The sequence below is a fragment of the Petromyzon marinus genome, chromosome 50 (genome assembly GCF_048934315.1).
Source record: "Petromyzon marinus isolate PM22_M1 ecotype Great Lakes invasive population chromosome 50, UKy_Petmar_22M1.pri1.0, whole genome shotgun sequence".
Classification (NCBI taxonomy): Eukaryota; Metazoa; Chordata; class Hyperoartia; order Petromyzontiformes; family Petromyzontidae; genus Petromyzon; species Petromyzon marinus.
The window spans coordinates 1199018-1429569 of NC_133716.1; the positions used below are offsets into that span (position 1 = coordinate 1199018).

The 230552-nt window shown below is 49.5% G+C and overlaps 5 protein-coding genes across 10 annotated transcripts; 2 read left to right on the forward strand and 3 right to left on the reverse strand.

Annotated features, from left to right (window-relative positions):
* The first annotated feature begins 56266 nt into the window (after window positions 1-56266).
* On the forward strand, window positions 56267-62974 carry LOC116953264 (notch-regulated ankyrin repeat-containing protein B-like). The gene has a single exon (XM_032973322.2). The coding sequence runs from the start codon at window positions 57451-57453 to the stop codon at window positions 57802-57804; it is 354 nt and encodes a 117-aa protein (XP_032829213.1). The 5' UTR covers window positions 56267-57450; the 3' UTR covers window positions 57805-62974.
* Window positions 62975-89552: 26578 nt separating this feature from the next.
* LOC116953258 (uncharacterized) lies at window positions 89553-108974 on the reverse strand. Of its 4 annotated transcripts, none has more exons than XM_032973310.2 (13): window positions 108844-108974; window positions 107705-107803; window positions 106537-106644; window positions 105985-106027; window positions 104351-105101; window positions 100970-101039; window positions 99222-99293; window positions 97689-97698; window positions 96195-96336; window positions 95657-95768; window positions 94309-94442; window positions 93502-93597; window positions 89553-91901 (listed from the first exon to the last, which is right to left on the reverse strand). In XM_032973310.2, exons 1-13 carry the CDS (start codon window positions 108911-108913, stop codon window positions 91128-91130), a joined length of 2481 nt encoding a protein of 826 aa, XP_032829201.1. In that variant the 5' UTR covers window positions 108914-108974; the 3' UTR covers window positions 89553-91127. The 4 variants fall into 4 exon arrangements, with proteins under 4 accessions (XP_032829201.1, XP_032829200.1, XP_032829199.1 ...); XM_032973309.2 differs by having other exon boundaries at window positions 100928-101039; XM_032973308.2 differs by having other exon boundaries at window positions 104279-105101.
* Window positions 108975-109230: 256 nt separating this feature from the next.
* On the forward strand, window positions 109231-126964 carry LOC116953256 (uncharacterized). Of its 2 annotated transcripts, none has more exons than XM_032973302.1 (9): window positions 109231-109387; window positions 115725-116204; window positions 116664-116718; window positions 117455-117488; window positions 118324-118474; window positions 118583-118697; window positions 119702-119835; window positions 122555-122650; window positions 124068-126964. In XM_032973302.1, the coding sequence occupies exons 2-9, from the start codon at window positions 115950-115952 to the stop codon at window positions 126150-126152; spliced, it is 2925 nt and encodes a 974-aa protein (XP_032829193.1). In that variant the 5' UTR covers window positions 109231-109387; window positions 115725-115949; the 3' UTR covers window positions 126153-126964. The 2 variants fall into 2 exon arrangements, with proteins under 2 accessions (XP_032829193.1, XP_032829194.1); XM_032973303.1 differs by having other exon boundaries at window positions 118327-118474.
* Window positions 126965-130362: 3398 nt separating this feature from the next.
* BRCC3 (BRCA1/BRCA2-containing complex subunit 3) lies at window positions 130363-142502 on the reverse strand. Its single transcript, XM_076074742.1, has 8 exons — window positions 141583-142502; window positions 138405-138525; window positions 137514-137600; window positions 136291-136379; window positions 135025-135080; window positions 134125-134256; window positions 133308-133351; window positions 130363-132450 (listed from the first exon to the last, which is right to left on the reverse strand). The coding sequence occupies exons 1-8, from the start codon at window positions 141685-141687 to the stop codon at window positions 132299-132301; spliced, it is 786 nt and encodes a 261-aa protein (XP_075930857.1). The 5' UTR covers window positions 141688-142502; the 3' UTR covers window positions 130363-132298.
* A 1193-nt stretch (window positions 142503-143695) lies between these two features.
* LOC116953257 (uncharacterized) lies at window positions 143696-177262 on the reverse strand. Of its 2 annotated transcripts, none has more exons than XM_032973306.2 (14): window positions 177141-177262; window positions 175515-175604; window positions 174040-174147; window positions 170350-170386; window positions 164748-165567; window positions 161901-162000; window positions 161500-161540; window positions 160520-160565; window positions 158428-158461; window positions 157712-157847; window positions 156798-156894; window positions 155366-155499; window positions 149810-149905; window positions 143696-147349 (listed from the first exon to the last, which is right to left on the reverse strand). In XM_032973306.2, exons 1-14 carry the CDS (start codon window positions 177238-177240, stop codon window positions 146321-146323), a joined length of 2868 nt encoding a protein of 955 aa, XP_032829197.1. In that variant the 5' UTR covers window positions 177241-177262; the 3' UTR covers window positions 143696-146320. The 2 variants fall into 2 exon arrangements, with proteins under 2 accessions (XP_032829197.1, XP_032829196.1); XM_032973305.2 differs by having other exon boundaries at window positions 157712-157859.
* Between the last annotated feature and the right edge of the window lie 53290 nt (window positions 177263-230552).

Sequence of the window (230552 nt, forward strand, 5' to 3'; positions counted from 1 at the left end):
CTCATCCTCACCGCCCCTGCTACTCCTCGCGTGATCCTCGTCTGCCTCGTCACCGCCTGTGGCTGTCGCTGCTGCGGCGGCGGCGCGGGCTGCCGCCGCTCTCCGTAGACGTCAGCCGCGCGAACACGACGGAGGCCGATGCTTCTTCGTGTTGCCGTTCTTAGATTTTTTGTTGAAAAAAAAACAAAAACCATAAAAAAATGGGTGAGAGGTCGGGGGGTTGGGGGTGGGGGGTGAAGAGCCATGAAAGACTCTAACTCCAGGGTCTCACACATTTCCCATCGCGACAGCTCGAAACTCGCGTGCAGAGTTCGTGCAAGTAAGGCGGAGGCGATGATTGGCGCCGTCATTCAAAGCGACGACGGAGCAAAGGTCTTCGTCCTCGGTGCGTGCGATGCTTCCCGTGTCGCTTTGCGTTTGGGTGACCATCCTGGAGCTTTTGCACTGCCGGGGAGGGATGTTCGTGGGCACACACAAAGGCTTCCGCCGATATGCAGAGCAAAAAAAACACAACGACGCTCACTTTCATCTCGAGTGTATTTCCATGCTCACACTGTGACTCTAAATGTGCGGCGAGGGATTTGCGCTGTTTGTTTTTGTTGCTGCTGCTGTTGTTCTTGTTGTTCTTGTTGTTGTTGTTGCTGCTGTTCTTGTTGTTGTTGCTGCTGTTCTTGTTGATCTCTGGTCGGGCTGAACGTTGGGAGAAAGAGAACAATGAATACAACTGAGATCCCCTTTTCAAGGATGCGCAGAGAAGCCCTGCCTGAGACAATGGCCAGCCTTGCCTGCGGGACCCATCTAAGTAAGTCGCGATGCGCTGACACATTGGACGCACGAACGGAGCCTGGGGACAGACGAGCTTCGCTGTGCCTCCGGGCTGTCTCGTGCGGATGCCCCCTCCCATCCACACCACCAACTCGCCGTGGATGTCAAAATCAGCATCATATTTTTTTTCATTTAATTCCTTGGAGAAATCCGTTGAGATGTGGAGGTGACCAGCTGCCACGTTGGTGGTCGCCTCCACCGTTTGACGCTTTCATGGATGTGACTGGCCGCAGCGTGGTGGTGAAGTATGGTCAAACGTCGCACGCAACTAGCAGAGACAATACGCTCGCGTTTGCCGCGTCCTTGTCACCGATCGCCTCTTGGCGTTGTCCCCTCGTCTGTGAGACGAGGGGACAACGGGGGCTGTAGCTCTGGCGGAGGACCATTCACCTTCAAGGACAATTCACATCCTGTGCGGCGTCAAAGCACATTCGTTTGCATGTTTTAGTACAAGTATGTGTGCTCAATGCAGACGAATGTACGTATGTAGAACTTCTTTCGCACCGTACGTACCCAGCCGTGCTAATGAAAGGTGCGTGTTTATCCTGTACGTCTGAAATAGAGAGTCTATTTGGCGTTTGAACATCTTAACACCGCCTGTGCAGACACGGCAGGGCCTTAAATTGTTTATCGCGTTGCCGGGTTCGTGTTTGTGGTGGTCGAGTGACGCTGCAGGATCATACAAGCCTCGTGACAACACTCAGTAGGCATGTGGAGAAATGTTAACTACCTCGCCTGGTATACAGGAGGTCGTGGGTTCCATCCCGAACCCTTGACGCCTGTTGTATATTTGGAGTTCGCGTGTCTTTCTCATCATTATCACGGTGGCTAGGAAATGTGAACTACCTCGCCTGGTATACAGGAGGTCGTGGGTTCCATCCCGAACCCTTGACGCCTGTTGTAAATTTGGAGTTCGCGTGATGCTGTTTATTGTTCCTTGACTAGTGGCTCACAGATACTGGCTATGACTCAGCACCACGTAAGCCAAGGTCTCGATGCCAGTGAAAGTTGTGGTCTCAGTAGAGCCACCACGATTCACTGCCCAAATAAAACAACAAAAAGTGGTTCCTTACTTGGCAGGCCCGTGACAGACGGTAGCAGCTTGACAAGGCCCTCATCCAGCAGAAGATTGCGTGAGTACAATGTATGTCGTAAACCCTCCTCCACCCGACACAGCCGATCAATAAAGGTTTCGCGTGAACGACGCGTGCCTAACTGTTGCTGCTTCGCCGCACTGCAAACCACAACGTTTCTCAATTTAGGAACGGACGATTCGCTGGTAGTAACAACCAGCATCATCAGGCAGTGGATAGATCATGGCTGCTGCTGCTGACGACGACGGCGATGCCCCCACGTGTCCCTGCCGCATCACGTTACAGCAGATGGCGCACTTCGGCAGTAGAATAACTCGCAGTGAGTTCCTGCTCCGAATGAGCACGGAGGCGTTGCTGAGCACTTGGCAATTCTTCTCGCACCAGGCGTGGACACCGGCCGTGCTCATCGGAGATGCGGAATTGATCCTCGGCTCCTGTTGACGGCCCCGCTTTGCCAGAGGACAGCCCCTGTTGACTTCCCCCCCACAAAGTGGTACACTACTCACTTTATGCACCTTGACGGGATGATTGGTGTCCCCCCCCGCCAACCCCATCCGGGATATGAACTCAGAACCGTCCGTGTGGTTACTGCCTCGCTCTCCCTCCTCGCCCTCCTCGCTGGCCCTCCTCGTTTGCCCTCCTTCACCAACCTGGGCCAGGATCACGGCTGCCACGATCAATGCTCGCCGAGCAACGACCGCTGCGATCTGGCCGCACGGACGACAAAGACAAAGATCCCCCGTGTAGCCTTAGCAGACTGTTGGCGCAAGTGCTGTTAGCGAGCAGCACCTATGAAGGCCGGCACGGCACACGAGGGGGTGGGTGGCCAGCACTACACCCGGCCGCCTTTGTCTCCCCAGTGACGATGTTTACACACCACACAAGGTACTAATTTGAGGCCGAATTGACCTAGGGGAGGCCCAAGACCGGTTCAGATAATCGTCACTGGTGTTGGCCGTGAGCGGGAATCGAGCCCGGGTCGCCAGGTTCGTAGCGCAGCGTAGCGCTAACCGCTACACCACCGCTCCCCGACCACACTCACATGGTGACACACACAGAGACAGACACTGGCTGGCCTCTCGCTGTCTCTCTCCACTCTGCAGCGGGCGAGATGTCTAACACAGCCGCCGCGAGTTTGAGTCGAGGAGTTGGAAGTGGGGGTGGGTTTGTTGGTGGTGGGGAGCGGTAGTGTACCGGTTAGCGCTACGCTGCACGACGAACCCCGCGACCCGAATTCGATTCCTGCTCGCGGCCAACATCGGTGACGATTATCTGAACCGGTCTTGGGCCCTCCCCTAGGTCGACTCGGCCTCAAATGGGTACCTGGTGCGGTGCGTGAAAACATCGCCGCTGGTAAGACAAAGGCGGCCGGGCGTGGTTGCTGGCCTCCCACCCCCTCGTGCGTCGCGCCGGCCGTCACAGGTGCTGCTCGCTAACTGCACTTGCCCCGACAGTCTTATAGGGCTACACGGGGGATCTTTGTCTCTTTGGTGGAACCCTGGCGGCGTGGCCTGGGTATTCGACGCCTTTTACTTTTCCCCCAAGGCGATTTCTCTCTTCGTGATTCCAACAAGAACGACGCGCGGCGACCCAGGCACGCGACTGCAGGCGCGTGGCGTCCCACCGCCGCATGGAGGTGGAGTGGCTGCTGTTCGCCCGTGCGTTGTCCGTCCGTGCGTTGTTCGCCCGTGCGTTGTTCGCCCGTGCGTTGTTCATTCTTTCGTTCGTTCGTTCGTCCACCCACCCTCCCACCCACCTAATAATCACCGAACCTTTTCCTTTCTCTTTCGCTCTTTCTGGATTTGAACAAAAAAATCACTCGTTCATTGCGGCTTGGATATATTTTTATGTTTCTAATCTGTCTAGGGCATCAACTCCCCTCCCACGCAGATGACAAAGACTTTCAATAAGTGGAGTCCTTGATTTTGCTTGCTGCAATCATCATCATCATCATTTTTTAATGAATGAGCTTTGTGTAATATTTTGTGTTCAAGCCGAACAATAGTTGCGTGATGATCTTAACACAGTATATATCTACACACACACATTGTATTTTAATGACAATCATACAAATGGATAAGATAGTAATAACGAACAGCCCTTTGTCGATCGACTGATGGATTAAAGCTTCTCCATGCTGTCACTCACGTGGTGGGGGGGGGGGGGTGTTTAAACCATACTTCACCATGCTGGTCAGTGTGGTTTGGTGAAGGAGAGCTCATTCCTCGCTTGCCACTGATGTTAGCCGGGTATCAAACTCAGCTCACACATCTTTTGTATTGCCTCGTGCTAACCACTGCGCCACCTCCACACCGCACTGCATTTGTCCAAGCGGTGAGTCTTTAATCACGAATTCTATTCAAAGTAATTCCATTTAAGTCGCGTTAAAGATAATATTTGGACGTTTCTGATGCCTGCGGAGGACGTGAAGATGCCACCGCTCCTGTGCGATGTCAGCACGGCGTGTTTTGAATAAATAATAAAGCTGACAATGGTGGTTAATGTACTGTGCTGTGAAGAATGGCCATTCCCCCGAAACTTCGCGTATTATTAAAAAAAACGTTGCTTATAAACTTACAAGGACTTTTTTTAATCCCTGTAAAGCCACGTGGTGCTATTGACGAATGTGTTTTTGTTTTTTTTGGAAATTGAAACTTGGCTGATAGACCGCTCAAGTCATTGTCCAGCTGATCACATGGGGGACCGTCCTGCAGGAGGAGGAGGGAGGGGGGGTATAAATAAATCTAATTCCATTCAATGATTCATGCGGGCAGGGCCGTCCATAGGGGGTGGGGGGTGCGGGACCCGGGGGCAAACCCCACTGTGTGCCCCCCCCCCCCAACCGCCTTCAAACTAAAATCGGAACTCTGACGTCTGACACCCTGACGCTGAAGCGCGCCCCCCACCAACCCCCTTCCCCCCAAAGTGTGGGGCCCGGAGCGGTCGCCCCGGTTCGTCGTGACCCTAGCTAAGCACGGCTTTGCGTGCATGGCGGCAGTGACGCCGGATTGGTGGGGCACTGAACGCGCGACTGTGATCCTGGGTAACCCGAGTTGGATTTCCCGGCCACGGGTGACATCAGTGGCGAGCGACATCTGAACTGGTCCTGGGTGTCTCCCACCACCTACGTCTCACCAACCCACACTGACGAGCGTGTGTGGTCAGACAACCCCCATGACGAAGAGGAGTGCATCCAGCAGTGGAAAGGGCTGTTACCTATGCATTGTTACTGGTGGTATTGATTTTTGCATTTGCCCATCGTTCATGTGACTTTACATGCCCTGCTGTATTGCACAAAAAAGACAAAGATCCCCCATATAACCTGGACAGGCTGTTAGGGCAAGTGCTGTCAGCGAGCACCTATGAAGGCCGACACGGCACACGCGGTCGTGGCTGACCAACACCACGCCCGGCAGCCTTTGTCTCCCCAGTGGCGATGTTCACACAGCGCACCGGGTACTCAGTTTGAGGCTGAGTCAACCTCGGCACGTCCCAGGACCGGCTCAAATGAATCGCCACTGGTGTTAACCGCGAGTGGGAATCGAACTCGGATGGCCGGAGTCCGTAGCGCCAGTGCGCTCAGACGCTGCACTGGCGCGTTGCAGCCCAACATTGACATCACGAATCTTCACACCGCGCAAAGAGCCGTATATTGGATGTGCGCATGACAGATCGCAGAAATGCAATTTACAGCTGGTTGCCAATCCGTTGCTATACACGGTGGGCTTCCCCGTTGTGGGGTCGTTTAACCATACTTCACCTCACTGCTCAGTGCGGGCAGCGAGGCGAGAGCGGTAGGGGTGCACCCAGGATTGGTCCGTGGGATCCACTCTCGTCGTGCCGCTGATGCGAGCGGTGGCCGGGGGAAAGACTCTAACTCAGGTTGCCACGTGTGGGGCGTCACGGTGGCTATGAGATGTTCACTACCTCGCCTGGTGTACAGGAGGTCTGTGTCTCTCTCTCATCATCATCACGGTGGCTATGAGATGTTAACTACCTCGCCTGCTGTACAGGAGGTCTGTGTCTCTCTCTCATTATCATCACGGTGGCTAGGAGATGTTAACTACCTCGCCTGCTGTACAGGAGATCGTGGGTTCGATCCCGACCCTGACGCCTGCTGCTGTATATTTAAATTTTGCGTGTCTCTCTCTCATCATCATCACGCTGGCTATGAGATGTTAACTACCTCGCCTGCTGTACAGGAGATCGTAGGTTCGATTCCGACCCTGACGCCTGCTGCTGTATATTTAAATTTTGCGTTGTTCTCTCTCTCCTCGTGGTCGCGTGGATTTTTTTTATTCCGGGTCCTTTGGGTTTTCCCTCCACATTTAGAATCAACATCAAGCGCTCAGAGCATTTGGCTGCTTTAAATGTCACGTGATAAGCCACGTCGTTGAGCTATCATAGATGGCGCTAAATAGCGCATTGGGCCTTACCTGGTAAAATGAAAATAGCTTTAGTTTTAGTGGATAGTTTAAAAAAATAAAAATTAGTTTAGTTGATGTTGATAGCAGTGAGCTAACCGTACAATGCCTTTACACTGTGAACATTCCCGTGCTCACAGTACAGGGGGATAGCGAGCCAGCAGCCACGAACCCCACCACGAACCCCCTTCTTCTACATACGGATTTAATGGACCTCCCTCTGAGACCAGTTGTACACACCCACCCACACACTCACACACAGAGACAAAGGTCCCCCGTGTAGCCTTCACAGACTACCGGGGCAAGTGCTATTTGCGAGCACTTGCGAATGCCGAAACGGTACACGAGGACGTGGGAGGCCAGCAACCGCGCACGACCACCTTTGTCTCCCCAGTGGCGATGTTCACACGCACCGCACCAGGCACTCCTTTGAGACTGAGTCGACCAAGTGGAGGGCCAGGACCAGTGCAGGAAATCGTCACTGGTGTTGGCCGTGAGCGGGAATTGAACTTGGGTCGCTGGGTTCATAGCCTAGCGCCATGACCACCATTACACTACCGCTCCCCACACTCACGCACCCAACCCACGCACATACGCAGCAGCAACAACAACAACAGCCATACACCACTAAGTAGCGGTCACGTCACCACAGCGCTCGTGCCAGGCTATGTGCACGTTGAGCCCACGTGAAGTGTCGAACGCCCGCTGGCAGGAGGTCACGGGGCAGACCCAGGTGCCACGGGTCGACTGACTGAGATGACTGGCTGACGCACCACCTGTGCCCCCTACTGTGCCAACTTGCTGTGTTTTAGCCGCCCGGCGCTCCGCTCGATGTTGTGAGCATCGCTCCTCCGCCCTCCGTTGTTGCTGGAGGGCGACTGCCTCCAACTGCTCAGTAGCGTCCTTCACGAGCCTCCTCCACAGAGGCCGATCTTGACACCGCTGGTACCAGTCATCGGCAAGTCCACTCAGCTCCACGTCCTCCTGTACCACATCACTCCATCTCTTCTCTAGCCCGTGCCGAGCCCGTTTAGCCCCCTCGATCTGGCCGAATAAAAGCTGCTTTGGCATGCGGTGACTGAGCATGCGGACTACATGACCCAGCCAACGCAGCCTTGCCTGCCGGAGGAGCTCACCGATGGGACTTTGTCCAGATCTTTCAAGGATATGTGAGCTCCTCACACAATCCAGCCTGGTTAACCCCAGAATGGATCATAGGCAGGCCAGCCTAAATGTTTCCAACCGGCGAAGATGTTCCATTAGGGGGGTCCACGTTTCGCAAGCATAGAGAAGGGCGGGAATGACTGTGGCCGAGAAGACCCGAAGCTTCGTGTGGAGCGACAGACCAGGTAGCTTCCACACAGCGTTACGCAACTGATTCGGAGTGAGACCTCTGCTGTAAAACCGGAGCCTGTCATGAGCACACTGCCCAGGTATGGGGGGGAAACTCTCCACTCTCTCCACAACTGCCCTATCACCAATTGGGAGTTGTGGGGGTGGAGTGTCCGATGGTACAAATTACCCAGGCAGGTGCTTAGTTTTGGTGGGGCTGATGGTAAGTCCCCACCTCTTAGTGTCAAGGTCCAGGTTCAGCAACAGCGCCTCCAACTCCTCTTCTGAGTGAGCAGCAATTACCAGATCATCGGCATACATAACATGGTTGAGCAATAGGGGGCCAGCCATCCCTTGACCGCACTCGGGCATCGATCAGCCTCCCATTGTATCTGTACCAGATGGAAATTCCTCTGGTACAGCTATTGAAGACTTCACGAACTACGTGGTCGAAATAGATGTAAAAAATGTGAGAGCTAGAGGACATCCCCGTCGCACCACAAAGTTAACAGGGAATGGCTCCAACTCCAGGCCACGTAGTTTTACCCGGGCCCGCTCACCATCATGAAGGTCCTTAATGATCGTGAGCAGCGGGTCAGGGACTCCGAAAGAACGAAGAACAACCCAGAGCCTAGGCCTACTGATGGTATCATAGGCCTTGACCAGGTCAGAAAATATGGCATCTGTGCAGGACCGCCCTTTCCTGAAACCGCATTGGGGCTCCGCAAGCCTCTCCTCGGCGTGCCTGGCAAGGCGATATTGAATAATCCTTGCCAGGACCTTTCCCGGCACACTAAGGAGTGAGATACCCCTGTAGTTGTTACAGTCTGTGCGGTCCCCCTTCTTAAAGATGGGGACCACCAGGGCATCGTTCCAATCCTGCAGAACCTGTCTAATGGTCCAGACTGTTGTTATGATGTCATATAGGGCAGTCTGTGCACAAACGCCACCCTCCCTCAGCATTTCCCTTGGGAGATCATCTCTGCCCGGTGCCTTTCCTGGTCTCAGACTCCGGATCGCCTTCAGTACTTCCTCAACAGATGGTACCTCAGCCAGCCACTCACAGGGGGTGACTTCTTCCAATATTTGAGGCACCGCAGCCTCAGCAGGGTCATCCCTACTTTGTGCCACGATGTTTTCCTGGCTGAGGGATTTCCCCTCCCCCAGGACCTCACAGAAATGCTCAGCAAATCTGCAAACCTGTTCCTGGGGGTCGGAGATTGGATCACCGTTTTTTCCCCTAATGATGGTAATAGGTGTGGCGCTGCAGGTTACTTTTTTGATGGAGTTAAATAGAGGTTTGTGATCGCGGGCCACTGAGGCAGACTCCATCTCCTCAGCAACCCGCGACCACCACCCATCCTTGCAGCGCCTCACGGCTCTCCGAACCTCCGAGCGAAGGCTGCGGTAAGCCTCCTCATTCTCTGACGTGGGATTCTGTAGCCGATGACAGTGGGCCTGTCGCTTTTTCTCAATTATCCTGAACATCTCCTCTGTCAGCCAGGGTCTCTGGGGAGGTCTGGACCGCGTACCCAAAGCAGCCATTGCAGCTGCATGAGTCACAGTCCTAAACCTCGCCCATTTACCCTCGACATCAGGAGGAGTGGGGGACGATGCCAACCCCAACCGCAAGCGATGATGAAATTCTCGCTTGCAACTTTCATCAGATAACTGAGATCAGGCCACTTTAGGTTGGAATGGCGTCCTGGGTGTACACCCACCACCGGAGTAGAAGAATGGCAGGCGCATCTTACAGATGACTAGTCGATGGTCAGAGGGCTGATCAGCTCCACGGTAGGTCCTGGTGTCATGGACATGGGCTCGCATCCGCTGGTCCGTCACTATATAGTCCAGCAGATGTTCTTGCTTGGACCTGGCATGCATCCATGATGTTGTGTGGATGCGCCGATGCCGGAACAGCGTGTTGGTAATTACAAGCCCATGGGCTGCACAAAAATCTAGCAGCCTCCTACCGTTGTTATTGAGCTGATCTGGCCCATGCCCTCCAATCACTCCAGACCAGGTGCCAGCATCATGACCAACTCGGGCATTGAAGTCACCCAACAAGATGACTCTATCCCGAGGGGCCACTTTAGCCAGCACCTGTGACAGGAGGTCATAGAAGGCATCTGACTCATCGGCTTTGCCTGCATCCCTCCATGGATGTTCGTCTTTGGAGGGGGCATAAGTAACCACGACTACCACTCCTCGCCTCCGGTTGATGGGAAGGCGAGCCCAAAGTCGCGTGGGGCTTACAGGTTCCCACACCTCACCGCCACGCTCCCACTCCCCTTCATTCTTTTGTTCAAAAGAAGAGCACACCCTGTTGTTTGGCAGTCTGCTGCCCCGAGTAGAGGACTGTCCACCCCTCATGGTGGCAGGAGCCAGAGCCGGTCCACCGGACCTCCTGAATGCCACAGAGATCCAGGCGGTACCGGTCCAGCTCCCGACAGAGGAGTGGCAGCCTCTCCTCCGCAGTGAGCGTTCGAACATTCCACGTGGCCACACGAAGTGGCTTTTCGTTGTTTCTGGAGGAGCCCCGAGGGTAGAGATTCAATCTCCTGGCTCCGCCAATTGGGGTTTCGCCAAGAGATGTCATAGACGCCTGTCCCCCTGGGGCCTCCGGCACAAGCTTATTAGTTACATTTTTTATTCGTGGTTTCGTGGTAATTTTTTGAAGGTGGAGGGGTTACCAGCCCCTCGCACCCGTCCACAACAACAACAACCGCCATTCGCCACTAAGTGGCGGTGATGTCACCACGACGCTTGTGCCAGGCCACGTACACCTTGAGGCCACGTGAAGTGTCGAACGCCCGCTGACAGGAGGTCACGGGGCAGACCCAGGTGCCACGGGTCGACTGACTAAGATGACTAGCTGATGCACCACCTGTGCCCCCTACTGTGCCAACCTGCTGTGCTTTAGCCACCCGGCGCTCCGCTCGTTGTTGTGAACGTCGCTCCTCCGCTTTCCGTTGTTGTTGGAGGGCGATTGCCTCCAACTGCCCAGTAGCGTCCTTCACGAGCCTCCTCCACAGAGGCCGATGGTACCAGTCATCGGCAAGTCCACTCAGTTCCACGTCCTCCTGTACCACATCACTCCATCTCTTCTCTAGCCCGTGCCGCGCCCGTTTAGCCCCCTCGATCCGGCCGAACAAAAGCTGTTTCGGCATGCGGTGGCTGGGCATGCGGGCTACATGACCCAGCCATCGCTGCCTTCCCCGCCGGAGGAGCTCACCAATGGGACCTTGCCCAGATCTTTCAAAAATTTGTGCGCTCCTCACAATCCAGCCTGGTTAAACCCAGAATGGATCGTAGGCAGGCTAGCCTAAATGTTTCTAACCGGCGAAGATGTTCCATTAGGGGTCCGGCAAAACAACCCCCTACCTCCTCGCGGTGCCGGACGGGCAACTCTGTCGTGGACAGTGCTGTGGGGAGAGGGCCAATTCCGATTGACCCCTCCCCTCATGGCGTCTGTGACCACCACAGTGTCTAAACGGGGGCTCTGGACGGGTGCGAGGGGCTGGTAACCCCTCCACCTTCAAAAAATTACCACGAAACCACGACTTAAACCCGTCCACACACACCCACGCACACATACACCCACGCACACGCAACAAACAAAGATCCCCTGTATAGCCTTAACAGACTGTAGGGGCAAGTGCTGTTAGGCCGGGACGGTACACGAGGGGGGTGACCAACACCACGCCCGACCGCCTTTGTCTCCCCAGTGGCAATTTGTTTTTTATCCACCGCACCAGGTACTCATTTGAGGCTGAGTCGACCTAGGGGAGGCCCGAGACCGGTTCAGATAATCGTCACTGGGTGTTGGCCGTGAGCGGGAATCGAACTCGGGTCGCAGGGTTCACGCACACGCCCACACACACCCACGCACACATCGACACACACCCACGCACGCACACACCCACACACACACACCCACGTACACCCACGCACCCACACACCCACCCACGCACACACCCACACACGCACACACCCACACACACCCACGCACCCACACACACACCCACCCACGCACACACACGCACACACCCACACATCCACAAACACACACCCACGCACATACCCACACACACACACCCACCCACGCACACACCCACACACGCACACACCCACGTACGCACACACACACCCACGCACCCACACACACACACCCACGCACACACAACCACACACCCACACACCCACACACCCACACACACACACCCAACCACCCACGCACCCACACCCACACACCCACGCACCCACACACACACCCACGCACCCACACCCACGCACCCACACACACACACGCACACACCCACACACACCCACGAACCCACGCACCCACCCACGCACACACCCAAACACGCACACACCCACGCACCCACACACTCACACCCACGCACACACCCACGCACCCACCCACCCACGCACAGACCCACACACGCACACACCCACACACACCCACGCACCCACACACACACCCACCCACGCACACACCCACACACGCACATACCCACACACCCACGCATCCACACACACACACCCACGCACATACCCATACACCCACACACACACAAACACCCACCCACGCACACACCCACACACGCACACACCCACACACCCACGTACACACGCACACACCCACGCATCCACACACACACACCCACGCACCCACACACACACACCCACGCACACACACACACAACCACGCACCCACACCCCACACACACGAACACACCCAACCACCCACGCACCCACACCCACACACCCACGCACCCACACACACACCCACGCACCCACACCCACGCACCCACACACACACGCACACACCCACACACACCCACGCACCCACACACGCTTCAGTAGAGGTCTTGACAAGCGCTGCGTAACCAAAGCCCCTCTAGGAGGTGACCTGCAAACGTGCGCGTGGCTCAGATGTGGACAACCGAGCCCATCAGGGGACGCAAAACCAACAGCGATCAGCGAGGGGCTGTCAAGAAGCGAGGGAGGGGGGGGTGATTTAGAGCAGGGGTTTGGCACGGCAGGGAGAGAGAGGGAGACGCCACGAGTGGGTGGTTGAGGTGAGCATTAGTTATTTATTTATATTGTTTTATTTATTTATAAAACTTCCTGTTTTTTTTCTTTCACTTTTCTTCAACAGGCGTATTCGGTGGCCAGAGCGAGTGCGTGTGTGTGTGTCTGTGTCTGCGTGTGTGTCTGCGTGTGTGTGTGCGTATATGTGCGTGTGTCTGTGTCTGCGTGTGTGTGTGCCTGTGTGTGCGTGTGCGTCTGTGTGTGTGCATGTGTGTGTGTTTCTGGGGAGCGATAGTGCAGCGGTTAGCGCGCTGCACTATGAACCTGGCGACCCGGGTTCGATTCCCGCTCACGGCCAACACCAGTGACGATTATCTGAACCGGTCCCGGGCCTCCCCTAGGTCGACTCAGCCTCAAATGAGTACCTGGTGCGGTGTGTAAACATTGCCACTAGGGAGACAAAGGCGGTCGGGCGTGGTGCTGGCCACCCACCCCCTCGTGTACCGTTCCGGCCTTCATAGGTGCTCGCTAACAGCACTTGCCCCTACAGTCTGTTAAGGCTATACGGGGGATCTTTGTCTTTGTTTCTGTGTGTGTGTGTGCGTCGGTGTGTGCGAGTGTGTGTGAGTGTGTGTTCGTCTGTGTGTGTTTGCGCGTGTGTGTGTCTGCGTCTGTGTGTGTCTGTGTGTGCGTGCGTGCGCGTGTGTATCGGACGTAGCGGGAAGCGGTAGTGTAGCGGTGAGCGCTACGCTGCGCTACGAACCCGGCGACCCGAGTTCGATTCCCGCTCACGGCCAACGCCAGGTGACGATTATCTGACCCGGTCCTGGGCCTCCCCTAGGTCGACTCAGCCTGCAATGAGTACCTGGTGCGGTGTGTAGACATCGCCACTGGGGAGACAAAGGTGGTCGGACGTGGTGCTGGTCACCCACCCCCTCGTGTGCCGTTCCGGTTTTCATAGGTGCTCGCTAACAGCACTACTTGCCCCTACAGTCTATTCAGGCTATACGGGTGGTCTTTGTCTTTGTGTGTGCGGCGCGTGTGTATCAGACGAAGTGCGCCAATGCGTTAAGCAACCGTGGGTTAAACATTCTGCATAGCTCAGACTCATTGTTTTGTTTTCCCTTAAGAATCAAGAATGCAACCCATCAAAGAGCCCCTCGGCGTCAGAGGTGGCCCGGGGTGACCCAGGGGTCAGAGATGCTGAGCCGGCATCGCTGATGAGATCCTGCGGTTCGAAGCCCCGGGTTCAGCTACTTCCCGTGTGGCCAGAGAGCCGATGGGCACAGCCCCGGTCATCAACGACTCGCAGAGAGACCCATAGACTCACGTAGACACCCTTAGACTCACATAGACACCCTTAGACTCACATAGACACCCTTAGACTCACAGAGACACCCATAGACTTACATAGACACCCTTAGACTCACGTAGAGAACCATAGACTCACGTAGACACCCATAGACACCCATATACTCACGTAGACACCCATAGACTCACGTAGACACCCTTAGACTCACATAGACACCCATAGACTCACATAGACACCCTTAGACTCACGTAGACACCCATAGACTCACGTAGACACCCATAGACTCATATATACACCCTTAGACTCGCATAGACACCCATATACTTACATAGACACCCTTAGACTTACGTAGAGAACCATAGACTGACATAGAGACCCATAGACTCACATAGAGACCCATATACCAACATAGACACCCATAGACACCCATATACTCACGTAGACACCCATAAACTCACATAGAAACCCTTAGACTCACATAGACATCCATAGACTTACATAGACACCCTTAGACTCACGTAGAGAACCATAGACTCGCATAGAGACCCATAGACTCACATAGAGACCCATATACCAACATAGACACCCATAGACACCCATATACTCACGTAGACACCCATAGACTCACACAGAAACCCTTAGACTCACATAGACACCCATAGACTCACATAGACACCCTTAGATTCACATAGACATCCATAGACTTACATAGACACCCTTAGACTCACGTAGAGAACCATAGACTGGCATAGAGACCCATAGACTCACATAGAGACCCATATACCAACATAGACACCCATAGACACCCATATACTCACGTAGACACCCATAGACTCACATAGAAACCCTTAGACTCACATAGACACCCATAGACTCACATAGACACCCTTAGATTCACATAGACATCCATAGACTTACATAGACACCCTTAGACTCACGTAGAGAACCATTGACTGATATAGAGACCCATAGACTCACATAGAGACCCATATTCTCACATAGACACCCATATACTCACGTAGACACCCTTAGACACATATAGACCCCCATAGACTCACATATACTCACGTAGACACCCATAAAATCACATAGTCTCACGTAGAGATCCATAGACTCACGTAGACACCCATATACTAACGTAGACACCCATAGACTCATAGACACCCATAGAATCACATAGCCTCACGTAGAGACCCAAATAACTCACATATACTCACGTAGACATCCATAGACACATATAGACCCCCATAGACTCACATAGACTCACGTAGAGACTCATAGACTGACGTAGACCCATAGACTCATAGACACCCATAAACACCCATATACTCACGTAGACACTCATAGAATCATAGACACCCTTAGACTTACGTAGAGAACCATAGACTGACATAGAGACCCATAGACTCACATAGAGACCCATATACCAACATATACACCCATAGACACCCATATACTCACGTAGACACCCATAAACTCACATAGAAACCCTTAGACTCACATAGACACCCATAGACTCATAGACACCCACAGACACCCATATACTCACGTAGACACCCATAGACTCATATAGACTCACGTAGAGACCCATAGACTCATGTAGACACCCATAGGCTCATAAACACCCATAGACACCCATATACTCACGTAGACACCCATAGACTCACATAGACGCATGTAGGCACCCATAGACTCATAAACACCCATAGACACCCATATACTCACGTAGACACCCATAGACTCATATAGACTCACGTAGAGACCCATAGACTCATGTAGACACCCATAGACTCATAAACACCCATAGACACCCATATACTCACGTAGACACCCATAGACTCACATAGACTCATGTAGACACCCATAGACTCATAAACACCCATAGACACCCATAGACTCATATAGACTCACGTAGAGACCCATAGACTCATGTAGACACCCATAGACTCATAAACACCCATAGACACCCATATACTCACGTAGACACCCATAGACTCATATAGACTCACGTAGACACCCATAGACACATATAGACACCCATAGACTGATAGACACCCATAGACACCCATATACTCACGTAGACACCCATAGACTCACGTAGAGACCCATAGACTCATGTAGACACCCATAGACTCATGTAGACACCCACAGACACCCATATACTCACATAGACACCCATATACTCACGTAGACACCCATATACTCACGTAGACACCCATAGACTCATATAGACTCACGTAGACACCCATAGACACATATAGACACCCATAGACTCAGAGACACCCATATACTCACGTAGACACCCATAGACTCATATAGACTCACGTAGACACCCATAGACACATATAGACACCCATAGACTCATAGACTCACATAGACTCATGTAGACACCCATAGACTCATAGACACCCATAGACACCCATATACTCACGTAGACACCCATAGACTCACATAGACTCATGTAGACACCCATAGACTCATAGACACCCATAGACACCCATATACTCACGTAGACACCCATAGACTCGTATAGACTCACGTAGACACCCATAGACACCCATAGACTCATATAGACTCACGTAGACACCCATAGACTCATATAGACACCCATAGACTCATATAGACTCACGTAGACACCCATAGACTCACATAGTCTCACGTAGACGGCCAAAGACACCCATATTGTCACACAGACTGGGTTGTTGTTGTTAAACCGGATTCCCAAGTGCAGTGAGTTGATGGTCACAGCTCCGGTCGCCAGCGAATGAACAATTAAGCAAAAACACATGGCTCATTAATAATTAACAATTAGCTTTGACATTCCACTTTCGTTTGGCGAATTCCAACCCTGACACTTTGTTTCATGCTTCATACCATCTGTATCCAAGCCTGGATACAGATGGTTACACGCCTTGAGTCGTACGAAATATTACGTTGTTTAGGCATATTCACATTATATATCACATCCACATTGTCTAACACACAAATATAGTTTTTAAATATAGTTGAAACAACTGTATCCGATTATTACATGCACACTTTATAATTACTTGCAATGCCAGTGGCGTGGTAGAACGAGCACGGTAAACATGATCTACTACGGGTTTGAGCACGAGATCGAGCATGGGGTCGAGCTTGGGATCGAGCGTGGATTCGGAATCGCGATTACTCCTCTCGATTCCTCTTCCGATTATTCCTCTCGATTCCTCTTCCGTAACTCCTCGTGTGGGGCAAGCACATGCCCGGCGTCGGCTGATGTGGGCACGTCACACCGACTCGTTGCGTTGCCTAAGTACGGTGCGAAAGAAGTTCAGCATACGTACTGAATACGACCATAAATGATCACCTCCACATTGTACAGATTGATCGCGCCATTTGCGGTGTTACCGTACGTAGTAATGTAACATATGAAGCCGATTTGGTTAAACAGTTTGTGGAAATTATCTGCATGCGGGATATTCATCCTTGGAGCTGTACATATAGTCGGAAGAAATGTCAAGTTCAGAGAAGTCACACAGCACCACCTCCTGGGCTCGAGAATAAATCCCTCCGCTAAGCTCGTCACAGAGGTGTGTGTTTTGGAGTTAGATCGGTGTCAATGTAAATGCGTCGTTCAACCCGCCACCACCCGACACAGCCAATCAGTAAGGTTTGTCACGCAAACGAAACGTGCCACTCTGTAACGAGTTCAGCACGGCACGCACGGGTCGTGTGTTGGAGAGGGCCCTCCGTCAGCCGCGGTGGCAAGGCACCAGCAGCGAGTCGACTGCTCAGTCACGCCAGCAGAGGGCGACACAACCCCAGCCGTGCCGCGCCTTTGCCGGGAGGTGGAACATTTTCTGTTACTTTTTGGTTCTTCGAAAATGCTGAAGTCGACACACTTCAGCATTTCCCTGCTGTAGTTGCCCCACCTGATGAAGCTCGCTTGTGTTGCGATCGAAACGTCGTGGTTTTTTTATTTTATTTCTACCTACGTGACTTTACCGTAAGAACCAAAGAGAGTGGATTCCTGCAGTTACGAAAGCTTCAAATCAAGATTTTCTGTGTTAACTTAAACGATCAACGATTTTTTTTTCATTTTTCACCAGGTAAGGCCGAACTGAGGCTACATAGCTATTTTTCAGAAGCGACCTGCCTATCACAAATGATAACTCAGCGACGTGGGCTTATCACGTGAGAATTTTATAGCAGGAGCCAAAGACTCTGAACGCGTTGACGTTGATTCCAAATGCGTCGTGAAAACTCGAAGGACCCGGAGAAAAATCCACGCGACCACGGGCAGAGAGAGACACACCGCAAACTCGAAATAAACAGCAGCAGCAGCAGGCGTCAGATGCTAGGCTCGCCCGTACCGCATACTTCCGTAGTTCTACTGGGGGGTGCACGTGGCAATGTCCCAGGGCCTACGTGAGACGATTTATAAATGCGTGGAATTATATCGCACGCGAGAGTCACTGGTGAACAGCCATGTCTGAATCTGCCAATGTAAAATAACAACGATAACATTGTAATCCATGTGGTAACCTGGAAGGCTCTAAAATACCTTTCTATGCTCGCTGATCGTAACGAAACGTGGTGCACGAGAGTAAGCAGCGAGCGAGAGCAAATTGCGTCGTGCGTGCAAAGCGTTCGGTGCATTTTTGTATTCGCTTGCAAGTTACTCGCTAGTTAGTAGGATAACCTCACAAAATTGGTAATTGGTGAAAATATTAACGTGTCATTATTCCTACTTTCGTGTCTGGGAACAAAGTGGGATCAGGCAAGGGGAGTTACTCGCTTGAAACAAAATTCAACAAGGGGGTGACACCGTCGCCAAACGACGAGATCGAGAAACCGCTGCTCCAGTTCATCGCACCGGCGGTAACGATCGCCAGGGCGGCCCGCGTGAGCCGAACCGCGAAAACTCTACCGCTGGACAACGCCACCACCCCGTCCCCTCCGCGGCTGCTCGGGAGACGTCGGTCCCACACCTCGCGGGCGCCCTCGGCCTCCAAGAGTCGGGTGGCCGCTCTTTTCTGGGCACGACAACGCACGGGTATGGCCTCGACAGCCTGTCAGGGCAAGGGCTGCTGGCGAGTAGCACCTGTGAAGGCGGGCACGGCACACGTGGCGGGTGGTTGGTGTGTGCCAGGCACCCGAGCGCCTTTGTCTCCCAAGTGGCGATGTCTTGACACACCGCACCGCGCACTCGTTTGAGGCCGACTTGAACAGCAGTTTTTTTCTTGCCGTGTTTGTTTCACCTGATGACGGTTGCTCGTGTTCCGATCGAAACGTCGTGATCTATTATTATTTTTCTACCTACGCGACTTTACCGAAAGCACCACAGAGTGTGGATTGCTGCAGTCACGAAAGCCTTCAAATCAAGATTGAACTGTCATTAGACCTCCTTTGCCAGTACCAAAAGGTAATAATAGGGGTTTTCCTCTTTTTTCCGGCAACAAAACTGAAACCTTTTTACAAGGATTCATGTCTGCATTAACCACAATACCTGCAGTCAAAATGCAAACAAAAAAACATACTATGATGATATATGCATTGTCCTTGAAACTGATTGGTCCACACCAAGGGACGGCTTTCTTTTGAGCCTCGACCCAATTGGTGCTCGACCAGATGACGCCAGAAGGCGTCACACAGCTCAAAGACAATGCACTATCAAAGTAATGAGGGCTCGGGGTGAGCATCTACATCATTAGACCTCATTTGCCAGTACCAAAATGTAATAATAGGGTTTTTTTCCTTTTTTTTTTTTATTAAAGATTGAACTGGTGAAGTTATTCAACGCCGATGTTGACCGTGAGCAGGGATCGAACTCTTGAGTGGACGTCGTGTTCACAGGACGAGGGCACTAACCACTGCGCCACCGCTCCCCGTACACACTCACAAAGGAACACGTGCACTTGTGCATGCATAGACACGCTCTCCAACAGTCGCACCTCGCTCGCAAACACTCACGCGTGTATAAACACTCTTTTATTTTTAAATCTATGAACTGCTTCTTTTTTTAAAAGCAGGTAAGGCCCACTGAGCTATGTAGCTCTTTTTCAGAAGCCACCTGGCCGTCACAAATGACAGCTCAACCAAATTGGTGATCGCGTGGGCATTGGTGGCAGTCAAATTCTCTCAACGCGTCGTGACGTTGATTCTAAACGTGGAGGGTTTAGACCGGGAGACCCGGAGAAAAATCCACGCGACCACGGGGAGAGAGAGAGAGAGACACCGCAGACTCCAAATACACAGCAGGGATCAGGGGTCGGGATCGATCCCGATGGTCCCACGGCCTCGTGTATATCAAGCGAGGTGGTTAACGTCTTTCCACTGCACCTTGTGTTGCCACACAAGCTGTCGGCGCAAGTGCTGTTAGCGAGCACCTATTAAGGCCCGCACGGTGCAAGAACGAGCGGATAAGTGCGGACAGTATTTATGTATATTCAACTTCTTTTGCGCCGTACGTAGCCAACCGTGCTAATCGGAGGTACGGGTGAAGGACAACAAACTAAACACAAAAAGCAGTTCTAAAGAAATTAGTTTGTCAATCTAGACGATGATTTAAAAGTGCACAGCTCCAGTGGCTTCCTAATTTACCGGAAGGGAAGAGCGCGTTCCAGACGGCCGCGGAAGCGCATCTGAAAGCGCCGCGTGATGCGGTGACCGCCGCCTTTGTGCGATGGCAGCAGCCAAGAGCTGCCGCTGCTGCGAGGATGAGCACCGGAGGAGTTCGCGTGATGATGGTTTGTGCTGCTTGACGAGATCGGCGAGGTGTCGTGGTTCATTTGTGGCGAGTACTTTGTGTGTGTAACGTGCGCGACCTCACAACGCTCGATTCGTTCGGCAACCAGAAGCCGATGCAGCTCAGCGAGTACCTGGCAGACATGGTCGGATCTTGCAGTACCATGATCGGTCAGTCTCCTGTGTCACCCTGTGTCACCTGTGTCTCCTGTGTCACCCTGTGTCACCCTTTCTCCTGTGTCTCCTGTGTTACCCTGTGTCACCTGTGTCATCCTGTGCCACCTGTGTCACCCTGTGTCACCCTTTCTCCTGTGTCTCCTGTGTCACCTGTGTCACCTGTGTCACCCTGTGTCACCTGTGTCACCTGTGTCACCCTGTGTCACCTGTGTCAGCTGTGTCTCCTGTGTCTCCTGTGTCACCTGTGTCTCCTGTGTCTCCTGTGTCACCTGTGTCACCTGTGTCTCCTGTGTCACCTGTGTCACCTGTGTCACCTGTGTCACCCTGTGTCACCTGTGTCACCTGTGTCACCCTGTGTCTCCTGTGTCACCTGTGTCACCTGTGTCACCTGTGTCTCCTGTGTCACCCTATGTCACCTGTGTCAGCTGTGTCACCTGTGTCTCCTGTGTCACCTGTGTCTCCCTGTGTCACCTGTGTCACCTGTGTCACCCTGTGTCACCTGTGTCACCTGTGTCACCTGTGTCTCCTGTGTCACCCTGTCTCCTGTGTCACCTGTGTCACCTGTGTCACCCTGTGTCTCCTGTGTCACCTGTGTCACCCTGTGTCACCTGTGTCACCTGTGTCTCCTGTGTCACCCTGTGTCACCTGTGTCTCCTGTGTCACCCTGTGTCTCCTGTGTCACCCTGTGTCACCTGTGTCACCTGTGTCACCTGTGTCACCCTTTCTCCTGTGTCTCCTGTGTCACCTGTGTCACCCTGTGTCACCCTATCTCCTGTGTCACGTGTGTCACCTGTGTCTCCCTGTGTCACCTGTGTCACCTGTGTCACCCTGTGTCTCCTGTGTCACCCTGTGTCTCCTGTGTCACCCTGTGTCTCCTGTGTAACCTGTGTCACCTGTGTCTCCCTATGTCACCCTGTGTCACCTGTGTCACCTGTGTCACCCTGTGTCACCCTGTCTCCTGTGTCACCTGTGTCACCTGTGTCACCTGTATCACCCTATGTCTCCTGTGTCTCCTGTGTCACCCTGTGTCACCTGTGTCAGCTGTGTCACCTGTGTCACCTGTGTCTCCCTATGTCACCCTGTGTCACCCTGTGTCACCTGTGTCACCTCTGTCTCCTGTGTCTCCCTGTGTCACCTGTGTCACCTGTGTCACCTGTGTCTCCCTATGTCACCCTGTGTCACCCTGTATCACCTGTGTCACCTGTGTCACCCTGTGTCACCTGTGTCTCCTGTGTCACCTGTGTCTCCTGTGTCTCCTGTGTCTCCTGTGTCAGCTGTGTCACCTGTGTCACCTGTGTCTCCCTATGTCACCCTGTGTCACCCTGTGTCACCTGTATCACCTGTGTCACCCTGTGTCTCCTGTGTCACCCTGTGTCACCTGTGTCACCCTGTGTCACCTGTGTCACCCTGTGTCACCTGTGTCTCCTGTGTCTCCTGTGTCACCCTGTGTCACCTGTGTCTCCTGTGTCACCTGTGTCTCCTGTGTCACCTGTGTCACCCTGTGTCACCTGTGTCACCTGTGTCTCCTGTGTCACCTGTGTCACCTCGGTGCTTCTTCTGTCGTGTGGCTGCTGCTGTCGATGCAGAGCAACAACTACAGAGTCACATCCAGGTGGTTAAGCCCCGATAACCGCGTCAGGAGACAGCGGTGTGGTGTCGCTGCGATGTCTCCTTCCGATTTGTGGACCGGGGCATTGAGTCGTGATCACGTGGTGTACGGTCTGTTCTGGATGATCGCAGTCGCACACTGCGTAGTTTTAAACTTCTTTACATTTGTGCATCAGGTATCCGCGTCTATTGCTGCCATGGTTTGTGCAGTGGATGCGATTTAGGGTGGACCGTGAGCTTCGTGGAAGGTCAAACGCCAGGGATCTCGCTGTGTTTTGTCTTTCACAAGCAGTGTTTGTTTGGGAGCTCTTTTGAACTCCATTCAGCTCTGCAAGCTTCGTCGGAGTTGAATTCGCATTGTTTATGGTGAAGCGCATGGGTCCAAAACAGAGGCTTGGGTGACCTCAAGATATACACACGGTGCTTAGAAACACACACACACACGCTCAGCGCAATACGTGTTTATTTAAGGCCGAGTAGATCTGGCGGAGTCCCACGCACGTACACACTGACACAGGCACGCACACTCGTGCGTGCCGAGGCACGCTCTGAAACACTCGCGCGCACTCGTGCGCGTGCAAACACACTCGACTTGAGACTTGCAAACATCACGGTGGAGAAACCCGGTGCGGCTGCAAACACAGCCAGCTGGGGGCAAGTGCTGTTAGCAGCACCTGTGAAGGCCGGCACGGCACGCCAGGGGGTGGGTGGGCAGCACCACGCCCGGCCGCCTTTGTCTCCCTAGTGGCGATGTTTACGCATCGCACCAGGTACTCATCTGGGGCTGAGTCGACCTAGGGGAGGCCCAGGAACGGTTCAGATAATCGTCACTGGTGTCGGCCGTGGGAATCGAACTCGGGCCGTCGGGATCGTGGCGCAGCGTAGCGCTAACCGCTACACTGCCGCTCCCCACAACACAGACACACACAGACACAGACACACATACACACAGACACACACACACAGACACACACACACAGACACACACACATACACGCACACACAGACATACAGACACACACACAGACACGTACACACAGTCACACAGACACACACAGAGACGCACACACACACACAGACACATACACACTCAGACACGCACACACAGACACACACACAGAGACGCACACACACAGATACGCACAAACGCACACACAGACACACACAGACACACACACAGCCACACAGACACACACACACAGACACACACACAGACACACACACACACAGACACACACACACAGACACACAGACACACACACACACAGACACACAGACACACACACAGACACACAGACACAGACACACAGACACACACACACAGACACACACACAGACACACACACACAGACACACACACAGACACACACACAGACACACACACAGACACACAGACACATACACACACAGACACACACACACACAGACACACACACAGACACACAGACACATACACACAGACACATACACACAGACACATACACACAGACACACACACAGACACACAGACACACACACAGACACACACAGACACACACATACACACACAGACACACAGATACACATACACACAGACACACACAGACACACAGACACACACACATACACACAGACACACACACACAGACACATACACACACAGACACAGACACACACACATACACACATACACACAGACACATACACACAGACACACACACACAGACACATACACACACAGACACACACACATACACACAGACACACACACACAGACACATACACACACAGACACACACACATACACACAGACACACACACACAGACACATACACACACAGACACACACACATACACACATACACAGACATACAGACACACAGATACACATACACACAGACACACACACACAGACACACACAGACACACACATACACACACACACAGACACACAGATACACATACACACAGACACACACAGACACACAGACACACACACATACACACATACACACACACATAGACACACATACACACACAGACACACAGATACACATACACACAGACACGCACACGAACGCACACGCGCAAGAGGGGCGGGCAGGGGAGAGTTGAGAAAAAAAAGATTCCATCAGCGCTGTGGATGCCGCTGTAGTCGCGGGCGGGCCCATTGTTCTGGGGGGCCCCCATGCCCCCCCCCAACCTCCACAAGCAATCGGTCTTTGTGCGCTTGCGCCCATTGAAGTGAAGCCACTTGGACAAAACAGAGAGAGTCACCCCCCCTCTCTCTCTACCCCCCTCTCTCTACCCCCCCTCTCTCTACCCCCCTTCTCTCTCCCCCCCTCTCTCTCTACCCCCTCTCTCTCTACCCCCTCTCTCTCCCCCCCACTCTCTCTACCCCCTCTCTCTCCCCCCCTCTCTCTCTACCCCCTCTCTCTCTACCCCCTCTCTCTCCCCCCCTCTCTCTCTACCCCCTCTCTCTCTACCCCCTCTCTCTCCCCCCCTCTCTCTCTACCCCCTCTCTCTCTACCCCCTCTCTCTCCCCCCCACTCTCTCTACCCCCCCCTCCCCCCTCTCTCTACCCGCTCTCTCTCCCCCCCTCTCTCTCTACCCCCTCTCTCTCTACCCCTTCTCTCTCCCCCCCCCACTCTCTCTACCCCTCTCTCTCTACCCCCTCTCTTCCCCCCTCTCTCTCTACCCCCCTCCCCCCTCTCTCTACCCCCCTTCTCTCTACCCCCCACTCTCCCCCCCTCACTCTCTCCGCCCCACTCCCCACCCCCTTCTCTCTACCCCCCTTCTCTCTCCCCCTCTCTCTACACCCCTCTCTCTACCCCCCCCTCCCTCCTCTCTCCCCCCCCCTCTCTCTTTTTTACGATCAGAGTAAACAAGAAGATGCTCGGTGTAGTCGGCACTTTGCTTCCTTCATCATTTCGGTTTTTCTAAATGCTTTGCTTTATGTAACCCCCCCCCCCTTTTTAAATGAAAGATTTAACAAAATATTTCACGCTCTGCTCTCCTTACCCCTTCCCTCTCTCTCTCTCTACCCCCTCTCTGCCCCCCCCTCTCTCTCTCTACCCCCTCTCTTCCTACTCCATCTCGCTCTCGCTCTCTCTCTCTCGCTCTCTTTTTTTTCTAAACTACGACAAGTGCTGCATCTGCACGCAGCCCTCCTCACAGTCCTACGGGTAGCTTAGATCAGCACGCACAGAGCTCTCTCCCGTCATCTGCCACCGAGCGCACGGCCTCCTCCAGCGCCCACTGCTCCTTGAAGGCCGGCACGGCGTGGGTCAGCAGCACATGGCGGAACTCCAGCCCACACCCTGGCTCCGACCAGAGCGCGGGAGATGCCCAGGCTGCTGGCCGGACGTTGCCCCTCCAGGGCCACCTTCCTCGCCCTGTACACGGCGAGCTTGGCGTAGCCGAAGAGCACGTTGACCAGCCCCTGAAGATGTTGGGGTCTGTTGCCCTTCGGGTATCCAAAGATGAGGACCGTCGGGGAGAAGTGGAGGCTGAACCTTAGGAGGATGTTTCTCAGGACCTTGAAACAGAGAGTCCAGGCTCTCACCCCCCCCCCACTCTCTCCCCCCCACTCTCCCCCCTCTCTCCCCCCCCCACTCTCCCCCCCACTCTCCCCCCCCACTCTCCCCCCCCACTCTCTCTCCCCCCACTCTCCCCCCCACTCTCCCCCCCACTCTCCCCCCACTCTCTCTCTCCCCCCACTCTCTCTCTCCCCCCACTCTCCCCCACTCTCCCCCCACTCTCCCCCCACTCTCTCTCCCCCCACTCTCCCCCCACTCTCCCCCCTCTCTCTCTCCCCCCACTCTCCCCCCCACTCTCCCCCCCACTCTCCCCCCCCTCTCTCTCCCCCCACTCTCCCCCCCACTCTCCCCCCCCCCTTTCTCTCTCCCCCCCACTCTCCCCCCCACTCTCCCCCCACTCTCTCTCCCCCCACTCTCCCCCCCACTCTCCCCCCACTCTCTCCCCCCACTCTCCCCCCCACTCTCCCCCCCACTCTCCCCCCCCTCTCTCTCTCCCCCCACTCTCCCCCCCAACTCTCCCCCCACTCCCCCCCACTCTCTCCCCCCACTCTCCCCCCCACTCTCCCCCCACTCTCCCCCCCTCTCTCTCCCCCCACTCTCCCCCCCACTCTCCCCCCCCTTTCTCTCTCCCCCCCACTCTCCCCCCCCACTCTCCCCCCACTCTCTCTCCCCCCACTCTCCCCCCCACTCTCCCCCCACTCTCTCCCCCCACTCTCCCCCCCACTCTCCCCCCCACTCTCCCCCCCCTCTCTCTCTCCCCCCACTCTCCCCCCCACTCTCCCCCCACTCCCCCCCACTCTCTCCCCCCACTCTCCCCCCACTCTCCCCCCCACTCTCCCCCCCCCTCTCTCTCCCCCCACTCTCCCCCCCACTCTCCCCCCCCCTTTCTCTCTCCCCCCCACTCTCCCCCCCACTCTCCCCCCACTCTCTCTCCCCCCACTCTCCCCCCCACTCTCCCCCCACTCTCTCCCCCCACTCTCCCCCCCACTCTCCCCCCCACTCTCCCCCCCCTCTCTCTCTCCCCCCACTCTCCCCCCCACTCTCCCCCCACTCCCCCCCACTCTCTCCCCCCCACTCCCCCCCACTCTCCCCCCCACTCTCCCCCCCCTCTCTCTCCCCCCACTCTCCCCCCCACTCTCCCCCCCCCCTTTCTCTCTCCCCCCCACTCTCCCCCCCACTCTCCCCCCACTCTCTCTCCCCCCACTCTCCCCCCCACTCTCCCCCCACTCTCTCCCCCCACTCTCCCCCCCACTCTCCCCCCCCTCTCTCTCTCCCCCCACTCTCCCCCCCACTCTCCCCCCACTCCCCCCCACTCTCTCCCCCCACTCTCCCCCCCACTCTCCCCCCCACTCTCCCCCCCCACTCTCTCTCCCCCCCACTCTCCCCCCCCACTCTCTCTCCCCCCCACTCACCCCCCCCACTCTCCCCCCCCACTCTCCCCCCCACTCTCCCCCCCCACTCTCCCCCCCACTCCCCCCCTTCTCTCTCTCCCCCCTCTCTCTCTTTTACCATCAGAGTAAACAAGAAGATGCTCGGTGTAGTCGGCTCTTTGCTTCGATCATCATTTCGGTTTTATTGTTTTTGTTTTTGCTTTGCTTTATGTAACCCCCACCCCTCCCCTGTTTAAATAAAATATGTCACGCTCTGCTCTCCTCCTTCTTACCCCATCCCTCTCTCTACCCCCCCCCCTCTCTACCCCCTCTCTCTACCCTCCCTCTCTACCCCCTCTCTCTACCCCCCCTCTCTCTCTACCCCCTATCTCTACCCCCCCTCTACCCCCTCTCTCTACCCCCCCTCTACCCCCTCTCTCTACCCCCCCTCTCTCTACCCCCCTCTCTCTACCCCCCCTCTCTCTCTATCCCCTCTCTTCCTACACTCCCCCCCTCTCCCTCCCCCCCCCCCCCTCTCCCCCTACTCTCCCCCCTCTCCCTCTCCCTGCTCTCCCCCCACTATCCCCCCTCTCTCTCCCTACTCTCCCTCTCCCCCCACTCTCTCCCCCTCTCTCTCCCCCCCCCCACTCCCCCCCTCTCCCCCCACTCCCCCCCTCTCCCCCTGGTGCGAGGCTGCTGCTAGCCGCCTCTGTAGTCTCACTCCGCACTTTCCTTTTGTATGGACGGAGGGGAGGGGGAGAAAGGGGGGAGGTGGTTTGGTGGCGCAAGGATACCCAGAGCCCCCCCCCTACGACCCCCCCCCCACACGACCCCCCCCCCACACGACCCCCCCTACGACCCCCCCCCCCCCCCCCCCCCCCCACTATTGTGCGCCTGCTGCAGGCAGGGCAAACACTCCCCTAGCGCCTTTTGTCTCATCCACTGCTCTGGTCTCATGTGTGGCGCTCGCTCCTCCTCCACAGCGCACACACCACGCTCTCCTGCATCACTCACACTCACACTGACACACTCACTCACTCACACACACTCACTCACTCACTGACACACTCATACACTCACTGACACACTCACTCACACACTCACACACTCACTCATACACCCACACACACACTCACTCACACACTCACTCACACACTCACTCACACACTCACTCACTGATACACTCACACACTCACACACACACTCACTGACACACTCACTCACACACTCACACACTCACTCACTCACACACTCACTCACACACTCACTCACTCATACACTCACTCACTCACACACACTCACTCATACACTCACACACACACTCACACACACACTCACTCACACACTCACTCACTGACACACTCACACACTCATACACTCACTCATTCATACACTCACACACTCACTCACTCATACACACACACTCACTCACACACTCACTCACACACTCACTCACACACTCACTCACACACTCACTCACACACTCACTCACTCATACACACACACTCACTCACACACTCACTCACTCATACACTCACACACACACTCACTCACACACACACTCACTCACACACTCACTCACTCACACACTCACTCACTCATACACACACACTCACTCACACACTCACTCACTAATACACTCACACACACACTCACGCACTCACACACACACTCACACACTCACTCACTCACACACTCACACACACACTCACTCACACACTCACTCACACACTCACTCACCTATACACTCACACACACACTCACGCACTCACTCACACACTCAGTCACACACTCACTCATACACTCACACACACACTCACACACTCACTCACACACTCAGTCACACACTCACTCACTCATACACTCACACACACACTCACACACTCACTCACACGCTCACTCACACACTCACACACTCACTCACACACTCACACACGCTCACTTGCACGCTCATGCACACACTCACACACTCATGTATGCATTTTAAATGTAGATTCAAAACTAATTTCTTTAAGACAGTTTGTGTTGTGTGTTTTTAGTTTGTTGTCCTTCCCCCGTACCTCCGATTAGCACGGTTGGCTAAGTACGGTGCGAAAGAAGTTCAACATACGTACATGTGCACACTCGCTCACTCAAAACTCACATACATACATGGGGTCACGCACTGGCACTTTAACACGACCAATATAATTAATAATACAAGTGTTTTGGGGTTAGATCGCGTAAATATAAATGTGTCGTTAAACCCGCCACCACCCGACACAGCCAATTAGTAAAGCTTGTCACGTAAACAAAACGTGGCCAATTAATTACAAATTCTTGGTTCTTTCGGTAAAGTCACGTATTTTAATGTTTCCCTTCTACGTGACCTTACCGAAAGAACCAAGAATATGAATCCCTGCAGTCACGAAAGCTTTAAATCAAAATTAATTACAAGTTATCATTGTAAATGTTGCGGGTTTACTCTCCAAAAACATCGGTGTGCTGTACTAGTAACTAATGATAGCTATATTTACGCGATCTCACCCATACCAATATTGTATCGGCACTGACTCAATCACGTCCACACTCGTGATCAGTTCCAGAGGGACACACATATTAACTTCCTGAGTCTCTCAGTGTGCACACATTCTCTTTGGTTCTATTCTGTAAAGTCACGTAGGTAAAAAATAAAACAACAAAAATCACGACGTTTCGGCCACAACACGAGCGGCCTTCATCAGGTGAAGGGGACCAGGCTGTCTCGAGGACAGCGCTGGAGTGAACACAGCCAAGCTCAGACCACGGCCTTTAAGCTGTGAGGGATTAAGGTGCCTTGACAAAAGAATTAGCATAAAAAATTAGCATTTAATTGGCGGACTTAGCATGATGAAAGGTGTAGAGGGGGTGAATATGTGGGTGCACATGCACCCGCATGTGCTGCGAAAGTTTGGGGTACCACTACTTGAAAAATGTTTAATAGGCGGACTTAGCATGATGAAAGGTGTAGAGGGGGTGAATATGTGGGTGCACATGCACCCGCATGTGCTGCGAAAATTTGGGGTACCACTACTTGAAAAAATATACTGTACCATTGAAAATTAGTTTAATGTTTGGTTCGATTTAGAACATCTTTCCAATGGTTGATTCATTTGAAACCATCTTCTCGGTTGAAATTGTGTCTGTCCTTGTAGATCTGAATTGCCTCGTGAACAAATCTCTGATTTAAAAAACCCGTGGGTTTGCAAAGAACCTTGGTATCGGAGAAAATTATATCGGATCACCCACAGCGTTGTAACAGTGATCAGCTACGGCAGAATAATTCGTTCTGCCGTGTTTCAAATCTGATTTTGTGCTCGCGAATTCGGTCAGACATGTCGTTTCGTCTCCCCGATATAGCAATCACCGCAGGTACAACTCAATTTGTAAACCCCGGGGTACTGTAAGTCAGGAATGACATCCTTCACGGATGGGATCAGATCACGAATTTTGTGTACTATATTGAACCGGACCTGGATCTTGTGTTTGTTTAGAATTTTGGAAATCTTTTAGTAAAGCTTCAAATCTAGAATGTGCACACATTCACAAAGCGAGGTTATAGACCTACACGTTATTAGATTACTCATTCACACACGCTGCACGCACAGTCACACACTTACACCTGTCACACTTACACATGTGCAGTCATTCACACGTAACAAAGACTCGATTTAACGTCCTTTAACAGCCTGTTGGGGCAAGTGCTGTTAGCGAGTAGCACCTATGAAGGCCGGCACGGCACACGAGGGGGTGGGTGGCCAGCACCACGCCCGGCCGCCTTTATTTACACACGGCACCAGGTACTCATTTGAGGCTGGGTCGATCTAGGGGAGGCCCAGGACCGGTTCGGTTAACTGTCACCGGTGTTGGCCGTGAGCAGGAATCGAACTCCGGTCGCCGGGTTCGTAGCGCAGCGTAGCGCTCACCGCTACACCACCGCTCCCCACACGCACCCATTGCCCGTGTAACACGTGCACTTAAACCCGTGCCGACTCCAACATTCACACGTTGACACCGAGGAGCTCACTGATCCCTAGACTCGTGCGGATCACTCCGGCACGCAGCCATTCACGCACTGTGCCAGGCTGGGTGGCTGTACCTGGCTGGGTGAACCTTGAGGCTGCGTGAAGGGTGCGTGACTCGCTGGCAGGAGGACACGGGACAGACCCAGCAGGTGCCATGGGTTGATCGGCTGAGATGGCTGACAGAGAGGCACATCGGCTGTGGCACGCCCACTGTGCCAACTCGCTGCGTTTTATCCGCGCGGCGCTCCGCTCGTTGTTGTGAGCATCGCTCCCCTGCCCTGCGCTGTTGGTGAAGGGCGGCTGCCTCCAACTGCCCAGTAGCAGCGTCCTTCACGAGCCTCCTTCCAGCACACTCTTACATGGACTCAAGAACTCAACACCAAAATGTGCACTCAGTCGCTTGCTCACGAAACCAGAGGCTCCCCATCTCACCCCCATCTACACAGCATATCGCTCGTGCACGTTACACACCCTCGCACAGATGTAACTCGCGTTACTCACACTCTCACTCACCTACGAAGACAAAGATCTCCCGTATAGCGTTTACAGACTAATGGGGCAAATGCTGTTCGCGAGCACCTATGAAAGACGGCACATCACGAGAGTTGGCTGGTGTGGCCAGCTCTACGCCCGTCCGCCTTTGTCTCCCGAGTGGCAGTGTTTGCACATCACACCTGGCAGTAATTTGATGGCGAGTCGACCTAGGGAGGCAGTGAGCTGGTATCGAACTCGGGTCGCTGGGTTCGTAGTGCAGCACGCTAACCGATACGCGACCGCTCCCCACTCGCCTACACACAGTCCCACACGCATACACACTTCAGTTGCTCAAAGACAAAGACACAGATGCCCCGTGTAGCCTTTAACGGGCTGTTGGGGCAAGTGCTGTTTGCGAGTGGCACCGATGTTGTCCACCGCTCTAGTCACACACGCGTTGTATCAGGGAGAAGTATGGGCACGCGCTCCAGACCAGAGGTCAGCACCTGCGTCTCTGCAGAAGCGAGCGTCGCTTTCAGGACTTCCTTGAGGCTCAGTCCAGTTCACCGTGGGAGTCCATTTACCATGGTAGTCTAGTTTACCATGGGAGTCCAGTTCACCATGGGAGTCCAGTCCACCGTGGGAGTCCAGTTCACCATGGGAGTCCATTTACCATGGGAGTTCAGTTTACCATGGGAGCCCAGTTCACCATGGGAGTCCATTTACCATGCGAGTTCAGTTTACCATGGGAGTCCAGTTTACCATGCGAGTTCAGTTTACCATGGGAGTCCAGTTCACCATGGGAGCCCAGTTTACCATAGGAGTCCAGTTCACCATGGGAGTCCATTTACCATGGGAGTTCAGTTTACCATGGGAGTCCAGTTCACCATGGGAGTCCATTTACCATGGGAGTTCAGTTTACCATGGGAGTTCAGTTCACCATGGGAGTCCATTTACCATGGGAGTTCAGTTTACCATGGGAGTCCAGTTTACCATGGGAGTCCAGTTCACTATGGGAGTCCAGTTTACCATGGGAGTCCAGTTCACCATGGGAGTCCATTTACCATGGGAGTTCAGTTTACCATGGGAGTTCAGTTCACCATGGGAGTCCATTTACCATGGGGGTCCAGTTTACCATGGGAATCCAGTTCACCGTGGGAGTCCAGTTTACCATGGAAGTCAAGTTCACCATGGGAGTCCATTTACCATGGGAGTTCAGTTCACCATGGTAGTCCAGTTCACCGTGGGAGTCCAGTTCACCATGGGAGCCCAGTTTACCATGGGAGTCCAGTTCACCATGGGAGTCCATTTACCATGGGAGTTCAGTTTACCATGGGAGTCCAGTTCACCATGGGAGTCCATTTACCATGGGAGTCCAGTTCACCATGGGAGTCCATTTACCATGGGAGTCCAGTTTACCATGGGAGTCCAGTTCACCGTGGGAGTCCATTTACCATGGAAGTCAAGTTTACCATGGTAGTCCAGTTCACCGTGGGAGTCCAGTTCACTATGGTAGTCCAGTTTACCGTGGGAGTCCAGTTTACCGTGGGAGTCCAGTTCACCATGGGAGTCCATTTACCATGGGAGTCCAGTTTACCATGGGAGTCCAGTTCACCGTGGGAGTCCATTTACCATGGAAGTCAAGTTTACCATGGTAGTCCAGTTCACCGTGGGAGTCCAGTTCACCATGGTAGTCCAGTTTACTGTGGGAGTCCAGTTTACCGTGGGAGTCCAGTTTACCGTGGGAGTCCAGTTCACCATGGGAGTCCATTTACCATGGGAGTCCAGTTTACCATGGGAGTCCAGTTCACCGTGGGAGTCCATTTACCATGGAAGTCAAGTTTACCATGGTAGTCCAGTTCACCGTGGGAGTCCAGTTTACCATGGTAGTCCAGTTTACCGTGGGAGTACAGTTTACAGTGGGAGTCCAGTTTACCGTGGGAGTCCAGTTCACCATGGTAGTCCAGTTCACCATGGGAGTCCAGTTTACCGTGGGAGTCCAGTTTACCGTGGGAGTCCAGTTCACCATGGGAGTCCAGTTTACCATGGGAGTCCAGTTCACCATGGTAGTCCAGTTCACCATGGGAGTCCAGTTTACCGTGGGAGTCCAGTTCACCATGGGAGTCCAGTTTACCATGGGAGTCCAGTTTACCGTGGGAGTCCAGTTTACAGTGGGAGTCCAGTTTACCGTGGGAGTCCAGTTCACCATGGTAGTCCAGTTCACCATGGGAGTCCAGTTTACCATGGTAGTCCAGTTTACCGTGGGAGTCCAGTTTACAGTGGGAGTCCAGTTTACCGTGGGAGTCCAGTTCACCATGGTAGTCCAGTTCACCATGGGAGTCCAGTTTACCGTGGGAGTCCAGTTCACCATGGGAGTCCAGTTTATCATGGGAGTCCAGTTTACCGTGGGAGTCCAGTTTACAGTGGGAGTCCAGTTTACCGTGGGAGTCCAGTTCACCATGGTAGTCCAGTTCACCATGGGAGTCCAGTTTACCGTGGGAGTCCAGTTTACAGTGGGAGTCCAGTTTACCGTGGGAGTCCAGTTCACCATGGGAGTCCAGTTTACCATGGGAGTCCAGATTACCATTGCCTGGCACATGCGTCTCATTAAGGACTGCTTCGTGGCACGTTGTTTATTAGGCACCTTCTCGTACTCACCACAGGTGCATTTGGGACTCTTGAAATATCCAGGGGTTTTCTTTTTACCAAATTCAAAATAGAAACGCCTCTTCTCAGGGGCTATGGGAGACCCCTTGGCTGCAATAAACACCGTGTATTGTACACAAACTGCGTGTTGTTGTGTTTCGTTTGGTGTCCCCCCCCTCCCCCCACACCTCCGATTAGCGCGGCTGCCTACGTACGGTACGAAAGAAGTTCAACGTGCAATACACTACACGCGCGCACGAACGCGGAAACGCGCGCGCGTGTCAACAACACTGCGTGGCCTTGAAAAAGGAGAAAAAATACATAATAGGCGACGTTTCGAGCAATGGCCCTTCTCTAGCGTCTGGGCAAGTGTGTGCAAATCACAGTCCAAGTTGGAGTCTGTGAGGCACGCGACAGCATCAGGAGTGAGGCGACTCATGCCGCTTCAGTCCCGCCGGAGAGCGGGAGTAGGATGCGGCTGTTCGCGATGCGGTTCCATCGTCTGGTTCGGGTGGCCGCGCTCACACCGTGGGTTGTCTTGAATCCTCCTCCCGTGGAGGAGGAGGTGTGCGTAGCGACCTCTTGCTGCTCTTACACGGTTTGCTGGAGCCCCGTAGTCGTCTTGGCAAGCGGCTGTGGCTAATGCGTGGCGCCTACTCTAAAAGAGGCGGATGTGTCGAGGGCTCTGGCTGAGTGCGCTTGGCACAGCACTGCGGACGCATCAGCTGCGGCGTCACCAATCGACAACAACAATAACAATGTACCTCGATCAGAAATCAAAAATCTTCATTCAGACTACAGGAGGAGGATTTAACATGTAGGCTTTCGCAACCAATATTATTCACAAAACGGGTTTTTGGGTTAGATCCCGTAAGTATAAATGTGTCGTAACTATTCTGGCAAATTGCCCGATGATGCTGGATGTAATTACCAGCGCAACGTCGTGCTCAAAATTGTAAATGTTGTGGATGTACTCTCCAACACACCGGTGGGCTGAAGTAGTAAACAAATTGGCGTTTTGTTTACGTGACAAATCTCTCACTAATTGGCTGTGTCGGGTGGTGGAGGGTTACGAGACATTTATACTCACGTTATCTAACCCCAAAAAACACCTTTATTATGACTACAGGAGGAATCCGATGAGCTATGAAGCTCTTTTTCACAGATGTCCGGTACGGACACGGGGTCAGCCACAGAGGGAGAGAGAGAGAGAGAAGGAGAGGGATAATGAAACGAGAGGAAATCTGTTTAACACGCAGTCGGCTTTCGCGGCCAACGTGAGCCAATCATAGCCACCACTCGCCCCAGAATAGCCTGCAAAGCTTCATGGGGCATCTTTGTCTTCATTAATATTTATCATTTAACCAGGTAAGGCCCACTGAGCTACACAGCTCTTTTCCAGAAGCGACCTGGCCACAAATGGTAGCTCCATGGAGTGGAATATCATCACGTGGACATGTATTTGCAGCCAAATACTCTAAACGCGCGACGCTGATTCTAATTCTAATTGTGTCGTGAAAAACCGGAGGACCTCGGAGAAAAATCCACGCGACCACGGGGAGAGAGGCACGCGAACTCGAACCCACGACCTCCTGAATACCAGGCGAGGTAGTTAACATCTCATAGCCACCGTGGCGTCCAAATTCTGCTGCTGGGTAACATTGTTCGGGAAGGCCAAAACATTGGCTGATGGACTGAAAAAATGTCTTATCCTGAAATAAAAATGACATTGCTGTCCGGCAGAGAGTTCACTCTTGCAATTTCGTCTGAAGTAAGCGCTACCAGGTGGCCGTGAACGATACTGAGACTGCCACATCTGTGACAAGTCCATCAACTTTGAGTCACCCTGTCAAGTCGTGGTGCGTGGCGGGAGTGGGTTGAGCCCTCATCAGGAGGGTGACATTATGGGTTACGAAACGTCAGCAGTGATATGTTTTTCCGTCCTTTGAAGCTTGCAGTGCTGTTGACGAATGTGCTGAGTTTGTTCCACTCCTCATAATAATAATCGCAGAGAGGCGGAATGATTGAGTGAGGGGAGTGGTGCATCTCAGAATTTGTATTTACACTGGAGGAATTTGATGAGCTATAAAGCTCATTTTTCACATATCTCTGCTACTGTTGCTGCAATGATGTCTCCTACTTCTCCTCCTCCCTCCATATATCGTGGAACCCGTAACATTATCCATTGGAATGGAATGGAAACGGAGCTTTATATGAAAGGCGTTGGGGCGTGATGGTGGGTGGGTGATGGTGGGTGGCAGCGTGCGTGCGTGCTGGGTGTCCCCTGCATCCGTGCGTGCTTGAGAATACAGCAGCCACCTCTCCCACGCCGTGGCCATCTCTCTCCTCCCTCGCTCCCCGGGGTGGGGGCACAGCAGCAGCAGCAACGCGCGGCATGCCGGCGATCCGGTCCGCCCAGCGGCGGCGTGGAGGCGAGCGCCCCGCCCACTCCCCCCCGGACCCGGACCCTCACAACACCCCCACCCTTGCCTTCGGTGGGGGTGGGTTGGGAACCAGACCTTCATTGCCCTACAGCGGCGTCCTTCATTGGCGGCCCATGATGGCATTTAGTGCGAACTTCCTCGGCAATACACAGCGAGTGACAACACCCCCCATCATCATCATCGTCGTGCTGCTATCAAACCCCCAATGGTTTCAAATGATGTGGCGGCCCTCTAACTGGTGATGTCTCATCAGGGGAAGTGGCATTCCACCCCCCCCCCCCCTTCTGAAAAATGAGTGAAGAACGCTGCGTTGAAGCACCACCATCACCGCATCCGCATAAACCATGGCAGATGCGGACACCCGATCCAGTGCGCGACTGTGGCCATCCAGAGCGGGCCATCCAGAGCGGGCCATCCAGAGCGGGCCATCCAGAGCGGGCCATCCAGAGCGGGCCATCCAGAGCGGGCCATCCAGAGCGGGCCATCCAGAGCGGGCCATCCAGAGCGGGCCATCCAGAGCGGGCCATCCAGAGCGGGCCATCCAGAGCGGGCCATCCACCCGAATGTGAATGTGTGGCTCTTACTCTGCATCTTTGTCAGCCGTACCAAAGAAGGTGAAGTCCAGCGCACACTGACTACTATGACAACAACAAAGTAAAGACGAAGATCTCCCGTGTAGCCTTAACAGACTGTTGGGGCAAGTACTGTTAGCGAGCAGCATCTATGAAGGCCGCCAGACACACGAGGGGGTGGGTGGCCAACACCACGCTCGGCCGCCTTTGTCTCCCTAGTGGCGATGTTTACACGCCGCACCAGGTCCTCATTTGAGGCTGAGTCGACCTAGGGGAGGCCCAGGATCGGTTCAAATAATTATCACTGGCGTTGGCCGTGAGCGGGAATCGAACTCGGGTGGCCGGGTTCATAGCGCAGCGCGCTAACCACTACACTACCACTCCCCACGACAGGAAGTCGTGGGTTCCATCCCAACCCTGACGCCTGCTGCTGTGTATTTGGAGTTTGCGGTGTCTCTCTCTTCCCGTGGTCGCGTGGATTTTTCTCCGGGTCCTCCGTTAAGAGCATTTTGCTGCAATAAATATCCACGCGATAAGCCACTGTGTTGGGCTATCATTTGTGGCCAGGTCGCATCTGAAAAAAAGTTACATAGCTCAGTGATCCTTACCTGGTAATACAAAGAATATAACCAAACAGTTTATAGTTTTAGTTGATACCAGCTGCCGTGGTTGTAAGGGCCAGCGCACTGGGGGGATTGTTTGACCATTATTCAGCACGCTCGTCACCGTCGTGAGTTGAGCGAGCCCAGAGGTCTGTCCACACATCACTGGCCGTCCGAGTGATGTGAGCCGTGGCCATGAATCGAACTCAATCTGCCGCCGACGTATCACAGTGTGTGTGAACCTACGTATCACAGTGTGTGTGTGAACCTACGTATCACAGTGCGTGTGTGAATCTACGTATCACAGTGCGTGTGTGTGAACCTACGTATCACAGTGTGTGTGTGAACCTACGTATCACAGTGCGTGTGTGAATCTACGTATCACAGTGCGTGTGTGTGAACCTACGTATCACAGTGTGTGTGTGTGTGTGTGAATCTACGTATCACAGTGTGTGTGTGTGTGAACCTACGTATCACAGTGTGTGTGTGTGAACCTACGTATCACAGGGTGTGTGTGTGAACCTACGTATCACAGTGTGTGTGTGTGTGAACCTACGTATCACAGTGTGTGTGTGTGAACCTACGTATCACAGTGTGTGTGTGAACCTACGTATCACAGTGTGTGTGTGTGTGAACCTACGTATCACAGTGTGTGTGTGTGAACCTACGTATCACAGTGTGTGTGTGTGTGTGGATCTACGTATCACAGTGTGTGTGTGTGTGAACCTACGTATCACAGGGTGTGTGTGTGAACCTACGTATCACAGTGTGTGTGTGTGTGAACCTACGTATCACAGTGTGTGTGTGAACCTACGTATCACAGTGTGTGTGTGTGAACCTACGTATTACAGTGTGTGTGTGTGAACCTACGTATCACAGGGTGTGTGTGTGAACCTACGTATCACAGTGTGTGTGTGTGTGAACCTACGTATCACAGTGTGTGTGTGTGTGTGAACCTACGTATCACAGTGTGTGTGTGTGAACCTACGTATTACAGTGTGTGTGTGTGAATCTACGTATCACAGTGTGTGTGTGTGAATCTACGTATCACAGTGTGTGTGTGTGAACCTACGTATCACAGTGTGTGTGTGAACCTACGTATCACAGTGTGTGTGTGTGTGTGAATCTACGTATCACAGTGTGTGTGTGTGAATCTACGTATCACAGTGCGTGTGTGAACCTATGTATCACAGTGCGTGTGTGTGAACCTACGTATCACAGTGTGTGTGTGAATCTACGTATCACAGTGTGTGTGTGTGAACCTACGTATCACAGTGTGTGTGTGAATCTACGTATCACAGTGCGTGTGTATGAATCTACGTATCACAGTGTGTGTGTGAACCTACGTATCACAGTGTGTGTGTGTGTGAACCTACGTATCACAGTGTGTGTGTGTGAACCTACGTATCACAGTGTGTGTGTGTGTGAACCTACGTATCACAGTGTGTGTGTGTGAACCTACGTATCACAGTGTGTGTGTGTGAACCTACGTATCACAGTGTGTGTGTGTGTGTGAATCTACGTATCACAGTGTGTGTGAATCTACGTATCACAGTGTGTGTGTGTGAACCTACGTATCACAGTGTGTGTGTGTGAACCTACGTATCACAGTGTGTGTGTGTGTGTGAACCTACGTATCACAGTGTGTGTGTGTGAATCTACGTATCACAGTGTGTGTGTGTGTGAACCTACGTATCACAGTGTGTGTGTGTGAACCTACGTATCACAGTGTGTGTGTGTGAACCTACGTATCACAGTGTGTGTGTGTGTGTGAACCTACGTATCACAGTGTGTGTGTGTGTGAACCTACGTATCACAGTGTGTGTGTGTGAATCTACGTATCACAGTGTGTGTGAATCTACGTATCACAGTGTGTGTGTGAATCTACGTATCACAGTGTGTGTGTGAACCTACGTATCACAGTGTGTGTGTGTGTGTGAACCTACGTATCACAGTGTGTGTGTGAACCTACGTATCACAGTGTGTGTGTGTGTGAACCTACGTATCACAGTGTGTGTGTGTGAATCTACGTATCACAGTGTGTGTGGGTGAATCTACGTATCACAGTGTGTGTGTGAATCTACGTATCACAGTGTGTGTGTGAACCTACGTATCACAGTGTGTGTGTGTGTGAACCTACGTATCACAGTGTGTGTGTGAACCTACGTATCACAGTGTCTGTGTGTGTGAACCTACGTATCACAGTGTGTGTGTGTGAATCTACGTATCACAGTGTGTGTGTGAATCTACGTATCACAGTGTGTGTGTGTGAATCTACGTATCACAGTGTGTGTGTGTGAATCTACGTATCACAGTGTGTATGTGTTGAACCGCTGCTCCCACTGTTTAAAACAACAAAACCGATTGAATTCCCGGGACAGCTCACCCCGTCGGGAATGTTCTAGTCGTGCCTGCGGTCCACACAGACAGGTTCAGCAACCCTCTGGCTGACGTGCTCCCCAACAAAACCCGTGGCCACCCCCACGCAGCTCCAGGCGGTGGGCCTGGCCAGTTTCACCGCTGGGTGTGATCCACCAACCCCTCCCTCGCCGCTTCGCACCCCGTGCGGCGGATTGCGAATAAAGACATCGCTGCAACCGCAGGCTCGGTGGGGGGAGGTGTGGAGGGGGGAGGGAGAGGTGTGGAGGGGGAGGGGGGAGGTGTGGAGGGGGAGGGAGAGGTGGGGAGGGGGGAGGTGTAGTGGGGGGACATTCCGTGAGACCGTGGGAATCGTCACGTGAGAGTTCTCACCCACGCCGGGAGTGACGTCGCCTCTAAGGTAGCGATTGTCCCTCCCCCTCCCTCCCCTACCCCTCCCCTACCCCTCCCCTACCCCCTCCCCCTCCCTCCCCTCCCCCCAGTGGGAGCTTTGAAGGAGCTGCGGCGCCGTGACCATCCTGGCGCCCCGACCCGCGAAGAGCCGCCGCGCGCTCGTCCCAGATGGCTCGCAAGGAGGTGCAGGAGCTGGGGGGGGGGGGGTGCAGGAGCTGGGGGGGGGGTGCAGGAGCTGGGGGGGTGCAGGAGCTGGGGGGGGTGCAGGAGCTGGGGGGAGGTGCAGGAGTTGGGGGGGGGGGGTGCAGGAGCTGGGGGGGGGGGTGCAGGAGCTGGGGGGGTGCAGGAGCTGGGGGGGTGCAGGAGCTGGGGGTGTGCAGGAGCTGGGGGGGTGCAGGAGCTGGGGGGGTGCAGGAGCTGGTGCAGGAGCTGGGGGGGGGTGCAGGAGCTGGGGGGGGGGTGCAGGAGCTGGGGGGGGGGTGCAGGAGCTGGGGGGGGTGCAGGAGCTGGGGGGGTTCGGATCGGGGATGCGGGTGGTGGTGGTGGTGGTGGTGGGGAGGGGGAGGGGGGCGTGGGGGGTGCGGTTCGGTTCCGAAATGGGGAGCGAGGTGGTGCGATGCTCGGCGAAGCGTGAACCGAAGGTTGTGACATGCCCCTAGCATCCGCGAGCAACACTCATCCTCAACATCCTCCTCCTCCTCCTCAACATCCTCCTCCTCAACATCATCCTCCTCGTTCTCCTCCTCCTCCTCGTTCTCCTCCTCCTCCTCCTCGTTCTCCCGTGTTCCTCTCTCGCCCTCTTCCCAGACGCCCGACCCATCGCGCTGTGTGAACACGCGGGTGTGTGTGTCTATCTGTGTGTGTGTCTGTGTGTGTGTGTCTATGTGTGTGTGTGTGTTTGTGTGTCTATGTGTGTGTGTGTTTGTGTGTGTCTATGTGTGTGTGTGTGTTTGTGTGTGTCTATCTGTGTGTGTGTGTGCGTGTCTGTGTGTGTGTCTATGTGTGTGTGTGTCTATCTGTGTGTGTGTGCGTCTGTGTGTGTGTGTGCGTCTGTGTGTGTGTTTGTGTGTGTGTGTGCGTCTGTGTGTGTGTGCGTGTCTGTGTGTGTGTGCGTCTGTGTGTGTGTGCGTCTGTGTGTGTGTGCGTGTTTGTGTGTGCGTGTTTGTGTGCGTCTGTGTGTGTGTGTGCGTCTGTGTGTGTGTGCGTGTTTGTGTGTGTGTGTGCGTCTGTGTGTGTGTGCGTCTGTGTGTGTGTGCGTGTGTGTCTATCTGTGTGTGTGTGCGTGTGTGTCTATCTGTGTGCGTCTATCTGTGTATGTGTGCGTCTGTGTGTGTGTGCGTGTCTGTGTGTGTGTGCGTGTCTGTGTGTATGTGCGTGTGTGTCTATCTGTGTGTGTGTGTGCGTGTCTGTGTGTGTGCGTGTGTGTCTATCTGTGTGTGTGTCTGTGTGTGTGTATGCGTGTCTGTGTGTGTGCGTGTGTGTCTATCTGTGTGTGTGCGTGTCTGTGTGTGTGTGAGGGAAATGCTGAGGGAGGGTGGTGTTTGTGCACAGACTGCCCTATATGACATCATAACAACAGTCTGGACCACTGGACGGGTTCCGCAGGATTGGAAGGATGCCCTGGTGGTCCCCCTCTTTAAGAAGGGGGACCGCACAGACTGTAACAACTACAGGGGCATCTCACTCCTCAGTGTGCTGGGAAAGGTCCTGGCAAGGATTATTCAACATCGCCTTGCCAGGTACGCTGAGGAGAGGCTTGCGGAGCCCCAATGCGGTTTCAGGAAAGGGCGGTCCTGCACAGATGCCATATTTTCTGTCCGTCTGCTACAACAGAGGTATAGGGAATTCCAACAAGACCTACATCTCTGCTTTATTGACCTGGTCAAGGCCTATGATACCATCAGTAGGCCTGGGCTCTGGGTTGTTCTTCGTGCTTTTGGAGTCCCTGACCCTCTGCTCACGATCATTAAGGACCTTCATGATCGTGAGCGGGCCCGGGAAAAACTACGTGGCCAGGAGTCAGAGCCATTCCCTGTACACCTTGGGGTGCGACAGAGATGTCCTCTGGCTCCCACTTTTTTAACATCTATTTTGACCACGTAGTTCGTGAAGCCTTCAACAGCTGTACCGGGGGAATCTCCATTTGGTACAGATATAATGGGAGGCTGATCGATGCCCGGGTGCGGTCAAGGGATGGCTCCCTATTGCTCAACCACGTTATGTATGTCGATGATTTGGTAATAGCTGCTCATTCAAAGGAGGAGTTGGAGACGCTGCTGCTGAACCTGGAGCGTGCCACTAAGAGGTGTGGGGCCTTACCATCAGTCCCACCAAAACTAAGCACCTGCCTGGGTATTTTGTACCATCGGACACTCCACCCCCACAACTCCCAATCGGTGATGGGGCAGTTGTGGAGAGAGTGGAGAGTTTCCCATACCTGGGCAGTGTGCTTATGACCGGCTCCAGTTTAACAGCAGAGGTCTCACCCCGAATCAGTTGAGCGGAATATCTTTTCATCGGTTGCGTAACGCTGTGTGGAAGCTACCTGGTCTGTCGCTCTGCGAAACGTGGATCCCCCTAATGGAACATCTTCGCCGGTTAGAAACATTTAGGCTAGCCTGCCTACGATCCATCCTGGGTTTATCCAGGCTGGATTTTGTGAGGAGCTCACAAATCTTTGAAAGATCTGGGCAAGGTCCCATCGGTGAACTCCTCCGGCAGGCAAGGCTGCGTTGGCTGGGTCATGTAGCCCGCATGCCCAGCCACCGCATGCCGAAACAGCTTTTGTTCGGCCGGATCGAGGGGGCTAAGCGGGCGCGGCACGGGCTAGAGAAGAGATGGAGTGATGTGGTACAGGAGGACGTGGAGCTGAGTGGACTTGCCGATGACTGGTCCCAGCGGTGTCAAGATCGGCCTCTGTGGAGGAGGCTCGTGAAGGACGCTACTGGGCAGTTGGAGGCAGTCTCCCTCCAACAACAACGGAGGGCGGAGGAGCGACGCTCACAACAACGAGCGGAGCGCCAGGTGGCTAAAGCACAACAGGTTAACACAGTAGGGGGCACAGGTGGTGCATCAGCCAGTCATCTCGGTCATCTTAGTCAGTCGACCCGTCACATATGGGTCTGCCCCGTGACCTCCTGCCAGCGGGCGTTCGACACTTCACGTGGCCTCAAGGTGCACATGGCCTGGCACAAGCGTCGTGGTGACGTCACCGCCACTTAGTGGCGAATGGCGGTTGTTGTTGTTGTGTGTCTGTGTGTGTGTCTGTGTGTTAATTGACATTTTTGCCCCACGTGAATCACTCGGTTTGATTGGCTCCGTAGTCGGTCAGGTGGCCGGGTACAGCCAACAGTTGGCATCACACCCACACGGCTTTACGTGTTATATGGTGAACTTCTTTTAGCAGAGTACGTGGCCAACCGTGCCAATCGAATGTGCGATTAGCACGGTGGGTGATCTAATCCAGTGGGGTTTCAACCTTGTTTGCCTATCGTCTATCATTTTGTGAGGTATTCTAACGAGCTGCTAGTAACTGCAAGCGAATACAAACATCAGCGGACACTCTGTACACGTGACGTAATGTATTCTTGCTCGCTGGTTACTCTTGTACACCACAATGTGTACGACTAGTACGTTTAGAATGGCAGTGTATATCCTTATGGGTTACCATATGGATGTAAATTGTTTCGTAATTGTTTTTCATTGGCAGAGTCATACGTGAGTCTTCGCCCGTGACGAATGTACGATATCGATTTCTCCTGCGGGACATTGCCACGTGCGCCCCCAGGGTTCCGCGTAGCGACTCGGCTGAGACCCACCGCTCTTGTCTCAGAGAAACGCATTACGGATGAGCAGCAACGTTGCCAATTGAGTATCGCGAGCAGTGACACCTCCCTCTGGAGCGATCCACGCAGCTTTTTCCGTCTTTTTGCATGGACCTCCTTCTTAAAAAAGAATGTGCACGCGACACGGTTCATCTGGCCTAGCAGTGAAGTCCAACAATAGCAACAAAAAACACAGATTAAGCGGCGAAAGCAGCTAGCTACGAAACGTGATACTGGCCGGGGAAGAAGTCTACTCATGTCAGTGTCTTTCTTAGTGCGGTCAGCGCACCACCTCGGTGCCTGGCGCGCTGCGTCTCGGCATCAGCGCCCAGGGAGACAAAGGTGGCCAAGTGTGGCGACGGCCACACCGAGATATTGTGCGCCATGTCAGCCAGCCTTAATGGGTGCTCGCAAACAACGCTCGCCTCAACAGTCTGTGCAGGCTACACGGTAGTGGTGGTGGTGGGGGGGGGGGAGGAGGCATCGCTTTTGTCTTTGTGCCGTGAGGCCGGGCGTGAAAGGGTGCCCGGGGTTTTCGCGCGCACGCGGCAATGTAAGAAGCGTGGCGGATGAATGGGAGCGGAAGTCTTTAGGGGTTCTTATCGAGGGGAGAGTTCCCATTGATGTGCAAGCCCCGGAATCATCAGCCAGCCCTCCCTGGGAAGCCCAAGCGGCGATGCTTCTGGAGGGAGGTCGGTGTTCGAGAATGGAGTGCACCATTCAAAGAACAAAAGTGAACCGTTCCTTACTCCCCCCCCCCTCACCACCACTACCACCAACAAACATCCGGACGATTCTACCGATAGAACGCCACTCACCCTTGTGGACGATTCTACCGATAGAACGCCACTCACACTTGCGGACGATTCTATGGATAACGCCACTCACCCTTGTGGACGATTCTACCGAGAGAACGCCACTCACCCTTGTGGACGATTCTACCAATAGAACGCCACTCACCCTTGTGTACGATTCTACCAATAGAACGCCACTCACCCTTGTGGACGATTCTACCAATAGAACGCCACTCACCCTTGTGGACGATTCTACCGAGAGAACGCCACTCACCCTTGTGGACGATTCTACCGAGAGAACGCCACTCACCCTTGTGGACGATTCTAACGATAGAACGCCACTCACCCTTGTGGACGATTCTACCAATAGAACGCCACTCACCCTTGTGGACGATTCTACCGAGAGAACGCCACTCACCCTTGTGGACGATTCTACCAATAGAACGCCACTCACCCTTGTGGACGATTCTACTAATAGAACGCCACTCACCCTTGTGGACGATTCTACTAATAGAACGCCACTCACCATTGTGGACGATTCTACTAATAGAACGCCACTCACCCTTGTGGACGAGTCTACCGATAGAACGCCACTCACCCTTGTGGACGATTCTACCGATAGAACGCCACTCACCCTTGTGGACGATTCTACTAATAGAACACCACTCACCCTTGTGGACGATTCTACCAATAGAACACCACTCACCCTTGTGGACGATTCTACCGATAGAACGCCACTCACCCTTGTGGACGAGTCTACCGATAGAACGCCACTCACCCTTGTGGACGATTCTACCGATAGAACGCCACTCACCCTTGTGGACGATTCTACCAATAGAACGCCACTCACCCTTGTGGACGATTCTACCGATAGAACGCCACTCACCCTTGTGGACGATTCTACCAATAGAACACCACTCACCCTTGTGGACGATTCTACCAATAGAACGCCACTCACCCTTGTGGACGATTCTACCGATAGAACGCCACTCACCCTTGTGGACGATTCTACCAATAGAACACCACTCACCCTTGTGGACGATTCTACCGATAGAACGCCACTCACCCTTGCGGACGATTCTATGGATAACGCCACTCACCCTTGTGGACGATTCTATGGATAACGCCACTCACCCTTGTGGACGATTCTACCGAGAGAACGCCACTCACCCTTGTGGACGATTCTACCAATAGAACGCCACTCCCCCTTGTGGACGATTCTACCGAGAGAACGCCACTCACCCTTGTGGACGATTCTACCGAGAGAACGCCACTCACCCTTGTGGACGATTCTACCGAGAGAACGCCACTCACCCTTGTGGACGATTCTACCAATAGAACGCCACTCACCCTTGTGGACGATTCTACCGATAGAACGCCACTCACCCTTGTGGACGATTCTACCAATAGAACGCCACTCACCCTTGTGGACGATTCTACCAATAGAACGCCACTCACCCTTGTGGACGATTCTACCGAGAGAACGCCACTCACCCTTGTGGACGATTCTACCGAGAGAACGCCACTCACCCTTGTGGACGATTCTACCAATAGAACGCCACTCACCCTTGTGGACGATTCTACCAATAGAACGCCACTCACCCTTGTGGACGATTCTACCAATAGAACGCCACTCACCCTTGTGGACGATTCTACCGAGAGAACGCCACTCACCCTTGTGGACGATTCTACCAATAGAACGCCACTCACCCTTGCGTCCGTAAGATTTCGGCTCGGTTTGTGTTGGACGTGATTTATGAGGACGCTTCGGTGCCAACCTTGTTGTTGATTGGGAAAGGCGACAATTTTACTGGAATAGCCTCGCCAAGAGAGACTTTTTAATATTTCTATGTTTTCCCAAGCCTGGGAATTGGTGCACGTATGCAATTCGAATGTACATATTTTATGTATTTATTTTGAATCGTGTTTTTGTGTATTGTTTGTTTTTGTTGTTGTTGTAACTTTCTGACACGCCCCGACTGGAGATCTGTGAAAAAGTTATTCGTCCCATGTCTCCGCGATAAATAAAGATGACAATTCTGTAAGACACAGCGTGGTGGCATCATCCTCTCGCGTTCTGACACACTGCATGTGGAGACCGCGGTGCCTAGGAGATGTTAACTCCCTCGCCTGGTTGACAGGAGGTTGTGGGTTCGATCCCGATCCATGACGCCTGCTGCTGTATACATTCGGAGGTTGAATCTTCTCCGTGTGGTCGCGTGTATTTCGCTCCGGGTTTTCCGATTTCCCCCTCCAAAATTGAGAATAAACATCACTCGTTTTGGAGTATTTGGCTGCTATGAATGTCCACACGACGATAAGCAACTTCGTTGAGCTGTCGTCTGTGATAGCCAGGTCGCTTCTGAAAAGGAGCTGTTTCGCTCAGTGGGCCTCACCTGGGAAAATTACAAAAATGCGTTTATAGTTGATCACACACGTTTGGTCACGTGGTAATTTATGTATTTACCTACCGTTTTTGTGAAGTTGTTACTCACCACACTTAGTAACGCCTTGTTCACTTGCTCCTTCTTTGGAGTTCAGCTCCCTTCTCCGATTAAATCGTGTAACTAATAGCAATCGCTTTAGTTATTGCAATCGTGTATTTCTTGCAAGCGATTGGGAGATCCAATTCTAGGAATGACGCAATGTAAACTGTAATTATTAGGGTTATATTTTTTAAAAAATGCAATAACTCGGGTGAATTGACGACACGTACATGGTGGACACTTTATGGAAGTGAAACGAGTGGTCGAGTGACCCATCCACGTGGATTTCTCACAATAACCGTGAGACCATGCGTACAGCAACACGATAAATAAGCATCCCCTGTGATTTTGTGTCAAACTGGGACCCATATTTGAAGGAGAGAGAGAGGATCCTTGCCTGTAACATTGGCAGTTCACCAGCATTGATTAAAGCGAGACTGGCTCTGCTGATGAGACACTGCGTGTCGAAACCGCTCCAAAGTTTTTGTTTGTGTAGAATCAGTGCTGTTGAAATGATCCACTCCAAGAGGGCCGTGTGACCGATGGCTTGTGTCAGAATTACTGGTATTTTTTAAAATCTCTCTCTATATTCTATGCAGAGATGAATAAGCGAAGGAGACGCACGTGTGTGCGTATTCAATTTGTTATCTGTAAGGAATCTTTTTTTTATGATTGCCCCCTCCTGTGCGTGAGTTTTCTCCAGCTTGGTCAAACATCGCAATACGGGATCCTGTTGAAACACAATCTCGAGACTCCGCGAGCCTCTCCTGAATTTACTAATTAAACCCTCCCCCCCCCCCCCACATATTTAACATCACACTTAAAAGGTGAAAGGTGCAGCCCTGCAATTTCTCGCTCACGCCACTGCTGACGCAAGGCGTCTCGACCCGGAGGGAGCTCTCGTTCAGAGACGATTTGCTCTCCTCTTCCCCGTGTGACCAGACGTGTTGGACGAGGTGCGCGTTCCCACACTTCACCCAACCGCACACGACCTGCACGTCACGGCTGCTCGAGCTGAGAAAGTCGCCTCCTCACCCCAAAAATGTTTCCGCTGCCGCAGCCACCGCGAGCTCGAATCGAACCGGTTAATCTCCTCGACCCGGAGGTCCGGAGTTCACCCTCAACGACGCGAGTGGCCGAGTGACTGCGTTATCAGTGGCGTAGTGACTGCATTATAAGCTCAGGGCGTGCGGCAATCGGTCAGGTGGAGGGCCCCAATATTCGATTTGTCTCTTCGCACGCTCGCACCGAGGAGGCTTTTAGAGATCGCGGCTCCTCTCGCCCTCATCCACGTCGCCGTGACGCTCACGGTCTCGGACATTTAACGCTGTTGGGGGGGCGCTCCGTCTTCGCAAAATGCAGCCACTACAGCCTCCGTAGCAGTGCCTCTTTGCAGTATCGCGTTGCTGTTCTAATTAAATGAAAAAGTGGAACGTAAATTGAAGGGGTTTTCATGAACATAAATTAAAACCGCGTTTAAAGTAAGTTGTCTCTCGTTAAATCTTGACTTAAAGCTTTCGTGACTGCAGGAATTCATATTCTTGAGTATTTCGGTAAAGTCACGTAGATAGGTTCAAAGAAAATAACAAAAACGAACTAGGACGTTTCGATCGCAACACAAGCGATTGCTTGTCGCGATCGAAACGTCGTAGTTTTTGTTGTTATTTTCTTTGAACCTCTCTCTGTGACTTTGCCGAAAGACCCAAAGACTATTCGTTCGTTGTTCTTTGACACCGTTGTTGAAAACTTCTCAAGGGGGCCCCAACTCGTGTCTCTGTCCACCTGGGGAGGGGTGGGGGGGGGCACCCCCTGGCTGCCCCCCCCCCCAACGCTGGCCACGCGACTGCCCTTACCGCCAGACGGCACACTTACTTACTCACTTAAAAAAAAAACACTTACCTATACAACGTGTTGACGAAGAAACGTGCACATTTCAACATTTGATTGACCACCGTCAGCGATTTCACGTGGATCGTCACCTCGATCAACTCGCTCAGCTCGGACGGATGAATTCGCGTGGGTGTCGCGGGCGGTCACGCAATGAATGTCGTCCTGCACCGCAAACTCTTGAGCGACACAAAAAAATTACTTGAAAAAGAAAACGCTCCAGCGATTTTGCTCGCTCACCAAAACCAAAAATTCCCACGCTCGTCTTGCCAAATAGTGGCGGCATGACGAAGTCAGCAGAGACATTTTTTTGAAGAACTTGTTTTTTCCTTCCTTTCAACCCCTCCCTTCGCCCGTACCGTCCGACTGACTCCCCCTCTGTGCTTATCTCAGCCAGATAGAGGTATTTGTGTTGTGTTTTGTGTGGTTACGGCGGTCGCTGTCAGTGAGCAGAAAACAACCGAGGCAGCTCGTTGCCGGGAAGGGCGAGGTGGGGAGAATCAAAGGCGGCGCCGCCGCGGTGGCTAGGAGATGTTAATTCCCTCGCTTTGTATACAGGAGGTCGTGGGTTCCATCCCGACCCTGACGCCTGCTGTGTGTTTGGAGTTTGCGGCGTCTCTCTCTCATCATCACGGTGGCTAGGAGATGTTAACTACCTCGCATTGTATACAGGAGGTCGTGGGTTCCATCCCGACCCTGACGCCTGCTGTGTGTTTGGAGTTTGCGGCGTCTCTCTCTCATCATCACGATGGCTAGGAGATGTTAACTCCCTCGCCTTGTATGCAGGAGGTCGTGGGTTCCATTCCGACCCTGACGCCTGCTGTGTGTTTGGAGTTTGCGGCGTCTCTCTCCCCCGTGGCTGTTTGGATTTATTCGCCACTGTTACTGGTCGTGAGCGGGAATCGAACGCGGGTCCCCTGGGTTCGTAGCAATGACTACTACACACACTCTCTCTCTCTCACGGTAAAAACCCATCACGTTGAATTCGTCTGTTGTTACTTCCCTGCGATACTGAACTCGGATGTGGGTGCTGAGTTGTGCGTCTAGGCTATGCGGGTGGGAGGGCAGCCCAGCCCAGCCCTCCACAGCCCACGATTGCCCCTTCTTGATTAGTTTATGGCCATTTGAAGTAAGCCTGGCAAGGCGATTTATTGTTTCTGCTTTCTCTTGTTCTTAGCAACAACAGAAGATTTCCTCTTTATTGTCACCTGAGCGCCCTTCTCATGCTCACACCTTCTGCCGCCGTAGCTGTCCCAGGATGGACACTGCGGCTTCGTGTCACCTTCATATCAAATTCGCCACCGCACCACCACCACCACAAATCCGGCAAACTCCAAACGGTTCACAGCACCCCCCCCTCACACCCACAGGGCGCCGCGGTGGCTAGGAGATGTTAACTACCTCGCCTGGTTACAGGAGGTCGTGGGTTCCATCCCGACCCTGACGCCTGCTGTATATTTGGAGTTTGCGTGTCGCTCTCTCATCATCATCATCACGGTGACGAGGAGATGTTAACTACCTCGCCTGGTTACAGGAGGTCGTGGGTTCCATCCCGACCCTGACGCCTGCTGTATATTTGGAGTTTGCGTGTCGCTCTCTCATCATCATCATCACGGTGGCTAGGAGATGTTGACTACCTCGCCTGGTATACAGGAGGTCGTGGGTTCCATCTCGACCCTGACGCCTGCTGCTGTATATTTGGAGTTTGCGCGTCTCTCTCTCCCCCGTTGTCGTGTGGATTTTTCTCCAGTTCCTCCGGTTTTTCCTTCCACATTTAGAATCAACGTCACCACCACGCTTTTAGAGTCTTTGGCTGCTGTATATTACCACGTGATCAGACGCTTCATGGGGCAATCATTTGTGGCCAGGTCGTTGCTGAAAAACGAGCAACAGAGGTCAATGGACTTTAACCTGTAAAAAAAAGTTTAGAGTTGTATAGTTTATAATTGTATAGTTCATAATTGTATAGTTTATAATTGTATAGTTTATAGTTGTATAGTTTATAATTGTATAGTTCATAATTGTATAGTTTATAGTTGTATAGTTCATAATTGTATAGTTCATAATTGTATAGTTTATAATTGTATAGTTCATAATTGTATAGTTTATAGTTGTATAGTTTATAGTTGTATAGTTGATAATTGTATAGTTTATAGTTGTATAGTTTATAATTGTATAGTTTATAATTGTATAGTTTATAATTGTATAGTTCATAATTATATAGTTTATAGTTGTATAGTTCATAATTGTATAGTTTATAGTTGTATAGTTGTATAGTTTATAATTGTATAGTTCATAATTGTATAGTTTATAGTTGTATAGTTCATAATTGTATAGTTCATAATTGTATAGTTTATAATTGTATAGTTCAAAATTGTATAGTTCATAGTTGTATAGTTTATAGTTGTATAGTTGATAATTGTATAGTTTATAGTTGTATAGTTTATAGTTGTATAATTTATAGTTGTATAGTTTATAGTTGTATAGTTTATAATTGTTTAGTTTATAGTTGTATAGTTTATAGTTGTATAGTTTATAGTTGTATAGTTTATAGTTGTATAGTTTATAGTATATAATTGTACAGTTTTATAGTTGTATAGTTTATAGTTGTATAGTTTATAGTTGTACAGTTTATAATTGTATAGTTGTATAATTGTATAGTTTATAGGTGTAAAGTTTATAGTTGTATAGTTTATAATTGTATAGTTGTATAATTGTATAGTTGTATAGTTTATAGTTGTATATTTGTATAGTTTATAGTTGTATAGTTTATAATTGTATAGTTGTATAATTGTATAGTTTATAGTTGTATAGTTGTATAATTGTATAGTTGTATAGTTTATAGTTGTATAGTTTATAGTTGTATAGTTTATAGTTGTATAGTTGTATAGTTTATAGTTGTATAGTTTATAATTGTATAGTTGTATAATTGTATATTTGTATAGTTTATAGTTGTATAGTTTATAGTTGTATAGTGTATAATTGTTTAGTTTATAGTTGTATAGTTTATAGTTGGTGAGGGGGGTGCTGAGCCCCCCACCCCCCCGCCTTATGACGCCGGAGAACCTCTCCCTCAATCTTATATTTGTTAACACCTTGGTATACGTCGTGGGGGGCGTCCCTGAAAGGTGCGACGACGTACATCGAAACGACGTAAGTCGAAGCGATGCACAGGGCACGGTGGTGGCGGTGGTGAAGGCTGAGAGGCGACGTACAACGAGGAAGGGCGGACGATGCTGTCAGCAACGTGAGCGTGGGGTCGACGCGACGCTGTTCCGGCGGCCGTGTTCATGATAAAGTGACGGAGTTTTTGCCAAAACGTAAAAGGGCGCAGACGTAATTCTGGGTGTCACTGCACTGTAATACCCGGCCAGTATCAAGCGGCCAGCAACAAACAGCACCATCGCTCACTCAATGAATCCAACCACCCCCACGCGTCTTCAACCGGGACGGGAAGACCCGGGGTGGATTTTATTTCTTCCTCCTCCCGGAGCGTCGAGGCCCCGCCACTTTTCTCTTTGATGACACGCGTGACACACACACACACATGTGACAAAGGTCCCCCGTATAGCCTTCAACAGACTGTCGGGGCAAGTGCTGTTAGCGAGCAGCACCTATGAAGGTCGGCATTATGACCCACGAGGGGGTGGGTGGCCAGCACCACGCCCGGCCGCCTTTGTCTCCCTAGTGGCGATGTTTACACACTGCATCAGATGCTCAATTGAGGCTGAGTCGACCTAGGGGAGGAGGCCCAGGACCGGTTCAGATAATCGTCACCGGTGGTGGCCGTGAGCGGGAATCGAACTCGGGTGGCCGAGTTCGTTCCGCAGCATAGCGCTGACCGCTACACCACCACTCCCCACCCACCCCCTACCACACAGACACACAACACAGACACACAGCACAGACACAGAGACACACAACACAGACACAACACAGACACACAACACAGACACAGAGACACACAGCACAGATACACAGCACAGACACAACACAGACACACAACACAGACACACAGAGACACACAACACAGCACAGACACACAGACACACAGCACAGACACAGAGAAACAGACACACAGACACACAACACAGACACAACACAGACACAACACAAACACAGACACACAACACAGACACACAGCACAGACACAACACAGACACAGACACACAACACAGACACACAGCACAGCCATAGAGACACACAACACAGACACAATACAGACACAGAGACACACAACACAGATACACAGCACAGACACACAACACAGACACAGAGACACACAACACAGACACACAGCACAGACACACAACACAGACACACAAACACAGACACACAGACACACAGCACATACACACAACACAGACACACAACATAGATACAGAGCACAGACACACAACACAGACACAGAGACACAATACAGACACACAACACAGACACAAACACAGACACACAGACACACAGCACGTACACACAACACAGACACACAACATAGATACAGAGCACAGACACACAACACAGAGACACAATACAGACACACAACACAGACACACAAACACAGACACACAACACAGACACAGAGACACAATACAGACACACAACACAGACACACAAACACAGACACGCAGACAGAGGCACAGAGCACATACACACAACACATACACACAACACAGACACACAGCACAGACACACAGACACAACACAGACACAGAGACACAACACAGACACAGAGACACAACACAGACACACAAACACACAGCACAGACACACAGCACAGACACAGACACACAGACACACAGACATAGAGAAACAGACATACAGACACACAACACAGACACAACACAGACACACAAACGCAGAGACACAACACAGACACACAGACATACAACACAGACACAGAGACACACAACACAGACACAGAGACACACAACATAGACAGACACACAACACAGACACACAGAGACACAACACAGACACACAGACACACAACACAGACACACAGACACAACACAGACACACAGCACAGACACACAAACACATACACACAAACACATACACACAAACACAGACACACAACACAGACACACAAACACAGACACAGAGACACACAACACAGACACAGAGACACACAACACAGACACACAACACAGACACACAGACACAACACAGACACAGAGACACACAACACAGACACACAGCACAGACACACAAACACATACACACAAACACATACACACAAACACAGACACACAGACACACAACACAGACACACAAACACAGACACAGAGACACACAACACAGACACAGAGACACACAACACAGACACACAACACAGACACACAGACACAACACAGACACAGAGACACACAACACAGACACACAGCACAGACACACAAACACAGACACACAGACACACAACACAGACACACAAACACAGACACAGAGACACACAACACAGACACAGAGACACACAACACAGACACACAACACAGACACACAGACACAACACAGACACGCAGATACACAACACCGACACACAGACACAACACAGACATAGACACACAACACAGACACACAAACACAGACACAGAGACACACAACACAGACACAAAGACACACAACACAGACACACAACACAGACACACAGACACAACACAGACACACAGATACACAACACCGACACACAGACACAACACAGACACACAACACAGACACACAGACACAACACAGACACAGAGAGACACAACACAGACACACAGCACAGACACACAACACAGACACAACACAGACACAGAGACACACAACACAGACACACAACACAAGACACACAGACACAGAGACACACAGCACAGACACACAACACGGACACACAGACACAACACAGACACAGAGACACACAACACCGACACACAGACACAACACAAACACAGACACACAACACAGACACACAGCACAGACACACAACACAGACACAACACAGACACAGAGACACACAACACAGACACACAACACAGACACACAGCACAGACACAACACAGACACACAGACACACAACACAGACACACAGCACAGACACACAGCACAGACACACAGCACAGACACACAGACACACAACACAGACACACAGCACAGACACAACACAGACACAGAGACACACAACACAGACACACAGCACAGACACACGCAGGCATGAGAGCACACCCCCAGCAGCAAGCCAAGCCAATGGGGAAGTGCAGCTTGCACCTCGCCCATCTTTGATGTCAATTGGCTCTGGGCCCAGGAAGAAGACGCAGCCTCCTCCTCCTCCTCCAGGAACACCGCCAGTGGCATCCACCCCCAGCCCCATCGTCGTTATGTTAATGAGGCAAGCGTGGCCCCATATAAAGCGCAAAGGGGGGCCTGGAGCGGGGAAGACATTGAGCTGGGATGGCGTGGAGGTGACTCCTGCTGCTGCTGCTTCTGCTGTTGTTGGTGCCACCACTCCTGCTGCTGCTTCTGCTGTTGTTGTTGGTGCCACCACTCCTGCTGCTGCTGCTGCTTCTGCTGTTGTTGGTGCCACCACTCCTGCTGCTGCTGCTTCTGCTGTTGTTGGTGCCACCACTCCTGCTGCTGCTGCTTCTGCTGTTGTTGGTGCCACCACTCCTGCTGCTGCTGCTGCTTCTGCTGTTGTTGGTGCCACCACCACTCCAGCTGCTGCTGCTGCTCTTGCCGCTGGCTGTCCGGCCGGTGACATCGAGGTGAGTGCCGTTGGTGGGTGTTTGACGCCTCGAGTGACGGCGGTCTGTTGCCGAGTCGGAGCGAGTATCAGAGACGTGCGGAGACTCGGAAGGGGGAGATCGCGAGGAGGAGGAGGCCACCATCAGCTACCACGAAGGAGCGAGCGAGTGAGCGACAAACACCTCGAGTTGCACGGAGACAGAAGACTCCGTGGGGGACAGTCGACTTGCCTCGTGGTGCCTCGTGTGCTCCGGCACGTCTGCTGAGAACCGCGCTCCCGACGGACATCAACTATCTGGCTCTCTGTCTGTCTGTGTGTGTTGTTGTTGTTGGCGTGAGTCTGCTACTACACGGACACAAGCATCTACTTCCAACAACAACAACAGCAGCTGCAGCAGCAGCAGCAGCTGTAACCGTATCGGCAACACCAAACAGCAGCCAATCGCGTAGGGAACGAATGGAAACTTTGAGTCTCCCGGTGAGTTTTGCAAACGAGATCTGACCGAGAAGATTGTGTTTTGAAGATCGCCACCCAGCACCCACCCACCAAGAACAACAACAACAAGGCTTGCTGTTAAAGACCAAGCCAGGGTGGTAACACCACCACCACCACCACCGCCTCCTCGCCCGCCGTGTCACCACCGCGCGTCTCATCACCCCGCGCGCCCATTGACCTCTCCCCTGCGGGGGTCACGAAGAGAGCGAGCGGAGAAGTCCACAACCACCACCACCACCACAACCACCACCACCACCAACCACCACCACCATGATGAACAAAACGGACTTGTTCCAGCAGGCAGTGCGCTCGGGTAACGCCAAGGAGCTCGAGAGGCTGCTGCTGACGATGGGAGGAGGAGGAGGAGGCGGAGGAGGAGGAGGAGGCGGCTGCTGCGACGAGTTCAACGTGAACTCGTTCGGGCCCGAGGGCCATACGGCCCTGCACCAGGCCGTCATCGACGGCAACCTCGAGCTCGTGAAACTGCTCGTGCGCTTCGGGGCCGACACGCGGCTCGCCAACCGCGACGGCTGGAGCGCCTTGCACATGGCCGCGTTCGCGGGCCACCAGGACATCGTGCTCTACCTCGTCGCGAACGCGCGCTGCAACTCGGCGAGGCCCTGACGGCTCCTCCTGGCGCTGGTGGCGTGGCGGTCGGGGGGTCACGCTGCGGAACCGGGGACCCCCCCCACCACCCACCCACCCACCCACCGCCTCCTCCGAACGTCATCGGTGGACGATTATCTCCGAAGCGGTGACGGGCCTCCGGCTAGGTCGACTCGGCCTCAAATGGGTACCCGGTGCGGTGTGGTATAAACGTCGCCACTGGGGAGACAAAGGCGGCCGGGCGTGGTGCTGGCCACCCACCCCCCTCGTGTGCCGTGCCGGCCTTCATAGGTGCTGCTCGCTAACAGCACTTGCCCCTAACAGTCTGCTAAGGCTACACGGGGGATCTTTGTTTTGGGTGTTCGGTGGCCCGACCTGATGGTGGCCGTCCGTGATTGGCAGCTGACCGAGCTGCTGCTCGGCCTGATGCTGCTGGTGCCCACGCTGGTGAAGATCGTGGTGGTGGTGGTGGCATTGGTCGTGAAGTGGTGGTGGTGGTGTGGATGGGACTGAGTGGTTGTGATGCTGTTGGTGATTGATAATGTTGGAGGTGGTGGAGATGAACGTGATGACAGTTGTGCTGGTGATGGTGGTGGTGCTGGTGACGAATATGCATGCCGTGGTTATGACTGAATGCATTGTGATGGTGACTATCGTGGTGGTGGTGGTGTTGGAGACAACTGCAGCAGTAGTTGATGGCGGTGATAGTGTTGAAGTAGCGATTGAGGGGCACGGCGGTGACATTTGCAAGGCGGAGGATGATGATGATGATGGTTGTGTTGAAGATCGTGACAGGGGAAAGCTGCAGGAATCATTTACGAGGAGCTTTGTCGACAAGGCGGTGACTTTGCGATGGTTGTTTTTGCGTATGAAACCTTGAACTTCTTTCGCACCGTACGTCGCCAACCGCGCTAATCGCAGGTGCCTTCTGAGCTATGATGCGTGCCCTCTCTGTCTCTCTCTCTCGCCGGTGGCGTGACCTCTGGATCGGCAGGTTTGGGAGTCTCCCCACGATGCTGCTGATTGGAACTCTTTAACAAAAATAACAATGTGAGAGCGTAACAGCTGTCAATACTGCTTTTTCGAGATGATTTTTTGTTGTTATTTTTTTCATTAATTTTGCTCACGGATTTTTTCTCCTCCTCCTTTGCCCACCACGACACCGAGCCGCGCGACGCCGTGGCTCAAGGGGACATTGCCCGGCAGAGTCGGACACCACGAACTAACTTGCTACCGCTACTAGCGCTACTACGACTACCTCGCATGTACAATGTGAACGCCTGAGACAGGGAGACGGCGAGAGAGAGAGACACACACACGGAGGGGACATGTTGAGCGAGCTCGGCAAGATGGGACATTGCTCAGCACGTCCCTTCGAAATGGTTATCTGTGTGTGTGTGTTTGTGTGTGTGTTTGTGTGAGTGTGGGGAGCGGTAGTGTAGCAGTTAGCGCGCTGCGCTATGAACCTGGCGACCCGGGTTCGATTCCTGCTCGCTGCCAATACCAGTGGCGATTATCTGGATCGGTCCTGGGCCTCCCCTAGGTCGACTCAGCCTCAAATGAGTACCTGGTGTGGTGTGTAAACATCGCCACTGGGGAGACAAAGGCGGCCGGGCGTGGTGTTGGCCACCCACCCCCTCGTGCGCCGTGCCGGCCTTCATAGGTGCTACTCGCTCACACCACTTGTCCTGACAGTCTGCTGAGGCTATACGGGGGGGTGGATCTTTGTCTTTGTGTGTGGTAGTGGTGGTGGTGTTTAGGCCCTTTGCACGTTGAGCAAAGACAAGGCTCAAAGTGCACCTAGCCTGGCACAATCGCCGTGGTGACGTACCCGCAACTTAAGTGGCGGACGGTGGTTGTTGTTGTTTATGCCCGCCTTACGTTTTAAGTATCGCGGCGAGACGAGGATTGGGAAGGAGTGACGCGGTGCGTGGTTTGTGTTGATATTCAATCGTGGTACCGAACTAGTCTCCGGATTGTAAGACGGACTTTTTTCCCAAATATTTGAAAGCAAAAGTCTAGGGGGGGGGGGAGGGGGGCGATGTGCCTTCTAATTCGGTAGGTGCACGTGAGAGTGAGTGCGGTGTGTAGTAGACATCGCCACTAGGGAGACAAAGGCGGCCGGGCGTGGTGCTGGCCACCCACCCCCTCGTGTGCCGTTCCGGCCTCTATCGGTGCTACTCGCTAACAGCACTTGCCCCTACAGTCTGTTAAGGCTTTTGTCTTGTGGCTAGATCTGTACAATTTAACACTGGCTTTCGCGACCAATATCATCCATAATAGAGGGGGGGGGGGGGGTTTGGAGATCTGTACAAGTTTATTTGACACCGGTCACGCGTTCGCGGGCGGTGGGAGGGAGAGGGGGGGGTCTTACTTTCCGGATTATAATCCGCAGCATGCGGTATCTGGTACGAGGCCAGGGGAGCCGAGGCGGTGGGGGGGGGGGCGATTTACAGATGAGTTGTGAAAGGTCGTCCGTGCCCTGCGCCGTTGAGTTGGGTCGAGTCGAGCGGCACCGCTGGAGCACTTTGACACCACACAGCGCCTCCGCTTCCACGTCGAGTCCCACGCCGTCCACGGCGGTGGTGGTTCCGTTGCTTGACGAGCTACCCCGGGAACCTGGCCCGCGTGAGTTCGATGTCCGGCCTGCGGGTAAAACGATCAGTGGCCAGCGATGTCTGTCTGTAAAGCGGTTCTGCTGGACAACCCCCACACACCCCATTCTCTTCTATCCCCTCGCCCAGCCACCACAAGCCGTGTTGACCAGGGGGGTCAGGGTGAAGAGCGAGGAAACAACACAAAGCCTTCCGGCTTTCCTCCAGCAGTTGGCTTATAAAGGGTCGTAAATTATTATCGTCTAAATAATAATAATAAGTGTGCGCGTGCTTAAATTGATCAGCGCAAACATCGAAACCTTTATCTCGACTTCAAGCGGCGTGTGGTTACAATGCCAGGAGTTTGGTCAAGCGCTGTTAACATCAATTAGCTGGGGTCTTGTTTTAAGTACAACGTTATAACTTGGAAAATTTCCACCCCCCCCTCCCACCAGAAAAAAAGCCTTAAGATGCCACACCTCGTCATGGCAACATGTCTTGCGTGTGTATGTTGCTCACTACAACATTGGGGATGGTGTTAGGCCACGTGCAGGCGTCACTGGGTAGGGGTAGGCATCTGGCAGCAGGTTGACAAAAAGGGCTGTAGATGATGATGATGATGATCATCATGTGAAATACACGCCCGAATTAAATCCTTGATAACGCAGGAGTAGCATCAACACGCAGACATTCTACAATTTAAAACGAATTTCTTTAGAACTGAGTTTTGTGTTTAGTTTGTTGTCCTTCCCCCGCACCTCCGATTGGCGCGGTGGGCTGTGTATGTGCCGTGCTCATCCCGAGGTGCCGACTCGTACGTGGCCAACATGCAAACGAATTTCACAATGCAATGGAACACTTGAATTGTAACCTCGCTCGCACGTTGGTCGGTCTTCCCTTCCCTTGTTGTTACTCTGCCGCAATTGACCACTGCAGGGTAACGCCGGAGGGTCACGCCGCTGGGTCACGCCGTGGGGTCACGCCGTGGGGTCACGCCGTGGGGTCACGCCATGGGGTCACGCCGCTGGGTCACGCCGCTGGGTCACGCCGTGGGGTCACGCCGCTGGGTCACGCCGTGGGGTCACACCGTGGGGTCACGCCGTGGGGTCACGCCGTGGGGTCACGCCACTGGGTCACGCCGCTGGGTCACGCCGCTGGGTCACGCCGCTGGGTCACGCCGCTGGGTCACGCCGCTGGGTCACGCCATGGGGTCACGCCATGGGGTCACGCCGCTGGGTCACGCCACGGGGTCACGTCGCTGGGTCACGCCGCTGGGTCACGCCGCTGGGTCACGCCGCTGGGTCACGCCGCGGGGTCACGCCACGGGGTCACGCCGCTGGGTCACGCCACTGGGTCACGCCGCGGGGTCACGCCGCTGGCGCCTCCCGTGGCGCAGGCGGAGACTTGTGGGCTCCTCGTGGCCGTCTGTCGCTCTCATTCTGTCGCAAAAAATATTGTGCAGCCGCGTGACCATTAAATATTGCAAACCGTTTCTCATTCCCGCGTGACATCCGCGTGGATTTTCATGCTTTTGTTCATTAGCGTTATCGCGTGACGTTTTAGGGCAAATGGGGATGTTAAGGAAGCGGGTGTTTGTTGTCATGCTATGTGGCTTCGATTCGACATGATTTAACGTTGGGTTAGATCGCCATGTAGTTATCCCGTCGTGGTTTCTTTTACGACAACCCTCCACCACCCGACCGACGCAGAGCCAATCAAATCAAGTTTGTCGCGCGTCAGCGGGCAGGGAATGTCATCGGTTAACCTACACGACGGACTAACCCGAAAACAAAATAAACCAAATTACGTTTAGCAATACCGGCAACGAAAGGCTGCGTGTGCAATGAGCACCCGCCTCTTGTGTGTGTGTGTGTGTTTTTAAATAAATCGGTACAGAAAATAATAAAAACGTGAACGTCGCAGAGTGAATCAAAGCAAGCCACGAGACGAATGAAAATGCCTGTGAAACGATGTCCACCGTTGCCCATTCATTCGAATAGAATTGCACTGTTGAAATGAAATACTAAAAAAGATGGGCATTGTGACGGCTGAGAACCTCGGGGTGGATGTGTGTGACATTGACACGCTTCTTGAATAACGGGGTTTGGGGTCTGTGGTTACAGTTCTGATGGTTTACAGATGACTCGGGTCGTTTCTGTGTACAAATAATGATTTTTTTTAAAGTTATCTTGAGCGTGTGACCGGGACATTACTTGAATGTCGACCTCGCTTAATTTGCAAATGAACCAAGGCCATTGAAACTTTGGTGATATCGTAAAGGGTTGCGGATTTTTTTTTAAATTTGTTGTTAAAGAGAGGGGATATGTCTTGACTACGTGCTGCTGCTGTGTAACACCCTCCTCCGATGCGTTGTTAAAGTGTGGTGTTGTGTTTTAAAAAAAAACTGTTTTTGTTTTAGTTTTTATTTTGCCTTTGGTGGGGCACGTGATTCAATGGGCAGAACAATACCCCTTGCAATCCGGTGTCCCCCATGATGATGATCATTGAGGCGGTTGTGAAGTGTGCGATGATGTAATTAAAACGTTTTCTGTCGTCAAAAAAATATGAGATTAAAATCGTATGGGTTCCTTTTGCATCGCAGCTACTTTGTTTTATACGATGTTTGTTATTTTGTATTGTCCACTACCTTGTGCCAATATGTACAAAGTGTCAAAAGAACGTTGCCGACTTTAAACAAACATTAATATTCGGGGCGGAAGGGTGGCCAACGCAGCAGTGATGATGATAATAACTCGCACCTCGCAGCAAGGAACCTGGGTTAGATTCCCGACTCGGGCGCCTTTCTGCGCGACATTCCTCTGCTCTCCCCTCCCGGCTCTCAGTGGGGGGGTCTCTTCGTGTTTGCTGATTGTCCCCCATAGCTACACAAACTAAACAACTGGAATTGGCCAGAACATCTCATTTGGGATGAGCCGCAGCAATATCGCGCCCCTCTCTCCCCCTACCGTGACAACTTGGCAGGACCCTCTTGAGATTCGGCGAATCTTTGCTGGGCAAACAAACGGCGTCAACAGCATCATCATCATCATCGCCATCATCGCCAAAGTGAATTACGAAGCAACTCGGGCGCTCGAGTTGTGGAGAGACCGAGCCGCTTTGGACGGTGGCGACTGGCCGTGTGCGGTGCCAATAAAGTTCAACTCACGCGCGTTGCCCACTGCTCGCGCGCCAGCTTGGTAATCGACTCCGCTTTGTGGTATCGGCACAGAGGTGGTGGTGGGGGGGGGGGCTGGGCTGGAGAGGAGAAGCGCCTGCGCTAGGGCACGCGTTTTTGCGCCATCACCTCGCCGCTGTAAGTCGGCACACGAAAGCGCGGCTGTCGATGCACGTGGAGGCAACGCCGTCGGGCGGTCTGCTCACGTCTGCTCTGACCCATAACGCCCCACGGTAACGCGTGGTGAGTTTGTGCACGAGGGGGAGAAGACGTGTCTTCAGGCTTGTGGCATTTCGGAAAGATGGACACGTGACGTGCTGCTCAAACCACTCGCCGTCGCTCAGTCGCCTCCTTAACGCTCTTCTCTCGCTACGACTGCCACGACAACCATGGTGACTGCTCCCGTGAACTTCACTCATTGGTTCATCCTCCCAAGCCGAGGACTCGGTCTACCAGCCACTGACCGCTTCATCTCGTACGCAGTGTGTTCAACCACCACCATCACCACGCTGCAGGTCACACTAACACACACACTCACTCATCCACTCACTCGCCCACTTACCCACCCACCCGTTCACCCCACCACTCACCACGCTGCAGGTCACACTAACACACCCACTCACCCACTCACTCGCCCACTCACCCACCCACCCGTTCACCCACCACTCACCACACTGCAGGTCACACTAACACACCCACTCACCCACTCACTCGCCCACTCACCCACCCACCCGTTCACCCACCACTCACCACACTGCAGGTCACACTAACACACCCACTCACTCATCCACTCACTCACTCGTCCACTCACCCACCCACCCGTTCACCCCACCACTCACCACACTGCAGGCCGCACACATCCATCCACCCCACCACTCACCACACCGTAAGCCACACACACACTTCTCTAGCACTGCTTAACTTTGGAATTCCCTCCCAACATCACCATCATCGCCCCTTCTCCAAAGCACTTTACAGCAAAAAACACCATTTGCTCTTATCTATTAGAACTTTGATAATAGTGCAGATTGTTGCTGGCCGTTGGACGTGTTGGGCCTTTGGTGCCTCTGCCAATTAACTGCGTTTACAATATAAAAAACATGTAGACAGAAGCTGCTGTACTTTCAATTCCGCCAGGATGGCAAAATGTCTCAATCGGAAACTGGCCAAACATTCTGGGCAGGACCCTCACTGGGAGAAGAACAAAACCCCCGATTCTCGCGGAGCGATTTCCGCGGCAAATACTAAAGGTGGTTTGGAGAAAGACAAACTATGTTTGAGCTCATCTCAACAATCGCTGGGGCCACCATGCACCGTGTTTGTTTAAGCAAAGCGAGGATCCATTGTTCACGTGAGCAGGGTGGCTGTGTGGTGCTGGCCACCCACCTCCTCGTGTGCCCACGTGCCGCCCTTCATCGGCGCTGCTGCTGCTGCTACTCGCTAACGGCACTTGCCCCCAGCAGTCTTCCGGGGGACTTTACGGGGGATCTTTGGAATGTGCGGCTGTGACGAAGTTTTCCTCCCTCGGTTATTGAACAGCAGCATCAGCAGCTTCTGTTACGTAACACAAATACGACGTAATAAAGAAGTTGTTTTTCGTGTGTAGATCGCGTAAATATAAATGTGTGGTTAACCCATGACCACCACCACCCGGCACATGCAATTAGTCAGGGTTGTCACGTAAACAAAACGTGCCGCTTAGTAACTGCGACTCATTTACATTGTCGCGAGCTAATCCCAAAAAAACAACCTCGATTATGAATAATATTGGTCACTAAAGTCTCCTGCGTATTGAATGACAAGATAATGCCAACGTGTCCGAGCCATAAGTGCGGGATCGCGGGTTCAAATCGTGGGATCGCATGCCAGAGATTTCTGCATCATAGAGTAATCGTCATTTTCACTTTCGAAATTAGCCATCTTCCCCCAGAGGTCGCAAGGTGCTGTGCACAGCTAAAACACACACAACATGACACTAAGCATCTTTGGTTCTTTCGGTAAAGTCACGTAGTTGGAAATAAAATAAAACAAATCACGACGTTTCGATTGCAGCACAGGCAACCTTCATCAGGTGGGAACAACCACAGCAAGAAGAAATTGCTTGTACTGCAATCGAAACATCGTGATTTGTTTTATTTTATTTCTACCTACATGACTTTACCGAAAGAACCAAAGAGAGTGTGGATTCCTGCAGTCACGAAAGCTTCAAATCAAGAATGACACTAATCAATAAAACACACGCGCATCGCCTCCAGCTCTCCCCGTCAACCCTCGTTCCACGGCAGCAGCAGCAGGAGGAGGAGGAGGTCGCTCCATCTCGGCTGCTCCTCTCGAGGCGTGTGGAATTCTCTTCCTCTTGAACTTCGTGCAGTCGCCACTGCTGCAGCTGCCCTCGTTCAAGCCGAGAGACGTCACTTGCACAGAGCTCATCACCACCCCCCCCTCCCCCACCCTGTGTCGCGGTTCTATTCACAAGCGACGACAGATATACGGTAAGTCCTCGCTTAACGCGTTGGTGTTCACACCAAAACAAAATATTGTGTGTAAATAAAAAACACATTTTATTACCTCTTGTGTGTACGCTGCATTGCTGAATTAACATTGAGTTGCCATTAAGTCCCCATCATGCATTCGGCAGCCCCAAACATTCTTCCTCACCGGCCACCCATTTTGTGTTGTTGGACCCAGCCAGCCCCCCACCCCCAATGTGCCCAATGAGATCCGCACGGCAACTTGGGGCCCGGCGCGTTCACAAACGCCTGGGCTAACTTCTCGTCCCAGTCCGTCACTGTGCGCCATGCAGCCTGCCGCTACACAAACTCCCTCTCTCTCCCCTAAGCCCCCTTCGTCGTGGACAGCACACAGCGACATTGGCATTTAGCTCCTGAAACACATCGCCGCCGCCGCTGCTGCCATCATGTGCAATAATGAGAACCCCGAGTGACGATGCTGAATAAAGTTGCAGAGGCAACCGCGCTAATCGCACCCACGGGTAGCGCGGTTGGCTACTTACGTACGGTGCCAGAGAAGTCCACCATACGTACGTACACACGGACGACATGCTCAGAACATTCGTCCCATCGCGTCCCATGCAGCATATGACGTTCATCCATTGCAAAAACAATGGTCGACGTTCGTTATACGACCATCGGTCTCGTTCAGTGCAGAGAGCTCTCCCACCACCGTGAGGGTAACTCGGTTCGCGGATTGTTGGCAAACGCCGCTCGGTCAGATCACAACCCGACAGCTTTAGTGCTCAGCCAGTGCTCTCTTGAACATTTCCTCGGGCAAGGACTCACATGGGGAAACAATCACTTTACTGTCATGCTCCTTGGTCCTGGAATGAATTATAAACGATGTGAAAACTGGAGAAGAGGGTATCACCGTCTGACTTCAAAGCTCTGATAAGAAGAACATCTCATTGACCATTGTAAATGTAACGTGTCGTATTCTGTGTGTGTGTGTGTGGTGATTTATTTTTGCTGACTTCTTGCCAGGTCCCCTTCGCAAAAAGAGATCCGTTTTAACCTTGAGGGTTCTTTACATGGATAAATTAAGGTGAAATTAATTAAATAAACATAGGCAACCCTGGAATTGCAGGAAAGGGAAAGCATCTCACTTGTTCTGTAGCTTTCGTGACTGCAGGAATCCATACTCTTTGGTTCTTTCGGTAAAGTCACGTCGGTATAAAATAAATCACGACGTTTCGGGCGCAACACAATATACCGACGTGACTTTACGGAAAGAACCAAAGAGTATATACAGTGAGGGAAAAAAGTATTGATCCCCTGCTGATTTTGTACGTTTGCCCACTGACAAAGAAATGATCAGTCTATAATTTTAATGGTAGGTCTATTTGAACAGTGAGAGACAGAATAACAACAACAAAATCCAGAACAACGCATGTCAAAAATGTTATAAATTTATTTGCATTTTAATGAGGGAAATAAGTATTTGACCCCTCTTCAAAACATGACTTAGTACTTGGTGGCAAAACCCTTGTTGGGAATCACAGAGGTCAGACGTTTTTTGTAGTTGGCCACCAGGTTTGCACACATCTCAGGAGGGATTTTGTCCCACTCCTCTTTGCAGATCTTCTCCAAGTCATTAAGGTTTCGAGGCTGACGTTTGGCAACTCGAACCTTCAGCTCCCTTCATAGATTTTCTGTGGGATTAAGGTTTGGAGACTGGCTAGACCACTCCAAGACCTTAATGTGCTTCTTTTTCAGCCACTCCTTTGTTGCCTTGGCCGTGTTTTGGGTCATTGTCATGCTGGAATACCCATCCACGACCCATTTTCAATGCCCTGGCTGAGGGAAGGAGGTTCTCACTCAAGATTTGACGGTACATGTCCCCGTCCATCGTCCCTTTGATGCGGTGAAGTTGTCCTGTCCTCTTAGAAGAAAAACACCCCCAAAGCGTAATGTTTCCACCTCCATGTTTGACGGTGGGGATGGTGTTCTTGGGGTCATAGGCAGCATTCCTCCTCCTCCAAAAACGGCGAGTTGAGTTGATGCCAAAGAGCTCCATTTTGGTCTCATCTGACCACAACACTTTCACCCAGTTGTTCTCTGAATCATTCAGATATTCATTGGCAAACTACAGACGGGCATGTATATGTGCTTTCTTGAACAGGGGGACCTTGCGAGCGCTGCAGGATTTCAGTCCTTCACGGCGTAGTGTGTAACCAATTGTTTTCTTGGTGACTATGGTCCCAGCTGCCTTGAGATCATTGACAAGATCCTCTCGTGTAGTTCTGGGCTGATTCCTCACCGTTCTCATGATCATTGCAACTCCACGAGGTGAGATCTTGCATGGGGCCCCAGGCCGAGGGAGATTGACAGTTCTTTTGTGTTTCTTCCATTTGCGAATAATCGCACCAACTGTTGTCACCTTCTCACCAAGCTGCTTGGCAATGGTCTTGTAGCCCATTCCAGTCTTGTGTAGGTCTACAATCTTGTCCTTGACATCCTTGGAGAGCTCTTTGGTCTTGGCCATGGTGGAGAGTTTGGAATCTGATTGATTGATTGCTTCTGTGGACAGGTGTCTTTTATACAGGTAACAAGCTGAGATTAGGAGCACTACCTTTAAGAGTGTGCTCCTAATCTCAGCTCGTTACCTGTATAAAAGACACCTGGGAGCCATACATCTTTCTGATTGAGAGGGGGTCAAATACTTATTTCCCTCATTAAAATGCCAATCAATTTATAACATTTTTGACATTCGTTTTTCTGGATTTTGTTGTTGTTATTCTGTCTCTCACTGTTCAAATAAACATACCATTAAAATTAAAGACTGATCATTTCTTTGTCAGTGGGCAAACGTACAAAATCAGCAGGGGATCAAATATTTTTTTTCCCTCACTGTATATCTCACTTGTTGGCAAGCTAGGCCAGACGATCTCTCTCGCCCGTTGTCGTTCAGTGGCCTATCAAACCACCCCACCACATCCACACCTCCAGCACTCCCCTCTCTCCATTGTTTCGCGAAGCAGCAGCAGCAGCAGACAGCCGTCAGCCCCCACCGCCGGCCCTCGCCACTTCCTCGGCCGCGCGTGCGCAGTTCGGGTGATGCGCGTGCCGTGGAATTAAACAGAAAAGTAAATGTTGAGCGTCGCCAAAGACGATTCATGGGGAGTCGATCATATAACGCCATCAAATCGCCAGGATGTGCGAAACAGACTTCGTCTCTCCGTTCGTTCGAGAGGGAATAACAGAGGATAGCACAATCATCGCCCCAGCGGGGAGCCGCGACGCCGAGATGTTAACTACCTCGCCTGCTATACACGAGGTTGTGGATTCGATCCCAACTCTGACTGTATATGTGGATGTTGCATGTTCTCTCTCTCTCTCTCCCCGTGGTCGCGTGGATTTTTCTCCCGTTCCCCCAGGGTTTCCCCACCACATTTGGAAGCAACATCACGCGTTTATGGTATTTTGGTTGCTCTAAATATCCACACGACGATAGCCCACTCCGTTGAGCTATCATTTGTGATAGCCAGGTGGCTTCTGGGGCGAAATAAACCCCTTACGTCTACGACTTCTGGGGATAAATAAAAACCCAGAGGGTGTTTAAATCCCAGATATCTCAACCCAGCAATGCCCGTCTATAGGCCCTCTGTCACGATCGCGGTGCCGGGTTAAAATAAAAAAAAACAATAATCTATGCCTTTAAAAAAAACGACTGCTCCGAATGTATCCGTGCATCGTTCTCCTCCACCCCCTACCCCCCCCCCCCCTTTCTCTCCCGTCTCTTCCTCCCCAGCCTTGCTTCCTGCCTGCTCCCAGGACGAGCGTGGAGGCAGGGGTGTGGATTAGAGGGGCGCAGGCGAGCATTGTTATCCGATGGAGGCGGTCAACTGTGCAAGCTCACAGAGCTCAACAGTTGTTATATTGTGCTGGCGAGAAAGACGGAGGTTTCACTGCTTTCGGGGCTGGAGCGCTCCTTTGTCTACCCATGCTGAAGGCTCGCATTGACATTCAAATGAGGACTCCCCCCCCCCCACTTTCCATTATTTTTTTGGTTCCCTCCTTTTCTCACTTTTTAATTTATTTATTTATTTTCACAAATCTTTAGTACATTGACGAGGCCCGAGAGAAGGTGGGGTGGGGGGTGGTGGATGTGCTGGCTTGGGGCAAGCACATACCTACAAAGTCTCTTTTCATCGCTGTTTGCGGAGTTCTTCAGTGGCGTGTGTGTGTGCGTCCGTATGTGTGTGTGTTCGTGTGTCCAAGTGTGTGTGTCCATGTGCGTATCCGTGTGTCCATGCATGTGTGTCCATGCATGTGTGTCCCCATATGTGTGTATCCAAGTGTGTGTGTCCAAGTGTGTGTCCGTGTGTCCAAGTGTGCGTGTCCAAGTGTGTGTGTCCGTGTGTCCAAGTGTGTGTGTGTCCAAGTGTGTGCGTCCGTGTGTCCAAGTGTGTGTGTGTCCAAGTGTGTCCAAGTGTGTGTGTGTCCAAGTGTGTGTGTGTCCAAGTGTGTGCGTCCGTGTGTCCAAGTGTGTGTGTGTCCAAGTGTGTCCAAGTGTGTGTGTGTCCAAGTGTGTGTGTGTCCAAGTGTGTGCGTCCATGTGTCCAAGTGTGTGTGTGTCCAAGTGTGTCCAAGTGTGTGTGTGTCCAAGTGTGTCCAAGTGTGTATGTGTCCAAGTGTGTGTGTCCGTGTGGCCACCCACCCCTTTCGTGTACCGCGCCCGGCCTTCACAGGCGCTCGCGAACAGCACTTGCCCCAACACTCCGTCGCAGGCTACACGGGGGATCTTTGCCTTGCGTGCGTGCGTCGGTTGCGAAGACCACGACCCCCGATCCCCCCACCCCCACGCGCAGGATTCCACAAAAGCGCGGCCCGCCGAGGCGCGCTCCTCCTCCTGCTCCCCCTGCTCATCCTCCTCCTGCTCCCCCTGCTGCTCCCCCTGCTCCTGCTCCTCCTGCTCCCCCTGCTCCCCCTGCTCCCCCTGCTCATCCTCCTCCTGCTCCTCCTCCTCCTGCTCCCCCTGCTGCTCCTGCTCCTCCTCCTGCTCCCCCTGCTGCTCCTGCTCCTGCTCCCCCTGCTGCTCCTGCTCCTCCTCCTGCTCCCCCTGCTGCTCCTCCTCCTGCTCCCCCTGCTGCTCCTCCTCCTGCTCCCCCTCCTGCTCCTCCTCCTGCTCCCCCTGCTGCTCCTGCTCCTGCTCCCCCTGCTCATCCTCCTCCTGCTCCCCCTGCTCCTCCTCCTGCTCCCCCTGCTCCTCCTGCTCCTGCTCCCCCTGCTCCTCCTGCTCCCCCTGCTCCTCCTACTCCTGCTCCCCCTGCTCCCCCTGCTCCCCCTGCTCCTCCTGCTCATGCTCCCCCTGCTCCTCCTGCACGGCACGCGGGCGGAGTGAGCAGCGCCGCGTTATGCATCGGCGCTGTGGAGACACAAAGAGTCGGGGGATGACACTTGGGAGAGATGTAACAGACCTTTTTTTTCGTCTCATTTCTTCTCGTGCTATTAAACAGATGGTTTTTTTCGGTGCTGCTGCTGCGTTGGCGGTGATGTAGAAGCACTAACTGCAACTAACAACAACAGAAACAACTTAAAGCGTTCATCAACAACGCCGTAGCCCCACAAAGGAACGCTGATACGCATTAGGCAACATTTCAGGCAATGGACCTACTGCAGTTGTCTCCTGTAAGGGGGGGGGGGGGCATTATCCAAGAAATAATTGCCTATTTTATATTAATCTTCCCTTTCATAGAAACGTTATTGACAAATGAGCCTTTGTCTTGTCCTGGCGTTGTTGGCGTTCATTTTCGCGTGAACGCCGTTCAGCGCTGGTGTCTTGGAGTCTGCAATGCGCAACGTGGGACAACCATTCCCCTTGCGTCTCCTTCACAGGCCACAGGATTGTACCGCGCGGGATTGTACCACAGGATTGTACCACACGGGATTGTACCACACGGGATTGTACCACACGGGATTGTACCACGCGGGATTGTACCACAGGATAGTACCACAGGATTGTACCACACGGGATTGTACCACACAGGATTGTACCGCACGGGATTGTACCACGCGGGATTGTACCACGCGGGATTGTACCACAGGATTGTACCACACGGGATTGTACCACACGTGATTGTACCGCACGGGATTGTACCACAGGATTGTGCCACACGTGATTGTACCACACAGGATTGTACCGCACGGGATTGTACCACACGGGATTGTACCACACGTGATTGTACCGCACGGGATTGTACCACAGGATTGTGCCACACGTGATTGTACCACACAGGATTGTACCGCACGGGATTGTACCGCACGGGATTGTACCACACGTGATTGTACCACACGTGATTGTACCGCACGGGATTGTACCACACGTGATTGTACCACACGGGATTGTACCACACGTGATTGTACCACACGTGATTGTACCGCACGGGATTGTACCACACGTGATTGTACCACACGTGATTGTACCACACGTGATTGTACCGCACGGGATTGTGCCACACGTGATTGTACCACAGGATTGTACCACACGTGATTGTACCATACGTGATTGTACCACGCGGGATTGTACCACACGGCCACGTGTACGCGCGGCGTACTGCGAAGTGCAAATAGAGATTACTTATGATTCGTGAAAATAAAAAATACTCGCAAGCTTTGCAGACATCTGCCAACATGTGGCTAAAAGAGGAAATAAACTATTATCGGTGACGTTTCAGGCAATGGATCTTCCCCATAGCACGTGTCATATGAATAATGGCCATTGTGCGAAACATCAACTGTTTTCTATATTTCTCTTTTACGGCCAAAGTGTTGTTAATTGTTGTTAATTGTTGTTGATTGTTGTTGTTAATTGTTGTTAATTGTTGTTGATTGTTGTTGTTGATTGTTGTTGTTAATTGTTGTTGATTGTTGTTGTTGATTGTTGTTGTTAATTATTGTTTTGATTTAAAGCTTTCGTGACTGCAGTAATTCATATTCTTAGCTCTTTCGGTAAAGTCACGTTGAAGGGAAACAATAAAATAATAAAAAAATAAAACAATAAAAATTCTCACGACGTTTCGACCATAACACACCTGATGACGACCGTTTGTGTTATGGTCGAAACGTCGTGAGAATTTTTATTGTTATATATATTTTATTATTTTATTGTTTCCCTTCAACGTGACTTTACCGAAAGAGCTAAGAATATGTTAATTATTGTTGTTAATTGTTGTTAATTATTGTTGTTAATTGTTGTTAATTATTGTTTTTAATTGTGCTTTTGTGCACCCCTGTAAACGCAGCAGCAGCCGCAGCAGCGGCAACGACGGCGACTTGACAACGATCATTTATCGAGAAAGATTCCATAAACTCGTAAAGAGATCGACAGAGGCACACACACACACACAGAGCTACGAACAATCGCACACGTTCACACAATTTGCAATCTGTCCTCGTTTCGTTTAAGATAAAAAATAAAATGCGGTCTGCCGTCAGCGGAATGATTGTCGTCAGTGTTTTTTTTTCGCAGTACAATGGAGACCGGTTTGGCCTCGGACCCTTGAAGACAATAAATAAATAAATTTTCAGTCGGCAAAAAAAGATGACACCAGAGACCGGCTGTGACCACTACCAGCAGCAGCAGCAGCGTAGACATCTCGGCATGTCATTAGGTCGTGTCAGTCACCTCGAGGAAAGCGTGGGGGTTGTTGTTGTTGTTGTTATTGGTCAGGAAGCTGCGTGAACTTTACGATAACTTCGACTTTCCCCCGCCCGCCTTCACAGTTGCGAGCAAATCAAAACGTCCGCTGCCTGCCGAATAATAAAATGTGAGCGGATGATGACTCTCGGGAGACGGAGCTGGTTGACCGCAAAACTATAACTTTCTTTCGATAATTTTGGCAACAAAATTGAAACGCCCCCAAACACGCATTCGGTCAGTGGACACTGTGCGGCCTTAAAACATAAAATAATGATATATGAACGGGGTGCTTCATAAAAATGTTAGCACTTGGGAGAATTTGCATCAATACCACGAGATAAGTGCCTCCGGCATCTGGAGATCACCTAGAGAAGATTCCAGGCAACGTTGTTGACAACGATGGCGAACAAGTGGAGACTCTTTGACTTTTTGAATCTATTCACGTTACATTTGTTATCATGTTACAGTGTTGTATCCGTTCTTTTTCCATTAATAACGATAGATCCATGTAAGTATTTGTATTAGTTTGAAGCGCCCTCTATATAATGTGACGTTACTGGCAGTCTTCTTCTTCTTCTGTCGTGTGGCTGCTGCTGCTGTAGATGCAGAGCAACAACTAAGGTGTCACATCCAGGTGGTTAAGCCACGATAACCGCTTCAGGAGACAGCGGTGTGGTGTCGCTGCGATGTCTCCTTCCGATTTGTGGACCGGGGCATTGCGTCGTGATCACGTGGTGTACGGTCTGTTCTGGATGACCGCAGTCGCCACACCACTGCTACTGGAGAGTTTGCATTAATTGATTTATTTTCCATTCGTGCATCGTCAGGTATCCCGCATCTGGCTGCCACGGCTTGTGCAGTGGGATGCGGTGATGGGCGCACCGTGAGTTTCTTGGTGAAGATGTTCCACACACTAAGAGGGGCCCTCGCTCAGTGATGAGGACCACGCTGATGTGCCAAGAAGCGGAATGAGGCCTTGGCACAAAACGTCGCCTCTTGTGTGGTTTTCACTTTTTTTTTACTTTTAAGGCCACGAGGTGGTGGTAGTGGGGTTATTGTTCAATTGTCGTTATTTCTTTGTTCACAATCGAGGGTTTTTTTTTTTTGGGGGGGGGGGGGTAGATCTCGTAAATACAAATGTGTCGTTAAACTCGCCACCACCCGCCACCACTATTATGGATAATATTGGTGGCGAAAGCCTACGTGTTAAACTGTGTTTGTTTATCGCTGTTGTTGTTGTTGTTGACTGTGCCACTGCCAACGCAGCAGCAGCGGCAGTATCACCCAATAACTTGTTTGAATATTTTGGCAGCTCCGAATGAATATTATAATAATAATCATTATCATGATTCTCAACTTCTGCCAGTGGCACATTTTCTCAGTGGATGAGCAGACAAAAACGGGACCCCCTCCCCTCTCGGCCCATCCCCTGGCCTCCATTGAGCGACGCAAACCTCGCCTCTCGCGATGCTGCACAGAGCGCTGCTGACACGTCCACATGCAAAGACAAAGATCCCCCACATAGCCTTTAATAGGCTGCTCGGGCAAAGGGACGTTAGCGGCACACGACGGGGGTTGGTGGCTAGCACCACGCCCGGCCGCCTTTGTCTCCCCAGTGGTTATGTTTACACACTGTGCCAGGTACTCGTTGTTCAGGCTGAGTCGACCTAAGGGAGGCCCAGGACCGGTTCAAATATTCACCGCGGTTATGTTTGTGGGTCGTGAGCGGGAATCAAACTCGTGTCGCCGGGTTTGTATCGCAATTCGCTAACCGCAAAACACAAAGACAGCCTCACACACACACACAGGCGCACACACTCACTCGTGTGCACACACACACACACGCACACACTCGTGTGCACACACACACAAAGCGATCAAAGATCCCCCGTATAGCCTGAACAGACTGTTGGGGCAAGTGCTGTTAGCGAGCAGCACCTATGAAGGCCGGCACGGCACACGAGGGGGTGGGTGGCCAGCACCACGCCCGCGACCCATACACGCGCACCCACACAGACACACAAACACGCACACACACAGACACAGACACGCACACACAGACACACAGACACACGCACACACACACAGATATACACACAGACACGCACACACACAGACACGCGCACATACAGACATACACACACACAGACATACACACACACACAACAACAACCGCCATTCGCCACTAAGTGGCGGTGACGTCACCACGACGCTTGTGCCAGGCCATGTGCACCTTGAGGCCACATACACACAGACACACACAGACACGCACACACACAAAGACCCCCCCGTATAGCTTTAACAGAATGTAGGGGCAAATGCTGTTAGAGATCAGCACCTATGAAGGCCGGCACGGCACACGAGGGGGTGGGTTTGCCAGCACCACGCCCGACCGCCTTTGTCTCCCCAGTGTCGACCTAGGGGAGGCCCGGGACCGGTTCAGACAATCGTCACCGGTGTTGGCCGTGAACGGGAATCGAACTCGGCCCGCCGGGTTCGTAGCTCAGCGCAGCGCTGACCGCGACAGACAGACACACACACACACAGACCCCACCCCACCGCACTGTGACCGATTCGAACGGCAGCATAACTCGACTCTCCCCTACATTATAACCCCCACGAGTGCAGACAACCCCTGGAGCACAGACAGGGATTGTCTGCGGCTATGAAAGGACCCGCAGCACACGAAACGTGCCATGCATAAACTCGGGTGCCTAAACATATATGCACATTAATTCTTGGACTTGACCAGATTTGTGCGTCCTATGGGGACACAGAGGACATACAAAGCGTTGGGGAGCGGTGAGCGCGCTGCGCTACGAACCTGGCGAACCGGGTTCGATTCCCGCTCAAGGCCAACGCAAGTGACGATTATCTGAGCCGGTGCTGGGCCTCCTCTAGGTCTACTCAGCCTCCAATGAGTACCTGGTGCGGTGTGTAAAACATCGCCACTGGGGAGACAAAGGCGGTCGGGCGTGGTGCTGGCCACCCACCCCCTCGTGTGGCGTTCCGGCTTTCATAGGTGCTCGCTAACAGCACTTGCCCCAACAGTCTGTTAAGGCTACACGGGGGGATATTTGTTGTACTATGGGGAGCGGTGGCGTAGTGGTTAGCCCCTTGCAATGCGAAACTGGCGATCCGAGTTCGATTAACGCTCGCGGCCAACACCAGTGACGATTATCTGACCCGGTCCTGGGCCTCCCCTAGGTCAACTCAGCCTCACATGAGTGCCTGGTGCGATGTGTAAAAACATTGCCACGAGGGAGAGCGAAACAAAGGTGCCATTGCGGTTTCTGTAGGTCCTCGATAACAGCACTTGTCCCGATGGCCGATGCAGGCTACACGGGGCACTTTTGTCTCTGTGTGTTTGTTTTGTTGCCGATTTGTGTCTACCTGGCCTGGAACTCTCGTAGGGTGACTCAGCCGTAAATTAGTTCCCCGTATTGTGTAAATGCCAGCAATGGGAACATGCATTCGAGTTATTTGTGAGTTCACCGGCATTTGTTCACGCGAGCCTGGCACCGCTGATGAGACACTGCGTGTCGAAACCGTTTTTGCTTGTATAGAATCAATGCTACTGAAATGATCCACTCGCAGAGGGTCGTGTGACCGATGGGTTGTGTTAGAGTTTCTGGTAATTTGTGTTTGCTCTATTCCATGCAGAGATGAATGTGTGAAGGAGACACACGCATATATGCCACTCGGCCGTGCGACTGATGGGATGTGTCAAATAAATATGTTGATCCGGCCGGGCAGCTATGCCGGAGGAAGCGGCAGTGTATGTCCGCTGTTGTTGTTGCTGCTGCTGCTTAAAGAATCAGAATCCCACCTGGGACACACCACGCACACGTGACCCAACGCAGGCTGCCACTGCCGCTGCGTTCGAGGCGGCGCCTCGACTCGCCACGCGGGGGACGACTCGCGCCTCACACCGCCAATGGAACGCCTCTGCTGAGCAGGTAGGTCCTCGTTTAACGTCGTGGTGAGGTCCCCGTTTAACGTCGTGGTGAGGTCCTCGTTTAACGTCGTGGTGAGGTCCTCGTTTAACGTCGTGGTGAGGTCCTCGTTTAACGTCGTGGTGAGGTCCCCGTTTAACGTCGTGGTGAGGTCCTCGTTTAACGTCGTGGTGAGGTCCTCGTTTAATGTCGTGGTGAAGTTCTCGTTTAACGTCGTGGTGAGGTCCTCGTTTAACGTCGTGGTGAGGTCCTCGTTTAACGTCGTAGTGAGGTCCTCGTTTAATGTCGTGGTGAAGTTCTCGTTTAACGTCGTGGTGAGGTCCTCGTTTAACGTCGTGGTGAGGTCCTCGTTTAACGTCGTAGTGAGGTCCTCGTTTAACGTCGTGGTGAGGTCCTCGTTTAACGTCGTGGTGAGGTCCTCGTTTAACGTGATGGTGAGGTCCTCGTTTAACGTCGTGGTGAGGTCCTCGTTTAACGTCGTGGTGAGGTCCTCGTTTAACGTCGTGGTGAGGTCCTCGTTTAACGTCGTGGTGAGGTCCTCGTTTAATGTCGTGGTGAAGTTCTCGTTTAACGTCGTGGTGAGGTCCTCGTTTAACGTCGTGGTGAGGTCCTCGTTTAACGTCGTGGTGAGGTCCTCGTTTAACGTCGTGGTGAAGTTCTCGTTTAACGTCGTGGTGAGGTCCTCGTTTAACGTCGTGGTGAGGTCCTCGTTTAACGTCGTGGTGAGGTCCTCGTTTAACGTCGTGGTGAGGTCCTCGTTTAACGTGACTGAGGTCCTCGTTTAATGTCGTGGTGAGGTCCTCGTTTAACGTCGTGGTGAAGTTATCGTTTAACGTCGTGGTGAGGTCCTCGTTTAACGTGACGGTGAGGTCCTCGTTTAACGTCGTGGTGAGGTCCTCGTTTAACGTCTTGGTGAGGTCCTCGTTTAACGTGACGGTGAGGTCCTCGTTTAACGTCGTGGTGAGGTCCTCGTTTAACGTCGTGGTGAGGTCCTCGTTTAACGTCGTGGTGAGGTCCTCGTTTAACGTCGTGGTGAGGTCCTCGTTTAACGTCGTGGTGAGGTCCTCGTTTAACGTCGTGGTGAGGTCCTCGTTTAACGTGATGGTGAGGTCCTCGTTTAACGTTGTGGTGAGGTCCTCGTTTATCATGGCGGTTAGATGCAGTTCCTGAAAAGTGCCGCGTCAAGCGGAAAAAAACCCCGCGTTCAGTGAAAACACCACCCCCCCTCCCACCATGAATATAATGTAACGATAAAGTTCGGCGTTACTGTATCACTCCGCTCAGCGGCGCAGCTCAAGAAAGTAGTTCGCCGCCGTCCGCCCAGAAAACGGCGTTATAACGGCGCGGCGTTCCGCGTTGTAACGGGGTGGGCGTGCCGCTGTCGTGACGGGGTGGGCGTGCCGGTGTCGTGACGGAGTGGGCGTGCCGGTGTCGTGACGGGGTGGGCGTGCCGCTGTCGTGACGGGGTGGGCGTGCCGGTGTCGTGACGGGGTGGGCGTGCCGGTGTCGTGACGGGGTGGGCGTGCCGGTGTCGTGACGGGGTGGGCGTGCCGGTGGCGGGGTGGGCGTGCCGGTGGCGGGGTGGGCGTGCCGCGTTGTGTGGACAGAGTTCCCGGATGGGCGATCCGCGTCGTGCGCTTTTTGGCACCCACTCAGCGAGGACTCGCCGGTCTTGGCTCGCTCTTGGCTCGGTCTTTCGTTTCGCGTCACTCCACAACCACCGACCCAACTTCATTCCGATGGCGCTGCCATCGCAGAGTTCCAGTGCGGGAGGCGACAACTCTCCCTCCGTGCTCATTAGACAACGGCCCACCGACGCCGACATCACAGGGCAGCCTCTGCAAGAACATTAGGTGACCTCAGGTTCGCACTTGGTGTATCGGTGCAGCACTTCCCCGTAGCTGACCTGCACGAGGGATTACTGAGCACCGCGTGACGGTCCGAACGATCGATGTTTTAACTCCCCAGTGCTTTACTTTGGGAAACTGTGGCGTGATGGTTCATTTTTTTTTCTCCCATTGTTTTATTGGTTCAGTCATTGCAGTTGACGGGGCTGAGCCCATCACCTCACCGCGATTAATCGCGGGGCATCTACCGGCACTCAAATGTGGGAATCGCAGCGGCGCAGGCGAATCCGTGTGACCTCCGTGTGACCTCCGTGTGACCTCCGTCTGACCTCCGTCTGGACCTCCGTGTGACCTCCGTGTGACCTCGACGCGCAGGAGTGGAGGTGACGCGGCCGTCGTCACGGACCTCCGGCGGCGCGGCAGTCGAGACGAACGGTCCAAGTTGATGTGCAACTCCTGCAGCTGGGTCACGGGGCCAGGGGGAGAGGGGGCGGCACTCTGCCGGGCGACCTCCCGCGTGGGCAGTGACTCTGCCCAAGGTGCCCGACCCCGGCAGTCACGAATGGGGACGCCGCAGGTCGCAATATCGGCAGGCGGGGGGGGGAGGGGGGGCAAAGCGTGGGTACTCCCAGCTCATCCGTGGAAGAGTAGACCAAACAGACCCCCCCTCCCTCCCGCCAGTCCTTCCAACACGCTCCCTCCCACCCTCCCTCCCCTCCCTCCCCCATTCCCTCCCTCCCAACTCGCTCCCTTCCCAACTCCCTCCCCTCCCTCCCTCCGTCCCCCCCTCCCTCCCCCACTCCCTCCATCGCTCCCTCCCCCACTCCCTCCCCCCTCACTCCCCCCTCCCAACTCGCTCCCTCCCCCACTCCCTCCCCCACTCCCTCCCCCCTCACTCCCCCCTCCCAACTCGCTCCCTCCCCCACTCCCTCCCCCACTCCCTCCCCCCTCACTCCCCCCCTCCCAACTCGCTCCCTCCCCCACTCCCTCCCCCACTCCCCCCTCCCTCCCGTGACCCGTGGATCAAGCGAAGCGACTCGAGACGCCAGCGAGCGGCAGCTGAGAGCGGTCCACGCGAGCGCTGTCGCGAGAGGCTCGCGGCGTTTGGCGCAGCGGCTCCCTCGCCAGCCGCGCGCTTACGAAACCCCCGCCAAGTTTGGTGGCGTCATCACGAGGCGAAGCAATTGCAGGGGCTGCGCCTTTAGCGCAAGGCTGCCGCGTTAGGCATGGGGCAGCGTCGTGGACGCCCCGTGGACTGGCCCAGTGGAGAGCGAGCCGAGCGGCGACCCCATGGAAACACAGCCACGTTGCCCTGTGGACCTCGTGGGGGACGGGGGGGGGCGTGTAGAATTCGTTCATTATCACACACAAGGGGGCCTGGAATGCAACAATGGAACGTCGTTATCAGACCATCATGGGAAATTATGCCTCGCCATCATCATCATTACCACCACCATCACCATCATCAACATCAACATCACGAACATCATCAACACCACCACCACCATCATCAACACCAGCATAATTATGAACACCACCACCATCATCAGGCTAGGTGCATGCTGGGGCTGCGTGGAGTTGTGGCGTGAAGTCGCTGCAGGGACATGGGCATCATCGGGATTCGCGGACCAGATGCGCCCAGCTCACGATCGGAATCTTTATGTATCGATCTATCTATCCTGGAGAAATCTGAATGAGCTGTGAAGCTGTGTCTAGTAGGGCGACCACGGGCTCAGCGAGTGACCTCAACGCAAATGCAAATCAAGGACACAAGAGTAAGATAAGAGTCAAGTTAAGCAAGTCGCACATAAATAAGTAAAACACGAATAAGGCGTGGGAGGACAAAATGCACTCGTACAGTCTGTCCTCGTATAACGCGGTAGTTGCGTTCCTGAAGAACACCGCGTTATGGAAAAATCGCGTTATAATAAATAATATCGGGTACAGCAGAGTCCGGAGATAGCACGTGAGATGCGTACGCAGGCCGAACAAAGGCTTAGTCACGTGGGGAGCATCAAGAAGCATCCAGCAGCATCCCGCTGCCTCGTGCGATGACCGCTGATTCCTACTCGCGCTGCGACGTCGTTCCGTTCACTCGATCGCGTTATATCCAATTCGCGTCCGCGTTATAAGACTGGTGGCCAACAACAAGTAACGTCTCACCTCTGTGATTGCCAACAAGGATTTTGCCACCAAGTACTAAGTCATGTTTTGCAGAGGGGTCAAATACTCATTTCCCTCATTAAAATGCAAATCAATTTATAACATTTTTGACACGCGTTTTTCTGGATTTTGTTGTTGTTATTCTGTCTCTCACTGTTCAAATAAACCTACCATTAAAATTATAGACTGATCATTTCTTTGTCAGCGGGCAAACGTACAAAATCAGCAGGGGATCAAACACTTTTTTCCCTCACTGTACATTCGTGCAGATTTGTCAACACCAAATGCATGCTTGGGCAAGGCAGCAAAACAAAAACAACAACAACCCATAACCACACCAAGACAAACAACGCACACTCCCTCGACTTACATTGCCCGCCGCGCCAGCTCGTGGCGGTGCTTCAGCCCCACAGCGAAGCACCGTCACGTGGGCGCCTCCCGCAAGAAGCGCTTTCCTTCCTCCCAATGTACTCCGGATTTTTGCGCAAATCGGCACCGACGCTGGGGAGAGTCCGCTTGGGAAGCAGAGTGGCGCAAGCCGTCGCTCCGATGGCAATGGAGGCGGATATCTCAAGAGCCTCCATCCCCGACTCCTCGTTAAAACTATAAACTAAAACCATTTTTAAAATTCTTTTACCAGGTAAGGCCCCACTGAGCTATGTAGCTAACTGTCAGAAGCGACCTGGCTATCACAAATGATAACCCAATGAGGTGGCGTATCATCACGTGGACATTTATAGCAGCCAAACACAGAGACACACACACACACACACTCCTACAAATATACAACAGACGTCAGGGTCGTGATCGAACCCACGACCTCCTGTATACCAGGCGAGGGAGTTAGCATCTCCTAGCCACCGTGATGATGATGAGAGAGACACGCAGACTCCAAATATGCAACAGGCGTCAGGGTCGGGATCGAACCCACGACCTCCTGTATAGCAGGTGAGGGAGTTAATATCCCCTAGCCACCGTGTTTCTCGTGACACCTCTGGTCCACGCACGGTAGAGGGCAGCACTATCCCACCCGCTCTGTCGCATGACAGGCAAATCAACGCTTGGCGTTCACGCGACGACACGTTGCTATAACGCGACTTCTCCATTCGCAGAACGCTAAACACGCACCGCTATAACGCGACTCTTCCATTCGCAGAACGCTAAACACTCACCGCTATAACGCGACTTCTCCATTCGCAGAACGCTAAACACGCACCGCTATAACGCGACTCTTCCATTCGCAGAACGCTAAACACTCACAGCTATAACGCGACTCTTCCATTCGCAGAACGCTAAACACTCACCGCTATAACGTGACTCTTCCATTCGCTGAACGCTAAACACTCACCGCTATAGCGCGACTCTTCCATTCGCAGAACGCTAAACACTCACCGCTATAACGTGACTCTTCCATTCGCAGAACGCTAAACACTCACCGCTATAACGTGACTCTTCCATTCGCTGAACGCTAAACACGCACCGCTATAGCGCGACTCTTCCATTCGCAGAACGCTAAACACTCACCGCTATAACGCGACTCTTCCATTCGCAGAACGCTAAACACGCACCGCTATCACGCGTCTCTTCCATTCGCAGAACGCTAAACACGCACCGCTATAACGCGACTCTTCCATTCGCAGAACACTAAACACGCACCGCTATCACGCGTCTCTTCCATTCGCAGAAGGCTAAACACGCACCGCTATAACGCAACTCTTCCATTCGCAGAACGCTAAACACGCACCGCTATAACGCGACTCTTCCATTCGCAGAACGCTAAACACGCACCGCTATAACGCGACTCTTCCATTCGCAGAACGCTAAACACGCACCGCTATAACGCGACTCTTCCATTCGCAGAACGCTAAACACGCACCGCTATAACGTGACTCTTCCATTCGCTGAACGCTAAACACGCACCGCTATAACGCGACTCTTCCATTCGCAGAACGCTAAACACTCACAGCTATAACGTGACTCTTCCATTCGCAGAACGCTAAACACTCACCGCTATAACGTGACTTCCATTCGCAGAACGCTAAACACGCACCGCTATAACGAGACTCTTCCATTCGCAGAACGCTAAACACGCACCGCTATAACGCGACTCTTCCATTCGCAAAACGCTAAACACGCACCGCTATAACGCGACTCTTCCATTCGCTGAACGCTAAACACGCACCGCTATAACGCGACTCTTCCATTCGCAGAACGCTAAACACGCACCGCTATAACGTGACTCTTCCATTCGCAGAACGCTAAACACGCACCGCTATAACGTGACTCTTCCATTCGCTGAACGCTAAACACGCACCGCTATAACGCGACTCTTCCATTCGCAGAACGCTAAACACTCACCGCTATAACGCGACTCTTCCATTCGCAGAACGCTAAACACGCACCGCTATAACGCGACTCTTCCATTCGCTGAACGCTAAACACGCACCGCTATAACGCGACTCTTCCATTCGCAGAACACTAAACACGCACCGCTATAACGCGACTCTTCCATTCGCAGAACGCTAAACACGCACCGCTATAACGCGACTCTTCCATTCGCAGAACGCTAAACACGCACCGCTATAACGCGACTCTTCCATTCGCAGAACGCTAAACACGCACCGCTATAACGCGACTCTTCCATTCGCAGAACGCTAAACACGCACCGCTATAACGTGACTCTTCCATTCGCAGAACGCTAAACACTCACCGCTATAACGTGACTCTTCCATTCGCTGAACGCTAAACACGCACCGCTATAGCGCGACTCTTCCATTCGCAGAACGCTAAACACTCACCGCTATAACGTGACTCTTCCATTCGCTGAACGCTAAACACGCACCGCTATAACGCGACTCTTCCACTCGCAGAACGATAAACACTCACCGCTATAACGCGTCTCTTCCATTCGCAGAACGCTAAACACGCACCGCTATAACGTGACTCTTCCATTCGCAGAACGCTAAACACGCACTGCTATAACGCGACTCTTCCATTCGCAGAACGCTAAACACTCACCGCTATAACGTGACTTCCATTCGTAGAACGCTAAACACGCACCGCTATAACGCGACTCTTCCATTCGCAGAACGCTAAACACGCACCGCTATAACGTGACTCTTCCATTCGCAGAACGCTAAACACGCACCGCTATAACGCGACTCTTCCATTCGCTGAACGCTAAACACGCACCGCTATAACGTGACTCTTCCATTCGCTGAACGCTAAACACGCACCGCTATAACGCGACTCTTCCATTTGCAGAACGCTAAACACTCACCGCTATAACGTGACTCTTCCATTCGCAGAACGCTAAACACTCACCGCTATAACGCGACTCTTCCATTCGCAGAACGCTAAACACGCACCGCTATAACGTGACTCTTCCATTCGCTGAACGCTAAACACGCACCGCTATAACGCGACTCTTCCATTCGCAGAACGCTAAACACTCACCGCTATAACGTGACTCTTCCATTCGCAGAACGCTAAACACTCACCGCTATAACGTGACTTTTCCATTCGCAGAACGCTAAACACTCACCGCTATAACGCGACTCTTCCATTCGCAGAACGCTAAACACTCACCGCTATAACGTGACTTCCATTCGCAGAACACTAAACACGCACCGCTATAACGTGACTCTTCCATTCGCAGAACGCTAAACACTCACCGCTATAACGCGACTCTTCCATTCGCAGAACGCTAAACACGCACCGCTATAACGTGACTCTTCCATTCGCTGAACGCTAAACACGCACCGCTATAACGCGACTTCCATTCGCAGAACGCTAAACACGCACCGCTATAACGCGACTTCCATTCGCAGAACGCTAAACACGCACCGCTATAACGCGACTCTTCCATTCGCTGAATGGTAAACACGCACCGCTATAGCGCGACTCTTCCATTCGCAGAACGCTAAACACTCACCGCTATAACGCGACTCTTCCATTCGCAGAACGCTAAACACGCACCGCTATAACGTGACTCTTCCATTCGCAGAACGCTAAACACTCACCGCTATAACGCGACTCTTCCATTCGCTGAATGGTAAACACGCACCGCTATAACGCGACTCTTCCATTCGCTGAACGCTAAACACGCACCGCTATAACGCGACTTCCATTCGCAGAACGCTAAACACGCACCGCTATAACGCGACTTCCATTCGCAGAACGCTAAACACGCACCGCTATAACGCGACTCTTCCATTCGCTGAATGGTAAACACGCACCGCTATAGCGCGACTCTTCCATTCGCAGAACGCTAAACACTCACCGCTATAACGCGACTCTTCCATTCGCAGAACGCTAAACACGCACCGCTATAACGTGACTCTTCCATTCGCAGAACGCTAAACACTCACCGCTATAACGCGACTCTTCCATTCGCTGAATGGTAAACACGCACCGCTATAACGCGAAACACGCACCCTGTAATAACGTGGTTTCTTGAGCCGCGCGGCTGGGCGGAGTGATACGGTACCCGGAATGATAAACTGTCGTTGCGTTCTCGCTGAAGGCGTTTTTCGCTTAAAGCGGGGCTTTGGAGGAACGCATCTACCACCGTCTTGAACGAGGACTTACTTGTTCATGATTGTCACAGTTGAAATGTAGCCAAACGAAGTTGTGATTTCCGTTTCGCGTGCGGTTCCTTTACATTGATAATTTCTGAAGATTCCACCGAGCAAAAGGGGCTCTGAAGTGTTGGCACTGCGAGGAGCACTTGGGAAAGAGCACCTGAGGAGCACCTGAGAAGGAGCACTTGAGAAGGAGCACCTGAGAAGGAGCACCTGAGAAGGAGCACTTGAGAAGGAGCACCTGAGAAGGAGCACCTGAGGAGCACTTGAGAAGGAGCACCTGAGAAGGAGCACCTGAGAAGGAGCACCTGAGAAGGAGCACCTGAGAAGGAGCACGCAGAAGCACGCTCGGGCGAGAGAGGGGAATGGGATGCATCGCCGGGGCGTTGGGGCCATCCATAAATGACGTCACGCGATTTTTGACCCCCCCCTCCTCGTCACACGACGTCACAAAAAGTGAGACCCCCCTCAAATGACGTCACAAAGCTCTGCCCCCCCCACCGCCCAAAACCATATTTCCATTTTGAAAATAAAACATGCTTCAAATCGCTTTAAACTATTGTCATTGTAGTGCGTATTTAATGTGGCGCTGCACTCTGATGTTGCAGAAGAAAACATTGATTAAAAAGTATATAATTAAGTAGAACGTGTTGTCTATATTTTATTTAAAGTTGCACATTTTGATGTGACGTCACATTTCTCAAACCCCCTCCTCGTCACACATCGTCACAAATGTCTGACCCCCCCCCCCCCTAGGTGCGTGACGTCATTTATGGACGGCCCCTTACGGCAAAGTTTGCCCAACGCGAGAAGCCGCCCCTGCACGCGCGTACGTGCGCCTGTGTCGGGATCGATCCCACGACATCCTGTACAGCAGGCGAGGTAGTTAACATCTCGCGGCATCTGCAAGCCACGAGACAGCTTCGGGAGAGAGTTTGTGTAGTTTTGTGACTCCTCTACAGAAGGAGTGCAGACTACAGTAGTTCTATCTTGATTTGAAGCTTTCGTGACAGTAGTTATACAGTAGTTTACTCGATGAGTTGCATGACCGCGATGCTGTGGTTTGTGTTTTTATTTTCTACTGATGAAGATGTGCACACTGGGCTGTCGATGATACTCTGGTGCGGTGGATGGTTACACCGGTGTCTCGGAGGGATGTCAAAGCCAGTAGATGCGATATTTGGGTCTCAAATGAGGTGTTTATTCTGGGCATCCACATTGTTCCATTCTGTTCGCCAGCATTCTTCCCGATCCGACTGAGATTCTAGGATGGAGACTAATGCAATCCTAGAAGTCCGGGACTTCTCATTTAAAATTATATGACTTTTTGATGACTTCTTTTAAGGAGGGTCCCGCATTGGAGTTTCTGTTGCATTTTAAAGTCGTCAGCCAATTTACGACGAGTTTTTATAGACGCGGGAGGAAAGCGGAGCGCCCGGAGAGAAAAACCCCTGGGTCTCCCATGACAGATGGGGAGATGAGCCTACTTGCTGTACTATCCTCACGCTAGCGAGCCAGGGCACGCCACCTCGCCTAAGCCAACGGGGCCAAGGGACATTTGCGCGACCCGCCACCGCGCTGGATGGAAGGCCACGTGCACAGCCACCGCTGGCGGCGAGGGGAAGACGTCGAGGCCTTCGGTCGATGGGCAAGGGCTGGATGGTGGTGGTGGTGGAGGACGTCGTCGGCGAGAGGACACGTGCGCACGCTCCCTGACAGCGAGCGCGTTCCAGCCAGTGACGGGCTCGGGCAGTGCATGGGTGGGTGGGGGGGGGTTGGAGATCGGCAACCCTCAGCCCCGGAGCAGCAGGAGGCTCTTTAAAAAAAAAAAAACCTGCTTCGTGACGTTATCCGTTACGGAAGCGCCGTCTCGTATTCATCCTGCGCAGCATCGCGGCTCTTGACAATATTGGTGTTTCTTGGTTTGTTTGTACCGAATTCGAAAAAAAAAACCCGATGGCTCTTGTTATTTTTAGTTTACCGATTTTCCCGGGCTAGGACATCTTGATGGGCGGCAGCGCTGAAGCACGTCACTAGTGCGACCTGCAGGTCAATGCTGGGAATTGCACTGCACTATTGTGGAGGATGTTCAAGCGCTCCTCCATCCTGGCCCAGCTGGGCCAGCACTGCGGGATCACCAAGCCGACTCTGGGAGAGCCACCAAGTGTGAACTCAAAAAAAAAAAGAGCAACTTTCTTTAACATCTACGGAAAGTCCTCGCTTAACGCGTGTCCGCACAATGCATTTTCACGATGACGCGGTTCTTACATTCGGCAACACTTTCGCACAACGCTGAAAGCGTTCGTTATAACGTGGAACGCGCAACGTTATAACGCGGGTTCTGACGAACTACATTTTTGAGCTCCGCGGCTGAGCGGAGTGATACCGCAAGTGGAATAAGTGACACGACCGAGTACCCTCAGATATTGTCCCTGCCATCTCGCCAAACGTTACATTCATGGGGAAATTGCTTTAGCACAACGTATTTTTCGCTCAACGCGGTGCTTTTCAGGGACGCACCTACAGCGTTCAGCGAGGACTTATTGTCCATCAAAATACCAAGAACTTTTCACAGCTGCTTTGTTGATGTCCAACTGACATGTACAGCAACAGACCTTACTCACTTAACTTTTCCCACCAATCATTTTATCTGCTATTCGGAGTGGTTAAGTACATAGAAACAACCCACAATCCCATTCTGCTGCTTTATTTAATTTTGGGTCGTGATCAACATTCAGTTATTGCCCGAGGTCGACATACTGTTGATCCTTCAATGATAGCTGCGCCGACAGATCAACCCCAACTTTATAGCCTCCAATGTATCTTTATGCCTTCATTCCTCCAGTACAATTTTCTAAAAACTTTTTTGCTACCGTGAAGTGCCTTGGTAAGGCACCCATCCCCTCTTTCGTCTGTCTCGGTGCCCTCATCACGCAATCTCTAGAGCGTTTCCCATCTTTATGTTTTAACATTTCTACTTGAGATGCATTCATATTCTTTGGTTCTTTCGGTAGTCACGTAGATAGAAAAATAAAAAATAAAATAAAAATTAACACTAATATAGACTGTAGCCTGGTTCTTAATCGGAGTGTACTGGCAATCTATAATGGTAATTAAGTTGTGAGTGTACTGGCAGTCTATAATATAGACTGTAGCCTGGTTTTTAAGCTGGTGAGCGCAATGCTTAAGCAAGTGCACCAAAGTCAATGAACAGAGATGATAAAAAAGTAAAACTGCAACTCCGCATTTGTAGTTGGATTTGATCAGTCTAAAAATAATCAGCCAGAGTCAGCTTGCATTCGAAGGAATTTATTCGTGAATACATTTACCTTTGGACACAACTTTGAATTTCCCACGTGTACAGACTTGCATTGTAATTTCCATGACCCCAGGATCTCACTCGCAAATAAATCACCCTAGTCTCTGGGATTTCTCACGTGGCAAACCAAAATCTACTTCACGTGACTACACATGGACTACAACAAAGCATCTAAATTAAACATTCAAAAGCGCCAACCCCTCCGCAATAATCTAGAATAACAAAAAAACATTAATGAACAACAATAAAACCAGGTCATATTTTACCAAGTAGTTATTAAAAACTTCTACCCCTTACACTGTAGATTAATGTGATAAATGTTACTTGCCTAAATTCAGATATAGGAGGAAACTATGGGCGATTCTGAAAATCAATACTTTGAATGATGGAAGATAATTGAATTCCGCATTAGTCTTTTAACATATAACAGCATACAATTAAAAACTCCATCTGCTCTTGAATACACTTAATCTACTGGTATTAAACACAGGTCCATTGTTTCCTACAAAATGTCAGGGAAGCAGCTATTGAAGGACTAGTAGTTAAGTGAAAAAGTGGAAGTGAAATCATCGGTAGCACGCACAGGTTTCCACTGATGAATATAGTTGAACTTCTTTCGGACCGTACGTTAGCAAACCGTGCCTAATCGGAGGCTCAGTCAATCTATAAGGACAGGATTTCAGATATCAATAGCCACTGATGTCATGTACTGCCAGGATTCGAACCCAGGAAACTGAACTCGCTTTGCAGCATGCAAATCAATCAAACACCACCCTCATTACATTTCAGTTGTTTTAACATCTCAACATCTGTTTTGTTGCCAGATAAAACGGAACAACCTATTCTGATATATGGAACACGTTTAACATTTTATCAAAAGCTTATTTTAACAATCTTGGTCCATTTAAAAACCAAATTGTACATCCTGAAAACTGCAATGTGTTAAATCCTGAATCAATCATTAACCATCACAGAAACTCTGGTCATTCTCACAAGGACTTTTGGCTAACCATCGAACAAAGCTGGTGACTGCATTGCGCACTTTCAGATGGCGCTTCTGGGGCCATCTGGAACGCTCTTCCTTCCGATATTAATAAGCCACTGGAGCTATTCACTTAAAAAAATCTGGATTGAAAGCTGATTTCTTCAGAACTGCTTTTTGTTTTTAGTTTGTAGTCCTTCCCCCACACCTCCAATTAGCACGGCTGGCTACGTTCGGTGTGAAAGACGTTCAGCATGCATAACAAAACCACGCCACCACTCACACAGGGAGAATGACAGTGAAGGGTCTGATGAACAATATAACACGCTGGCGTGACAAGAGCACTTAACCCATTGCGACGATGTCATTAGGGCACTGGCCGGATTTGAAAGACGTGTGTATGGGGCATTAGTTAACATTGCAAACATGTGGCCCAACTTCAGTAATGCATGCCGTCGTCCAACGTGCATACCAAAGACCTGAAAACGATGACGGCAGAAATTGGAGGAAATAAAAAAAATGGGCTGCACATTTTGCAAATAAACTTGTGCATTGAAACAAGGCCCTCTATGTGGCCTTAGATTTGCTGGCCCCACCACGACCCCTCCCGGCCTTCCGCGTCACGTACGAACTTTTTCGGGCAACGGCGGCCGTTCCTCTTCCTCTCATGACGATGGGCGCCTCCACGCTCGCGTTCCCCAGGCTCCAATCGGACGGGATGGTGTCCTCAAAAAATGGAGGGGTTTCTGCGGGCAGCGACACCGCCTCTTCCAGGACAGACGTCGTCTTGACAGCAGACGCCGACTCCTCACCATCTACGTATTGCCCTTCCTGAGCATCGCCCTGAGCAACGGAGCCAAGAAACGATTCTTCTTCTTCTCCTGCCGGCACGGTGGCGGCGCAGTCTCCGTGGCTCCCCGCCTCTTCGCCGTCGTAGTCAACAACAACTCCATCTCCTCCGAGATCGCCCTCCTGCGTTTCTGTTTCCAAATGGTCAAAAGGGGGATTGGCCACATCTTCGCCTGAAACACCGTCAGCAGTGGTACCCTCCGACAACTTGGGCTCCCCAGCGACAGCCTCTGCGAGCTCGTCTTCTTTCAGAAGATCATCGTCTGCACCTTCCTGTGCAGTGCCTTGCATCTCTCCGTCATCAGCGGGTGTCTGCTCAGAGCTCTGCTGCGTAGCCAGCTCGGCTGCTGCCTCCCCGGCTTCTGCATCATCTTTAGCGGCTGTTTCTTTGCTGGTTTCTTCGCTGGCCACTACCACTGGATTCTGCTTCTTGCCATGGCCAGAGAAAATGAAGAGGTGTTCATATTCGGGGTTGTTAAAGGGTTCTTTGCCCTGGAAGAAAAGAAAGGAAATCATATGAATTGAAAGTCCATCAATGAGTGTCGATACAAGCCGTTCTGTGGCTTCGTAGATTGTGGCACAACCGCGAACGTGAAAAGAAATGTGGAGGTGCACTGTGCAACTGCATATCCACACATTCTTAAACTTCTCATGTAATTGGTAACACCACAAATGAAGCAGCAGAGACAACTGTGCCAGGGTGGTGTTAAAGTTGCATTTATTTTTTTACGCTTGTTTATTAAGCCTCACCGAAGTTGCTGAAATTTGTTAATGTAGATTATCGGTGAGTGCGAAGATGTGTGTGACTATGGGCGGTTCAGATGGAGTCTAACCCTGTCCCGTGAGAACTTGGGCCCCGAGATGCCTCAACCCCTTAAGGGCAGGCCATGGCCATTTCTAATTCAGGGTAGGGGAAAGGATCTCTAAACTATTCGATTTCAACTAAACTAATTTTAATTTCACCAGGTAAGGCCCACCGAGCTATGGAGCTCTTATTCAGAACCAACCTGGCTACAAATGACAGCTCAACGAAGTGGCTTATCAAGTGGATATTTATAGTACCCAAATACTCTAAAGTCATGTTTCTAAAATAAGGACAGAAAAATCAGAGGAACGGTTGAATAATACACGTGACCACGAGGAAAGAGACGTGCAAACTCCATGCAAAATGCGAGGGAGTTAACATCTCGCCACCGTGGTGCCCCATCAGCACTGCAACATGATCAAGTGGAGCAGCTAAACTGGCATGTTACCATTACTATGACTACCGTTACCCTGTTTACCCAGGAAAGTCTGAATCTTGTGACTCATTATTCACAGCTGCCACGGCGCTGTGCCAGCACCATGTGGCAGCACCCTGTGGCAGCTGTGAATAATTTAACAATATATAACTTGGAACAGGGCTTTTATTTCGATGTGCTACGATGGAATTATGGGTACGTTATACATTTATAATCATAATAGAGCGACTGAAGCTGGGGAACATGGCGAATTAAGTACATAAGAAAATGAATAACTGGGAGTTAGCTAATTCAAGGTTCTTGAGTGATCATGGGCAGAGTGAAATGGAAGGCCTTGATTGCCGATTATTTGAGACAAGACACGGCTCAGAGACAGTGAGATAATAGATTGTTTGGTTTTGCCACAGAATGATTTGGCCAAATTTGTCGTTGCAAGACCTTCCAAAACACGACAGCCAGACAAATAAAATCGTGAAGCGTACAGGCATTTAAATGCATCGATTATCATCGTTTCAGCTCAGACGGCAAGTTGAAAAACTTCGCATCCAAATTTGGCACTTAGATACGACGGGTGTTTCGCTTGAAATTGCGCCATCTTCAGCACAAATTCCATAATTAAAGTCAGAATAAAACCATCAATCATGACGAACTATAATATTGCCTTTCAAAACATACATGTTATTATTTATTATTATAGATTTCTGGGTGCGGCCACCGGACGGAATTTATAAGTGAAGAGTGGTGAGCGTGTGGATGGCTCCATTAGAGAGCCTAACTGTGAATCCAACCTTTGTTGTCCAACCAGGTGTGTGTGTACGACACGCTGTGTCGAGGTGATTGAAAGTGCACACCTCTTTGAAGTGCTTGAGGAGGACGGAGTTGTTGTCGTTTCCCAGAATGCTCTTGGCAACAGCAACCACCACCGTCTTCCTTTCAGTCACGTACACCTTTGAAAAGAGACAAGCAGGAACTCTTAATTGAGATTCAATCGATACATTTTGGAAGAAACAAACGAAGCTATTTTTATTTTACCAGGCAAGGCCAACTGAACTATACAGCTCTTTTCATCAGCGACCAGACCAGAAACTATAGCTCCATGAAGTGGCTTATCATGGTGGAAATGTATAGCAGCCAAATACTCTAAACTAATGTTTCTACATGTGGAGCGGAAAAAACGGAGGACCCGGTGAAGAATCCACGTGACCACGGCGAGAGACATGCAAACTCCAACTATAAAGGCGTCGGGATCAAACCCACTAGCTCCTGTATACCAGGCGAGGCAGTTAACATCTCGCCACCGAGGTGCCCCTGAACTGGAAAAATAATTAACTGGAAAAGTAAACTTTGGTAAGTAAAAGTTATTGCATTTAAAAAAATGTGGTTTAGGGTGCTTTTATATTTTTTATTTGGCATTAGGGCTGCGGCAGGAAGTCAACAACCTGGAAAAAGAATCCAAGCGATTTAATATACAGGAATCCCCCACTACAACTTACAGCATGGGGTTCCTGTACAAGTTAATTTAATGTAAATTTTGTGTCTACCCTAGGCATCAAGGCCACCATTGTCATGGCTTGCCAGAGTATGGCAGCACAGCAAGTGGATTAATTTCCATCTGCAGTGTGCTAACCATAAAGCCACAGCGTCCAATACTCACACACCAATTTATTCTGCTGGTGCTCCGGAGATTCAAGGTGCTGAGCCACCATTGAAAATGTGTACGGCACAAACATATTGCAGGCATGACACTGCACTGCTGTTCTCATCTCCAGTGCTTCATCCAGAACGATTGCTTCTGCACACACACACAGACACACAAAACGATGATCTTACACTTCTTTTGCACTGCCTGGTTTGAGCTGAACCAGCACAAGGCATTGATGGCACAGGTATTTTTTTTTCCACCGGTTATTTGCAGAGCCAGTCAAAATCAAAACACATGATATGCTGGCCTAACAAGAAGACATACGTGAATCTGGTTCGGGACCCCGCAGGTGTCGGGGCCGGGGTTGACGATGCATTTATTGCATGTGCGATGTCAGTCATTGCAACGCGAGGACAAAGCGTCACCCCGTTGCTGACGTGCGTTTCGAGTCGTTCGTTGTGATGTCAACGGGTACAAACTGCGAGGATGCGGCGACACTGCCCTATGTACACGAGTGCAGGCTCGGAATGGCACCGGCACGGCTCAGTTGTGCAATGGAAAGAGATACTTTGTTCTCCGAGAACGCGCGTTTCCGTAAGGCAATTTGGCTACAATGCGATGAATGTATTATGGAACATTTTTTTATCACACGGATGCGAATCGGATACAATGCTATTGAGGGAACGGAACTGCGTCGCGGAAGTAGGAATAAGCGGTCATATGGCTGCCTCGGCATAGCATCACACAAGGTGGGATATGCTGCTGGATGCCTCTAGATGTTACGCATCTCACGTGTTATTGAAGACTATGCTCTACCCTATATTTCCGCGTTATAGAACAGACTGTATTATACTCCATGGGGGTGACGAGCACCTACTAAGGCTGACGTGCCTACAACTATGAAATGTAAGGCTTAAACATGAATCTGCACCCTCCAGTTCGCATCTCAGTACAAACCTTTCAAACACCTTGGCACCCACAACACAAGATAAATATCCCCTGTAACGCTGTAAACAGACTTGTGGGGCACGTGCTGTTAAGCGAGCACCTATGAAGGCCGGCATGACACGAGGGGGGGGGGGTGGCGAGCACAACACCTGGCCGCCTTTGTCTCCCGAGTGGCGATGTTTACACCAGGAACTCGTTTGAGGCTGAGAGAATCTATGGGAGGCCCAAGACCGGTTCAGAGAATCATCACTGGTGTTGGCCACGAGCAGGAATCCAACTCTGGTCTCCGAGTTCGTAGTGCAGTGCGCTAACCTACTGCTCCCCCTCAAAACAAAGGCCACCTTACCACACACACCCCACTAACAATGCATCCTGCTGGCCTTTGCCACAGTACACCACTGAACCATAGAACCAACCTCTTTCTGCTCGCTTTGAAGTCCGCGTGAAGATGTCGTCACTGTTGCCAAGGACGCACTTAGATTCGTTTCCCCGCTTCATAACAAAATCGGCTTTCCTCCAGATTAGCTTCTGCATACGTACGGCAACATGGTAGAAAATTGGACACAAGAAGAGATCCTTTAGAAAACTCACACATTTGAGGGTAGTAACACTGAAAGGTGTGCGCGGACAAGTTAACTAAAGCACTTGCTGGGCAGGTGGGTGGCTAGGTGGGTTTTGTGGGTCTCCGAGTAGCTGGGTTGCTGAGTGGGTATTGTGGTGGCTGAGTGGGTATTGTGGTGGCTGGGTGGCCGAGTGGGTGTTGTGGTGGCTGAGTGGGTGTTGTCGTGGCTGGGTGGCGGAGTTGATGTTGTGGTTGAGTGGGAGTTGTGGTGGCTGGGTGTATGAGTGGATGTTGTGGCTGAGTGGGTGTTGTGGCAGAGCAGCTGGACGATTGACTGGTTGGGTGTCATTGCGGATGGCTGGCTGCTGTGGTGGGTGGCTGGTTACACTGACATGCAGGAACTTGGAGACATCCTTGTCGAACTCCTCTTCAAGGAAAGCGAGCGACTGTTGGTGGTACACACTCTCCAAGTGTCCCTTGATGAAGAACGCTTTGTTCGTGCGGATCTGGCAGAGGCTGCAGCCATACTGTGGCCTGAGCAAGAGAACAGGTGTGGCGAAACAAGCATCAATAAAAAGTTGTTATTAATATGCCCAATAAAGAAGAAGGCTAAAAACTCTAAAATTATTGTCATCGATTGGGGGTGTTTGGTCAGTTTTATTAACGACTACAATTGTGGGAGGAAATCAAGGTACATGGACATGAACAAAACGGGATCATATTCAAAGATCGGCAGAGATGGTTTCACAAATCCACTTATTATTATACTGGTGTCTCGTCAGCTCGCAGCCCACTGGGTATAGAACTCTCACATCCACGTGATCCACCTAACTTGCGCCTCCAGAGAAGTGGGGACTACAGGGCATGCGCCACCGCACACGGCCCAATAAAAAAAATGAACCCAAGGATTAAGAATTATGCAAATACGTGGATTGTTCAATGCTCTCCAACATGCATTCATCCGCCGAAGTATATATTTAGTAATAATGTTAAGTCTCAAGCTGTACGTCATGCGTAATCAGGACGTCGCATTGCATACGACGGTACCGCCATGGCCAGCAAGCTGAAATATTTTTGGTGCCGGATTATTGCCAGGTTTCGGGCAAACCATCAATCAATTTGTCCTGGTTTTATATCAGACAATATGCTCAAAGCAACACAATCATTTTAAATATATTTATTGGCTCCTCGGTATGAGTTATTGTCACCCCTTAGAGACGAGACACTGCTCACAAATTAATGCTTTCAACCTGAGGAAAGTCTACTCTGCATGCCATAGGGAAAGTTATTTGCGTTCAGTACAATTCACCTGGTACTGCTGGAATATAGCAAATTGGTTTGACCTTTTTATGTTTCTGCACTAGGAGGCAGACACCGCCCAGCGATAGCGCGTTCATTGATTGTACGCTGCTTGTTCGTGGTTCGAATCTGGCAGGTGGCCCTGATTAACACTGCAAGTGTAATTCCCATACAAATGTTCGCCACTGCCCACTTCAGAGTGGACAATACATGAAAGAGCCTGTGATGTTATTTTAGATTTAGTGTAGGCCAGTTTGCCATCTTTGCCCCTACCACGAACACATAGCAGGACCCTCCTGCAAAGTTTTGGGGAGACTGTTACAAGTGCGTGCATGTATATATGGTAAAACACATGTTTCATGCCAATTGTGTTTGTTGTACTTTCTCCAAGCGCACCTTAAAAAAAAGCGTGGCAATTGTGCTTATGCCACGTACAGTATAATTAAGTGACTAGGCAACTAAAGGCCTCCAATCACAACCCATCTGAGGTTTGCAGTTCTAAATCGGGCTAACCACCCTGATTAACACTGTGGGTGAAATAATCATGTACACAGTCACAACCCATTTTAATAAGACACAAGACTCACTTTTTGGTACCTTTCATCCAGTTGACATGCAAAAAAAAGAAAGCAAAATAAACATGTTAATCTCTGCTCACAACATTCATGATCTTCATTCTGCCAAGGCAGGGTATGGCTTAGGACATGGTAAACTGGACCCCAATGGTCAGGGGGTCACAGCAATCAATACAACAAGAGGAGCCATGTTTTTCGAATTTGGTAAAAAAAACAACTCAATATTTCAAAAGCCGCAATGCAGTCCCTTTAAAAAAGTGTCGCATGCGTCTCCGAAGCTGCAGCTCGTCGACTCCTGGTTAAGGCGGCGATACAGGAAAGTGCGGACTGATATTATCGCTCCCTTTTCTGTGGGATAGTATTACCCCCCTCGTATTTAGGGGTTTTATTCTAGGTTCTCCCGTTTCCTCCCACATGCACTCATTAATTGGCCGAAAACATCTCAATATAGAGGACCGCAAAGCTTGGGAAATTGTTGGAAATTCCAGCTCACTGCTTGTAGATCCTCAGCGAGTGAGATGCAATTTGCATTAACGACACCATCCAAATCTAAATATTATATTATCATGATAATAAGACAACAGGAGGGTAACAAATGACCATGTCTGGCACAATAACGAGACTTGAGTGAAGGGATTGCTTGTTTGGAGAAACACTCGAGGAAACTTTAACCACACCCACTGACCATTGAATAAAATTTAATTTCCTTTAAGTGCTTATACGGCCAGGTGGCTCAGTGGGAGAGCGAGCAGCCCCCACATCGGAAAGCTTCACGTTAATATCCTGGTTGAGGGTGGGGGGGGGAAGTTGACAAGCCCATCTTCCCTCCGTTGGTCGACAAAACGGGGAAGTCAACAGTCGTTGTTCTATGGGTAAGACTCGCCCCCCCCCCCGATTTGTTACCACGACTCAGGGCTGCCAACAGGAGTGGAGCACCAACGACTCAATGCTCATTTGAGCAGGAAATCACCGTGTGAACGTATTGGCGGAACACCGTTGGTGTGCGGTATAAAAGCACATTTTTAGCAGTAATTATTTTCCCGCGATTCGCAATCCCGGTCAGAAAATTTTGTAGGGTGGTGGTGCTTCAAAATCAGTTCTCGTGATGACGACACAGCCGGAAGACGAATGTTTTTTTATGAGCGGCTGAACACGAAGCTTCACAATCTGTTGCCGTATAGCAGCACCCAGCCTGATGACGATTGGCTGCTCCGTGCTCCAAAGGCAGATTTGACTCCTCGTGCCCTAGACTCGGTCGGGACGGTTCCTCCATTCGTTTCCGGAATAATTTATGGGCGGACGGTGGCATCAAAAGAGTACGACTCGTGGTGCCACCGCACTTTCGAATGGGAAAGCAGCTGCTGAATCTAAGGCAGCTTCTGATGGGAGAATCTGCAGCTCACTCAAAGGCAACGGCGACATCGTAAGACTGTTTTACGAGGACCGGTGTGTCATGCTACACCCGTGTACCGCTAATACGTCCGTGTATTGACCCGACGAGCGTTTGGTGTGACATGGCCCACACTAGTAATGCGAACACAATACCTTTGCGTCTAGGGCCCTTGGGTTTCGTTGACCATAGTCCTCCAAATATACTGGTGGTTTCACTCTCTGGTGCTGAAAAAACAGTGCACTGGGTTACATTTCATCTAGATTGTATTTTTAAAGATCATTTAATTTATTAGAGGCATTCTTATCGCTATACAAAAAACACTCAACGTATGTTTACTGTGCAAGTTAAACTTGTGAATGTCAATATTGGAACTTTGAATCATCTGAACTGCAGAAAAATTACTTAAACATTGTGTAACTGATGAACATCCACCAGCCAAAAAGGTATGCAAGGCTGGAAACATTTCATAATAATGTACAATAAACAAAGGTTTAGAAGGCGTAAGACATGGCACAATAATCATGGTTTCAAAAACTCCAGGGTGCTCACTGCAAATCTTCATATCCCAACAAGTCAACCAGTTTCAGGGGACATATTTTACTCGATGGCTCTGTTCGCTCAGTGGGACGTGGCTTGAAGGGGGCCGTAAAAAACATTTCCCCAAACCTGATTGGCGGCTCATTGGATACGATGATCTGAGCTGGCAATTGACTGCAGTTAGCTCCCCCCCCACCCCCAATAACTTTTGAAACAGAAAAGTGTTTTAAAATGCAATGCATAACAGTAAGTCGCAGGTTGTATTGCATGTGGGAATGACACAAGTAATAATCCATCTCCCTTGCCTATCCTGCTACTGCTACTCCATGCCCCAGCCCCCAGCTACAACTAGGCAAACCCCTTATCACTCTCCCTACCACTATCCATATCACTACCAACCCAGATCACTACCCTAACCAACCCCTCACACCTGTCTTCCTTGCCGTCACCATAGCGACACCACCACTTTTAATAACCCCACTATAATCAAATGTACAATTGTATGATTGCAAAGCACTTTAGACTAAGGTGCTCTATAAAATCTATATATGACAAGATAAGGTATACGTACACATGGCCTGGTCATAGCTATCAGCCCAAAATAGTCAGAAAGGTGACCTTTTATTTAGGACAGCAATGGAACTGCGTACAAATTGCATCGCGATTGAGACTCGTCACAACACACGAGCCATCAATGCCTACTGCAGACAATTGTGCCCGTGGGAATTGTGTTGGGCAGCCCCTCTCCCTTTGTGCCGTGGGCACAACTTGGCAGAATGCTACGAAGACAAATTTAAGAAAACCCACCATCCAAACAAAATGTGTGCAGTCTGGAAACGAATAATAATACACGTGAAAAGGTGTTTTAGATCAGAGAACAGAAAATCCCAGCTTGTTTGTAAGATGCATCACAACTTGTAACCACTGCCAATAATGGAATACACATCTGGTCACACACACAATCATTAGTAACACCCCCAACATTTTTCTTTAAAATATAGGGAAAAAGTGCATCTTGTAATTGTGGGTGCACCGAGCGTACAAACACATGAAGTATGCTTCAAAATCAACGTTACAAATCCCCTCACGTCGCCGTTCGGAACGAGGCCACTGTGTGCCATATTCATGGTCCAATTGTCAACATTACCCTCAATTTGCTCAACTGTAATTACCGGCAATTCTATAAAGGCATGCGATAGCCCTGCACCATAATAACGGTGCGAATACCAAATGCGCTAATTTATCAATGCTGAAACGTTCTTATATGGATTAACTCGCCCATCCACTGAAAATGAGTTGTTCTCGGATCGCGCGTACTTACAGTGATCTTCAAATTTGGTTTTTTTGGCCAACGGCTGCTCACCCTGGGTCAGTTTCCTCTTCACTGTGCCTCCAGACTGCTGTATATTTGTCACTTCGTTTGCCTCGCCGGCCTGCATCACCACAACAAGTCAGCTCTTAAACCATCCTCTCTTGACTTGCACCAACACATTGGCAGCAACACGAAACAAAAATAATTAACAAAGCAACTGATGGAACACCCAAGGCAAGACTACGGGAAGTTGATTCAGTAGGGATTTTCCTGCACAAACAAATATTGCCACGGTTTTAGGATTTACTTTTTCGTGAAATTACGCGATACGATATACAATTTCCGAATGTGACGACTGTCCTGTTATCCGTTTCACATAACTATGGAATTGTATTTCACATTATGAGACCTCCTTTGCCAGAAACAAGATATAGGAATAGGTTTTACCCTTTTAACTGGCACAAAAACTGACACCTTTATTCAAGGCATCATGTTTGCAATAACCACAACACAAGCAGTTGTCTTTTTGTTTGCATTTTGACTGCTTGTGTTGCGGTTATTGCAAACATGATGCCTTGAATAAAGGTGTCAGTTTTTGTGCCAGTTAAAAGGGTAAAACCTATTCCTATATGGAATTGTATTTCACATTTTATATTGTATTGTTTTTGTCTAGCTGTACAGCAAGATGTCGGGAACGTTCTTCGACTGAAGTTCACTCGACAAAATCCTGCATTTACAACCTGCAACACCGACAGAGGCACATGCTGTTACTGTTATACGTCAAAGAAGTAATGACATCCACTACACAAATTATGACGTCATATAACGACCACGTCATCAGTTACTCCTAACATTTAGAAAATAACTAATTTAGAAGATAATTGACATTTAGAACTTGAATTAATGTTTATATTGCCAGGAAGTATTTGTCCAAATACATATATAGAAGGAACATAAACCACGATTTGACAATATTTTGCACATCCAGACGATATGATCATCGTGGATCTACTTGTCGTACATATTTGCAGCATCAAAATAACGCGGCCAAGCGGCAGCATTACCGCTGTTACGGAAACGCCGCTGGAAAAACCAGGCGGGAAACACCGGACCCCAAACCAGTGTCGAAAACTCGCATACGTCAATAACAGTGGCGTAAAAAAATGTAATAAGCGATGTTTTGGGCACTGCCTCTTCTTTACAGCATGCATGTAAAACTCTTGAGCTGCTAGGCTCATTGCCCGAAATGTCACCGATGATATACTTTTTTTCCGGCCAGTGTTATTGACAAATGTATTGAATGTTCGTGTTATTTGTGCCCCACTGGTAATGCAGCGGTATTACCGAATAATGTTTAATCGGTGGCAACTATTTTCCAAGGTAACAAGTGCAACGATAACATATGTTAGTTGATCAGTTGATACTGAAGTAACTTGTGAATGGTAACCTCGACTGTGGGATAAAAAAAAACTAGAATGGAGGTCAACAACCACAGTGTACATGGCCAAGGCCCCTGTAAACAAAATCTAACAAGGTCTATAAGAGACGTTTCAAACGTATAAAGTGATTGCAAGTGTCTTCATCGAGCGCTCTGCCAGGTTACTCGGTTCAAGCTCCCTCCGCCCAGTCTACACCATAGTTCAGTTTTTGTTAAACAGCCTTTCTTAAAGTCACCTCACAAGCACGTTTCCTTGTTCTACCTCTCGGCCGGTTTCCACAACATAATTTCTCCAGCTTCGTCCAGGAAGCCGTTCCGCTCAGCAATACGCTCAATCCACATCGTTTGCTTTCTCCAAATTGTCCCAAGTTCACTTCTCACCTCCTGACCCGGGCCTCTAGCACTTTCTTAATTCTGTGCGGTAGATTTTCTTCACCGGACCACCACACCGACATCTCAAAACTGAATATTTTCCCCCAATGTCTTTCTATCTCAACATCGCTGCCTGATAAAACGCCACATTTCATGTTAGACTTAGCAAGCCTCTTCTTTAACTCCCTGCCAATACAATCTTACCAGCAACACCTTATATGCAGCACTTGCCTTTGCAATGGAAAATAAGTGAATGTTTTGGAAATATAACCGAACCACATATTACAGCAAAAAATGTAAGCTTGTTTATAGTTGAATAATTATATTAAAACAGGGCATCATTTGCAATTGGTGTTAGTTTCAAGCTGTAACTATATGGATTTAGCACACCTACCACCTGATCTCTTGACTACTGACCAATTATCCTTACTCCTGTTATCTCCAAATCCTTAAACAGCAAGCGACTGTTAAAACATTTAAAGAGACTCTCGAATTTGCAAGCCATTACTACGGGTTTCATAGTCCATTCAACAGTCAACGGCTTTGATTCAATGCCACATTTATGGAGTTCTGCCCTCAAAGGCCTCTGTAAAGTCAAGAGTAGTAAACTCTCAATATTGCTAAGGCCTTTGATAGGGGCTGCACTCTCTGCTCATTAACAAAACGTTAAACTTCCATCCTTTTGGTTGAGCCCGAGTCGGCGCTTCGTATGGGTAGCACCCCTGCTATGACGAGCAAGGTTGCCTTCCGTTAAGAAGATTCCACCGAAAACGATGCACGGCGAGCCCTGGCTGCAGTAAGGCGGGCATCCCACCGAATTTATGGCGCCAGGGCCCGAGGCTTGACTGTGGCTGAATCTGGGAGTGTGAGGTGGGGGTGTGAGGTGGGGGTGCGCGGCGGAGGGCAAGGGAGGGTGGAGCACGTATGACGGCGCTCCTCCGACCCCAGCGCCACCAGTGTGATGGACGAGCACGAGGCAGCACCTCCGCTTAATACGATCTTTAAAAAGAGCCAGGCGCACCAGCCACTACCAACCCGACAATGGCTCTGTGGGCCAATTGCTCGAGTCCTTTTCAATCTCAATCTCCAAATAAAATTTGCATCAATGGCATCACCACTCCCACAGCGAGCAGAGCATCACAATGTGGCAGAGAAGGAACCACATAAAATGACATCAAAGAACTACTTCTGGAGTCATTTCAATAGGCCTCTTCTCATCCAACAATGGAAAGTGCTCTCATACCCCCTGTTAAAGAGTTTATCGCATGCCACTCAAGCCAAGACCTCCACCCCCAGAGCTGGCATCTTCAATCTGTCAATTTGAGTGACAACTAATTTAAGATGGTCGTATTTGTGCGGTCACTGGTGACTTGGCTGAGACCATCACCTCCCTTCACTTTAGAGCCTGGTTTAATCACGGGCGGTCGCCCAGATTTGAACCCAGGATCGAAGCAGGGCTGGGCTCGTTGCTCCAACACGGCCATTTCATGCCGAGTGAGCCGGCCTTCCACTTCTTTAAACAGGGACAACAAAAAGCGGCCGCTACTTACAGACGGCACATTGGCCATGCCAGACGGTCCCGTGCAGGCGCCGCCGCCCACCTCCGAGCCGGCACTGCTCACCGGCTGCTTGCCGAGGTGGCCCTTCTCTGCTGCAGAAGCCCCATCCCCCGGCTGGGCGCCTGAGGACGGCAGCTTCTGAGCGGGCACCATCGCCGGGTTCGCGTTGATCTTGTTTGGAAGCCACTTCATTTTCCGCTTTTGGTTTTTGGACAGCCCCGTGCCAACTGCCTTGGTAGTGGGGGCAGCCTTGGCCGGCAAGCTCTGCTGGCCGACCTGGCCCTTTGGCGCAGTGCTCTCTTTTCTCTGCCCTACACCACCAACAAGACTTGGAACCTTGGCCCCGCTCACAGGGGTCTGCTTAGCTGGTTGGCTGCGCAAGTCAAACTTCCCCGCCTGACCCTGAGAGCCTGAGCGCTGACTGGACCAATTCGAAGAGCCCTGCCCAGGCCTGGCAGTCTGGTTTCCGTAGCCCTGCCCGTCAGATTTCCACTGCGCATTGGGCATACCGCCACGTCCTCGGTAGCTGCCCACAAATTTGCCCCGCTTGCCCCGACCACTCGGCTGCCATCCAGTGCCCTGCGAGAAGTCATGCCCCTTCGAGTAGCCATGCCCCCTGTCCTGCCAAGCATTATAGGGCTGCCATGAGCTGCTGCTGCTGCGGCCATATTGGCCTTGGTTCTGCTGCCCACTGCGCGGCTGGTAGTTGTAGTCGGTGGTTTGACGGGGCATCTGACTGTTGTAAGGCTCGCTGTAGCCTGCACTATAACCGGATCCTAGCTGTGATGAGTCATTCGATCTGCGATAGCTGTACCTGTAAACCAACCACAAGCCACGTTACAAACAAAACAAGCTGTTAAGCCATTCCTTTTGAGTGTGCCTGTTTTTTGTTAGGGGACTTGAATTTACAAATGCGCACAAGAGAAAGGTGCCAACCCACACACACACTGGGGGTGGGCATACAACATCTGCAAACGAGACAGTCAGGCTGGCAAACAGCAAATATTTAAATAGAAAAATGCTTGACTTAAAGCTTTCGTGACTGCATAGAATTCATATTCTTTGGGTCTTTCGGTAAAGCCACGTAGATAGAAAAATAACAATAGCACGACATTTCCATCGCAACACAAGCAATCTTCATATAGCAGGAGAACTGCTGAGGCAGGATATATATATTTTTTCCTGCCTCAGCAGCTCTCCCGCTATATTTTTCACCTGACGATTGCTTGTGTTGCGATCGAAACGTCGCGATATTGTTATTATTTTTCTATCTACATGGCTTTATCGAAAGACCCAAAGAATAGAAAAATGCTTCTTTTTTATACGGAAATCAACGTGCTCCATTCCAAATTATACCATGTGCAGTTGCTCACCACCACACGTAGGTTGATGAAATTTTAAGACTTTAGGTAAATCAAACTATCACGATTGTTCAGCGCTGAGAAAAGCCTGTCTTGGTTGTTTTCCAATTTGTCCGCAATGTACTCTAAACTGTTCTACCAAACACGACTGTGGATTAAAGTAACCAAAACTCTAGACAAAAGTGCTTATTAACTGTCAAATGAGGCATTTTGAAATATGGACTTAAAATAAACTGCAGCTGGCAGGAACACAACACGTTGGTAATTTTGCAGACATTGAAAAATCCCTTTTGGTAAAACCCCACTTTGTAAACGTGCGAGCGATTTTTCACTTACTCTTGTGACGACGACCAATCCTTCGGATAGCCCGATTCTGAGACTGTAGAAAGACACAAAAGTGCAGCCACTTTGGCACAGAACTCTCAATACCAGAAATGAGGTCAGTCCTCACAATGCGAAATAAAAAGTTCCCATCCAATACTTGTCAACACAAACGGCTTACCCATATTCTTGTACAGGGAAATTGAGTTCAGGTCTATATGGCATACATTCGTACTGGAAAAAAAAATGTTTTGTATTTGTCTGTTTCTCCCTTGCGATGGGACTTTGTAGGATGAACATTGAGATTTGTAAGGGCACGGGGGTGACCAATAAAGATCTGAATTGGTCTGTAATAAGACAGGCACTGATAAGGCATTGACAGGTATGCCACACTGTTGCATGTTTGAAACAGTAATGGTTGAAGCTTGGCTTTCCGATTATCTTGTGCAAAAGCATATTTTTATCCGGTGCATTCTGCGCGATTTGGCGACAGGATTTACAGAAATGTGGTGACATATTGCACCACACTGTTGCCCAATCGACATCTCACACAGCCCAGAGACTCACCTGAGGCGGCAGGCTGGGATCCGTCCGAAGTCATCATCTTCAGCATGGTGCTCAGCAGCGCAGCAGCTGTGCTGTAATTACCGTCACTTCTGTTGTCTTTATGCATGGCTTGGGAAGAAAGAAGACGAATTAAGTACATGCACAGCGGAAAAAGCAACAGAAGTCTTGAAGGACACCTTTGTAATTCTCTCCATTAAAAGTTACGTTTGTAAAAAAAAAGCAGCAAGTGCACACGTGCGTCATCGGAGCGGAATCTGAAGATAAAACTTACGACGTACATGTACGTCATCGGAATTGGAATTAGACCTTCTTTGCCAGTACCAAAATATAAGAATAGGGTTTTTCCCCTTCTTTCTGGCAACAAAACTGAAACCTTTTTACAAGGATTCATGTCTGCATTAACCACACTACCTGCAGTCAAAATGCAAACAAAAAACACCCTATGATAATATATGCATTGGCATTGAAACTGATTGGTCCACACAAAGGGACGGCTTTCAATCAGTTTCAAGGACAACACATATTATCATAGTATGTTTTTTGTTTGCATTTTGACTGCAGGTATTGTGGTTAATGCAGACATGAATCCTTGTAAAAAGGTTTCAGTTTTGTTGCCAGAAAAAAGGGGAAAAACCCTATTCTGAAGGGTAATAGTGTTACACTTTTTTTACATTTTCCACTTCGGATGGTCTGTCCTACCGCCGTCAGTAACAATAATAATAAACTCGGGTTTTCTATAGCGCAATGCCCACAAAAACTGAATGCGCTATGCATAAAATCTTAAGTTTACGGAGAAAGCCTGTACAAAGCGATGAGGTTTAAGACGTGATTTAAAAACTTTAACAGACGCAAAATCCCTAATGGACCGAGGGAATTCCACAATCCGCACCTCTGATGAGCACGGTTTGCTACGTACGGTGCGAAAGAAGTTCAACATAGATAAAGTATGATTCAATGAGTGAAACTTCAGTATAAAGGCATGTTGCTCTTCGAGAAGTGGACAAACTGATCTAAGAGTTGGGCAAAACGTTATTTTTGCTCGGGGCTATTATTTCCATGCATCTGTGGGGTCAGGAGTCACTTCCGCAACAATAACCACACGGATGTTGCATTTAGGATGGCGACTTTATTTCCATATATTTTATATTAATTTGCATAAATGTGGCACCTTCGTATGAGTCTTGCACATCAGAAGCTCTTGTCGACCTCCTTCCATCATTGTCCCAATTGCCACTGTTATCCCCACGGTAGTAGCTACCACCACCACCTGCTCAACACAAAAACAGCTTCTTTCAACCACGCATCGGGTTATGGCGATTCAACGTGTCAAACACAGGAATTAGCTTGAATGATTGGCAATCACCCGAGTCACTATAGAGGTGGGTAAATACTCCGAACATATGCAGTACGTGAAATAATCAAATATTGGGGGAATATTTATTTGAAATACAACTCTATCAATAATACATCTTCCCGAACGCTGTGGAGGCGGAGCGATGAAATCATCTCGTACGCAGGATGGGCGTTTTGGTTGCCGCATTCGCGAGGCACGGCGGGAGGCCTTCAGCCACCGCTGGCTCGACCATAGCTGACGATATTCGTCTTCGCCGCGATTGCTGAACGAAGGCCCAAAGGCCCAGCGGGCCAAGCGGTCGGCTAACAAACAGCACTCGCCATCGATCGTGTATACATGGGTTACTGTTTTTAGGTTATCGTGATTGTCGAGCACGGACCCAAAGACCGAAAACGAGAAACGGACAGAATGGAGCAAGGCGAAGGTGCACGAGAAAATTAAACAAAACCTAACACATTCTATCCCATTGCGTTACCTAAGCAGGAACAATATGTATTCTTTGGTTCTTTCGGCCAAGTCACGTAGATAGAAAATAAAAATATGATTAAAAATAAATAAAACTCACGATGTTTCGATCGCAACACAAGCGGTCGTCATCATGCGCAGAGAAAAGGGGGACAAGCCTCCAACTGAACAATATGACTGGGGACATTTGGGGGCAGTGGTCCGTCCTTCGTCGTCACGTGCTATGAATAGAATGGGCGACGTTTCGGGAAGCGGCCCTCCACAGCACATGGGCCATTGTGCCCTCAGGCCTTGCTCGAAGGCGTTGGCGCCATGTCACCAAAGACTTGCCTAACCACAATCGAGACGTGCCAAATAACACGCACAACGCGATAGGGCAGCGGCGTTACCAAGTGGTAGAACCGCAGGAGATTATACAATCGTCGTTTTTTTATTCACTTTTATTTATTTTACGAAGGAGGAAGACAGCCGCGCACGGAAGAGCTCACCTCTGTACGACGCCATCTTAAGGTCCCCGCGAAGAGAGAATGGCGTCACGACGCGATGACGTCCCTGCATATATTGCACAAAAGCGCGATGACGTCACAACGCAAAGCCGCTCCGAATGAAACGACATGCACAATTTCCTGCGGTGACGTCAAAAACGTAATGACGTAATACACGCTCTAATCATGATATTTATACGAGGAATCCGATGAGCGAAACAGCTCTTTTTCAATGATATCCAGTGATGTCAATGTTCGGTATCCTCAGTGTAAATAATATATGAATTGATTGTCGCACGTGTTAAACACGACGTGATCACCGTCACTCAATGAAGGCGCCTGGCCAACCTTTGCGTGATGACGTCACGCTCAATGAAAGAGCTAGACGGATCGTGCGTGATGACGTCATCACGCACGTCCCAGGCCTCCGTCTTGCCTGGCGTGAGGCGATTGTTTGATGCGGGAGTTCTACGCCGAGGGAAGTTTCGTGTTGATGTTGTTATCTTGATAATTACGTTCTCTTCGAGCCAACCCTCGAAGACGCCGTGTGAGTATTCAAGATATATATTTTTTTAAACAGTCACTGCAAGCACTCGGGGTGTTGTTAAAAATCGACACCCGAAACCCCACGGGGGCCTAAGATCGCTCCTCGCGTGCCATGGGGGCGTGGGGGGGGGGGTTGTGGGAGGGGGGGTTGTGGGGGGGGTTGTGGGAGGGGGGGTTGTGGGGGGGGTTGTGGGAGGGGGGGTTGTGGGGGGGGGGGGTTGTGGGGGGGCCAGGCGGGTTGTGGGGGGGCCAGGCGGGTTGTGGGGGGCGGGGAGGGGGCCGGGTTGGGGGTGGTATCCGGCTCGCAGGGTGCTCCACAAGTCCCGTGACCCCAATTGTATTCTCCAAGACGTAATACATTTTACGTTAAGATTCACTTAAAGCAGCCGTGAATATGAAAAGGGAAAAAAAAACATGTTCAGGGTCAATAAAATGTCATTATTTTTTGTCATTTTGTCAGGTAAGGCCCCACTGAGCTATGTTAGCTAGTTTTTAGAATCGACCTGGCCACCACAATTAATATCCCAACGAACTTGGGGGCTTATCATCATCATCACCCCCGGTGTGAACATTTATTGTAGCAGCCAAAGACTCCGAACGCGTCGTGACGTTGATTCTCAACGTGGAGGGTAAAACCGGAGACAAATCCACGCGACCACGGGGGATGAGAGACACCGCAGACTCCGAATATAGAGCAGGCGTCAGGGTCGGGATTGAACGTGCGACCTTCTGCACACCAGGCGAAGGAGTTCACATCAAGACACCCTTAATTATTTGGGGGGGGGGTCGCAAGACATCAGGACCACCATGTACTCTTGCGCGCACGTTGATAGCCATATGAACAATTCGTGAGGTTCGGCAAGGGGTTGATTGTGCAGTGGCTGTGATTGTCACTGTGTGGTGCCGGGCTTACGAAGCCCCGGTGCACCAATGTGTTGGGCATTACGTGTAGCCCGCTTACTGGACTCAGAACCACCAGCCCTAGCGGGGCTTGGGTGAGCGCTGGTCAGCGCAGAGGCACCAAAAACTGCTCCAGAGGAGCTGGACACACCTAGCTGCCACTGCTGTTCAGAATGGCCTGAAATCAAATGTATCGTTCCGGATGACCGCTGCAAAGTATGATCTCGAGTTTTGATTGTGGTGTGCTGATCTTTAAAGGTGTATTGAGAAATTTTGATTATGCTACTGATGCTCCTGCTGTTATGGAGTGACTCATGCAGCTAGCTATGGCTGCGGGGTTTGGTCGTACACGTTATGTATATCGTTTGTTGTTGGATTTGAATCACAGTTCCTATGATTACTGTTACATTGTTTTCGTGGCTTTATTTTGGTGATTTTGAGGACGGTTTGGTCTGGCCATGTTTGTTTGTTGTAGTACAGAGTTGGCCTGATACCTTTAATCTAAATTGTCTTATGGTTGTTATTGTTTGACTTGCATCCCACTGGGATTTTTGCACACAGCGTTGAAATGCGCTGTTTTTTCTGGAAGACTTTTTCTTTTGCGTGTAGTCACTTTAAGATGTTTCCTGTTCATGTTTTTGTTTGTTGCGGTTACACCCGGGTCAAGAGCCGCATGGTTTACAGGGTTATCTCCATAAATATAAAAGGCAAAGTTGTGATTGTGTCTGTTCAAAATGTTTAGTGTACTTCCCGACATGCAACTAACTTGAAATTTGCCATGTGGGTACTTTCCAGACTGTACACCATGCAAAAATTATAAAAATACACATTTGTGTTTTTTTGGGAGGGGGGGGGGCTCAATAATGCATATTTTTGTTTGCACAGCAAGTGAGCTGTGACGTCAAATCTGTCACGTGACCCGCGTATGTGGAAGCGTAACGCATTGTAGTGTAGTGGTTAGCGCGCCGCGCTACGAACCCGGCGACCCGAGTTCGATTCCTGCTCACGGCCACCACCGGTGACGATTATTTGAACTGGTCCTGGGCCTCCCCTAGGTCGACTCAGCCTCAAACGAGTAACTGGTGTGGTGTGTGAACATCGCCACTGGGGAGACAAAGGCGGCCGGGCGTGGTGAATCCAAGTCCCGGGCGAAGCCGGGTAGTAAAGCTAGTACCTAATAAATGAAACTGAAAACGTACAGTGTTCGGTGCGAGCTCCCGGTGAGAGAGTGTCAGCCAGCCAGGGTTATGTTGGGGCATGATACGCTGGGTGACCTGCCGACACGTGACCGGATGATATTGGACGGGGGCCGCTGGGTCGGTCACGTGGTATAAAAGAGCTCTCGGGGAGCCTTCGGGAAAGAGCTCGAGAGATCTAGAAGGTGGGCAGGGCGAGGGGCGGAGCCAGCCCCAGCCCAGGCCGATATAACGGGGGCCCCCGTGAGGGGCTCGGGGTTCTTCGTGTTGCGGGTGATGAAGATCCACGTCGGGTTAAAGAAGCTCCCCCCCCCCACACCGGATCCGGGACCCAGCTTGTGCTCCGGGCCGGGATAGCGAACCGTGTCTAGTTTTGCCGTAGCGTGGCTGGAAGAACATTCAACACCCAAGTGTAGGTTGTGTTTTGTTATGTTGAGTTATTGAATAAATAGTGTTGCTCACAAGACAACGTCTGCGATTCAGTTGGACTCACTACATTTGTAAAATGAACAGCGACCTTTAGCAAGTCGTTTAAAAAATAGCTGCATAGCCATACTGGAATGTACAAGAATATCCTGCATGAAAACGCCAGCTCTTCCAGCAGTGTTTTCGTTGCAAGGCCTGCGGGCCACTGGCGGCCCCTGGTGGCCTTGAGTGCGGCCCTTGAAAATAAACAGCGAGTGTGAACACCACCCATCGTCATCATCGTCGTACTGCTGTCAAACCCAACAATGGTTTCAAATGTGTGGCGACCCTCCTTGCCTGCGGGTTTACTATCTGGCCCATAGTGTGGGTTGCGTGGCCACCGTTGCCCTACTGTGGGTCGTCTTTAATGTATCTCGATCTTTGGGTCTCTGTGTTTCTCTGTCTCTGGGTGTACCGTATGGTCCATAGTTTGAATTGCATGGCCACCGTCGCACTCGTACTGCTTGTCTTTAATGTACGTCTTTGTATCTCTGAGGTCTATACAGTATGGGGCCATCCATTGAGTACGTACGCATGGAGGGAGGAGTTAACCCAAATGCGTTCGCATAGGAAATGGCGGGGGGGAGGGGTGAAGCCTCTATAATTATTTATCTACATTGGCCTTCAAATTAGTTCGATTGGTGGACTATCTGTTTGCTTAAACACGTTAATATTATTAATCCTTGATCGTTTCTGCGTGGATTAAATATCGGCTGTTCTATAGGATTCGGTGGAGGGGGGGGGGGTAAAAAATACCCGGGCATACAGGGAGGGTCTTCTTTGGTTCTTTCGGTAAAGTCACGTAGAATGAGAATAAAATAATAAATTGATAAAATAAAATAACACAATAATATTCTCACGACGTTTCGGCCACAACACAAGCGGCCTTCATCAGGTGAAGGGGGCGAGACTGTCTGGTAGGACAGAAGCTTTAAATCGAAAAATACAGGGAGGGGTCAAGTTTTGACAGATTTTTGCGTGCGTACTAAATGGATGGCCCCTACAGTGAGGGAAAAAGGTATTTGATCCCCTGCTGATTTTGTACGTTTGCCCACTGACAAAGAAATGATCAGTCTATAATTTTAATGGTAGGTTTATTTGAACAGTGAGAGACAGAATAACAAAAAAAATCAGCTTGTTACCTGTATAAAAGACACCTGTCCACAGAAGCAATCAATCAATCAGATTCCAAACTCTCCACCATGGCCAAGACCAAAGAGCTCTCCAAGGATGTCAGGGACAAGATTGTAGACCTACACAAGGCTGGAATGGGCTACTAGACCATTGCCAAGCAGCTTGGTGAGAAGGTGTCAACAGTTGGTGCGATTATTCGCAAATGCAAGAAACACAAAAGAACTGTCTATCTCCCTCAGCCTGGGGCTCCATGCAAGATCTCACTTTGTGGAGTTGCAATGATCATGAGAACGGTGAGGAATCAGCCCAGAACTGCACGGGAGGATCTTGTCAATGATCTCAAGGCAGCTGGGACCATAGTCACCAAGAAAACAATTGGTAACACACTACGCCGTGAAGGACTGAAATCCTGCAGCGCCCGCAAGGTCCCCCTGCTCAAGAAAGCACATATACATGCCTGTCTGAAGTTTGCCAATGAACATCTGAATGAATCAGAGGACAACTGGGTGAAAGTGTTGTGGTCAGATGAGACCAAAATGGAGCTCTTTGGCATCAACTCAACTCGCCGTGTTTGGATGAGGAGGAATGCTGCCTATGACCCCAAGAACACCATCCCCACCGTCAAACATGGAGGTGGAAACATTATGCTTTGGGGGTGTTTTTCTGCTAAGGGGACAGGACAACTTCACCGCATCAAAGGGACGATGGACGGGGCCATGTACCATCAAATCTTGGGTGAGAACCTCCTTCCCTCAGCCAGGGCATTGAAAATGGGTCGTGGATGGGTATTCCAGCATGACAATGACCCAAAACACACGGCCAAGGCAACAAAGGAATGGCTGAAGAAGCACATTAAGGTCCTGGAGTGGCCTAACCAGTCTCCAGACCTTAATCCCATAGTAAATCTGTGGAGGGAGCTGAAGGTTCGAGTTGCCAAACGTCAGCCTCGAAACCTTAATGACTTGGAGAAGATCTGCAAGGAGGAATGGGACAAAATCCCTCCTGAGATGTGTGCAAACCTGGTGGCCAACTACAAGAAACGTCTCACCTCTGTGATTGCCAACAAGGGTTTTGCCACCAAGTACTAAGTCATGTTTTGCAGAGGGGTCAAATACTTATTTCCCTCGTTAAAATGCAAATCAATTTATAACATTTTTGACATGCGTTTTTCTGGATATTTTTGTTGTGATTGATTGATTGCTTCTGTGGACAGGTGTCTTTTATACAGGTAATAAGCTGATTTTTTTGTTGTTGTTATTCTGTCTCTCACTGTTCAAATAAACCTACCATTAAAATTGTAGACTGATCATTTCTTTGTCTGTGGGCAAACGTACAAAATCAGCAGGGGATCAAATACTTGTTTCCCTTACTGTATATGTGGGTCACTGTACTGTATCTCTGGGGGTCTTTATGTTTCTCTGGGTTGGCTTTAGGGTTGCATGGCCACAATGGCACTCCTGTAGTTTTTTCTGAAATGTTCCATCTATGGCCTACTGATGGTTCAGATGCGGTTGATGGTTAGTTGCACAAGTCTAAGAGTGAACAGCCATGCATAAATATTGCATTGGGTGTAAGGCGGTTAATTGGCCAGGGGAGTTTATTTTGTGAAAAGGTCGGATATCTGACGTGAAGGACAGACGATTCGATTTTTTTGGTTGAGTCATCACTGAATGTTCATCTGCCCCCTTTGCAACACATACATGTAAGACGAAACAATGTCGATTTTTGTGTGTGTGTATGTTTTTTGAAGCCCTTTTGTCAAGACACAGATACTTCTCAATTAAGTGTTGTCTCTTTTTTTACGTAACTTTTCCACACTGGTCAGTGCGGTTTGATGCTGGTGGGGGTTCTTAGGACTGGTTCAGAGATGATAACTCACCAATGAGGTGGTGAGCTGTGGTAATGCGTCAAACTCAGGCTGCTGTGTTTATAGGGCACCCTAGCTCCCTTCATATGACTGCAGTGAAAGAAATTGAAGGTGCAAAGTTGTAAAGCCTACGTGTTAAACAAAAAAAGATAATACATGCAGAAATGTATCATTCCGAAATGACAGTGGAATAAATGTTTCTTTATAAAAGATGTCTGGGTTAGGTCACGTAATTTTCTGGCCAAATTTGTGTCTTTAAGACATAGTCAAACAAATTAGATTGTCACGTGGTGTACAAGCGTTTACCCACGCACCAATTGTAAATTTTCTAACTCATCTTTGAGCAATTCTCATTTAAAATCAGCAATTAGATTAACGGCATTTCGCTTGAGACTATCTCATGCATCATAAATTAGAATAAAAATCCAGAGTCAATCGTATCTCATTTCTAAATTTGGTTGAGAATTGCGCTTCAGCTTATCGGTGATCTGCAACAAAAGATAATAAATGGCGTGTTGAACGCTTGTACACATGACGGTTGAATTTGTTTGGCTGTGTCGGTTGACGGAGGGTACTAGCAACACAAATTTGACCAGATAATAAGGTGGCTTCATTGAAAAAATATTCTTTGAATCGTAATAACGTTAAGGAATAATTGTTTTCTGTTTGTGTATAGGTCTGGTAATTTATAAAGATAATCGTTAGTTTTCTTTATTTTTCTATGAAACCGTGTTGCAGTGGCCTGTGTGAGCTTGACGTTTGCTTTCTGTTCACAGCTTCTTGAGACCGCTGCGAGCTCGACAAGTGGACGGGCGTGTGGCGGGCTGCTTCGGCAATGCACCAAACCTCACCGCGCGTCAGCGTCCAGTTTGCTGAACGCAGCGCCTTCAACAAACGGCGAGAGGGTGGACCGACACTTAATCTCATCTCGTTGACCGTGCTTTGAGGGGTTGCGTGTATGCGACCTTCAAAGTCACCTAATCGTAGATCGGTCGACTAGCATGGAGCATTCCGCTGAGCAGAAGGACAGCGGCGATCAAAAGAGCTCCGCTTCTCAAGTCCTGGGCTCATCCGCAGCCAACGCCCTTGACCTGGAGATGGCCATGTGGGATTACGAAGCGCAATGGGACACGCCCGGTACCACGGGCTTACTGACCGATTCCTTGAGCCGGGAGAGAAAGCGCGCAAATACTGAAGCGGAGGTCCCGGCGGCGACGCCGTCGAAAAAACTGAAGGATGACGCCAATGCTAATCAGGTACCTGGTGCCACTTTTCGTGCTGTACGACCGAGCGGCGCCGTGGCCGTGCCGGGCCGCTTTGGCACAGCTTGAGGCGCCAGGTGGTTTTTCCACAGCACAAGCCGGGCTGTGCCGCTGACGTCGCACGCATTTGCCGAGCCGAGACACGCGCAGATGACTCGGTGGCGCAGTGTCCTTGCGGCGTACTGACTGGACGTCGCCCGCAACGAACGTGTCAATTTTCTGTCTCGAGTCGTCGAATTGGCCTAATTCCTTGGGGCCTTCAGCCAATAGTGGAAGAGCCCCCAAACACACTGGAAAAAAAAAAGTCCTTTTATCGGCAGCGAAAAGATGTTGGGGTTAGTTGACGGCCGATAGGGATTTGAGTGCATACATTTGCGACGTAATTGTTATTTAAACACAGTGTGTGAACGTTCGGCGAGGTTGTCTTTCGAGCCACATCTTGTTTTCTTGCAGGATTTCTTTGTGAACCTTTGGCCGGATGAACTGGAGTTAGACGTTTATCCCCCAGGTATGTGACATTTTACCTGAAGTAATAATAATATCTAAATTCAAGTTCTAAATAAGTTGCTATTAGCCAGTACATTTAACATGCAAGCTTTTGCAACTGATATGATTCTTGCTGGATTTTTTTGGTCAAAAAGCTGTGTCAGGGTGTTCAACACACATTGGTATTTCACTCACGCGCTCTGCAATTATGAATTACCCATTAAATGAGTACTTTGCTGAATGTTTTTAAGAGTAATTGACGACGTAGCTCTTTTATTATATCGTAATTTTAGTTCATAAAATTAATGTTGGTGTATAACTGACATTGTGCACGACAAGCATTATTGCATCGTAAAGTTGCAGTGATAGGAGGCTCGTGGCACGCTTACGTTTAGTGAACCACGTTTATACGATGTTTTCGCAATCTTTATGAGTACTGGATGTATAGTCCTGGAATTTAACATTGATTTCATATCGGAGTGGGAAAATAATCGCGCAGCTGCCCTGTTTGCTATTTGGATTGTGGCTTCCTTCAACCCCTGCTGAGTTGTTTGCAGTCTTGGTTTGATTTCACCAGGTGATAACCCAAGAGACCAGAATAAGCATAATTTGCTAGAGTGACCTGGGGCATTGGTCTGCCTGTAGGGGGCAATGATTACTATGTATACTGCCAATTGAGTGTATAAATGTTTTACCTATCTGCTGGAGGCAACGGATGTTGATAATTCAGTGTCCGACTTTCGTGTTCTGGATTACAGGGAGCGAAAAAAAGCGACACTGGGCAGAAGTTAGGTGAGTCTTTTATTTTACATTTTTTTTTTATAGCGTTGTGCCCATGCAGACACGTGGACAGATTTCCCTTTATCAAGATTTGAGCCCCGGTGAGATGCATTGTCTTTCTTTGCGAAGGATGCCTGGTGACGTGTTCACTAGCGAGGCACACTCGTGGATGCTTCACCTGTCTAAGCCTCACCTGTTGAGAAGTCACACCTGCATGACCCTCACCTGCGAGAGCCTCAACGTAATGAGTCTCGCCTGTTGAGGTCTCACTTTCAAATGGCGTCACCTGTAATCGGTCTCACCTGTGTGTAGGCCTCGTGTTTAATGCAGTGACTTGGGGGCTCAGTTGATGGATCGTGCAACGATGCAGTAGACACCCGTCATTGGTGTGTTTTGGTGGAATTTGTCGCTTGCTGTAGAGCTTTGCGGTTGGGGCCTTGCGTCCACCCTGGTTAATACCGCGAGTGTATTAACCGTGACTATGCGGTGTCTACTTCACAGTGGACGTTAAATGTATGATAAGGTTATTGAAAACAAAAAAAAGAGACCGTGTTGCGCCAGCATCACGTTCCAAGTCTGTCGCATTTTTGTCACAGTGATTCCCGTGACTGGGGTGAGTTTATCCTCAGGACAACCGCGATTGACATCCCCAAAAAAGCGGTCCTTATTTTAGTGATCCTGGAGGGATAATGGGTCGAGTCATTCCCCCCCACCGCCCCGCCCCAAACCAGGTTTTGAAATGGCAACCCACTGATTGGACTGCAAGCCGCTTGTTCTACCGCTAAGTCACCTGGCCGGGTGCCTTGTTGGTGTCATGTGACGTGACTTTGGCGGTGTCCCAAACCAGCAGGGATCTCTTGTCGTGCCCGATGTGCCGATTTCGCACGACCGAAGAGGAGGAGCTGGAGATGCACTTGAAGAGCAAGCCACACTCCGAGTCGATGAGGATCGTCGATGAGTCCTTTGGCGAGAGCCCCATGGCCCTCCGTCTCCTCAGGGTACATCGCATTGCCGCGTCGCATTGGATTGTGGGGGAGGGGTTAAGCGCGTAATACGGGGGTTGGTGGTGCGTGTGTCGTCTTGTGACCATTTCTCTTTTTTCGCAGGAATTGATGAAAGCTCGAAATGAGAAACGTAAGCAGAGGATGCGATTGAGGGAGGAGGGCGCCTGGGGAAGTACAGTGGAACCGATCGTGAATATTCCCTGCGACCCTGATAAAGGTTATTACGCCACCAGACTCGCGCACCCTTGCGCGCGTGTCCGCCTGCGCGGCTGCTTTCGCGTTTGTGCAGTCTTGCGCTGCCGACACGAGAGAGATGCTCTCTCCCACGTTCCCTTCACGCCACTTAGCTGCGGACCCCCACGTTCACGGAGCAGAGTTTGTCACCCTGCCGTGCCGGCGCACATCCTTGCCGCCGAGTTTGGCTGCCTTCATTTAAAGACTCGCCCGAACCTGCACTCACCTTGTCAGTATTCACCAGTGACACTTCCTCTCATTCGCATTATGGTGGATTAATGACCGCGCGTTTATTTTTTTGTTGTTGTTGTTGCTTGTTCAGCGCCGTTGTAATGGCTTGCCGTCTTACGGCGCTGTAGGAATTGTCGTCATCATCATTTTTGTTGTTATTGTGACTGACCCTACCATGCCATCCTGTCCCAATCCAGGAACAGCGCTGGTCTTGTGGTGTATGGAGTGTTGTGTAGTGTAGTTTGAAGTGTAGTGTAGCGGTATATGGAGTTGAGTGTGATGTGGTAAGGAATGTAGGGGGTGTTTTGTGCCATGTTGTGTAGTGTGGAGCGGAGCGGAGTGTTTATAGGCTTCCCTTATTGCATTTCAGTCCGCTTGTTTAGTACAGCGCGTTGTAGAGATAAGCAACTGATTTGTGTAACCGCCACGAATGTTATAAATGAGGTCCAGGTTCTTGAGCCACTCGACGGCGCCGACCGTGAGCTGGCGGATTGCTTTGGTGCCGTCGTCCGATGGTCCTCGGTGGACGGGCGGCGGTTGGCCGTCGTCCGGTCCCCTCCGCGGCCGCAGGTGGAACCGCCTGGGGGCTTCCACTCGCGCAGGAGACGGCACCATCTGCCGTGCGGTGTCCGAACGCGACGATTCACCGCGTCCCGGATCAACCTTTATATGAACAAATCTCAATTCGCTCCCACTTGGTCATGCGTAAGAGGGTGTATTTTTTAAAGAAATGTGTCTTTTGCTCTGTTTTCACAGCACGGCTAAAATTGGATGACGATATGGAGGTTAAAGACATGATTCGGTGTCACGCCTGCAACACCTATTTGATTAACGATTCTAAAATCCTGAATGAGCACATGGCTTCGAATACACACGTACTCCAGAAACAGGTGAGGCTAAATTGTCTTTCTTAAGATAGTTTTAATACAGTAGCACTTACCGTATTCTACCGGATCATAAGACAAATATATATTTTAAAAAATTTGAAAGTAAGCGTTGTGAACTCAGCCACTCTTTGCAATGCATATGTTACTGGTAGGCAGGTGGTGTTATAATAATGTTTAGTTTCACATAGTGTAATTCGTGCAAATTGCATCTCACAATTGCTGAAGAACCACAGACGGGCTGGCAGGCAGCAGCCAGGCGGTGAGTAGGTGTTGCCAACAATTGTCCACGATCTGTGATCCTCTATATATTAAGATGTTTTCAACCAATTAGTGTAGATGCAAGTGGGAGGATACCGGAGCAACCAGAGTAAACCCAGTCGTGCGAGGTGGGCAACACCATCCCATAAATACATATTCTGATTCATAAAGAAAGGGACAGACGACTTGAGTCCGCACTTTGCTGTGCAGTGGTCCCTCGTTTATCGCGGGGGATACGTTCTAAAAATAACCCGCAATAGACGAAATCCGCGAAGTGATCGGCTTTATTTTTTACAATTATTATACATGTTTTAAGGCCGTAAAACCCCTAACCACACACTTTTATACACTTTTCTCAGACAGGCATTAACATTTTCTCACATTTCTCTCTTATTTAAACACTCTCAAAGTTAAAACTTTCGCAGATTTAAAAAAATAAGTACAATATTAGTAAATGAAATCAAAGACCAAAACCTGTTTTCAAGCCCAAACATTTTTGTAAATCTGGCTAGCCGAACGCATTCTCTACTCCCTTAGCTAATCAGGACGCAGAACACATGTGCGGTTCTCCCTTAGCCAATCAGGACGCCGAACACAATGCTCGTTCATACTGTACGCAGGGAAAAAAAGCATGCAAAATTACACAAAAAAAATCCGCGAAACAGCGAGGCCGCGAAAGGTGAACCGCGTTACAGTGAGGGACAACTGTACTGCCTTCTACTGGCAAGCCAGGGTTTATGTCACCTCTTTGACACCCACGGAAAGTGAGCTCCGGAACATTTGTGCGATTCACAAACCCTCGCCTCCACCGTGCTGGATTACAGGCAGAAATTGTAAAAAAAAAATATGGGGCGACGAGGGGAGGGTGATGCGTTCCTCGTCACTAACACTGGGAGTGAAAGAGAGCCGCGTGATCTATGCGGCACCTCGAGAAAGAAGGGAGGCGAGTAACATGAGTTGCCTGACAGATGGACAGAAAAGCAGACAACCAGTGTCAACAATGGGTCCAAGCTCTGTGGTAAATATATCTGTATGTTTGGCCAGCTCAATTAGTGAGGGATTATATTTGTGGAAGGAAACCAGAGTACCCGCAGAAACCCTGCATGTGTGAGTGGGGTGTAACACTCAATCCCTGTACGGATGAGAATTATCCCACTTACCGTACTGCCATCCTGTTAGAAGGTGAAAATGTACAAGACGGTGGTGAAGCCGATGCTGTTGTATGTGGCCGAGTGCTGGGGCACAAGAAAGAGGGAGGACCAAGTTATGGCAGTGACAGAGATGAGGATGTTGCGGTGGATGTTGGGTTTAACAAGCAAGGACGGGGTGAGAAATGAAGAAGTGAGAGGAAGGCTCAAGTTGGTAGAAATTACAGAGAAGGTGACGGAGAAAGGCTGGCGCGGTTTGGTCGTGTGGAGAGACAGCCAGGACAATTATGTGGGTCAGAAGGTGCAAGTGATGCAAGTGGAAGGAAAGAGATCAAGAGGAAGAAAGAAAAAGAGGTGGGGGCGCTGTGGTGCGATTGGACATGGTGGCCCGAGGAGCGGAAAGAGAGATGGCGCAGGACAGGGCAGTGTGGAGAAGGTTGGCAAGGACAGCGGAACACCCCGCATGAGTGGGACAAACGCATGGAAGACGACTGTGCTGCCATCCTACCCTGGCAAGCCGGGAGATGGTGGCCTCGGTAGCGAGTGAGTTTCGCGAATCTGTGTGATTCACCCAACCCTCCCCTATAAAGTGCTGGGTTACAGGTATACACGGCCACCTGTACCCATTTCAATTTACCCTTAAAGCTGAAAAAATGTGCCATTTGCACGTGTGCAGTTTTATGACTGAAAACAATTGCAGCAGTGAATTTTACACATGCACTGTCGTGATCAACATGATTGATAATAGATTTTTGGGTCACATCACCACGTGAGTAAAAATGGTAATGTGTGTTGTGCACCCTTCTCCACTTGGTACAGCCAAATAAATAAAGTTGTTATGCAAACAAACATGCCAATTTATTACTGCTACAGCACCAGCGGTAATGTTGTTGGAGAGCGAACCACAATGTTTAACTAGGTACGGATGTTTCACTGGTAGTTACAACCAGCATCATTCCAGAATTGTGAAAATCTACAATCTTTGGCCAAACCAAATTGTAAAATGCGTGGGTCACTGCAACATATCTGGCAGCAATGCATTTCCACGTGATGAGCCACTTTGTTGAACTTTTTTATGGCCAGTTCGCTTCTGAAAAAAAAACAGATAGTTCAGTGGGCCTTACCTGCAAAAAAAAGCTTTTAATAATAAATTGGCACGCTTGTTCACGTGACAACTTCATTTATTCGGTTGTCGGATGGAGGAGGGGATGTACAAGACACTGGCTTTTTTACTCTTGCAGCCATCTCGGCCAAAAATTAGTTATGAATCGATCGCAGTAGTGTTGAGCTGAAACGCTGTTTTGCATGTGTTTTAGAATTACTTGGAAGAAAGAAAAGAAGTTGCCATACACGCTGCCAAGTGCATCCTCTCCCAGCCGAAGAATATCCAATTGTTTGAGAAGTACAAAGAGGTTATCCATTTTACTCTTACTATCATTATTATGATCATCATTCCATTGAAAATGGTTGACCATGTTGTCCACATGCTACCCAATTATTGCTATGATCTTCTTTGGGTCTTTCGGTAAAGTCACGTAGATAGAAAAAATATAAACAATAAAATAATAAAAATACATTAAAAAGAAAGTTAATAAAAAATAATAAAAAAATAAAAAATTGAAATATAGCGACGTTTCCATTGCAACGTGACTTTACTGAAATACCCAAAGAATATTAATTCCTGCAGTCACGAAAGCTTTAAGTATTGCTATTATCATTTATAACATTGTTAGCTAGCACTGTTGTTGTGCTCTACTGTTATGAACAATTGTTATTTATGTAAAGTACTTATGAATAAATATTGGTATGGCACGATAGGCCTTCTTAAAACCCTGCACTTGTGCCAATCAACACTTTTTTTTACTTTGTGAAAGCGTTTAGACTATTGTGTTATGTTGGTCACGGTAACTGGCTCATGATCAATACGAATTGCACACGTTAATACCAGGAATCCTCGGTAAATCTCAGTACTATTTATTTTTAAATTAAGGTTCTGTACAGAGGTGTTTTGGTTAATTTCTTTTTAAAGCATTGCTTTGCATGTAGAAGTTAGCGGCAGCACCCGGGGAAGACCCCTTGCATTACAAGGGGAAGAACACTCAAAAGTCCACACAGAAGTGTCCGTGAGATCATTTGATGTTATGCCCCGGCCGAGTCGAGTAAAACTCAATGGGCTTTACTCGGGGAAATAAACTTTTGATTCAGAGACTTCCGATTCATTTGCCAGTCCGCATTCCCCTGACTATGTCACAGCCCAGAGAATTTTGGATTTTCTCAAATCTGCATGATCCACCAAATGTCACCTTGAAATAACTTGGTAACTAATTTCACAATAAAGTTGTAATAACAGGGCTTGGAATTCTAAAAACTAGTCCTGTGGGGTGGTGATGTGGCTCAGTGGCAGTGCCTTTGCAGCTTTTTGCAGATGTTTGCAGTTCGAATCCAGCAGGCCGCCCTGGTTATTACTGCCGGTGTTTAATAACCATAAAATATCCGTTTGCTTCACAGTAGACCTTAAAGATCCCGTGACATTCGAATAGAGCAGGTTATTGTGTGCCAGCATCATGGTCCAAATTGACCAAATTCGAAAAAAATACCTGCGAATTACTCAATTGGGATGCCACACAGCAACATTGCCCGCTACTGTGAAACTACTGCAGACTGTATCTGAAACATGGCACCATTGCGCTACATGAACAGCACGAATGCCAAGCTTCCTATCTCATTTCCATTATTGATGCGAAACCGCTCAATTGATTGCAGAGTGTACAGAACTGTTATTCGGGAACCAACATTGACCTTTCTGCCGATGCATTATCTTGTTTAAAGGCCCTCTATGAGAAAGAGATGGAACAGATGAAGAAGGAAGAGGAGGAACTCTTGCGGAAATTTAAAGAGAGCGTCGGAGCGAGTGTCGAGTCAAGCAAGGCCCAGTCAGGCGCCGTGCAGGCAGCAGAGAGAACGCCGGAGAACCCCAAACCGGCTGGACTGGCAAGCAAGCCGGCCGGCAACACGAAGGTGGTGGCTCAGAAGGTCAAGAAGGCGATTGCCGAAGTGGGCAGGGCTGCTGAAGAGGGCAGCGGGGTGGCAGTGGAAACCAAGAAAGCGGTTAATGTCGCTGCCAAGACAGCCATGGGCACACGTAAGGCTGTTGCACAAGTTAAGGCTGTTGCACAAGTTAAGGCTGTTGCACAAGTTAAGGCTGTTGCACAAGTTAAGGCTGTTGCACAAGTTAAGGCTGTTGCACAAGTTAAGGCTGTTGCGCAGGGAAAGGTTGTTGCACCAGTCAAGGCTGCTGCAACAGGAAAGGTTGTTGCAACCGGTAAGGCTGTTGCACCACCTAAGGCTGTTGCAACAGGAAAGGCTGTTGGAACAGGAAAGGCTGTTGCCCGAGTTAAGGCTGTTGGAGCAATTCAGGCTGTTGCACCACCTAAGGCTGTTGCACCACCTAAGGCTGTTGGAGCAATTCAGGCTGTTGCACCACCTAAGGCTGTTGTTGCACCACCTAAGGCTGTTGGAGCAATTCAGGCTGTTGTTGCACCACCTAAGGCTGTTGTTGCACCACCTAAGGCTGTTGCACCACCTCAGTCTGTTGCACCACCTCAGGCTGTTGCACCACCTAAGGCTGTTGCACCACCTCAGCCTGTTGCACCACCTAAGGCTGTTGTTGCACCACCTCAGGCTGTTGCACCACCTAAGGCTGTGGTTGCACCACCTAAGGCTGTTGTTGCACCACCTAAGGCTGCTGTTGCACCACCTAAGGCTGCTGTTCCACCACCTAAGGCTGTTGTTGCACCGCCTCAGGCTGTTGTTGCACCGCCTCAGGCTGTTGTTGCACCGCCTAAGGCTGTTGTTGCACCACCTAAGGCTGTTGTTGCACCACCTAAGGCTGTTGCAACAGGAGATGTAATTGTTGCAATGGGTAAAGCTACAGGTGTAACTGTAGCAGCAGACACGGCTGCTGGAGCAGGCAAGGCTGTTGCAACAAGAGGCAAGGCTAATAATAAATCGGGAAGGGCTGTTAAAAGGATTGGTTTGGCTGGAGAACAAAGTGGAAATGTAGCGAAGATAAGCGGAGCAGAAGGGCCACGTTTGGATCAATCTGCCGATGGGGTTAAAGTCGCCAATGAGGCAGCGGAGGTTACGGGCAATACTTTGGGAAACCTTGCTCAGTCAACTGGTAAGGTCGGTACGATGACCAACGATGCGATAGAAAACTCACCTGCGCCCCTTGAAGAAACTGGCAAAGTGGATCCTGACACTGAGAAGGTGGCCGGCGTATCTGGTGAGAAGGGTGGTGCGCCTGTCGTCGAGTGTGGCAAGGCAGTTGAAACTAGCATCACTACTGAGGGTGCGAGTGAAGCTCTGAAAAATGATGTCAAAGAGATGGGTTGTCCACTTGAAGAGATGAGCAAAAGTGTAAATCTGAGCAAGGCTGTGGAAACAAATCCTAAATATGAAGAACCTGCAGATTTGGTTGAAGAAATGGACACTGGAGAAGCTGGCAAAACATGTAATGAAGATGAAGATTCTTCCAAGTTCATTGAGGGAACAGACACGATTGGGGAGGCCAGAGAGACAATTGGAAAACCCAGCAGGACAAGAGAATCGGTGGAGGCGGTTAAAGGAAGTGACGCGTCTACTGGAGACTCTGGAGAATTTGTGGAGGCGGTAAAAGGAATTGACGCGTCTACTGGAGACTCTGGAGAATTGGTGGAGTCGGGGAAAGAAAGCGATGGCTCCAGAGGAGGTGAGAGAGCGGTTGAGTCTGCCAAAGGAGAAAGCTGCACGGCTGAGCTCAGCCAGGACGTGGGGAAGGCGGAGGGGACCCTGGTGAAGTCCGTCAGGGGGAAGAGGGGCAGGGCAGCACAGGGGCGTGGGAAGAAGGGCAGGAGGAGCACTCATCCCTCTTAAAGAGGATCCAATTGCAGAGCCCTAATTTGAATCAGAACATATATTTAGACTGGAGGAATCGGATGAGCTTTGAATCTCTTTTCCCCCAGATGTCTAGTCAGGCGGGTCCGGGATAGAGTTGTTTTGTACCACAGGACAACCAACTAGAGTAGCCACCCGTGTGTTACAAGAGAAAGCGAGATGTATCATTGAAATAATATTTCTATACCAGAAAAGAGAACTCCTGTACATGCATTGTCTTGAGTGGTGCATTGTTACAAATGTAACGACACCGACACACGTTGAACTCGGAGCCCTTTATTCGACACAGCGCCGACATTATGCCCGGCTTCTTGCTTGTTGGTTGAAGTTCGTCCTCTCTCCCCAACTTCCTCGCTCCTCGTGCTCTCCTCTTGTATCCCTCTTGAGCCCCTTCTCTCAAAACGTCTCTCACTGTTTTTTTCCCGCAGCCAATCCCCGTCCTCCTGTAACGGTTCTCAACCGTCGCCTCAACTCTCAAACCAACTCCCAACCTCCGCTTCCCGCCTTTTTCAGTTTGAACCTCTCCTCCAATCCCTTCAAACCTTGCCTCCCGGCCAATCATCATGGAGGCCTTTCTGCACCAATAGGAGGCCGTGGCCTACTTCCTAGAAGTCTGTTTGGCTGCACATTTGCTTGGGGTGAATGGCTCTAGAATTTCGGTCATTACCACAAAGCTGACTTATGTTGTACTTGCTGTTTAATTACTAAAGGTATAAACAGCAGATGTGGTTACGGATAATATATGTTGGTGTTTATGGATGTGCTCTGAATAAATCATTCTTAATACAGTATATGGTGACTTATTATTGTACAACTATCAGGAACCCACGTGGAAACATGGCGACTGTGTACATTTTATAATTTGGTATTTATGTTTGCGACATTTTAATATTTTGGTATCTTAATGAAAACTTTTAAATCACTGATCCATCAGCGTCGCGTGACGTCATTCCCCTCACCATCGACATCTCACCAACCCATCATCACCACACTTGCGTGACGTCATCCTTCCACATCACTGGCTTCGCATTACATCATGCACGTGTCCTCGACGCCCCAGCGTTTCTCGATATCGTCATCGCTCCACCGGAGTGTCGCGTGACGTAATCCCCGCCACCGTAGGGATCATGACGTCATAGCGCGCATTTGCCCCCAATGCGTCTCATGACGTCCCCCCCATCCTCAGCCTCACCCCAAACTGAGGTCAACATCGGTGGCTCCTGAGGTCATCAGCCCAATCAGCCCCCACCTCCCCACCCAGATAAAATGTGTTTCTGTTTATTTCCTCTATGTTCCGGCGCGCTACAGACACAGCCGTATTGTTATACAGTAAAACCTTGGATTGCGAGCATAACGTGTTTGTAATCCAAAGCACTCGTATATCAAAGCACTCGTATATCAGTTGTGATCACGTGACGCTCGGCAGGCAAAACGTGTGTACGTACTACTCGTATTGCAAGACCTCGCTCGTTTATCAAATTAATATTTATTTACATTTTTTGCTCGTCTTGCAAAACACTCGCAGACCGAAGTTACTCGCAATCCAAGGTTTTACTGTATTGAGATAAAACTTGGCGGGCAATTGCGTGAAATATCACCAGCAAAGGTTCCAGAGAAGCAGACATTTGAAGGTCAAAGGCTCCGACGAGTAGAGCAGATGGCGAGGCAGCTGAAGAAAAGAACAAGGGGGGGACACGACGGAGGAGGCCAGAAGAAGCAATTGGCGAAGGCAGCAGCTCGAAGGGTCGACGTCCACCCCGCCACCCTCGCTGGGCAGGTGGGGCGCGACGTCCGCCCCGTTTCGCTCCCACATCCACCGCGTCGGTCGGGCCCCCGCCGGGCCCCCCGCCGGGCACCCTGCCGACCGAGTGACGGGTCCCCCCCCCCCACGCCAGCGCCCTCTCTCGAGGGACATGTTCGTGCTGGTGGCCTCGGGAGCCGCACGGGGTTAAACCACACGCCCGTGCACACCGCAGCTGTCGCAAACAGAGGGGCCGCGAACCGCGCTGTTACCTGCGAGCGGTTAACTATCAGCTGCGGGGACCGTACGCTTCCACCTGCACACCTGCGCAAACGTGGTAGCGGTCCCCGCGATCATCACCCCACGATCATCACCCCACGACCATCACCCCACGATCATCACCCCACGATCACTCGCGCCGCGATCATCACCCCACGATCATCACCCCACGATCACTCGCGCCGCGATCATCACCCCACGATCATCACCCCACGATCACTCGCGCCGCGATCATCGCCCCGCGACCATCACCCCACGATCATCACCCCACGATCACTCGCTGCCGCGATCATCACCCCACGATCACTCGCGCCGCGATCATCGCCCCGCGCGCTCCCCCGCCGCTACCCCGGGACTCGTCCTGCACACGCAGTCGCTCCACACAGAAATAGCAGACACCGCATCACCGTGAATTTCGATTTAAAGCTTTCGTGACTGCAGGGATTCATCTTCTTGGTTCTTTCAGTAAAGTCACGTAGAATGGAAACAAAATAATAAAAAATAAAGCATAATAAAATACAATTCTCACGACGTTTCGGCCACAACACAAGTGGCCTTCTTCAGGTGAAGAAACAGGTCTGTCCAAAAGAGAGAGCTTGAATGAACACTTGTCAAGCGAGGACCGCGTCTTGTAAGCTGTGTGGGCAGAGTTACATGAATTAGCAAGTTACCGAGCACCACCACCGGAGCGGAGGAGGGGGCTGGGAACACAGACAAATAAGAGAAACAGCCAAGGTGCGCTGCTGTGTCCTGAGTTGCATTATGACTATGCTATAAACTGGACTACTATACCATACAATATTATACCTTCAAATCTAAACTACATGGTATAACATCATAGCCATAGACAAATTCCACCTTTGGACTTGTAACATTACACTATGTCTTATTCTATGAACCCAACTATGTACCACACTGCTGTATATTCACTATGCAATTACGATGCTATATATTGCCTTATGAATTATGTTAAACATTACAATCTAATACTATTTATTATACCACATGTTATAAACTCTCTCAGTACTAACTTGTATTCTCGGCGCAAAAACCACAATCCCTTGGAGTAAGCTGCCCAGTCGGGCACTGCCCAGGGAGAGTGATGTGCGAGAAAAACAGAATGAAGGGCGGCCTGGGTGCGGGTGACTTTGTGTCGAGGTGAAATTTAAAAAATAGAATAAACACACGAGGAATGGAGGCATTCTTTTGTTCAATAACAAGGCCAGAAATTGCTGAGAATCATTTAACAAAGAGGAAGAAGGGGGTGGTCATTTCAGACCCATGGACACAACCCCGTTTTTTCCCACAAGGTATATATTATTTGTCCAACGCGGTTTCGTCTCAACACTTTCCAGGGATGTAAACCCTGCGTTCAGCGCGGTCTGTCTGTGCATGCAGTCGCATGGAGCGTACAACAACAAGTGTCTGGCGACTAGTGAGTGTCCGAGTGGTGACGGTGAATGAGCAGTGAATAGACCACGGCCGATGCTGCTGCTGCTGCTGCATCTTCATAATCATCAATCTCATTGATAGTAGTTCTGTCTTTGAAGCACCACCCCCAAAAAACCTGACTATAAACCAACAGTATTCTTCACACATCATCAGACCACACTCAAATGTTCACGCGGTTTTCAACAGCATTGACCCCGTGTCCTCTACTGGAGAACTTTGTGACAGTGTTAGTGACATAAGGACGTCACTACTGTGTAGGCCCGTACGAGGACTGGGGGTCCCAAGGGGGAACCTGGGGGGTCACGTGGTGGAGGACCCGGACCTTCCCAGAGGTGTGAAGGCAGAGCGGGGCTGTTCAACCCCGAAGTGAAGACGAAATCATCAATCCTCAAGTCCCGGGTCATCGTCTGGGACCAGGCAGCCCGTTGCCTGCCTGGGTCACGCTGTGTAGTGTTCCAGAGTGTTAGTGAGTTGAGGAAGGTGGTCACCACCTTATGTACAGTGTTATATTACTTACCGTTCTAATAAATAGAACGGAATTAGGTGCACACACACACACTTACCAAGCTGTGTGTGTGTGTGTGTACCTAATTCGAACCCACTACAACAGGCACGTGGTCCAGCGTGATCACTCTGGGAACTCCGCCCTCAATGATCCCCGCCGTAAGCTGACGCTACAATGCTGATACGGACTGAAAGACGGACAAATTCAGATCCTTGTGTTGACAGTAGTTTTATTTAAATATTTACATACATGACATACCAAGGACGAGAAGTTTGCCAAGATTGATTATGGTGTACAGTCCGTTCTCTTATAACGTGGTAGCTGCGTTCCTGATGAACACCGGGGTTATGGAAAAATCGCATTTTAATAACAATGTAGGATAAAGCAGAGCGCGTGATACGACGCGAGATGCATATTCAGGCTGAATAAAGACCGAGGCGCGTAGCAGCGAGGCTTCGCCGAGGCAGCCGTACGACCACATTCTCCTACTCGCGCGACGGGGTTCCGTTCACTCGATTGCGTTATATCCCGTTCACATCCTTGTTATTAAAAAAAGTGTTCCCTCATACATTCATCACGTTATATACAATTCGCGTTACGATAACACGCGGCGCTGTAGGATAACCGACTGTAGTTGATGAGAGAGAAACGGGTGTTATTTCCAACACGCAAGACACGTTAACTCCAATCGTGGTTTACAAAGCAGACGCAAGGATGCGCATTCATCTTGGGGTATTCCACGTGCCAATTGACATCACGTGCATCTGCTGCCAGCCCTGAACTAGCGGGGTAAATTCCACATTCCTATGGTGGTGAATTAATCCATCGGACAATGACCATCAACTTCGCACAAAGCGGTATTCATTTTATGGACCCCAAAGGTATACGAGTGGCTGAGTCGAGCCCGAACCAGGATTGGAACTCGCAACTTTCCGATTGCGAGCTGCTGATTCTTCGGAGCCAGCCGAACTATTATCACGTGGGACTTCACGACACGATGCTTCCTCGACATTTCTACAGCTGTAAAGTCTACATTCCCACTCGTGTGGATTCTATATTCACGCCACGAAATCCTCCAGATTCACTTCAATGCAGATTTCAGTTTCGTATGTTTACATTACTCAATAGATTCCTAATATAGATTCTAGTGGAGCCTTATTTATGTGTATTGTATAAGAGTCGATTTGCACAATAAAATAATTTCCAGCCATTATCAAGCCAAGGACGGAGGAAGGCCTCGCCACACCAGGTTGGGTTACGGGGGTTGTTTTGTTGCGGGACCTGATCTGTGGCCAGAGATGCAAGCTCGGCTGATCGGGTTCGTGCCACCACTCCACGCTTATCGTTACGTCCACGTATATCCACCGCCCAGACCTCTTGCTCGTGAAGCGGGGGTTCAACACCGTCCACGGGGTCGGGGTGGCAGCCTTTGCGTTGGTTCACCCGCTGACCCTCTGCCCCCTCCCACCGAAACGCGCCGCTCTCGATTTCGCGCTCCTCGCCAACACCACAGCTGTCGCCACGGGGCCACCGGACATCGGCTCGTACATCCCGCCGGTGTGATGTGGCAGTGGGAACACGTCGGCATGGCAGACGCCGCTATCTCCTTGCGCCAATGGACAATTCGGAGCAGCCCGCAGCAAGGCTGCTGTCACCGATCTCAAACAATAGACCACAATTAACGCCACTGCCGGCTGCGATCATTTGCTGGCGGCGTTTGGAATATTCACCACGACGTGAATCCCGAAGCCGTGTCCATTTGAGTCTATGGCTCTCTATGTAAGTCTAAGTCTCAATGCACGTCTGAATCTATATCTGCGAGTATACATCTAAAACCACGGATCACACAGGAACCGCAATGCCCGATGCGATAATTCACCAGTGGACTTTCACCGTGAGGCAACTGTAGCCGTTCGCTGCCTCACTCGCCAACCTCAACATGAGCATACACACGCCACTGGTTACCATTGTACTTTCCAGAGCAACAATCCCAGTGACCACGCCGACAAGTGTGAATCACGCCGACAAGTGTGAATCATGCGGACAAGTGTGAATCATGCCGACAGGTGTGAATCATGACGACAAGTGTGAATCATGCGGACAATGGAGCTTTGAGCCGGCACGTCCGCGTCACTGCCAGCAGGGTCACTACTCCAGGGCCTCCAGTTGCTCCTGGAGCTTCTGTTTCTCTGCCTGGAGCTCGCGGATCCTCCACGCGTTCCGCTCTACGCGGTCCTCCAGGAACTGGAGCAGCGGCCCACTCACGTAGGCCATCTGGGAGCACAGATTCCTCGTGAAAACTGTCAACGCGCAACAAGAACACAGGAGGGGAGGAGAGTGAGAGACGGCAGCGGCTTCTGGAGACATTCGTCCAGCGGTGGATTGACCGTGGATGACAATGGTGAGTGATTTATGGTATTGGCGTGTTTCCTTTGAAAAATGAACAAACCCCAAGTATAACATGCTGCATGTCTATTATTTATCTGAGACAGCCTTGCCCAGTAGCAATACTCTTTCAGAAAGAAGGGTCCCCATGTAGGCATGTCGCTTCGGATGTGGGAGAAAAATGAAGCGGCTCGAGAAATCTAAAACCCATGCTGAAAGGTCCACACAGATGGGTGCACGAACCCGCTTAGTGCACTGCCACCTGCTGGCTACCTTACAGTCGGATGGGTTTGGAAGCCTAACTAATCTACATCGAGGCTCAAGTCTATTTTGGAGAATTCAGGAGACCAGGGACATACACAAGACCCCACCGCGGCCCTTTCCTCAACGCACTGGATCACAGTTGTGTGCCAACCACGCAGCGAAAACTACTTTGGGCAATTGCGGTGCTCAAGCAGCACCAATCTCGTGCTGCACCTCCGGAACAGTTTTGAGCTCTTGTCGCTTTTCTACAAAAATATCACGTGATTATGACATCTACACTTGTTGACCCAGGAAAGCCTCAGTCTCATGAGTTCTTTTGCTTTTTAAGGAGGGTCCCTGCAAGGTTTTCTTGGCAAAGGATCGCCATGCGTATTTCGATTGAGGCATCTGCGGTGTAATTTTTTACATTTTGTAATTCTGGATCTCGACGCAGGTACGCAACAGCCTACTACTACTACTCTTACGAAAGATGCCACAGTGATTTGGGGCAGTGCATTAGTCCGCGTACCTGTCCCGTTGTGTATCTTAGTGATGGGGTCCAGGCTGGTTAAACTGAAAACACAAACAGGATCAGTCTGAGAGTGGAAACGTCAGGTCTACCGTCACTGTCATTTGCAACATGGCACAAAAGTATACGCTAATGCACCGTAAGGATTATGCAACAAATGAGACGAAATCAACGAGGTAAAAACGAGTGGCAAACAACATTGGTCAGCAGATACAAGGAGAGACGCGAGATGACATGCGAGACAGTTGGGCGGGGGAAGGTTATGTGGCCCAGCGGTAGGGTGCTTGCCGCTTGTTGCAAAGGTTCATGGCTTGCACCGAAGCGGCCGCCCTGTTTATTACCGCGGGTGTGTGAACCGTAAGCTACGCGTCGTCCGATTCACGTTGCACGTTCGAGATCCAGCGACGTCAGTCGTAAGGGTAGGCCACTGGGTGCCGGCGTCACGATCCACATTTGGCAAATTCGAAAATGACCCGCAAATTAATAGATTGGGATGAGACGCAGCGCGTATCGCCCCCCTATGGAGTGACTACAGGGCCGGAGCAATTGTTGGCAGCGCCAGTTCTGGCTGCCTGCCCACCTGTGTGCAGTTTCCCACGACCCCGTTGCAAATCGTGCAGGTACAATTGCCGAGATGCAATTAGCACGTTAGACGCTCTACAATAAATACAGCGGGTCGCGTGAGATTACAAGTGGGTAATGGATCCCCGGCCCTTCTTGCTGTGAGGCGCAAGCGTCACCACCGCGTGCCACGGCCCCCTCGCGAGCTGCGTGTACGCATGTTGAACTCCTTTACACGCCGTAAGCGCTCACGTACTTGAGAACCCTCCGGTACGCGTCCTGCTCCTCCTCGCACAGACTCTTGGGCAGCTCAACGATGGACTCCAGGCACATCTGGCTGATGGTCGGGCACGGCACCACGTGCACCGGGATCTCGACTCGCGCTATCCTGCAGCACGCACAGAGACAACGTTCCCCCGCCCCCCACCCCCCCAACACGTGTAACCTTTAATAGACTGTTGGGGGCAAGGGCTGTCAGCGAGCAGCACCTGTCAAGGTCGGAATGACGTACGAAGAGGTCGTGTGGCCAACACCGCGCCTGACCGCCTTTGTCTCCCCAGTGCTGATGTTTATACATCGCACCAGGTACTCATTTCAGGCCGAGTCAACCTAAGGGTGGCCCAGGATCGGTTCAGATATTCGTCATTGGTCTTGGTCATGAGCGGGAATCAAGTCACCGGGTCGTGCGGTGCACGAACCACTGGACTGCCTCACCCCTGCATGCACACACCAAGGTCCACACACACGCATCCATACACAACACCGTACATACAGTCACACAGAGCATACACACATCCATACAGAACACAGTGAGTGTCTGGCGAGTGGTGAGCGTGTGTATGGGCGAGTGGTGATGGTGAATCACCACTCGTGTGGGTGAGTAGCAAGAGTGTCTAGTAAGTGTTTGGTGCTAGTCTGACGAGTGTGGCATCTAGTGAGTGTTTGGCGAGTGGGAAGTGTTTTACGAGTTGGGAGTGATGAGTGTCTGGTCACTGGTTGGTATCTGGCAAGTCGCGTGTCTGGTGAGAATGAGTATCTGGTGAGTTGTGAGTGTGATGGCATGGTGGTGAGTTGTGAGTGTGATGGCATGGTGAGAGTGTCTGGTGAGGCTCGGGAAGCAGTGGTGTGAAGAGTGGGGAGGTGAGGGGACACTCACTCCTCTTCCCCGGGCACTTTCATGGACTGGAAGCAGGTGAGCAGCACGCGGCCAGTCTGTGGGAGACGGCAGGCACCGGCCGTTAGGGGAACACAAAGCGACCCACACAGCGACGCACACAACGACCCACACCCAAAAAACATCACACGGAACTACACGACTTACACAGCGACCCACACAGTGACCCACACCCCAAAAACCATCACACAGACCTACACAACGATCCACACCCCAAAAACCATCACACGGACCTACACAGCGACCCACACAGCGACCCACACCCCAAAAACATCACACGGACCTACACAGCGACCCACAAAGTGACCCACACAACGACCCACACCCCAAAAACATCACACGGACCTACACAGCGACCCACACAGCGAAGCAACCAAAGACCCACACCCCAAAAACCATCACGCGGACCTACACAACGACTTACACAGCGACCCACACAGCGACGCACACAACGACCCACACCCAAAAAACCATCACACGGACCTACACAACGACCTACATACACAACGACCTACACAACGACCTACATACACAACGACCTACACAACGACCCACAAAGCGACCCACACCCAAAAAAACACCACACGGACCCACACCCCAACCAACAACCTATAACCCAACCAATAACTCACACACCAACAAACACAACAAAACCACACTCCAGCCCACACACTGACCAACACACAACAAACAGCAGCTGTCAATAATAATAATAATAATTTTTTACTCGTGCCTGCTGAAGCACAATTCTCTCTGGTTCAAGGCTCTGAACGACAATAACATTTGCAGGACCCATAACGTAGTCACAGCTACAATCAAATTACAGTACTCGGCTGGGATAAGAGAGCAATCATCGCCCCCTACCGCAGAAACTTGGCAGGATCCTCCTGAACAAGTCATGAGGTTCGACAAGGCATAATAATAAACAGCAAAAACCAAATAGTCTAGCATCCTTTAGCAAGTTGTTTCAACAATAGCTGCAGAGCCATAATGGAATGCCCGCGGATCACTGGTGGCTCCTGGTGGCCTTTAGTGCGGCCCCCGTCAATAAACAAATGGTGAAAACACTCCCCCCATCATCATCGCGCTGCTGTCAAACCCGCAATGGTTTCAAATGTGTGGCGGCCTTCATACTGGTGGTGTGGTATCGGGGGAAAGTGGCCCCGCTCTGAAAATGAGTGAAGAACGCTGCGTTAAGAGCGACAGCGTTAGAGGGAGCCCCCGCAGGGCAGCGCTGTGGCCTCTTACCTTGGTGTTCTTGTCGTCGGAGAAACAGGCGAAAATGAGTCCCACGAAGCAATCGTCCATCATCTGGTACATGGCCTGCGTGCCCACGTCTGACACACGCCAACAACTATCACGCTCGCCATAACGCACCCCACCACCGTGCACCCCAAACAACCAATCTTCTGCTTCTTCTGGTCCCTTGGCCTGTTGGGCCCTGACAGTCTCCTTCACCGATACCTCCTTGCAGTGCTTTATCTCCACTGCTACTCTGTCCGTCGCTGCGTTGTTCAACTGCGACGGCGTTCCATCCCGCCCGGTGTTTGATGTTTGACGTCCGGCCATGTCCTGCGTTTCCTTTTTCCCTAGCTCCTTCACGCGTTCCCTCTGTCGCTATGCTCAGCAGCCTTTCACCTTGGTCACATGTCCAAAATATTGCAGGATTCTGAACTAGACCTAAATAAGTAGCCCTGATTCTTTGCTTCATCTATCCAGGACATCCTTGTTTAAGTGCTGCTCATTATAATGAAGTTTAAGAATTCAACGAAAGGCTTTCATTTCGAAGGCAGCGATTCTCCTTTCTTCTTCACTTGCTAAAGAGTCCAAAACATGCACAACAGCAACAATAATTAGAAGACGCATAGGTAGGCTGGCTGGCATGAGTTTGATGCTTTGATAAGAGGTGACTGGGTAGCTCAGGGAGTTAATTCTGTGTCTGAGCACAGCCGGCACTGCTGAGATCCTGGGATCCTCCCCCTGGCTGTCAAAGTGCTGCGATGTCTCGCACCGCAAATTTGCAATCCAGGTCGCCGGTTCGATCCAATCTCCCGGCGCGCAGGTGAAACGATGCTGCAAGTTTCTTAAACCCGCCCACCCCCCCCAAACGTCTATCTATCCCCAGCAGTAGAAATGCATTCACCAGTCGATTGCGGTGAACGTTCTTACCTGCCCCAACTGGACATCTGTGAAAAAGGGCTTTATAGCTCATCGGATTCCTCCAGTATCAATAAACATTCTGATTCTGACTGATGATTGGCCGGTCACGTGTGGTGGAGTAAAACGTGGGTACTCCCACCTCTTCCAAGACATCTGGCCAGCATGGAGGGCCCTTCTGCCCGCAGTTGAGCGAGCGAGCGAGCGAGTGAGCAAATGACAAGGCTAGACCTACCAAACAACACAAACGTTCCCTTCAATGTAGACACTGTCACAGCACTACGGCACGGTTCCTGCTTGCTGTGCACACTCACCGACATGCGAGGGCCACACCGTGATGTGTGGGTGGGAGTGGTACCACCCCACCACGCGCATCGGCTTCCCGCTCTGCACCGCCAGTCTGTGGAAACGAGTCAAGGACCAGCAGAGACGTTGCGAAGACCCCGACTGGAACTGGGAACCCATCAGGTGGCCCGGCGGCAGGGCGAACGGCTCCCAATCGCGAAGTTGGGAGTTCAAATCCTGCTTGGGGGGTGGTTCAGCCCATCATCCCTCTGATAATGAGTATCAACAAAACGAGTAGTACCACTTTGTGGCGAAGTTGACAGCGGTTGTCCTATTGAGAGGCTTCCCTCCACAGTGGAATTTCCACCCCCAGCTGAGCTCTGTAAACAGAACATGAGCACCGTCTCAATGCTCTTTTCAGCAAGAAATCACTTGCATTAGTATTTTATATTTACACTTTAATGACACAAAGGTTTTAGAGTAAAAGCCTTGTAAAAATATAATATAATGTAATTCAGAATAAGAATCTTTATCCTATAGAAATCCGAGGAGCTAAGAAGCTCTTTTTAATAGATGTTCAGTCGGGGCTGGTCAGAAATTTACAACAGCAAATGTATACAGGAAAGACCCAATGAGTCTCAAGAGTCATTTACAGGTGGGTCCTGCATTGCAATATTTGGCCAAATCCTTTTCATTGAGGCAGCGCTCATCTTCTGTACACAGCTGGCTTGGGCCCAAGCAGTAGCGAGGGGGCAGGGATAATTACATGCATAAGACATATTTGTTGTGTGACGTCACAGCAAGCACAGCTCGGCTTCTACGGTGGGGGGGAAAAAAAACACCTGGGCACGGCCCCGGCACGGCACGGTTGTGCCAGTGGAAAAAGAGGCAGAGGTGCAAGCAGGCGCGGGGGGAGGATATCTCGGCCTCGGTGGAGGCGGCCGACAGCTGCTCCGGGGAGATCTCCACGCGGTCTTTGCGCTTGTCCGAGCGCCGGAGGATGATCACCGAGTAGATGTGAACCACCTCGCTCGTGTCCACCTGCAAGGGGGGCGACCCAGAGCAGCGGGAGGCTCGGCTGGGTGTGTCGGAGTCTGGCGGTACGGCGATCAGTCGGGTCTGGGTGGGATGGGGCCTCTGTGGATGGGGGTCTGTAGGGACTGAGTGGATCCAGTCTGGAGGTAATGGGGGTGGGTAGGGTCTGGGTGAACTGGGTCTTTAAGAGCTGGGTAGATGGAGACTGGGGTGAATTGGGTCTGTAGTACTTTGGTGAATAGGGTGAATTGGGTCTGTGGGACTTGGCAGAATGGGGTCCGGGTGTATGGGGTTAGTAAGGCCTGGATCAGGGGTCGGTAACCTGCGGCTTTACAAGGCCGCATGCGACTCTTTAAGGACTGCTGCCTTCGTAACGTTATTTCATGAGGACCACAGTCTCGTATTCATCACGTGCATTGCGGCTCTTGAAAATATTAACTTTTTTTACCGAATTCGAAAACAAATGGCTCTTCTTGTTCTTTTGGTTGCTGACCCCTGGCCTGGATGAACCAGATAGGTGGGTGTGATCTGGTTATATGGAGACTTGGGTGGATGTCATCTGGTTAAATCGAGACTGGGGTGGATGTGATCTGGTTAGATGGAGACTGGGTGGATGTGATCTGGTTAGATGGAGACTGGGTGGATGTGATCTGGATAGATGGAGACTGGGTGTATGTGATCTGGTTAGATGGAGACTGGGTGGATGTGATCTGGTTAGATGGAGACTGGGTGGATGTGACCTGGTTAGATGGAGACTGGGTGGATGTGATCTGGTTAGATGGAGACTGGGTGTATGTGATCTGGATAGATGGAGACTGGGTGTATGTGATCTGGTTAGATGGAGACTGGGTGGATGTGATCTGGTTAAATGGAGACTGGGTGGATGTGATCTGGTTAGATGGAGACTGGGTGGATGTGATCTGGTTAAATGGAGACTGGGTGGATGTGATCTGGTTAGACGGAGACTGGGTGGATGTGATCTGGTTATATGGAGACTGGGTGGATGTGACCTGGTTAGATGGAGACTGGGTGGATGTGATCTGGTTAGATGGAGACTGGGTGGATGTGATCTGGTTAGATGGAGACTGGGTGGATGTGATCTGGCTAGATGGAGACCTTATTAAAACCGCGTTAATAAAGAAATGTTTTTGTTCGATGACACCGATCGTATCTCATGGTGGTTGTCAAGGGGGTCCCAACTTGTAGCTTTAGCCACCAGGGGGGGTGGCAAGGCACCCCCCCCCCCCGCCTTCCCCCACGCTCCTGACGCTGCTGAGTGGAAGGGTCTGAGGCTGAATAGGGTCTGCGTGGATGGCGTTGGGAGCTGAGCTTTGTGGTGTGGTCTGTCTGTGTGGTGAGGTCTGTGTGGTAAAGTCTGTGGTGATGTCTGTGTCTGTATGGTGATGTCTGTGTCTGTGTGGTGAGGTCTGTGTGGTGAGGTCTGTGTCTGTGTGGTGAGGTCTGTGTGGTGATGTCTGTGTCTGTGTGGTGATGTCTGTGTCTGTGTGGTGAGGTCTGTGTCTGTGTGGTGAGGTCTGTGTGGTAAAGTCTGTGGTGAGGTCTGTGTCTGTGTGGTGATGTCTGTGTCTGTGTGGTGAGGTCTGTGTGGTGAGGTCTGTGTCTGTGTGGTGAGGTCTGTGTCTGTGTGGTGAGGTCTGTGTCTGTGTGGTGAGGTCTGTGTCTGTGTGGTGAGGTCTGTGTCTGTGTGGTGAGGTCTGTGTCTGTGTGGTGAGGTCTGTGTCTGTGTGGTGAGGTCTGTGTCTGTGTGCTGAGGTCTGTGTCTGTGTGGTGAGGTCTGTGTCTGTGTGGTGAGGTCTGTGTCTGTGTGGTGAGGTCTGTGTGGTGAGGTCTGTGTCTGTGTGGTGAGGTCTGTGTGGTGAGGTCTGTGTCTGTGTGGTGAGGTCTGTGTCTGTGTGGTGAGGTCTGTGTCTGTGTGGTGAGGTCTGTGTGGTGAGGTCTGTGTCTGTGTGGTGAGGTCTGTGTCTGTGTGGTGAGGTCTGTGTCTGTGTGGTGAGGTCTGTGTGGTGAGGTCTGTGTCTGTGTGGTGAGGTCTGTGTCTGTGTGGTGAGGTCTGTGTGGTGAGTGGTGAGGTCTGTGTCTGTGTGGTGAGGTCTGTGTGGTGAGTGGTGAGGTCTGTGTCTGTGTGGTGAGGTCTGTGTCTGTGTGGTCTGTGTCTGTGTGGTGAGGTCTGTGTGGTGAGTGGTGAGGTCTGTGTCTGTGTGGTGAGGTCTGTGTCTGTGTGGTGAGGTCTGTGTCTGTGTGGTGAGGTCTGTGTCTGTGTGGTGAGTGGTGGTGACCACCCACCCCCTCGTGTGCCGTTCCAGCCTTCATTGGAGTTCGCTAACACCACTTGCCCCAAATCTAAGGATGTTATGGGGGGTGGGGGGGTCTTTGGTGAGGGTGGTGGTGATGAGCGAAGGTGAGGGTGATGTGGTGGTCCTGGTGAGAGTGAGGGTTGTGGTGAGGGTGGTGGTAAGAGTGGTGAGAGTGGTGGTAAGAGTGGTGGTCCTGGTGAGAGTGAGGGTAGCGAGGGTGGTGGTGGTGGAGGGGGTGGCAAGGGTGGTGAGGGTGGTGGTGATGGTGGTGGTAAGGGTAGCGAGGGTGGTGGTAAGAGTGGTTAGGGTGGTGATGAGAGTGTTGGTGGTGAGGGTGGTGGTGGAGAGGGTAGTGAGGGTGGTGGCGAGGGTGGTGAGGGTGGTGGTGGTGGTGGGAGGGTAGCGAGGGTGGTGGGAAGAGTGGTGAGAGTGAGGGTGGTGAGGGTGGTGGTGAGGGTGGTGAGGGTGGTGGTGAGGGTGGTGGTGAGGGTGGTGAGGGTGGTGGTGAGGGTGGTGGTGAGGGTGGTGAGGGTGGTGGTGAGGGTGGTGAGGGTGGTGGTGAGGGTGGTGAGGGTGGTGGTGAGGGTGGTGAGGGTGGTGGTGAGGGTGGTGAGGGTGGTGGTGAGGGTGGTGGTGGTGGTGGTGAGGGTGGTGGTGGTGGTGGTGAGGGTGGTGGTGGTGGTGGCGAGGGTGGTGGTGGTGGCGAGGGTGGTGGTGGTGAGGGTGTTGGTGGCGAGTCGCCGCTCACCTCCCCGATGCACAGCCCCATGACCTCCTCGCGCTCAGTGGAGAGCGCGTGCGTGAGGCACACGTGGAGCGCGTCCGCGCGCACGCGAACCGCCTGCACCATCATGACGAGGAGGACGAGGACGACGAGGAGAGAGACGAGGCGGACTAGGAGGAGGACGAGTTTGACGACGAGGAGGAAGGCGAGGCCAGTGACAGATTATTAACCTAGTAGCACAAGTAGCTACTACACATGTAGTAACACAAGTAGCTACAAGTGTAGTAGCTACTACACAAGTAGCTACTACACATGTAGTAACACAAGTAGCTACAAGTGTAGTAGCTACTACACAAGTAGCTACTACACAAGTAGCTACAAGTAGTAGCTACGGGCCCCGCACTTTCAAGGGCCCCGCGCTAAATGCTTTCAGGCTATAAATTCCGGTTCAGTGATTCTGCACTTGCTCTATTACTATAGTACTATACCGCCTTCAACTTTTACGAACGACTGGGCGTTTAAGGTTAGCGATTTGTTTCGTATTATCCGGCTGTATAGCAAATGAAAACAATCTATTTACTTTACTCTGCAAGTAAAAATTGTGTATTTTAATGTATGTCCCTTTAATAACAAATGATACAGGCCCCGGCACGAGCTTAATCCGGCACTGGATGAGGTAATGGTCTCAAGATCTCTAGGCGGTCTTCTTGCTGCTGCTGTTGTTGTTGTTGTAACTGTGTGGGAGCGGCGAACGAGTGATGAGGAACGAGGAATTGTGACCAGGCTGCGGGAATGGATGGAGCGACGACAAGGGGAGGGAGCCACGAGGAGCTGATGATGATGATGAGATGAAGAACTGATGATGATGTTGATCCTGAAGTCAATACTTTGAAACCGGAAATGCGGGGACCCTCGTCGCGTTGCCAGATCGGAGGATTTTCCCCTCGGATCGGCGATGAATCGGGCCAACAAAGTGCTGTGGGTATATACTGCCGTCTAGTGGACAAGTCGTGTAGCCCGCATGGCCACCCACCCCACGTGCCCGGCCACCCACCCCACGTGCCCGGCCACCCACCCCACGTGCCCGGCCACCCACCCCACGTGCCCGGCCACCCCCCCCCCCCACGTGCCCGGCCACCCCCCCCCCCCACGTGCCCGGCCACCCCCCCCCCCCACGTGCCCGGCCACCCCCCCCCCCACGTGCCCGGCCACCCCCCCCCCACGTGCCCGGCCACCCCCCCCCCCCCACGTGCCCGGCCACCCCCCCCCCCACGTGCCCGGCCACCCCCCCCCACGTGCCCGGCCACCCCCCCCCACGTGCCCGGCCACCCCCCCCCACGTGCCCGGCCACCCCCCCCCCCCACGTGCCCGGCCACCCCCCCCCCCCCCACGTGCCCGGCCACCCCCCCCCCCACGTGCCCGGCCACCCCCCCCCCCCCACGTGCCCGGCCACCCCCCCCCCCACGTGCCCGGCCACCCCCCCCCCCACGTGCCCGGCCACCCACCCCACGTGCCCGGCCACCCCCCCCCCCCACGTGCCCGGCCACCCCCCCCCCCCACGTGCCCGGCCACCCCCCCCCCCATGCCCGGCCACCCCCACCCCATGCCCGGCCACCCCCCCCCCCCCCCCACGTGCCCGGCCACCCCCCCCCACGTGCCCGGCCACCCCCCCCCCCCCCACGTGCCCGGCCACCCCCCCCCCCCACGTGCCCGGCCACCCCCCCCCCCCACGTGCCCGGCCACCCCCCCCCACGTGCCCGGCCACCCCCCATGCCCGGCCACCCCCACCCCCATGGAATTGCCAAACACTGGAAATCCAGGATGTGGACCTCAGCCGATCCGTCAACTCTTGCCTCCAATGTGCTGGATTTGAGGTGGACACCGTCAGTGCTAGAGCTGATGCCATTCACTTAACTCGGAACGACTCGGTAAGTCTCATTCCTCGTTTTATGGAGGGTCCCGGAATTGGGATATTTGGCAAATACCATGAACGTGTGCTTCGTAGCACACACGGGAAGACATTCAGACACGAGGTGGTAGCACTGAACACTGCCGAGGCCCTATCCACGTCACAGCTCCCACAAAACATTGCTTGTACCCCCATTCATTGACGACATAAATGTACGTGAGTAAAACATTCTTGAAGACATTTAATTTTATTAATTCAGCAATATTATCAAATTACACAACAGTCACTATTCAGGACTACACTATAAAATGAAAAAAAATCATGTCAGGTGATAAAAAATTTACTATTTATATTAGTTTACAATTAATCCGGCCACATGCCTCTACCGTATAGTAAGAGGCTCGTAATTGAAGGACGTGTGTTGAAATTCTGGTAGGAGGGGGTGGGGGGGTGACTCAGCCCATCATCCGTCCAGAGTAGTTTATACTTGCCCCCGCCATAATAATGTGGAATTTCCAAACGGGAAATCACTTTTGAAATTAACAACAGGCTCTATTTTTAACTTGAACCTAAGTTCTTAACTTGAACCGAAGTGTGTGTGTGTTTTCTTTTCCGGGCCAACCCTCTCCCGCTATTTCACCGGAAAATTATCCGGTGGCCCGCAAAAGAAAACACACGCACTGAAAATATAAAGTATACCTAACTTAGGGTAAAACATAATAGCTATTTGTTCAGTTGCATTTTGGGTTGGCCTCATTTTCTTCTTCTCCCACGCGTCACTCACGTGGGGTGTTCCGCTGTCCTTGACAACTTTCTCCACACTGCCCTTGACAACTTTCTCCACACTGCCCTTGACAACTTTCTCCACACTGCCCTTGACAACTTTCTCCACACTGCCCTTGACAACTTTCTCCACACTGCCCTTGACAACTTTCTCCACATTGCCCTGTCCTTCCTGCGCCATCTCTCCCTCTCTCTCTCTCCGCTTTACGAGCCAGCGTGTCCGATCGCACCACATCGCCCTCCCCCCACCTCTTCTTCTGCCTTCTTTCTCTTCATCTTTGCTTCCACTTGCACCAAATTTGGATAGATTAGTATGCACTTCCTGTGGGTCGGAAGGTGCATACTGATCTGGCCAAATTTCAGTCGCAAGACCCTCCACATTCATTACATTTTACTTAAAAGCTTTCGTGACTGCAGTAATTCATATTCTTTGGGTCTTTTGGTAAAGTCACGGAGATAAGTTCAAAGAAAATAACAAAAAAAATAACTATCCTTGAACCTATCTACGTGACTTTACCGAAAGACTCAAAGAATATTAATTCAACTGTCATGCGTATAAACGTTAACGCGGCCATTGGTAACTTGAATAATCTTAAGGACAAGCTGCAGAAAGTCTGAATAAAAAACATTTGCCAAATCATATTGACTGAAAAAAACCTACTGCTTAAGTTAACCTTTTTCTTGTTTACTTAACGTGGAATGAGGGTAACATGTGCAGTCTTTTTGTTTATTAGAGTAATCGGTTCACTTTCCAACATGTTTGCAATCGTATGTTTTGAACCTTCCAAGGAAGAACAGAAAATGATATAACCAGAGTGCGCGCAAAGATAGGTGGGTTATTATGGTTATGCTGCACAGCTCCCTGATGTATTTTTGGGTTGTGCTGCGTATGATATGGCACATCCGACGTTTCATTCCACGTGCTGGGAGCTTTTTCAGGAATTCAGTTCGTACCACCTCACGGGGTACATCTCAAAACAATGCAGTTGTTTTTTTCCCCACAAACATGGTTAATCCGCAACCCGAATAATCAAACCACGGATAATTTAGAGTTGATTGTATCCCAATTACGATATAGAATTCACTGCTGTACGTTTTCTCAAAGCTGTGGTCTGGCCGACTTCTCTTCGTGTTTCATAATCTCTGCATTCATCTCAGCAACTCAAAGCACACAACATCAAAACTCATCTTGACCATTCAAAGGGGGACTCTCTCCCAGTAGCAGCTGTCCCTGTGTGGTACAAGATGACTCGGCACTGGCCTGATAGTTGGTATTAGTCTGTCAATACGGTGTCAGTGATTGCGATGTGTAATCCCAGTTAAGTGATCTCCAAATAAAAAAAAAGAGTGGTCCATGATGCCAGTACATTTACAGAGAGCCCTCAGTCAACACACTTGACTTCACTTAAAATTGTGAGAGAATAGAATGATTTAGATGGCAGGGGCGTGCAAGGAGGTACTGAATGATTATGAAATGCACATGGGTAAGAGAATAGGGTTTCCCCCTTTTTTCTGGCAACAAAACAGGCGTTAAGTTGTTATAACACCAAGCTGAAACCTTTTACAAGGAATTATGTCTGCATTAACCACAATACTTGTGGTCAAAATGCAAACAAAAAAACATACTCTGATAATGTTACTGGCAAAGGAGGTCCCATGATGGTCAGGGGGTAAGTGAAGGAAAGCAGCAGACGACTTGGGTATCAGCAAAGAAATGAGGAAAGCAGGAAAGAGATCATAGATTCAAGAGCCGAAATATCGAGAGAGAAGAGTGAGGAACCCAGAACCGAACCCTATGGAACACCGACACTGAGAGTGGAGGGAGGGGAAATGGAGTGACTGAAGGAGATTGAGGATGTGCGTAAAGAAAAGGTGAGACTTGAGTCAAGAGCGGGGTTGGGGTGTCAGACGTGCCTAGGTCGGAGAGTGTGAAAAGATGAGTGGTGTGATGAGCAGTGCCAAGGAGATGGCAAGTAGTATTTCACGGTTAATACACCCCGCAGTTTTAACCAGGGCAACCTGCCGGATTTGATTTGAACCGTGAACTTCTGCAACAAGGAGGGGATGCGCCTACTCCTGGGACCTGCCCCTGTTCCTCCTGGCGCCCTTGCCCACGCGTGGGCGGCCACGGTGGGCACGCGGGCCGCTCTCCCTTCCCCGGGCGGCAGGCCTGCGGGAAGCCAGCACTCTTAAAGCGCCGTCTCCTCCTCCTCCTCCTCCCTCCTCGCTCCCCTGGCCAACGCTGCTCTCCAAATCCCCCTCGGTGCACACATTTGTCACCTTTTCGGGGCTCTCAACGCCCACCGCGGGAGTAACGCTCGTCTTGTTCGCGGCGTGCCTGTCGCTCGTCGTGTTCGCGCATTTCACGAGCGAGACGTCCCGTTTGGAGTTGCTGCTACCGCCCTCTCCCTTGGTAGGCAGTGCGTGCGGACCACCGCCCTTCAGAGACTCTCCAAAATTTACAGGGTTCTCCTTCGCCGCAAGCAGGTCATTTGCGTGAGTGACCTCCGTGCCGCCCTTCATCACCACACCCTCCACAGATCCACGATCATTGCCACGCACGTTATCATCTGCGTCGCTTACGATCCCTTCGACCACTTCACTCACCTCTTCACTGTGCTCGTAAACCACATTTTCAATCCTGCCCTCAAACTCCCCTTCCGCAACTCGGCCCGCGACATTTGTCTCTCCCTTCTCCTTCTCAATTGCCGTTTCTCCGTGAACTTCCTTCTCCCTGCTCGTCCGACTCACGGCCTCCTTCCCCTGCGTTGATGACGCAACGTCACTCCGCACGGCTGCGTCGACAGTGGAGGATATCACGCAGGCATCCCCGTTCCCTTCGTTGGCACCTACTACTCTCTCCACAGCCTCGCCGACGGAACGCTTCTGGATTATTTTGGGCTCAGCATTGTTAGGGTCGACGTCTTCAGCGCTCACCTTGGTGGTCCTTTCTGCATTTGGTTTGCTCTGGCCTGGCACGATGCCCAAAAGCATTTGTACCTTTCTTATCACTGGATTATTTTGTATGAGTGTTCTTGTCACGTCTGTGTCTCCTTGTTTGTCAATAAAGAACATCGTGTTTTCAAATGTATCTATACCCTGATGGGAAAGAAAGGGGTTTTAGAAAACAAAGACAATTATTGAACGCAAAGCATATGCGAACGTAGCCACATGTGAAGAGCGGGCATGGGAGTGTTGCATTAAAATTTGACAACTTTGAAAACATTCGGTTACCAGTTTGCCACACGTATATAAATGTCTCTAGGTATAAAGATGAAATTTTGCTTTTTTAACTAAGAAATGAAGGGAGCTGCCAGAGTGGTTAAGAAATGGTGCAAGCCATTAATACCCCTCCCCCACTCCGTCTCCGTCCATGCAGCAGTACGACTGGGCGCGTCAGAGTTAGTCGATTGGCAGGCCGCTTGTGGTGGTGGTGGTGGGCTAAAGTATGGTTACACGCCCATTGCTCCCCCATGGGTCTGGTAAGCACGGAAGAGGAGACCTAAAGGGCTCTAGATCTCCTGCTAGTAGAGGCCCTTTCGCCAGCAGTGGCGTGAGAGAGCAATTGCAGGGCTTCGCCTTTACCTTGTGATTGAGACACGAGGGCAAGCAAACCGCATGGGGACTTAGGCCGTCGTGCGGTTTGGACGTTCGCTGCTAGCCAATTGGTGCACTCGTGACTAAACTTCAACTTATTTTTTTTCTTTCATACAGCTAATTTGGATTCAGACCAACAACTGCAATTTTCACATTCAGGTGGGTCAAGCCAGGTAACCGTGTCAGGAGCAACGGAGTGCATCGCTGTGATGTCTCCTTTGTATTTGTGAATCGGGGCATTGCATTGTTATAACGTTGTACGGTCTTGTTCTGGATGTCCACAGTCACACACTACTGGAGAGTTCTTATGATTCTATTTGTGCATCAGGTATCTGTATCGGCTGCCATGGTTTGTGTGACTGCGGTTTAGGGTGAACCATGAGCTAAACTTGACTGACAACGATTGGGAATAATGGCGACTGGTTTGCCAGTTGTCGTTTAACAACTGTGAAGCAAACTCGTGCATAGGTAAAGTGAAACCTTGGATTGCGAGTAACTTGGTCTGCGAGTGTTTTGCAAGACGGGCAAAAATTTTAAATAAATAATTTGATAAACGAGCGATGTCTTGCAATACGAGCAGTACATACAGTATACGCTTTGTCTGCCGAGCGTCACGTGATCACAACTGAGCCAATGGTTTTCTCTCTCTCTCTCGCTGCAGGATTGTGGGTAATCGTCTCCCATGCTCGGTCTCAGTCGGCGTGCCTCACTCGTATATTCAACAGACGTGCGAGCGTATACTGTTTACTACAGTATTGTATAGTGTTGTGACCACGTGTGTGTGCGTAAAGCATTATTTTGTGTCCAAGTGTAGTGACTATTCTTTAGAAAAGCACCACCCGAATAAGGCTGTGGCAGTGTGAGCGATGAATCTGTTTAACGACAATGCAATGTCACATTTCCGCGAAATCCTCAAAAGGAGGCAAAAGCAAGCGTCATTGGATAGGCTCCTTGTTAAAGTCGCACAAAAAGAATAAGATTCCAGTGAGCCAACAGATGGCAGTGATTCCGTTAGTGACAGTGAAAGTCGTGCTACACAATAACCCTCCCTCCTCCTCTCCTCTCTCTTGTCTCCCTCACACCAGCCACGATTACATTTAATTAATACATTTGATTACTTTATAATAAATTTAAATACATATATAAAAAGGTACAGTATTTTGTATTAATAATTTTTTAAAAATATTTTTGGGTTGTGGAACGAATCATCTGAGTTTCCATTATTTCTTATGGGGAAATTCGCTTTGATATACAAGCGCTTTGGATTACGAGCACATTTCCGGAACGAATTATGCTCGCAATCCAAGGTTTCACTGCATTGCCAAATCTATTTGCTGAGGACAACCACAGACAAGCAACAAAGATAGCCAGACATGTGCAAGGGCTGTGTGCAATCTCAGGGACAGCACTCACCCAGAGCAGTGTAATTAACGGACATAAAACGAGTAAATAAATAACAATATGAAAACAAATATTCACGCGGTGTAGTGTGAGCAGAAAATGTAAGCATTTCCGCTTCATAATTTGTAAATCTCAAGCGACTATTTCTTCAGTGTTAAACAAATTATTTGGTGATGCTGCGTTAGCAGTGGCGCACAAGCGCACTCAACCCATGCTTCAATGCCGCTGCCTTAATATAAAACAATATCAAATTGGAAATATTTCACGCAGTGGCCCTTCATTATGTACTATATGCAATTAAGAAGGGCCACTGCCCGAAACGTCGATGATTATTTTTGTGTATGTTTGTTGAACTTATTTTGCACCGTACATAGCCAACCGTGCTAATCGGAGGCTACACAGCGTTATTGACGAATGCGTTGGCTTCTTTGGTGACAAGTGTACGCACCAATTAATTGGGTCCCGATTGCCACTTCTCTGTGCACACTAGCCCTCACTCATGACTGTATGGCGATGCATGCGTGGCTCTACGAATGGGTGATTGGGAATGGAAATTCTTGCCTTTTGAAACGCTTCAAAAAAGGTAGAGTGTTTCTGTTGGCCCATGATTCTCTTGGCCATGGCTGCGACGCGGGTCCGTCTCTTCCGGGTGTAAGACTAAAGGCAACAACGACCAATCAAGCACGGCACCCTCTGCACAATACCAACAAAGTAAAACAGCAGGCACGCCCTCCATCCCATATTTGTCTCTCCACATTAAAATCGAAGGCATTTATTGGACTTCGCATCGGCCGCACGGCCATCTGTGAGCGCATCTTTTCAGGAGCATCGATTCAACGCAAGCAAACTCTGTACCGGTTTCAACAGTCAGTGCCTCATCAGCAGTCAGGCTCGCTTGAACCAATGCTGGAAAACTGCCCGATATGTAAACTCTTTAAGATATGGGTCCTAGCTTGACCAACTATGTAACACAAAACGCATAATAATCTTTGCACTTTTTTATGGATAATAAAAAGTAACAACATAAATAAGCAGACATCATATTACTTAGATTCTCCACAATGATGCCCAATTATTAGTGTGTTCTGCACAACAGAATCATTGGTCAAGTGTCGTCTCTCACAGTGACTCAAAGCTGCGATAGATACGATTTAGCGCACTTCTTGAATTATTATAGCTTAGGGAAAGAGATGACGGGAGAGATTTCCCAAGTCGAGCAGTGTGAGGAAATAAGCTGAAAAATAAATGTTTTGATCTGCAGTGTGGTGACCGAGTGAGTGGGTGACTGAGTGACTGTTGTTGTGACTTGCAGTGTGGTGACTGAGTGGGTGACTGTTGTTGTGACTTGCAGTGTGGTGGGTGAGTGAGTGTTGTTATGACTTGCAGTGTGGTGGGTGAGTGAGTGAGTGTTTGTCCGGCAAAACAACCCCCTACCTCCTCGCGGTGCCGGACGGGCAACTCTGTCGTGGACAGTGCTGTGGGGGGAGGTCCAATTGTGATTGGCTCCTCCCCTCATGGCATATGTGTCCACCACAGGGGCTAAACGGGGGCTCTGGATGGGTGCGAGGGGCTGGTAACCCCTCCACCTTCAATTAATTACCACTAAACCGCGAATTAAGAATATAACTAATAAGCTTGTGCCGGAGGCCCTGGGGGGGCAGGCGTCTATGACGTCTCCTGGCCAAACCCCAATTGGTGGAGCCAGAAGATTGAATATCTACCCTTGGGGCTCCTCCAGAAACAACGAAAAACCACTACGGGTGGCCACGTGGAATCTTCGAACGCTTACTGCGGAGGAGAGGCTGCCACTCCTCTGTCGGGAGCTGGACTGGTACCGCCTGGATCTATGTGGCATTCAGGAGGTCCGGTGGACCGACTCTGGCTCCTGCCACCATGAGGGGTGGACAGTCCTCTACTCGGGGCAGCAGACTGCCAAACAACAGGGTGTGGCTCTTCTTTTGAACAAAAGAATGAAGGGGGCGTGGGAGCGTGGCGGTGAGGTGTGGGAAGCTGTAAGCCCCAGGCTACTTTGGGCTCGCCTTCCCATCAACTGGAGGCGAGGAATGGTGGTCGTGGTTACTTATGCCCCCACCGAAGATGAAAATCCGTGGAGGGATGCAGGCAAAGCCGATGAGTCAGATTCCTTCTATGCCCTCCTGTCACAGGTGCTGGCTAAAGTGGCCCCTCGGGATAGAGTCATCATGTTGGGTGACTTCAGTGCCCGAGTTGGTCATGATACTGGCACCTGGTCTGGAGTGATTGGAGGGCATGGGCCAGATCAGCTCAATAACAACGGTAGGAGGCTGCTAGATTTTTGTGCAGCCCATGGGCTTGTAATTACCAACACGCTGTTCCGGCATCGGCGCATCCACACAACATCATGGATGCATGCCGGGTCCAAGCAAGAACATCTGCTGGACTACATAATGACGGACCAGCGGATGCGAACCCATGTCCTTGACACCAGGACCTACCGTGGAGCTGATCTGCCCTCTGACCATCGACTAGTCATCTGTAAGATGCACCTGCCATTCTTCCACTCCGGTGGTGGGTGTACACCCAGGACCCCATTCCAACCTAAAGTGGCCTGGTCTCAGTTATCTGATGAAAGTTGCAAGCGAGAATTTCATCATCGCTTGCGGCTGGGATTGGCATCGACCCCGACTCCTCCTGAAGTCGAGGGTAAATGGGCGAGGTTTAGGACTGTGACTCATGCAGCTGCAATGGCTGCTATGGGTACGCGGTCCAGACCTCCCCAGAGACCCTGGCTGACAGAGGAGGTGTTCAGGATGGTTGAGAAAAAGCGACAGGCCACTGTCATTGGCTACAGAATCCCACGTCAGAGAATGAGGAGGCTTACCGCAGCCTTCGCTCGGAGGTTCCAAGAGCCGTGAGGCGCTGCAAGGATGGGTGGTGGTCACGGGTTTATGAGGAGATGGAGTCTGCCTCAGTGGCCCGTGATCACAAATCTCTATTTAACTCCATCAAAAAAGTAACCTGCAGCGCCACATCTATTATCATCATTAGGAGAAAAAACGGTGACCCAATCTCCGACCCCCAGGAACAGGTTTGCAGATTTGCTGAGCATTTCTGTGAGGTCCTGGGGGAGGGAAAATCCCTCAGCCAGGAAAACATCGTGGCACAAAGTGAGGATGACCCTGCTGAGGCTGCGGTGCCTCAAATATTGGAAGAAGTCACCCTCTGTGAGTGGCTGGCTGAGGTGCCATCTGTTGAGGAAGTACTGAAGGCGATCCAGAGTCTGAGACCAGGAAAGGCAGCGGGCAGAGATGATCTCCCAAGCGAAATGCTGAGGGAGGGCGGCGTTTGTGCACAGACTGCCCTATATGACATCATAACAACAGTCTGGACCACTGGACGGGTTCTGCCGGATTGGAAGGATGCCCTGGTGGTCCCCCTTTTTAAGAAGGGGGACTGCACAGACTGTAACAACTACAGGGGCATCTCACTCCTCAGTGTGCCGGGAAAGGTCCTGGCAAGGATTATTCAACATCGCCTTGCCAGGCACGCTGAGGAGAGGCTTGCGGAGCCCCAATGCGGTTTCACGAAAGGGCGGTCCTGCACAGATGCCATATTTTCTGTCCGTCTGCTACAGCAGAGGTGTAGGGAATTCCAACAAGACCTACATCTCTGCTTTATTGACCTGGTCAAGGCCTATGATACCATCAGTAGGCCTGGGCTCTGGGTTGTTCTTCGTGCTTTTGGAGTACCTGACCCTCTGCTCACGATCATTAAGGACCTTCATGATGGTGAGCGGGCCGGGTAAAACTATGTGGCCGGGAGTCAGAGCCATTGCCTGTACACCTTGGGGTGCGACAGGGATGTCCTCTGGCTCCCACATTATTTAACATCTATTTTGACCACGTAGTTCGTGAAGCCTTCAATAGCTGTACCGGGGGAATCTCCATATGGTACAGATATAATGGGAGGCTGATCGATGCCCGGGTGCGGTCAAGGGATGGCTCCCTATTGCTCAACCACGTTATGTATGCTGATGATTTGGTAATAGCTGCTCATTCAGAGGAGGAGTTAGAGACGCTGCTGCTGAAACTGGAGCGTGCCACTAAGAGGTGGGGCCTTACCATCAGCCCCACCAAAACTAAGCACCTGCCTGGGTATTTTGTACCATCGGACACTCCACCCCCACAACTCCCAATCGGTGATGGGGCAGTTGTGGAGAGAGTGGAGAGTTTCCCATACCTGGGCAGTGTGCTTATGACTGGCTCCAGTTTAACAGCAGAGGTCTCATTCCGAATCAGTCGAGTGGCAATATCTTTTCATCGGTTGCATAACGCTGTGTGGAAGCTACCTGGTCTGTCGCTCCGCACTAAGCTTCAGGTCTTCTCGGCCACGGTCATTCCCTCCCTTCTCTATGCTTGCGAAACGTGGACCCCCCTAATGGAACATCTTCACCGGTTAGAAACATTTAGGCTGGCCAGCCTACGATCCATCCTGGGTTTAACCAGACTGGATTGTGTGAGGAGCTCACAAATCCTTGAAAGATCTGGGCAAGGTCCCATCGTTGAACTACTCCGGCAGGGAAGGCTGCGATGGCTGGGTCATGTAGCCCGCATGCCCAGCCACCGCATGCCGAAACAGCTTTTGTTCGGCCAGATTGAGGGGGCTAAGTGGGCGCGGCACAGGCTAGAGAAGAGATGGAGTGATGTGGTACAGGAGGACGTGGAGCTGAGTGGACTTGCCGATGACTGGTACCAGCGGTGTCAAGATCGGCCTCTGTGGAGGAGGCTCGTGAAGGACGCTACTGGGCAGTTGGAGGCAGTCGCCCTCCAACAACAACGGAGGGCGGAGGAGCGACGCTCACAACAACGAGCGGAGCGCCGGGTGGCTAAAGCACAGCAGGTTGCTACAGTAGGGGGCACAAGTGGTGCATCAGCCAGTCATCTCAGTCAGTCGACCCGTGGCACCTGGGTCTGCCCCGTGACCTCCTGCCAGCGGGCGTTCGACACTTCACGTGGCCTCAGGGTGCACATAGCCTGGCACAAGCGTCGTGGTGACGTCACCGCCACTTAGTGGCGAATGGCGGTTGTTGTTGTTATGACTTGCAGTGTGGTGGGTGAGTGACTGTTATTGTGACTTGCAGTGTGATGGGTGAGTGGGTGACTGTTATTGTGACTTGCAGTGTGATGGGTGAGTGGGTGACTGTTATTGTGACTTGCAGTGTGATGGGTGAGTGGGTTAGTGTTATTTTCACTTGCAGTGTGATGGGTGAGTTAGTTAGTGTTATTGTGACTTGCAGTGTGATGGGTGAGTGGGTTAGTGTTATTGTGACTTGCAGTGTGAAGGATGAGTGGGTTAGTATTGTGACTTGCAGTGTAATGGGTGAGTGGGTGACTGTTATTGTGACTTGCAGTGTGATGGGTGAGTGGGTTAGTGTTATTGTGACTTGCAGTGTGATGGGTGAGTGGGTTAGTGTTATTGTGACTTGCAGTGTGATGGGCGAGTGGGTGACTGTTATTGTGACTTGCAGTGTGATGGGTGATTGGGTTAGTGTTATTGTGACTTGCAGTGTGATGGGTGAGTGGGTTAGTGTTATTGTGACTTGCAGTGTGATGTGTAAGTGGGTTAGTGTTATTGTGACTTGCAGTGTGGTGGGTGAGTGGGTTAGTGTTATTGTGACTTGCAGTGTGATGGGTGAGTGGGTTAGTGTTATTGTGACTTGCAGTGTGATGGGTGAGTGGGTTAGTGTTATTGTGACTTGCAGTGTGGTGGGTGAGTGGGTTAGTGTTATTGTGACTTGCAGTGTGATGGGTGAGTGGGTTAGTGTTATTGTGACTTGCAGTGTGATGGGTGAGTGAGTGACTGTTATTGTGACTTGCAGTGTGATGGGTGAACACGTTGCGGGGGAGACAAAACAGTCCGGCAGACCGAATCCTCAGCATGGCTGCAGGAATCAATGATTCAAGTTAATGGGACGATTAACCACGGTAGCAGCGATAGAAGAGTCATAAGGAGACAACTAACGACCGGTGAGCGAGTAACAGCGAGCACTGGACTGATTTACATTGAATTCTATACATATAATAAAATAAACCCCAGCAGATTCCTTAAAATTCTCCCTTTGGAGAAGGTTTCTCTGACCTCTCTCCTTGTGATGTGCACCTTCGAGTTCATGTGGTCCTGCAAACTGTTGGCGAGATATGGCACACGCATGTGGCAAGCGCGACACCATGCAGTGCGCAACACCTCCATGGTTTCATCCAGCTCCGCTCCATCTGTTGGGCGCACGAATGCCGCAAAAAACAGGTCAGAACGCGAGGAGGATGTACTACCGAGGCTTACACGTGCAACTTAAGACACGTCGGGAAACACGGCACGTTAAAAATACAATATGAATACGTTAAATTGCAATGGTTAATATCTCGTTCAAATCATCGGTTGCTCCTGCGATACGGCACCTTTTCCTGGGTTTCGTTCTGACTTTTGTTGGATTTTCCTCAAGATGCTTGGCTTCATTTCAGTCAAAACGTCATATAATTTCTTCAGAACTGTTTCTGCATTTAGTCTGTTGTCCTTCCCCCACACCTCCGATTAGCATAGTTGGCTACAGACGGTGCTAAAGAAGTCCAATATACATATCCGATTATTACATTTGATTGTTTTAATATGTATTCACCTTACTAGTGCGGGCTAAAACAAAACTCAGCACGTTAAAACACTCGTACACGGAGCGGTGATGAGGCCTAGTGGTCGCACTGCGTTCGCCGCTTGTTGCAGAGGCTCATGGTTGGAATCCAGAGGCCGCCCTGGTTAATACTGTAAGTGAAGTAATCTCAATAACACTACACTGATTCACAATGGACGTTAAAAATCTCCTCACATCGTTTTGGCCATTGTGTGCCAGTCAGGGTTCAAATTACCTGCCAATTGCTCAATTAGGATTATACGGAGCAGCAATCACCCCTCACCCCTACTGGTAAACTCATGCCTAAGGTCACTCTTGCAAATGAGACTATCCTGGTCACTTGAGTTCTCACCAGGTTTAACAAAATAAAATGTAAATTTTGATTTAAAGCTTTCGTGACTGCAGGGATTAATATTCTTGGTTCTTTCGGTAAAGTCACCACGTATAAGGGAAATAATAAAAATAAAACAATAAAATTCTCACGTTTCGATTGCAACACAAGCAATCATCATCATCTGATGATGAAACGTCGTGAGAATTTTATTGTTTAATTTTTATTATTTCCCTTCTACGTGACTTTACCGAAAGAACCAAGAATAAAAATGTAAATTTGCTTGGTTAATTAATTGCAACTAATATTTGGCCAGATCATTATGTGAACACCCATGTGTTAATTTGGCCAGGATTTAGTTTGCTCACAGCCCTCTATCAATCCACTGCTGGATGAAAGCCTCCCCAAGCAATGCCCATCATGGGGGTTATACGACCACACTTCACCTCAGTGGCGAAGATGGGGCCTTCGGACCGAGTTGAAATATCACCCGCCACTGATTTTAGCCGAAGACAAGTGAACGTGTAATCTCATAAACATGTGCGAGCGACACAAACCTTCGTCTGACGCCGCATCAGATAGACCCAATTTGAGCAGCCCAGGGGCTCCTCTCCTCCTCACGCCCACCTGGCGATTCTTCCAGCTCATCAGTGCCTGGAGAAAGACAAATCGCAGCTCTACATCGACCACAACAACATTTGTAAAAACGTAAAACTAAATTATTTTTTAATTTTTTAATTCATCAATGTATATTTAAAATTGTTATTTTCCCACCCCCCCTCGTGACATTAGCTTCATCGTGCCGTGTCACACGAAAACAAAAATACAATTCGCAACTCCATCTCGTGATAGTAGAATGGCCCCAGAAGTAGTTGTCACAAAACTACTTCCGAAGCAACTTCAATAGACCTTTCTCTAACACACACACATATAAATGATATTCCACGGCAGTGTTTTTTTCTCTATCGCATAATTGTTTAATTCACATAGGTGCCAACTGAAGTACACATACAGCCCTTCTCTTCTCTGTCTACTGCCAGATCAGAATATATTTTTTTGCTATGAAGCTCTTTTTTTTTTACAAATGTCTAGTAGGGGCAGGTCAGAACGTAACAACAACAACACAAAAAAACAATAGGACATAGTATAGGAAAGGTAAACAAATCACTTAAAATATATAGAAAGACATTTTTTTTTATCTTACCAGGTAAGGCGCATTGAGCTATGTAGCTCAATGTCACAAATGATAGCCCAACGAATTGGCTTATCACGTGGACATTCATAGCAGTCAAAAACTCTAAACGCGTGTCCATTCTAAATGTGGAGAGGGGAAAACCAGAGGTCCCAGAGAAATATCCACATGACTACGGGGAGAGAGAACACGCAGACTCCGTAAATTAATAATCGTGTGGGGTTTGAAAAGCGTGCATTTTTTCATTCACGCTCAACACAGAAGGCTATTTGAGCTTACATCGAGAAAGTCAGCGATTTCCGGCCCGTCTGGGTGGTCTTTGCCAAGGTCCTGCAGGGTGTGCTTGTGCATTTTGCTCTGCACGTGTGCGTCCATCTGGGAGCGCTTTGGAGTCTTGAACTTGCACAGCATGCACCTGTACATGGCCCTACCGGGCACATTCACGAGTCGTGGTTGGCTACGCACGGTGCGAAAGAAGCTCAACATACAGACATACGTTGGTAACGTGCTGCGGGCATTTGTAAGAGAAAAAAACTGTACACGTACAGCCTTTCATCGTCAGGGCGCTGCTGGATGAAGATCTCCCCCGCTCGGTGTTGGTTATGGGGCTGTTTAATCATACTTCATCACGCTCGTAAGTGCGAGTTGGTGAAGGGCCCCCCCCCCCCCCAGAACGGATATCGCTCACCACTGATTGCTGGTTATGGCTAGGATTAGAATTGGGGTAATATAACAACATTATTTTTAGAACAGCTCGTTTGCCGTGTTTGCCACTGGCTTAGTTCCGCTTGTGGTTGTGATTTTTGAGAAAGATTTATCCAAGCTTGCACACTTTAAGCGCACCTTAAATACCCTGTGAATTGCAAGAACAGGGGGACATCACTGGATTTCATAAAGAACATCCCAAATATAAACATAGCGCACAGCTTAACTGAAATGAATAATCGTTCCACACATTGGCCAGACATCTTAAGCAATTCAAGATTGACACTTACCAAACGCCTCCTATGTCTTGCACCTTGTCCATGTCTGAAATAAATTTACAAATACGCGTGCAAATAGTCATTTTTAACATTTCCCCACCAGAAACCTCTTCAGACACAATGTTTAGTGAGCTGTGGGGATGGCTGAATACAATTTGTTGTTTAAAACTCATTTAGGGGGTTGACTCAGCCCATAATTCCTCTGCGTTCAATAAAGGGGATACCACTTCATGGGGAAGTGAAGAGCGGCGGACATGTGGATACGACTCTTCTGCACGATAGGAATGCGTAATTACCGTCACCGGCCCAGGGCTGTAAACGGGTGATGCGCACCACCACCTCAATGCTCAGTTTAGCAGGAAAATAACTGTAGACTTTTTTTAAAAAAGTAAATAACTGTGAATGACTTTAATTCTCTTCCCTTAAGCACTTCCACTCATTGCCAATAGCTTATCTCCAAACCACGTGAAGTTTCACAGCTAGACCGACTGCCACGACTAGCACGGTTGGCGACGTACATGATCTCCATTCTGAAGATATTTAATTGTCTTTGTTTAATACAACTATAATATATTCACAAGACTGCCGTCGCAAATGCAATGGCCTTGCTTCAGAGCACATGAAAAAAAATTGATAGCACGTGAAAATCATTGTTATGTGCTATAGAATTATTGCCGGCAATATTTTCTTAAATTGCCCTGTGCTATAATTCTATAGCACATGGCAATTTCCGAAAATGTTGCCGGTACATTCCCTTGTCAGGCCGCAGCGTTAGTGACAAATGTGTCGCGTTTATTAATTGTACTTGTGTACCACTGGCGACTTAGCAGCTGCATCGCCAAATTATTTCCCTACCTCTACGACCTTTTTGCGCTTTACCGTATATCCCACTCCTATCTGCACCAGCGACTAGCAGTGCAAACTTTGTTCAAAGGAATTAAATTACAGCGAGACCTCATTATAACATCTCCCCGCTTGTGCATTTTCCAACATCTAATGTTCCACGTTTGGAAATCCAGTTGCTACTGGCGCATTTACCGTCAACCTTCACGCGGGGTAACGTTTTCCTGCATCGACCGGTCAATTTGGCCGGTCTCCTGAAAAAGGTCACGTTGAGGTTTCACTGCAACAATGGGGCGCGGCGTGGTGGCGAGATGTTAACTACTTCGATCCTGACCGTGACGCCTGTATATTATGATTTGAAGCTTTCGTGACCGCAGGAATCCATACTCTTTGGTTCTTTCGGTAAAGTCACGTGGGTAGAAATAAAATAAGATAAATCGCGACGTTTCGGGTGCAACACAAGCGAGCTTCATCAGGTGGGAGTGAGTGGACCTGACGGACGTTTGTGTTGCGCCCGAAACGTCGTGATTTTTTTTTATTTTATACCTACGTGACTTTACCGGAAGAACCAAAGGGTATGTTTATTTTGAGTTTTAATATTTTCTCCGTGCTCGCGTGGTTTTTTCTCCGGGTCCACTGGTTTTTCTCTGATCATTTATAAACATGCATTTGTGCTATTTGGCTGCTATACATTTCCAAATGATAAGCCACTTTTTCGAGCTATCGTTTGTGACCAGGTCACTTCTATAGCTCAGCGGGCCTTACCTGGTAAAATAAATAGATTAGTTTAAGTATTCGTTTGTTTTGTTTCATTAAAATATTAGTTTGTAATTCACTAATTTGAGAGCCCATGTAAAATATTTTAACATCCAAAAATGAACTACCACTAATCACGCCACCTCTCTGATCCATCTCTGTCTTGTGAAAAAAAGGACCATTGCTCAAAACATCACCAATTATATCAATATTCTTATTGAGGCAGCAGTGCTATTGCCGGATGTATCGAGGTTTTTGTGTGTGTTTATTACCACTGATGGTTAAAGTTTACGTCCAACTTTACTGACACTTTATTTAAATTCTAATGCAAGTTAAACCTGAACAGTGGGACAGGAAGCAGACAAATAAAATCCGAAATTGGGATGAAACATTCGATATATTCATGAAATCTGAAAGCCATCTGCATGGTGCACACTTGGCACAAACACGTGTAACACAAACACCACGTTGGTCTTACAAGTGTAACAATAACTCCAACACTCACCTTGCAAAAACTCCGTGATAGAAACCGTTCTGCCTGCTGGGTTGGCCTTTAGGGAACACGCAGCGGCAACACAGTGACTTACACAGGCACCATGTGTGTGGTGATTGGTCTCCATATTCAAACTAACTTTAGTGTTAAGCAACCGTGTGAATAACTTGACAATGTGACACCGTACACGTTGCACAACACACAAAGTACAGAAAGGGGTGTGGCTCTCATTGCAGTGAAGTCGAGCTGTTTGGGATGTGCTCCTGATTTTTAATCCCAAAAACCCAAAACTTCGGTCGTGATTAGAAATGTTTCGTTTCATTAAGCTGCCATTACACCTCCTCCAATTGCATGCATGTTGAACTTCTTTCAGATCAAAGTTGCCATTGCAAATGTCGGAATGGTCAGAAGATTATCACGTGGCCTAATGCACCCATTATCTGGTGAATGTGGTCATCTCTTGTTTTCAAAAATGGCAATAGCCAGCCCCTCATGTATAACCAGATAAGAGCCCTGACTCAGTTAAATTCATTCGCATCAACATAATTGCACCCATTATTTTAAACAGCAATGGGGGTTCATTGTCTCCATCGACACAGTGAAGTCACTGGGGTTGTTACAATGATGTATTAGGTTTCAGAACACATTTTAAAATTCATCTCCTATGAACTATAAGTTCTAGCAAAATTGTACTTTCTGTGCAATGGAAATGAGACTATAGTGTCACGTTTACTATGGGTTTTGTTAACATTGTGGCAGTACCTAAATCCTGTGGTAATCCGGCCCTTCTTCTGCTTCTATCATAAGGCAAGGTGAATGCAGCAAGATGCTATATGTGGGTACTGAGGTTGTTAATTTGGCCCCATCTACAGCAGACAGCAGGCATTGTTGATCTTCCCCAGGGGGACGCTGGGAGGCTGTGGGCCTTGAGTTGCCCACTGCTGAAGTGCGATTGTGCTGGGCACAGAGATATCTGGGATAAGGTTGCATACCTGTCCCAATTTTCCAGGTGCCGAACTTGAAGACTTTATTTCTGTATCGTCAAATTAAAATAAATAAAACAGAATATATGAAACAATCTTTAATTCAATCAAATACTCCACGTAGCTCTATTAGCATGAGGCCTTGTAGAATGTTATATAAAGTTGGAAACAGTCATGCGCCATTACAGAGCCCTAAGAATTCCAGCAGACCCCAGCTTTAAAACCATGGTTCAACACTTCAAGATTATAAAATAGAGACATTGTGAAAATGTGTAGTTCCTCACTGTTAACATATCGTTTTCACTCTGCCATGCACCACAAGACGTACACAATAATAAAGTGCGTGTACAAATTCCTGCGTCAATTCTTCATCCCGGCGAGGCTCTGAATGGGTGGGGGTTCGCTCTCACCGGGTTTGAGTTTTTTTGCCTGTGAAGCCTCTCCTTGGGGGGACTTCCTCTTGAGGCTCGTGCCGGGCCTCACAGACGTCGAGGCGTTTGGATTACCCAGCTGCCGGGGATGACACGTCACGTTCAAGTCAAAACAAAGCAGAGATTTCCCTGCTCAATTTTGAGCACGCAGGCATTGCTCGCCTCCTGCTTACAGGCCTGAGCCAGTTGGTGGAAACTCCACGTTGCTATGACAGAGGCGAGTATATCCAAAGGACAACCACTTGTTGACTTCCGCCACAAAGTGGGTACTTGTTTTTATCAACCTGAAGTAATGATGGGCTGAGTCAACCGCCAACCGGGATTTGAAGTTGCAAGATCGCGAGCCGCTCGCTCGACCGTTTTGCCACCAGGCCGGATCCTGGTTGGAGGGTACATGAAGAGTTTGGATGATGATGCTTTTTGTAGACTCAGGGGTGCGTTCAATGGGTAGAGTGGTCCAGAGTGCTTTTCTATTGACTTAAACTAAACCAAGTTATATTTAGTTTGCAAGGTAAGGCCCACTTGAGCTATATAGTTCTTTTTGTAGAAGCGACCTGGCCACAAATGATAGCTCAACTAAGTGGAAATTTATAGTAGACAAACCCTTTGTGGGCTAACTCCAGGTTCTGCAGTTTAAGCTAATTAAAAAAACCCTACTTTTTACCTATCAACGAAATATTCAAAACGCATGTGTTCTAAATGTGGAGGGAAAAACCGGAGGACCCAGAGAAAAATCCATGTTACCACGGGGAGAGAGACATGCAAACTCCAAATATTTCGGCATCAGGGTCGGGATCAAACCCCTGGCCTCCCGTGCATACCAGGCGAGGTCGTTAACCTCTCACCACCATGGCGCCCGGCACGACTGTTTAGCAGCACAGGGTGCATCGTGACAGGTGCAAACGGTCTGAGGAGCTGCCTCGCTAAGCGTTGGGTGAGCGTGTCAAACTTCAGCCCATGCGCAGGAGTCGTACCTTCCCACGAACTCTTAGTTTCGCGGACGCTCATTGGCTATGACGTCACTCGTTGCGAGTATTATAACGCACCGTTCAATCACGGGCAAACTCTGCCTCGTAGCGCCACGGCAGTGCCGCTCTGCCCACTGAACGCACCGCTGGGGCAAAGCACCGAGGGATCAGCGATCACAGCGCCCTCGACTGTTGGTGTGTTGTTGTGAGGGAAGCGTCAACTTTACGGCAAAACTAGGCATTCCTCAATTGTCCGCGTGCTTCCTCCTTATACAAGTCAGTCCGTCAGACAGCCACATCAACACCTCGGTTGGTCAGTTTAATTCCCATATCATCGCATAATTCGAGGGTTTCATTGCCCATGCCATGAGTTACTAGAATTTGGTTTAAGTAAGCGTTGTGTTTTACGAGGGTGATGCATTGGAAGAGAAGTGATTGATCTGTTGGCAGGATACAGAAATTAATAATTGAGATTTAAACTTTTTAGCCATTTTTTCCAAATTGTATCCCAATCTTGGCATCAAAATATCATGCATCCATTCAGAACTTTTGCAGGGCAGTGCAAATGGCTGGAACTTTGGATTCAAGTGTTCATAATTGTGCCGAATGGCAAATCTTTCCGAGACAGTGATGTTGTCGAACGCTTGTGATGACTTGGAATGGATTGACCCATGTGCTCCATTGTACATCGTCCCAAGTGAATTTCAGAAGGACTCTGTGCTAAAGTCCAGCTGTAATTTTTGATACTTCCTAAAAGTTAAAGGAAGTCACATGTAACGCCTTTAAAGTTTTAAATGAAAGATTTTTTTTCATACCACAAGCTACATCTCTAATTCTGCCAAGAGAAAATGAATGGGGAAATACACATCCGTCAGTCCACTCTCATGCGGACAAAAGAGAAACATCTCCACCAGAAGTTGACGCCACAGCAGATATTATAATCCACACAGGGAGTTGAAAGACTCGTTCACAACACTGTTGAGTGTTTCATTCTGAATCCATCACCCTCCATATATAAACACCTTCCGCAGAGACGGGCTTGTGAAAAACAAGATTAACTGGTGAACCAGATTAAAACATCAGCTTGCGACAGGTCAAAATAGTTTACTTTGTGGTGCCCATTGAGGATTCTAACCTGCAATCATAGTGGTTATGGCCACTATACTTTGGGCAAGTTATTTTGTCCTATGATCGATCCATGCAGATAACTCAAACGTAGTTTCTAAATGAAATCTATACCGACACATCTGTAATGGCACATCTGTGAGAATGACATTTCCAAACAATCTTGTGAATTTCATGTCAAGTAGTTGAAACCAGAATACACAAGAGCGGGTGTGCGATGGCGTCACTGGCTACTGGCGATCACCGTCTTTCTATACCGTGCCTTCCACAGCGTGATCCGAGCTTGCCGATTAACTTTCAAAATTCTAAGATATACAAGGAAACTCATTTGTATTTGAATATACATATTCACAATGAGGCAAGACAGGGTCCACCTTGACACGAAAGGTGTGTTCTCTCTGAATCATTTTTTGTAAAATCTGTTTTCGTCATTGCTACATTGACAAATGGGTTATCAAGTTTAAGTGTGGACACCAGACACACATGTCGTGTGATAAAAACAATGTTCATGAGCTTGAAGAGTAAAGAAACACTTCAGTCTCCTACAAGTTAAGGCCTACAATGACAGCGGGAAAAAAAACAACTTCATTCCATTCAAAGACATTGGAAGATAAACGAGCACTTGCAAGCTCATGTTTATAACCAGTTTTAGATTAAATGCAAATTAGATAGAAGACACTGTTGTTTTTGGGTACATATATGCAAGGCAAACATATGGAAGGACATTACTTACAGTGCTTGCAATGGCTGCAGATGAACCGGGTGGCTTCGGAGGTGCTGCAGACACGCTCGCCTTCTTCCCAGATGCTGGGCTGGCACTCCTGCCTGCTTCATTGCCTTCTGCCAGTGGATGGGTCTGCCCACCACCACCACCGGCGTTGCTATTGCCTCTTTGCAGAGTGTCAACGCTTGTGCCCGCTGCAGCATACGAGGTATTCTTCGATTCCACAGCAGTATTCTTGGAGGCCTTACTTTGTTGGCCTCCAAGTTTATTTTGACCTTGAGCTTTCACGCTACTCGTTTTTGTGACTGGCCATAACTGGCCTGGCCGATTTACTTTCCTAGTTGGATCAAATCTGATGCTTCGGTTATTTGAATGACCTCCAAAACCTGACCTGTTTGTCAAACCTCCATGGCCTGGCTTATTATAAGGACCTCGAAAACCTGGTCTGTTTGGACCTCCAAAGATAGGCCTGTCATCTTGACCTTCAAAGCCTGGCCTGTTGTTCATGCTTTCAAAATCAGCCCTGTTACCCGGACCCCTATATTGGGGCCAGTTTCCTGGCCCATGAAATTCTTGCATATGGGCAGGTCTTCCATACTGGCCAGTCCATCCAAAGCCTCTTTGGCCAGGTAGCTCTTGCTGGACAGGTGCATTGTAATGCATATCGTAGTCATTCCTTTGACTTTGTGGGCCATATTGTCCACCTGGAGGTGAGCTATGTCCACCATGCTGAGGCCCTCTTCTGCCTCGATGGTCCAAAAACTCTGATTTATTGTAGCCTCGGTTATCAGCGCCTTGCCTCGAGTCAAAACACTCACGATCGTCATACCTGAAAACCAAGTGACATTTAAAAAAGGTATCAGAACCTTTTACAGCAAATGAGCATAAAAATATGTAAACTAACATGAATGCATACATCCTACAATATTTAAGAGCAGCTTAAAAATCAGTCCAAACACCATGAAATACCTTAAGACAAAATATCACATTCTTGCCGTTGCTTCTGCTTCTCACAAACTCAACAAAAGGAGATTTATGTTGGGAATTGGTTGTTGTAAATTTGTTTTCCAATCTGGTATGAAGAAGCATCACTTTCCTCTTTGAATAAATCTTCACTGGTACGATTAAAGGAAACAACCACCGGTACAAGATTTACATTGTCCACATCAAAGTAAAGGAAACAATAGCAAAACCAACACTGGGCAGTTTCTGTCTTTACTTGGTTCCAGAGAACAGAGTAGTTGGTTGGTGAGTTTTTGTGCTGAAGCATTTGGCATGGATGACGCTTCTAGATAGCAAGCCTCTGAATTGATGGCTGGCATAGTCATCAAATGGGTCAATAAAACATTATAAATCACGTTTTTAATTGGTCTGAACTTTCAGCATCTAACCAGAGAGAGTGGAGACTTGGTTGGCATTCCAGTCATCTACTCCAGCCAAACGAATTATTTCAACTGGAGGAGGATGTGCCTACAGCCAGAAGGCTTGAAACTTTAACTGCAAGTCTTGGCGATCAAGTGTCATCCTCGCAACTGCTGCGGGATCTCTACCTCCTTGCCACTGTGGTGGTTTAGTAATAGGTTTTTACCCTTTAATCTGGCATCAAAACTGACACCTTTATACAAGGGATCATGTTTGCAATAACCACAACACAAGCAGTCAAAATGCAAACAAAAAAGAGACAACTGATAATGATATGCACTGTCCTTGAAATTGATTGGTCCACACCCGAGACGGCTTTTCTGAAGAGCCTAGTCTCCACTGGTGTTGGACCAGATGACGCTACCTACTGCGGTGGATTTTCTAATGTCCGAACAGGCTCATACGGGATGGGCGGCACTTTCCACACTTCACCGTAAAATGGAACGCGATGCGTTTTTTATCCCATCAGCCATTGTTTTTCGGGATCTGGTAGAAGGCAGCGTTTGTAAAACGTGAAGGCACCAAACGGCACCACACACCACAAGGACCACTTCACTAGACAATTTATTTCATTCAATCCAGTTTCGTCTTCTCCTTCCAAGCGTTTGTCCCACTCGTGGGGTGTTCCGCTGTCCTTGCCAACCTTCTCCACGCTGCCCTGTCCTGCGCCATCTCTCTTTCCGCTCCTCGGGTCACCGTTCAATCCAGTGTACGGATTCCAATCCCAATATTTGAAGAAAAATGTTCTTCTCAAAAGGTTTTGCATTCAAACAAAAGCATAATTTTGATGTTTGCCGCATACCATACCATGTACGCAAACCAAATAACTGCGGTCGTAATGAGCCACCTATTTCTTCACGTGGCCAATGAATAATAATCACTGCCGACATTTTCCTTATCCTGCTTGCTTTTTCATGTCCATAACTAAAAAAATGCACAGCTCTTTTTTTTGTTATTGTTCTCCACACTGTTCCCATCATGGGATGCGCTTTGCACATACTTCACGACACTAGTGAGTGCGAGTTGCAGACGAGGTTGGGGTGGGTGCGGGGTGAAACCCGTTTAGGTATTACTCGCCACTGATTAAATCCATGCCAGGGAGTTAAAATCAGATCGCCAGGGTTTCATAGGGCAGCGTGCTAACCACTGCGGCGCCGCACCAATATATTTAAATACAAATGCTACTTGAATCTCCTCGCACATTTGTGAATGGCAAAGTTCCACGGGAAAATGCAAAGTAGTTATTTTTTTTTAAATCTCCATTTCAGATATGAGCAACAAAGTGATGGAAAGAGCACACCGTTGCGAAAGCCACGTTTCTGCCTTGAAGAAACTAAGTCGTGAACATTTCTGGAATCTGCCTTGAAGCCACTAAGACGTGAACATTTCTGGAATCTGCCTTGAAGCCACTAAGACGTGAACATTTCTGGAATCTGCCTTGAAGCCACTAAGACGTGAACATTTCTGGAATCTGCCTTGAAGCCACTAAGACGTGAACATTTCTGGAATCTGCCTTGAAGCCACTAAGACGTGAACATTTCTGGAATCTGCCTTGAAGCCACTAAGTCGTGAACATTTCTGGAATCTGCCTTGAAGCCACTAAGTCGTGAACATTTCTGGAATCTGCCTTGAAGCCACTAAGACGTGAACATTTCTGGAATCTGCCTTGAAGCCACTAAGACGTGAACATTTCTGGAATCTGCCTTGAAGCCACTAAGACGTGAACATTTCTGGAATCTGCCTTGAAGCCACTAAGACGTGAACATTTCTGGAATCTGCCTTGAAGCCACTAAGACGTGAACATTTCTGGAATCTGCCTTGAAGCCACTAAGACGTGAACATTTTTGGAATCTGCCTTGAAGCCACTAAGACGTGAACATTTCTGGATTTTTTTGGAACTAAATAGTTATGCACATTCTGAGCTTCTTGTCCTCGTCCTTTGTGTCCAAGGATGACCATGCTGACGGACGGCGTGCCGTGTGACCGTGTGCTACTGTGCCTGTGTAGGCCCATGTCTGAGTGGCAGTCCTATGTTGGAGGCCAAAGACTGCACCCCAACTGCTACCGGTTGTCTCATCTTTTGTGTGTCGCGGGATCGGAGGATGAGCAGGGCGAGAGCATGGGAGCCGCTACGCGAACCTTCGCCGCTGTGAACGACTCGCACGCAGATTCCGCTGCGGAGTGGCGAGCGCAGAATTGTTCACTCTGCATCGGTTTCAGATATTTGTGTCCTTTAAATTTTTTTAATATGATCACATTTTGATAAAATCTCATCCGGAATTTTCTTCTCATTTTCAAATCTTCATGGTGTCATATTGTGCCATCAATATTTAAATACGTTAGTTTATTATGTTTCTTTTGATATCTCACACACAAGTATTAAAGGGCATTTTTTTTCTAAACTGTTAACGAGTATGCACGGAGACTCCTGTGAACATTTCCTGAAACCCGCTCTGAGAAGAGGAACACGTTTTTGTCTCAAAAACATCAAAGTGTTGTCTGCATCAGACACAGAGCCCTGTGAGATTCACCTTTCTCACATTGTGAAGTAATTGTTTTAGCGCTGTCGTGTGGATTACATAAGTCTTTATAAATCCAATGGCAGTACTGTGGTGTTCAACACTTCTAATAGATTCAGTAATCCTTTATTTTTGTAAATCGCTGTAAAACTTCCAGTACAACTTCCTTATTTTATACAGAAGTGAACTGTATCAGAATTATTTTTTAGCATAAATACATTCTCTGCATTGCATTCTCTGCATCACCACAAGAATGCATAGTTAATGCAGGCTTGATGCCTTGTAAAACTTCCAGTACAACTTCCTTATTTTATACAGAAGTGAACTGTATCAGAATTATTTTTTTAGCATAAATACATTCTCTGCATTGCGTTCTCTGCATCACCACAAGAATGCATAGTTAATGCAGGCTTGATGCCTTGTAATAGAAATCTATTTGTTGTTTGAACATCTAACACCTGTAGTTATGCCAGAAAGGGTAAAGTATGTTTTTGAATATAAATTGACAATCTGTTTGGTTAAGATTCACAACCCTTCCAAACAGGGCAAGCACCGCAACATAACATAATAATGAAATTACAATCTACAAAGCACGGTGAACCACAACGATGCCAAAAAAACATGCGGGAGCAAACAGTCCGGAGCGCCTAATGTAAATAGGTATTTGTTGACATTTAAGTTGCGACTCTCACGCAACTAATTATTAAGACGCTCTTTTTCTACACAAACCTAAGGGTGCCACTCAATATGCAGATGGAAAAATGAAGTTTAAGTTTAATGTAATCAGACCCTCCTCCTCAATGTGTTACCTTTAATGGGAAAAGTCAACGGCTGAGAATCTCACTGTTGTATGTTCACATTTCCAGGTGGTTCAGGATTCGCCTCCTCCTCTTCGCTGCCTCTATGCCGACCCTCTGACTCAATGCATTGACGGTGATTCACTGTTCAGCTCCGTTGAGCACCCAGGAAATATCGAGGGACTGTCTTTAAAACTTGTGTAATGACTGGGACCCAATTGTCTTGAGATGGTTTCTTTATTGAAGAACACAAACACTTGAACAGGCAGAGACCCCACTCCAGGCAGCCCCGAGCCTCCTGCCTATTCTCCATATTTTCGGTGCGTAGCCACGCCCTTGTCCGTGGCCACGCCCTTATTCTCGAACCTGCACGCTGGCCCGAGACCACACACGTTCTACTCCTGTCCTCTTACGTCACCTGGCCACACCCCTATTCTCGATCATTCCCGTAGCACTGCACGCTGAATCCCTTGTCATTACCTCCCGTAGCCACCAGTCCATTCGCACCGTAGGTTGACCCTACTGTCATTACACTTGCACTGCTGCTTCACTTTAACAGGGAAATGAAGACCAGGAGACATGACCTTGACAATAGCCAAATTGGATTTTGAACGGCACCCTAAAAACAGTGATGTTTAAATACTTCAAATAATACACAATACTTGAGTATACAAATCTAGCAGAGAAGGATGTTAATTTACAAAGTAATAAATGTTAACAAGAATATAAGATCAATGTTTGATGAAAAAAACACAAATGCGGCATTTTCATTGTAAATACAAAGCGTGATTTTAATCTTGTAATATTCTAAGACAAGCGAGTATCAAGCTGAATGTGTGTTTTTAAGAAAAATGTATTTGTTTCGGCACTTACCCTTGGTCTTGTGGGCCCATGTCCTGAAATTCACCACCTGTACGGACAAAGAGCATTCACTTGCCAGTGACTAACCAAAAACTAACAATAAAGCCATAGACAAGTGATAACATTTCAACACAATCACACTATGTATATATAATTTGTAGATTTGAAGCTTTCGTGACTGCAAGGATCCATACTCTTTGGTTCTATTCGGTAAAGTCACGTAGGTAAAAAAATAAAACAACAAAAATCACGACGTTTCAGCCACAACACAAGCGGCCTTCATCAGGTGAAGGGACCAGACTGTCTCGAGGACAGCGCTGGAGTGAACACAGCCAAGCTCAGACCGCGACCTTTAAGCTGTGTGAGAGGAATCAAGGTGCCTTGACAAAGGAATTAGCATAAAAAATAGCATTTAATTGGCGGACTTAGCATGATGAACGGTGTAGAGGGGGTGAACATGTGCAGGTCGGGGAGGGGGAGTTTACCTATTGATGGTGTGAAAAGGGAATTTTAAGAGCTGTGAAAGTTTGGGGTACCACTACTTGAAAAAAAATATACTCTACCATTGAAAATTAGTTTAATGTTTGGTTCGATTTCTATTTGAGAGGAGACCTGATGGCTCATTGGGGCATTCTGTCTACAGGAAACCCACCCACACAGATTCCTACTTGAAACCTGATTCCCACCACCACCCAGCTCAAAATAATTATCTCATCAAAACTTTATACCATAGAGCTCATTGCATTTCGGACCAACATCACCTGACCAGTGAATTAAAACATGTACACCTGACCCTCAAAAGGAATGGATACTCTGACCGTACCATCCGCCAAGCTGTTTCTCCCTCCATATAGAAACAACCACTTGATATTCTTAGCTCTTTCGGTAAAGTCACGTTGAAGGGAAACAATAAAATAATAAAACATATATAAAAAACAATAAAAATACTCACGACGGTTTTTTGGATGTCCTAATAAAAAAGAGACCTGATGGTTCAATGAGCCACTCTGTCTACAGGAAAGCTACCCATACGGATGCTTATCTGAAACCGGATTCCCACCACCATCCATCACAGAAGAATTCTCTCATCAAGACTCTGTACCATAGAGCCCAATGCATATCCGACCAGGAACACATAGGCAGTGAACTCAAGCACGTACACCAAGCTCTTAAGGCTAATGGCTACTCCGACTATACAATCCGCAAAGCTACCACTCAAACCATGAAGGACCCTCTTGAGGAGCCTTTCAAAACCATCACTTTACCCTACATTACGGGGATCACAAAAAAGATCTCCAAAATCTTGAATAAACACAAGATCCAGGTCCGTTTCAACACATTACATAAAATCCGTGATCTGGTTCCGTCTGTAAAATATGTTATTCCGGACATACAGTAGTACCCTGGTGTCTACAAACTAAGTTGCCTCTGTGGTAGTAGTTACATTGGAGAAACCAAACGCCATGTCTCGGACCGCATTCGTGAACACAAAGCAGACCTTAAACACGGTAGAACCAACACCTCGGCCGTGGTAGATCATTGTTATAATTCAGTAGGCTCACATGACATTGACTTTTCCAAGACAGAGGTTCTTTGTAAGCCATCTGGCTACCATGAGAGATTCATTCATGAGGCTATCCACATAGAGACAATTTCAACCGAGAAGATGGAATCTGGCTTAGCAATCATTGGAAAGATTTGATTAACCATTTCAGGTCTTAATTGATTGTTCACGCTTACAGTGGTTTTCAGACAACATACATACATTTTTTGTCTACCCCCTCCTATTTTCAGAACATAGATGGACTCGTCCTTCTAAATAAACTGCCAAATCGCTGCGCGTGGCGCTGACGTTTTTTATAAATAAATACACCGCCCAAAAATAAATAAATAAATTTATGCAAACCGACACACCTGATGACGACCGTTTGTGTTATGGTCAAAACGTCGTGAGAATTTGTATTGTTTTATATATATTTTATTATTTTATTGTTTCCCTTCAACTTGACTTAACCAAAAGAGCTAAGAATATGAATTACTGCAGTCACGAAAGCTTTAAATCAAAATTTTACCACTTGATACTCCGGTCAAAACCATCACACTACCATATATAGCAGGCGTTACTAAAAAGATTTCCAAAATTCTAAACAAACACAAGATCCAGGTCCGGCTCAATACAGTACACAAAATTCGTGATCTGATCCCATCCGTGAAGGATGTCATTCCTGACTTACAGTACCCCGGGGTTTACAAATTGAGTTGTACCTGTGGTGATTGCTATATCGGGGAGACGAAGCGACATGTTTCCGACCGAATTCGCGAGCACAAATCAGATTTGAAACACGGCAGAACGAATTCTTCTGCCGTAGCTGATCACTGTTACAACACTGTGGGTGATCACGATATAATTTTCTCCGATACCAAGGTTCTTTGCAAACCCACGGGTTTTTATCAGAGATTTGTTCACGAGGCAATTCAGATTTACAAATACAGACAATTTCAACCGAGAAGATGGTTTCAAATTAAGCAACCATTGGAAAGATGTTCTAAATCTAACCAAACATTAAACTAATTTTCAATGGTACAGTATATATTTTTTCAAGTAGTGGTACCCCAAACTTTCGCAGCTCTTAAAATTCCCTTTTCACACCATCAATATGTAAACACCCCCTCCCCCCGTCGCCGACCTGCACATGTTTACCCCCTCTACACCGTTCATCATGCTAAGTCTGCCAATTAAATTCTATTTTTTATGCTAATTCCTTTGTCAAGGCACCTTGATTCCTCTCACACAGCTTAAAGGTCGCGGTCTGAGCTTGGCTGTGTTCACTCCAACGCTGTCCTTGGGACAGTCTGGTCCCTTCACCTGATGAAGGCCACTTGTGTTGTGGCCGAAACGTCGTGATTTTTGTTGTTTTATTTTTTACCTACGTGACTTTACCGAATAGAACCAAAGAGTATTATATATACATAATATAACACATATGTACATAATGTGATGGTATATATATACATAACATGATTGTGTACGTATATACACATACATATATGTAAGTAAATATAGACACATTTGGGTTGACCCATCATCCTTCTGGGGTGTATAACATAATAAGTACCACGTTGTGTAGGAATGAGGAATGACCACCAGTAGCTCAGGGCTGTTAACAGGAGATGAGCACCAATACCTCAATGCTCATTTGGGCAGGAAATCATTTTCACTTTTCTTTACACGTTTTCATCATATCAGCAGCAACCGCATTTGTCTCCTCGTGGATCAAGGCTTCCCCAAACTGTCTCCATCATCATCACAATCAACTGTGATGAAGATGACTGGCTAATCTCACACCAGCTCTGGCCTCACTATGGACACTGAGATTTGTGAATGAGAAGTTTTACATCTGCATAAAAAATACTGCATATAATTCATGTGCAAGATAAACACAGACAACCGTAGATGACCATTCTGGCTGTTGTTATTAATTATTAAATGTATATTTCGCCTTTCATCAAGAATCTCGGAGCGAGCGCTGTACAAGACTCAGTAGCAGACACTTGGCCTAAAAATAACTCGTGAAAGTAAAAAGGAAGAAACAGCAAAATAATCTAAATAGATTTCAAGACGTGTTGTTGTTGTCGTACGGCCCTCTATCAATCGATCTGACTTTAGAGAACAAAACATTTCAGATGTCAAAAAAGTCATACCAGGGTGATCGGCTGGGTGATCAGACTTGATGATCTTTATCATAGTTGTCAGAAGGCTGGCTGCAGTGCTGTAGGTTTCACGTTGGTCGTCTGGCGGCCCTACATCCTCTGCACCACGAAAAAATCAACAAAGATGCAAAAAGACAGCAGCACCAACGAACTGAATGTACTTTTTGCACCCAACTTACGCTCAGTTTTCAGAATTTTACACTTACAGAATGGCCAGCATACAATTTACACGAGCTGCAAATCGCTTAATCCATGCATAATCACAATGCGTATATTCTAAGTGAAACAAGCACTCTTAATTAATGAATCGGTAAAAACAGGTGTACGTCGAGTCGGGATGTCCTCCCGTATCCCATATTTATCTTTAATGCAATAAAAAAAGTCTGAAACTCATTCCTCATATGTATGTTGAACTTCTTTGGCAGCGTATGTGACCAACCGTGCTAATCGGAGGTGCGTGGGAAGGACAATAGCGCAACGTTGCATATCCGACCATCACACAGCCACACTGACCAATGAAGCGAACCATTTATGCACGGTGTAACCGTCCACTTTGATAGCTCATGTTTTTGCATTTCTCACACTGGGCACAACACAGGCCAACGCTGGTTCTTCCTCACACTGAATATAACCCTAGGCAATAACACCTCTACCGGCTACACGCACAGCCGATCACTCGGCGGGGTCCCCTCGCCCTCTCTCGTCTCCGCCGCTGGCTGGCGGCGTGACGGCGATGGAACCCACGCAGGAGATCTTCCACGTGACCGGACGACGCAGAGAGATGTCGGTGAACAGCGACACGCCATGACTCAGGACCCCACACACGAGCCCGCTTCCCCCTTATATCCCCCCCAGGCGTGGCTAAGCCCCGCCTCTGGCCACGCCCTCTCATGGAAACTTCGAGCAGGTCCCCAGAGCATCTCGGCTAGCCCCACCTGTTACCTTTGCCCCAGATACGCCTCATTCCCTGATTGGCTGTTACCTCTGTGGCCGTACCCGTGATTCCCTTCCCAGGCCAGCAGGTGTCACTTCGTCGTGTCAGCAGGTGTAACCCTGTCATTACACACGTACTTGGTGTTCTGAGAAGTAACACAACTGAACTGTGTCATTTACCCACGGCATAAATGAGAACCCATAAACTTTTGGAATACATTTCTGCCCAAACCCTCAGTGACTCGTGGAAACTCGACTGTAATACAAACATCGCGGAGACATCAAGGTCACATACCTGTGTCAAACCATAACGTGTACCCCGTATTCTTGTAAAGGGAAATTGAGTTTTCAGGTCCATACGGTGTGCAGCCATTTTAATACGGGCAAAACTATCAGAATTTGTGTCTATTTGTTTGTGTTTCTCCCTTGTGATGGGACTTTGAAGGATGAACGTTGAGATGTATAAGGGCACGGGATGACCAATAAGGTCTGAATTGGTCTGTAATAACGGGTTGACAAGCATGAGGTCATACCTCGGTACACGCCTTGGTGACGATCCCTCAAGCCAGTCTCTCTGTAATCATAACCATCACATCTTGAAATGTAATTGCCACTGAAGGAATCTAGAAGGGAAAAAATGCAGACATTAATTTAAACTCAGCAGTCAATACTTCCATACAGAGTAGAAAACTGTTGCTTCTACAGAGTCATTGTTGTTACGCTTCATTTGAGCTATTCACATTTTTATGCGAATGCACAGCATATAATTTGGGTGTACATAAACCTTCTCATGCACAATCATAGAACTTAGTTCGCGAATTGAATGCGTCATTAACGCTGTACATCAAAAACAGCAATGGACTCTTCATAAATGGTTGGTCGATGGACTGACTACTCACGAGACGAATGCTCTACCTGAAGTTTGATCGCAATCCATTGAATGCATGCGTTACCATACAATGCAAACTTCAAAATATACAGCAGCAGGTGTCAGGGTTGGGATCGAACCCACGACCTCCTGTACACCAGGCGAGGTAGTCAACATCTCCTAGCCACCGTGATGATGATGGGAGAGAGACACAGACCTCCTGTACACCAGGCGAGGTAGTTAACATCTCATAGCCACCGTGATGATGAGACACAGACCTCCTGTACACCCAGCGATGTAGTTAACATCTCCTAGCCACCGTGATGATGATGAGAGAGAGACACAGACCTCCTGTACACCAGGCGAGGTAGTTAACATCTCCTAGTCACCGTGATGATGGGAGAGAGACACAGACCTCCTGTACACCAGGCGAGGTAGTCAACATCTCCTAGCCACCGTGATGATGATGAGAGACACAGACCTCCTGTACACCAGGCGAGGTAGTCAACATCTCCTAGCCACCGTGATGATGATGAGAGACACAGACCTCCTGTACACCACGCGAGGTAGTTAACATCTCATAGGGGTCTCAACTCTGTATTGTCCAGACCGCTGCTATGGCTGGCTTGGGAGTGTAACATTCTTGCTTATCTTCATATAACCGGTATGAACAGGTTTATATTTGTTTTATATCTTTAAATATATATATACGGTATGATGAACAAGGCTCGAGATGGATGGATGTGGCGTAGGTAGCTTCAGCGGTATAGAAGCGAGCAAGCGCCTTGTGGGGAACACGGTTAATCTAAATTGTCTTATAGTTGTTGTTGGCTTGCACCACATTGTGATTTTTGCACGCAGCGTTTTAATAAGTTTTTTTGTGTGGAATATTTGCTGGTTTATTCCAGGATGTTTCTGTTACGCGTTGTCGCTTTAAGATGTTCTGTGTTCAAGTTTTGTTTGTTGCGGTTGCACCCGACTTAAGAGCCGCATGGCTCACAGGGCTATACCTAGTAAATTAAACTTGAAAACTCTCACCCAGTACACTCCGTGTGGTGGGCGATGTTGGTGTATCTAAGGGGGTGCGTGGTGGTGGTGGCTGCTGGTGGCGGCTGCTGGTGGCGGTGGTGGCTGGTGGCTGCTGGTGGCTGGTGGTAGTGGCAGGTGGTGGCGGCGGTGGTGGTAGCTGGTGGCTGGTGGTGGCTGCTGGTGGTGGTGGCTGGTGGCGGTGGTGGTGGCTGGTGGTGGCTGGTGGCGGTGGTGGCTGGTGGTGTCGAGGCGATCGTCTCACCGCGGTGGTCGCGCGCCATCTCCGCTCCGGGCGCTGAGGAAGGAAAAAAAAGCACGGAAGCTGGCGTCGTTTCGTCACCACGTCCCGCCGACGACGTCATCGCGCGGAGACGACGACGTCATCGCGAGAAAACGACGACGTCATCGCGAGAAAACGACGACGTCATCGCGAGGAAACGACGACGTCATCGCGAGGAAACGATGACGTCATCGCGAGGACGCGAGGAAACGATGACGTCATCGCGAGGAAACGATGACGCCATCGCGAGGAAACGATGACGCCATCGCGAGGAAACGATGACGTCATCGCGAGGAAACGATGACGTCGTCACGAGGAAACGATGACGTCATCGCGCGGGACGACAAAGAACGATGACGTAATGATCTGCTAGTGTACAGGGTGGTCCAGATGTCTTATGATCTTCAATTAATTTACCGCCACTAATGATACACTCAGCGAAGTGGCTTATTATCACGTGGGAATCTATAGCAGAAGCCTAATGCTTTAAACGCGTTGTGTTGTTGTTGATACATGTGGAGGGAAAACCTGGAGCTCCACGCGACCACGAGCAGAGAGACACGCAAACGCCAAACATACAGCAGCAGGCGTCAGGGTCAGGGTCGAACCCATGACCTCCTGCATACCAGGCGAGGGAGTGAACATTTAGCCACCGTCCACTCTCTAGCATCTGGTTCTTGGTCCACGTGCTCCACGTTGAGTCACTCAGGGGCCGTCCATAAATGACGTCACGCAATTTTGTACGATTTTTGACCCCACCACATCCAAAAAAAAAATTGCTTCAAATCGCTTTAAACTATTGTCATTGTAGTGCGTACTTAATGTGGCGCTGCACTCTGATGTTGTAGGAGAATTTTTGGTTTATTAAAAAGTCTATTTAATTACGTAGAACGTGTTGTCTGTATTTATTTAAAGTTGCGCATTTTGATGTGACGTCACATTTTCAACCCCCCCCTCCCTCGTCACACATCGTCACAAATGTCTGACCCCCCCCCCCCCAGGTGCGTGACGTCATTTATGGACGGCCCCTCGGAGGAACAGAGTTCGTTTGTACGACTGCCACGTGGAGAGGCGTTCTGTGCAGCAGCGTAACGAGCGTGGCCAAAGATACCAGTTGGGGGCACCCTTGACAGCCACCATTAAGAGACATCAAATATTGGGTCCTCACCTGACCGATCGACGCACCCCCTGAGCTAATAACGCAGTCACGACACCACTGATAATGTAGTCACTACACCACTGATAATGTAGTTACTACACCACTAATAATGTAGTCACTACACCACTGATAATGTAGTAACTACACCACTGATAACGTAGTTACTACACCACTAATAATGTAGTCACTACACCACTGATAATGTAGTTACTACACCACTAATAATGTAGTCACTACACCACTGATAATGTAGTAACTACACCACTGATAACGTAGTTACTACACCACTAATAATGTAGTCACTACACCACTGATAATGTAGTCACTACACCACTGATAATGTAGTCACTACACCACTGATAATGTAGTCACTACACCACTGATAATGTAGTCACTACACCACTGATAATGTAGTCACTACACCACTGATAATGTAGTCACTACACCACTGATAATGTAGTCACTACACCACTGATAATGTAGTTACTACACCACTGATAACGCAGTCACACCACTGATAATGTAGTTACTACACCACTGATAATGTATTTACTACGCCACTGATAATGTAGTCACTACACCACTGATAATGTAGTCACTACACCACTGATAATGTAGTTACTACGCCACTGATAATGTAGTTACTACACCACTGATAATGTAGTCACTACACCACTGATAATGTAGTCACTACACCACTTATAATGTAGTCACTACGTCACTGATAATGTAGTTACTACGTCACTGATAATGTAGTCACTACACCACTGATAATGTAGTTACTAAACCACTGATAATGTAGTCACTACACCACTGAAAATGTAGTCACTACACCACTGATAATGTAGTTACTACACCACTGATAATGTAGTTACTACGCCACTGATAATGTAGTTACTACACCACTGATAATGTAGTTACTACACCACTGATAATGTAGTTACTACACCACTGATAATGTAGTTACTACGCCACTGATAATGTAGTCACTACACCACTGATAATGTCGTCACTACACCACTGATAATGTAGTCACTACACCACTGATAATGTAGTCACTACACCACTGATAATGTAGTTACTACACCACTGATAATGTAGTTACTACACCACTGATAATGTAGTTACTACGCCACTGATAATGTAGTCACTACACCACTGATAATGTCGTCACTACACCACTGAAAATGTAGTTACTACACCACTGATAATGTCGTCACTACACCACTGATAATGTCGTCACTACACCACTGATAATGTAGTTACTACACCACTGATAATGTAGTTACTACGTCACTGATAATGTAGTCACTACACCACTGATAATGTAGTCACTACACCACTGATAATGTAGTTACTACACCACTGATAATGTAGTTACTACACCACTGATAATGTAGTCACTACACCACTGATAATGTAGTTTACTACGCCACTGATAATGCAGTTACTACACCACTGATAATGTAGTTACTACGTTACTGATAATGTAGTTACTACACCACTGATAATGTAGTCACTACGCCACTGATAATGTAGTCACAACGCCACTGATAATGTAGTTACTACACCACTGATAATGTAGTTACTACACCACTGATAATGTAGTCACTACACCACTGATAATGTAGTTTACTACGCCACTGATAATGCAGTTACTACACCACTGATAATGTAGTTACTACGTTACTGATAATGTAGTTACTACACCACTGATAATGTAGTCACTACGCCACTGATAATGTAGTCACAACGCCACTGATAATGTAGTTACTACACCACTGATAATGTAGTTACTACACCACTGATAATGTAGTCACTACGCCACTGATAATGTAGTCACTACACCACTGATAATGTAGTCACTACGCCACTGATAAAGTAGTCACTACGCCACTGATAATGTAGTCACTACACCACTGATAATGTAGTCACTATACCACTGATAATGTAGTCACTACGCCACTGATAATGTAGTTATTACACCACTGATAATGTAGTCACTACGCCACTGATAATGTAGTCACTACACCACTGATAATGTAGTCACTACACCACTGATAATGTAGTCACTACACCACTGATAATGTAGTCACTACGCCACTGATAATGTAGTTACTACACCACTGATAATGTAGTTACTACACCACTGATAATGTAGTTATTACACCACTGATAATGTAGTTACTACACCACTGATAATGTAGTCACTACACCACTGATAATGTAGTGACTACACCACTGATAATGTAGTTTACTACGCCACTGATAATGCAGTTACTACACCACTGATAATGTAGTTTACTACGCCACTGATAATGTAGTTACTACACCACTGATAATGTAGTTACTACACCACTGATAATGTAGTTACTACACCACTGATAATGTAGTCACTACGCCACTGATAATGTAGTTACTACACCACTGATAATGTAGTTACTACACCACTGATAATGTAGTCACTACGCCACTGATAATGTAGTTACTACACCACTGATAATGTAGTTTACTACGCCACTGATAATGCAGTTACTACACCACTGATAATGTAGTCACTACACCACTGATAATGTAGTCACTACACCACTGATAATGTAGTCACTACGCCACTGATAATGTAGTTACTACACCACTGATAATGTAGTTATTACACCACTGATAATGTAGTTACTACACCACTGATAATGTAGTCACTACACCACTGATAATGTAGTGACTACACCACTGATAATGTAGTTTACTACGCCACTGATAATGCAGTTACTACACCACTGATAATGTAGTTTACTACGCCACTGATAATGTAGTTACTACACCACTGATAATGTAGTTACTACACCACTGATAATGTAGTTACTACACCACTGATAATGTAGTCACTACGCCACTGATAATGTAGTTACTACACCACTGATAATGTAGTCACTACACCACTGATAATGTAGTCACTACGCCACTGATAATGTAGTTACTACACCACTGATAATGTAGTCACTACGCCACTGATAATGTAGTTACTACACCACTGATAAAGTAGTCACTACACCACTGATAATGTAGTCACTACGCCACTGATAAAGTAGTGACTACACCACTGATAATGTAGTTATTACACCACTGATAATGTAGTCACTACACCACTGATAATGTAGTCACTACGCCACTGATAATGTAGTTACTACACCACTGATAATGTAGTCACTACGCCACTGATAATGTAGTCACTACACCACTGATAATGTAGTTATTACACCAATAATAATGTAGTCACTACACCACTGATAATGTAGTCACTACACCACTGATAATGTAGTCACTACACCACTGATAATGTAGTCACTACGCCACTGATAATGTAGTCACTACACCACTGATAATGTAGTCACTACGCCACTGATAATGTAGTTACTACACCACTGATAATGTAGTCACTACACCACTGATAATGTAGTTACTACACCACTGATAATGTAGTTACTACACCACTGATAATGTAGTCACTACGCCACTGATAATGTAGTCACTACGCCACTGATAATGTAGTCACTACACCACTGATAATGTAGTTACTACACCACTGATAATGTAGTCACTACGCCACTGATAATGTAGTGTGGGGAAGGCGGCCACGGCACACGCGAAGGGCTGGGCGGCCACCAACCACGTGCGGCCATCTTCACGACATTTCCTCCTCCACGTGGAGAATCCACAACATGCGTTTGGAGTATGGCGGCTGCTATCTCTACATTATAAGCCGCCAAGCCCGTCCTCACAGTCGGGCATATTTGCGGAATACACCACCACGTGGTGCCGCCGTTGACCCTGGCCATTGACCGAGCAACCCGACGTTCCTACCAGCTCCCTCCGCAGGAGAACGTGTTTTTGGGCGGTTCACCTTCCTTGTACTTTGCACGACTGTTTTTTTTGTACTGTTTGTTGTTGTTGTTGTAACGTTCTTACCCGCCCCTACTGGACATCTGTGAAAAAGAGCTTCATAGCGGAACAGTTTCCTGCAGGATAAATAAGTATTCTGAATCTGAAGTAAATATTTGTGAAGACTGTATTCTGAACCGTCGGCTCCGGAGCCGCATGCGGATCTTTCAGGGCAGCTTCTTGACTCCACGACATTGCAAAGTTAAATAAAAAAAACCCTAATTAATATCGACTGTCTAAAAGGCCAAAAAATATTTGCAACGTTGCATTGCAGATCTTAAAACCGCAATTCGAAAAAAATATGGTTTGACGTTTTATTGGTTAAGTAGCACCTTGTGTTCGCATGCATTGCGGCTCTCGAGAAAAATTGAGGGTTTTTTTTTAAACCTAATTCCCATAAAATGTCTCTTCCTGTTTTCTTCGCTTACCGATCCCTGTTGGCGGTGGCTCGCCGTCACGTGGAGCCCCACGCAACAGCTTGACTCCTCTCCGACAAACTCTCCACAACCATCCTCGACGAGCTGGATCCGGGCCTTAATTTGGGTGATTTCGAAAACACGTGGTTAAGCCATGCATCTTGCGGAAGTGCGGAGTTGGCCTGATAACTTGAATCAAAATTGTCTTATGGTTGTTATTGTTTGACTTGCATCACACTGGGATTTTTGCACACAGCGTTGAGATAACGGTATTTCTCCAGGATCTTTCTGTTGCGCGTTCGCACTTTAAGATGTTTCTCTGTTCATATTTCGTTTGTTGCGGTTGCACCCGACTCAAGAACCGCATGGCTCACAGGGCTACACCTAATCAATGAAATGAAGAAAAAAAACTTCCTGCATGCAATCGAGGCACAACATTTGGGTCAAAATGTCTCAAGAAAGTCGCCTTGGGGTATCCAGCATCTGTGAGAACTTGTGACGACACGAGAGAGTTGTGCCAGAATGGTGTTGCCACTGCTTGAGCCTATTGGCACAAGACGGAGGAGAGCGGAAACAAATTGGCGGCACGTGCAAGTTGGGACACCTTATGGGGGGGGGGTCTGTCTTGCCCATCGTGCTGGCTGATGGAGGAGAATGTGCGTTCTGCCGTGTAGCCACCAGAGGGTGCTACCTACACAACCAGCCGTGCCTTTACTGTGCTCCGTTACATACGCACATTACCCACGCATTTTTACTCAATTTAGTCAGCATGGATGAATACCCGTTAGTACATTTTCCAATTCACTTCTGGATTATGGCCTCCCCCACGCCCCCTTGGTTACCGGGGTTTTTTTTTTACCATACTTCATGTCACTGGCATCAACACAATTTGCCCAGTTAAAATGTAAAAAACGCATGTGCTTGGTATTGGTCGACCACCCTTGGGTATACTGCAGTGTAAGGTCAACCACTCTTGGGTATACTGCAGTGTAAGGTCAACCATCTTGGGTATACTAAAGTGTAAGGTCGACCACCCTTGGGTTTACTGCAGTGTAAGGTCAACCACTCTTGGGTTTACTGCAGTGTAAGGTCAACCACTCTTGGGTATACTAAAGTGTAAGGTCAACCACTCTTGGGTATACTGCAGTGTAAGGTCAACCACTCTTGGGTTTACTGCAGTGTAAGGTCAACCACTCTTGGGTATAATAAAGTGTAAGGTCAACCACTCTTGGGTTTACTGCAGTGTAAGGTCGACCACCCTTGGGTATACTAAAGTGTAAGGTCAACCACTCTTGGGTTTACTGCAGTGTAAGGTCAACCACTCTTGGGTATACTGCAGTGTAAGGTCAACCACTCTTGGGTATACTGCAGTGTAAGGTCAACCACTCTTGGGTTTACTGCAGTGTAAGGTCGACCACCCTTGGGTATACTAAAGTGTAAGGTCGACAACCCTTGGGTATACTGCAGTGTAAGGTCGACCACCCTTGGGTTTACTGCAGTGTAAGGTCGATATTTAGTGAGGAGAGCCTCACTGAACCTCAAAACGTTTTCATGAGAGTCCTGCGTTTGGATGTTTGGCCAGTAAGTTACATTTTAAGGAGTGATTTTCAATTTAGTGAAAGATGGACAACACAAGTGGTGTCTAGAAGCTCATTCAAGTCACAAACTTAACCTTTCCGAATGGAGTGTGTGGCGGTACTAATCTCCATTGATCACCCTGGAAGAGTGGTGGAAATTCCACATTCCTGTGGCGGGTACGAACTCCTCAAAAACACAACACTCGGTCTATCGACCCCAGGAGGGAGCTGACGAGGACAGTGATGCCAATGATGATCGGCACAGTTGCGCCTCGACTGGGAATTGAACTCATGTTCGTCAGATAGTGAGTCGAGCACTCTGACCACAGAGCGACTCGGTTGGGCATCCTTGAGCTTCATGCAGCTGATTCTAACAGTGCAGGTGGACAGTAATTAATTTGGGGCAAAACCCCACAGGGACCCAGGAGGCTCCTTGGCTTGCAGCACTCTTGACAGAAGTGGCGTGCGCGAGCAGATGCTGAAGAAATTCCCCAGTGTGGCTGGAAGGGGGCTGGCAATTTCTTGACAATGTCATCGCCAATTTTACCACCTGCTGTTCAAAGGCAATATCCATCCAAACAGTGTCCTGTTCATGTCTGAGCCTGGTGCTGAATAAAGGACAAAATGTAAACAGGGTTAGGTTTGTTGATCTATTGTCTAGAGATTCCGTCAGTGAGCAGATTGCCAGCCTATTGTCTAGAGACCCCATCAGAGACCAGTCGGACAGTCTATTGTCTAGAGACCCCATCAGAGACCAGTCGGACAGTCTATTGTCTAGAGACCCCATCAGAGACCAGTCGGACAGTCTATTGTCTAGAGACCCCGTCAAAGGCCAGCCTCTAAGTCAATCTGGTATGTTTGAAGCAATGTTTTACCAAAACTGGTCTTTTTTTTATAAACATAAGTAATTTCTTGAATTTCGATTTAAAGCTTTCGTGACTGCAAGGATTCATCTTCTTTGGTTCTTTCGGTAAAGTCACGTAGAATGAGAATAAAATAATAAATTGATAAAATAAAATAACACAATAAAATTCTCACGACGTTTCGGCCACAGCACAAGCGGCCTTCATCAGGTGAAGGAACGAGACTGTCTGGAGGACAGTCTCGTCCCTGTCTGGAGGACAGTCTCGTCTCTTCACCTGATGAAGGCTGCTTGTGTTGTGGCCGAAACGTCGTGAGAATTTTATTGTTATTTTATTTTATCAATTTATTATTTTATTCTCATTCTACGTGACTTTACCGAAAGAACCAAAGAAGATAACTTCATGAACTTGTTTTTTGTCTACCATTCACGATATTTTCTCGAGCACCCAGATTCTAGAGAGGTCTCATTCTGACCGTAAGAATCCAGAGTGAAAGGGAGTTAATTTTGACTTGTGTAGACACCTATAACTTTTGACCTGGGTAAATTAGAGACTACCCACAAATTTAAATGAATTATGCGCTGCCTGCTGGACTGGCAATTGTCTGCTCATATGGAGATTGCTAAGTGGTGAGAGTGGTGTCTGGTGAGAGTGTGAGGTCAAGCAGTGTTCGTCGGGGTGTGTCTGGTGAGTGGAAACGCTTGCCCGCTGGCACTGCAAAGGAGTGTTATGCTGTTTAACGCGTCGTCGGCTTTCGCGACCAATATTATTAATAATAAAGGTTTTTGGGTTAGATCGCGTTATTTATAAATGTGTCACAACCCTCCACCACCCGACACGGCTAATCAGTAAAAAATGTGTCACGTTGGCAAAACACAAATAGTTCACTACTTTAGCCCACCGGTGTGTTGAAGGGTGAATCCACACCATTTACAATTTTTTTTAGTACGACGTTTCGCTGGTAATTACATCCATCATCATCGGGCGATTTGCCACAATATTGAAGCCCTCCACCTGCTCCCGGTCTTAAATAGAGCAGCAGGGTGACGTCATCATGTCATGCCACCGGGTTATTTGCTGAGCTGAGCCAGAACCAACTGGTGAAAGTGGCCTCGCACAAGACACCTGAATGTGCCTCGGGCGCCAATCAATGGCAGGACGTGGTGGCGAACTCTTTGAATGCACTGAGAGAGACGTCCGCGGCACGGCTCACGTTGTTGCAGTGGGAAAAAAAAAACCCCATCATGTCTCCTACTGAGCCACGCCAGGCTCGTTCGCTATAGAAACCATCAACTCTCATTAACTCCCCCCACCCACCCCACTTTTGCGCAAGAGCGCAGAAGCGTGGTCACCACATCCACGCCTCTATGTAAGGAACGAAACAGGTGGAGTTATATCACAAATCTGGCTGTCGCCTGATGAAGCTGGTTGTAATTACTGGCGAAACGTCGTACTCAGATCGTAAATGTTGTGGCTTGGTTCTCCAACACACCGGTGTGGTGCTGTACTAGTGACGAATTGGCCACGTTCTGTTTGCGTGACAACCCTTACTAGTTGGCTGTGTCGGGTTTTGACGACACATTTCCATATTTGTACGATCTAACCCAAAATATCTCAATTATGTCTAAAACAATTGTTTGTTTACCAGCTAAGGCGCGCTCAGCTATGCAATAGCTCTTTATTCAGGGGCGACCTGGCTATCACAAACGATAGCTCAACGAAGTGGCTCACCGTCGTGTGGAAGTGTATTGCAGTCAAATAACTCTGAACGAGCGAAGTCGTTCCTAAATGTGGAGGGGAAAACTGGAGGCTCCACGCGACCACGGGGAGAGAGAAAGCCACCGCAAACTCCAAATATACAGCGGCAGGCATCGTCAGGGGCGGGATTGAACCCACGACCTCCTGTAAACCAGGCGAGGTGGTTAACATCTCGTCACGGCAGCGCCCATACCGTGTAAAGTGTCAGACGAGAATGTGAGGGGTGTGTGTCTAGTGAGTTGTGTCAGGTGAGTATTAGGTTGAAGATCAGGTGAGTTTCAGGTGAGTTTTCATGCTACCCAGTTCCTAGGATGTGCTGCACTCTTGTTGACATGTCAATGTGCAGCATATGAATGCATGGGTTGTTGTTGTTGTTGTGTTTGAACCACGGATTTAAGTCTTTGCATGTTTATTTTGACGCGTATGTAGGATGAACAACAACAGGAAAATGTAAAATGTTGTTGTTCTTCTTTGGTTCTTTCGGTAAAGTCACGTAGAATGAGAATTAAATAATAAAATAAAATAACACAATAAAATTCTCACGACGTTTCGGCCACAACACAAGTGGCCTTCATCAGGTGAAGGGACGAGACTGTCTGGAGGACAGCGCTGGAGCGGTGTTGTTGTTGTTGTTCGTAAAAATGGAAGGAACAGGAAAGAAAGGAAGACCTCACAGAGGATGGCTTGATGATGGTGACTTGAGAGAGATTGGTGTCAGAAAGACGCGGCACGACTCGAGCCCATTGGCACTACAAGACAGAGCGGAGTGGAAACAAATGGCGAAATGTGCAGCGACGATGCTGTTTTATTCCATTGTTGTTTCCCACACGCGTGCTCCTTGCTAAACACGTGTTCTTGCGATGCTGCATCAGTGCTGACGCACAAACACAAAGAGCACACGAACGACTCCGTCACAACATTTTATTAAATTTCTTCTTCTAATGCGCTTGCTTTCCAGGCAACTGCGCACAAACTTGTCGGGGTAAAACAACTCAACGCATTCATCTGTGCGGCTTGAACAAGGCGAGTGTTGGACGTCCGTGAAAAAGAGCTTGATAGCTCATCGGATTTCTCCGGGGTAAATACAGATTCTGATTCTGATGCAATGGGCGACATTTGGGGCCAATGGCCCTTCATCAGCACATCGCTTACAGCGGCGTTCTTCATTGCAAGGACCGTAGGCCACTGGCGGTCCCCGACACTCCGCAGCGAGTAAGAACACACGGCAAGACACAACTTCCACACGCTGTAGGCTTTCGCGAACAATGTTATCCATAACAGGGGTGCTTTGGGTGAGATCGCGTGTATATATGAATGTGTCGTTAAACCCGCCACCACCCGACACACCCAACTGGTAAGGTTTGTCACGTACAGAGACCGTGCCGATTCGTCACTAGTACAGGACACCGGTGTGTTGGAGAGAAAATACACAACATTTACAGGTGCTGGCGGGTTGACGGGTGGTGGCGGGTTTAACGACACATTTATATATTCACACAGCAAGTGAGAACACCACCCCACATCATTATCATCATCGTGCTGCTGTCAAACCCCCAGTGGTTTCAAATGTGTGACGTCCCTCACACTGATGATGGCTTATCGGCTAAAGTCCCCCCCCCCCCCCCCCCCCCTGAAAATTAGTGAAGAACACCGGGGTAGAGCCTCCATCTCTCTGGTCTCTCTATCTAATGTGTGGTGAAGAAGGGCCATTGCTTGAAACGTCGCCTATTATATATCTTTCCTGCTAAGGCCGCACCGTAATTGCTGAATGTGCTCAGAAGTTTTTGTCTGTTACTCCTTCCTAGAGTCGTGCGATATTCAGTGTGTCCACTGGATTTGCCCAAACAGCATGCGCACAACGATTACTGAGATTGCCTCTCCACGTGTGCCAATTTAACAAAGCAAATGAAGACGTATAAACATATAAGCGTGTACACATCCCGCACGGATGAGTTCTTCTTCAACGGATGTTTGTTTTCCGTGCGTCGCATCGCAACCGTGCAGGCGTCCAATCGACGTTTTATTTCTGCTCGGGAGAATTCAGCAGGAATGAGTTTATAATGGCAATCGCGATGCCATTGATTTGTCCAGGAACGAAAACATCGTCGAGTCTCGGCACTCTCGGGAGCGGCCGCGCATTCAGATGCCGCAGCCCTTCTCCTCCTTCACGATGAGAGTTCTGCACCTGGAAGGAAATGCCGGAGTACCTAGAGGAGGGGGGGGGGGGTGGTGGAACCTACCCCTATACGAGGGGGCTAACACGTGTCCGCACAGGTGTGGGAGGTGACGTGGGGGGAGCGGTGGTGCAGCGGTTAGCGCAGTTGCGCTGACGAAACAGGCGACCCCGTGCTCGATTCCCGCTCACGGCCGCCAGCGCTGAGCCGAGCGCTGGGTTGGTTGAGCACTGAGCCTAGCGCTGGGTTGGTTGAGCATATACAGCAGGCGTCAGGGTCGGGATCGAACCCACGATGTCCTGTATACAAGGCGAGCTAGTTAACATCTCGCCGCCGTGGTCTGTGATGAGTGAGCGTTCGACCGGGCGTGTGATGTGCGTATTTTGATTTTATTTCGCACCTTACGTAGCCAACCTTGGTTAATTGGAGGTGCCATTAAAAAAAATATGAGTTCGAGTACTTGTTTAGTAAGCTATACACACACACACAGTATCTGACCGTCACATCTATATTAACTCTGATCAATTAACCGCTCACACCCCGTGAAGTATTTCCGCACGATGTAAATGTCATGTTATGTTGAAATTCACATATCCGACCTTGATACGTCTGCGATCGTACCCCCAGTCCCCCGCGAGTCGGATGTGCGGCACGTTGTTATCATTGTTGTCATTTTTTTTTGTTATCCGATGTTGCTGCTTCCTCCGCCAATTGCACCCTAGACGCCCGTGAAAATGAGGCGTTTCGTCTCGTAGGATTTTGCCAGTTAAACTCGTTTCAATTAAAAATTAAATCAAGAAGTATTATTATCAACAGCAGCTACCGCTGCTGCTACAACATCATCATATCAACCATCATCACCACCACCACCACTATTACCATCGTCATTGTTACGTGAAAGGCCCGATATAAGATGCCGGGGTTTGATACTCCATGAAGCTCATGGTCCCACCCGAAATCGCATCCGCTGCTCAAACCATGGCAGCAGCAGCAGATGCGGATACTTGATGGTGCACAAATGGAAAATAAAACTCTCCAGTAGTCGTGTGTGTGCGACTGTGGTCATCCAGAACAGACCGTACACAACGTGATCACAACGCAATGTCCAATCCACATACGCAGGAGACATCACAGCGATGATGCACTCCGCTACTCCTGACACGGGTTTAACTGGGCTTGACCACCTGAATGTGAAAATGTATCTACATCAGCAGCCACACGAAAGAAGAGGAAAAATCATCATAGCAACCATCATCATCAGCACCACGATTTCCATCATCATCATCATAATCACGCCGCGATCGATACAGTCAATTCCATATCTCCCGGCAACGTGAAGCGAAACGTCGGACACGGTGTCGAATGACACGCGGTTACGACCCGGAAAATAAAAAAAAACACAGCGCAGAACCATGCAGCACGAGCAGCAGCAGCATACAGCAGCAGCATACAGCAGCAGCATACAGCAGCATACAGCAGCAGCATACAGCAGCAGCATACAGCAGCATACAGCAGCAGCATACAGCAGCATACAGTAGCAGCATACAGCAGCAGAATACAGCAGCAGCATACAGCAGCATACAGCAGCAGCATACAGCAGCATACAGCAGCAGCACACAACAGCAGCATACAGCAGCATACAGCAGCAGCATACAGCAGCAGCATACAGCAGCATACAGCTGCAGCATACAGCAGCAGCATACAGCAGCATACAGCAGCACCATACAGCAGCATACAGCAGCATACAGCAGCAGCATACAGCAGCAGCATACAGCAGCATACAGCAGCAGCATACAGCAGCAGCATACAGCAGCATACAGCAGCATACAACAGCAGCATACAGCAGCATACAGCAGCAGCATACAGCAGCATACAGCAGCATACAGCAGCAGCATACAGCAGCATACAGCAGCAGCATACAGCAGCAGCATACAGCAGCATACAGCAGCATACAGCAGCAGCATACAGCAGCATACAGCAGCAGCATACAGCAGCAGCATACAGCAGCATACAGCAGCAGCATACAGCATACAGCAGCATACAGCAGCAGCATACAGCAGCAGCATACAGCAGCATACAGCAGCAGCATACAGCATACAGCAGCATACAGCAGCATACAGCAGCAGCATACAGCATACAGCAGCATACAGCAGCAGGATCACGAACCGCACGGCCTTCTCACGCAGCAGCAGCAGCAGCGGCGGTGTTGTTGTCAATGTCCACGGTGTCAGGGGGTCGTCATCCGCTCATCGTCCCATGGATCGGCCTCGGTCCCCGTTCACGACAATGCGCGGCGTCCCCTCGTGCTCAGCGGCACCCCCACGCAGGGAGGGCGACACGGCTCGTGAATATTTCAGAGCGTCCCTGTTGTCCTGGAACGCAGAGGGGAGGGGGGCCAGTCGCTTCCCTGACCGAGGGGAGCGATTAGGAGCGAAGCCGCAGAGAGAGAGAGACGCCGCCATCTGCCGTTAATTAGCAGAAGTCTAAAAATAGAGAGGGGTGGTGGTGGTGGGGGGGTGGTGGTGGGGTGGTGGTTGGATGGTGGTGGGGGGTGGTGGTGGTGGTGGCGTGGTGGTTGGGTGGTGGTGGGGGGGGGTGGTGGTGGGGGGGTGGTGGGGTGGTGGTTGGATGGTGGTGGGGGGTGGTGGTGGCGTGGTGGTTGGGTGGTGGTGGGGGGGTGGTGGTGGGGGGTGGTGATGGGGGGTGGTGGTAGGGGGATGATGGTGGGGGGGGGGGTAGTGGTGGGGTGGTGATGGGGGGTGGTGGCGGGGGGGTGGTGGTGGGTGGTGGTGGTGGGGGGTGGTGGTGGTGGGTGGTGGTGGTGGGTCAACTTGTCGGCGCTTGAGTCTTTGACGGGAGACTCTATGAGCAGCGGCGAGCCCGCAGCTCGCCCGCAGCTCGCCGCTCGATGCCAGCGCTGTCCACCGCTCTGGGGTTGGGGCCAAGCGGCGTGAGGCGCCTGGGGGCAGGCTGGGGGTGAGGGGGGTGAGTGGGGTGCCCCCCCCCCCACACGCCCTGTTGGCCAAAGATACGAGTTGTAGCCCCCTTAACCACAGCGAGGTTTGTATTCGACATCGGTTTTTAAAAGGACAGAGCACTTCTTTAAAGAACGGTTTAAATTAATCTTTATGAACACGCTTGCAGTGACGTTCCACGTTTTATTTTTATTTCATTAGACCAGTCGCATAACGTTGCAAAGAGGCACTGCTACGGAGGCTGTAGTGGCTGCATTTTGCGAATACGGAGCGCCCCCCAACAGCGTTAAATGTCCGAGACCGTGAGCGTCACGGCGACGTGGATGAGGGCGAGAGGAGCCGCGATCTCTAAAAGCCTCCTCGGTGCGAGCGTGCGAAGAGACAAATCGAATATTGGGGCCCTCCACCTGAGCTGACAACGCAGTCACTACGCCCCATGGGTTGGAGTGATTGTCATTATTAATCAGCCGCAAGGATTTCGCCAGCATAGGAGTTGGGTATAAATGTGCTGCGTGATGTTTTGATCGTCATCATCACCGTCGGTCGGTCGGTCATGATCGATCACACTGCTGCATGAAGGCCTCCCCAAACTGTCCCCGGGCAGAGTAGGACTTCTTCAAACATCACTCGCCAGCGGTGTTAACCCTGGGCGAGAATAAACTATGTTGGTTTTTAATAATAGGGGTTTTCCACTTTTTTTCTGGCAACAAAACTAAAACCTTTTTTTTTTACAAAGATTCATGTCTGCATTAACCACAATACTTGCAGTCAAAATGCAAACAAAACACATACTCTGATAATATATGCATTGTCCTTGAAACTGATTGGTGCACACCAGAGACAGCTTTCTTTAGAGCCTGGTCTCAATTGGTGCTAGACCAGATGACGTCAAAAGGCTAGACCAGAGTGTGTGTTTTTGTTTGCATTTTGACTGCAGGTATTGTGGTTAATGCAGACATGAATCCTTGTAAAAAAAGGTTTCAGTTTTGTTGCCAGAAAAAGGGGAAAAACCTTATTATTATATTTTGGAACTGGCAAAGGAGGTCCAATGATGTAGATGTTGTTTTAATGTTACCAGGTAAGGCGCACTGAGCTATGTAGCTCTTTTTGAGAAACGACGAAGTGGCGTACCGTGTGGAAACGGACTTTGGAGCGACAGAATCGGCTGGCGTGCAGAAGCTCATTCGGATTATCGCATTGCGAGACCGTGGGCGATAGTGGCAGCGTGGGAAGGTTTTTTATCCAGCGGTGTGGCCTCACTATGCCTGATGATGATGATAGAGAGCATGACTGTGTGAATGTATGCTTGAGCAGGCAGTGGTGGCATGGGTCCGTGCCCTGCGCTACGCACCCGGGAATCTGGGGTTGCGAAATCGCGGTAGCGAGATGTTAACTCCCTCGCCTGGTATACAGGGGGGACGTGCGTTCGATCCCAACCCTGACGCCTGCTGCTGCTGCTGTATATTTTGAGTTTTCGTGTTTCTCTCCCTTCCGGTGGTCGCGTGGATTTTTCTCCGGGTCCTCCGGCTTTGTCGCTTCACACGCCACGCCACTGTGTTGGGCTCTCGTTTGTGATAACCAGGTCGCGTCTTAAAACAAGAGCTGCTCTATACAGCTCAATGGGCTTCATCCGGACTCTTTGGTTCTTTCGGTAAAGTCACGTGGGTAGAAATAAAATAAAATAAATCACGACGTTTCGATCGGAACACAAGCGACCGTCATCAGGCGGAACCGATACAGCAGGACAACTGCTGATTTAGGAAACGTCGTGATTTATTGTATTTTATTTCTACCCACGTGACTTTACCGAAAGAACCAAAGAGTATGGATTCCTGCAGTCACGAAAGCTTCAAATCAAGATTGGGCTTTATCTGATACATTTGTTTTAGTTCAGCTTTGCTGTGAGTCCTCACGGCGTGACCGCCGCTGAATGTTCTAGTAGCGGGAGGCCCGGCTCCCTTCCGCGAGGACGAGCACAAATTGAGATTTGACAACCGCGTGACGTCATTAGGAGCTGAGCCTTTGGGGCTGTCCATAAATGACGTCACGCACCTAGGGTGTGTGGGGGGGGTGGTCAGACATTTGTGACGATGTGTGACGAGGGGGGGGGGGGCGTTGAGAAATGTGACGTCACATCAAAATGCGCAACTTTAAATAAATATAGAATTGTTGTAACAACACTCCTACAACATCGGAGCGCAGCGCCACATTAAATACGCACTACAATGACAATAGTTTAAAGCGATTTGAAGCATGTTTTATTTTGAAAATGGAAATATTGTTTTGGGGAGGGGTGGGGGGGGCAGAGCTTTGTGACGTCATATTTGATGGGGGTCTAACTTTTTGTGACGCCGTGTGACGAGCAGGAGGGGGGGGTGGTCATAAATCGTCCAAAATCGCGTGACGTCATTTATGGACGGCCCCTTCCGCGACATGTGACGTGCGTTTCTCGGCGGGTTGTCCGACGGCCCGGTGCTGCATCCGTCGGTGAATCTGTTTCACCCTCCAGGTTCAGCCTTCCGTGAAATGCATCGCGGTTGCAGCAATCTACGCGGCCCTCGCTTTGCAAAATCGCCGTTCATCACCGGCAGTCACACGATCGATCCACTGCCCGCTGGAACGATCGTTCTCCCGACGGGGTCGCTATCCGTCGGCGCTGTGGCGGCGGCGGGGAAGTCCACCTCGCTCGCTCCCGCACGTTGAGCTCCTCTCGACACGCCATCACAGTCGTCGCCGTCTTAGGCACGTTCGCTTCCTTCCGGCTGCCATTCCGTCACGGGTCAATCCACGGCCATCCCTTCTGGCGGTGGTGTCCTGACCCGGGCCCCTTGTCATTTTATTCGCAGTCAATGCGATGCCTCTAATTTGCATGCTTTGTGAGCCGTGTGTTCCTATCTCTCTGTCTCTCCGTCGCTCGGTGTAATGACCGGCGTGCATCGCTGTGCTTTTTTGTGCACTTTTCAGCTTTTGTTCCGTGTTCTTAGTCAGACGCCACGTGTCTGCGCGGGCAACTTAAATTTTAATATATTTTGCACCCGTACGTAGCCAACGGCGCGAATCCGCGGCGCGGGGAAAGGTAACAAACTAAACACAAACATCAGTTCTAAATAAATCCGTTTTCAAGCTAGACTATTTCAAAGTGCGTAGCTCCAGTGGCTCCCTAATATCGGAAGGAAGAGCGTTCCAGACGGACGCAGAAGCGAAATCAGGCGCGCGATGCAGTGACCATCTTTGTTCAATGACAGCCAATAAAAGCCGCTGCGAGGATGACCGCAGTTCGCGTGATGATGGTTCATGCACCTTGACGAGATCAGCGAGTTATTGTGTGGTTCATTAGTGTCGAGCACTTGTGTGTAATAAGTGCGACCTGACACTGTATTGGTGCGGCAGCCAGAAGTCAATGCAGCTGCTCAGCGAGCTCCGGACAGACACGGTGGCATCTTGCAGTACCCATCGTGATGCAGGCCAAATATTTTGTACACGCTGCAGCTTGGTAATGTTTTTTTGCCAGACCTCCCGTAGAGTATTCATTCGCAATAATCGAGCCGTGTCGATGCTATGCTACACGCCACAGTGTTGGCTAAATTACGACTCAAATAGCACTCGAATATGTCGTAGATCACATTGCAGGACCTGGCGACATATTGCACGTGGCGATCAAACGACACATTCCGGTCGAGCGTGACGCCGAGGCTCTTTAGATGAGTAGAAAAGCTGACTCCTCGGGCCAATAGAGTTGGGTTGTCGGTCCAAGGCAAGCGAAGTTCCCGGTACGGCCCCCGATTCTCGAGGGAAGATGAGGGGAGGAGACTTTGCTTGAGCAGACCGCTCGGCTCGCACAGCCCGAGTCCCGCAGACAGCCAGGCAGCAGCAGCAGAAGTCACAGCGCCCCCATCACAAGTTGTTGTTGCTGCTGCTGTTGCTGTTGTTGTTCCTACTGTTGTTGTTGTTGCTGTTTTTGTTGCCTCTGTTCTCGTTGCTGTTGTGCAGTTGTTGCTTCTGTTATTGCAGCTATTGCTACTGTTGTTGCTGCTGTTGTTGTTGTTGTTACTGTTGTTGCTGCTTTTGCAGCGTCTGCAGCTGTTGGTGTTGGAGTGACTCCCATTTAAGTGTGTCATGTCAGCTGGTATGCACTGATTAAAAGCTGTCTTCTTTGTTGGCTATATTGGCATAGTGTGCTTTATACTTGCTGGAACATCATTAATAGTTTTTTTAATTGTAGTAGCTCCACTACACAATGTGAATGCCTGCCAGCTGCATGGGAAAGATGATCTGAAGTTTTAATGAATCCGAACATTCTATGCTTGATTCCTGGGGAGACTACGACTAACCCCACGCCTTCACAATTACCGTCAACTCTCCATCCGTGATAGATAATGATTAACTATCTGCTGATGCTCCCACTGAGCTGGCAGTCTCACACGAAGCGCGAACAGTACGAGGACTCAACACGCTCGTCAACAAAACTAAAAACGCCACCCCCGTGGCACGGAAAGAAAAAAAGTACGTACCAGGTGGCATTTCTGGCAATGAGCCTTACTTCACTCGCCATACACTTACCGTCAAGGCGGACCACGGTATAGTTGACGAAAGTGTTGAGTCTCCTGGAATGGACACGGTTGACGCTAATTAAGTAACTTTGAAGATTTCTCATTTTCTCCCTGGGTCAACGTTGTCTCGATTTTTATTTAAAAATGTTTTATCACGACATCGCCCAGTGCTTCTTCTCAGGGGGCTTGCTAATGGGTGACTGGACGAGGCATTGTCTGAGAACCACATTTGAAGGGCCCAACTATTTCTGGAGGGGATGTGGTGGGTAGGGGCGGGGGGGGCTTGGGTTACCTGCCTGGCCTCAAGATCACCGCCAGTGCGAGAGAGACGGTCACACACTGATCCCAAACATCTCGGTTCGAGTCCCTGGTCACGATGCACAGCACAGGAGGGTCGTGGGTTCGAACCCGACACTGACGATGCCTGCTCTGTATTAGGGGTTGTGCGTGTTCACTCTCTCTCCCCGTGGTCGCGTGGATTTTTATCCAGGTCCTCTGGGGTTTTCCCTCTACGTTTAGAATCAATATCACGCTTTTAGAGTATTTGGCTGCTATAACTTTCCACGTAATAAGCTACTTTCGTTGAGCTATCATTTGTGGCCAGGTCGCCTCTGAAGGAGCTATACAGCTCCGTAGGGGGCCTCATCTTGTAAAAATAATAAAAGTAGTTAAGTGGCAGCTGGTACCTGAACTTGGCCTGGGCCTTCCCCAAGATTGGCTCCGCCAAATAGTTTTGCATCACTCACAGTGTGGTGGCGTGGCTATGAATAGCAGCGCTGGCGGTAACGCGCGCGCGTGTATGGCTGCATGCGCGTGTCTTGTCGGCCTTAATGTTAAGTGTCAGCTGGTAACGGCCTCACGTAGAGAGAGAGAGAGAGGACGACTCGGAGGCGCGAGGAGGAATCACAGACGAGTGGGAAGGCAGCGGTGACACGGTGAGCCTTTGTCAACGGTTTCCCAAGCGATGGGAGAAACACTCTATCCCATACCGACAGAAGAGGTGGAGTCCAGCATAATAAGAATATGTATTTATCTTGGAGTAATCCGATGAGCTATAAAGCGCTTTATCACAGGGGGCTGTACCACTTGTCCCCTGGCATGGGCAGGGGAGGGATGCTCCTGGACGCGACATCTGTCTGCGACCCACCAACCCTTGCCACTGCCTCTGCTGTGCTGGTTTACGGGCAGCCGGGTAACCCAGCACCTCCGATAATGATCGCGGTTGGCGAGGTGCACGGTGCGAAATGAGTTCAACGTGCATGCAAACACGTGCGTCGTCGGCACCATCGCCCGGTCGATAAGTTTAAACAATTACAACTATTTTTTATTTTATTTTACCAGGTAAGGCCCACTGAGTTGTGTAGTTTTTTTATTTTCAGAAGCGACCTGGCCATCACAAACGACAGCTCAACGGAGTGGACTTTCACGTGGAAATGTTCTGCAGCCAAAGACTCTGAACGCGTGGTGACGTTGATTCTAAACGTGGAGGGGAAAACCCCAAGGGCCGGAGAAAAAACCTCGCGACCACGGGGAGAGAGACACGCAGACTCGAAATATACAGCAGCAGGCGTCAGGGTCACCGTCATTTAGTAGCGAATCGCGGGGATTGGTATCGGTAGTGTAGCGGCTAGCGCGCTCACCGCCAACACCAGTGACAGCGTTCATTTGAACCGGTCCTGGGCCTCCCCTAGGTCGACTCAGCCTCAAATTAGTTCCTGGTGCGGTGTGTATACGTCGCCACTAGGGAGACAAAGGCGGTCGGGCGCGGTGCTGGCCACCCACCCCCTCGTGTGCCGTGCCGGCCTTCATAGGTGCTGCTCGCTAACAGCACTTGCCCCTACTGTCCCTTCAAGGCTACACGGGGGATCTTTGGTGACGTTTCGCACGCCGCACTATCACCTCGCCTACCTCGGTTCAAGTCCACGTCCCATCGTGCCAGTGATAATTGCCATCTGAAAAAGGGTCTGGGCTCTCTCTAGGTTGATTCAGCATGAAGGCACCTTTACCCAGTGGGAATACATATCTAATAAAGGCGCGGCTTGCATCACGCCACTGCTGGCAGATGGCGCCTCCACTCGAGGGCGCTCGAACAATTATAATAATGATGATTATTTACACTTCTAAAGAGCCTTTCGCCCGTAGATCACAAAGGCGCTGTGCAAAACACACGCGCAACAACACCCAACAGCCGCCACTCGCCACTCAGTGGCGGCGACGTCACCACGGCGCTTGTGCCAGGCCAGGTGCACTTTGGGCCACGTGAAGTGTCGAAGGCTCGCTGCTGGCAGGAGGTTACGGAACAGACCCCCAGCAGCTGCCATGGGTTGACTGACTGAGATGGCCGGCAGATGCACCACCAGCTGTGACCCCATACTGTGCCAACCTGCTGCGTTTAAGCAGCCCGGCGCTCTGCACGTTGTTGTGAGCGTCGCTCTTCCACCCTCCGCTGTTGCTGGATGGCGACTGCCCTTCCTACTGCCCTTCTAGATCCTCACCTCACACCCTATCAGACACAACCTCAAAACAAAGGATTCAAGAATTGGGAAAAGGCCCTGAGAAATAAGTGCGTCTTAATGAGCACTTGGCCTACTCTTCCACGCTGGTCAAGCGTCTTGGAAGAGGTGGGAAGCGCCTGAACTTTAGGTGGCCACGCCTGACCTGCCGATTGACTGCCAGGGGGAACGAGGGGTTGAGATTTAAACTCAACAATACTAATCCCAGCGACATTGTTTCAGGATGGGACCTTTTCTGCCAGTCTCAAAGTATGAAACGTAAGAAAATGTTTCACCCTTTTTTGGCAATGAAACCATTTCTGGCCTCAACTGAGGCGGCTTTCTCTGGTTTAGGCCAATCAGTTTCAAAGACAATGCCATGAATATCAGAGCATGCTTGTTTGCATGTTCACGAAAAGCACGCGTGTGCTTATTCCAGACTCGATTCCTTGTTTGAACATCTTAACCCCCTCTTGTTTTATTGCCAGAAAGGATTTTAAAAAATAAAAAAAATGTCATACCGTTGTTTTATATTGCTAAGCCGCGTGATTAAACCGAGCCAGCTCCGTCGCCCGCATTGTCCAGTGGGCTAAACGTCAAGACCGGCATCCCAAACAACAACAAAAACAACAACAACAACCCTCGCTCGTGCTGATACGGCGGGGGTAAAACATTCACGAAGCCGGCTGCTTGGCTGCTGTCGGCAGAGGGGAGGAAACCATCCCCGCAGTAATTCCCCCACGGAGCCATGGTTAGCGACAGATAAGGATGGGGTTAGGCTCGAATTCCGCCTCTGCTCGTGCGCTGTCTCTCGCTTCGTGCTCACGATGGGAAGAAGCCCGAAGCACCCCACCCTCATCCCCACCCACCCCGCTCCAATCTTCCAAACAAATGCGCCCAGCGCGTCCGTGCAGTGAAGAGCTCCCGCACAGCGGGTAATTGCGATGTGGTGTCCCGGGAATGCGTTCTGTCATTGGTTGGCAAAAAAAATAAAAATCTACTCGGAGGCTTTATATAAATACAGTATCTAAATATGTATTGGCAAATAAAAAGCATCCATCCTGAGATGGTGGCTCGGTGAGTCAAAGCGTTGAAGCGGCCCCGGCTGAGATTCTGGGTTTGAATGAAGATTGTGGCTGGCCCCAGCAGCCGCGAGACGAGCGTGGGGTGGCAGGGTGGGGGCCTTCCCCCATGCCACCCACCCCCTCTGGTGGCCACAGCCACGGGTTGGGGCCCCCTTGACAACCACCGTAACCACCGTGATGCCATTTGTCTTCAACAACGGTGTATTTTAAACGCGGTTTAATGTGGTTTAAAAAAAAATGAAAATCGCTCTCATTTACGTTCCACGTTTTATTTTAATTTAATTCGAGCAGTGTTTTTGGCTTTCCGCAAATAGTGCATCGCGTGTTTGTTTCTGCGATGTTGTCATCGTTGTCATCATCACCACCACAGTGTCACCAGGCAGACGATCAGCACCTTTGTTCCGGGTTAGGGGGTGAAGGTGGAGTTACCATCATGATAATAATTACCATCATGATAATAATTACCAGCATGATAATAATAATTACCATCATGATAATAATAATAATTATTAGGTGGCACGCTTCGTTCAAACGGGGTGCTCGCTCCTTCGCTCAAAGCCGCCACGTGACTGCTGCTAGGTCATGGGGTCGGCAAAACCAGCCGCTCTTTGGCTGCCCCCTTTCGGCTCTTTAGCTGCCCCCTTGCCGCTCTTTAGCTGCACATAACTTAACGTTCTAGATTTGAAGCTTTCGTGACTGCAAGGATCCATACTCTTTGGTTCTATTCGGTAAAGTCACGTAGGTAAAAAATAAAACAACAAAAATCACAACGTTTCGGCCACAACACAAGCGGCCTTCATCAGGTGAAGGGACCAGACTGTCTCGAGGACAGCGCTGGAGTGAACACAGCCACGCTCAGACCGCGACCTTTAAGCTGTGTGAGAGAAATTAAGGTGCCTTGACAAAGGAATTAGCATAAAAATTAGCATTTGATTGGCCGACTTAGCATGATGAACGGTGTAGAGGTGGTGTACATGCCGGTTGGCGAGGAGGGGAGGGGGAGTTTACCTATTGATGGTGTGAAAAGGGAATTTTAAGAGCTGCGAAAGTTTAGGGTACCACTACTTGAAAAATATACTGTACCATTGAAAATTAGTTTAATGTTTGGTTCGATTTAGAATATCTTTCCAATGGTTGCTTAATTTGAAGCCATCTTCTCGGTTGAAACTGTGTCTGTGTTTGTAGATCTGAATTGCCTCGTGAACAAATCTCTGATAAAAACCCGTGGGTTTGCAAAGAACCTTGGTATCGGAGAAAATTATATCGTGATCACCCACAGCGTTGTAACAGTGATCAGCTACGGCAAAAGAATTCGTTCTGCCGTGTTTCAAATCTGATTTGTGCTCGCGAATTCGGTCAGAGACATGTCGCTTTGTCTCCCCGATATAGCAATCACCGCAGGTACAACTTAATTTGTATACCCCGGGGTACAGTATGTCAGGAATGACATCCTTCACGGATGGGATCAGATCACGAATTTTGTGTACTGTATTGAACCGGACCTGGATCTTGTGTTTGTTTAGAATTTTGGAAATCTTTTCAGTAACGCATGCTATATATGGTAGTGTGATGGTTTTGACCGGAGTATCAAGTGGTTGTTTCTGTAAGGAGGGAGAAACAGCTTGGCGGATGGTACGGTCAGAGTATCCATTCCTTTTGAGGGCCAGGTGTACACGTTTTAATTCACTGGTCAGGTGGTGTTGGTCCGAAATGCAATGAGCCCTATGGTATAAAGTTTTGATGAAAGAATTCTTTTGGGCTGGGTGGTGGTGGGAATCAGGTTTCAAGTAGGAATCTGTGTGGGTGGGTTTCCTGTAGACAGAATGGCCCAATGAGCCATCAGGTCTCCTCTCAAACAGAACATCTAAGAATGGTAGCTTGCCATCTTTCTCCACTTCCATGGTGAATTTGATGGCGGGATGTCTGGAATTGATGTGGTGTAGGAAAAGGTTTAGAGCTGGGAGGCCATGTGGCCAAATGACGAAAGTGTCATCCACATATCTCTTCCACAGCGAAGGTCTGAGGGTGGAAGTCTGGATGGCGTCCGATTCAAATTTCTCCATGAAAACAATTAAAAGAGAGACATGATATAGTCATCCTCTCAGCCGACAAGGGAAATGCCACTGTAATTATGGATAAAAACTCATACAACAATAAAATTCAGGACCTACTCAATGATGGTAGTTACTCAAAAAGTAAAAATGACCCTACTAATAGCCTAACTATAAAAACCAACAAGATCATCACAAGTTCGACCTCCCTAATCGAACCAACTAAACGTCCCTCCCTAAAACCTTCTGCTGCAAGACCCCCTAGATTCTATGGTCTTCCAAAAATTCATAAAGAAGGCACTCCACTACGACCCATCGTATCCACGATCAACTCCCCTACCTATAAGCTAGCACGTTTTCTGTCGGATACCTTGCTACCTTTCACTGGCAAGACCTCCTCAGCACTACTTAACTCAGCCCAATTGGTTTCTATGGTTAAAGACGTTGTACTGTCCCCTGACAATATTCTTGTCAGGTTCGATGTGGTCTCCTTGTTCACCAAGGTCCCGGTACCTGATACCACTGATATAATTGAAAATTTGGTACAACATGGACTTAATCCCGAGGTACCTACGCTGGTCAGGCACTGCCTCACCAACACCTACTTTACTACTTTACTTGGAATGGTTCCTTCTACAAGCAAAATGAGGGTACTCCCATGGGTTCCCCCTTGTCACCAGTGATAGCCAATGTTTTCATGGAGAAATTTGAACCGGACGCCATCCAGACTTCCACCCTCAGACCTTCCCTGTGGAAGAAATATGTGAATGACACTTTCGTCATTTGGCCACATGGCCTCCCAGCTCTGAACCTTTTCCTACACCACATCAATTCCAGACATCCCGCCATCAAATTCATCATGGAAGTGGAGAAAGATGGCAAGCTACCATTCTTAGATGTTCTGTTTGAGAGGAGACCTGATGGCTCATTGGGGCATTCTCTCTACAGGAAACCCACCCACATAGATTCCTACTTGAAACCTGATTCCCACCACCACCCAGCCCAAAATAATTCTCTCATCAAAACTTTATACCATAGGGCACATTGCATTTCGGACCAACACCACCTGACCAGTGAATTAAAACATGTACACCTGGCCCTCAAAAGGAATGGATACTCTGACCATACCATCCGCCAAGCTGTTTCTCCCTCCATACAGAAACAACCACTTGATACTCCGGTAAAAACCATCACACTACCATATATAGCAGGCGTTACTAAAAGATTTCCAAAATTCTAAACAAACACAAGATCCAGGTCCGTTCAATACAGTACACAAAATTCGTGATCTGATCCCATCCGTGAAGGTTGTCATTCCTGACTTACAGTACCCCGGGGTTTACAAATTGAGTTGTACCTGCGGTGATTGCTATATCGGGGAGACAAAGCGGGATGTCTCTGACCGAATTCGCGAGCACAAATCAGATTTGAAACACGGCAGAACGAATTCATCTGCCGTAGCTGATCACTGTTACAACGCTGTGGGTGATCACGATAAAATTTTCTCCGATACCAAGGTTCTTTGCAAACCCACGGGTTTTTATCAGAGATTTGTTCACGAGGCAATTCAGATCTACAAACACAGACACAATTTCAACCGAGAAGATGGTTTCAAATTAAGCAACCATTGGAAAGATGTTCTAAATCGAACCAAACATTAAACTAATTTTCAATGGTACAGTATATATTTCAAGTAGTGGTACCCCAAACTTTCGCAGCTCTTAAAATTCCCTTTTCACACCATCAATAGGTAAACTCCCCCTCCCCCCCTCGCCAACCGGCATGTTCACCCGCATGTACACCACCTCTACACCATTCATCATGCTAAGTCGGCCAATCAAATGCTAATCTTTATGCTAATTCCTTTGTCAAGGCACCTTGTTTCCTCGCACACAGCTTAAAGGTCGCGGTCTGAGCTTGGCTGTGTTTCACTCCAGCGCTGTCCTCGAGACAGTCTGGTCCCTTCACCTGATGAAGGCCACTTGTGTTGTGGCCGAAACGTCGTGATTTTTGTTGTTTTATTTTTTTTACCTACGTGACTTTACCGAATAGAACCAAAGAGTAAACTTAACGTAAAGATAATCGATTAAATGTAGCAGTGAATGAGTCACTATAGAATGTCTTGGTGACAACGAAATGTACAACAGTCAAACTGTGTTGTTAAAGAATTACGATTCCACCCGCCTATTTTGTTTATTTAAGTAAAAATGTGTTTGTCATCTGCTGAGTACCTGCTGTGTTTGTGTACAAGTAGACCTGCGTGTGAGAAAAATCAAATATTAGGGCCCCACCTGGCCGATTGCTACACCCCCTGAGCTGATAACGGAGTCACTACGCCACTGATATAATGTAGTCACTACACCACTGATAATGTAGTTACTACGCCACTGATAATGTAGTTACTACACCACTGATAATGTAGTCACTACGCCACTGATAGTGTAGTCACTACACCACTGATAATGTAGTTACTACGCCACTGATAATGTAGTTACTACACGACTGATAATGTAGTTACTACACCACCACTGATAATGTAGTTACCACACCACTAATAATGTAGTCACTACGCCAATGATAATGTAGTCACTACACCACTGATAATGTAGTCACTACACCACTGATAATGTAGTCACTACACCACTGATAATGTAGTTACTACGTCACTGATAATGTAGTCACTACACCACTGATAATGTAGTTACTACATCACTGATAATGTAGTCACTACACCACTGATAATGTAGTCACTACACCACTGATAATGTAGTTACTACACCACTGATAATGTAGTTACTACACCACTGATAATGTAGTCACTACGCCACTGATAATGTAGTCACTACACCACTGATAGTGTAGTTACTACGCCACTGATAATGTAGTTACTACACCACTGATAATGTAGTCACTACGCCACTGATAATGTAGTCACTACACCACTGATAGTGTAGTTACTACGCCACTGATAATGTAGGTACTACACCACTGATAATGTGGTCACTACGCCACTGATAATGTAGTCACTACGCCACTGATAATGTAGTTATTACACCACTGATAATGTAGTTACTACACCACTGATAATGTAGTTACTACGCCACTGATAATGTAGTCACTACACCACGGATAATGTAGTTACTACGCCACTGATAATGTAGTCACTACGCCACTGATAATGTAGTTACTACACCATTGATAATGTAGTCACTACACTACTGATAATGTAGTTACTACGCCACTGATAATGTAGTTACTACGTCACTGATAATGTAGTTACTACACCACTGATAATGTAGTCACTACGCCACTGATTTAATGTAGTCACTACGCCACTGATAATGTAGTCATGACACCACTGATAATGCTGTCACTACACCACTGATAATGTAGTTACTACACCACTGATAATGTAGTCACTACACCACTGATATAATGTAGTTACTACGCCACTGATAATGTAGTTACTACACCACTGATAACGTAGTCCTACGCCACTGATAATGTAGTCACTACGCCACTGATAATGTAGTCACTACACCACTGATAATGTAGTTACTACGCAACTAACAATGTAGTCACTACACCACTGATAATGTAGTTACTACACCACTGATAATGTAGTTACTACACCACTGATAATGTAGTTACTACACCACTGATAATGTAGTTACAACACCACTGATAATGTAGTCACTACACCACTGATAATGTAGTCACTACACCACTGATAATGTCACTGCACCACTGATAATGTAGTTACTACACCACTGATAATGTAGTTACTACACCACTGATAATGTAGTTACTACACCACTGATAATGTAGTTACTACACCACTGATGATGTAGTTACTGCACCACTGATAATGTAGTCGCTACACCACTGATATTGTAGTTACTACACCACTGATAATGTTGTCACTACACCACTGATAATGTAGTTACTACACCACTGATAATGTAGTCACTACGCCACTGATAATGTAGTCACTACACCACTGATAATGTAGTTACTATGCCACTGATAATGTAGTCACTACGCCACTAATATAATGTAGTTACTACACCACTGATAATGTAGTTACTACTCCACTGATAATGTAGTCACTACGCCACTGATAATGTAGTCACTACTCCACTGATAATGTAGTTACTACGCCACTGATAATGTAGTCACTACACCACTGATAATGTAGTCACTACACCACTGATAAAGTAGTTACTACGCCACTGATAATGTAGTTACTACACCACTGATAATATAGTCACGACGCCACTGATAATGTAGTCACTACGCCACTGATAATGTAGTTACTACACCACTGATAATGTAGTCACTACGCCACTGATAATGTAGTCACTACACCACTGATAATGTAGTTACTACGCCACTGATAATGTAGTCACTACGCCACTGATAATGTAGTCACTACACCACTGATAATGTAGTTACTACGTTACTGATAATGTAGTTACTACACCACTGATAATGTAGTTACTACACCACTGATAATGTAGTTACTACACCACTGATAATGTAGTTACTACGCCACTGATAATGTAGTCACTACGCCACTGATAATGTAGTTACTGCACCACTGATAATGTAGTCGCTACACCACTGATAATGTAGTTACTACACCACTGATAATGTAGTCACTACACCACTGATAATGTAGTTACTACACCAATAATAATGTAGTCACTACACCACTGATAATGTAGTTACTACACCACTGATAATGTAGTTACTACACCACTGATAATGTAGTCACTACGCCACTGATAATGTAGTCACTACACCACTGATAATGTAGTTACTATGCCACTGATAATGTAGTCACTACGCCACTAATATAATGTAGTTACTACACCACTGATAATGTAGTTACTACACCACTGATAATGTAGTTACTACACCACTGATAATGTAGTTACTACGCCACTGATAATGTAGTTACCACACCACTAATAATGTAGTCACTACGCCACTGATAATGTAGTCACTACACCACTGATAATGTAGTTACTACGTCACTGATAATGTAGTTACTACACCACTGATAATGTAGTTACTACGCCAATGATAATGTAGTTACTACGCCACTGATAATGTAGTTACTACACCACTGTAAATGTAGTTACTACGCCACTGATAATGTAGTCACTACACCACTGATAATGTATTTACTACACCACTGATAATGTAGTCACTACACCACTGAAAATGTAGTTACTACGCCACTGATAATGTAGTCACTACGTCACTGATAATGTAGTTACTACGCCACTGATAATGTAGTTACTACACCACTGATATAATGTCGTCACTACTCCACTTCAGCAGCAGCAGACGGTGTAGCAATATCCATTGCAGTGTCGCGATTCTATGCTCCGTCATCTAACCACCAGTAATGACCAGCATGATGAAGTATGGTCAAATAACCTCCCCCCCCCTCACCCCATGACCAGCCTGTTACGCAGAGGCCCCGTGCCATCTTCAGATTGTTTGTCTGCTATAAATGTCCACGTGATGAGCCACTTTGTTGAGCTATCATTTGAGGCCAGGTCGCTTCTGAAAAATAACGAAACAGCTCAGTGGGCCTTAAAATAAAAATTAATATTTCATTTTTAGATTTTAAGTTTTCGTGACTGCAGGGATCCATACTCTTTGGTTCGTTCGGTAAAGTCACGTGGGTATAAAATGAAATAAATAAAATCACGACCTTTCGATTGCAACAAAAGCAATCATCATCAGGTGGAAAACCACAGCAATATCTTTTTTTCTTGCTGTGGTCTTGTAGTTTGCACTCCCATTGTGTGTTTGTATTGTTTGTTGTTGTAAAGTTCTGACCTGCCCTACTGGACATCTGTAGAAAAAAAGAACAGAGCTTCATAGTAAATACATCTTCTTATCTGGAAGTAGGCAGATGAAAGAATGGCTGTGTGTGTGCTTGGCATCTATGTGAATTAAACACTTCTGCGAAAAAAAGCACTTTGCCATGGAATATAATGCGATTGTGTGTCTGTGAGAGGCCTTTTGAAGTAACTTCGGAAGTAGTTTTGTGACAACTATTTCTGGGGCCATCCCCTTATCACGTGGTGGAGTTGAGAATTGTATATTTTTTTCGTGTGACACGGCACGTTGTGGTGATAAAAATACCAATTTTAATAAAAAAAAGGAGCGAGGCAAAGTAATTTCACGACGTCGACAACATCTTTGAATTATTTACTCTTTTTAAAGGGGCGCGTTTTGTCGATTTTGGCGCAAGTGGAAATGTTCAACGACAGCTGGAGCGAACAAAACGTGACTGCAATTTGACTATTCATTCACCATCTCCTTAATTTAGCACCGCGAGCTCGTTGCAATGTTCACAAAACAGTTCTCATCCTCTGCGAAATGAATGTTGAGGTGGTGGAGTTTACAGCCCTGGACCAGTGGTTGACATTCCACGTTCCTATGGCAGGGGACACGAGTCTACCCGTAGGACAACTGCCGTTGACCTTGCCACAAACCAGTACAGCATCGACCCCCGACTGTCAATGGAACTTTAGCCCACACTAAAGTAAGAGTAGCACACGAGTCACCAGTGGTCGTCAACGTGACGCGTTCACCTTCTAACCTGAGAAGTGAAGGGAATTGCCGGAGTGGGGCAGCGTGGCGCTCGGCAACGCGCTGGACTCGCGATCCAGAGGTCACCGCCGCTTCGATTCCATCTCTCGGTGCGGCGGCTGAAGCGACGGGGCGAGTTTATTAAATACACCCGCATCCCCGCGACCCACTGCCTCTGCCCACCCAACGTTCGTACGAGTTGCGTGTGGGGTGGGGGGTGGGGGGGTAAAGTGTGGGTCGCCTCACCTCTACCCACACATCTATCTGGTCGGCGTGGAACAAGTCGCCCAAATTGGCATCTCGAGCTGCCTCCAGTGGAGGGCCCTGCACGCCAGCGGCGCAGCTTGCGCGAGCAATCGCAGGGCTGCGCCTTTGACCTTTCGACCGGCAAAACGATGGCAACACAAACAATGTGAGTGCCCCCTCGGTGACTTCGGCGCGCCGCTGCGGGGTTTGCACGCTCGCGCGAGTCACACGGTGCGTGAATGTAGTAAAGCTCCAACCGGGGACAGGGTTACCAGTTCCTTGAGATTTTGGGACCGGTAAAGCGAATAAACAAAATTCGGCTATTTGTAGGAAATAGAACTTGGGAGATCTCGTGAGCAGAGACCCTCACCGATAACAATTTCTCGTCTGCCCACTGCGGCCTCCTCCCTGTATCAAGGCCGTATTTTTCATTATTTAAGCAAGTGAACCGTGTTGCCGGGGCTTCTCGCCGTAAATTACACTCTCGCCGCTCGCAAAATGTCAATAAACGCGCCGTGCCTCTCTTAATTTCTGCCGAGTCGGATCGAGTGGCCTGCCCACGGAGAGCCTCCGTGCGATATGGGCTTTGGCCTTTCAGAAATTGCGTCTGTCGCATGCCCGGCGCCCACGTGCGCACACACCGCACGGCGGTAATTATGAATCTCGGCGATTTAACAAGGAAAAAGAGAAATTGTTTCACCGTCAAATGTTCACCGGATACCGGTGGCGCGCACTGCCCTTCATGACCGTGAATTAATATTAGACGAGCCGTAAAGAAAATGACACCTCCATTAATAACCGCCCCAAATTGCCTCCCGCTGCGTGACGGCGAGCGCTGCTTGCTGTGGGCCCGATTGCCTCGCACATTGAACACCGTGGGGAAATGATGTCCACGCCGCACGTTCTTTAAGCGGCGTTAACATTTAAGGACTTGCAATATCGTCACGGTCGACGTCGGTGTAAACAACAGCAGCGACATCTCTGCCATTGTCATCATCAGAAGTATCACCATCACCACCACCACCAATTACACCGAAGACAAGGGTCTCCCGTATAGCCTGAACAGACTTTAGGGGCAAGTGCTGTTAGCGAGCACCTATGAAGGCCGGAACGGTACACGAGGGGGTGGATGGCCAGCACCACGCCCGACCGCTTTTTTTTCTCCCTAGTGACAATGTTTCCACATCGCAACAGGTACCCAATTGAGGCCGAGTCGACCTTGGGGAGGCCCAGGACCGGTTCAGATAATCGTCACTGTTGTTGGCCTTGATTGGGAATCGAACCCGGGTGAACGGTTTCTTAGCGCACCGCGCTAACCGCGACACCACCGCTCCCCACGCCGCCATCATCACCACCACTAACACACCACCATCACCGCCACCACCACCATCGCCACCGCTCCCACCACTACACCTGTCAACTTGTGACGGATGAACACTTTGAACGTACACTTACCTGTCTGAGTGTGCAATCAAAGAAAGCAATTGGGGGCGATGCGAATTTCGTTGTGGCGATGGTTTCCTATTCCGTCGACTCGGAGGCAGCCGGCGGCTTGGGGCTGTGTTTGCTCGCAACGCGAAATGTGAATTCCTAGAACAACGTCCTTGATTTACAACGACCAGCGAGGCTGACGCGTAAACAACAACAACAACAACGTTCATCAGAGTCAAACGTCACAGTGGGAGTGTCTTCCTGCTCAAACCAGCGAGGGGAACACTTACGCCGCTGGTGGAAATTACACATTCCTATGCCAGGGACTAGCAAAACTCCGTGTTTATGGACCCGCCGGAGGGATGATGGGTTGAGTCGAGGCGCCAAACCAGGATTTGAATTCGCAACCTTCTGATTGCGAGTCGCGAGCCACTCCGCTGAGCCGTGGCCACTTCTCTTTAGACTCCGCTGACGGCGCAGCTGAAACCCCAATTAGTCAGGGGTCGCCCAAACCCTGGCGTTGGGTGTCGCGGTGGCTAGGAGATGTTGACTCCCTCGCCTGGTACACAGGAGGTCTGTGTCTCTCATCATCATCACGGTGGCTAGGAGATGTTGACTACCTCGCCTGGTGTACAGGAGGTCTGTGTCTCTCATCATCATCACGGTGGCTAGGAGATGTTGACTCCCTCGCCTGGTACACAGGAGGTCTGTGTCTCTCTCTCATCATCATCACGGTGGCTAGGAGATGTTAACTACCTCGCCTGGTGTACAGGAGGTCTGTGTCTCTCTCTCATCATCATCACGGTGGCTAGGAGATGTTGACTCCCTCGCCTGGTACACAGGAGGTCTGTGTCTCTCTCTCATCATCATCACGGTGGCTAGGAGATGTTAACTACCTTGCTTGGTGTACAGGAGGTCTGTGTCTCTCTCTCATCATCATCACGGTGGCTAGGAGATGTTAACTCCCTCGCCTGGTGTACAGGAGGTCTGTGTCTCTCTCTCATCATCATCACGGTGGCTAGGAGATGTTGACTACCTCGCCTGGTACACAGGAGGTCTGTGTCTCTCTCTCATCATCATCACGGTGGCTAGGAGATGTTAACTACCTCGCCTGGTGTACATGAGGTCTGTGTCTCTCTCTCATCATCATCACGGTGGCTAGGAGATGTTGACTACCTGGCCTGGTGTACAGTAGGTCTGTGTCTCTCTCTCATCATCATCACGGTGGCTAGGAGATGTTGACTACCTCGCCTGGTACACAGGAGGTCTGTGTCTCTCTCTCATCATCACGGTGGCTAGGAGATGTTAACTACCTCGCCTGGTGTACAGGAGGTCTGTGTCTCTCTCTCTCATCATCATCACGGTGGCTAGGAGATGTTAACTACCTCGCCTTGTACACAGGAGGTCTGTGTCTCTCTCTCTCATCATCATCACGGTGGCAAGATGTTAACTCCCTCTCCTGGTGTACAGGAGGTCTGTGTCTCTCTCTCATCATCATCACGGTGGCTAGGAGATGTTAACTACCTGGCCTGGTGTACAGTAGGTCTGTGTCTCTCTCTCATCATCATCACGGTGGCTAGGAGATGTTAACTACCTCGCCTGGTGTACATGAGGTCTGTGTCTCTCTCTCATCATCACGGTGGCTAGGAGATGTTAACTACCTTGCTTGGTGTACAGGAGGTCGTGGGTTTCATCCCGACCCTGATGCCTGCTGTGTATTTGGAATTTGCGGTGTCTCTCTCTCATCATCACGGTGGCTAGGAGATGTTAACTACCTCGCCTGGTGTACAGGAGGACGTGGGTTTCATCCCGACCCTGACGCCTGCTGTGTGTTTGGAGTTTGCGATGTCTCTCTCATCATCACGGTGGCTAGAAGATGTTAACTACCTTGCCTGGTGTACAGTTGGTCGTGGGTTTCATCCCGACCCTGACGCCTGCTGTGTGTTTGGAGTTTGCGGTGTCTCTCTCTCATCATTACGGTGGCTAGGAGATGTTAACTACCTCGCCTGGTGTACAGGAGGTCGTTGGTTTCATCCCGACCCTGATGCCTGTTGTGTATTTGGAGTTTGCGGTGTCTCTCTCTCATCATCACGGTGGCTAGGAGATGTTAACTACCTCGCCTGGTGTACAGGAGGTCGTGGGTTTCATCCCGACCCTGACGCCTGCTGTATATTTGGAGTTTGCGATCTCTCTCCCCGTGGTCGCGTGGATTTTTCTCCAGGTCCTCGGCTTTTTCCCTCCACATTTAGAATCAACGTCACGCCTTTAGAGCATTTGGCTGCTATAAATTTCCACGCGATGATAAGCCACTTCGTTGAGCTATCATTTGTGGCCAGTTCGCTTGTGAAAAAGAGCTATACAGCTCAGTGGGCTTTACTCGATAAAATAAAAAAATATAGTTTAGTTTAATAGCTGATTGAAACCTCGGTGATCCGTGTCCCTAACACTGCCATTATGAGCCCCTCCGAGCCACCCGGTCAACTCCATGCGCAGCTGAGTGCATTCATTTCCCTATCCCAATTACTTTCCGTTGCCTCCCCGACGTACGATCCATCCGTCGCCCGTCCATTCTCTTTAAAGATCGACCCCGAATGTGAACTCCGTTTGTGTTCGAGGAAACCGTGCAACGGGACGAAGACGATTCCCCCGCGGTTGGTTCGTTCGGTGAGAGATCAGCGCATCACCGTGGTGTGCCAGACCGAGGCTCTCCCCCCGGAAGATGAGGCCACAGTGCTACCTGTGAGCTGCAAATCTACGTGGGGCGCTGCACCTTTGCACGTGTTGCAGGGCAAATCGAGCCTTGCACCCTGGCGATAAACCAACTCACTCCATCATCAACGCTTCGTACACGGAATTTCACGTTCAGTGACCAACCCATTGCGTCCATTGTTTATGCACTCCGAGAGGGTCATGTTGCTGATGGGATGTGTACAAACAAAAATGCGAAGGAGTTTTGTCGTTTTGCTCACTGATTTCGTTGATTCTAGATTTTCGCACAACGACTGCAATAATGATCTTGTGTTGCATCTTTCAAAACCGGCCAGTGATGACCGTGGCAAAATCATTCACTCGTCAACCCACTCGAGAAACTATTTTATATGAACTATTTTTTATAATAACTATTTTATTATATTAACAATTATTTAAATTAATTACTTTTTGATTTAAAGCTTTCGTGACTGCAGTAATTCATATTCTTAGCTCTTTCGGTAAAGTCACGTTGAAGGGAAACAATAAAATAATAAAATATATATGAAACAATAATAGTTATTGTTTATTTCATATATATTTTATTATTTTATTGTTTCCCTTCAACGTGACTTTACCGAAAGAGCTAAGGATATAATTACTTTTTAGTAACTATTTTATAGTAACCATTTTTATATTCACTATTTTTATATTAACTATTTTTTATATTAGCTATTTTTTTTACCAGGTAAGGCCCACTGAACGATACAGCTCTTTCTTCAGAAGCGACCTGACGAACACAAATGACAGCTGAACAAAGGGGAATATCACGTGGGAACGCGTGTTGGAGCGATGGGATTAGCTGGCGTGACGTAGCTAATCGTGTGGAAATTGGTAGCAGCCAAAGACTCTGAACTCACGTTGAGTCTCAATGTGGAGGGACACAAAACGGAGGACCCGGTGGAAAAAAAAACCCCCACGCGAGCACAGGGGGAGAGAGAGAGAGAGACATCCAAACGCGAGATATACAGCAGGCACCTGTGGTCTGGATCGAACCCACGACCTCCTGAAGCCCGATTCAATCACGGGTCGGCTGACGCCTCGCTTCCTGCCCAGGCTCTCAGCGGCTCCGACTCAGAGCTCTGACACGGTGTTAACCTCCCGACCCAGGCGGACACTTTGCTGCTGATCCATTATAAATGCCGGCCTCTAACAAATGTGTATCTCCCTCCGTCTCCCTCTGCGTGTGTGGGCGCTCAGCGCTCATTGCAAAATCACCGCCTCTGTCGGCAAACGTGTGACCTTTTTAGAGATGTAAACACCGGCTCCTGCACGTCAGGGCTGAGGGACACGATGGGATGTGAAGGTGGGAAGCGGGGCGATGAGACGGGCGGAGCGAGTCGCTCCTTCACCGCCCGTCAAGCCAGGGAGGAGCAACGCGCTGGCTCGCTCGGACCGAAACCCGCGACACGGCCGCCTTAACCACACAGCGCTACAAGAAAAATAAAACTAATTACCCACACGGCCGGCATTAATAAGATGTCAAGAGCCATTAGAGATTTTAAAAAAAATGTCTCTGACCGGATGGAAGCGTCTGCCTTAATAATGCTCCTTTGAGAAACAGAGACTTCGTGCATATTCAGGCGAGAGGCCTTTCGAGATTTGAGAAGCAATTATGAATTTACTGCAGACTGCATTGCGTGCTCCTCAAGAGATAAATATTTTTTTGTTATTTCCATCTTACACCCATTTAAATGGGTGATATAGCACTCACCTGGCACTCACCTGCCACTCACCTGCCACTCACCTAACACTCACCTGCCACTCACCTAACAATCACCTAACACTCACCTGACACCTAACACTCACCTGCCACTAACCTAACAATCACCTAACACTCACCTGCCACTCACCTGCCACTCACCTAACAATCACCTAACACTCACCTGACACCTAATACTCACCTGCCACTAACCTAACAATCACCTAACACTCACCTGCCACTCACCTGCCACTCACCTAACGATCACCTAAAACTCACCTGACACTCACCTGCCACTCACCTAACAATCACCTAACACTCACCTGACACCTAACACTCAAATGACACTCACCTGCCACTCACCTGCCACTCACCTAACACTCACCTGACACTCACCTGCCACTCACCTGCCCCTCACCTAACACTCACCTAACACTCACCTGACACTCACCTGCCACTCACCTGCCACTCACCTGCCCCTCACCTAACACTCACCTAACACTCACCTGCCCCTCACCTGCCACTCACCTGACACTCACCTAACACTCACCTGCCACTCACCTGCCACTCACCTAACACTCACCTGCCACTCACCTGCCACTCACCTGCCACTCACCTAACACTCACCTGCCACTCACCTACCACTCACCTGACACTCACCTGACACCTAACACTCAAATGACACTCACCTGCCACTCACTTAACACTCACCTGACACCTAACACTCACCTGCCACTCACCTGCCACTCACCTAACACTCACCTGCCACTCACCTAACACTCACCTGACACTCACCTGCCACTCACCCGACACTCACCTGACACTCACCTAACACTCACCTGACACTCACCTAACACTCACCTGACACTCACCTGCCACTCACCCGACACTCACCTGACACTCACCCGACACTCACCTGACACTCACCTAACACTCACCTGACACTCACCTGCCACTCACCTGACACTCACCTGACACTCAACACTCAAATGACACTCACCTGAAACTCACCTCACTCACACTCACCTATCACCTGAGGCTCACCTGCCGCTCACCTGACACCTGAGACTCGCCTGACACGCACCTGGCCTTTGCATTGAAGTTTTTAGAGAAACTAATAGTTTCCATTCCCCATCCACCCCTTCCCCCCCAAAGGTGACCTGGCGTCATGGCCGCGAGACGAACAATCCACTGGAGGCCTCTGCTCGCAGAGCGATCCACAGCCTGCCTGTTGGAGAGCGGCCCACGGAAGCGGATACAACAGAGCTACCTTTGAGATCCCGTGTTCAACTGAGCTCTGCTCCACATAACAGGGGGGGGGGGGGGGGGGGCGACACTTTCTCACTCGCTCTGACGAAAGGAGAGGGATGTTTGTCACGTGGCAGTCGAACCCGATATTTAATTATTATTATTATTGGAGTCTCGTGAAATTAAGCGGAGAACCAAATGTTGGTTACACACTTTTATTGAAATTGCCCTGCTGCTGCTTGTATATACTCTTCCAAATATTTGACGCTTAATATCTTCGGATCTACTAAGCCTAACGAGATGAAATCTTCTATACAGACTCGTCTCGCGTGACAGATTTAATAAACAAAACACGTTCCAGGTCCCGCCGATCCTGGACCTATTCATGTTCCTTGCTTATTTGTTAATAATTAATTATCTTACATTCCGCCACCCCCTCCCCCCTATTTTAATCACGAATGTTCGCCCCAAGCTACGAGGCGAAACGTTTAACCTCATCAGAGCGGCTGTATTTGTTCATAGGCGTTGAGGGTTATAGCGTTGCTATTATCAACCTCGCCAGGTATACAGGAGGTCGTGGAGTTCGATCCTGACTCTCACACCTGCTGTATTATTGGAGTTTTCATGATCGCGTGCATTTTTTTTGCGGGTCCTCCGGTTTTCCCCTCCACATTTAAAAACACGTGCCTCCAGTATTTGGCTGCTATAAATGTCCACATGATAAACTACTTCGTTGAGCTATCATTTGTGGCCAGGTCACTTCTGAAAAAGAACTGTACTCTATATCTCTAGTGGGCCTTACCTGGTAAAATAAACTAGTAAAATATTTGATTTAAAGCTTTCGTGACTGCAGTGATTCATATTCTTGGTTCTTTCGGTAAAGTCACGTTGAAGGGAAACAATAAAATAATAAAGTATATTTTTAAGAACCAAGAATATAGTAGTTAAATAGTTAATATACTTTTCACGGTTAAACAAATTATATATATAAAAAGTATTTTTTAGGCACACACTGTTATTAGCGCTCAAAAGTAGAACACATTCTTTTTTTACCCCAGAATTAATTAAATTTGATGTGCTGAATAAAAGTGGGTGGTTTCCTTTCGATGTGTTTAATTTTCTTCATGGAAGCCACCCACGTTTGTTCAGCACATCACATTTGATGGTTTTCTGGGGTTAAACGAATGTATTTTCTACTTGAGTGCAAATACAAGTGTGTGCATTGAACAACTTGCTTCTTAACCTTATATTGTCTCGTGGATTTTTTTTTTTTGCGTGACGGTCACTGGTGACCGGGCTGAGACCACCACCGACTCACTGAATTTGAGAACCCGCCGTTATCACATCGGCCGTACGAAAGTAGAATATTTCCACGGCACTCTAAATATGTTCATATCAAATATTAAACCATGAACGCATTGCGATGTCAAAGCCAACAGGCGCCACCACACCATGTGATGCCTGTGGTCACGTGGAATTTCCACTGGGCGGTCTCTCTCGCTCTCTTAGTCTTTCGGATTATGCAAAAAAAAAGTCGGAGCGTAGCTTTGGTGAAACGAGACGGGGGGGAGGGCAGTGATGACATCTCAGCAGCGGCGGCGACTCCGTGGAGGGGGGAGGGGGGGGCGGGTGATGAGGCAAAGTGGGGGGCCCATATAGGTGCTCCTTCGCAGCACGCGGAGATGTCCCTGCCAGATGAATGGTTTCAGGCCCCGCACGGCAACATCAATTGTACCATGAACGCCAGCACACTCTGCCAACGACACGTGGTCGCATCGTGAGAACGCGTGCGCGCGTGCGGCAACGTGTGCAGAGCGGCAGTTGTGTGCATGCGCGTCGAACTTCCTTCGCACCGTACGTAGCCAAGCGCGCTAATGGGAAGGTGCGGTGGGAAGGACAACACACCTAGCACAAAAAGGAGTTCTGAAAGAAGTTCGTTTTCAATCGATATGACTTGAACAGTGCACAGCTCCAGTGGCTGCGCTGCAAACCCGGCGAACCGAGTTCGATTCACGCTCACGGCCAACGCCTAGGTAACTGTTATTTGAACCGGTTCTGGACCGCCCCTAGGTCTACTGAGCCTCAACGCGGTGCGATGTGTGAACATCCCTACCGGGAAGACAAAAGCGGTCGTGCGTGGTTGCTGTGCCGCACAGACCTCCCCGTGCGTCACAGCGCCCGTTCCTTCGTAGGCGCGGCTCGCGAACGGCACTGGGCCCCTGCAGCCTGGCAAGGCGGCACGCGGGACCGTCGAGTGGACGAGCGGGTGGAGCGGTGACGCCTCATCGGCCATCGGCACCGCGATCGTGAACGCCCGGCGAACTTAATTCGAGTCCCAATTCAACGGCAAAAATGACAGTGGCACGGAAATGACCTCGTCCCTGGGTCCAGTGGTGGACCCATGGTGGGTCCACCAAGGGGGGTCCACCACTCGCGCCCCACCCGCCCTCGCTCCCCTCCCCCCCCACAATTGAGACCCAGAATATAGTAATTTATTGGTGTTTACCGGAAAGAATATGTTGACTTAACAATATATATTTTCTGTCGCAAGATCGCTTTGCTCTGTGATGGAAAAAAAATCGTAGACAGGCGTCACTTCACGCTTTCTTCACAATCCTCCGGGAGCACTAAAAGTAATCGGCTTTTGACGTAATGGAAATGGCAAGATAATGTGTATTGTGAAGGTTTAAAAAAAAAAAATTCCCCTAGGATTTAAAGAACATTTATGTCAAAAAGAATTGCGCTAAGATGAGCGCGGTTTGAAAAGTTCGAGCAAGTTTAAATGGACCCGCGTGGTCATCCTTCTGCGTACGATGCTCACACGTGTGCGGTCAAACACACTTCTCCTATGACTGAGAGCCATGGGGAGGGCTTCGTCCAGTACTGGTTTGACAAAAGGCTGTCACTGTGAGGCTGACTCGGCCGTAAACGAGTCACTGATGCGGTTTGTGAAAACAGCAGCACTGGGGAAACAAAGGCGGCCAGGCGCGATGCTGAATACGTCACCCACCGGTGTGCAGGTGTCAGCTTTGTATAGGTGCAGGATCTTCCCCAACACCCTACGTGGTGGGATTTTTGTGTTCGCTCATCAATGTGCTCTAACCCAAACATCAATCACGAGTCATGCTATTGTCTACGAAACACCAGTGTGTTAAGTTAGCACTATCAACATTGTAAGAGGTAAGAGTGAATGTGTGATTTTTAAAAATATATATTGAGCAAGGTTTAAAGAAATTGAGAGATGACGATTTGGAGGAGGGGATTCCAAAGAGGAGCAGTGCGAGGGAAGAATCAGACAAAGAGGTGGTGTGACGTGCTGTGTGGTGAGCGGGTGGGTAAGTGAGTGAGTGTGTGAGTAGGTGAATAATGATTGAGTGGGTGAGTGAGTGACTGTGTGAGTGAGTGGGAGTGAGTGGGTGCGTGTGTTGGTGTGACGTGCTGTGTGGTGAGTGGGTGGGTAAGTGAGTGAGTGTGTGAGTAGGTGAATAATGATTGAGTGGGTGAGTGAGTGAGTGACTGTGTGAGTGAGTGGGAGTGAGTGGGTGAGTGTGTTGGTGTGACGTGCTGGGTGGTGAGTGGGTGAGTGAGTGTGTGAGTAGGTGAATAATGATTGAGTGGGTGAGTGAGTGACTGTGTGAGTGAGTGGGAGTGAGTGGGTGAGTGTGTTGTTGTGACGTGCTGTGTGGTGAATGGGTGGGTAAGTGAGTGATTGTGTAAGTAGGTGAATAATGATTGAGTGGGTGAGTGAGTGACTGTGTGAGTGAGTGGGAGTGAGTGGGTGAGTGTGTTGTTGTGACGTGCTGTGTGGTGAGCGGGTGGGTGAGTGAGTGAGTGTGTGAGTAGGTGAATAATGATTGAATGGGTGAGTGAGTGACTGTGTGAGTGAGTGGGAGTGAGTGGGTGAGTGTGGTGTTGTGACGTGCTGTGTGGTGAGTGGGTGAGTGTGTGTGTAATGATTCAGTGGGTGAGTGACCGTGTGTTGAGTGGGTGAGTGTGTTGATGTGTCGTGTAGTGTGATGGATGAGACGACACAGCCAGTATCTGCTATCAAACGGGCAGTGGAATGAACGAGTGAAGATCACGGGAAAGAGTCGCCACGTTCGTAACGATGGGAGAGAGATGAGGGGGCGCCTGACTGCCGGTGAGCGAGTGAGTGGCGTGAACCAGTGGGTGTGGAGATCACCACCGATGTGACCGCTCCACCTTTCATTCTGTCAAACGCAGTGCGTACGTACGCTGCACCTCTTTCGTACCGTACGTAGCAAAACCTGCGCGCGATCGAGACTGGGTGCGTGCACCACAGCGGCAGGAACGCGACGTCAGGGAGGCGTGGGGGATTTGCCCTTCTCACGTCGTCATCCTCGCTGGCTGAGCGACTCTGGCTGCTAAAATCCCCGTGCCTTGCCCCCCAGCCTGGCGTCTCGTCTGTGGTGTACGGCGTACTCCTCTACTTACGAACAAGTTAGGTTCCCGGGGGGGGTCTGTTCGTAAGTCGACGCGTTCGTAAATGGAGGCGTCCCTATAATTGATATTCTCGCAAACGGGGGAGTTGGGGGGGCTGGTGATGGGGAAGAGACTAAGGCTGGGATTAATAAATCTCTGCTCGTGTTAATTACGTTTCTCAACAAAGGCGAGCACCCCCCCCCCCCACACACCCCCCACCCCCCAATGCAATTAATTGTCAGATTTAAGCCCGGCTCGAGGCTTCCCTCGAGAGGGTGACCGGAGGATCAGACGCTGCAAGTGGAAGACATCGAATCTGGGTTTGGAAACTTCACGCGGGGGGGTCGTCCATCGGTGCCACGTGGCTGAGCTCTTTCCTTTAACGCGGAAACCTCCCTCGCCTTGTCTCAGCGACTCTTGTTGTTCTGTTTTTGTTGACGTAATTCCATTTAATTGATTTGGGTTTAAACAACAACAATAACACCATTCCGGCGAATTGCCCGATGATGCTGGAAGTATTTACCAGCGAAACGTCGTACTCAAACTGTAAATGTGGATTAACTCTTCAACACACCGGTGGGCTGAAGTAGTGAATTATTTGTCTTTTGTCAACGTGACACTTTTTTTGCTGATTGGCCGTGTCGGGTGGTGGAGGGTTACGACACATTTATAAATAAACGCGATCTAACCCAAAAAACCTTTATTATGAACAATAACATACGTGCCGATATGCTCACTCGTGTTATTGCTTTATTTTGGTTTGTTCGTCGTGGTGGTAACGGTGATGTGCGTGTGTGTAAATAACCCTCAAGCACCACGCGACAGAGCCAGTAAAATCAAGTTGTCAGCACGAGATGGGCAAATGTGCTCATTGATTTGTTTTTTCTTAACAAGGGTTATAGCTAAACAAAACATAATTGGCATTACACCTCCACGACCAAATGCTAAATAAAATAATGATCAATCACGATATCGGCCTTGAAAGCCTGCGTGCAACACCGATACCAACTCACCGTTTGTATCAGTGATGAAAATTATGGCAATCCTTCGAGAGGCCCATCAGCAGATGACTCGGAACGGACCCGGGCTCAAGGCATCTCAGAAGCTAAGCGACCTCCGATTAGCAGAGTTGGCTGCGTAGAGTTTGAAATATCCTGGATAGTGCTTGGATGGGTGCCCACCGTGCAGAAATAATGACAGGTGCTGTAGGTTGCTTCCAGAGCCATGTTGACAGCTAAGGGCAGTGCATCAACACTCATTGTTGTACAATTCCTATGCTGCAAAGTCAACGCTCCTCGCTTTCACCGAACCGCAGTGACCAACACGGTCAAGCCTGGCCTAAAAACTCGGTGACCCGCACAGCGTGAAGAGGCCCTCATCCAGCAGTGGATGAACAAAATGCGCTCTACCTTTATTTATTTAACCAGGTAAAAAAATAAACCCTTAAGATTGAACACCTCTTTTTGCGAGGGGGGCCTGGCAAGAAGTCAGCAAAAATGAATCATCACACACACACACAATACGACATAGTACAATAGAAAACATTACAATGGTCAATGAGACGTTCTTCTTATCAGAGCTTTGAAGTCAGACGGTGATACCCTCTTCTCCAGTTCTAACATCGTTTATAATTCTTTCCAGGACCAAGGAGCATGACAGTCAAGTGATTGTTTCCCCGTGTGAGTCCTTGCCCTAGGAACTGTTCAAGAGACCACTGGCTGGGCACGAAGGCTGCCGGGTTGTGATGTTTTTGTTAGCTGTGAACCTCACAGCTACGATTAAGCACGGTTGGCTACGTACGGTGAGAAAGACGTTCAACGTAAACAAAGACAAAGCTCCCCCGTGTAGCCTTAGCAGACTGCAGGGGCAAGTGCTGTTAGCGAGCAGCACCTATGAAGGACGGAACGGAGGGGAGGCCCAGGACCGGTTCAGATAATCGTCACCGGTGTTGGCCGTGAGCGGGAATTGAACTCGGGTGGCCGGGCTTCACAGGGCCGCTCCGCCGCCGCTGCCCGGCACCCAGCCACAGAGCGAGTCCACCACAGAGTCCACCACAGAGTCCACCACAGAGCCCACCACAGAGTCCACCACAGAGTCCACCACAGAGTCCACCACAGAGTCCACCACAGAGCCCATCACAGAGTCCACCACAGAGCCCACCAGAGTCCACCACAGAGTCCACCACAGAGTCCTCCACATAGTCCACCACAGAGTCCACCACAAAGTCTACCACAGAGTCCACCACAGAGTCCACCACATAGTCCACCACAAAGTCCACCACAGAGTCCACCACATAGTCCACCACATAGTCCACCACAGAGTCCACCACAGAGTCCACCACAGAGTCCATCTCGTACGCGGAGTGACAGTGACGGTGATCGCCGTGATTAGCCCTCGTACACTGCTGCTGTCGCTGCTGTTGGGGGCTGCTGCTGCTGGGGGCTGCTGCTGCTGGGGGCTGCTGCTGCTGGGGGCTGCTGTTGAGCGCCGATGAGGACGAGCGCGCGTCGCGAGCGGTGTGTGGCCGTGAGGTCACCCTGCCTGCACCCCTCCCCCCTGCACCCCTCCCTGCACCCCCCCCCCCCCATGTCGACGTTGAATCATTCACGCATTGCATTAATGCTCATGGAAGCCAGATTGAACGTTTATTTTTTCCATTTGCCTCGCTAGTTTTGTAAAAAATAAATCTGGCGCTATGGTGAACAACGCTGATTGTCTCTGATCGTCTTTTATTCCGAGGTGCTTTGAAATCGCGAGTTCTGTTTTTGTTAAAGTTTTGCCGATTCATTCGCGGGCAGTCCGCCTGTCATTCATTCCTCTGCGATGTCCGCACCTCTGCCCGCCTTTTATGAAGTCGTTCCTGATTTTTTTTAACAACAAATATGCATTTTCACACTGACGGGTTACATTCAAACGTGCCCACCAAAGCTGCAATATGTCCTTATTTATATAAGACGTTAAACAAAATACCTGAAGGGATATCCGTGCTTTATATGCGCTGCACAACCAGCAGCTGACCTCGAAAGCACAACGTGTTGTTTCTCGAGACACACAGGCCTATACTGTACACACATATACACATGCAACATCATTTTCAATATGGTCCCACGTTCTGTCCAAGGAGTGTCAATATATGATCGCAAATTCCGCGACCCTATAATCCGTGACTCTTACATCCATGACCCTGTTATCCGTGACTCAACAACGCGCAAGTTATTTGAGCCGTGGGAGCTGCGATCTAAGCAAACTCTCTCATCACATTATCCCACACAGAGTAACAGTTTCCTGCTTTGCGCAATTTTTGTTTCACGGATGAGTGGAGTGGCACGGCAAAACACATCCTATTATCCGAGCGTCACCATTAGATATTAACCGACCCTTTACCCCCCCCCCCCCCCCCCGAGTTACACTTCCCGGGAAGTTACCTCCTTCCTCCTATCATCCGCAATATTTTGTGGGTAAGTGAAGTTCATCAGCGAAGTGACATTTATTTTGGCCGGGATTATTCCCACGACGCCGCCGCTGGCTACGTCCTTACGGAGGCGATGGGAGCGAGCGCTCCCCAAGACCCCGCCGCTGCGGCGGCCTGCCAACGGCGCTCTGCCCAACTTGGTTTGCTTCTCCCGTCGCTCTGTCGGCTCGGACGCGTCTCGACTCGCAGCGAGGACATCGCCGAGAGCCGGGACGGCAACACAAAGTCACGCCCGCTCAGTGCTCGGGGTGAGCGAGCTCGCGTGAGCAACCGCAGCCGCCTCGGCCCTCGCACCAACCTGGAGAGGCCACGGTGATGTCAAACTCAACTTGCATTTTTTTGTTTTCATTAATTTACCAGGGTAAGGCCCACTTTGGCCGTGTGGCTATGTTTGTTCAGGAGCGACCTGGCCACGAATGACAGCTCAACGAAGCGGCTCAGCATCACGTGGACATCTCATAGCAGCCAAACACTCGAAACGCGCGGTCTCGTGTCGACGATTAACGGCGAACCCATCGCTCACATCCTCATCGTCTCGGGACGTGTCGCGTGCTTACGCAGTGCAAGGGGCCTGCTCATCGGCGAGGCTCAACAGCAAGCGCACGGACCGTGGCCGATGCGGGCGCTCGACGCTCACATGGAAAATGACAAACTCCTCCGGGCAGCGTGCGGAGGCTGTGGTCAACCGCGCAGAACACAGCCGCAGACACGTCTCGGTGCCTGCAGAGGAGGAGGAAGCGTCGTCACTGACCGGCGTGGTGAAGTCTGGTGAAGTCTGGTGAAGTATGAAGTCTGGTGAAGTATGGTGAAGTATGAAGTCTGGTGAAGTCTGGTGAAGTCTGGAGAAGTATGAAGTCTGGTGAAGTCTGGTGAAGTATGAAGTCTGGTGAAGTCTGGTGAAGTATGAAGTCTGGTGAAGTCTGGTGAAGTATGAAGTCTGGTGAAGTCTGGTGAAGTATGAAGTCTGGTGAAGTCTGGTGAAGTATGAAGTCTGGTGAAGTCTGGTGAAGTCTGGTGAAGTCTGGAGAAGTATGAAGTCTGGTGAAGTCTGGTGAAGTATGAAGTCTGGTGAAGTCTGGTGAAGTATGAAGTCTGGTGAAGTATGAAGTCTGGTGAAGTCTGGTGAAGTATGAAGTCTGGTGAAGTCTGGTGAAGTATGAAGTCTGGTGAAGTCTGGTGAAGTATGAAGTCTGGTGAAGTCTGGTGAAGTATGAAGTCTGGTGAAGTCTGGTGAAGTCTGGAGAAGTATGAAGTCTGGTGAAGTCTGGTGAAGTATGAAGTCTGGTGAAGTCTGGTGAAGTATGAAGTCTGGTGAAGTCTGGTGAAGTCTGGTGAAGTATGAAGTCTGGTGAAGTCTGGTGAAGTATGAAGTCTGGTGAAGTCTGGTGAAGTCTGGAGAAGCATGAAGTCTGGTGAAGTCTGGTGAAGTATGAAGTCTGGTGAAGTCTGGTGAAGTCTGGTGAAGTATGAAGTCTGGTGAAGTCTGGTGAAGTATGAAGTCTGGTGAAGTCTGGTGAAGTCTGGTGAAGTATAAAGTCTAGTGAAGTCTGGTGAAGTATGGTGAAGTCTAGTGAAGTATAAAGTCTGGTGAAGTCTGGTGAAGTCTGGTGAAGTCTGAAGTATGGTGAAGTCTGGTGAAGTCTAGTGAAGTATGAAGTATAGTGAAGTCTGGTGAAGTTTGGTGAAGTATGGTGAAGTATGGTGAAGTCTAGTGAAGTATGGTGAAGTCTGGTGAAGTCTGGTGAAGTATGGTGAAGTCTGGTGAAGTATGAAGTCTGGTGAAGTCTGGTGAAGTATGAAGTCTGGTGAAGTCTGGTGAAGTATGAAGTCTGGTGAAGTCTGGTGAAGTCTGGTGAAGTCTGGAGAAGTATGAAGTCTGGTGAAGTCTGGTGAAGTATGAAGTCTGGTGAAGTCTGGTGAAGTATGAAGTCTGGTGAAGTCTGGTGAAGTATGAAGTCTGGTGAAGTCTGGTGAAGTATGAAGTCTGGTGAAGTCTGGTGAAGTATGAAGTCTGGTGAAGTCTGGTGAAGTATGAAGTCTGGTGAAGTCTGGTGAAGTATGAAGTCTGGTGAAGTCTGGTGAAGTCTGGAGAAGTATGAAGTCTGGTGAAGTCTGGTGAAGTATGAAGTCTGGTGAAGTCTGGTGAAGTATGAAGTCTGGTGAAGTCTGGTGAAGTATGAAGTCTGGTGAAGTCTGGTGAAGTATGAAGTCTGGTGAAGTCTGGTGAAGTCTGGTGAAGTATGAAGTCTGGTGAAGTCTGGTGAAGTATGAAGTCTGGTGAAGTCTGGTGAAGTCTGGAGAAGCATGAAGTCTGGTGAAGTCTGGTGAAGTATGAAGTCTGGTGAAGTCTGGTGAAGTCTGGTGAAGTATGAAGTCTGGTGAAGTCTGGTGAAGTATGAAGTCTGGTGAAGTCTGGTGAAGTCTGGTGAAGTATAAAGTCTAGTGAAGTCTGGTGAAGTATGGTGAAGTCTAGTGAAGTATAAAGTCTGGTGAAGTCTGATGAAGTCTGGTGAAGTCTGAAGTATGGTGAAGTCTGGTGAAGTCTAGTGAAGTATGAAGTATAGTGAAGTCTGGTGAAGTCTGGTGAAGTATGGTGAAGTATGGTGAAGTCTAGTGAAGTATGGTGAAGTATGGTGAAGTCTGGTGAAGTCTGGTGAAGTATGGTGAAGTCTAGTGAAGTATGAAGTATGGTGAAGTCTGGTGAAGTCTGGTGAAGTATGAAGTCTGGTGAAGTATGGTGAAGTCTGGTGAAGTATGGTGAAGTATGGTGAAGTCTGGTGAAGTATAAAGTATGGTGAAGTCTGGTGAAGTCTGGTGAAGTATGAAGTCTGGTGAAGTCTGGTGAAGTATGAAGTCTGGTGAAGTCTGGTGAAGTATGGTGAAGTATGGTGAAGTCTAGTGAAGTATGGTGAAGTATGGTGAAGTATGGTGAAGTCTGGTGAAGTATGAAGTCTGGTGAAGTATGGTGAAGTATGAAGTCTGGTGAAGTCTGGTGAAGTCTGGAGAAGTATGAAGTCTGGTGAAGTCTGGTGAAGTATGAAGTCTGGTGAAGTCTGGTGAAGTATGAAGTCTGGTGAAGTCTGGAGAAGTATGAAGTCTGGTGAAGTCTGGTGAAGTATGAAATCTGGTGAAGTCTGGTGAAGTATGAAGTCTGGTGAAGTCTGGTGAAGTATGAAGTCTGGTGAAGTCTGGTGAAGTATGAAGTCTGGTGAAGTCTGTTGAAGTCTGGAGAAGTATGAAGTCTGGTGAAGTCTGGTGAAGTATGAAGTCTGGTGAAGTCTGGTGAAGTATGAAGTCTGGTGAAGTCTGGTGAAGTATGAAGTCTGGTGAAGTCTGGTGAAGTATGAAGTCTGGTGAAGTCTGGTGAAGTCTGGTGAAGTCTGGAGAAGTATGAAGTCTGGTGAAGTCTGGTGAAGTATGAAGTCTGGTGAAGTCTGGTGAAGTATGAAGTCTGGTGAAGTCTGGTGAAGTATGAAGTCTGGTGAAGTCTGGTGAAGTATGAAGTCTGGTGAAGTCTGGTGAAGTATGAAGTCTGGTGAAGTCTGGTGAAGTATGAAGTCTGGTGAAGTCTGGTGAAGTCTGGAGAAGTATGAAGTCTGGTGAAGTCTGGTGAAGTATGAAGTCTGGTGAAGTCTGGTGAAGTATGAAGTCTGGTGAAGTCTGGTGAAGTATGAAGTCTGGTGAAGTCTGGTGAAGTATGAAGTCTGGTGAAGTCTGGTGAAGTATGAAGTCTGGTGAAGTCTGGTGAAGTCTGGAGAAGCATGAAGTCTGGTGAAGTCTGGTGAAGTATGAAGTCTGGTGAAGTCTGGTGAAGTCTGGTGAAGTATGAAGTCTGGTGAAGTCTGGTGAAGTATGAAGTCTGGTGAAGTCTGGTGAAGTCTGGTGAAGTATAAAGTCTAGTGAAGTCTGGTGAAGTATGGTGAAGTCTAGTGAAGTATAAAGTCTGGTGAAGTCTAGTGAAGTCTGGTGAAGTCTGAAGTATGGTGAAGTCTGGTGAAGTCTAGTGAAGTATGAAGTATAGTGAAGTCTGGTGAAGTCTGGTGAAGTATGGTGAAGTATGGTGAAGTCTAGTGAAGTATGGTGAAGTATGGTGAAGTCTGGTGAAGTCTGGTGAAGTATGGTGAAGTCTAGTGAAGTATGAAGTATGGTGAAGTCTGGTGAAGTCTGGTGAAGTATGAAGTCTGGTGAAGTATGGTGAAGTCTGGTGAAGTATGGTGAAGTATGGTGAAGTCTGGTGAAGTATAAAGTATGGTGAAGTCTGGTGAAGTCTGGTGAAGTATGAAGTCTGGTGAAGTCTGGTGAAGTATGAAGTCTGGTGAAGTCTGGTGAAGTCTGGTGAAGTATGGTGAAGTCTAGTGAAGTATGGTGAAGTATGGTGAAGTATGGTGAAGTCTGGTGAAGTCTAGTGAAGTATGAAGTATGGTGAAGTATGGTGAAGTCTGGTGAAGTATGGTGAAGTATGGTGAAGTCTGGTGAAGTATGGTGAAGTCTGGTGAAGTCTGGTGAAGTATGAAGTCTGGTGAAGTCTGGTGAAGTATGAAGTCTGGTGAAGTCTGGTGAAGTATGGTGAAGTCTGTTGAAGTATAAAGTCTGGTGAAGTCTGGTGAAGTCTGGTGAAGTATGAAGTCTGGTGAAGTATGAAGTCTGGTGAAGTCTGGTGAAGTATGAAGTCTGGTGAAGTATTAAGTCTGGTAAAGTCTGGTGAAGTCTGGTGAAGTATGGTGAAGTCTGGTGAAGTCTGGTGAAGTATGAAGTCTGGTGAAGTCTGGTGAATTCTGGTGAAGTATAAAGTCTGGTGAAGTATAAAGTCTGGTGAAGTCTGGTGAAGTATGGTGAAGTCTAGTGAAGTATAAAGTCTGGTGAAGTCTGGTGAAGTCTGGTGAAGTCTGAAGTATGGTGAAGTCTGGTGAAGTATGAAGTCTGGTGAAGTCTGAAGTCTGGTGAAGTCTGGTGAAGTATGGTGAAGTCTGGTGAAGTCTGGTGAAGTATGAAGTCTGGTGAAGTCTGGTGAAGTATGAAGTCTGGTGAAATCTGGTGAAGTATGGTGAAGTCTGGTGAAGTATGAAGTCTGGTGAAGTATGAAGTCTGGTGAAGTCTGGTGGAGTATGAAGTCTGGTGAAGTATGAAGTCTGGTGAAGTCTGGTGAAGTATGAAGTCTGGTGAAGTCTGGTGAAGTATGGTGAAGTCTGGTGAAGTATAAAGTCTGGTGAAGTCTGGTGAAGTATGAAGTCTGAAGTCTGGTGAAGTCTGGTGAAGTATGGTGAAGTCTGGTGAAGTCTAGTGAAGTATAAAGTCTGGTGAAGTCTGGTGAAGTATAAAGTATGGTGAAGTCTGGTGAAGCATGAAGTGTGAAGTCTGGTGAAGTCTGGTGAAGTATGGTGAAGTCTGGTGAAGTCTGGTGAAGTATAAAGTATGGTGAAGTCTGGTGAAGTATGAAGTCTGGTGAAGTATGAAGTCTGGTGAAGTATGAAGTCTGGTGAAGTCTGGTGAAGTATGAAGTCTGGTGAAGTATAAAGTCTGGTGAAGTATGAAGTCTGGTGAAGTCTGGTGAAGTATGAAGTCTGGTGAAGTATAAAGTCTAGTGAAGTATGGTGAAGCCTGGTGAAGTCTGGTGAAGCCTGGTGAAGTATGGTGAAGTATGAAGTCTGGTGAAGTATAAAGTCTAGTGAAGTATGGTGAAGCCTGGTGAAGTCTGGTGAAGCCTGGTGAAGTATGGTGAAGTATGAAGTCTGGTGAAGTATGGTGAAGTATGAAGTCTGGTGAAGTCTGGTGAAGTCTGAAGTCTGGTGAAGTCTGGTGAAGTCTGGTGAAGTATGGTGAAGTCTGGTGAAGTATGAAGTCTGGTGAAGTCTGGTGAAGTCTGGTGAAGTATGAAGTCTAGTGAAGTATAAAGTCTGGTGAAGTCTGGTGAAGTCTGGTGAAGTATGAAGTCTGGTGAAGTCTGGTGAAGTATGAAGTCTGGTGAAGTATAAAGTCTGGTGAAGTATGAAGTCTGGTGAAGTATGAAGTCTGGTGAAGTATGGTGAAGTCTGGTGAAGTCTGGTGAAGTATGAAGTCTGGTGAAGTCTGGTGAAGTCTGGTGAAGTATGAAGTCTGGTGAAGTCTGGTGAAGTATGAAGTGAAGTCTGGTGAAGTCTGGTGAAGTATGGTGAAGTCTGGTGAAGTCTGGTGAAGTATAAAGTCTGGTGAAGTCTGGTGAAGTCTGGTGAAGTCTGGTGAAGTATAAAGTCTGGTGAAGTCTGGTGAAGTCTGGTGAAGTCTGGTGAAGCAACCCCGACGAACCACACGGGCGTGGGGATTCGCCCAATCCCCGCGGTGGCTTCACAAAGGGGTCGTGCAGTGTCCTCGTGTACTTATTGATCGTCAGTTCACTAAGCGCTACCGCTCACAGCTGTGGTACTGTCATATTCATTATATTCGGCAACTCCGATTAGCGCGGTTGGCTATGTACCG

Excerpts from the sequence above, each read along its gene's own strand:
- LOC116953256 (XM_032973302.1), top strand. The coding sequence starts at position 115,950 with ATGGAGCATTCCGCTGAGCAGAAGGACAGCGGCGATCAAAAGAGCTCC. Across the intron at positions 119,836-122,554 it reads CACACGTACTCCAGAAACAG|AATTACTTGGAAGAAAGAAA; the intron begins GTGAGGCTAAAT and ends CATGTGTTTTAG. Across the intron at positions 122,651-124,067 it reads TGTTTGAGAAGTACAAAGAG|GCCCTCTATGAGAAAGAGAT; the intron begins GTTATCCATTTT and ends TCTTGTTTAAAG.
- LOC116953257 (XM_032973305.2), bottom strand. The coding sequence starts at position 177,240 with ATGACGTCGTCGGCGGGACGTGGTGACGAAACGACGCCAGCTTCCGTG. Across the intron at positions 158,462-160,519 it reads TATCACGGAGTTTTTGCAAG|ACATGGACAAGGTGCAAGAC; the intron begins GTGAGTGTTGGA and ends AATTTATTTCAG. Across the intron at positions 157,860-158,427 it reads CAAGACATAGGAGGCGTTTG|GGCCATGTACAGGTGCATGC; the intron begins GTAAGTGTCAAT and ends TGTGCCCGGTAG.
- BRCC3 (XM_076074742.1), bottom strand. The coding sequence starts at position 141,687 with ATGATGGTGCAGGCGGTTCGCGTGCGCGCGGACGCGCTCCACGTGTGC. Across the intron at positions 135,081-136,290 it reads CCGACGACAAGAACACCAAG|ACTGGCCGCGTGCTGCTCAC; the intron begins GTAAGAGGCCAC and ends CGTCTCCCACAG. Across the intron at positions 132,451-133,307 it reads TAAGATACACAACGGGACAG|TTTTCACGAGGAATCTGTGC; the intron begins GTACGCGGACTA and ends GCGCGTTGACAG.
- LOC116953258 (XM_032973307.2), bottom strand. The coding sequence starts at position 108,913 with ATGCAGGGACGTCATCGCGTCGTGACGCCATTCTCTCTTCGCGGGGAC. Across the intron at positions 101,040-104,278 it reads GCATGGCCAATGTGCCGTCT|GCCGGCGAGGCAAACGAAGT; the intron begins GTAAGTAGCGGC and ends GTGGTGATGCAG. Across the intron at positions 94,443-95,656 it reads TTCAAAGCGAGCAGAAAGAG|AAGCAATCGTTCTGGATGAA; the intron begins GTTGGTTCTATG and ends GTGTGTGTGCAG.
- LOC116953264 (XM_032973322.2), top strand. The coding sequence starts at position 57,451 with ATGATGAACAAAACGGACTTGTTCCAGCAGGCAGTGCGCTCGGGTAAC.